At 35.1% G+C, this 257,971-nt stretch overlaps 8 protein-coding genes across 13 annotated transcripts; 3 read left to right on the top strand and 5 right to left on the bottom strand.

Annotated features, from left to right (window-relative positions):
- Positions 1-19,880: 19,880 nt before the first annotated feature.
- Positions 19,881-69,853, bottom strand: LOC102807112 (uncharacterized). Its single transcript, XM_085503274.1, has 18 exons — positions 69,726-69,853; positions 47,228-47,337; positions 46,045-46,305; positions 42,820-42,958; positions 41,189-41,397; positions 39,195-39,355; positions 38,415-38,568; positions 37,928-38,013; positions 37,242-37,362; positions 36,304-36,402; positions 35,757-35,895; positions 35,359-35,510; positions 34,834-34,989; positions 34,555-34,731; positions 34,079-34,348; positions 33,183-33,509; positions 26,678-26,820; positions 19,881-23,637 (listed from the first exon to the last, which is right to left on the bottom strand). Exons 2-18 carry the CDS (start codon positions 47,304-47,306, stop codon positions 22,339-22,341), a joined length of 3,972 nt encoding a protein of 1,323 aa, XP_085359400.1. The 5' UTR covers positions 47,307-47,337; positions 69,726-69,853; the 3' UTR covers positions 19,881-22,338.
- A 6,052-nt stretch (positions 69,854-75,905) lies between these two features.
- Positions 75,906-118,487, bottom strand: LOC100374388 (ubiquitin-protein ligase E3C-like). Its single transcript, XM_085503273.1, has 22 exons — positions 118,140-118,487; positions 113,829-113,882; positions 113,212-113,427; positions 112,131-112,243; positions 111,123-111,283; positions 110,598-110,754; positions 109,955-110,205; positions 105,397-105,554; positions 103,956-104,140; positions 103,648-103,734; positions 102,023-102,174; positions 101,617-101,843; positions 98,119-98,223; positions 97,070-97,282; positions 89,862-90,006; positions 89,138-89,382; positions 87,482-87,606; positions 80,996-81,086; positions 80,670-80,768; positions 80,270-80,426; positions 77,354-77,484; positions 75,906-77,088 (listed from the first exon to the last, which is right to left on the bottom strand). The coding sequence occupies exons 1-22, from the start codon at positions 118,203-118,205 to the stop codon at positions 76,918-76,920; spliced, it is 3,309 nt and encodes a 1,102-aa protein (XP_085359399.1). The 5' UTR covers positions 118,206-118,487; the 3' UTR covers positions 75,906-76,917.
- A 4,373-nt stretch (positions 118,488-122,860) lies between these two features.
- On the top strand, positions 122,861-147,837 carry LOC102806916 (protein SpAN-like). Of its 3 annotated transcripts, none has more exons than XM_085503270.1 (12): positions 122,861-122,975; positions 132,491-132,597; positions 132,712-132,910; positions 133,391-133,517; positions 135,264-135,333; positions 136,398-136,601; positions 137,206-137,335; positions 137,992-138,247; positions 138,677-138,744; positions 142,249-142,516; positions 142,749-142,825; positions 147,160-147,837. In XM_085503270.1, the coding sequence occupies exons 2-11, from the start codon at positions 132,529-132,531 to the stop codon at positions 142,819-142,821; spliced, it is 1,464 nt and encodes a 487-aa protein (XP_085359396.1). In that variant the 5' UTR covers positions 122,861-122,975; positions 132,491-132,528; the 3' UTR covers positions 142,822-142,825; positions 147,160-147,837. The 3 variants fall into 3 exon arrangements, with proteins under 3 accessions (XP_085359396.1, XP_085359395.1, XP_085359397.1); XM_085503269.1 differs by lacking the exon at positions 122,861-122,975 and adding an exon at positions 130,291-130,352; XM_085503271.1 differs by lacking the exons at positions 122,861-122,975; positions 142,749-142,825; positions 147,160-147,837 and adding exons at positions 130,291-130,352; positions 139,488-139,579 and having other exon boundaries at positions 142,249-142,375.
- A 1,110-nt stretch (positions 147,838-148,947) lies between these two features.
- On the bottom strand, positions 148,948-156,648 carry LOC146738937 (PAT complex subunit Asterix-like). The gene is made up of 4 exons (XM_085503272.1): positions 156,458-156,648; positions 155,547-155,643; positions 153,993-154,090; positions 148,948-150,473 (listed from the first exon to the last, which is right to left on the bottom strand). Exons 1-4 carry the CDS (start codon positions 156,502-156,504, stop codon positions 150,407-150,409), a joined length of 309 nt encoding a protein of 102 aa, XP_085359398.1. The 5' UTR covers positions 156,505-156,648; the 3' UTR covers positions 148,948-150,406.
- On the top strand, positions 156,642-195,213 carry LOC100374240 (tetratricopeptide repeat protein 39B-like). Of its 4 annotated transcripts, XM_085503267.1 has the most exons (16): positions 156,642-156,887; positions 157,211-157,254; positions 177,512-177,616; positions 179,268-179,461; positions 180,178-180,310; positions 181,976-182,075; positions 182,441-182,506; positions 182,757-182,868; positions 183,094-183,221; positions 184,166-184,327; positions 186,188-186,394; positions 187,337-187,448; positions 187,954-188,071; positions 190,859-190,975; positions 191,834-192,005; positions 194,355-195,213. In XM_085503267.1, the coding sequence occupies exons 1-16, from the start codon at positions 156,864-156,866 to the stop codon at positions 194,412-194,414; spliced, it is 1,854 nt and encodes a 617-aa protein (XP_085359393.1). In that variant the 5' UTR covers positions 156,642-156,863; the 3' UTR covers positions 194,415-195,213. The 4 variants fall into 4 exon arrangements, with proteins under 4 accessions (XP_085359393.1, XP_085359392.1, XP_002738146.3 ...); XM_085503266.1 differs by lacking the exons at positions 156,642-156,887; positions 157,211-157,254 and adding an exon at positions 162,204-162,498; XM_085503268.1 differs by lacking the exons at positions 156,642-156,887; positions 157,211-157,254 and adding an exon at positions 173,964-174,117.
- A 7,531-nt stretch (positions 195,214-202,744) lies between these two features.
- Positions 202,745-231,144, top strand: LOC102808189 (xanthine dehydrogenase/oxidase-like). Its single transcript, XM_085503969.1, has 32 exons — positions 202,745-203,357; positions 207,331-207,523; positions 208,070-208,127; positions 209,192-209,288; positions 209,519-209,624; positions 210,096-210,284; positions 211,635-211,694; positions 211,941-212,015; positions 212,228-212,369; positions 213,905-214,069; positions 214,177-214,253; positions 214,377-214,473; positions 214,567-214,676; positions 215,055-215,248; positions 215,710-215,863; positions 216,017-216,100; positions 216,826-216,943; positions 220,585-220,636; positions 220,962-221,098; positions 221,211-221,326; positions 222,410-222,628; positions 222,785-222,918; positions 224,130-224,304; positions 224,779-224,970; positions 225,887-226,032; positions 226,178-226,253; positions 227,165-227,389; positions 228,186-228,260; positions 228,342-228,394; positions 229,186-229,372; positions 230,441-230,629; positions 230,856-231,144. Exons 2-32 carry the CDS (start codon positions 207,458-207,460, stop codon positions 231,027-231,029), a joined length of 3,942 nt encoding a protein of 1,313 aa, XP_085360095.1. The 5' UTR covers positions 202,745-203,357; positions 207,331-207,457; the 3' UTR covers positions 231,030-231,144.
- A 6,814-nt stretch (positions 231,145-237,958) lies between these two features.
- On the bottom strand, positions 237,959-242,906 carry LOC100374087 (uncharacterized). Its single transcript, XM_085503265.1, has 4 exons — positions 242,711-242,906; positions 241,262-241,316; positions 238,896-239,044; positions 237,959-238,524 (listed from the first exon to the last, which is right to left on the bottom strand). Exons 1-4 carry the CDS (start codon positions 242,886-242,888, stop codon positions 238,481-238,483), a joined length of 426 nt encoding a protein of 141 aa, XP_085359391.1. The 5' UTR covers positions 242,889-242,906; the 3' UTR covers positions 237,959-238,480.
- A 10,957-nt stretch (positions 242,907-253,863) lies between these two features.
- LOC100313648 (LRRC4-like protein) lies at positions 253,864-257,059 on the bottom strand. The gene has a single exon (NM_001168108.1). The coding sequence runs from the start codon at positions 257,057-257,059 to the stop codon at positions 255,371-255,373; it is 1,689 nt and encodes a 562-aa protein (NP_001161580.1). The 3' UTR covers positions 253,864-255,370.
- Between the last annotated feature and the right edge of the window lie 912 nt (positions 257,060-257,971).

Here is a 257,971-nt window from a genome sequence, read left to right as displayed (position 1 = left end):
ATTTTAAATACATTTTTATTTACGCTTTAAAATGTGTTTCTTCTGATTCGGTAAGGGTAGCAAAAACAACCCAAGGCTTAACATTTCATTCACAGACTTGCTTATTTGCATATTTATTCTTTTTAGAAAAGTTTGTACATCTTGATGTTTTATCATTTTTGACTCCCGTGTGCGAAGCACAAAAAGGGAGTCTTTGCAGTTAGTTTGTCTGTAAGTGTGTATGTGTGTATGTGTGTGTGTATGTGTGTCCATCTGTTCCACTGATATCTCAAGAACCATACATCAGTTTTTGATGAAACTTGGTGCATAGATGCTCTGGACCAATGCTCAGATTTGATTAGGTTTTGGTAAAAATCCATGCATATTAATTACCTAATTTGCATGATAATTAGCTGATTTTTGGCTGTTTCATGACTGTTCCACTGATATCTAAAGAACCACTCATTGGATTTTGATGAAACTTGGCACACAGATGCTCCAAACTAATGCGCAGATTTGATTAGTTTTGGGTAAAAATCTGTGCAATATTAATTACCTAATTTGCATAATGATTAATCAATTTTTGGCTTTTCCACTGATATCTCAAGTACTAATCATCACATTTCAATAAAACTTGGTACATAGATGTCATAGGACACTGCACAAACCTGAAAGTTTTTAGGGTGATATCAGTAGATATTAATTACCTAATTAGCATAATTCATTAATTTTCAGCTTTTGATATTTCAAGTAGTAATTGTCACATTTCAATGAAACTTGATACATAGATGTCATAGGACACTGCACAGACCTGATAGTTTTTAGGGTAATATGAGTACATATTAATTACCTAATTTGCATAATTAATTAATTTTCAGCTTTTGATATTTCAAGTACTAATCATCACATTTCAATGACACTTGGTACATAGATGTCATAGGACACTGCACAGACCTGATAGTTTTTAGGGTACTAGTAATACGAGTACATATTAATTACCTAATTAGCATAATTAATTATATTTCAGCTTTTGATATTTCAAGTAGTAATCATCACATTTCAATGAAATTTGGTACATAGATGTCATAGGACACTGCACAGACCTGATAGTTTTTTGGGTAATATCAGTAGATATTAATTACCTAATTAGCATAATTAATTAATTTTCAGCTTTTGATATTTCAAGTAGTAATCATCACATTTCAATGAAACTTGGTACATAGATGTCATAGGACACTGCACAGACCTGATAGTTTTTAAGGTAATATGAGTACATATTAATTACCTAATTTGCATAATTAATTAATTTTCAGCTTTTGATATTTCAAGTAGTAATCATCACATTTCAATGACACTTGGTACATAGATGTCATAGGACACTGCACAGACCTGATAGTTTTTAAGGTAATACGAGTACATATTAATTACCTAATTTGCATAATTAATTAATTTTCAGCTTCTGATATTTCAAGTAGTAATCATCACATTTCAATGAAACTTGGTACATAGATGTCAGAGGACACTGCACAGACCTGATAGTTTTTAAGGTAATATGAGTACATATTTATAATTACCTAATTTGCATAATTAATTAATTTTCAGCTTTTGATATTTCAAGTACTGTAAAATCTGTATTTGAAGCCGCGGCTTCTATTAAAATGGTGCAATTCAACAGAGGGGATGCGGCTTCTATTAGAGCATAAACACATATGAGAAATAATGAATTTTTGGTTCCCAATTGTTAAAAAAAAATGGGTGCGACTTCTATTAGAGATGCGGCTTCTAATAGAGATTTTACGGTAGTAATCATCACATTTCAATGACACTTGGTACATAGATGTCATAGGACACTGCACAAACCTGATAGTTTTTAGGGTAATATGAGTACATATTAATTATCTAATTTGCATAATTAATTAATTTTCAGCTTTTGATATTGATATATCAAGTAGTAATCATCATATTTCAATGAGACTTGCTACATAGATCTTCTAGGATTATGCAGAGACCTAATTAGTTTTAATTGGATATTAATTACCTAATTTGCATAATGTTCCACTGATATATAAAGAACCACAAATTGGATTTTAATGAAACTTTTAAAGAGAACTATGCAGAAACCCAATTAGTTTTTGGTAAATATTTATGCTTATTAATCTCCTAATTAACATAATTAATTAACACTGATATCTCAATTACTGATCATCACATTTGAATAAAATTTGGTACATAAATGCTCTAGGACAATAGACAGGCCTGATTAATTTTGGGTTAAAATTTGTTCATATTAATTCTCTAATTAGCATAATAATTCATAATTTTTTTGTTCTGTTCTGTTCATATTAGTTACCTGATGTACATAATTAGTTTTCAGATTTTCTATCAATATCTCATGTACAAGTAATTTTGAATTAATTTTTAATGTGTCTTCAATACTCTCAGCACACGGGAGTTCTTTCTAAGCTTTCTTTGATATAATTTGTGTGACTTAAATTTGGTAACTATATCATCGTATATCACATTAGTTACTTACCCTTACTTATAAGCCCTTGTATCTACAGACTATAAAACAAACCTTCATTTAGAAACTATAATTACACATTAATGGAGTCAACAACAACAACACACGCACTGTCATTAGAAGGCCATGTACACATCTGAATCTGTTATATGATTGGGCAATTAATTTCTGATTATTTACAGTTCCTGGACAAATGAGTGCACCTGTTGCTAAGGTAACAGATGTCAATACAGTGAATATCACTTTTGCTCCGCCCTCTCAACCAAATGGTCCATTAGAATTGATGGTTTACCAAATATATAAGAAAGCGGATGCTGATAATAGTGAGTGGGGGAAAATCACGTCTCTTGATAATGAAGAGACACAACTAGTGGTTTCTGAGGACTGCCATGATGATGCCATCAATTATTTTTATGCTGTTGAGGCAGTCAGTAATAATGACGGTGTAGAATTGATTGGTAAAATAAGTGGGCCGTCTGCTGTATGTAACCTGTGTTATAGTGGACTGGGTAAGTTAAGAACTAGAAACAGAGATGGGCAGAAAAAAAAAAAAAAACAGGCAGACATGAAAAAAAACCTCAAAGAATCTTAGAAAGAAGTCCCATGTACTGAGAACATTGGAAGTGTATTTAAAATTAATAAAAAAACTAAGATAAACCTTTGAAACAAGAAGCTATTTGAGATGCACAATGTGAACAAAATGTGAAGAGCATATACCGGTATATATATTGAAGAGCATACATGTGCTCACAGTCCTTCTAGAGGATAGAGGGACTGTGTTTATATATACCGGCGTATGTATTATTTGTTATAGAAACTATTTGTACAGAGTAAAGTTAACATTGTTTATTTTCTAGTTTCATAACTTTTTAATCAAGACTGTTTTTCTACTGTGTTATTTTCCAGATGTTGGAGGAACAATAGGAGTGACATTGGGGGTAGCCGTCTCCATCATAATTATAATACTTCTCTGCTGGTGTGGTTGGAAAAAATACAGGGAATCTGAAATATCGAAACCGGTACCAAAAGTGGACCTAGGTGAAAACTGGGTAAGTTATGTTTAACATCCTTGTATCATAGATAGTGAGAAATGTTTCTGTCGTCATCATTGACATGAACTAAAATAACTTGCCTGGAAGTCGTTCCATTATTGTCTTTATACATAATGTCCGACTTTGTGTCCATGCTCGACTGAGCACCCATGTTTTGTTAGCACCCATCTCTTCCAAAATGTTCCAAAATGTCATAACTAATTTCACAATTTTATTTTCGCCAACAAGATATATGTTGCCTTCAATCTGTCAATCTGAACTAAAACTGTCACTTGCATAATTTTTTGACGTTTGAGAGGGATGTGCTCGCCTAAGCACTGCCCCCTCCCTAAACACAATTTATATAATATTTTTTTCAGCAGAATAACCTGGGTGCTAAGTATTGTTTATATTTTTAAAAACATCAGGAGGGTTATATTTAAAAAAAAAAAAAACCTTGTAAATTATCGGAATTAAAGCTAATTAAAATATATGCAAAATACCCCATTTCTATAGTTTCCGTGACTTCTCTCTTGGCCTTTCCACCAATATCTCAAGAACCAGCAGCCTCGTTATTAAAATAGCATGACTAGTATTTTTGGTACCAAAATTCCCTCAGGGGATATAGACGTTTACTAGTGCCCTCATGACTATGCAATATGTGCTTAATATGCATAACTGTATTATCTCAGGCATTGTCGCTGTCAGGGATGTGCATTTAGTGCATTATTTAAGGCATTAGACAAGTAATATAGCGGACAAGTCATATGACCATATATGGTCATATAACGTAATTAATATGCATAACTGTGTTATAATAATAATAATTTTATTACACTACTAAAAACCTTCAGAGGGTTTTTGTATGGTAAGGAACATAAATACAATGAAAATAAAAATAAAAACATACAATACATAAGAGATAAAAATAAAATGTTAGTAAAATAAAAGAAAAAAAAAAAATTAATTACTTTCTGTGGTTTTGAAAATTGTGCTCTTTAAGTATTTTGCTAAAGCTATATTATTCTCCATAATCTTTTTAAATATGGAATTCACATCCATTGTGTAAATATTTATTGCACACTCATCAGAGTTTTTTTCTTTGTTCTATATAGCCAGTACAAAATAGCAGGAAATGTTTTTCATCTCCTAATGCTTTAGTGTTACATTTATTACAGTGTCTATTTTCTAATTCTATTTTGGGCTTTGTTCTTCTACCTAATTCTATTTCTAAGTTGTGGTCACTCAGACGGAGTTTTGAAAGCATTTTCCTGAGGCTGAAATTTGAAATGTTTTGCAAATAATTTTCCATATTATAACTTACTTTGAATAGTTTGTATGTTCTCAGTTTTGTTCCCCTATTTTCGTTGGTTTCACTGGAATTTAGTTCTTCTCTCCATCTTTGAATATAAATATCAGATAGTCTGAGTTTTACTTTTTTTAGTATTTGATTCCAATTTTCCATATTGTGATCATTTTTATTTTAATTAGATCATGTCCCAGTGTAGCATTAATATTTCTTACCCAGTTTGAATTAATTTTTATCATTTCATCCAGGGCTAATTTTAAAATGTGATTATAATAAGTGCTGCAGCTGATATAGTGACATGCATCCAGTGCAATATTGTAGGCAGTGAACAAGAGATACAACTAATGTATCAAATGACTATATATGGTCATGAGACTATATGCATATAACCAGTTGTCCGACAAGATATATGACCAAAATGTTATCATATATGAGCATGATTCATTAAATATTTGTAATTGTTGAACCATAGCTACTTGGAACCACATTGATTACTGCATGCAATTATATTTTTAAATGCTGTATTTTCTCTATTAGTACATGTATATGTGCCCAAATGTAAATAACAAAGACAAGTCTATGGTCAAAATGAGGCATATTTTAATGATTTTGCATGCAATAAAGAAGTTTTTGCTTTATATTGGAGATGTTCTTCTAATATAGTAAATACAGTATTCCTTATTTGTACTTCATGCCTCCATACCCTCAGCATATGGGAGTTTTTTCTAAGCTTTCTTTGATTGCTTTTGCAAAGTCTTTGGTAACGATCACTGAGTGTCAATTAAGTAAATGTTCAGACCAAAAACACCAATAATAAGTAAAATGTAATATTAGACTTGACTGACTCATAATACACACTACTTGTTGGTAACCTTCATCCTGTCACTGTTGTATGTCGTTATGTGTCACAGTTATATTTGAATGTCATCCTATTTTTTCTTATAGATGCATGCTGTTCCAAATGGTCATATCAGTATGTATGAGGTCTACGAGGTGTATGACCTACCTAAGGGTGTGATGAAAAAACATCACACAGAAGATGGTAGTAGCATGGAGCATGTGAATGGAAGATCTCGATTTGCTCGACAGAGTAGTGAAGATGATAGTATTGAATCTCATAATTCTGCGAGCCGCTTGATAAATAGTTGTGATGACGAAGTGTTCATTGTTCAGACCGGAGATTACCATCCTTCAAAGAATCAAGGATTAAAACATCAACTAAAAGTAGATAATCCTAGCAAGGTGACTCATCAATATATTTCAATTACTAATGCACCAGGAATTGGAAAACTATCACCTTCCTATTCAAAATCACAAAAGAACTTCTTAGAATTTGACAAGACAGTACCACCAGTTTCACTGCATACATATGAGAATGACTCCGGTATGGGACGGAGTACACAAATGAACTACAGCCAGTTGAGTCCTGATGGTGTACTGGTGTCGGTTACTTTTTTCGGACAAACTCCACCACCAATTTCAGCAGATTCGGGAATCGATTACCAGTGGATGGGTCCTTCTGGACAACTATTATCCCCTACATCTGACTATAATAAACTTACTCAGCCTCAAGTTGTCTCTGAGGGTTACGTGGCACATAGCAACCTGGAAAATGCAAATACTGAAATTATAGGATATAGTAAGGAAGATTTCCCTGAATTATGCAGTTTGTATGATTCTATGAATGACGAAGACCAAGATGACAGATATATATCCCATGACAATATGAACTCACCACCCAGCTTTCATGCTTTGTCTAGCAAGAATGTGACTTCGCAAAAAAATCATCAATCTCAACCTGTTGTCTCAGCGAAGTATGTAGCTCATGACGACATGGCGAACCCCAAAGTACCAACTCAATCTGTTGTCTCAACAGATTATGTAGCTCACGATAACATTCCAGATACATGGCAAACCAAAAAGAGCCATAATAATGCAGGCACGAACACCAATACATTATGTAGGGAATAGGGAAGTCAAAAGTTGTTTACAGTTTTAACTCAGATGGGCTTAACTCAAGGCATCGCTTCAATAGGTGATTTTCCATTCAACTGCGAGATCTCGCGAGATGCATGAAAGACGCGCGTCGAACGTCTACCGAAAAAATCGAATGATTTGATTTTGAGCTCGAATTTCTTTATTTCGTAGCTCACATCGACCGGCCGATCTTCAACAGAGGAATATTGCTTTCGAATACCCTCACTTAATCGAAATTGTCTATCATCAAATGTGTACAACAAATTATTAAGCATGAAAATGCCCCCAAAATATTTTCGCGTTTGTCGAATCCCATGCGATGTTTGACGCGACTACTACGCTATGACCTTTGTTTGTCCTGTTTTTACGTTCGATTTTACGCATAACACGTGATTCTCGAAGTGAACGGAAAATGGTCTATTGCTACCACTACTTGCTTAAGTTAGACATATGGGTCTCATTACTGCCAGCTACTTGACCCCCCCTATATTGAAAATATAGGAAACCTCCAGGGACTATGTGTAATACCTTTAGTATAATTAGTTTTCTCACTTTCTCACGACTGGAAAAGTCAGTTGAGTTAACACTTTCATTAGTATGCCATTGATTTAGCCATTGGTTGACTGTGGAGATGTGCCTGTGTTCACCTTCATCAACCAAATGAGAAGTCATTACAAGTCGCTTCTAGCTATGACGTTTACTCCCGTGAATGTTAAGAAGCTTTATGTCAAAATGGTGAAAACTGCCTTGGATCAACACCTCCCTTCACTCCAGTGATGGAGGCTCTACTACTTGTGGATGTTCTATATTGAAGTTGATGATTCTATGCCTATTTCTTCGTTTTTTGTGAAATTGTTGATGAAACAGTGTAATCGTGAAAAATTTTTGTTGCAGGCGGCATATGGGCTGTCCAGTTCACCATAAGATGTCAGATCCCTTTTCTCATTGCAAAGACAGACTACTGACAAGAGGACCTTCTGGCTTGTTAGCACTTTACTGCAGCTTAAACACAGGGTGACACGTGGCTTCCTTGTGATATGTGTATGTAGAGTGCACTTAGACAATACAGAGAAGCCACGTTTATATCGCTACATCATCTGTCAGCCCCCTGACTGAAAGTCAGATCATGACTGCAATGCCTATACATCTGCCATGTTGTGAACCTGAAGTGTCATACTACATGTATATTGATCAATCTCTCTGTTTACTGTCAAAATCTGAGCTGTCAAACCACACTACTCATCGGCTGCACCACCATAATCCTCATTGATTATGAAACGTTCACGTATGAAGAAGGATCGAGTTGCCAGATGTCCCATCTCATATCTTCAGTATCTTGCTGGGTATAGTTACAATATAGAGTTGTAGTCAAATTCGGTGCACCTGTGAGCCAGTTGAGCAACTCTGCATGTTGCAAAACTTATTTGCTCATGGTGTTTTGTCAGCTGGTCTAGACCACCTGCTTTGCTCACCACACATCAGATGGAATCCTCAACATTATAGCCAACACACTATCTCAGAAATGTAACGCAGGTATTACCCATAACGCCCTAAAGGTACTGTACATCTGGTGGGGAAACCCTTATTTTTTTAATTCCGGGGCTGTCAGTAGTAAGACCCAATTTGTCTAACTAAGGGTTTCTAAGATTTGATGATGTTTCTAGCTTTTTTATGTTTCATAATTGTTTGGTTGATTGAACTTAATTCTGCTATAAATTCATGGTTGTAATTGACTTTACATGCAAACAACTGCCAAAGATTTGTTAGAGAAACACAAAACACAATCAATGTACCATTCTCTCTCATCATCACAAACACTGTTACCATGGTTACATGGGTCAGACATGATGAGAATGGAGCACTATCTAGAGGCAAAATTGAGTCTTGTGGTTCTTTCTCTCTCAACAATATCTCTCAACTATATTTCAGTCCAAAGAATATTGAATTAATTATATGTAATTTCAATGGGCCACAATACCTTTGAGATGATCAACATCCATGACCATAGGGCCAAAATACCTTTGAGATGGTCAACATCCATGACCATAGGGCCACAATACCTTTGAGATGGTCAACATCCATGACCATAGGGTCAAAATACTTTTGAGATGGTCAACATCCATGACCATAGGGCCACAATACCTTTGAGATGGTCAACATCCATGACCATAGGGTCAAAATACTTTTGAGATGGTCAACATCCATGACCATAGGGCCAAAATACCTTTGAGATGGTCAACATCCATGACCATAGGGCCAAAATACATTTGAGATGGTCAACATCCATGACCATAGGGCCAAAATACCTTTGAGATGGTCACCATCCATGACCATAGGGCCAAAATACCTTTGAGAAGGTCAACATCCATGACCATAGGGCCAAAATACCTTTGAGATGGTCAACATCCATGACCATAGGGCCAAAATACTTTTGAGATGGTCAACATCCATGACCATAGGGCCAAAATACTTTTGAGATGGTCAACATCCATGACCATAGGGCCAAAATACCTTTGAGATGGTCAACATCCATGACCATAGGGCCAAAATACTTTTGAGATGGTCAACATCCATGACCATAGGGCCAAAATACTTTTGAGATGGTCAACATCCATGACCATAGGGCCAAAATACCTTTGAGATGGTCAACATCCATGACCATAGGGCCAAAATACTTTTGAGATGGTCAACATCCATGACCATATAGGGCCAAAATACTTTTGAGATGGTCAACATCCATGACCATAGGGCCAAAATACCTTTGAGATGGTCAACATCCATGACCATAGGGCCAAAATACCTTTGAGATGGTCAACATCCATGACCATAGGGTCAAAATACCTTTGAGATGGTCAACATCCATGACCACATAGGGCCAAAATACCTTTGAGATGGTCAACATCCATGACCATAGGGCCAAAATACTTTTGAGATGGTCAACATCCATGACCATAGGGCCAAAATACCTTTGAGATGGTCAACATCCATGACCATAGGGCCAAAATACTTTTGAGATGGTCAACATCCATGACCATATAGGGCCACAATACCTTTGAGATGGTCAACATTAATGAACCAATGAGCCACAATACCTTTGAGATGGTCAACATTAATAAACCAATGGGCCACAATACCTTTGAGATGGTCAACATTAATAAACCAATGGGCCACAATACCTTTGAGATGGTCAACATTAATAAACCAATGGGCCACAATACCTTTGAGACGGTCAACATTAAAGAACCAATGAGCCACAATACCTTTGAGATGGTCAACATTAATAAACCAATGGGCCACAATACCTTTGAGATGGTCAACATTAATAAACCAATGGGCCACAATACCTTTGAGACGGTCAACATTAATGAACCAATGGGCCACAATACCTTTGAGACGGTCAACATTAATGAACTAATGGGCCACAATACCTTTGAGATGGTCAACATTAATGAACCAATGGGCCACAATACCTTTGAGATGTTCAACATTAATGAACCAATGGGCCACAATACCTTTGAGACGGTCAACATTAATGAACCAATGGGCCACAATACCTTTGAGACGGTCAACATTAATGAACTAATGGGCCACAATACCTTTGAGATGGTCAACATTAATGAACCAATGGGCCACAATACCTTTGAGATGGTCAACATTAATAAACCAATGGGCCACAATACCTTTGAGATGGTCAACATTAATAAACCAATGGGCCACAATACCTTTGAGATGGTCAACATTAATAAACCAATGGGCCACAATACCTTTGAGATGGTCAACATTAATGAACCAATGAGCCACAATACCTTTGAGATGGTCAACATTAATAAACCAATGGGCCACAATACCTTTGAGATGGTCAACATTAATAGACCAATGGGCCACAACACCTTTGAGATGGTCAACATTAATAAACCAATGGGCCACAATACCTTTGAGATGGTCAACATTAATAAACCAATGGGCCACACTACCTTTGAGATGGTCAACATTAATAAACCAATGGGCCACAATACCTTTGAGATGGTCAACATTAATAAACCAATGGGCCACAATACCTTTGAGATGGTCAACATTAATGAACTAATGGGCCACAATACCTTTGAGATGGTCAACATTAATGAACCAATGGCCACAATACCTTTGAGATGGTCAACATTAATGAACTAATGGGCCACAATACCTCTGAGATGATCAACATTAATGAACCAATGGGCCACAATACCTTTGAGATGGTCAACATTAATGAACTAATGGACCACAATACCTTTGAGATGGTCAACATTAATGAACCAATGGGCCACAATACCTTTGAGATGGTCAACATTAATGAACTAATGGACCACAATACCTTTGAGATGGTCAATATCAATGGTCTATATGGGTTGTGAGTCAGTTTTTCAAACAGTATTCTTCATAAACCCTTATTTGTAATATAAATATAATTTGTGCTGCTTGAATAAATTCATATGATAAATATATTTTTATTTTGAATATAATTAGTAGTGTCATATGTCATAAGAAAATGTCATATTCAAGAAAATGTACAAAATTGTGTCAAAATTTAAAGTAAAAGATACTATTTCACCAGGTTCATAAACTCGATCGTATTATATACCATATACGGTCATGTGTATCGTAATCCTATTTGGATTATTAGATTTCTGCTAACACTGTCACTTTCATGCTACTAATCCATATTGATGATAATTGTAAATAAAACAACTTACATCTCTCTAATCTTTTTGTTTAAATGATTATCTTTATTTGTCCCCGTTCGGACGCAGTCCGAAACGAGGACTTATGTTTTGACCTCCGTGTGTCCGTGCGTGCGTGCGTCCGGATCTGTATCTTAGAAATGCCTGAACCAATCACAATTTTATAGGATAAGTACTTGCATTTTCCCGAACATGGGAGTAGTAGGTTCGAAGTTGGGTTTTCACAGGACACCACATTTTATCACCCATGTATTGACATGTTTGTCTACCCTTTCACTTTTTTTCCCTTCAAAATGTACTTCCACAGACATTGTTTCATTATCTTGAGTGTACAAATATCGCAAAGACTTGTTTGTCAAGTTTATCTAAAAAATTCCACACATCTCCTTGACAAGTAATCGACACAGTCCCTCTATAGATGATAGAGGGACTGTGTAATCGACAAGTAATCTGTTCAATAATCAGTCAAGACTTTTGTGTAACTGTATTGGGCAGCCTTGACCAACCACGATCGTAATTGGTTACCATAACACGATCTGAACCGTGATTGGCGTGATTAAAGATTTATTTAAAAAAAAATATTTGATAATTCGTATTTACAGGAAAAATTGTAGTATTGTTGGTATTAATTGTGATTATATGTTAGACGACAAACAGGCAATAGACGGCCCTAAGGCAATGGACAGAGTGAACATATTCAAATGTCTTCAAACGTTTGCCAGTTTTAAATAGCGATATACAAATATATACTGAAAATAGTTTCAAGCATTTTTGTGTGATTTCTCAATCATGTTTTTTGTCATTTTATAAACTTGAATGACATTGTGTGGATAACAATCACGATTAAAGTGCGGTAGTCGTCGCGGGTCTCATATAAACAAAGATGGCGACTTTGACTGTTGCGCAGATCAACGAGTACGAACTGAGACGTTTCCAAGCTTTAATTAAGTAATTTTCATATTATTGGAAGGCATCGAAGGAGTCACCGGCGGTAATCAGTGCAAGTCGCGCCAAGGTCAAACCTCATACTTATGATTTCCATTTGAAGAGCGCATTATATTGTAGAAAAATCAATGTTTATCAACACAAATGTGGCACATGCGCAGCGCGACGACTACCGCGCTTTAAGATTATGTTATGTTCCGATTTCAGTAATGATGAACTTTGTGTCTATATTCTATTGTCTTGCTCCTTTTCTAAATACTTGTCTCCTATCGTTCTGTAAACACTGTATGCACCATGTATGTGTAACTTGAGAACACACTGATAATTACTAATGGGCCTCGTGATGTCGTATGATGATGACCAAATTAGATTATGATTTATCGTAAATTTACAAATTTAGCTTTTGAGGCACATTTTTTGTCTATATAGTATTCGTTGAATGGAAAATAAAAACACCTAATACGCATATGTGTTAATTGTTTTACATGTACCAACATTACTGCACACCTGCATTAAATATTTTCATTGTTTCGTCGAACAGATACTTGGGCGTGAGCTTCACGAATCACGTGTTTAATTCATTGTATTCATCTGATTCAGCAGTACAGTATCAAACAGCAATATTAGAAATTCAATGTTTTTACCCATATTGCATCTTTAAAGCGGGAGAGTCGCCAGCTGCGCATGTGTCAGATGGCCATAGCGTGTCACTGTCTACAAACAAGCGTCTACCCATGAGCCTTTGCGTTTTTAGCGTGTGTTGTTATCGTCGCTTGGGACTCAATTCCAGCGCGTGCGCAGGTGACGACCCTCCCGCTTTAAATACAACAGTACCCTGATACAAGATTACGTTATAAATGCTTTGCAATTAGTTAAATGCAGTTCAAAACAGTATGTTCCTGGTTTGCAGAGTGAATGCACTACAGTAATTATAAACTCTCTAGTACATAATGTATCACATAACCACAGTCCCTCCACAGTCCCTGTGAAAGAGGGACTGTGACATAACTTATAGTTCACGTGTCTTATGATCTGTCAATTTGATTTGATTTTCCAGATCACTGGGAACACATAATCTTTCATACTTATTTGAATCGCAATCGCAATTTCACATTTCTTGGGGCTCTGTGCGATGTGAGAATGATCTAATTGCTAGGATTTGCCATTCCGTTTTTAGCTAATTTGCTGATTACTACCCGAACATTTAATTATATTTTGTCATCATCTTTCATTGTCTATATGAGAGTCATTAAAACCGTCATTGGAAATTTTAATACATAAAATTTAGATAAATAATTGTAGCTAAATAACACCATTAATTTCATTAGGATGCTATTTAGCCTGACAATGTCGCGTTAATAGTTGTGCATTCCGCGGTGCTCAAAACACAACACACTTGGGGTCTGATGCCGCTCAGCCATGTCAGTCAGTCAGTCAGACTAGATGCTACTAAAACGTTTGGTTTTGCTCATTATTGTACATTTGCTGTCTTTGGAGAGGCCTAGATGAAGGTAATATGTAGCTCATTTATTCAAATTTATTTAGCAATGAAATCCTCGGGGGCGGAGCTACGTCACGGACGTTCTACGTTGCTAAGACGCGCACCACTGTACCACGTATTTCTATGGGCTTTGTGCGCGCTGCTGTGGAACGCCGGTGGAGCCGGTGAAAACTCGAGAAAATAACACAAACTCAACTTGGAGGTAATCCTGAACAACCAAATTCATATATGTTACACACGTAGGGCTAATCTTATTACACTGTTCAGGGGACTCTCAACTACCATCGCAAAGTACCGTTTTCTGCGAGTTTTTGGTCTTTGTTTTCACCGCGAGGGTTGCCAGGCGGTAGAAAATGCCCGGATGTCCGCCCCCGAGGATAGGAAATACACGAGTCTGTATTATTATTTACAAATAACAAGCTTACTTAAACACGATGCTATTTATTTATAAATATTATTCATTTTGGTGCATGTTATGTAAATAATATAACGCACATTTTTGATTATGTACGTCACACAATTGTGTGTAATATCCGTTAAATATAAATAAAAATTATAATACGTTGATCGTTGGTTTCTAAATAATTGCTGCAACATCAATTGTTTTCATAGAATTGAACTCATCTTTTATAATTTTTTTATATGTATAAAATATCTCGAATCATAAATAAATAACAAACGGCACCGTGTGAGGGCGTGGTCCGAAGCAGTTGAGCAGTTCTGTGTCGTTATGAAATCAGACGCTGTGTAAAACATCCAACCCAACCACAGTATACTTCTTGCTAGTGTGGCTGGGCCGACTGCAATAAGTGTCCTACATTTAGCATTTGGTCGCGCCTAAAAATCTCGCTGGAGCAAGTACATCTGCGTTCTCGAAGCCGTGACTGTATAACGAAAACAAACATCCGTACTTGAGACTATAAACACTTTATTTTTTCAAAATGGAATTATTTTGTCCATGTTTATTTCATTTATGCACGAAATGTGTGATAATGTAGTGTTGTTATGATAATACAGCAGGAAAACGTGTTATCGTGGGATAGGCCTTCTGAAGTCAAAAACAAGACGCCACCTACGGTGAAATTTGGAGAATGGCGTGAAAAGACAAGCGGTGGGCTTCACGAACAGTATTTTTTTACCGTTTTTTATCAAACAATATTCATGGGAATGACCACAGGCGTCTGTATGCTATATGTTATGGTATTGTATTTATTTCATCTTTTATTGTGTTTGTTTTATACACATGGCATTTTTGCGAGTGCCGTGATTGGGGAAACATGTAGGCGTCTCTGAAATTATTAAATAAATCAATTTCTTACACAGACAAAGTTTACCTAGTTTCTCTATGTTTCAGAAGATGGTACACAGTAAAAAAGTGTCAGAGTAGGTAGTGCCCGGAGAGTAGAGAGATGTTTGCTTTAAAATGCAGTGAAGTTGTTTAGTAATGCGATCAACGGATATAAAGGTGAAGCTACTGTAAAACATGTGGAAAAATCGGCATGCAATTTTTGCGAATTGTAGTAAAATGACGTAATAGCGAAATGTTGATTTAGCGAATCTCTCTTGTCATTGTTGATTTCTTTGTTTGGCGGCCATTTTGAATTGATAATAAAGTCATTAGCGACATCTTGAATTAGCGAATCAGTTCTCTCGCTAAATTCGCGAAAAAGACATGTTTTACAGTATATTCAAGAAAATAATAAATGGGACATTACACCAATCGAGAAAACCCATCTGAAATTTAGTAAAAGAATGCTTGGATTGAATAAATTTTCATCAAATCTAGCTTGTAGAGCAGAAATAGGTGAACTACCATTACTAGTAGACATCAAAATAAATCTTATAAAGTATTTGGCACGGATCAAAGAACTTCCAGAATGTAATTTAACAAAACAGGCATACCATGAACAGATAAACTGCAAACTCCCATGGATTATGTCAATTTACAAAGAGTTAAATAAGGAAGATAACACATTAGATATAAAGAATATCAATGACAAATTGAATGCAACAAAACAAAATATAAAGAGAATAGGAAACAATATTAAACAAAAATATATTGAATTCTGGAAGGAGACAATTATGGATAAACCTAAGTTGAGAACATATACTCAATTCAAAACAAACTACAACTTTGAAAGTTACTTAATTATACTGAATCTAAAACATAGAATTTCTGTCTCTAGATTCCGAACAAGTAATCACAGCCTAGCAATAGAAAAGGGTAGACATACCCAACCTAAAATTTCTTTGGAAAACAGGATTTGTAAACAATGTACTTTAGCAGACATAGAAGATGAAATGCATCTCCTTCTGCAAATGCCCAAAATATCACACACTGCGAATGGATATATTCTCAAATATACAGTTTCCTGATGATACAAAAACTGACCAACAGAAATTTACATACTTAATGAAAAATTCTAACACAAATGTAATCAAACTTGTTGGAGAATTTATACACAGCTCGTTCTTAATGAGAAACGAGAAAGATACTTAACAAAAACACTAAAATCTATCATTTATTATTTGCTATAGTTATTTTGTTATTTTGTTTTTTAATATCTTACTTTTGTTGCTATAAACTGATGGAAACACTGTATTTCTAAGGATGCAATAAATTATCTTTATTATTATGGGAAAGGCAGATAATGGAAATTGAAAATTTTAAGAACTTCGTTTGAGGAAGGCTTAACAATTGAGCGAAGGGGGTGAAATTCAGAAAAGTTGTATTGGAAGGCTGGACAGTTAAATCGGGGAAAATAAGGTTATTTTAAATTATTTTGAATATTTCTTATATTAAAAAAAATAATTGTCACAAGGGGCGCATTACATGGAAAGCACATTGCATAAAGATAGATAGTTAGCATACTGAATGTCTCCAGTGCCTTGTGTGTAACTTCCACGACATATTTATTCATCGCAGTCCGAAAACGTGGAATTATGAATTGGCCGCCGCGTTCACGTGCGTGCTTGCCCACTTCTATCTCGGACATGCCTGAGGTGATCACTTTCCCACGTACATCATCATAAATCATGGGATACATGAGCAAGTCATTTGTTTCACGGTCTGTTTCAAGATGACCGAATGGTGGCTATTATTATCCTTTAAATTGATCTAAATTAAAGCGGGAGGGTCGATCGTCACCTGCGCATACGCGGGAATTGAGTCTCAAGCGATGATAACAACACGAGTTAAAAACACAAAGGCTCATGGGTAGACGCTTGTTTGTAAACTGGGACACGCTATGGACATCTGACGCATGCGCAAGTGACGACTCCCCGGCTTTAAGCATTTCTGCCATTCTAAAAGTGGTTTTCGGTCGTGTATACATAGTATGCATTAAAACTTGGTACATATATTTGTCATAATAAGACCTAGAACAACTATATTTTGTTTTTTGGATCGGATTCTAAAAGGCCGACTGGTGGCCATTTTTGTTCAAATAAAGTAATATCTCTGACATGCGTTGACTGATATCACATTCCAACTTTATAGATGGAAAAAATCATGAGACATGTAACAAACCATGTGTCACATTATAATCCAGTATCCGTAATTAGTTACCTGCAGTGTATACCACTTCAGATGCTATTGTTTTAAACAAGGAGTTAGTTAGGGCTTAGGTTGAGAACAGGTCGCCCAGCTGTACTGTTATTATGCAAATTTCTTTGTTTCTGTTTCCTCGTGGTGAGCACTGAAAGCAAATTCAAGTTGGTCTCACCCAGAACACAGTCCTGGAAGGTTGTTCTCAGGCAACCACTTGCTGGGGTCTTGTGATGAGCCAAGTTCTGCTTTTTGTATGGGGCGCTAGGGAAGTGGCTATATCTCTAGTATAAGCCTGGGCCAGCTTTGGAGCCTATGTGTTCAGATTTTCTGGCAGGAACTGTACAAAAAGGACAGTAGCTTTAACCATAAACCTTAGAAAGAGAGGGACAGGCAACTGGATTATAAAACAAAGGATTTCACGACATTTCTTTCTAAGGTCTATGTTTAAGGCAACTATATTGTACATTCCAGTATTTGTCTATTCAAAGGCTAAGTAAAATCTGAAATCATTCTTCCTGTAATTTTCTCATACATTTTGCGCTAACAGTTTAATGTTTCATTAATGGGCAGAAAATCCTAGATTTGTAAACAGATTGTATTTAATCCCTTTTCCTTCTTGATCAATTAAAGTTATTCGTTCAATGTTATCTAACTCGTACGTGGTTTTGCGGTTTGATGGATGGATCGAATACTAGGCAATATAGTCAAAATTGTTGGCATCTCGTATGCATGACACCATGGTTTATTGAAACACTTAAATTTCCTCGGAAGGAATGGTTACACTAACTACTAGAACACTTGTTTAATTGAAACATTCAAATTCTAGAAAAATTACTAATGAAAAAATGTCAACACATATGCTCATTCAGCTCTTTTGTTGATTCAATTTAAGACCATCAAGCTCTGATAGCGGCCATTTTAATGTTAAAAATTCATCGAAATCAAGTATTTCTGCCCTCCTGGAACCAGATGTTGGTCATGTAGTGATGGATTTTGTACATGCATTGAAAATTATGGGACCTTGACGCACGTCATTGTTTTTTTTTGTTTTTTCAGATGAGGTTAAAAATAGCCAACTGGCGGCCATTTTGTTTGAATGAACAATGTTTCACGAAATGACTGACTTGACCAATCACGTTCAAACTTGATACATATACACAACATGAAACCTAGCAGACTTGGATATCTGTGTGGCAGACAATTACTTTTAACTTTACCAATTAATGGCAGTGGCTGTGTAGAATTATATCCATATACATGTACTTTCTAAACAGTGAGTGACAAACTTCAAATATGTTGTGGAGACTGTTAGTCTGACCTAATTAGACACCCATCTATTAATGCCACGCTTATATTTAAACTCTTCCTGTGAATTACCTGCTCGGTGTAATTGCTGACCACTAGTTTTTTTAGTATTTACTGCTTTGACCTTCGTCATTTCAAAGTCATGACTTTCTATGTCCTTGGCATGATGCTCTGACAGCTCAAATGCACAATGACAATCCAACAAACCTACTAGAGATAAGTCATCTACGCTTTGCTTTGTAGTCTTGACAACACAATTTGTGATTAATTTCCTCATCAACATCCTGAACACCATAATATTGGATTCATCATATTTCTTTACAGCACGTCAAAAGTCTAATTGTTATATTCCCCGATCTGACAAAGTTCAAGTTCTCCCTCCGCTACCAGTCAAAAACAAAAATCGATGATGTTGAGGGCATCTTTTGCCTAATAGCCGAAAATTGTAAAATTAGGGTTGAAATGATTGACCTGACTGTGAAAATAGGGATCTAAACAGTGGTGCATACCCTACAAGTCATCTAAGGGAGCACAGGGGCTTGTCAACTGATTGGTCCAGGTATAGAACTGCATTCATTCAAACAAGATGTCCACCAGTCAGTCATTTTGGATTTGATTATGACAAAAATGCATGTACATTTGTCAGATATGATGTCTGATGAAGTTTGAACTTGATCAGCCCAGGCATTTTAATATATGGGTCTGGAAGTGCATTCTTTGCAACAAAATGCATGGGCGGATTTAGAAGGGGGCAGAGGCCCCCCTATTTTAAACAACCAACAGGGCTTCGCGCCATTAGCACTCACAAATTTGGCCTTCGGCCAACTTATTGCCCTCCCTATTCCAAAATCCTAGATCCGCCCCTAAAATGTAGTAGTCGCCCAAGAAGGAAAACTTTAGACATATATGCATGGTGATACAGATGGAAGAAATCAATAGAGACCACACAAAACTACAAAAATTACTACAGCAAAAATTGTATTTATAATATGCTGGAACATTACCGGTAATATATGACATACTTACTTATTACTACCATGTATATTTATATATATTTATATATTTTTTATTAGACGCATAAAATCCTTAGGAAAGGATAAAAAGGGTCTTACAGAAAGAAATTAAAAAACTACAATCTAAAAAGGAAAACAAAAAATAAAATCTTTTCTAAAAATATAAAACAAATCAAAAACAATAAAGACAATTTGCAGCCAATGGTGAATACAGAATAAAGAATGAACACAAAATGTAGCCTAATACATGTACACTGATAGTTGTTGCTGTTTTGTTCCATAGCTGTTTTTTAAGAAGACAACTAAGGCTGGTGCTAGAGTATGGTTTGCCCTAATCAAAATGAATTTATTCTGACTATTTTCTTTATCAAAATTTGGAACTTTATTTTGTGCAGTCAGGAATAATTTGTCCCAATGGTGACTGTAAGCTGGACATTTCATTACAAAATGTTGCTCATCATCAATTATATCATGTGTTACTAATAGAGTAAATACAGCAAATTATAGTTATTGAGAGGTAGAATTAAGAACATGTTGGTTGAGGTTATACAAACAGTGGTTAGCATTGAAAAAAAAGAATAACACATTTAAAGCACGGCAGTCGTCGTGCCGCATCATGTTCGATGTGGGACTCATAGCGACGTATACAACGCGTGTAAAATGCATTGTTTATTTACATGAAATTCGAACACACGCTGCGCCACGACCACCGCGCTTTGAATTAACACAGCGCCTGCTTGCTCCGTTCATTTTGGTTACCTGTTGAGTCTTTCAGCAGGCAATGTATGAACATTAACATCAAGGTAGATTGAAAGTGACAATATCCTGTTCTAACAAAAACTTGAACATTTTTACACATTTCTGTAGATACATTTTTGTTGAATATATATATATATATATCTTATATCTAAAATCATATAGAAAAATATTACAGCACTAATTATATTACATATTTCTATATACCATATGAATTTATTTTTAATACATTTTAAAAGCTATCTTAAAAGCTACATGGAGTATATTAAATATTAATTACAAAAAAAGATTGATAAAGAACAGTATTTGAAATAATAAATTCTGGTTTTGTTACAGAAATTAATGTTAGTTTCGCATTATGTATGTTATATAAAAAAGATATATACAGACATCGATATAGTTAATATATCATTGTAAAAAGATCAATATTTTGTTTTGAAACACTATCCCAAATAAACATAGTTAAACTATGGTTACCTTGCACTTCACTGGGAAACTTTGTATAACGATTATTTTTGATTACTTAAAATGCCCATAAAAATAATTTTTCATTAAAAAAACAAACAATTTTTAAGTTCTGATAAAAAACAGAACAAATGACACATTTGGGCAATGAATATTTTTTTCTGGGTATTATATAATTGCTATTACTGTGGAATACTTTATTTTCGCTGGAATTAATTTTCGCTGAAAAAGCTTTTTTGGGCGGTGTGTATGGAATTTATTTTCACTGATTTTTGATGAGTTTAATGTGAAATATAGGAAAAAAAGTATATTCGCTGGATTTTATTTTCACGGAATCATCCTTTCAGCGAAAATAGCGAAAATAAATTCCAAGCGAAAATAAAGTATTCTATAGTATCTAAATACGATATTTTGATCTTGTTCCACGATACAATGCAATAACATCCATCATACAAGAATTCAGTACATAATACAGTGAGGATATTGTCCAAGACACAAAATCATAGCTATACAATATTTTAGCTGACCTTTTCTTTCCAGCTTTTAAAAAAATAAAAAATGTACGATAATAAGGTTACCGGGTATTAACAAAATACCAGAATTTAAGTTCTTGTACATCGTACACTTTGGCATTATTTGGTTTGTGTTTTCTTTGATCAGGTGGAAAAGTCAAGGGTCAAACAGAGTACAATAACTCAAGTACAATAACTCAAGTACAATAACTCAAGTACAATAACTCAAGTACAATAACTCAAGTACAATAACAAACATTATTGTAGTGCACAGCGCCATAGGTTACAGAGCATATAATACGTATATAAACATAATAATTTCAATACAGTGTTTCAATCAAAACTATGTGACCTTTGATTTTACGAGGTTATCACCTGATATTATTTGTTTTGTAGACAGTTAAAACTTGAAATTTATGGCTGAAGCAAACTCCAACCAAATATACAAACACAAAGTAGATACATCATCCTAAAATGAAGAAAATCTGGGAGACACTTAGTGTTGCTTCAACATTGCTTCATTAGTGAATTATAGTCACACACAGGAAATGTATGCAGTGTTCACATATCAGTTGATGACTCAAGTTGAGTCCATCCGGGTTAATACTGTAATTAACTATAAACTTTTTACAAGGTGGGAAGTGCCATGTTGCGTGTAACATAACCCACTATGTATAACATGAGTGAGTTCATCTGTCTATGTCCCACTATGTATAACATGAGTGAGCTCATCTGTCTATGTTGGTTCCTTCATTATTATGGGTCCTTTGGGTTTGCCATGTTATCATGAGTTACATAACCCATTAAGACAACAGGTTGAGTTGGTAATCCTGCATCTGGCATGTCATTGTGAGCTACATGACTCACTGACACAACAGATTGAGTTGGTAATCCTGCATCTGGCATGTCATTGTGAGCTACATGACTCGCTGACACAACAGATTGAGTTGGTAATCCTGCATCTGGCATGTCATTGTGAGCTACGTAACTCGCTGACACAACAGGTTGAGTTTGATGATTAGACACATTCAATGAATCATTTGGCACATATCCTTGGTCTTCTAGTTTTGGCAATCCTTCATGCATATCACCGACATCAATGCTGCTGAGTTTACAATAATCAGAATTAAAACAGTCAGTTGCCATGCAAGAATTACCCGGGCTATTATGAGTCACATACCCTGGTGATACGTTTACTGCAGCCTGCTGATTGAGTGCAGATACTTCACAATATGGTGTGATCTCAGACAGTTCTTGCTCTGTGCTTTCTTTCAGGCTGGTTTGACTGGCAGTTTCCATCTGCAGCGGAGTTTTGCCACTCTGTTTAAAGCCTACCAATGGGTTAAAAAGTGTCACACCATGGACGCTCATGACAGTCACATCTGGGACTTGTCCATTCATTATTTCACTGAAATTTTCGGGCCTACTGATCAGCTTTTTCTGTATGCTAGGCGACGTTGTTCTATCCGGGGCAAGTTTACTATAGTCACATGGAAGTGGTGAGAGTTGTCCAGAAGGACTCATCCATTGATAATCGATTCCTGAATCTGCTGAAAATGGCGGTGAAGTTTGTCCGAAGAAGGTAACTGGCACCAGTACACCATCAGGACTCATCTGGCTGTAGTTCAATTGTGTACTCTGACCCATACCAGAGTCATACATACCTTCTTCTGCAACTCTTGCATCAAATGCTGGAAATCTTGAGTGCGAAGGTGAGAGTTCCCAAGCTCCTGGTGAATTAATAATTGGAATATACTGATGAGTCACCTTATTAGGCATATCTACTTTTTGTTTTAAATCTTTATTTTTTGGAGGGTGGTAATCTTGGGTCTTGACAGTGAACACTTCATCATCACAGCTATTTATCAAGCGACTATCAGAGTTCTGGGATGCATCACTATAACCTCCACTACTCTGTCGAGCAAATCGAGATCTTCCATTCACATGATCCATGCTACTATCATCTTGTGTGAAATCTTTCATTCCACCTTTGGGTAAGTCATACACTTCATAGACTTCATTCTCATCGATATGACCGTTGGGACCAGCATGCATCTATAAGAAAAAAAAAATTATTTTGACACATATGATCACCAACAACTAGCATGTATTATGAGTTGATCAAATTAGATACATTACAAAATTAGGCAAATTTACATCAAGATATATCAGACATATGCCTCAGGAGCAGCATTCGTTAAAACAAAACGGACGCCAGTCAGCATTTTGAACTCTAAAACAAGCCATGCATGGCACAGTCCCTGTTAGTTTAAGGGAAAAATTTAAGATACCGTATTTGTCTTCAGTTAAGCGCCACCTTCAATTAGGCGCCTGTGCCACAAAAACTTTGTATTTTACACCTCAATTAAGCGCCAGACAAAGTTGAAATTTTGGCACGTAATGATCATGAATTGGGCGCCGACGGATCGACTACCGGTTACCGGTTAGTAGCGATAGACGCGATCGCGGAAGTCCCTCACTATTACTGTACAAATGGTTTTGTTTCTAACAAATTTTAAGAAATCGGTCTATAATCTCTTGAAACATGTCTCTTTAAGTCTACTGTAGAAAATATCCGCGTGGTTTTTAATTTCGCAGTAAGTCCATAAAAACAAAATTAAAACGCGAAAATGTTCTGTTTCAAATGCGCTGTTGTCACAGTAAACTGATTTTGCTACCGTGATCATTGACTACTAAGCGATGCATTTGTGTTTGTTTTATTTTTCTGTTGATCGTACGGCAAACTGAATGTTTTCTAAAGGATGATAATTTTTGTATAACTTTCTAGACTGTCTGAAAACGGGTCATTTACTCAGTATTTAAAATAAAGGCTACAGTGACTAAGTGTCAGACTGTAATGTAAAATATTGCCAATAATCTATCATCAGAATGGAGCAAAAACAATGGCTTTTAACACAGTTACCGGTACTAGAACTTGAAGTGCTTGAAATAAGCGCCATTTGAAACAAAGTTGCTCAAATTTAACCACAAATAAGCGCCACCATGAAATGAAAGTGTAACAAAGTGGCGCCTAATTAAAGACAAATACGGTATATAGTTTTGTTTATAGTATATAGCTGGAATATAAGCATGTCAGGTAATGATTATGATGATTGTTTAACATTAAAATGATTGACATTTGTATCTGATAATCAAATGAGCACTTGTCCATATTGAGAGATATTGCTCTGGAACAGCATTAATCAAAACAAAATCATCCATTTTGAATACATGTATACATCTATAACATGATGTATAATGAATATGTGAAATTTTAACATAATTAGTCAAAGCATGTCAGAGATACGGCACTAGAACCACATTCATTAAAACAAAATGGCCGCCAGTCAGCCATTTTAAATCCGATCTGAAAAATAAAATGACATGCATCAGGAACCCATAATGTCTAATGTATGTTATAAGTTTGCACGAAATCCATTCATAAATCCCAGAAATGCTTGATATTTGATGATTTTTTAGCACAAAAGTAGTCACAATTCGGCCATTTTGAATAGGATCGTCAAACCAATATATCTGTATATCTATGACATGATGTATAATGAATATTTATAATTTGAACGTAATCAGCCAAAGCAAGTCAGATACTATATGGCACGAGAACCACATTCATTAAAACAAAATGGCCGCCATTTGGCCATTTTGAATCTTATCTGAAAAACAAAATGATTTGCTAAGTTTGAACAAAATCCATCTGTAAACAGCCGAAAAATACTTGATTTTGATGATTTTTCAGTACAAAAATGGCCGCCATTCGGCCATCTTGAATCAGATCGTGCATATGTATAATATCATGTATGATGTATGTGTGAAGTTTGATTGTGATTGGTCCAGGCATTTCTAAGATACAGGTCCGGACGCACGCATGCACGGACACACGGAGGTCAAAACATAAGTCCTCGTTTCGGATTGCGTCCGAATGGGGACAAATAAAGATAATCATTTAAACAAAAAGATTAGAGAGATGTAAGTTGTTTTATTTATCACTTTTTACCAAAAATTCCAAAAATATTCACCAAAATTAGAAAATTAAATATATCATTACAAAATGAACAAATCTGAGAGAGGTCCACATGTAGTACCTATATATGTAATATCAAAGCAATTGGACTTGCGGTTTTTAACAAGAAGTTGAAAATATCACTTTTTACCAAAAATGACAAAAATATTCACCAAAATTAGAGAATTGAAGATATCATCATGAAATGAACAAATCTAAGAGAGGTCTACCCAAGGTACATATACACCAAGTATCAAAGCATTCAGGCTTGTAGTTTTCAAGGAGAAGTCGAAAAAGTAAAACATTGACACGGACGACGACGGACAAAGGACGCTGGACGACGACGGACAATCACTCATATGATAAGCTCCGCTCGACAAAGTCGACAGCGGAGCTAATTAAAAAGAGTTCCAATTTATGGTAAATGTTTGAAATTACTGGCCGCCTGTACACCCAGCCAGAGAAAATCACAAAATGTCTATATAGATGTATGATTGTTGTCAAAATCCGACCTTTCCAGAGCTGGAGTTGATATATTGTTCTGTTCAGTGTTTTTACACTGTATTTTGAAAATGTTGAGTCAGTTTTTCGGAATTGAGCCACCAGCCTCCAGCAATTGAGCTTATGATAAAACTAAAAGAATACGGAAAATTGTCCCATCGTGGAAAACTAAATCCAAGTGGATAGGCAGACATTGTATTGTAAAAGTATTTCTGACTTGAATGAAAGACTCTGCAGTGTCACTGATTGAATGAAATGTAGTGATTAAAATTAAATACAATATTGAAAAAATAAACAAGGCCGACTGGTAAATTTTTAGCAGGGCAAGAAAGCTTTTAAAGTTATCTGCCCTGTTGTCTGGTAAACCATTTTGACAAATTTCAAACACTGCAATGATCACTATGAACATTTACAAGTGTATGAAAGTAATTTTACAATATAGAATTTAATATACATTTAAGTATATACGCCTATACACAAAAGATTTTAAATGAACAATATTACGTTATGAATTCCTCTGTGACAATGACGACAGAAACCTTGCTCACTATCCATGATACAAGGATGTTAACTTACCCAGTTTTCATCTAGGTTCACTTTCGGTATCGGTTTCGATATTTCAGATTTCTTGTACTTATTCCTACTATACCAGCAGAGACATATTATAATTATGATGGAGACGGCTACCCCCAATGTAACTCCTATTGTTCCTCCAACATCTGGAAAATAACACAGTAGAAAAACAGTCTTGATTAAAAAGTTATGAAACCAGAAAATAAACAATGATAATATAAAGTAAGTTTTGACGTGACATTTTACTATAGTTTATATACAAGAAATTATCTAGGATTTGTTTTTTTGGTTTGTTAAAAACAATTAGAAAGTATCAAGTGTAGTCCTCAGGATTACAAATTTTTCTTAGATGTGGTTCTCCCGGGACAGGATTTTTTGACATCCCCAAGAAATAATTGGTTGGCTCAAAGTATTTAAAAATATTCCAAAAACGTTATTTCCTCACAACTCGTGTTCCAAACCACCAACATATTCTAGTATAGAATGCTTATGGTACTGTTGACACTAAGATTTGCTCAAGGGAAGTCCCCGCCGAGTGCTTTGTCTCAAATGATTGGTTAAAGTAATCGTGTGAAAGGTCAAATTTTGTGAATGTTCGTATTTCAGCATCATTCAGTTTTGTCGGTGGCTATACTTTATGACGAAGGATGGTCTTCACTTTGATCTCATGTGTATGAAAATTTAGTAGTCATTTGGAGCATTTTTGTGTTTCTCCATGTAGAATTATATTTATTGGATTAACTCATGGTGAAGGTGAAATATTTTAAAATCAGCCTATTTAACAAAAAAACAATTTTCGGGACAGGCTTCATCACATTTACAGCCCTGTTCAAAAAAAGTTATTTCTAAAACATTTTAAATTGCAAGCAGCAAAGAAAGATGAAGAACTTTTCTGATGTATGCCCTCATGACATTAAGACCGGCAAGGATACATTGAATTTGGATGATTCAGATTTCTAAGAATTCAATTTTAACTGTACCACCTGGAGAGAGCTAAATTAGCATTTATATTGGAAAGAAGCCAAAAAGTGTCTTTGATGGAATGAAAAGATGCATGTGGGCAATGGAAATAACACCACTCTCTCATAATTCATTGGTGACTTAATTTAAGGTTGGGGAAGTTTTTTTTTTTTGCTTTTGTGAAGTATTCAAGCATATTTTGTCCAGTACATAAAGGTCTACACAGATTACAGACTAAAATAACAAGAATTTAGATAATTGCGGTTGTTCCAAAATGTTGATGACAGACCAATTTTGTTTCTGAAAAAGTTTCGAAAAAACAGGTATAAAACTTGTAAAAAACAAAATGATCTCCATTCAGCCATTTTGAATCAAATCATATGACAACAGGCCATGAGTGAGGTCAATGCCAAGTTTAAAAGAAAACAGCCCAGCCATGCTTGTTTGGTGTTTTTGAACAAAAATGACTGTCAGTTTGGTCAAAGGTCATCAAAACGAAAAACAAATCAACGTGCATAGGTATATCATTATGACTTGTCATTGTACCTACCGGTACTTTGTATCAGAAATGACAGGGACTAAGCAAAACAAATGTAAATTCAAATTGAAAATTTATTAAAAAACTTAAATAAACTAAAAGTTACTTTTACTGTTTTTGTTTTTAGTTGTGGTTATAAAAAATACAATAGAACAAATTTCAGTAAGCAAAAAAAAAACTACATAAAATAGATATCTATGTATATATCAAATTACAGTAATAAAATTTTAATTAATTAGTGTAATGGAAAAGATCAATTAAATAAAAGGGTAACAAATAATGAAGTAATTGAATATTAATATAATGAAATGAGGGAAAGGGCAGCATTTCATCCATAATTGTTGTCATGTGATGTCACCTGATAGTCATGCAACGCTGCATACTTTGCAGCCTTATAGTCTCATATTAAACCTCTCAACAAATTACAGAATAAGCTATCTTCCATTCACTGCAAGGTGTGGCATTATTCATGAAATCAGACATAACAAATTACAGAATAAACTATCTTCCATTCACTGCAAGGTGTGGCATTATTCATGAAATCAGACACAACAAATTACAGAATAAACTATCTTCTATTCACTGCAAGGTGTGGCATTATTCATAAAATCAGACACAACAAATTACAGAATAAGCTATCTTCCATTCACTGCAAGGTGTCATAGCATCCTAGTGGCGTTAAAACAATGTCCAGTATTCGACAAATTTTTAACACACAACTATTTGCGAGGGTTCCATGTCTAATAATGTGCTATCACGGTTAGTAACCGTGGTGCTATACATATTGGATCATTAAATTTGATGAAATAAGTTTATCCCAATGTCATATCTTCCATTCTCAAAACTTGGCACTTCAACATTATAAAAAAAAGAAGAAAAAGTTAAAAATCAAATCATGCAAGATCACACAGTGAACAGAAAATGGAAAGAGTTCCTTTTGTACCCCCATCCCTAACCTGAACCCCAACTCTAACACTCACTCCCCGTTACCCAATTCATTTGTATATTCCCCCTCTAGATAACTATAGATGTCCTTAGGAGGGGCATGTACAATTAAATGGGGAGTGCTGGAGGGTAGGGTTAGGGATGGGGGTACAAAAGGAACTCTTTCCCAGAAAATCACCAATTTATTCAAATTATAGGGGCCTAAACAATGAATAATTAGTTTTACACATTTTAAATCAGCTCAACTGTTGAGCCAAGACCAAATTTCAAAACCTTCCTAGAGCTTCTCGACCAATCAGAATGCTACAATGCAAGACTTAATATACACTATATCACCAGCAAGTCTGACTCGCTTCCTTAAACCAAATCTATTCTCATAAAGTGTCCTTGGACTTTTATATGGATCACGTGAGATCAAAGAGAAAAACCCTTTCTTATACAAGAAACTACCAATGATGGGTTTGCATTCTGCCCACTGAGCTATCTGGAACACAATGTTCTCCACTCTTTAGAGTTGGGTTATGAATATTTATAAGTTGAGTCATGAAAATTCATAAGTTGGGTCATGAATATTCATAAGTTGGGTCATGAATATTCATAAGTTGGGTCATGAATATTCATATGTATGTAAATTTATGAGTCAAATGGCTACTAAATCTTCAAAACCTCATTATTGATCTCTTCTGCATATAAAGTTCTCCCTACAATAAAATATTATCTTGGGTCAGAACTAGTACTCAAGAGGCTTTATCCTATACTAGTAAATATATTGTAAAATGTTATTTTACAAAATGTTGTAACATTTCAATTAATTTTAATTCTAAATGTAACCAATTTTTTATCTTATATTTTTGTCTATATGGAAGCAATATAAAAATAACATAATGTTTAGTAATTCAAATTTGAACAACAAAGTTTAACTTCAACTAAAAAAATATAACAAATTATTACAGTGTAACATACAAAGATTGAGGGTCTTGTCCTGACCCTGAGGTATTGGTTTCTTCACGCCTGTAATTGAAGTTGTGTTCTTGCACTGGGTAAATGTAGTGCCCCATTTTTGGGGGGAATTATTTTATAGGGTAGCAATGAGTCATAGTTTTTTATTGTGGCCCCCAATACAATAGAGAAAGAACCAAAGTGAAAATTTTCAAAGCAACGCTATTTTGTTGGCTTGTTATCTTTGGTCAAGTGTTCTACCGGTAAATTTACTTGATTTGTGCGATATGCCAATGTAGTGCACCCTCATTTCAGATGTATTCATAACTGGTAATTTTAAAACATCTGGGCACTGTACCTGATCTAATGTGCATGAAATCAAAAAAAACCTGATTCTATTGAGTCAGTATGGTGCCAGGAATTCCCAGGCTCAACACTAAATTTTGTATGGTACTTTACAAGCAATGGAAACTTCAATTTAGGTGTGAGACTTATCACCAGAATGACTAAATTATGATTGCATATAAACAGTCAAATACATGGGTAGTGTATAACGTGAATTAAAACAAACTAATCTCTGCAACATCAAATGAAATGAAATCAAACCTTTTCACCACCAGTTCCCTCTTTTCATCGCAAATAGTCCTGTTTATAGTCTGCACTTTCCTTCAGAAGATTGGGACAAACTACCCAACTGTTTTGAGTGAAAATCGAAAATTAACTCAAATTTTGTCTGTTGGCTACAAAATTAGGGTTTATTTACAGAAGTATTGAAGAATACGAGAAAAAAGCGCAAAATGTTTTGGCGAAAAAAGTCTTGTAGTGAAGAGGTTACACCCAAAAAAAATTATTCTGCAGTAGTACCATGATGATTTTTCTCCAGCACTGTCACTCACAACAAAACAATAATGGACATTATTTCATTAGTGTATCTATTACTTCAACACTGATGAGATAATTAGTAAACTACTCTTAGGTTCCCCAGGGAAATTACATTACATGTATCCACATCAAAATAATTAATGACATTCAGCATATAGGTTGATCGATATTGGATGTGATGTGTGAAGTCTTGTACCACTACTTTCCACGAAACTAAATTATTATATAAATTATTCATGAAAAAGACACAAGTTTCACAATCAAACGTTTTTGGACAATGTGCGTTAGTACACACTGCACTTGGTTATAAGTAGTTTTTACGAAATTTGCACAAGATTTTTGATTTGTCAAACGATATACACGATAAAAAACGATTGGCTCTTTCTCTCAGTATATCTCACCTAAGATATTAAATTATTGAAAGCTCATTTTTTGTCTGAATATTTACTAGTAGCATGCAATAGCAAAATGCAGCTTGTAAGAGATTAAAGATGAACTGTAAATGCTACCATATCAATTTGAATATTATCGAGATAAGAAAGCCTTTCCTTCATTTTAATGAATATTTATAAATTTCACAACTGAAATAAGAGGTTTCTATTGGCTGATGAAATAACATCGTTGCAATTTCAAATAATGTCATTGTCCTCTGAGCTAGTTGACTGGTTGGTTGAATTCAACTGCTATTGCAATTTTTAAATATTTATAAAAATGAAAGGGAATGGGTTGGAGGTGGCGATAGTAAAATAAGATACAATGTTTTTGCTTTTGGACAATTGTTTTCTATGATCAGTAAACTCTAGATGTAACAAGTTCTCTGATTGGTTAAGTAATTTAATCTGAAGTGATCACACTGACAAGAAGTTGTTGAGAAGTATGTGAGTGCATGGGTAACTGAAAAATTACATGATACAACACTTGTACAATATATCTTGTTTTAATCACACTGCAACCATATATAATTCACACTGGTCGGGATGGCATTCAAATGACGAGCGAGTGTGAAGTTCTGTAGTTCTTCCAATGGGAGCATCCAAAGACGTCTTTTCTCAGCAGAGGTAATTCATACCACTGATGTAATTATAGTACCTTTTCTCTGGAGAGACCACAACCATATCAATAAGCTGGTCTTCTTGACTGTGCTACCCAATCAATAACAGACGTTTCCTGGAATGACTGCCACGTTGCCGCTTACTAAGAAGTACTAGCGTAGGCATCATGGTTTACATTGTAATTTATTCCATGTCACTGAGTTGACTGACCCCAAACTTCCGGACTAATTTTTATGGACAGGTTATGACATTTGCAGCCCAAGGTCAGGTCGTAAAGTGTTGTATACTGTAAATGCATTAATTATTCACTGGGTTTTAATTTCGCTATTTTCGCTGATAAGTAAAATCTGCTAAATTACCATAAATCTACATGAACATGTAAAATAACAATAAAACTCACTGTTTCCTTGAGAAATTAAAACACAGTCAATATGCTCAAAAAATTAAATGTTAGTGAAAATAAATGGTTTTACAGTAACACAAGACGACCAGGGCTAAATTTCTGATTCATAAACTTGAAATACTGAGAGTTTATAACCTTTCTGAATGCCATATTTGTTTGTATCCTAATTTTAGTGCCACATTTAGCACAATGTTATGCAGACATCACTACAATCATGAATCTGAAGAGCAATACTATATATTTGTACATTTTTGACAAAAAATAAGAAAAAGAAATAAATACAATTAAATGATGTCACCCCACGGTATCCATTTACCAACTATTAGGATAAAAGCAATCAACCCAAATAAAATTTTTGAAGATCTAAAAAAATATTCCTAGTATTAAATCTGAATATTCCAGGACACCCACAAACTAAATACCATAGTGTTATAGCAATATTTAAGAAGTGATATTTTATATCATATTTTAAACCGATACAAAAGCTGACAACAGAGTTCAACATACATTACAAGTACCGGGTAGTACACCACACATACAGCACAACACAACAGTCATGACCTTTGACCTCCAACCACAATTCATTTATCTTGATCTCTGATGAACAACATGTCAAAATATCTCAGTGGGTTTAGATAAATTGCATTTCATCATCAAAGCTGAAGATAATATTTTAATTCAATTTTTTTTTGAATTTTTTACATTTTTTTTTCTGTCTGCATTTTTTTTTACTTTTTCCCTGCCTCCGTTTTTTTTTTCGTCCATTTCTGTTTCTAGTTCTTAACTTACCCAGTCCACTATAACACAGGTTACATACAGCAGACGGTCCACTTATTTTACCAATCAATTCCACACCGTCATTATTACTGACTGCATCAACAGCATAAAAATAATTGATGGCATCATCATGGCAGTCCTCAGAAACCACTAGTTGTGTCTCTCCATTATCAAGAGACGTGATTTTCTCCCACTCACTATTATCAGCATCTGCTTTCTTATATATTTGGTAAACCATGAATTCTAATGGACCATTCGGTTGAGAAGGCGGAGCAAAAGTAATATTCACTGTATTGACATCTGTTACCTTAGCAACAGGTGCACTCATTTGTCCAGGAACTGTAATAATAATCAGAAAATAATTGCCCAATCACATAACAGATTCAGATGTGTACATGGCCTTCTAATGACAGTGAGTGTGTAGTTGTTGTTGTTGTTGTTGTTGACTCCATAAAGGTCTAATTAGTTTCAAAATGAGGGTTCAGTTTGTAGTCTGTGGATACAAGGGCTTATAAGTAAGGGTATATAACTAGTGTAATATATGATGATATTTCAAATTTAAGTCACACAAATTACAAGATTAAATTAATTTTGCAAATAAGTGAGCCTGTCCCATAATGAATTCATGAGACTAGCAAGATCATGAGTTTGGAGAGGAGACACTGGAACTTAATCAAAATATGCTAATGAAGATGAAATTCCATAATTCTGAATTGAGCATCAACTGTATATTCATAAATGGTTTTCAGAAGTTCATTATAAACTCAAACTGAGTTGAATATCCAAACTAATGAGTATGTTAATTAAAACTGAATTACGTTAAGCATAAAGTACAGTGTACGTGTGTTTAAAAATAAACTATCTGTACTCCCACAATGCACTGTGTTGACCTATTAAAGATGACCTACCTCCAATGTCGGTTCTTTTATTTAAACTAGCAAAGTCTCCACATGGATTAATAACAGCCTCAGAACATGCTTGGATTTGTATATCATACTCGGTATATCCAGACAGATCCTCCAATACAACACTAGTCGTATAAGTTGTCACTTTGTCTTCATTGTATTTTACTTCATACTTGATTATATTCCCATTAGGAATGATTGGCGGTTCCCAATGGACTGTCATGTTAACTGCAGTAATATCAGTAACCACAGGTCGTATAGGCTTACTCGGAGCTGTATTAACAAAAAAAAAGTCTCATATTTCAAAAAGTATGAAAGTTTTTATTAATCATATAATTCTACTAGGAGTCTGAATAGCAATACAAGACACAGCTATACACAAACTGAGATGTATCTATTAGGTTACCCTTGAAATTATATACAAAGTCTATAAAAATTCTACAGAATATTTTTCATAAGGGAATACAATTAACACTCACCTCCTTGACTTGTCCTATTGTAGACTTCAGTACTATTAGGTCCTATACCAATACTGTTATATGCAGCAATGATAACTTTGTAATACGTGTAAGGCTTCAAATTATCTAAATACCACTGTGTTAACACACGATTCTCTAGATCTGTGGCTGTCACGTTTATGACTTCTACACCATCACCTGCAATTCAGACAACAAAAATACACATTATTCACAAGATTTATTGTTGTCAGTTCACGAAACGTAGCGGATAATAAAATCGATATATTCAATATATCTTACATTGACTTGTATTCAGCAAAGGACAGTAGTATACCAAGTAACCAAGAATAATTCCATTCTGGTTGCTAAGGCAAGGAGATCTCCATCTTACTGAAAGACGAGTGGGATTCTCTTCTATTGTGTTCATTTCAACATCACGTGGAGAGCTGGTTGGCACTAGAGATTAAAACAAACATCATTTGAAAAAATGTACAATAGAAAGAGACAAATCCTGGGTGTGTTTATACGTCTAAGGACAGAATAGTGGCTGTTTTTTGTAAGTGCTAGCTACTGTAAGAATGTTGTGTGCCAAAGCTGCTATGTGACCATTTCTTGTACTGCTGAATGTGAGAACACATGTCAAGCATGTGTACTATTGGGTTAAATTTATTCTAATATTTAATACACAGTAAATTCTATGATATGAAATACGATAGTATTGTCACATGACACAATAACAGGATTGCTAACTTAATGTGTATTAAACCAAAAAAGCCTGCATACAATCACTCACTATTTTGTCCTCAGTTGTACATATATTCTCACCTGCTTCTAAAGTATATTCATATACAGGAAGTGATTGTCCACCTTCACCAACTACGTTAGATGCTGTGATGTAAAACTCGTATCGGGTATACGCCAGAAGATTGGTGACAGTGTACTCCAGATCACCATCAACATTAGTGAAATTGTAATGTCTTGAAAAAAAAAAAAGTTGACTGAGTTGCATGGGCTCTATATAGACGTAAATCGGCTGAATGATTGCTAGGAAAGACAAAAGGCGTCAAATATAATAAACACCACATCAAATCGATTCTCTGGCCAATAATTTTTTTTTGGATTTGATTGCAATTTTGGGTTTGTATACACTTCTATTGGAGATGTGCCTCTAATTTGTCTAGAGCAAATATGGTATTGACTTTTTGTTTTCCAGTCTGTTTTACCTTGTATGAGAATCACTGCTTGACCAGTAGATAGTATATGAGGTTATATCAGTATTCATACTTGGAGATGGATTCCATCTTATGTGAATATTAGATGCAGATAATGCCTTTGCAGTCACCAGGGTAGGTGGGGATGGAGCTACAACATGAATATATATAATTCTTCGTTAAATAGTTATCAATATTACTTAATATATAAAGACAATTCACCTTCTACTCAGGAGACATTTTAGATAGATATACTGGTTACAAAAAGTGAATCCATGTGGTGGCTTTGATGCAGACACCAGCAATATAATGGTTGTTGTACCAGCACTAGTTTAAGACTAAAACCATGGCTGGGGTTTAAGTCAAAAAACGAGTTTATCCATACTCATGTTAGTTTATGAAAACTTCTCACATAGCCCTCCACTATACCATTGGTATGTGCACTTGCAATTTGAACATCAAAACTCTCAGGTGAGATAACAGTGATGTTCAAAGAAATGTCTTACTAGAGTTACTTTTAAATCAGGGAATATTTAGACTAAGTATAAAATCTACTCACCTGAAGCTGGAAATGAAACGGTAACACTTGCATCAGGTGATGATCCTACACTGTTGTACGTGACAACATGTATTTCATAAGTGGAATAAATGTCTAAACCTGGTAAAAAAATGTATTTTATATATTATTTTATTTAAATTGTATTCAATTAATATTCACTGTGTACATCTAAAACCTCATATATGTAACAAGCAGTCTGTCAGCTGATATAGCTTTGCTATTAGCAATGCACATTTCACAAGCAATCTTTACCATAGTATTGAAAGATGTCCTGACGTGTGCTGTGTAAATTGAATGAATTTGATGTAGGAGATATTTATAATGACACGATTAAGAATAAAAAGATTCCAGAATAAAAAAAATTTCTGTAGACAATTCTTTCATTATACTTTGTCAGTATTGTCCATAATACATACAGCTGCTGCCGAAATTCTTCGAAAATGTTGCAGATGCACAGACATCTGGCCAGACAAATTAGTACTGTAAAATACTTTATTTTCACTGGCATTAATTTTCGCTGAAAAGACTTTTTGGCTGTTTTGTATGAAATATATTTTCACTGAATATCGACGAGTTGAATGTAAAGTATAGGAAAAAAGGTATAATCGCTGGATTTTATTTTCACTGAATCATTCCTTAAGCAAAAATAGTGAAAATTAATTCCAAGCAAAAATAAAGTATTCTACAGTATTCTCCTATTCACAATTAGATAGCAAAGTTAGAGCAAAAGGTTGGTCACCTGTACATACGAATTGAGTTCTGAGAAACAATAACAATGCACACTGAGACATACTATGGCATATCTGCACATTTGACGACTTCCTTGCTTTAACACTCAAAGCATGTTGAGGGCAGAAGAAAGGCAACATTATTATTTGATAATGTACAGCAGTGATGTCACATGATTACCAAATATGGATAAAATAGATTGTAATTACCGATTACTCTATAAGTGGTTGCATTAGTCAGAGCAGTGTTTTTCAGTAACTGTTGTGTTGCCTCGACAACAGTGACATTGTATCCTAATACCACACCTCTCATATCTCGCACAGAAAGAGGCTGTGTGTAAAACAAATGCTTTGATTAAAATTTAAAGATACTGTTGGAGTATCATAATCTTCACAATATTTGTTTATTTTGTTACTGACTGTGAATTACTGTATGTTAATTTAAATTAAAAATAAAACAAATAAATGTATTCATTTTCAATACAGTTTCAAAACAGAGTCGTATTATTTATTATGACAGAATTCCCTTCACCAATTTTTTATATCGTGTGAAAATACACAAACTACTTTCTCAGTTTCTTTCTCTGAGATTGGATTACCATGGAAACAGAACAAGGATAGAGAGCATACTCACATCTTAGAATAGGCCAAAATGGGATTACCATGGAAACAGAACAAGGAAAGCATTGCCAAGTATACTCACAAATCATAGAAAATGCCCGAGCTGGGATTACCATGGAAACAGAATTATAAATAAAAGCATATACTTATCCCAAGTAAGGTTGAGATGGAATTATTATGGAAACAAAACCAGGAAGGAGAACATCTGCTCATCACAGTTAAGGCCAAATGGAATTACCATTGAAACAGAACAAAGAAAGTAAGGATATACTCACATCCCAGGTGAGAATGACATCCATTTTATTTTCGAATTCCGGGTTACGTTTTATATCATGGTCTAAATGTAGCTGCGTCAGAGGGGCTACAACAAAGAATAAGTGTCACTTAGAATTTACCGACATGTCATTAAAAAAGTGTGCTCAACCTCATGAATATGCATGAGGTCATTTGATTAAACAAAGCAAAAAACAAAATTCTGAATAATGACGGGCATATTTATAACCATTGTTGCATTGAGAAATGATACTGTTTTGTAAAGGTGGTTAACAGTTGTGGTTGAACCTATCGTTATCATTCACTCAAACTTTCCACATTAGAAGTTTAGATATCATGAACTGAACGATTCAAATTTACGTCAGCTCTAGTTTACAAAAAAGATTTCATAATCGTGACCAACAGCTTTACAAATAACTGTGCATATAAACTTAGATTACTCCATGACATCAAGTGAAATTCTTTTTAACCAAAAACCCATAAGCATACCTCCTTCTGCAGTTATGGCTGTTGTACTTGAAGACCAATCGCTCCAATATTCACTGTCAAGATCAAGAAAAGTTTCGGAAGCTTTTACTTTAATGGTATATTCTGTGAAGCTTTCTAAGTTGCATAACAGATAGGATGTTGATCTTTGAATTATCTGAAAACAGAATAAGTACACATTTATTTGAATAAAATTGTACACACACATTAGCCCACATTACAGTATTTAGGTCATGATCATGTATGAAATATAGAACATTTTGGAGGACCTGACACATTCCTGATGGAAAAAAGCAAATGCCACTTGGGCTTGGGCTTTCCATTTGATTGTGTTTATTTGCAAACATTACTGAATAACATTTCAATGTAAGTGTATTCTATTTCACATGTCTGTTTATTTAAAAATTTAGAACAAGCTCGAAACCATGCAATTTGTTCATATCTTAACCGTAAAATAATTTATGGACTCATCCCAACATTCCAATAAAGCTATAGGTAATATCACAATCAACAACCACTTTAGAAATTGTCATCATGAGGTCATTAACCCCAACTACAAAATAATGTGGACATGATACAACTACAGAAAATGTTTATTTTCATCACAGATTTCTGTTAAACAACTATATAAATGCTAGTGATATACTACATACATTTTGAAGAAATTAAATGAATTCAAAAATTAAACCACTGCATAAAAATAAATAATTTGGGACACATTTGCATTAAATAAACCTTTTGATTTCCTCCATTTTTTTTGCCTGATCATATCGCCAAACTTACATGTGCTTGTGACCATTCCAAGTCCCACTGAGACTGATAGGTTATGGCGTATTGTAGATTGTAACCACTACCAATCCAGTCACACGGAAGATTCCAGGTAATTTTCAAACAACCAGGCTCTTCTGGAATTGCATTCAGATTTCTTGGTGGAAATGGTGTGACTGAACAAGAATAAATACATATATTGATCAGAATAAGTCAGTTCAGACATGCATGTAACTCTGAAGACGGAATCAAAAATATTGTGGCATCAAACCTCTGTTTGTGTGAGAAACCAATAAAATGATATTAATTCCAGAACTAGCTCATATCATAAAAGTGAAAAATATTCCTTTATTATTCAAATAAGCTACTTATTTAGCATATATTTGAATGGAAATGTAAACAGATATTGTGGACATACTTTTAGTGTGTTAATGATTCATGAAAGGTTGCCCTCTGTGGTCAAAGTGTGTTTTCAAAACCTTAGGAAATTACAAACTTGTCACTATCACAAACTGATGAAGACAATACTGGAGAATTTAAATGAGGTAGTTATTGGTGAAGATTTAGTGGTCATGTGACCAAACTATCCCATTTTTAAAAGGAAAAGACACTATTCAACTGAACTGTTACTTTTATATTAACTACTTTTGAATACCATACCGTACTCGACCGCGTTAGCGCCCAGGGGCCTCAACTCAGAAAATCACGATTTTGTAGGGGTGGGCGCTTACCCGATCACCCCCCTCGAAAAAAGAGTGCAAATGAAAATTTTGATTCATCAAGTGACAGATTACGTCTTTGAGGGAAAATCAAATTACTAAATTAATTTGCATTGTCATTGATTTTCACAATGAAGAAACAGAAATGATCACAAAAAATATGCACATTTTATTACAATAATAATTACGTTCCACCATAATTTACGAAATTAAAAACATTTGAGTCTGTTGGAACACAGTCGAAGTCAAAATTGTCATATTATTTCCACTGACGAAGTTGTTGGATTGTACGCAAACTCTCGATGAAAATCACTTTCCGCCATGATGCAATTGCAGATTTGACCTACAGCAGCATCGTTTGACCTAATGGGTCAAAGTTGGTTATTAACTAATCAGAATGCTGTGTTGTACTGACGCAATTCTTCGGAAATTCTCTAAGACTTTCCGGTAACGCAATGCGGAAGTGAATAATCGATGTCCAAGTACGATCTGTTGGAATTGATTTCAGCGAATAAACGACATGGTTTTTCCAAAAAACGAGTAACTAGCCATTTTTGAGAGGTAAACTAAATATGGCATGAAATATTTATCGCATTTTACTTGTATTAACAGGTCATTGTCGAAGCATACGGTTACCGTGTTCTACGCATTCACAACATGTTCACAGCGATCGATGTCCACGCTGTATCATATAAAAACGATTACCAAGATTCGTTACGCAAGACCAAGTTTTAAATTAGTTGCATTTTGAAGGGGTGGGCGCTTTGCCAAATGTGACCCCAAATACAAAAGTTGTGAAAAGTGGGGGGTGGGCGCTTGCCCGGGCATGGGCGCTAACGCGGTTGAGTACGGTAATATTCTTTTGAACAATCATGTATTAACAAATGTTTTATCCAAATTTCCAAGTTTTCGTTCATTTAAAGTTTTTTAAATCATGATATAGGTATAAAAAAAGCTAAAACTTATTAATTAAATTGATAAGCACTGATTTTCACACAAAATACATACCACATATCATAACATGAAAATAGCATATAAGTATCTCTCTGATTAAACTTTATTCTGCTTCTAACAATAACAAGAATAAAAGCTAAAACCTAATTATGTAAATGAGCAACATAATTAACTTTTAGATCATGCATTTATTTGTGTACCTAATTTGATTTTAATTGATCTAATCATCAATCAAGGTTTTGGTGGAATGAACTTCCATACGGGCATATGCATACATACATACTAGGACACCCAGGTATACACATACTGACATAATTACTACAATAATCCACAAACCTTCAAGGTCAGGGTTAAACTCCAATGCTGAGGTGACTGTACCCAAGTCATTACGTGCTACCACTGACACGTTGTGTCGAGATCCTAGGTGATCATATTCAAACAGCAGATAACAGGAGTAAGTGTAATCATGGATTTCATCTGGACAGTCAGGAAACTTTTCACTATCCGGACACTCTGTCCAATTATAACTCTTATGGTCTGGTACACTATAAATGGGTAAAAATCATTAGGTGAGACACAGTAGTAAATTGTAAAAGTGGGTCATTTGTGTGTCTATTATTTTCATATTCTATGATTTCTATTGTAACTGATGGCGAATTGGCCAAGACAATGATTTCCATGGTAACTGATAGTGAATTGGCCAAGACAATGATTTCCATTGTAACTGATGGTGAATTGGCCAAGACAATGATTTCCATGGTAACTGATGGTGAATTGGCCAAGACAATGATTTCCATTGTAACTGATGGTGAATTGGCCTAGACAATGATTTCCATGGTAACTGATGGTGAATTGGCCTAGACAATGATTTCCATGGTAACTGATGGTGAATTGGCCAAGACAATGATTTCCAAGGTAACTGACGGTGAATTGGCCTAGACAATGATTTTCATGGTAACTAGTGGTGAATTGGTCAAGACAATTATTTCCATGGTAACTGACGATGAATTGGCCTAGACAATGATTTCCATGGTAACTGATGGTGAATTGGTCAAGACAATGATTTCCATGGTAACTGATGGTGAATTGGCCAAGACAATGATTTCCATGGTAACTGATAGTGAATTGGCCAAGACAATGATTTCCATTGTAACTGATGGTGAATTGGCCAAGACAATGATTTCTATGGTAACTGATGGTGAATTGGCCAAGACAATGATCTCCATTGTAACTGATGGTGAATTGGCCTAGACAATGATTTCCATGGTAACTGATGGTGAATTGGCCTAGACAATGATTTCCATGGTAACTGATGGTGAATTGGCCAAGACAATGATTTCCAAGGTAACTGACGGTGAATTGGCCTAGACAATGATTTCCATGGTAACTGATGGTGAATTGGTCAAGACAATTATTTCCATGGTAACTGATAGTGAATTGGCCTAGACAATGATTTTCATGGTAACTGATGGTGAACTGGCCAAGACAATGATTTCCATAATAACTGATGGTGAATTGGCCAAGACAATGATTTCCATTGTAACTGATGGTGAATTGGCCTAGACAATGATTTCCATGGTAACTGATGGTGAATTGGCCAAGACAATGATTTCCATGGTAACTGACGGTGAATTGGCCAAGACAATGATTTCCATTGTAACTGATGGTGAATTGGCCGAGACAATGATTTCCATGGTAACTGATGGTGAATTGGCCAAGACAATGATTTCCATGGTAACTGATGGTGAATTGGCCTAGACAATGATTTCCATGGTAACTGATGGTGAATTGGCCTAGACAATGATTTCCATGGTAACTGATGGTGAATTGGTCAAGCCAATGATTTCCATGACAGATAACCAAAGAATCCCAAACTTGGCCATACAGGATTCGATGTCATAGAGCAACATACAAGATATGACATCATTCTGCATACATGATATGATGTCATAATGAAACATACTTACTAATCGTTTCTGTAATATGCTGTATAGTAGAAAGTGTAACTGGTTGGAATGTTTGTTTTACTTCCTTCATCCCAGGAACAAAATATATCATCTATGTTGAAGGTATAACAAGTGAAATTGGCAACATGTGTTGGCGCAACTACAAAGACGAAAAAATATTAATATTTATGATGATGATAGCACAAGTGATACAGTGAGTTTCATAAAGGCACGGATGTTTTTATTATAATTTACAAAATAATTAGGAACATAAATGAAAGACCCTCACGCTTCATTTAAATCTGAAAACAATTTTCATTGGCTATATAAGTCACTTTGTAACGACAATTATCATTGGCTGATTTACTGCCATATATTAGCCAATATGCGATATGTCGTGATTGGTCAGTTATCACTAATTATAAAACCTTTCATTGGTTGGCTTTTATCAGGCTAACCAATGGAAATGCAAGCATTGACATAACAACAAGTTTGACTTTTCTCTTCTTGACTACTGTGAAATCATTTAATTTCACTATTTTTAGCATATTCACTGTTTTAATTTTACAAATTTGTCAAAGAAACAATGAATTTTATTGTTACTTTACATGTTGACATAGATTTAATTGAGCGGGTTTTACTTATCAGCGAAAATAACGAAATTAAAGGCCAGTGAATAATTAATGCATTTACAATATACTGCACAACTTTGTGTATTTACAATTTGTTGACATTTAGTTGTATTTGACTATCATTTACTACATCCCTGTACTTGACATGTTATCATATGACAGGGGGCAGTGTGTAACTCATAGTGTAATCTTACAACCTTGCCCCTTGATAATATAGATATTACTAATTAACAAATAAAAATTCAAAAATGAACAAGCAGCCTGTCGGCTGAGATAGCTCCGCTGTTAGCAATGCACATGGCAATTAAAGAACAGAAGATATCATTAGAAAATGAACAAATCTGAGAGAGGTCCACATGTAGTACCTATATGTATAATATATCAAAGCAATTGGACTTGCGGTTTTCAACAAGAAGTCGAAAATATCACTTTTTACCAAAAATGACAAAAATATTCACCAAAATTAGAGAATTAAAGATATCATTACAAAATGAACAAATCTAAGAGAGGTCCACATGTAGTACCTATATATGTAATATCAAAGCAATTGGACTTGCGGTTTTCAACAAGAAGTCGAAAATATCACTTTTTACCAAAAATGACAAAAATATTCACCAAAATTAGAGAATTAAAGATATCATTACAAAATGAACAAATCTAAGAGAGGTCCACATGTAGTATCTATATATGTAATATCAAAGCAATTGGACTTGCGGTTTTCAACAAGAAGTCGAAAATATCACTTTTTACCAAAAATGACAAAAATATTCACCAAAATTAGAGAATTAAAGATATCATTACAAAATGAACAAATCTAAGAGAGGTCCACATGTAGTACCTATATATGTAATATCAAAGCAATTGGACTTGCGGTTTTCAACAAGAAGTCGAAATTATCACTTTTTACCAAAAATGACAAAAATATTCACCAAAATTAGAGAATTAAAGATATCATTACAAAATGAACAAATCTGAGAAAGGTCTACATGTAGTACCTATACATGTAATATCAAAGCAATTGGACTTGCGGTTTTTAACAAGAAGTTGAAAATATCACTTTTTATTATAAATGACAAAAATATTCACCAAAATTAGAGAATTGAAGATATCATCATGAAATGAACAAATCTGAGAGAGGTCTACCCAAGGTACATATACACCAAGTATCAAAGCATTCAGGCTTGTAGTTTTCAAGAAGAAGTCGAAAAAGTAAAACATTGACACGGACAACGACGGACAATCACTCATATGATAAGCTCCGCTCGACAAAGTCGACAGCGGAGCTAATAAAAACTAATGATGTAGTTGCTGACTGATACATTGATATAGTTATATATTTAAACAAAATTTTACACGGAAAATACTGGCAATAATTTTATCATGAGTAAATGCTCAAGAAAATGACAAGGAAAATACTGTAAAACATGTTTAAATAGCTACATGCCATTTTAGAGAATTTGACTCCATGCATGAATTAACTGAATCTTAATTTACCAAAAGTGCCAACAATCTCATTGTGAGAATATACTTTATTTTAAATTAGTGACATCTTGAAATAGCGAAATTACAGATTAGCTAAATTAGTTAAAATAATATGCTAGCTAAAAAGTCTTGTTTTACAGTAGTCCCTTTTACAATAATATAACATGAATTGTATAAAAGTTCCTAAATGGTAGGTCAATATATCTATAAGCAAGTCTTGGAAAAAGTTATTGGCCAGTGATTCTGCAGGTAAAATGTCAATTTATTTGCCAGGGAATGTTTATACATGTACCTAATGAAAATAATTTATCAGGTTACTGATCTACAATCAGATCGAAAAGGACATATGACTAACATCTGCATCTGACTCTCAAGATCAGTACAAGCGTCCTCATTACGTGCACACATTTCTATGTCTGACAAAAGTTTTATTTTAGCCATATTTCAATTCACTACTTGAAAATTATATATGCCAGTCACATCAAAATTGAGCTTGGTGCAAATTTTGAAAATGATCAAATAAATACTGTTTGAGTTATTATAACTACAAGAAAAATTGAAGTGAATTTTCACCAATATTTTGAAAAATATTGCATGCTCTCCATGTGAAATTGAAATTGAACTTGATCTTGATCAAGAGCAAATTTTGAAAAAAATAAATTCAAAATTTGCCACATACACTTCAATGAAGCAAATTATGAACGGTCACTTCATACTCGATCCCTGGATTCAGACCATTCACAAGGCCATAACTGCTGACGTATAATTTCATACAAGCTAGGAAGAATGTTAGGCAGATGAATTTATGCAGTCACGTTAACGATTAGCTTCAGAAAAGATTGTTGCACATATTAACAACCTGGAGAACCAATCAACTTTGTAGAACAGCACAGCAGTAGAGCCGCATTGACGGAAATCGTTGATAACCACTACCGACATTTCCTCGTTCATACAAGGTCACGTGTAAATTTGCATAATTATTGGATTCTGTGCCCTAATTTGTAAAGTTATTGGATGCTGAAAATGTTTGCTTTCTGAAGCTCCATAAGTAATAGTAGTAGATGTATAATATTATAACAGTACTATATTATGAGCCTGAATGGTTCCTACAATGCAGTCAGAATTAACTTACCTCCAACATGTAGTTCAATCGTCTGCCAATCAGATGGGACGTCTCCTAACAAACCACATGAGTAATTGCCAGCATCATCAAACGTAACATTTGTGATAGAAATCTGTGATATATCAGCTGTTATAGATATGACTTGGTTTGAGTCTAGATATTCTTGGTTAAAATACCATTGAACATTTAGAGCTGACGGTGTAGAGGTTGTACAATTTATAACTATGGTCTCACTCACACTGTAAATGGTCTTCTCAGAAGATATACTCACTTTGGCATGAACAAAACAAACAAAAAATTAAAAAAAAACAAAAACATTTTTTGAGTACTTTAATACTTGGGGCTAACATACTGTAAAATACTTTATTTTCAAACATATTCATGTTTGGGACTACATGACAGGGCTGTGTGACCATCTCTCTGTCAAATGGCAATTTGTAATGCGCTATCCTGGCGTCAACTAGGCTCGGTCGAACACAAGCACCTGCGGACCTTAACCAAGGTCGCATTCGTTAGTGAATGAATCTCGGCCAGTGGAATTAGCCTTCCCATTGAGTCTGTGGCACACTCGCCCAGGGTAGGGGTCGACCCTTTTTAATGTTCAACCTAAAGGTAGGATTTGAACTTGGGTCTACCGATCACGAGTCTGATGCGACAATCTGACAAAACTTAACCTTTTCACACCAGACTATCTCGTCCCAAATTTGTCTGCACTTTTTTTTTATATTATTCAAAATTGCTGGAAATGAACTATAATTTTGAACTCAACAGAAAAAATTTTACGAAAAAAATTATAAGTTATATTTCTGTTTTAGTATTTAACCCAAACTATATTTACAAATACAAAACCATATACAGTGAAATTCATGAAGACATGAATATTTTTTTTCATAAAATAATTAGAAATGTTTTATAAATTTCTAATGATGGTTGAAAAGCACTTGACCAATCACAACAATGGATACATGACAGTAAATCTGCCAATTACTGAAGGGAACTTACAAAGCCAATGAAAGCGTATTCTTTGGATTTCAATAAGCACAAAGGTCTTGCAGGGTATTAAATGCATTCTAAATATGTTATAAATTGCAATCCAAAGCATTCATGTCTTTATGAAAATCACTGTGTAAGAAATGTCAAATTGCATTGATAATAAAGTATTCTATTCTCTGTACTGAATATTTATACTCACCAACATTTCCCTGTGTGAACTGAAGCAATAGAATGAAACTAAACACAGATAAATACAGATACGAAATAAAAGCAGACATCTTGTTCCACTAAACGTTGGAATCACCTGATCTGTAAAAGTAAACAATGAGAACACATGGTGTAAATACAGTAATAACTACTACGTGTATACAAATACAAATATTATTAAAACATAGTTGAACTCTGGTGACCTTGCCCTTTGTTATATAATATAATTCCCTTTAACATAGTTTGTTTCAATATAAATATACATTGACATAATTAATTTTGAATACAAAAAAGTTTTGGGGTTGAACTAACAGTGGGGAATCAGTCTACCGAATGTCCTTTAAAGATGTAAATATCTTACAAAAACATTTGTGCCTTATTTGTTTAATTATTTTAAGGGACATAATTTCCAGCTTTATTCAAAGTAATTCAGATATTTTAGTATAAACACAAATGCCTCATTGCAAAAAAAAAGTGCTGCATTTAGACGTGAATAGATTCATAAAACATGCAAGATAACAGAAAATCTTAGCTCGCTTTTGTCCAAGTATTTTGTACAGGTGTCTGTCAAAAATTAATGATTCACCGAGACAAATATGAACTGCCTCATTGTGTGACTACTGTATTATATGAAAAGTAAAAAAAAAAAACACCCTTTATGAATAGCTATCATGTTGCAAGCTCTGCTTTGTATGCAAATCAATTTAAATCGTTAGTTGGTGTCCAGTGGAGGGAGAAGTCAACAGTACTGTTGCCTCCTGAGAACCTACATCTTCAAACACTGCAATCTTTATTTGAAGTGAGTTTTTAAACTAGTATTATAAAAACTCTATCATTCTGTTCTAATAGCTAAAATATATTCCTGTGAGTTTTCATTTGTCGAATGAACTGTTTGTCAAATACAGAATACATATATTTTAGAACAATTTTCTTTTTAAAATGTGGATGAAATGTTTTGCTTTTAATGTATTTTTTATGTATTGTTTTTGATTTGATAACTTTGAACTAAACAGATTTTCTATTAGCTTCAGATCTTGATCAAAGTTTGGCACCCAAGTTCATAGGAGTGCTTATATTGATTTTCTGACATCTTGTTTTCTGTAAAGATTTATTGGTAGGTTTGCAAATGTGTATCAGACTGTGCAATCTCTCCATGAGTTGGTTTTGAAACCCAGTAAGGGATTCTGAGATACATTACCAAGGATATTATTACAAGATAAATCATTTGCTTCATTGAACACATACAACAATGCATATTTCCACTGAGATCAGTGACCTTTGATGTGTATCACCAGTGATCAGTCAAGTAGAAACAGTCAAAATATTTTATCAGTTTTTCTCAATTTTTGCATGATATTTTCATACAGGACATCTGTTGTTCAAACTCAGGGAAGACTTTATACTGATGAACAAGGTGACCAAGTTTGATGAAGTTTGGAATAGAATTAGTAAAGTTATCATGCACACAATAACAATTATTAACGACGACGACAACGACGACGACGACGACGACGACGACAACGCCGGACAAAATTTTTCCCTTAATATACCTTTCCCTTCCATCTTTGATGGTACGGGCAAGGTAAAAAGGATAATTATATAATGTATAATACAAAGTATTACTGCACCAGTTGGAGTTGATAAAATAATGACACAGCAAAATGGTGATATGATTACTTTTATTTCACACAAGACCATGCGATGTGTGAGTTAGGTAGTTGGTAAGTTAGTGAGTCAATAAGTGCGTGAGTGAGTTATTTATTTAAAGATTAAATACACCTTTCAATGAACAAATTCATTCAAATTCAAAATCAAATTGTGATTTACCATGACCTAAAAATGGTAAAATTTGCCAGACACAATATCCGTAAAACGAAAAATCCAAAAAAATAATAAGTGCATGCAAGCATAGTTATTGTATGCACCAAAACAAATGTTTTACATGCATATTAGAGAATTTCATTATTTCATCAAGCAAAAACTCAAATGTGTGCAACCATTCAGTTCATGATAAATCATAGTCCAATTCTTTTATCAACATACAGTATCAATCAACAATAATAATAATTACATGTTCTAGACTATAGTTGCGTTCACGCACAGCTCCTTAGCACGGGCTAAGAGGTCAAATTCCTTAGCCCGTGCTAAGAAAACGTGCGTGAACGCTTAGCACGGGCTAAGGAATGCTAAGTACAGGTTAAATCTGATCCGAATTTAAGACGCGGTCTAGACCTTAGCATGGGCTAACGAAGTATGGCAAACGCTTAGCCCAGGGCTAAGCGCCCTCTGCGGCGACCTTTGGGTGTGAAAATTGTCCCATGTTCGTATAACGACACTATTCCACCAGTCATTACTCCGCGCTCGCTTCCACACTAATCGGGTCACTGTAGTAGTAGAGCGTACAGCAGCTCCAATCGTAGACAAAATAAATTTGGTTCGCTGTCTACGACATGCATTAATAAAACTCTGTATTCTGTTACAACCGTTGTATACTGTTTATGTGCATCCAAATAAGTTGGGTTCGTCTTCTCTCGCGTTTTTGTGCAAGTCGCTTCAAATTTAGAACGAAACATGCCAGCAGCAGAAATAGAACCTCGCGCGTGTCATCCATTTTTCGTTCGTAAATAGCGGCTTACCAAAGGTCACCGACTAATGGCCCCCCTTAGCCCGTGCTAACGACTGGCCCTCCCTGTGCGTGGACGCAATTGGGTCTAGCCAAAATGCAAATATGCTGGATAAGCCTAAATCAGCTTAAATCTTAGACCGTACTTCGTGTAACGTGAACACAACTTATAATGCATCTTTAAAACTTTTTTTTGAAGAGTGTATCTACATGTACACTTCAATGTTAGTATGCTGTGAAAAAAATTGTACTTTCTTTTCAATGGAACACACTCAAAGATGGATTAATTGTTAGGATTTTTTTTTACATAGCTACATAATTTAGAAACAAGTATCCATCTATATAAGCAATGTCTCCGAAGATAGTAAATATGCAAATTATTATTCGTCTATCTAGCTGTTTACCTCATTCCACAGCTAGAAGCAAGAACAATGGGAACAAGAGAACTGGTGATGGTTGTGAACCATAACTGCCTCAGCACAAAGGCTGTTGTGTAATTAATACCAGGGAATGTAAAGGGAAATGTATTGTAGTGTTACCTCTGTGTAATTTACAATATATCTGCATTAACCTCCACTATTGAGGAGTAGAAGCATAGCTACGCAAATATTGCGAAATAGTAGTTCAATAGTTAGAATTACCAGACATTATGGGATATAAAGAAGTGGCCTATTAACCCATGAAACATACTCGCACATATCCATACATGTCTTATTGTGTGGGGCAAAGCTGTCATGTACACAATCATAATAACTGGAAATGGTTTCATAACAGAAAAAAAGTGTTATTGCTGTAAATACCGTACTCGACCGTGTTAGCGCCCAGGGTCCTCAACTCATAAAATCAGGATTTTTTTAGGGGTGAGCGCTTACCCGAGCACCCCCTTAGAAAAGAGTGCAACTGACAATTTTAATTCACCATGTGACTGATTGAGGGGGATTTTAAAATCACAAAATTAGGTGCATCGTCATTGACTCTTACAATGAAGAAACAGAAAAGGTCAAATATGCACATTTTATTACAATATTAATTACGTACCACCAGAATTTACGAGATTAAAAATATTTGAGTCTGTTGGAACACAGTCAAAGTCAAAATCTTCATCATTATCGCCACTGACGTATGTGTCGGTTAATACGCAAACTCTCGATAAAAAGCACTTTCCGCCATGATTTATTCGCATTTGACCTGCATCAATGTCCTTTGACCTAATGGGTCAAGTCTGTTATTATCCAATCAAAATGCTGTGTGGTACCGACACAATTCTTTGAAAATTCCTGAAGACTCTCGGGTAACGCCATGCGGAAGTGAATTATCGATGTCGAAGTATGATTTGTTGGAATTGATTTTGGCGAATAAACGACATGTTTTTTTTTTAAATGGTAACTAGCAATTTTTATCGGTAAACTGAATATGACATGAAATATTTAGAGCATTTTACTTTTATTAGCAGGTCATTGTCGAAGCGTAGTTTACGCACAGTTATCGTAGCTAGTCTACGCATTCACAACATATTCACATCAGTCGATATCCACGCTGTATCATGATACAAAAACGATTACCAGTATTCGTTAAGCAATGATCAAAGGCCAAGTTTTATATTATTGGCATTTTGAAGGGGTGAGCGCTTTGCCGAATGTGACCCCGAATATAAAAATTGCGCAAAAGTGGGGGTAGGCGCTTGACCGGGCATGGGCGCTAACGCGGACGAGTACGGTAATTATGAACAATAAAAACTGAAATTTAGAAAAACTATGAACAAAAAATTACTGTACAGTTTCCAGGAAATTATTAACCGAACCATAACATTTATAAAAAGCACAGTGCTGAGATTCACTTTGAGTATATCAGAAATATAATCTTACAATTGCATACGAGTCGTCAAAACGTACAGTTTGGTGACATAATTCAAATTTTGTATAGTTCAATATGCATACAACCACCCATATACTAGTACATTTTGACAATAAAACCCTCTTTCACATTGTGCAAATACAAACAAGACATTAAACCTTCCTGACAGTAACATGTAAGCTTTGTATAAACCCTACCCCAGACCATTCGTCCCGGTGTTATCGCTATCGCCACACGAGACTCCAGCTTGTCTCCTATACAATTTTCCTTCCGCCCACTTAATTTTAATATTCATATGACCTTTGCACTGACATCGATAGCCAATCGCATTCGACCGCGGACGTCACTCTAAATAAACAACTGAATAAATTAATATACCATATTTGGAAGATAGCGGGTAAATTCAACGTTGTTGGTGTGTTCCTTCGGGTTCCGAAGTCGCACGAAACGAGTTCATGTTCCGTTATCTTTCGCAAGTAAAACAGGTCGATATGTATTAAACATGGCATTTGTTTTCTTGTTTTAACCCCCTTATTACGCAAGCTTCCGTCGAAGTGGTGTTTTTTTCGACGATTTGTGGCATGTTGCAAAACGAACGAAACATTGCGGCATTCTTAGCGGTGGATAAGGGATCGACTATGTCGTCACATTTATGTCTCGTTTGAAAGAGAATAAACAACCGCTCAGAAAAATATGTTGCTAATATTTAAGTGCAGATGATCAGCAAAGCGGTGCTTTTGTCGGCGATTTTGTCAAAGGGAATATTGATAAAATGTTGCAAAACAGAATCGTGAGTTGGGTGAAAAATTGCGCCGGCGGCATTCTCAGCGATGGCGACACCCAAGAAACACCGTGTCACGGTGCATTCGTGCATCAGTACACCGAAGAAATACATACATATTGTTGCGGACGACTATTGTAGACTGTGTTCGTGTAGTCTTCGAGTTTGTGGACAGTTAAAGTCGTGTGTGAATTTATTCAAGCCAGGAAAAGCAGGAGGGATAACTTATGGAAATCGTCTTTCCAATTTGATCCAGTGCGACGTTGTGAAATGAGCGACTCTGTCGTCTCATCTATGTCTAGTTTGTAAGAGAAAGATTGATAGCGCAGAAAAATCCGCCAATAATGTAAAACAGTGGCGTGAAATTGTCAGTCATTCTAATATCAACCTGTGAACGAAAGGGTTAAGCGTGCTGCCTTGAAATCGCCTGCCCGACCACTCCGATCCGATGAACTAATCAAAACTAAAATGGCGCGTGTCACGTGACTTTGTTTACTAAAGATAGCGTGGGCGTTTGATTGACACTCAACTCATTAGTATTCCACCAATCACAGCTACATCTACTTTCTGGATGTGCGCAGTCAAATTGTATAGGAGACAAGCTGGAGTCTCGTGTGGCGTTAGCGATAACACCGGGACGAATGGTCTGGGGTATATAAACCCAAATGAAAAGTCTTGAGTCACGGCGAATACTTCTATTGAGTCACCCCTCTTTAAAAAAATCTTCAACTAGCCAAGGCCAATCACTAATGTGCGGGGTCATTATTTAAATAATATTAATTTTATTAACACTTACACATTCCCCAGAGGGATTGGCAATGGCTATAAATGTTTAAGAAAGAATAAAAGGTTAAAAAAATCAAATAAATAAAATAAAATAAAAACATACAAAAAAATAAGCTAATACATTACTGTAACAGAGAAAGAAAATACAGTGGCCCCTCGCTAAGTCGCGGGTGTTGGGATCCAAGCAAAAACCGCGACTTATCAAGGGCCGCGACTTACCGAGGGAGGTCGTGAAAGAGGGAGGTCGTGCATTGAAAAACATATAAAAAGCACATATAAACCCTCGATTTAGTTAATTGATGTATCATCACATGTGTCAGGCAGTATTCGAATAAAATCATGATTATGTTTGCTGTAAACATTGCGTTGATTATTTTGTTTGTGTCTGATATTATGTGGGCCGCTTGCTGTTGCTTGCGACTTCGACGGTAACAGCTTCCAAAATAAACCAGTTTCATCGCAATTATAAACATGTTCGTCAAAATAACCACCTTCATAGATAATTTCTCTCAGTTTTTCGGGAAAAGTTCCGACAGCGTCAATGTTCCCAGATCGAGCTTCGCCTTGGATTGAGACTGTGTGTGTCGATAGCGTGTCTTCTTTGCCATCGCAAGAACCACCCTGAACTGGCCTTAAATTCAAAGTCGTCATATCTGAGTTGTATGCTTTGCATTGGATGATGGGACCAGATAGTGGAGTTCCGGCAGACCGTTCTTAAAGAAACGTAAACAGCTTTATCGGTGTCATCATTGTCGGACACTTTCGCTTGTTTTTCTGTTCAGACCCGCCTCTTGGTCAACTTTGAAAACAAATTTACTTTTCATTTTTTACCCACCCACGAATAGTGGGCTCAACCACGTGCAACCCTTAACTTGGTTTGACACGGTCGATCGCCGTGAGTTTATGGCGTACGAACAGGCTGTATAGCTTTCGCTTTGACATGCTGCTCAATTGAGAAATAGAGATCAGAATTCTATGAATTCAACTCATTGTAGCGAGTTTTTGTAGAGGTATACCAAAATGGGACCGGCCAAGAAGTACATACGGTCACTACTCGACACCCCTGTTGACACCTTGAGTAAGGCCACTGTTGCTCATTGCGTCTCAGCAATTGACGGACAGTAGGTGTTAAGTTGTCTCTTTAACGGTTAGTTAAAAACACTATGCCACGAAACATTAGTCTTTGTACTTCAAAATTGCTGTCAAAACACAATAGAAATTTTGGGAGCCATCCAAGTACCCGCGACTTAGCCGAATCGCGACTTACCGAGGCGCGACTTAGCGAGGGGCCACTGTATTAAGACTAAATTATTATACAATAAAAAGATAGAAAAAATGCAAAACTTAACTGGGAAAGAAAATTGTCACTGGGGTTGCTGTCTTATTTCAAAACACTTTTTTAGGTACCTTGCTTAGTACAGAAAGTGTTAGACCACTGTTGTTTACCAAGACTATGAATTGTGTCTTTGGTGACAAATTTTGGTTTTCTCCATTTCAAATAAGACATTTCTATCGGGGTATAACTTTTGCATGACATCATTAGGTGATACTTATCTTCCACTTGATTTTGATCACAAAGGTTACATAATCTATTAGCAAGGGGTATTCCGTTACGTTGTGTCTGTCAGTCTCAATTTTCAAGTTATGGTCACTGAGGCGGAATTATTTAAATTTTCGCGCATCTCAATATTTTGCAGGGTAACAAGGTAGGTTTCAAAAGCAAAATTGTTTTTTTTTTTTTAAATTCTCTGTATGTTCCTAATTTATTTATATTTCATTTTGTTTTGATTGATTGTCATTTTGTAATTCACTTTTCCAAGTTGATATGAATGATGTTTGTATATTTTTATTAATTTGTCCTAATTGCCTTGCTGTTAGAACTTCATTGTTGTCAACCAGGTTAGACTGATTTATGTTATTCAAAAGGGAGTCTACCATTTACTATTAATTTCTTAATATAAATAATTTACTTTCAAACTCGAAAACATCGTAATGTTATTACTTCTACACCAGGTAACACCAATTAAAATCAACATCGATTTAGAATTACTGTGGCCAATGACATTGAAATTTGCTCTTCCATAAAGCAGCAGTTTCCCTCTTCTAATAATCAAAACTACCCTTGATACTCTGGAGAAGTATGTCCATTGTTTCACAACAACGACTGTCCCAAGAGATTTTCGTCTTCTCAATTTCTCAAGATAAACATCCCAGGGTTGTTTTGTTTACTAGAAGGAAATGTTCTTTGACAGCATTTCTTGAATTAATTTTCATTGCACAAAAAAGCAGCAAATACTGTTACTGAAGCACAAAACTGGCATGATCCCCCCCCCCCCCCCCGGCCATTCATGCAAACTGCAAATCAAGACTTTTACTGCATCCATAGTTGTTGACAGCCGATGGATGGTGATGGATGTATTGTATTGTGACGTATTTTCATTATTTCATCCAGATTCCATGATATTTTATATTTAAAACCAACCTTTATTTCACAGTCACTCTAGTTTTCACTTTTCTAAAATTATCTTACTGATCAAAAGACTTTTCACTCCCATCATGCAATCTCCCATAGTACTTCTGCAGACACAGCAGTGATCGCCAACATATCTACAAATAACCTCGCTCTCAGAAGCTGAGGAATGAATCTAAAACTCCCTAATAACATAGTTTATGTAATCATCTGATTTTTAATTAGACGTTGTATCAAAACAATATAAATTATTCCAACCCTATTCTTATTTTAATAGTAAAAGTATGTTTTAAATGGCACCAATTCAGAGTAAGTCATTTTTCATGATTTTTGACAATATACATGTATATATATAAAAAGACAGTCTCATGACCTATCACTGGCTTGTTTAACAAACATGGTTAAGATTATTATCTCTATGGTAATTACTTCTACTTGGAAACTAAATAGAAGAAAGGCCTATTCACAGGCTTCTCTTAATAACCCATGGGAGTATATACATGCATCTTACTTAATACTCACACACATACATAGACACGATATATATTCACACCTTTTAAATGCAAAAGTTGACAAAAAGTCAAGTTCAATATCATTAAAGTTTAACCCTTCGAGCGCTAAAGGCTACTTTTTGTCATCATTCACAAATTTTAAACGCGCACAATTTAGTTCATATTTCCCAAAATTTTGATCAAAATTAGTAGAAAATTAAACCCACTTGGTCCAAGATTATCAAACAAATTATAGAAAAATAGAAACAAAATGTTGAACTGAAATTTTGCTAGGAAAAATGATGACATTCAATAAGTGTGCACACTGGATGCATTTCAAACAATTCTTGTTTTTTTATACACAAAGGACTTAATTACAGCGTTTTTACACTCTGATTTACGTGCACTGCATCATGGGAAACTGTTGACCCAGTAGACTTTGTATGAAAAAAGGACAAACAATCAACCCATTGGCAATACACAGAACAGTTGACATCATGATTATTATATTTTTGTATCTTAGCAACCATTTCCATCAAAACAAGGTGTATTTTTTATACTAATATTTTTACTACATGTATAACCATGTAATCCTGCAGTATCAGAGTAGATTTCCTTCATTGCAAGCGTTTGGAAATTACTACATGTTAAATCAATTAACCCACGCAGTCAGCAACTTAATATTCTGTTTATCATAGTATCCTGCCCTGCTATTGAAAACAGCTTCCTATTACTGTGGAATACTTTATTTTCGCTGGAATTAATTTTCGCTGAAAAGTCTTTTTGGGTGTTTTGTATGAAATTTATTTTCACTGATTTCTGACGAGTTGAATGTAAATTATAGGAAAATAAGTATATTCAGCTAAAATAGCAAAAATTACTTCCAAGCGAAAATAAAGTATTTCACAGTATATAGTCTCATTCTCGTTTTCATCTTGTTTGTACACATTATGTTCAACAAGCATAGTTTATTAGACCATTACTCATTTTCGGTTTTGGGGGATATCGGTAATTTTGAATATTGTAAAGCCACTTAGTTTTTGCTACTACAAGATTTCACGATTTTATGACATTCGTAAAGACACCATTTTGCGAAAGTCACTGACACTCTTGTTATTAGATGTACATTGGAGAAATTTTCACTTCTTTAAATTTCACAATTTTATCTTATTCCCAAAATTTGCCATGATGTTTTTTAACAAATATCCTTTCACCTTTTCCACAGGAAAATTAATACCGTAAATGCTCTATTAGAAGCGCATCTCGAATCAAAGCGCATATAAAACAAAAATCACATACTGAATCATTAACACATTACTTATATTGACCATGAAAACACCTCTGTAATTAACTTATTATACAACATGCACTACTAACAGAGCAAATACGGTTAAGCACAACTACCACAACCACCACTTTTGGCCACTTTTCAATAATGAGAGCAGCATGCTAGTATAACAGCTATTAAACACTCCCTTTTTTTCTCAAGGAACTTCCAAGGTTGGAGCACTATGAAGGTACGTCTCTACAGTCAAGGGTTGCTATAGCAACACATATACATAAAAACAAATATTTCTTAATAGATTGTAATTTAAAAAATTACAAGATAGAATAATTGTCTTTATTCACAATAATCCACAGCAATTAGCAAAAATTCTATTACAGTTACAGAAAAATAACAGAATGGGAATTCGTCATAAAACAATTTTATGGCAGATAGCAAACCAGTAAGACTTTGTATAGTGCTAAATTCTGATTAAATATAATAGTTGAATAAATTTGAATTCAGTAGGAGAGAGTCAAATACCCAATAAGAATGTACATGTATCCGATAACTTAAATCACTTTCAATTTTAAAAAATGAGCAAACAAATACAAAATGCAATCAAGTAAATCTTTATTTTGATGTTAGTCTCAGCGAATCAAAACCAATATGACAACCAAAAACATATAAGATGACTTTAAAAAGTGTATACAGCCTTGATTATTTAATCAAATCACATTCAAACATTAACTCACTTTAACCACGAAATTGTATGTGATATGATACACAGCTGACCTTATCATGCAGAGAATGATGTCACCATGGAAACGAAAAAATTGAAACATTTATCAATACAGAAGACAGAGTATGCTCTATACATTTATGCAGTTCACAATACCATAGACTATATACTGTGTATTCAAAGAAACAATAAAAAAAGATACCCTCCATACTATCCCCTGTGGCAATGGTTAGCGCACGTTTGGTTACACACACTACCCGCCTTTTCACAACTGTTATACTTGAAATAATGTGCCAAAGCACCTACCAGGCAGTCTTTAAAAATGCCGAAATTTGTCTGAATAGACTCGTATCCATGATAACTGTCATGTCTTCTGTGACTTTTTACTGTACTCAGTCAAAATCAATGTCAACATTAACATTGTTAATTTATATTGCAGTAAAAAAAAATGTCATTACCAATATCATTCCCAGAATGCCTGAAAAATTGCTTCAGCTGACATAGCTCTGTGATTGGTCAATAATATACATGAACTATCAGTTTATAAGATATTGTTATAAAACTTCAATAATGATAATATTATTTTTATATGCTTCCTATACATGTATGTCATCACAATTTGAAAAAGTGATTCGCTCAAGGAAGGCAGTTTTGATTTGACAAAGTCCATCAAGCACTGGTCTCAGTTCAGCTCAAAAACAGTGAATTCATGGAAAAGATTCGTAGAGGGGTTGATGTGCAATCCGACTGTCAGATGGTGGGTGGTGTACACAGTATATATAAAAGAGATCTGCCTGCTAAAAAAGTCAAGGACACTACACATTATTACCCTGATCATTGAACAGATGAGTTTTGAGTTTCTGAGCATGTCCCAAGGGAAAAAACAACCCTTATATGGTTGCACATGGGTTAATTGCAAATCATTTCATACCAGGCACAATATCATTATTTCTCGCTTTACAACTGGAGAATGTTTTCGAGTGAAAATGTATTTTAAATTAAATCTGAAAATGAAATACAAACTTGATACACATCTTGTATTGTGTTGATGTTGTGGCCATATGTCACACCGAAGTAAGGCCTCAGTCTTACGCAATTGATATGCTCTGTATGTATGTCCTCGGCAGTAAAGATTGTTTTTGTTTTTTTATATTTGCCAATCAGTAAAAAGTATTGCAATATAATTGGCAGTATCTGTATCTGAATTTCATAGTCGTCGTCGGGTATAAACAATGTTTATAAACTAAAGCCAGAAATCAATTTGTATGCAAATTATTGAAAATAGGTTAATAAATTCAAAAAAGAAATAACCTGATTAAGGTCCTAAGGTAAATGCACTCCATCGTCTCTGCATATATGCAGGTAGTCGACAAACACACTGAGTATAGACATGTTTACTTTGTGATGATTTGAAATTTATACCTGGTAGTTTAGAGTCTGCATTTAGTAGTCTGTATTCTGTTCCTGACATGTCGAGAAGTTACGTGCAGTTGAAATCGTTTGTTCGTACTTAATTGTGCCCTCAGAGTAACTGATGAGGAACCCAGCTGATTCTGATTTTAATACATAAATAATGAGAGGGTTGTTTTGACAGGTACATTATCTCATGCATGAATTATGGCCAGAATGCTGCAGGACAACAGTTTATCTCTGCTTTTACTGTCATCCTTTTCCAGGAAACAATGACAATTTGGATGTGGGCGATCTGACATTTCTCAATTTCTCATCGGAGTTATAAGATCGACTACTCGCTAATGGACTATTTGTTCCTGGTGGAAGGTTACATAACTTGATAATGACAGTAAAAGGGTTATTATGTGCAAAATCAATGACATTAACGTTTGGCTACAACACATCAGAGACAGTATAATTTGATTCTCAAAGTTGTTTTACAGATATGAGCATTTTTAACACTAGGTCTCATGTGACCAAACGACGACAGACATTCACTCGTATGAGAAGCTCCTCTTGCCTAAAAATGAAAATAATATGTGGCCATTTCGGAGAGTTTGACGGCATCCTGTTTTTGTCCTGCAGCAGATACTTTCCATCTGCTGAAATAGTGAAAACCCATAGCCCTGAATTTTAAAAATAAACAGGAAATTAGATTTTTCAGAGAAGGACTTAAGACATATAACATTACACATACTAATGGAAAAACTTTAACTTCCTGGTTCAGTAAATGACTAAAAGTAAAGCAATAAGGATCTATATCATTCAATTATATGCCATGTTCATTTTTTAAAACACTTATACTTGTTTTTGCTTTCAATCTATAATTAACAGCTATTTCTTATACTTTAAACATTTAATTTTTTTCCTGCCAACATTTTAAAACAACGTTTTGCACATTTTCATGTGTTCTTTTTTACAGTCTTTCAGTTAATCTAGGACTAAGTGGACATAATTTCTAATCTCCTACAGATTTTGATCAAAATTGTTGCAAAAATGAGAAAAATAATATGCAAGTGCATTATTGGGAAAGGCAACAAAGTCTGATATACGTCAAACAGTCATACTGTAAACCACTTCAAAATCACTAGAGATGATTTTCATAAGTCGGGTGAAATTTAAAAAAATTATTTAGTATTGGACATTTCACTGGGGTTCATTGGGGTTGAGGGGATAGTCGCAATCTATTTAGGGAATTTCACGGTCGAATAACGCAAATCACTCAGTCATGAGAATTAGTTAGTCATTTGATATATATTCTTTATTTCGAACACCATGAGGTAATAATAATGGTGGCACAACGAGAAATCGTCTGATTGTAACAACTACAAAATTAAAAGTGAAAACCGTGCGATTGAATGAATGCTATACATTGTGACAAAAGATAACCATGACATAATCTGACGTAAGTGTGGGTACCAACGATAAGGATAGACCATTAAAAACTGGGGGGGGGCGCAAATGTGTAATTTTTTTTTTTAGTTCACCTACAGTTAAAAGCTATGTTCAGGGATAACTTTCCCTGTAGAGTGTTTTAATTTCTTTGTGTGTGAAGCAAATTTATCACCACCACCCCCAGACATTACAATGGTCACCCCTACTCTATATAGCAACATAAAAATCAGTCAGAATCAATCAACTGAGGTTCAAAAACTACGGTAGTTCAGATATTCAAGTTTTTTTTGGGGGGGGGCATTCAAATAACCAGTAACCTAAAATAACTAGGCAAGCTTTTAAGAAATTCCTGTGTCTATCCGGCCATCAAAGCTATTTTTAACCTTTGAGAAACTTAGGTTTCCAAAAGCAATTAAACATGTTTTAAGACAGGACTGACCGGTACCATATTTAATAGATTGTTAAACAAAGCTATGGCATAAAATATGACCTATGACCTGTTGCCAATGACATATCAGAAATGTGTAAAATGATAAATGCAAGTAGCATTGACCTGTGAGAGAAAATAAATATGTTTTTCAAAAAAGTGTTGGCATTGTTTGTCTTATAATTGTGACGTATTGAAGGGTGTACTTGTTTACATGCATGCATACACGTACATAGTGACTCTCGCCAGAAACACATGAAGTGAAAATAACGGTCTCTAATGCTATTACATATGCATATATGTGTCCATGCTAATAACTGATAGACAATAGCCTTACATCAGATCGCATCCACACAAAACATTTGTTGAAAGATATTCGCAAGCTGGTTGGTTTATTACAAGTCTTAGAATGGGCAAAGACATCATAGGGCGCTCCGAAAGCAAACTTAAACACAATAATTTCTAAATGTGTATAAATTCTTTTTTAATACAGTTTAATACTTCTTCTTAAATAATGGATTTATTTAACTAGTACCTTTATTAAACGAAATAATCCCACAGTGGCGAAAAACTTAATATTTAATATTTTTCTTAAAATTCATTTTTGCAATGTGCAAAAATTAGAATAAAAACTGTTCAACAAGCAAAATGAGAAGCCATTAGCAACATATTAAATATATGACTGCTATAATTACTGTAAAACCATGTATTTTCACAGTTATTAAATTTCAATATATTGATATTTTAAGCATACTCACTGGGGTTTAAATTCACTAATTTGGCAGAGAAACAATTAATTCTATTGTTAATTTTATGTCCAAATGGATTTAATTAAGTGAATTTTACATATCAGCGAAAAGAATGAAATCAAAACTAAGTGAATAATTAATGCATTTACAGTACTTTAAGAGCTTGTTTTGACTTGTCGTCAAGCTAAATGGTTGCAGATTTAATTAAATTTGAAAGAATTTTATAACAAATGTAATGTGAGTTGAGTGTAAATGTAGTTTAGGTACACACAGGTGAACGACTAACCCAATATTTCAATGTATTCAATTCTGTGTTTTGTGTTGTTGTGTCGTCATAAAAAAATAAATGTGTGTGTGTGACCATGTGAAGCCAACATGAAAGGGTTTATAATGGCAAAGTTTAAATCCCTTTGGAAAGGCTTAACAATTACAGAACACTTATATGCGGGATCATCATAAAAACGATGTGAGCACAGACCCCCAACAGACCCCAAGTTTATAAACACCATAACTCAGTGATAATTTGTAAAATATTTGTTAGTGAGTATTAAAGTTAGGTCATTACATAGTCCCTGTGAGTTGCCAAGTTTAAGAAATATACATTATTATATATACATGTATACAATTAATTGTACGCATATTAAATTATACCTCCCCATGTTTCTTGACAATTACTGAATACATTATAACAACATAGTTGAACTCTGGTGACCTTGCCTTTTGTTATATAATATAATTCCCTTTATCATAGTTTGTTTCAATATAAATATGCATTGTCATAATTAATTTTGAATACAAACAAGTTTTGGGGTTGAACCAACAGTGGGGAATCAGTCTACCGAATGTCCTTAAAAGATGTAAATATCTTACAAAAACATTGGTGCCTTATTTGTTTAATTATTTTAAGGAACATAATTTCCAGCTTTATTGAAAGTAATTGAGATATTTTAGAATAAAAACAAATAACTCATTGCAAAAAAAAAGTGCTGCATTTAGATGTGAATAGATTCATAAAACATGCAAGATAACAGAAAAATTTAGCTGGCTTTAGTTCAAGTATTTTGTACAGGTGTCTGTCAAAAATGAATGATTCACTGAGACAAATATGAACTGCCTCATTGTGTGACTACTGTATTATATCAATCTGATTAAAATCTGATGTAGTGTACGGGCTTTAATTATTGTGGCTATAAACTTATTTTAATTTTATTTTTTATTACTTTTGTTATTAATGCCCTTTTATTTTATTATTTTACCTAGGTAGGGCGGAATTAAAAAAAAAATCACAAAATCAAAATCAAAGTAAAATAATAAAATAAAATAAAAAGACAACTATTGGACAAATATTCATGTATTTTTTTTTACCGGTACACTGTTTTGCTATTGTTTTGGTTCAGAACAGTAAACATTGAATGAAACGATGTCTTTCATGACTAGGCATACAAATTTCAGCATTTCGGAGGGAGTGAGCATTTCGGCAAATGTGACCTACGAATATAAAACCAATGCAAAAGTAGGGGGTACATGTTTAACTGAAGATAAAAATGGATATGCTCTAGTATCAACAACATGAAAGTAATATATACACACTTTAAGTGATAAACAAACAGTCACAGAATCAGACCTTTTACGATGCTTTCACTGTGGCTGTAAACAAATTGTTTTGCATTGGGATTTTTTACCATAATTTTTTTTTGTCACTTTCATGATATTTCAAAAAGTGTATTTATGTAAATTTAATCCCACCACAAATCAAACTTTTATCTCACAAATTGTATAAAAATTCAACAGATACTGTGAGCACCTAATGTTGACAAAACTTTGAAACTAAAGTATCAAATTAAAGTAATAACGTTTTTAACAGAGAAATGTAGATAAAAACAGCTGTATGTCAAACTAAACTACATGCATGAATGAAAAACAGATGCCTTTGGTGACACCATAAACTGAAACACGATCTGAAAAGTGATCACTTCATGTTTTATGTAAAATACAGTACAAGCTGTTTCTAAACTATATACCAAATTATTGCTATTAAAAATGATATATAAATAATCCCCATCCAGGTTGATGTATGAGCAATAATAAAATTAATATTTATGGTTATTAATTAGTTTTTTGTAATAGATATTATATTTCAGACACAGTCTGTCAACTACTCATGTGTTACTTCACATCAGATGGGCATGAGAAAATGACTGATATGAACACATTAAAACGAAAAACAAAGTACCCACCTCAAAATTGAAAGAAAAGTAAACCATAGTGATGTAACTAAAGACAAGATATATTGTAGACAGTCCACTTTGATAGACTAGAAAGTATGTTATAATTGCTGCTGAAAACACATGGCTGGACTCCAGAAAATTGCATTTATTCAAAACCCACAGGTTATTATAAACAACGAGGACCCACTAGTCAAGAACAAATAAAATTCATTTAATTCCGGTACTATAAAAGCCACTGGTCTCGACTCTTCTGATAAGCAGACCAGAATAACATTACTTCAATCCAGTATAGTTTTATTTTATTTGATACAGAATGGATTGGCTGCATTCCAGAAAACGTTATCAAGTTAACCCGCACCATGTTTTAAGCGTAGGAGCTGTAATTTATTGCATTCAGTCGTGAAAATTACTTTTTATGAATCTTAAGGGAGAACGGGCCGACTCACAAACAAAGTAATAACGTGACATAGAATGATGTTTACAGCATAGCTGATGCTGAGGAGAGAAATCTTTCCTCTCAAATTTGAGAGAAAAAACGATTCTACTATAAAATTGATTTCAGTAGCTGGGGCATTCCATATCTGGTTCTAATATGTTGAGAAACCATAGGCGGAAAAACTGCTGTATCTTCAAAACTTATGAAAACAAAGTAAATGACTGCAGTTAGTTCAACTGAACTGGATTTTATGGCAGGAAACGTGAAACATTGTGAAATATTGACAGTTTTCTCAATTTGGATATTTGGAATGAATAGAAATAAATTGGTAATACAATAACACATCTTGCCAAAGCTAAATTGTGAAAACATAGCTTTAAAAGAAATCAACATAAATTGATTAATGAAAACTGTCATACATTTTATACATGTAGTTAAAAATAACATCTCTAAGAATAAAAAATATAAAAACAGTATAGACAAGAGAACTGGTGATGGTTGTAGAACCATAACTGCTTCAGCTCAAAGATTGTTATGTAATATAGGGGAATGTGAAGGGAAATGTATTGTAATGTTACCTCTGTGTAATTTACAATATATCTGCATTAACATTCACTGTGAAGGACAATATGGGAGTTGACTTAAATGACTGGTAGAAGCAAGGCTGGTCAAATTCTGCGAAATAGTAGTTAGAATTTCCAGATACGCAATCGACACATTGTGAGATATCAAAATATGGATGATAAACAGCAAGTGATATTCCAGAGATGTAGATGGAATTGAAGCAAAGGAGTGACCTATTAATCCATGAAACATACTCACACATATCCGTACATATCATCCTGTCTTATTGTGTGTGGGCAAAGCTGTCATGCACACAATCGGAAAAATATGTTATTACTGTAAATAATTATGAACAATAAAACTGAAAATAAAAACTATGAACAATTAATAAGGAAAATATGTGATTTGCTATGCAGTTTCCAGAAAATTATTACAAGTCCCAGAAGTGCATACGAGTCGTCAAAACATACAGTTTGGTGACAGAACCCGGCGAATACTTCTAGCGAGTCACCCCTCTAAAAATGTCATTACTGTGCCAATGACATTGAACTTTGCTCTTCCATAAAGCAGCAGTTTCCATCTTCAAATAATCAAAATAAACTTGATACCCTGTCGAAGCATGTCTATTGTTTCACAGGGGATTTTCGTCTTCTCAATTTCTCAAGATAAACGGGTTGTTTTGTGTACTAGAAGGACATGTTTATTGGCAGCATTTCTTGTATTAATTTCCATTGCACAAAAAAAAGAAGAAGCAAATATTGTTACTGAAGCACAGAATTTGCATGAATTTTTCTCCCCAGCCATTCACGCAAACTGCAAACGAAGTCTTTTACCTCATCCATAGTTGTTGACACTTTGCAACCGCCTTGATGGATGTATTGTGACATAATTTGACCCCAGATTCTGACCTTGCGTTCTGGCTACATGTACTGCCCCCTTTCATACCAGTACAATTTTCCTTCATTATTACATCCAAATGTCATGATATTGAATATTTAAAACCAAGCTTTATTTCACAGTCACTTTAGTTTTCACTTTTCTAAAATTATTTTACTGATCAAAAGACTTTTCACTCCCATCATGCAATCTCCCATAGTACTTCTGCAGACACAGCGGCGAACGTCAACATATCCACAAATAACCTCACTCTCAGGAGCTGAGAAATGAACAATTTTCACAACAATGGCTTATTTGTTTTTGAGCGGAGTGGATCGCCAACCAGCCTTGTGGGGAGATTCATTTGAATTATTGATCTTTTATTCATAACCATGTTTTCTTTGTATTTCAGTTTTTGCATGTAATGCTATGAGAAACTAGCACACCCAGTTTTTAATTTGGCCAATATTGTTTCGAACGTCGCAGTAAACACCATATTCGTATACAGGCAATGAGAACGCCTCCCGCTCTACAAATTGTTACTTGACACGATCTATGGCAACAATGTATGTTTTTGCGCTCGTTTTTGAGCAGTTGCTTTCCAGTTGTTTATGAGTTAACATCTGTATTACGTTGTTGTTGAAGAATAAACGAGATTGAGTTCTAGTTTACATGACGTGTCCGTTTCAGTGTTCACTTTCGTGACTGAGAAGACCCAAACCTTCCCTTCCCCCACATTTGTTTCTGGGCAGCATTGATGTCTGTTTGAAAGGTAGCATCACACCTTTTTTCCATGGTTTTTGTCGAATAATTGGAAAAAGAAACAAAGGACACAAAATCCTACCATTTCTTCAACCATCTCAAAACAGGAAACAAATTATTTATTAGTGTTCTAAGGGTGTTAAGGAACCCTTCACATTTCATACCTTCATAATTGTGATTTCCCTGGAATTAAAATGAAGCAAAGTTTATTACGCGCCCTTTGGGATGAACCAATAAGAGCACATCTCAAATGAAAAATGAAATGACGATAAGACTACACGTAGATGACAGGCTTTGTAATATTTGGTGTTCATATTCTAATAATAATGATGATTTGGGGGTTTAAATTTAGCATAAATGTAAACATTATATAATTTGTCAACTTGAAGATGTAAATTAATTTTGATGACATAGAAGTTAAACAGCAACTGTGCATATTAACGTATGTGCTCTATTTTTTAAAGGGTATCTCTAATAGAGGCACATATTAACCCCAAATTATATTTTGTTTACTGAATCATTGAACTATCACTTATTTAGATATGCTTATAAAAATAAAATACAACCAATATCAGAAATAATGGTTATAAATTACTTTAAATTATGAATTTAAATGAAAAAGAAAGAAGTCATCAATATGTCCTAATTATCAGCTTCATTTCATTTATTACAAAAACATTTGTCAACAGCAGTTTTAAGCATGCCCAATATCACATTAAAATATGTTTGAACACCCCCTTGCCCTCCCCCAGCTCATCCCCCTTATAGCATGATAGATATACATTTAAAACAAACCAAAATCTAACTTGATCCAGATTTTATACAAACTGATATCATGCTTTTAAAGATCCATGCACCAGTGATAAAACTGTTTACACAGATAACAAACCTGACATTTGAATTCTTGTACATTGTTCATTTTCATTACGGGCAAGATAAAAAGAGGAAGTTTTTGAATCAAATATCCCTGGATCTGCAGCATACTAGTATAAGCTTTATACAACCATTTCTATAGTAACCAAATACACACATGGCTTATTATTTATTTCAGAATACTGCTGTTGATCTAGGGCTTAGAATGTTAATGCAATTTTGCCGAAATAAAAAAAATCCATTGAATTCGAAAGTAAACTACTATTATTCAATTTTCATGTAATGAAACCTAGTTCATTTTTTCAAATTTTATCTAATATTTTGGATCAACTCCTAAAATTTCATAAAAAAAAGGGCAACATTTTGGCAGGAAAGATTATGGTACCATAGCTTGGGGAAACCTCGTAAACTGGTACTACTTAACCGTGATTTAGAGACTTCCGTTAATAATAATGTAACTATACAGTTGCCATATTTGTGTAACTACCCCAATTGTTGTGTCAGAAAATTACAATGAATAAATGGAAAATTCAACAGAGAAAACAATTAGATAAAAATAAAAGTTAATTTGACTATTTTTTTCCCTTCCTTATCATTACAGGAAGGATAAATTAAAACACAGAATAATTTTAATGATCACAAATTACTATTTGATGTCACTGGTTTAATCCAGTCAACTGTCACAGGTAGTGTATGTAGTAATTGCAGTAGGATATAACATTGAATCATATGCTGCATCACAGACCCCCCCCCCTCCTCTCCCTGACAACTGAAGGACTGTGGCTGCATACACCAAATTTAAGAATACAGGAATCCATACAATATGTATTCTCTGTGTTTTATGCATCTCAGCTAAAAAAATATTAGTATTGCAAAGATATGTTCATTCTATTGCTATGTCGCCACGTTGTCTGTTGTTAGTATTCTTATTACCTCCAAGGCACGGGCGCTTGCAACAGGATTTATGGTTAAGGGAGATAGGCTTGGGTAGGGTTATATTTCTATACTAGTATAAATCCTGTTGCAAGCGCCCATGCTCCAAGGTATTACAAACGTTACGGTGGATGCGACACAAATACACCGACTGTGGTTCCAAATAAAATTGACTTATATCTTAGTGACAAATGACCCTTTATAGAACAATTTCCTTGTAAATATATTCAACGTAAACAACTTAGCCATTCTAGTACGTTTCACTAGTAATAACGTAAGAATATGTGTATTTTGGTATAATTTAACGTATGATGCTCGTCCCTGTTTTGTTGCGTAACGTAACGTAACTGACGTTACTCGCGGCTCAGGGCTTCGCCCCTCACGAAGACGCCCGTAGTCAAAGGAAAAGTTTACGAGCCCCTGAAACGGTGGGTGTCGATGATTATTAGTCACTGGTTCTGTTGAAAGACCTTGGTGATGTTTTCAACCCACGGAGGTGTCAACAGATTGGGATATTTAGTGAAATCATGTACTGTGATATTATAAAGTGACAAATTTAACTCATAATCACAAGTGATTGGGCATCTAATTCGTCACAGTGACCGTGACACATTTCTATATCTAGGTAATAGTACCAATGTATTCATGGAAGTAAATTAAACTTGGTATAAGTTCCATATTCTGTTACCGGACATGCTAACACAGTGCAGTGCAGTGAACTGGGATCTGTTGTGAATCACTGGACGCCCATGGTCGACTGTGTCCCAAGAAAATCGTTACTCACCTGAGCAGAACGTAGAATTATATCTTCGATGTCATATTCACAACTGTAAAAAATGAAGAATTCAAACTCTTCTTATATACATCGAGAAACAGCTCCTTGGTTCGTCTAAGCAACTCGACCAGTTAACCCATAATATGCAAATCACTTGCCTTATTTGGAACTGCGGTCGGTAAGTGACGTAGGCCATAACCCCGGGATGAAGACTGGGAGCCACTAACCTTGGAGCCACTGCTCTAAACTTGACACGGGAAAATATTTTGGAGAGAATACATTTTTTGTGATGCGGATATGTTCATACATACCTACAACTTAGTCTTATAACGCGATAATCATAAATTCAAAATATGTCGTTCAAAAGTTTATGATCACGTGACCAACTCTCTAACTTTGTCAAAGTTTTCCAGGAAATCGTGGGAGGGGTTCTTTCGAGAACTGCATACTAGTAATAGGACAACTTGTTTCTAACTAACCCAATAATAGGCCACGTGGAGCGTGTTTAATATTCATTTGATACTCGTGCGTTTTTCTAGACATGTGCGCATATTTTAGACTTTACACATGGTGTATACGTCGCTATGGCATCGAACGCGATGCCATTCAACAATTACCGACTTTTATTAGCCAACAGTATTTGCCCACTAACCTAACACCAATTATATGTTTGTTTGTTTTTTAAAATGCCATAGGCCACAATTAAAACATAATTCGACGAATATAACCCCGCTAAAATATCAAATTTTGTAATACCAATTTTACACTTAATTGTACTCTGACATATTAACTTTAAACACGTTTTGATTATCAATTTTTCGAATGAATACTAGTAAATAAACGTACTAGTTTTTCTTTTGGCGGTGTTACAGAGGGCGCTGTTGCAGTACGGCAGCGTGTATTCCAATTTACAGCCTGAGGTTGAGAAAGTTTGAAAAGAACATTGGACAAACTAGCATCTGCGACCAATCATAGCTGACGTTTTCTCACGTGTCATTATTCATCGTACAAAACTTCATTTGACAATTAAATAGTATTGGTTTCGACACGTAATAAACTAATTGATGTACCGTGACAGAAACAGGAATGGGAAAGCTAGAGATATTCATAGGAGATAAACATGGTTTTATAGGAATTGATATGACACCCACGGGAACCGATGTGAATCTAAACATGGAAAGTACTCCGTTAGTACCTTCCATGATCTAAATAAGCAGGCTCCATCATAGCTTAATTTCGTGCAAGTATATTACCACCTGCGATTGAAACGGATAGAGTCACGTGACAGAAAATTACCAAAATTGAGGTTGAGGATGAAATTATTTTTTTATATCACTGCAGTAAATATACCTGGTCGGGTATCGATTTTGTTTCAAGTATGTTTTCATATGTTTTAATTTTTTAGACCTCTTCACTAATGTCAGAACATTGTTTTGTTTTGTTTTGTTTTGTATAAAAATCAGTGTATTCACGTTAACAAAATTGTGTTGAAACACAGAGTTGGGCGCTCCTATATCAATTTCAGTTCTCTTTGTACTTTTGATAATGCATATATTATCAATCTTATTATGCTGGAATCCAAGAAACTAAAGGTCACTATTGTAAAGATAAAATATTATGTGTTTTATATTCAGAACATGACATTATTTTGGTACTACATCGGCCCTACGTCGTCCGTGGCCCACGTGAATACTGGTCTAAGTCGACATCGTAAGTCAAGACCGTGACGTAGTATTTTCTGCATTGTGAAGTCCATTGACACCTGAATGTTTATTGTACACTCATCGGATTTGACGGAACTTTCATCTCACCTCGGGGATTAATTTATCCCAGACTTGTAAACATTTCAATTATACGACAATGAAATCGGGGAATAGCTACAACTTGAAATCCGATTAAAATAAGACCCTAGATCGAGTTTATTTATTTTTTATTTTTAAAATAATTATATATTTAATTATTACTTATATATATATAAATATTCGTTTATTTAAATTCATTTGTTGGCATTCTAAAAAAAATGATAATCGCGAAAGCCCACACAAAAATATAATAAATGTATTTTAAAAACAATATAATACATGGCATTTTTATCAGATTATAGCAAACGCGGCGTTTTGTTGACTGCATTCAATCACGTCGGGAGTGATTACAATTGTTTTTTTTGTTCACCAGAAACGCATACAGTACTATGAATCATTATCTCGTCATATTATGTTTCAAAAACACCAGAAACTTTACAAGAAAATTGAAGTCTTTTACGAATTAGTCGCACACAGTAGAGAGACGAAGTGTTACTATGACGTCAACATGACGTAATAGATGGTGTAAGCACAGGAGACAATATATCATCAACACATAGCTAAAAGTCCACATATTCAGTGTCATGTACAGTAATAGAAACACCGCTATTTTGGTTTGATTTGAACACTAATAACATGTTGTGAGCTACATACTAGTAAATGTATTTCCGGTATTATTCAGTAATACATGTTTCACGTGAATGTACTGCTTGTACACAATAATGTTATTATTTGTGGGCTTGTGTGCAAGTAACAACTTCGTTCGGACCTCGGTTGAACACATCTTTTGTCGAAACCCCCTTTTCCTCCTCAAGACAATTCCTCTCTATACCCCTAAGTCTGTCTAATGGCACGTTAGCGAAAATTGTCTATGTCATCAATGTATTTTTGTATGTTCTAGCTCCCACTTTACTTGAAATGATTGGGGAAGCTTTCTGGGATATTACTTGATAAATGTTGGGGTATTCAATGTTATTTAGCAACAAATGTGGTCGAAATCAAAGCATACCGGTAATAAAACAAATTCCGATTCTAGGGTGATAATTTTTTTTTTCATCTCATGAGATATAAATAAACATTTGTTTCTCAATGTTTCAAGTGTACTACCCACAATTTAAACCAATTTAGAGTGATTCGTGTTTTGTTTTGGTAAAACCAATAGGCCATTTTCCGTACACTGTGAGAATCACGCGTTATGCGTGAAATCGAACGTAAAAACAGGACAAACAAAGGTCATAGCGTCGTAGTGGCGTCAAACATCGCGTGGGATTCGACAAACGCGAAGTATTTTGGGGGACATTTCCATGCTTAATAATGTGCTGTCCACATTTGATGATAGGCAATTTCGATTAAGTGAGGGTATTCGGAAGCAATATTCCTCTGTCGAAGATCGGCCGGTCGGTGTGAGCTACGAAATAAGGAAATTCGAGTTCAAAATCAAATCGTTCGATTTTTGCCTCAGACGTTCGATGCGCGTCTTTCATGCATCTCGCGAGATCTCGCAATTGTACGGAAAATCACCTATTCGTTGTATTCGAAACTATAAATCAAGATATAGTTTTATATATATATATATATATATATATATATATATATATATATATATATATATATATATATATATATATATATATATATATATATATATATATATATATATATATATATATATATATATATATATATATATATATATATATATATATATATATATATACGGTATCAGGGGGACTCCCACTACAGTGACTTGAGAAATATCTCACACATCCTCTGTTAATATTGGCAATCCAATCTCCATATATAAAATGCGGGATCCCACATGAATTTATTAATCATATTTTTAATCAATATTATAATGACATCGGTAATTCCAACACGGCTTCTGACATTGGGAATTTTGTTACGTTACCAATTTATTTAATTTCAGTAAAAATACTATTATTAAACTTTCAAATATTAATGTTGAATTTCAAAGAGTTTGTGGCGAAAAAACAAACATCCATAAATCAGTGAAAATATATAGGCAATTTGAACATAAGATTAAGGGGGCATTACACAATAGGTCATTCGCGCGTATCGAACTGGAGTTCGCGTACGGTTTGCGGTTAGACTTGCTTACTTTTTTGAAAATTAAAAAGAAATTCCATAATATAGCAAAAACGTAACATAATGGTCGTGAAAAAACAGTCCGATCACTCTCCGCTTTAGCAAACAATGATCTATTCACTATTTTAGTTATTTTCCTCCTGTTTTTTTGTTGTTGTTGGGGCATGTCCCCACGAGGTTTGTATGACCATGGTTGGAGTCAATATGGCAGCTACTCTCATGATGTTCGTGAATTACCTGAATTGCAGCTATCCCGCTTAAAACTCGTTTATTTGACATATATTGCACAACGCCTCAAAAAATTAATTGTGCAAGAAATGACTATTACATTTTGTGAAAAAAAAGAAAAATATGATGATATGCTCTTGTCGGATTTTACGAGAATGATTTTTTTTATTGAATATTTGATTCGTGGAAAATTCCTACTTGTTTACTGTATATAGTTCTCCGAGTATGTGCAAGAATATATATGTAAAGAAAGGTAATCAGTGTTGTTACAACACACAGTGATTCCTATGTCGGAGAGAAATACGGAAATACGAAAACACAAATTTACAAGCACCGTGATGCCAGACTGTGATGATGAGACTTTTAGTTCGTAACGGAAATAATCTCAAACTGACTTGACAGGTTACTATAATAAAAAAAAATTAGAAAATGAAAATGCAGTTTATTGTGAATTAACTCTCGACAAAGTCTGCCAAATGTTTGTTATTGACTGTTCAAAAATATGTTCCTATCTACTAGTATGTCTGTTAATTTCGATTCTCTATATCGCGTTCCATGCGCACCCGCACCACGTACGCCCGCTACGTTGGCATAAACTGACAAAGAACTTAGAATCGTTAATAGAGGGCGTGCATACAGCCAATGACCTCGGAGTGGCGATAGACAAACTGGGAATTCAAAATCGAAAAAAGAAAAATTAGGCATCACATACACTTTTTTCAATCGTTGAATAATTCTCATCTTTTCCTCGCATTACCTACTGTCTTAAAATTTAAGATAACACATGTACAACACGACAATACATCTACCCACACTTCTACTACAATAAAAATATGTTCACCTTATTATCATTTCATACTTTAACGCTCATACTGAACCTCATTTTCAATTTCAATATTGTATGATATTTTTTATTTTAACAGTAACCGCTTTATATTCACTGCAGTCTGCACCCTCACTTAACTACCCAAACCATAGTAACGGTAAACTGACACAGCCTGAAATATTATCATAAAAAATTGTCACAACTAGAAGATTGGTATCAGCTTCCTTAAAAAAAAAAACTATATTACCAGTATGTAAAATGAATTACACAATATGTTATCCCCACATAGCAAGCTGCTCAGAGTTAATTGCATATAATGGGGGTGAAAAATCAACTTCATTGTCAGATTTAGTGTTTTTTTCAACAGGTTTAGTGTTTTTCGCAGTTTACACTCAACCTTATGCCGAAGATGCTGTGAACGTTTTATGTGCATTGAGAACAGTAACAGCACACAAGACATACAACTTTACTTCCCTTCCAACTGGACACCATATTCCAAATGCACTCCTTTTTTTTTTAAGCTGCTGAAAGTCATGTAAAGTCTGAACTGGATAAGCGGGTCAGTTAGTTGAAAAAATCCTACCAGAAAGCACTTTTTTGTAATGTTTTTCTTAAAATTGTTGCATCAGTGCATTTCAAAATCACAATCTGCACAAGCTTCTTCTCCTCCACCAACATTTGCAGAAAATAATTCTGGCTCCTATTAGGGCATGCTTGTATTTGATAAATGAATTACAAACTCAAATCAAATCTGTGTAAAAATGTTGAATAAAGCCAGTTTAAAACTACCAGTAGCTGGGGTTAGTCACACTCTGTTCCAGCGTTCAAAATAAACTCTGATGCATTCGTCACGACACAAACACGCCCTCTTAAGTACACTGTATTACCATCAGATGATCATGAATGAATCAATTTATTTTTTATACAAGGCAAAACTCTTCTAAATCTATAAACAAAAGACCAATACTTTTGAGCAGTTAGCTTCCCATGCAACAGAATGCAAAGAATTATTCTTGGGCTAGCTACTTTTTAAAAGTTACCGATGACAGACCTGGAAAGGAAATAAGCTGGTCTCACAACTTAAGTAGTTTAATATAGTTGTTGCAATGACAATTGCAATTATTATCTTTCTGGTTTACAAATCTCAAAAGTATATAGGGACTTATAACCGTGGTAAGTGCAAACCAGCGAGAGTTACAGACAAGGCAAAAAAAACACACACACACATTTGAAATGATTGAAGATTTTAAAATGTATTAAGCACTTATATACATATCAAAAGCAATTAAAAGATACGATAAAGCTCCTGTTTAATAGTAAATGTGTTTAAATTGTCCACAATTGTTCACCACATGGCATGCATGTAGTATTATTTAACCAATCAAATGCATCGACATTCCCAACCAACCATTTCCAAAAACGTAAATCACAATAGCATGTACATACTGTAAAACGTGTCTTTTTAGCTACCATGTAATTTCAGCTAATTTAGCTACTGATAATCCACGATTTCGCTAATTCAAGATGTCAAGAGTATATCTTCATAATGAGATTATTGGCACTTAAGCTAAATTAAAATTCTGTTAATTGATGCATTAAGTCAAATTTTCTAAGTTGGTATGTATCAATGTCAAAGTGTTTTACAGTATACCAGTGTGTACCAGTCAAAATAAAATATAAACACAGGGTGGGCAACATAATGTAATGTTCAATGTCAAAGTGTTTTACAGTATACCAGTGTGTACCAGTCAAAATAAAATATAAACACAGGGTGGGCAACATAATGTAATGTTCAATAATATGTTGTATTTCCCATGTGATAGTTAAGATAGTATGAGCCCATAACATACCATTCTTACCATATTTACTCTATTAGAAATTCACTTCCAATACAAGAGCACATAAACCAAAAATTGCTTTTCATTGTATGCTTGAAATATACGACTCAGTTTGATCATAGACACATTTTCATTATTGACAGATTAGCACACGTGTTCCTCACAAAACACATACAAGTGCACTTCATTTTTTTCATTTTTTTTTTTCATTTGTTTAATTAAATTTTCGTCCATGGTGAATCTTTTCACAGAAAAACTTAACATCAGATGTTGACATTTCAAAAACCATGTGTGAATTGTAATCCAATGTTCAGCCATGTTTAAAAGTCAATGTCAATGTCACAGCAGATACACAGCTTCCAGAGCACCAATTGAATCAGGTGTAATATAACCCGGGTAGATTAACTAAGTTCAAATCCAGCACCGCTCTCAATAGCATACAATAATTTCTCACTTAGTGTCTGTTTATCGGTAAATGCTGGTAGTTTGAGTAAATTCATGCACGTACTGGCTGACGGTAATCGGTCTGCGTCTGAACCTCCGTAATGAATACAGAAAGCTGGATGCAGATCCTGTGAAGAAATTAAGGTCAAATAAATAATCAAATATTGAAGATGTATGTGATCATGTGGAGGATCATTTTCATAATCCAAGTATGCTTCTAAGCTTAATGGTTAAAACAATGCTACATTAGTCAAACTTGATGGAAAAAGAGTCAGACTAAAACAGCCAACCAATCAGCAGCCATCTTGTATGAGATTGGTGGCGTACATGTATTAGTTACCATGCCAACCATATTTAGCATCACATGACACTGAAAACCCAGGATGTAATTACCTTGAAGCCTAATAGTGGTGGTCTTGAACAACTTGTTACAAACTTGAGAAGCTGACGTTTTTGTCTATCGTTAAAGTTTTCTACAACACTCCAGAATGCCTGTATGACTTCATGTTCACTTGTATAACCACCTGCAGGTACAAATATTATAAACTAACTTAAGACTTAACTTGATTGGCTACTCAATCCAGGCAATTAACCAGCTAGCCAATCACAAAACATGTTACTTATTTCCTAGGTACAGTACAGTTCTCGCGGAAGCTTTGGCTTCACTTCAGCGTCAGCTTCGCTTCAGCATCGCATCATTATGGCATTGTTGTGGCTTCAGCGTCGCTTCAATGTCGCGACATAAAAAGTTGAGGCAGTCATCGCTTCGCTTCATTGTGGCCTCATTATGGCGACAATGTGGCATCAGCATCGCTTCATCAAACAAAGAAGTACAGAACTCATTTCGCCCAACCTCTCGCCCGCTTCGCTTTTCAATCGCTCGCTTTTGCGACCGCTTGTTGAATTTCCGCTTTATTTTCGACTGTGCAAAAATTCGGACTACGGTTACTAGTTTAGTAACCGTGCATAGATGTTGAACAACCGTCAAAAGTTCAAATACTTTTTGTTTTAACTATCTATAATTATATGCACGCAATCTGACCCTTTGACCGAGATTTGGCTGGGATTGACTATTTTATTTTAAACAACTTATTCTGACGTGACGCACTGCTACAAAATGTATTTCAACAGAAGTACGACATGGTTGTCTGGGTTTCTTTTCCTGACTGTGTCGATTTGTATAATTATTGTTATTTCCCCCAAGGAGAAGACAAGCCGAAGGACCATGAAGCTAAATAGAAGTCCCACGCATGGACTGAGTGAATGAAAATATTTCAAAGGCTAAAATAAAACCTAATATCTCTTTGTATTTGTCAATTTTGCATATATTTAGTATGACAGTATGTTCGTAAATATCTGGAAAAATCTCGTCTTTCGTTAATAATTTCATTTGTTTGAAATGTCTACCGACCGTGTCCCAATAATTTGTTTGGAATATCTCCGTTGGTTTCTCCAAACGGTCCCGACGTCCGTCATTCAACACAATCAGCATTTATTTATCGTAATTCATGGGGATCATGTCCCGTAATTTACGGGCTGTAAAACCAAATAATTAAACAAGTACTATTTATTATATTTTTGTTTTACCTCGCGAAACTACAACACGGCATAGAGTTGTCGCGGTGAAACAGTCGCCTTGAAATCGATAGAACTTCAAATTATCCATTTCTCACCTTGAAATAAAATTTAAAAAAATCGAAGAGCATCGGGGGATATATTATTAACCAGTCTTACCAATCGCTAGCTTTATTTTATTCAAATCCATAAAATTCACGAGTTTTTCGACATTTGTTGGCAACTTCCACGCTAAAAATGGTTGAAAGGGTGGATGTGGTTCTCTCGCAAAGTCCCGTTAATAATACGGACAAATATGGTTCTGTGACCCAGGTTGTGTGCTCCGATCAGGTGACTCTCAGCCAATCAATAATGTTGTCAAAGCAAATTTGACGCTACTTTAAGGGTTGACGTACCATCCAATCTCCTGCGCCTATTCACAGTTTGTTTGTGCTGCGACAGGCTTCACAATTATTCACTAAAAAACATCGGTATATTTTGACAAACGGCCGGGATTTGACCTCAGCTCAAAAAAAAGAGAAAAAAAAATGGGCCGAGATACAAATCAGTTTTGCAAGTTGGGAAATAAGGTAAACCAGATTGGGGTCGATGATACATGTACATGTATTCAGTATCAAATGACTTCCGTGTGTATCATGAGTTTCAAATTGTTCATCGACTGGTCACCACTGGACACGTTTTTTTCTGAAGCCCAATAAAATATTTCTGCATGTCAAGTGCTATTCAATTTTTTACAGGGCATGTGGCTCGTTTTTATTCGAAAATATTTTTTGTGAGAATACTTTTAAAGTACGTATAGGTCGAGATTAGGTCACTGATCGTGACTTAATTTTGAAAATTGGATGAAAAATTTTACCAGACCGACTCCACCACCCGACAACGCCGCCGCACCAGGCGTCGTACATGTGTTTTGCATGTATTAGTAGTCCGGGCATGGGGTCGGACTCGGCTAAAACTAAACGAAACACAGAAAAATACCACCGAAATGAGGAATCTGAATCTGTTCTTTTACCAGCAAATAAAATGAATGAAAATAAGGTAATTTTATAACAAGAACAGTTTCATTTCGTATAGCAAATTGCGTTGTATCCGAACGACGATTGCATCGTGTGATTTAAATTTATCACGATTTTCCTTGCAGTCAATATGACACTTGTCACCTTGCAGATTGCAATGTACTTCACAAAGATTTTGGTACCCAATACTCGCAACATTAAATAATTAAACAAGATATCTTTTTACAATGTCATTTTACTCTTGGTCATATTATTTTATTCCCCTTACCGCCTTGAATTTCAAATCGATTACATATCGAACTTCTGTACATGTGTTTGTCTCTACTGCCTCACTTTCCGTGTGAAAATAATGAGGTCATACTCATGTCGCAATACTTTGAAGCTGATGCCATGTTGATGCCATGAGACTGCGAAGCTGAGGCCATGATGATGCCACAGAATAAGCGAGGCGAACACAGCTTGATGCCACAAAAGCCAAAGCTTTCGCGAGAACTGTACTGTAAGGTGCTCCCATGCCATTACACTGCTAGAGTGATCAAATCAGTGACCAGATTTTGTACTGCATTACTAAGTTATATTTCTCAGTGAATGTATATGAAAATTAGCTGTTTAATATTCCTTTCATTATTTTTTTTTATAGTTTTTCATTATTTCTTGCCCCGCAAAAAATATCGACAGCAGTTTACTGGGAAAAAAAAAAAAAGACAGGAAATATTACCTGAATAATTGGTATGTTGTCTTAAATCATCTAAATCAACAGGAATAGCAGCACCAGATATCAACGTCTGAATTTCATGATAGTCGAACATTCTTAACCAATCAAGATTTATAACGTTAGACAGACCTTCTCTGAAGGCAATACAGTGAGGACGGATCTGAAAAACACAATAAATTTACCACCACTGAAAGAAATACAGTGAGGACGGATCTGACAAAAAACACACCACTGAACAGCGATATATACAGAGATGTGCAACTGTATTTCTGTCATATAAATTTCCAATGGCTTGCCAATAATCTCAATTTATGGTACTACTTTCGTATTAAAATTAGCCTACAGATCTATATCTGCAAATCTGAGTACTACATGTGTCACGTTACACTGTATTATCACATACCTGTTTATTAAGCCTGTAATCAGCAATCAGGTGGATGTATTCTATTCTATTGTTGATAGTAACTGGAATTTCTCTGCCACCAAGCTTTAACTCATGCACCTACGAAAAAGAAATGTTACTAGATTGAACTCAAATCACTTAACCAATCAAAGGCACATTTAATAAATATCGTACATAAGTACATTTTCATAAAACTGTGAACACCATACTCTCACTGTGATCACCATACCCTCACTGTTAACACTATGCTCAATTTAGCACACTGAGAAAGCTGTGAATACTGCATTGCATTAATATCCCTGGTAAGGTTTGTGTTTTCAACATACCTTAGTCTCCCCTAAATCATTGTCCATTACGGTAAAATCTAGATCAAGGTCACTCACATCACCGTCATAATTCTTCAAAAATAGTAAATTCCTGTGAGATAACAAATGCATACAGTATTGAGAAATCAGGCATGTAATGCATTCACAGAATATAGTTGAAATGTACAGATATTCAAAGTTGTATTATTGAACATATTTTGTTGATCCATTATTATTTCATTATTATCTGAAACCGTAAACAGCAGAAATTATCCATCCCTAAAACGTCAAATAGACGTGTTCGAGTGTTATGAATGCAATTGAATGTCTTCCTTATTTGGTAATGTTGTGCGTCACATTAATACACTGTCTTTTGATTACACAGATGCAAAGTGCTATCAGCAAGTATGGAAGCTGAATCCTGTAACTATCCCGGTAAACATAATTCTATTTATCCTGTCCTGTCACAGTGCGAAACGTTTTTCATTGCCACTTCATCGCTGTTATCTCATTAAATTATTACAAGCAGAGGAAGGATGTGGAATAATAAGGTTATCATGAGGATACCGCAAAGTAAGCACTCAGCCAGTGTGGTAAAGAAACATTCACCTCATGGTTTAATTTATTGTCCCTGGTTTTTACTCTGAGACAAATTGTCTCACAAAAATGAAAGAACATATGTGATTAGTGTTGAATAAAATTCAAACATAATAAACATTTAAGTACACTGGCCCCACTATATGAGGAATAAAATATTTCATTTCTGTCTCTAGTTTCACATGGATGGGTAATTGTCTCGTTCTTTCTAAATTGATGGAACATTTGTACCCCACTTAGCCTGATGAGAAAACTATAAATGGATGAATTTTTACATACATCAGTTCAATCTATTGTTACACACGCACATTATACATGGAGACACTGAGATTTGAGGTGAAATATTATCTCACAACAGGGTCACCTAACATAGAGCATTAATAATATAGGTATTTTAATACAGTGGACGCAAACACTAACTAATCAAAAAATATTCCTAGAAACATTGCCAGCAGCGTTTGTTTTGACTTTAGCACTTTTAATCCTAATAAGCTGATACTTTTGAATACGACTATTTTCAAATGGGATGTATGGATTTAGATTTGTAATAATAAAGTCTGTTTTCAGCAAAAGAATTGCGTGAAATGTGGAAACTCAATACTGTAAAATACTTTATTTTAGCTGAAAAGCCTTTTTGTGTGTTTTGTATGGATTTTATTTTCACCTATTTTTGACAAGTTGAATGTAAAATATAGGGAAAAAGGTATATTCACTGTATTTCAGGGAAAATAGCGAAAATTATTTCCAAGCGAAAATAAAGTATTTTACAGTATATAAATCCAGCATGTATGAGCTTTCTAAATTTGAAAACATTGGTCAAAAGTAGAAAATTTCATTTCAAATTTGAGCACCGCCACCCCCAGTAAGACTTTCAATATGCAAGTGTTGTTACTTTATTTTGACACCAAACGCAATACGAACAGTTGAATTGTACTTCCCAATCACACAGTAATTTAGACGGTGGATTTAAATATGCAAATAGTCCATGATGAAAATGTTGAGGACATTAACACCACCTGTTATTAATGAGATCGTGTTTATTGGATAGAACACTGTAATTACAAAATAATGAGCAATTTACATGTAATTACAGGGAAGACCTTTCAGACAAAATATTTGCTATAGAATTATTTTTCTGCGCTTAAATACTTGATTGAATTGTCACAGCAAACTATTGCGAGTTCAAGTATCACGATGATACAAGACCACACAGTAAGATCAATTTTTTTTATTATTAATATTGAACGCTATACAACCACTTTTTACACCTGTTTTATATCTGCTTATCAACCATCAGTCCAAAAAAACTGTCTACGTCGCTTCTCATTAGATTTGTCATAAAACCAAAGACAGAACTAGAAGAGGAGACTAAACTCACATTTTCAGGGGTGAAAATCAGTGGCTTTATTTTTTGGAGAGGTTGTTCAAAAGACATAACATGATTTTGACTGGAATTTATCAGTTTTTTCAAGAGCAAAAACAGTCACAATACACAGTTTTCTTTATATATATAATACTGAACAGACCAGTAATTTGTTACATTGTGAAGGTTAATATGAGAAACACCGCAAAGTATGCACAAAGCAGTATAGTGATCATATCTACAACATGTAAAACTTTCATACATTTATTTTTGTACAGACAAGCAGGTATTTTTTTTTTTAATTTTGATCTCAGTTTTCTTTGGTTTTATTATTTAAATTCAACTTAGTATTATATGATTAAAAAATCCCAAAACATGACAAAATAAGCAGTTGATGACCCTTTAATATCATTTGCATATTCCGACTTGCAGGTGAAACATCCCGAGCACAAGCTAGAGAATTTTAAATGGAAGAGTATAATGCTATTGGTCGTTTTGTTACTAACTATGTCAGTCACTTACGGTATCATCAACATAACGACATGGTGGATAGCCAAGGCAAACATTGATGCTGAGGATGTTGATGTTGACATGACAACAGAAAAAGTAAAAGGCAATGAGCAACAGGTGCAGTTTGCTGAGGTTGTCATAGAAGCAGGTAATGTAGCGATAACAGACAATACGATTGTTGAAAGTGAGCAGAGTGAGGAAAATGACGAGGAGAGTCAGACGTTGGATATGAATGCAGAGAAAGATGAAAATACAGATGAACTGCAAGCCGTATTAGAAAGCATCAAAGAGAGAATTGACAACGAGGATTTGCACGTTAACAGACTGTATCAAGAGCTTCGTATTGACGATGACATGGTTGAACAAGCGTTACAGGAATACACAAACCCGGTGAGATTACAAATGGCGCTGAGAGATGTGATAGAAACGAGAAGAGCGTTTAAAATTGGTATAATCGGAGGGTCAGTGTCCAGTGGAGTTGGGCTACACTGTGCTGAGTGTATCTATTACAACATGCTGGCGAGATCACTTCAGAGAATGTTAGCTTTACCAATAGAGATCCACAATGTAGCATTACCAGGAGTAGACAGTCAGTATCTTTCACACTGCCTACACACACACCTTGATATCAACCAGCTCGATTTGGTGTTGTGGGAAAGCGTGGTTGGCGACTACGTCAAGAAGATCAATGCTATGCACCAAGAACAGCTGACCGAAACCATTCTTGGTTCAAAAAACTTAACTCTATTGATGTATCTGAACTTCATACTGCCCACAGAAGTACACCGGCAAAGCTGTTACAATCCTGGCGACACAGAAAGGAGCCAGCATCTGGCGCAGTACTATCATGTTAATACGGTAAGTCTGAACGACGCAGTGTGTCCTTGGTTAGAAACTGGTGTTGCAAATCATCTGGTGACGGTAACAGATGATGGAAAGAAGATACCAAGCCCCGCTGCACATGCAATCATGGCCACAATCTTAACGCAATTTTTCAGAAATCATTTGGCGAATCTGACACAGTCTATGTTAGATTTCATTCAGCAAAAGTCAGGACTACTTGGAAGAGTCCCACTGACAAATGAACCGAAACCTCCTCCACTGTACTTAGATGCAGTGTTAAAGGATCAACACTGTTGGACCACGCTTAAACCGAGACAAAGCGAACACTGGAATTTACGCCCAAAGTACCAGAATGGCTGGCACTTAACAGACTACTCATTACCCGACACCCACAAGAACCAACAATATTGGACCGCTATTGACGCTAAGAGCGACTTTCATTTCTCCCTTTCACTTACACACTCCCCAACGCTTGCTGTGCGAATATCCGTGTCTGTGGTTGGATGTCCTGAATGCGGTAAAGCTAAGGTAATAATAGACGACAAACTACGAACCAGTACAATACACAGCCACTATGCTTATCATACCATCCTGACATTTGATATGTCTTGGTTGCTATCACCAAAAGACTATACTCTGACAGTTAAAACTTTAGAAGATAAACCATTTCACCTGGTGGCAATTATGACAGCATATGAGAACATCTTCTAAGTGTGACTTTACATATCAATATTACATTACATGATGTAAGTAAATTTCAAAGAGAGGTCATTGCCACATAGTATTCAATATGGATCCCATAGCAACGTATACAATGCATGTAAAATACCTTATTTGTATATGCACAATTCAAACACGTGCTCATCACTGCTACCTTTTCACCACCAGTTCCCTCTTTTTTACCACAAATGAGTCCCACTTATAGTCTGCACTTTTTTTCAGAAGACTAGGACAAAATAGCCAATTTTGTCTGTTAGCTCCAAAATTAGGGTTCATTTCTAGAAATATTGAAGAATATAAGAAAAAAGTACAGAAAAACTTGGGCGAGAAAGTCTGGTGGTGAAAAGTTTAAAAAGGAAAGTTTTTAACAATTTTTGAAGTGTATGTTTTCCTTGACAAATTTAACATTTAATTTTATATTAACCTTTTGACTGCAAAAGTCAATTTTGGTCACTATTCACGCATTTTATTATATTTTTTCGTACTTTTTCCATATTTTTGATCAAGATTTGTTAGCCAATAGGAAATTATGTTAAATTCTCAGAAATTTTAGAAAAATTTATAAAATCAGAGAAAGTGTTGCACCAAAATTTTGTCCGGAAAAGTTACAACACTCAAAGGACTAACCAATAGTAAGCTTAAGTTTAAATTGAATTCCTGTGAAAGTTTCATGTTTATGGATAGCACCAATGACATACAGTGTACTAAAATAATTATGAGGATACTACAAGGTTATTACGAGAATATTGCCCAGATGTATGAAGGCAGTACAGTGATCATACTGACATATGTGTAGGAGAGGTCAATGCAATTCTGTACTGCCTGAGTGCATACTTTGCGGTATTCTCATGATCATATAATTATTACACTTCTTTTCCTATATGTGTAGTGAAATGCCAGTAAAATTTAGTTGTTCCTGGCACCATCGTCAGTTATACGATTCCACTTCAATCATGCGCTACTTGTCGGTGTGTCTGATGTAAATAAAGGAAAGCATTTGAATGTCACAAAAATGACACGCATGCTTTCAAACACGTATGGACGGACATATTTTATTGTTTTTGGCAATAGACATAAACTAACATAACAGGATATGTATTTAAGTATCACTTTTATATCTTAACATAATTTATGTACATTAGTGTTCTCAATTTCTTAAAAGTTCATCAAAAAACGAAAGGTGTTCAATTGGGAGATAGGGGTCAAAAGGTTGTTCTATGCAGGTACTACATACACAGCTTGTTTTTTTGTAGTCACATTTTCAACGCTATTTCAATGTTTTTTTAGTTATACCCAAGTCTGGTTAATTAAACATTTTGGTCAAACAAAGAAACGTTATATTTGTGTTCTTGTCCACTTTAGTTAATATAATACATGTACATGCACTCTGAATTATTAATGAGAAAAATGCCACCCATAATGTATAGGGTAGAATTGAGTGGCAATCGCTGTGTTATAAAGGATTTGAAGTGGACACACATGACATCACTTCAAAACATATGTTATCACCTGTGTATTACCATACGACAGCAAAGTATTGTTTCTGGCATATATTTACGAATATGTCAATAATCCTCACATTTAATTTTAACATTACTTTATTATTTTAAGTTTTTAAAAAATTATCGTACATGATAGTGTTTCAATTCTCCTCCACAAGTTCTATGTATTACCTTTAAAATCATACATTTATAAGTTGCTTACAGAGACATCATTTGTTTATATAGTATGCAAATGTTTTATAAGGCTGAGAAAAAAAATAACTCTGTTTCTCATTTCCGCGCGCATCATTTTTAACTATGTGCCTCAAACCATTTTTCCTTCTAAAGCATTCCAAAATGCGCTTATACTCGCACTTGTCTCAAATTTCCCTCATTTTAGCTCATTATTCAAAAACAAAAACAAAAAAAACCGACCCGCTGCCTCATTTTAAAATTTCCATGAAACGAGAAACAGAATTTTTTTCCCTGGCCTAACTAATGTTGTTCACTGATCGACAACAGCTTATGATCTGTTGTAACAGCATTGCCCATAACAGGGACACATTGATGTATATTTAAAAACAGAAGTAAACAACGTTATTATTTCATCTTTGTGTACAAATGGCTGTTTTTTTACCAACCAGTCACTGAGTACGTGTATGCACAAAGAACATAAACGAGTGCGATGACATAACGCAATAAGTAATTTATTCACAAAATATCAGTAATTTCCAAGACTCTTCATGAAACCATAATTACGCACAACATCGCTTACAAATTCAAAGTTAACCTTACTTTCATAGAAGACTGTCTAGACTGTCTAGACACTTCTCATTATTTTGTCAGACAGTGACCATTTTAGAACACCCCCATAGCATTTAGCGACATTGTCAAATCACATATGATGTCTCAGTACTACTAATTAGTGTTTCACTAATTATTCATAAAACAATTTGGAGGTTTTCACATTTACTGTGTAGTCACATGACTTACTTGTATAATTCTGGATCCAAAGACTGTAAATGATGAATATCCACGTCCGCTGAATGTCTCCCAAGTATCTTGGACAGAAAGAAGCTGGCAAATGGCAGCTCTATTAACATATTCTCATAAATTACCTGTCAGAAAAAAAACAAAGACATGACAGCAAGACAGAGATCATCTCCAAATCAGGCGACTTTCAACAAATCTTCCAATAAATTTTCTAGTTAACAAATTAGGTTAAAATATCGGGAAAATATCTTCCAATATGGAGAATTTCAAGGCCCTAGTTTCAAAATGGAACTGTCTAGGTCGCTCAAGTGATAAGGCGATTCAAAGCCAAAATAAAAGTGCAAAATTGTTGGCACATTTTGTTGTCAATTTTTATTTGGACCCATATGAAATATGTTCATTTGGTTCATAATTAAAGAAGAAATTATGGAATAATACATAAAATGTTTAAAAATGTTGCATCAAAACTTGGTAAGAATATTTAATTATGTTCAAAAGTTTGTGACTGTTTTGTAACAGTTAAATTGTACTACCTATACCTATTATGACACTGAGTCAGTGATTACATGTACTGTATCACAAATCACGTCTCCTACAACCACCCCTGAATCATTATATTGTAAACATTTCTAAAAATGTCATGGTTAATGATGATCAGACTAAAATATTAGCAGTACATGTGAACATTTTTTTATATACTGTACTTCCCCGATCATAAGCTCCTATAGTATAAGCCCACCCCTCTATTTTTAGACGTTTAACAAGTTACAAGTTAGGCCCAGGGCGTTTTTACTGGGCATCGACGACATTTATTAAAATACAAATGTAAAAAGTGTGTTGCATAAAAATAGTAGTTTGGTAGCTTTCGAAAAATGTGACCGCCAAGTTGTGAAAACTGGTCATAGGACATTGTTTTTTTCCCCATTGAGACTATTGTGAATGGGGTGTGAACAAGTAAACTATTATTTGACATGACCTGTTAGCGACCATGAAAAGTTTAAATACTTCCTCCACAGTTTACTTTTTGAAAATTGCGAATAACCATAATAGGAAAAAAAAAATGTTTTTATTTGTTGAAATCAATTCTAACTGATCACATTTTAACATCGCAGTAATTTACTTCAACATTGCATTAAAAAAATAAATTGTTGATAATCAGAAAATTTTGTCAGTACATGTACAAACAGCATTTTGAATGATTAACGAAAGACTTGACCAGATTAAAGGACACTGTTTCAGGTCAAATTGTGCTGAAAAACATCATGATGTTAATTGCTTTTACACCGAGAGTTTGCTCATGTTCAAAAACATTCAACAACAAAGATAATGAAGATCTTGCCTTTGACTGTTTTCCCACAGACCCTACCCATTTTTACACCGTCAATTCAGACAGTATGTAAATCGTATTGTAATAAAATGTGTGTATTTCAATGAACATGGAAATCAATGAAGACTCGTTTCATAATTTTTCTTCTTCAAAAAGACGTATTAACACCTCCGATTCCAGCATAGTAAACAAAAGATAATTTTTGTGGATGGTAAGATGGTTACAATGTTAAACTGATTTTTCTGAGGTGGTCCTTGGATATAAGCCAATAAGAATTACCGGTAGTGAAATTATAATACTTCAGATTTAATAATGCAGTGGACACCCACCTTGCCTAACATTCTACCCATAAAATAATAATGCTTGGTGTAATCTTCCTCTAACAGAGATGCCTGAGGGTTTGGATATAATAGCCTATCATAGGTGGTTTTGAAAAAACCACGATTTGGATCAAATCCAGCCTTGAGTAACTCTGATAGGAACTCCCGGAATAAACCACCGCCATCGATTCCGGCTTCATTTAAACCAGCAGCGTTTATAAGCTGTACTCGCATCTTCTTTTTCAAATCGGGTTCTGAAATTAACGGATAAATCAGTTGTATATAACACCATGATATAATATTAATGCAACTGTACTGTTCAGAGCTTCTGCGTATACACCATTATACCATGGTCATAATTGTTAGCTGGCTGTGTAGATTCCTTTTCAATTTCTGATGCAATTGTATTTTTTTAAATGACAATTGTATAATTCTGTTATTGTTTATGGCTTCAAAGAATAGCAAGGAGGATTCTCATGGCAACACCGCTATGCAATTTGTATCCCCGGGAGAACATTGCAGGCCAGCTCAAAAAACGGACAATCGTACTATTTTTGAGTGAAATCAAAAATGGCCACCACAAAATTACACCCATGTCACATGACAAAAACCATTGATTACCATTTGCCATTTTCACTGGCCGGAACACATCTCAAATAAGCAGACATGGATTGCACTCATCCAAAAAATAAATAAACAATGAAAAATGAAAACAGAGTAGATACCATCTTACCATTGTCAGGTCGTAGTTTATCAAAGGCATCTTCATAAATGTAATTTCTTCTGATTGTGATATCGATAACAGGACCAGTGAGAAAGTTTTGCATTTCACCACCCTGACTTTCTTCTTTGTCTTTGATTAACAACCCTTGGAATATCTGAAAAATAAACAACAGTAGGTGGTTCTGGGGAAGTTGATTTTCAGCAAAATAGGCAGTTATAAGTAAAAACTTAAATAATGGTTAAAGTCAAATGCACACAAAGCTTTGGTGTGGATTTCACAACCCATATAAAAATGATGCTACAAAAATGCCACATCACTCACACTCATGTATTAGTTTTTTCAGATGAGCTGCCGAAAGTGTAGGTGCATCAATTGTGGGAAAATATGCAAATAATTCTCAGCGTTACTCTTGTAACCAATAATAAATAAATAGTTCTCCCCAACATAATGTTTCGGCTTCACTGCTAATAGGAGATTTTCCGTACAATTGCGAGATCTCGCGAGATGTATGAAACACGCGCGTCGAACGTCTGCCGCAAAAATCGAACGATTTGATTTTGAACTACAATTTCTTTATTTCGTAACTCACATCGACCGGCCGATCTTCGACAGAGGAATATTGCTTCCGAATACCCTTACTTAATCAAAATTGCCTATCATCAAATGTGGACAGCACATTATTAAGCATGGAAATGTCCCCCAAAATACTTCGCGTTTGTCGAATCCCACGCGATGTTGACGCCACTACGACGCTATGACCTTTGTTTGTCCTGTTTTTACGTTCGATTTCACGCATAACGCGTGATTCTCGCAGTGAACAGAAAATGGTCTATTCACATATGAGACTATAATTAATTCATTTGTTTTTTCCCAAATATCAAGCAAAATATTTATGATGCTGGAAAATATGTCTGGGAGAACACTAGAACATGAAATAAAGAATTTCTTTCATTCATAATGTAATGAGATGGAGTTTGGGTTTGGTGGTTGCTTAGATACCATGTGAATGGTGGTTTGATCAATGTAGATTCACTTCCAGCAAAAATATGTTTTCATGTAGATATTTTACTATATAATAATAATAATAACTTTATTGCATCCTTAGAAATACAATGTTTCTATCAGTTAATAGCAATAAAGATTAGTTGTGATAACTACTACTACAAAAAGAAAGTTAGTTGTTAAAAAAAAAAAAAAGATAAAGCAAGTGTTACATATCAAATGGCATTTTTATTTCTTGATTGAAATGCATTATGAATATAGTTGCCAATCTTTTTTATTATTACATCATCTTTTGAAGTCATCAAGAAATTAAATTTCTGGAGATCATCCTGGGTTTCTTGTGGAAATATAATGTCTTGTATGATTTGTTGGTGTATTACTTTATATTGTGGACATTTCATAACAAAGTGCAGTTCGTCTTCTATTTCATTCTGTGAACATTGTTTGCAAATTTTATTTTCAGTAGGTATTTTTGGTTGCATATGTCTCCCTTTTTCTATTGCTAAAATGTGATTACTAGTTCGAAATTTTGTCATTGAAATTCTTTGTTTCAAATTTAGCACATCTAAGTATTTTTCAAAATTATAAGAGTCTTTGAATTTTTCATAAGTTCTCAGCTTTGTTTTTTCAGTTATGTTTTTTTTTCTCCAGAAATTTATGTATTTTTGTTTGACAACTTTGCCAATTTGCTGTATATGTTTTGTTAACCAATCATTCTGTTGTTCTTGTGAAAAGTTCATGTTGTTCATCATTTTTTGTATTGAAGAGTACCATTGTAAATTGGATTTCTTTTGTTCAAGGTATGCTTGTTTTGTGATATTATTGTCTGGTAATTTACTGATACGAGTCCAGTATTTTATTAAATTGATCTGAATATCTACTAAGAGTGGGAATTCTCCTACTTCGGCTCTGCATGCAATGTTTGCCACAAATTTGTTCAGTCCTAGTAGTTGTTTGTAAAAATTCAATTGTGTTTTTTTCTGTTATTGTTTTGTCCCATTTGTTGTAATCTTGAATTTCATGGCCCCAGATTTCAGACCCGTACAATAATATTGGTTGAATACACCTTTTAAAAAGATGGATGAAAGTTCTACAATTTGTTTCTGGTGGTAGGAACTGTTTCAATGCATACATTGCTCTGGCTGCTTTATCTGCTAAATTTTGTTTTGCTTCAGTGTAGCAGCCATTTGACTTTAAATTTATACCCAGGTAGTTGTACATATCTATACAGGTAATATTTTGTTCATTATAATAGAATTTTTCTGTCTTTTTCAGTGTTCCTCATATTTTTAATGATGTTATAGAGATTACCATTTATACCATTATTAAGTAATTTTTAGAAAAGCCCTTGTCTCCAGATTTTATCGAATGCTTTTCGAAAGTCTATGAAACACGAGTACAATTTTCCCTTTGATTTCAAGTATTTGTTGACAATAGTTTTCAATACAAATATCTGATCTGTAGTACGATATCCCTTACGGAATCCTGCCTGGTTATTGTTTATAATGTTATTATCTTCGGTATATTGACTAATTCTAGTGTTAATTATACTACAAAAGGTTTTACCTACACAACTAGAAACAGCTATTCCTCTATAATTTTCTGGGTCAGTTTTGTCTCCTTTTTTGAAGATATGAGAGATAATACTAATGTTCCAAAGATCTGGATAAATACCTGAGTCCAGGATTATATTAAATAATTTACGTAGTGGCTGAATTAGGAAGTCTGAACTGTATTTAAGTAATTCTGGGCAATAACCATCATATCCTGATGATTTTTTACTCTTTAGTTTTTTAATGGCTAGCCTAATTTCTTTTTCAGATATAACATTATTTAAATTATAATTGTAAAAATGTTCTTTTACTTCCATAGCTGAGATGTTAGAGATGATCTGTTTTTGAAAAAGAGTATTATTATTATCAGTAGCATTATTATTTAATTGTTCATAGAATTCTTGCCATTTTCCTGGTGAAATTGGATTAGATTGATCATTTCTTGAGCCTTTTAGTTCATTGATTATTTTCCAATATTGTTGGGGATTATTTTCTTTTATGTCAGTTAATTTATTAACAATTTTATTTTGTTCTTCTTTTTGTTTTGATCTAATTAACTTTTTGTATTTCTTTTTCTTGGCAAAGAACACATTTCGTAAGTTAGCATTAAAAGGATATTTGCTGATTATACGTGCAGTATTACGCAGATCTGTTTTAAGAATATTACATTCTTTGTCAAACCATTTTTTCTTTGATTTACGTTTAACATTTCCACCATTACTCTTTCGTTTATGTTTAAAAATCTGACTGGCTGCATTATTAATAATTAAATTAAAATCTTCTACAGCAGTATTAATTCCTTTCTTATCTATGCTATAAATTTTATCAATAAATGACTTTACAATAGCTTGAACCTTCTCAGATGCTAGATTATCCTGGTAATCGAAGACTGACAATCTATCCCAAACCCAACTCTTTGGTAAATTATTTAAAGTACCTGTGTTATTTATCGGTATATCAAGTGCATTCTGATCTAATCGTAGTAAGCACGATATCTGGCAGTGGTCTGATGTACATGTAAAATCATGAACTTTAAAATATTCAATGCTGTCAAATATGTTTAGTGAGGTTATGGCATAATCAACAGTGCTTATTCCATTGTAATGGTAGCATGTAAAATTGCCACTGGAATCTCCGGGCATTCTTCCATTTAGAATTCTGATGTTACAATTTTTACATAATTCTAATAATGCTTTGCCATGTGCATTAATGGATGTGTCCCTGTTATTACGAACTGTTGGTTCTGATATGTCATCATCTAAGTAAGAATTAGGTAATGGTGTAAATCTATTATTATCATTATCAACATAATCAGGTAGTGTGCCTGTTCTACTGTTAAGATCTCCGAGTAGAATAATGTTGCCTTTTTTTGAAAATTTGGATATTTCATTCTGTAAAATGTCAAAAAAGTCTGATTTGCAGTGTCTTGAGTTTGAAGGTGGATGATAAGTGAAGCACAAGTAAATGTCTCTTGTAAGGTTAAAAAAGTTCTTCTTCATTCTACACCATAGCATATCCTCAAAAGGTGTATCTTCAATTGTGATGCCCTTTTTAAGATGTTGTTTTATGGCAATTGATATTCCTCCTCCTCGTTGCTTGTTCCTTGTTATAGAGTAACAATAGTATCCAGGTATGTCTATAGTGTTAGATTTTGAACTCAACCATGTTTCTCCTAGACCAACGATATCATGGCAATTTATATTTGCTATAAAGTCATCATCTTCTAATTTCCTTCCTAAACATTGAATGTTCCAATAGGAAATTGATAATGCTCTTTTTGAAGTATTAACTGTCTTTTTTTGGTAATACATTATTTCTTGAGTTGTGGTCTCTGACCATACATTTGTGACCAATTTGGCTGAAAGTGTTGTCCATGAAATGACATAAGATTAAATGGAAATAGGTTTCCATATGGTGGATACATATATCCATTATTGGTTTGTTGCTTTGATTGATAATTGTTACTTCTATATTTGTTGTTTTTTCTTTCTATTCTTTTCACTCCGATGAGTGGTCCAATAACATCTTTCATGTTCTTCACTATTGCTGCAGTACCTTGATCATTCAGGTGAACTGAATCCATTAAGTGAATATCAGGTTTGATGTTACTATTATCAATGTATGATATATTATCTCTGCTGATATTCTTCAACTTATTGTTGAGAATATCTATGGTCTTGTTGGTGGTAGTATCACTTCTCTGTGTGATTGACGAAATGCAGATTTTTGTTGATGGATATTTCTGTTTGATGTTGTCAACCATAGTAGTGTAATCTTTTATACATGATTCAATGGTACAGCCATCAGAGATATTGTTAGTGCCTGCATGGATAACAATATTCTGGATGTCTTCTACTGCATAATTCTGTATGTAAGCATCAATATCTGCTATCTTACGACCACGAAGAGTTTTAATGAAAGTTTGTTTGTACATACGTCTGGGATCTATGTTCTTCAACATGGAATCGCCGACTATTAATGTTTGGATGGTTCTTGTTCCATAATTCTTTCTATATTTCACTGACTGAAAGCTTTTACTTTTATTATCTTCTGAAGCTACCTGGTTTGTACTGGTGTTTTCCATTGATAGGACATGGAAAGGATTAGGAGACTGGAAGTCTTGCAAATTAGGTTGTAAATCTGTAATTTTCTGTTTAAGTTTCCCATTTTCCAGTCTTAATATCTCTATTTCCTCTTCTTTCTTTTCTAATTGTTGTTGGATAAACTTACTATCTAGCAGAAGTTTGGAGAAAGCATCCTTTTGTTTCTGTATGCTTGATTTTGTTAATTCTTGTGAGGTAGATATGGAGGTTAGAGCTTTGTTGTTGATGTATATTGTTTTTTCTATTGCTGCAACACAACTCTCAATTTTCTCTATTTTACTCATTAGTTTCACCATATCTTCTTTGTTGCCTGTTTTGTCACCAGTTTTTCCAGTTGATATATAGTGTTCTGTTGCCTTGTTTGATCCATCTGTTCTGATCTTGTTTTCAAGTAGTTTGTTGATTTTCTGTATTTCTTTTGATTGGCGGGTGATGCAGTCTTCTACATTTTTCAGTTTATCTGAGATTTCCTGAGTGGTGTGGTCAGCTCGTATAATACTGCAATAGTTTTTGTCTATCTGCTGGATTGACTTGAACATTTGAGCTAAGGTGGCTGCTAGTTCGGTATTGTCTAGTGACCCTCTGTTATTCAATGTTGGTGTTCCTGATATTCGACATGGAATTCTTGATGGACTATCACATGTTATTTTAGTGAGATTACGTTTTGTAGATTTTGGTGTTCTTACATCATTAGTTTCTTTTGACGTCTTTGATTTTGAAGGCGATTTACTTTTGCAAGTCTTTTGGATATTACTTCTTATGTCATCAGTTTGATCTGTTGTTAGTGTACTTGTAACAATATTTTCTTGATCTAATGTATCTGTATTGGAGTTTTCATTTTCGTCTCTGTATTTCAATGGTTTCTGCGTAGACCGTTGGGGATATCTTCTCTGACTTTCTCTTTCTAATTGTTTGCTGGTTGTGATGTTCAGTTGTAGTTTATCTTGTATGTGCATCAGGAATAGGGAACCTTCATTCAGTATCCATGAGTGGTAGGAGTTACCTTGAATTAACAGTGTACCGTTATTATATACTTTGATTGTAACCGTGTTACCATGTTTACTGTATAGCCGGAGTTGAGTAGATTTTTCTTGTTTTTTGTATTCATACATGTGCTTGTCTTCTGGATAAGCAATCCGTAAACATTGTATCCATACATCTTTGAGTAAGCTATTAGATTCAAGTGTAACAGAGCACTTATTAAACTTGATCTTTATATTTATATTGTTGTCTTCAGTAATGTTGAACTGACTCAGGAACGATTGTAATTTTTCCTGATCTTGTGCTGCCTCATTGTTATGTTCACCATTGTCATAATATGCTTTGTCTGATGTTAATGCTGATGCCATGATTGTACTTGATAAGTGACTCTTTTGTTTCTTGTTGTGACTTCTTTGTTTTACTGACCTTTGTTTGTAATGGCTATTCTTTGTTCAATGGCTACTGATGCACTATATCTCCTGTATATGACCATACACCCATTCAAATTAGCTACTCTATAAAGTTATCATAGTGTAGGAGGTGATGGTTAGGAATTGTTCATTTGTTGGATGTTATAAGACTTGTCAGACCTGGAAGTTCTGTATATGGGATTGTTGTTTCCACAACCTTGAACTTTTTACACTGTCCTACACAAAGGAAGGTAACTCACTTGATTAAATACAGCATAACTTGTCAGTATCGATGATTTTCACTAACAGCAGTTCCTCAAAAGTAGCTACAAACATTCATGTAGTTTGTCAGTCCATTAAACAGCAAAACAAGATGTTTCTTAATTTGATTCCATGGGTTGTTTTACAGAGCAACATGTGTATGCCTATTCACATGTGTATGCCTATTCACAATGACGGCCAAGTTTATTTACCGGTAGTATTATAGGCATCCAGTTATCTTAAGAAATGTTTGTAAAATATGGAAATATGTACTTTCAACTAGTGAAAACCTGAGGCAAACAAATTCATTAATGACAAGTTATACCAGCCCTTCCCGAGCAATTTTTTTTTTGCGCTTTGCAAAGTAATACCAGGCAACTCGCCGTGAAAGCCAAAACTTCTATTACCTTGACTCTTTCTTCAAATGGTACTACAAATGGTAGTTCTGTGAGTATAGTAAGTTGTCTGGCTTCAGTTGTAGTCATTGGTGGTTCATCATCTGCAGTCATCCTGCTGCTTACAGGTGCCATTGCATGGCGTAACGACCACAGTCTATTAGACAGTCTCAAACTACTCATTCTAGCAAAACCAGCATGGTGTCCCCGATGTACTTTACTGGACTACAGAGTTAAAACAAAGTTATAATGTATTTTTGTTATACAGTGTAATAGCCATGATTACCAAATCTTACTAAGAATAGAACTGACATAATTTGAGAAAATTATTCAGTGCATGCAGCAGATGAAAAACGCGTACAGATGATAACGTTAATTTCAACCTGACTGCACTGTTGTGAATGCCAAAGAAGATTATTTCCAGAACAAAGTCCTTGATAAATTATTTCAACACCACAGTAGTTATACACATGTCTGTCACTATTGTTTGTTCTAATCAAACGTATTCATGGCGTAATGTTTAGTACTCATTTGACCATGGAAACACCACTGACATTTACGTAATAAAGCAAACACAGTAACATTAAAACTCATGTACATCTATGACAGAAATGTCATCAGCCTCATTAGCCTCATCACACATTCACAAAATAGTTCTGTTTATAGTATGCACTTTGCTTATGAAGATTGGGACAAAAATTATCAAATTTTTTGAGTAAAAACTGAAAATTTACTCAAATTTTGTCTTCAAAATTAGGGTTTATTTCCAGAAATATTGAAGGATACAAAAAAAGTGCCAACAAATTTGGACAAGAAAGTCTTGTGGTGAAAAGGTTAAACCATTAATTGTTCACTGCTATGCATGATGGGATTTATTGTAATGAAGAAAGTAATAAACAGTGAAATATAACATGTTACAATCAGAGTAGCTTAAGAACGTTGTAACTTTCAGATTTGCCTTTTTGTTACTCAAAACAATATGTAGCTGACTATATGAACTTTAAGAAATGGTGAATGAAAATCAGTTTGTTAGTCATAGTGACCAAGAATTCCAAACTTACCTTGTCAGCACTTATGCTGATATACTTAGACAACCAGTGGTCATTAGGACAGAACTGTCGTCTAATATCTCGTTCATGTAACTGCTTCACTAAATGTGTGGTCACCTGAATACAAATTAAAAAGTTGTTTATTTCACATCAACAAGCACATGGTAATCTACTTTCTATGGTAAGATGCCGGGTTCCTTGAAATGCACCTTAGACAGGAACAGCACAAAGGTTGGAAAGTTTTTATCGCTCCTACTCAATAGAACACCTTTTTCCCCAAGTATGTACATGCAATATCAACCATCAGACACAAGTACACAGACTATCAGACACGTGTACACAGACTATCAGACACGTGTACACAGACTATCAGACACGTGTACGCAGACTATAAGACATCAGTACGCAGACTATCAGACATATGTACACAGACTATCAGACATATGTACACAGACTATCAGACATATGTACACCGACTATCAGACACGTGTACACAGACTATAAGACATCAGTACGCAGACTATCAGACATTTGTACACAGACTATCAGACATATGTACACAGACTATCAGACATATGTACACAGACTATCAGACACGTGTACACAGACTATCAGACACGTGTACACAGACTATCAGACATGTGTACACAGACTATCAGACATATGTACACAGACTATCAGACATATGTACACAGACTATCAGACATATGTACACAGACTATCAGACATATGTACACAGACTATCAGACATGTGTACACAGACTATCAGACATGTGTACACAGACTATAAGACATCAGTACGCAGACTATCAGACATTTGTACACAGACTATCAGACATATGTACACAGACTATCAGACATATGTACACAGACTATCAGACATATGTACCCAGACTATCAGCCATGTACACAGACTATCAGACACGTGTACACAGACTATCAGACATATGTACACAGACTATCAGACATATGTACCCAGACTATCAGCCATGTACACAGACTATTAGACACAAGTACGCAGACTATCAGACATATGTACACAGACTATCAGACATATGTACCCGGACTATCAGCCATGTACACAGACTATCAGACATATGTACACAGACTATCACACATGTACACAGACTATCAGACATTTGTAAACAGACTATCAGACATATGTAAACAGATTATTGGACATATGTAAACAGATTATTGGACATATGTACACAGATTATCGGACATATGTACACAGACTATCAGACATATGTACACAGACTATCAGACATATGTACACCGACTATCAGACATGTGTACACCGACTATCAGACATTTGTACACAGACTATCAGACATATGTACACAGACTATCAGACATATGTACACAGACTATCAGACATATGTACACAGACTATCAGACATTTGTACACAGACTATCAGACATTTGTAAACAGACTATCAGACATATGTAAACAGATTATTGGACATATGTACACAGACTATTGGACATATGTACACAGACTATCAGACATATGTACACAGACTATCAGACATATGTACACAGACTATCAGACATGTGTACACCGACTATCAGACATGTGTACACCGACTATCAGACATGTGTACACCGACTATCAGACATGTGTACACAGACTATCAGACATGTGTACACAGACTATCAGACATATGTACACAGACTATCAGACATATGTACACAGACTATCAGACATATGTACACAGACTATCAGACATATGTACACAGACTATCAGACATTTGTACACAGACTATCAGACATTTGTACACAGACTATCAGACATTTGTACACAGACTATCAGACATTTGTACACAGACTATCAGACATTTGTACACAGACTATCAGACATGTGTACACAGACTATCAGACATGTGTACACAGACTATCAGACATGTGTACACAGACTATCAGACATTTGTAAACAGACTATCAGACATATGTAAACAGACTATCAGACATATGTAAACAGACTATCAGACATGTGTACAGACTATCAGACATGTGTACACAGACTATCAGACATGTGTACACAGACTATCAGACATGTGTACACAGACTATCAGACATATGTACACAGACTATCAGACATATGCACACAGACTATCAGACACGTGTACACCTACTATCAGACACGTGTACATCTACTATCAGACATATGTACACAGACTATCATACATATGTACTCAGACTATCATACATATGTACACAGACTATCAGACATATGTACACAGACTATCAGACATGTGTACACAGACTATCAGACATGTGTACACAGACTATCAGACATGTGTACACAGACTATCAGACATGTGTACACAGACTATCAGACATGTGTACACAGACTATCAGACATGTGTACACAGACTATCAGACATGTGTACACAGACTATCAGACATGTGTACACAGACTATCAGACATGTGTACACAGACTATCAGACATGTGTACACAGACTATCAGACATGTGTACACAGACTATCAGACATGTGTACACAGACTATCAGACATATGTACACAGACTATCAGACATATGTACACAGACTATCAGACATATGTACACAGACTATCAGACATATGTACACAGACTATCAGACATTTGTACACCGACTATCAGACATTTGTACACAGACTATCAGACATGTGTACACAGACTATCAGACATTTGTAAACAGACTATCAGACATATGTAAACAGACTATCAGACATATGTACACAGACTATCAGACATTTGTACACAGACTATCAGACATATGTGCACAGACTATCAGACATGTGTACACAGACTATCAGACATGTGTACACAGACTATCAGACATGTGTACACCGACTATCAGACATGTGTACACCGACTATCAGACATTTGTAAACAGACTATCAGACATATGTAAACAGACTATCAGACATGTGTACACAGACTATCAGACATGTGTACACAGACTATCAGACATGTGTACACAGACTATCAGACATGTGTACACAGACTATCAGACATGTGTACACCGACTATCAGACATGTGTACACCGACTATCAGACATTTGTAAACAGACTATCAGACATATGTAAACAGACTATCAGACATGTGTACACAGACTATCAGACATGTGTACACAGACTATCAGACATGTGTACACAGACTATCAGACATGTGTACACCGACTATCGGACATGTGTACACAGACTATCGGACATGTGTACACAGACTATCGGACATATGTACACAGACTATCGGACATATGTACACAGACTATCGGACATATGTACACAGACTATCGGACATGTGTACACAGACTATCGGACATGTGTACACAGATTATCGGACATATGTACACAGACTATCAGACATATGTACACAGACTATCAGACATGTGTACACAGACTATCAGACATATGTACACAGACTATCAGACATATGTACACAGACTATCAGATATATGTACACAGACTATCAGACATATGTACACAGACTATCAGACATTTACTATCAGAACACTTACCCTAAAAACATGCGCCCAATTTTGCGTTTGTTTTTGTAGCTCCTGAGCAGACGTAGCATTATGACGGGCACCAACACTTGACATAGCATGCCTATAATCCTCTGTAATGCTCGGCTTTGTCTCAGGATGTGCTAGTTCTATCATTCCAATACACGCATCTCTTAATGTTAAACTCATTGGTATTAGTTCAGAAATCTCAAATGGCATTAGACTTTCACTGTCGCTACCTAGTGGAGACATTTAATATTGTACATTTAGTTCAAGAAGGTCAGCGTTTTCATATTTTATAAAAAAAACAGGTTCTATCTTTATGAATTTCAGTGTTTGCATACAAAGTTTGTTGTCAGTGACATTCATGGGCTGCTGTGATTGTGAACCAAATTGTGAACAATAACTGTAAACTCACCCGAACCTCCATAGAACTCTGCGTCATGTAATGTAATAAGTGCTTGTTGAAATAAGGAACAAAATAATGATAACAACGGTAAAATCCTGTTTGTATCTTCTTTACATAATTGTGATCCTCTTGATAACATTTTAATTAATGGAATCTGTACTCTAGAAAAACAAATAAATAAATTATATTTCCTGAGTAAACACAGACAATTAGTCCTTCTGGAAGTTAGACAACACAATTTCTGTTAAAACATAGACCCTCTATGGTTAAAGCAATAATTTATTTTCATTAGCAGTGTAGGAAATTCCTGCCCGTCCGCACGCCCGAGACGGGTAACTTTCGTATCGGACTGGTTGAATTTCAAACTTCCCTGTCCGGTGGTCAGGTAACATGTTACCACATTCTTCCGCCGAAATTAAAATAAAAACAAGCTACCATTCTTTATATGTGCTCTAAACATTTTAAACAGAAACGTGATCAGCCAAAACTATGAAAATATTGCATTGCCGTCTCACATCGCGACTTGCCGACACGCATTCTCAAACCACAACACGGAATCCATTGACTTATTAACATAATAATAGGTACGTGACCTCGGGTCAGGTCCTATCTCCCATGGTGCAGTGAGACTTCCGGTGACCCCTGACCAGTTCTATCGTTGCGTAGTTTGTTTACAAAGTTTTCATTTCGCGTACAACATGTATCGTTTTTTGGGGATAGACCCTCCAACAAAGAAACAGAAGTCGAGCATCGATAGAATTGCGGCAAATAAGGAGTATGACCAGTCAAAACGTACTCGCAAAATAGTTCCAAGCTGGAAGACGGTGTTCAAAGAATGGCTGGTCACCGATGACACCGGTAATCATACGGTGTATTGCCGTATCTGCCGGGCTATTTACGGGCCGTTATCAAACCGCAAAATACCAGACAAACTCCGTAAGTACAGAAAGGGATGTACCAACTTAAATCATGATGCCCTTACATGCCATGAAATGTCAATCGGTCATAAACGAGCCAAATCGATATTTGAAGCAAAGAATGCTCCACCACCAAAGCAACTTCCTGCTGATAGAATCATCGAAATGTTGAATGGTAAAAGTGTTGACAGGTTAGACAAGCTATTCCGAGGCTGTAACAGATGGTAATGCTCATTTGGTAGCTGGATTAAATTCTGACTATGGTTCAGATTTTTCTGATCTAGCCGAGAGCAACAGTGACACAAACATCTGATATATCATGTTCTGAATATGCATGTTCTCTACAGCTACTTTGTTGTTAAAATAAACCGTGCATAGTATATTGCATACAACTTGTGTTTATTTGTGTGTGTGTGTGTGTGTGCGAAAATAATTGAAAAAAAATGTGCGGGACTGGTAACATTTTAGCAGGGCTTGTAACTTTTGAAAGTTACCAGCCCTGATGTCTGGTATGTAATCTGGACAAATTTCCTACACTGTCATTAGTGATTCAACTACTTGAAAGGAAAAAAATGCATTGATACCAGTCTACCTTGATTTTTCTCTTCATCAATGAGAAATAAAATTATTCCTGTTGGAGATTATGGAATACAATTCAGTTTAGCAAATATCATTGCTCCAGGACCAATAAAACAATTGTTGTAAATGTATACTTACCCTGTAACTGCCCTGGTAGACACAGATATTGCACAGTACCAAAGATGACGCAAAAAAGCCTTATTGAATGCCAACGTGGAGAGTAATCTGCAAGTACACAAAACAAAGTTAGACTACTACAAAAGCATCCCAGTGAAAGCCGCTGTGACTCCCTAAGACCATAGTTAAATTCACTATGACCCACTAGAACAGCAATAAAAATCAGTGACTTTTTTTTCCCTGAAATTCATGAACGTCTTCAGTGAAATTAAAGCAGCTAGTAACAATGTTTGATATCAAGTGCAAAATAAAAATTTGTTTTTGTTTACCTTGATTTATGTACAAATAATCTCTGTTGTGTCATCAATACATGACATATTGTACATAGTGCAGTGAGAGTAGACGGCTGTACATTGTGTGTCAACAATGACAACAAACACTTCACATGTTTTACCGAACTCATTAATTGCAGACACTGGTCTCGTACATTACTCAGACTGGTGATAGAACTTATCTACAAAATACAGAAGACAGAAATCTGTCACATAAGTTAAACTAAGGATGTATAAAATAAGGGCATACAATTCAGATACCTATGTATGGTGATATGAACATGTGAGTTCAATGTGATGAACAAGCAAACTTATTTCAATCCAATGGCATTATAGAATGGAATGAAGGGATTTGTTTAAACATGAAACAGGGACGCAGCGCCCTCATGCTTTGGCCATGCGCCCCTTACCCTGGGGAGCAGATCCTCTGGCAACCATAAAATTGACCAGGGATCACATGTGGCCACAGTCTTCATCTGTGACCTGTGTGATAGTAATTTTGGCCCCAAGGAAGCCATAGAATGCTCCATTTTAACTTAGAATTATCAAAAACTCCACACCCTGGTAGAGAGAACCATATCTCTCCCACTTGGTGATGCCACTGAATTACAGTGCTCCCTCTTGCATTTTTTTTCTAGAAAAACCCCTGGACTGGACGTTTGGAAAAGCTTGATTGTTGTAATGAAATGAGCGACTTTGTCACGCTATTTCATGTATGTATGTATATGTGTTAAAATAAGTTTGTGCTAGCGGTTAGTGTGAGCAGCACTAATCCAAAAAAGTACTTGATCTAGTGGTAAAATGTACACAGTGCAAGTGAGATTGTTACGAGTATGCATTGTCAACGACGTCGAGACATCCCGTAACTATTGTCTGAAAATAAATTAATATTTATTCATTGGAAATGTGCTTCAGTGGGAAAATTGAGTGTGTACATAACTTTGTTTGTTGTAAGGGACTTTGGAAACACTAGGAAATCGCCATGTTTTCAAAAACACAATCGAGCAGGAAATCATATTCACCGGGAACTTTATTGACAGTGAAACTGTAGATTGAACTTCGTAATTTTTACAGATTGTGAACAGAGACAAGTTGTATGATACGGTGTTGGTTTCAATTGTGGTGTACATGTACGTAAACTTATATGTAAGCTGTGTTGATTTTAAAAAAATCACATACACAAAATAAATATGGTATAAAACCAACCAGACATTTCATTCACTGACTTATTAACATATTTTTATACATATTTTGTGATCACCTGGATATTCATATGATCTTATCTTTTCATCTACCGGGTAATTGTAAAGTTCATAACTCTTTGTTAAACCTATATCACTATACATGTAACATGTACAGGACTACATGTATATTTATATATCTCTGTAATAAAGACAAACTCATGATAACCTTACAAAAAACTATACTCTAGACTTACTCGACAATCGTCCACTCTCATTGGGATTTCATCTTCTGAATCAGAATCATCAACGCTAGATTTTTGTTTTCCGTGTAGTAACTGCGCACTCGGCAAAGAAGGCAGCAACACTTTTAAAACTTGTAAATAGAGTAACTTGTCTTCATGTTGTAATTTTTCTATTAATTAAACAAATAACTCAGACAGTTATAACAAGGTTTATAATTATACACTTAACTTTTAAGGTAGCGAGAAGGGTTTTGTGACATTTTCGAATAAAACATTCTCTGTCTGTTGTGTTGTTCAGAAGAGTAATTTAGCTTATATATTTCAAAAGACTAAGTATAGAGGCACAATTTCGCACAAACTGGACAGTCGTTGTTTACATAATTATCACGTGACATCAAAAATGGCGAACCTTGTAAAAATGACTAAGTACGCGATTGCGAGAGCACACTGCGGAATTTCCTGGTGAAATTTACGTCATGCATTGTCCGTAATCAAGTCCATTGAAATGCGTCTCAGATAATCAAAAGACCTATTATTCCGATTTCTATGCAGGTTTGTTTTTTTGTCCTCAACTTATTTCATACTTGACACCTTTAACAGACTATTATTCTGTGACAAAGCATTTTCTTTAAAAACCCAGACATATTTTGCACCATCATTATCTATTGAACGATAACTGCGAGTTTGAATGTCCTAGTCCGAACGCACTTGATTTGGCGGCGGTCCCAATGAGTCGTACTCAATCGAAACTTCAATTCGAGAAAAACGCGAAAAACAGTTTTGGTTAATAAAACACTGTAGATTTGCAGCATTATTATAAATATTCACTAAAAATGGCCAAACATATTAACCACTGATATCATAGAGCTCATAAAGAGTGTCTGATAATGAATAATTTCATGCTCGAGCGTGAAAAATGAAGAAAACTGCTGGCATTTGAGTCCCCACTCCAGGAACGTTCGGGTTTCCATTGTTATGCAAACGAATAACGAGGGATAATCCTCTGACAAACATTACTGTCCCACTGTACACGCTGACAGTTTACAAACAAGCTAATCCTTCAAGTGTCTCTGATAAGTGATCTAATAAAACGGTTTTCATGGTGAAACAAAATGGCCGATGTTTGAAAACAAAATTGCTGTGTCAGAGTGTGACACTGAGTGGCAGATTTTTCTTTGCCTCATCTGTCAACGCTTTTTTTCGCCACTGCGTTAGAAAACATGGTATTAGTAAAATAGAATATTGACTTGGAAAATAAAACGATTTAAAGGAAAGTTGCGCAAATTTACAGTACTCATTTTGCACTACCTCCCGCCCGCTCCCGCGTTCCAAACACCTTTTTTCTCGCTTTTTTGACCGCTTGTTGAATTGGACAATTATTTAGTTTTATTTTCGACCGCGCAAACCCCGAAATATCACCGCTCGCTCGCACGCATTTAAAATTCGGACTAACAGAAAAATTTCCGAGGTTCACATTGTCTTATAATTGTCTTTATGGTTTTTATAGATGTTGAACAGCTGACAAAAGTTATAAGCACGCAACCTGATCCTTTGGCCTCGATTTGGCTTGGACTGAATATTTTATTTTAAACAATATTCTGACGTGAAATACAAAATGTATTTCAACACAAGTACGACATGGTTGTCTGGGTTTTCTTTCCTGATTATTGAGTCTTCGCAATGTGTTTTGTATAATTATTGTTGTTTTCCTCCGAGGCGAAGACAAGCTGAAGGACTATGAAGCTAAATGGCAGTTCCATGCATGGGCTGACTGAAAGAATATATTTCTAAGCCTAAAATAAACCTAGTCTTTCGTTGATAATTTTGATTGTTTGGAATGTCTGTCGACCGTGTAATAAAGACATTATTCTCTATCAATAATCCGCCCAAAATAGGAACATTTCTACTAATTTTTGTGTTTTTTCGACGTTTTTCGAAAAATCTGCGATTAGGCTGCGAAAGTAGAACATTCCGGGGGGTGAAGAGCATCGCCAGGCGATGGACGCGGAGTTCTTTGGCAACGACCGCAAACGTAATTGTGATCAGCCATTGGTTGGCCACAGAGGTCAAAATACGCGTTCTATTTTTATGCGTTAAGTTTGGCTCTTCCGTTTCACCGCCTCCGGAATGTTCTACTTTCGCAGCCGTGTGAATCTTGAGTTTCGAAATTGTTCATCGACTGGCCACCAAATATCTATGGCTATAACTAAATTTTTAAGCCCAATAAATTATTCATACATGTCAAGCTCTGTTCGATTTTTTCAGGGCCTGTGGCCGTTTTTAGTCGAAAATATTTTTTGTGGGAACAATTTTACGTATACGTATACGGTTTAGGCCGAAGTCATTCAATGATCGTGACCTAATTTTAAAAATTGAATGTCAAATTTTACCAGACATGGACCGACATGGATTCGGTATCGTTATTTTTGGAATTAATCATTAACATTTCCTCGTTTCTCTGCTCTGTCAAAATGAGTTACCTATGTTTTTTTTCACGTGATTGTCTCATTAAAATAAAATAACATATTACATTTAGAACAAGCACCCAAAACACGTAACAAGAGGTCCCAGTTCAGTTGCTTTCACGATACAAGTGTCATACAACTATTAGATTTGAAGTGCCGATCAGAATTTAATAATAGTTAATACTAGTTAGTTGTACGTTCACACTTTACTATCAAAACCACCATTTCGACCACCCCTGCTGCGCCAGTGATCAGTGTTTGGACGAGCGGTCGGTGTTTTCAATGAGCGAGCGAGCCAAAAAAAAAAAAAAAAAAAAAAACGCGATTAAAATGCGGTCGGTTTCCGGTCGGACAAGACCGCATGGTCGGAAATTAAGCGTTAAGCGGTCGATGTAAAAGCGGAAGGTTGGGCGAAATGAGTACTGTATGGCCATGTTTCTCCGACGAAGTCTTGACTAACAATAATGCTGACAATGGACGTTAGATTGTTTGCACTCATTGTTTGCAACTGGAAGCTTATCACCCGTTATATCAGAATCGTCAACAACGGAGTATACAGATAAGATGTTATCATTTAAACCCTTTCAAAGATAAACAATATGCAAACGGCAGTTGTAGTCTTTTCTGCTAGCGTTTTAAAACACTGATTTGAGCGACGTTATTTCGCAATTTCGATCTTTTGTAAACCTGGGATGATGTATCAAGGTCTAAAGTGAACGTTTTATCAATTTTTGAAAAATCAAGAAAAAAGTGAAAATTTCCCTTCTCGCTACCTTAATGCTGAATTTCAATCGCTTGCAAATGCACCAATGCCTGCTGACGATTGGACAAGTACTGTAGAATACTTTATTTTCGCTTGGAATTTATTTTCGCTGAAGGGATGATTCCGTGAAAATAAAATCCAGCGAAAATACTTTTTTCCCCCATATTTCACATTAAACTCATCAAAAATCAGTGAAAATAAATTCCATACAAAACTCCCAAAAAGCCTTTTCAGCGAAAATTAATTCCAGCGAAAATAAAGTATTCCACAGTACTTTAATATTAGAATTGACCCAACAAGATGTAGGATGAAACAGAACTTCTACGCAAACTTGAATGATGTGTTTCACAAACATTTACATTCATTTTAAATTCAAAGATGCATTGTTATTGACAAGTAGATATTCAAATCGTAGCCTCCCAGTAAGCTTAAAGTGCCTGTGAAATGCCCACCAACACATTCCCCCCTTTTGGATTTGTGTTCCACTGAAAAGGACAGTATATATAGACTCATATTCCAGTAAATTTGAGATCTTTCTCATGTTGTAGCCACATCCACATATCCTAAAACAGTCAACAGTTTTGGCTTTCCGACCCGACGCATTCACCTATTTCAGGATGTCAGGATGTCAATTCACTCGCATGTGGCTATGAATTAGTTACTGTGATTTACAAATCGACTCATTATATCATTTGTTTTTACTATTTCTCTATTTCATTGATATGATTCAATGTTCAGAATGTTAAAACATTTTCTCTTTTTATTTTAATTTTGAATCTTTTTTTTTTACATTTTACTTTCAGACGATGGAATACATCAGTCTATGAGCAATTGGCATACCAGGGTAGATTGAGTTTGAAACCAATTTTTTCACTTTAAATATTTTGTACTTAATAACATAAAAAATAATAATATTGATGTAACAATAAATGATCTTGGGCGAGAAAGTAGCTTGCATTTCACAGGTACTTTAGGACAGTTGGGAAGGTGTAACACTAATACCAAGTAACACAACTGTGAAGCTTATACATAATTTGTATGCAAGGATGTTGGATAAAGTAACAAGCAAAAAGTTACCATTTTTGAAAATGACGCATAAATTTATTCATAACATATGGTAACCATGGTTTTAGTGCCATTCCAGCAATATTGAAAAGCAGCAGACTTTTCCATCCACTTCATTGATTTCAAAGTACAAGTCTCATCAGCACGTCCTCTCACAGGACTTAATTTGTAGCGACATTGAGTTCAAATTTAATCATACTTATTGAGCCTTCTGAGTAAAATCTTAGGTGAAAATCCTCAATTACAGTTGGTGTAAATTTAAATTTTAGTGACTCACCTGCTACTGGCTCAACTAATAACAAAACTGAATAGAGCAACCATGGCGATGCCCACACTGTAAGGTGTTCCAGACCCGTATCTGTGGACTGGTTTGTTTCCATGGTATCCTGTGGGATCAGACAATGCAAGAAATCCACAAACGGGAAAGGATATTTTCCATAAGCTAATGCCGGCAGTAAATATAATCCAATCTGATCAGTAAGACTTGGACAGAATATATCCTGACATAGACCTTCAAATACAACATTTCTATAAATAAAAAGATATGTCAGAGTAAGCATGATATCATGTGATATATCGGTATACAACACAGGATGGGACATCCATTCACCATATATTTGCTTTATTAGAAGTACATCTCCAATAGAGCGCATGTGAATTACAATCATTAAAATATGACTTATTTTGATCATAAACACACCTGATTGAGCAGTATTCAATCTATAACACGGAATCGCAGCAACTAATAATGAAATAATGAATTGCATGTAGATAGAAACAGACACCGGGACTCATAGCAAGGAATCTTAGCAGAAATTGCTACAAGGATTCACAACAAGGAATTGTGGTGAAGAATCGCAGATGATACAGTAAGTTGTCTCATTATAATAATAACGAAAAATTAATGTACATATACTCACCTAAATTGTTTATTTTCTTTACAAGATTGTGAAAGTTTGATTGGTCTGAGAACAAGTTCCAGTACAGTAGTGGCAATAGGAGTTGGAGGGTTGGGAGATTGTTCAATATCACTGGGTACCCTCTCATTTAATAATGTCATTACTGATTGATAATAACCTGCACGAATATTGATAACAAAAAATGAAATCAACAATATGATCAAATGTATTTTCAGACACAGAATATATGCTAATTAACACATTAGAATTTACTGTAGAATACTTTATTTTCGCTTGAAATTTGTTTTCGATGAAGTGATGCTTCAGTGAAAATAAAATTCAGCAAATATACTTTTTTTCCTATATTTCACATTCATGAAAAATCAGTGAAAATAAATTCCTTACAAAACACCCAAAAAAACTTTTCAGCGAAAATTAATTCCAGCTAAAATAAAGTAGTTTACAGTACACAACTTGCTTGTACATGTAAGCCATACAAGGTATTTCAGACAGCAAACATCTAGACATGAAATGAATATTTCTTACCTTTATGAATGAGTGATGACATCAGTTTAATCACTATCTGTGTAGTCTGTATTTGAGTTAATCTCTTGTCCTTTCTATAAGTATCTATACTCGTGTAGATTTCTATGACTCGTAGTGGTGAGGATATCGCAGTGGAGCTCTGTGCTGCTGTTTCTAGTAGCCTGGTTAAAACAGACACATTGATATAGTAATCGAACATTAAAGGCTACTCAAGCCACGTAACTAAAATTGATTTTCAGGTTCTCTAGTTACCAGGTACTCCACAATGTCAAGAACAAGGGAGCATTGGGATAATTCTGGTCATCACAAATATGCTTTAGTTTTGCACTAAACATGTTTACTTGTTATAGTAATCATTTATTTGTTTGGATCTCACTCTGCAACTAAACTTCCTATAAATGACAATGAAAAGCAGAGCTCGTTTCCACATACAGCCAACGAAACAAGTACTCAAGAGTAAAAAAAGTGATATGTTTAGTTTTTAAAGTGCGGTGGTTGTCGCGCCCATAATTCAATGTGCTCTTCAAATGGAAAGTCGCCATCTTTGTTTATATGAGACCCATATATCTCACGCATGTGTGGCATGACGACCACTGCCCTTTAAAATCAACTGATATTGCAATTCAAGAATATTCATAAAAGTTAGGGGAGTGGGTATGTTGTGTTGGTAGTATACCAGTATTATTTATAAAATGTGCTTTATTGGCGACTCCTACAATATGTGAAAATATTTCTTGTTATCCACTGGTGCCAATATTAGACGATTCACCCAGATTAAAACTTATGGTAGGCTATATTAAATTATATTAGAGGCGATTGCGGGCGAACACATGTCGGGACACTATTTAACTGTGTGAGCACAAATTCAAATACATACTCCAATGGGAAGCTGAATCATTCGCCCATACTGAAACATATTTCTTGCATTTAGCATGCAAATTGCAACCATCAAATATTTCACATCCGAGTCACACTGATTAATTTAATGTACAAAAATAAAATACTTACTGGCAACAATGAAGTAAAATTTGTCCAGTTTGGTAAACCCATAACTTTGGCTGATCCAGGAGGAATTCCAGCGAGACATTAGGATGCTTAATGAGTAACTGACACAGTGAAACCTACAAGGGATGATGACAACACAAAATATAATCAATTTAGACTAATTAGCTTTGACATCAAGATGCAAAACACAATTGGGCAATACCGTCAGCGAAAATTATGTTTCATAATTACAATATGGCATTTAAGGTAGCGAGACTATTATTTGTGTTGAAAATTAAGATTTTCACATTTATTTATTAATTGATGAAATGCACTATAAACTTTCATGTGATAAAGTCAACATAATATAGAATGTCATGTAAGTTGGTTAAAATGTAGATTTTCTGAAGGGAAACAAGGCAGCCTCAGTAGTGTTTTACAAAATCAGCAACACAGGTTTAATCTGTGTGCCTATAAGTTTCAAAGATAAACTCAAGACAAAGCAATGTTAGGATGTGTTATCAGTAGCTATCTGACACACAATGAGTGTTTCCAAACATTTGAGTGGTTTATCTCCGCCCCTGTTTGTTTCACGGGTTAGTCATTTGCATATGAATGTGTCAGACACAAGGTCACACAGCCACTGAAAAAAATCATTGATTTTGGTGTTTTCATGTGCCGAATTTATCCAATTATAGCTATCCCATTCCTTTATTTTTTTGGTTTCCAATAGCCTTACACATTTGGATGTCCCTACACATGTTAAAACAGACCTTGATGGGAAAACAAATTGATTGTGCCGATAAACAAGCTTGAAAATCTCACAACTGGAAGATGAAAACAAGTATGCAAATAATAGTCTTGCTACCTTAACTGAGAACTTCAGTATGACTAGAAAATTACTGACCACACGATTCCTGACCAAGAAAATGACTGACCATAAGATATCACAGCTATTAAATGATACAATTTGGCCTCATTGTCAACATTGCAAAACTAGAAATTCTGCTATGACGTAAAGTATGCCTTGAATTAGTGAAATCTGGTACAGCTGATATCAAATAATATGCTACCGATAGTTATCATTTTAACATAGGATATTTACCAATCTATCAGAGTCTTTTCTTTCTTTGTAAAAATATAAAATCTGACGATAGAGAGTTGACAATGTATTTTTTGTTATGTATCCTTTGGATTTATGGTAATGTTGTAACTCCACATCAAAGTCTTCTCTTTCTTTATGTCTTCTGTTTTGTCTCACTCTCGATCCCCTCCACCAAGACTGTAACTGTGTTGCACTCACAATTCTCCGTCTATGGTTCTACATGTATAGATGAAATAAATTAATTATACAATGTAGCAATAAACCACCATCAAAAACCATGTGTAAATGTGATACAACATCTAAGACGTACTACTTGCAACTGTGGTGAAACAAAATTGGGCCCTGTAACTAGCATATAGCGATTCTAAATACAATCAATCCAATCATATCTTGGCATTGTGATGTTTATTCGAGTAGTTACATATACATGTACTTGTTAGCCACAATGTCGATGTATGTAAAATTGACAGAATTTTGAAGAAATATGAACGCTGATTAGCTATCATACACCCATCGATGTTGACCTATAATTAATAACTGATCACAACCTTTCCTTATTTCTGATATGATAATGTGAGCAAATCAATTCAAATAAAAGAAAGATTGGTGCTTCTTACCTCTCTTTTCTGTCGTTCTAACTTATTTTGTAACAACAATGACTCAGTTTTCTCCTGAAAAACATTCATAATAATGAGAAAAAAAAATTATTACAGTAAGTCCAGAAGTACTGGTCAGCAAGTAGTTAATTAGTGAGCAAATTTGCTATTCGGCTGACCTAATAATTACTGTAAATAATCTGTTATTGGGACATAGATGCTGTACAATGAATGTGTTATACTCTAGTATAAGTCAATATGGGGGAAGGAGGGTACATTTTTAACAGATACATTAATTTATCAAAGCTACATAAAAACACACTGTACCGTATATGTAGACTACTTAGATACGCCTTTACATACATAAAGGGACTGTGCCAGGATATTTCACTGTTATTGTTAAGAGATCGTTAACCCATCCATCTTCCCCCAAGTTACAACTATGAATATCATAGCACTGATTGTATGACAAATTTATGTAGATTACTTGAACACTGGTCAAGATTTTCTTGAAAACCTAGTTAGTTTTTGAGGGAAGAAAAAAAAAGTAGAATAAAGTCAATCACTGTTATGCAACAGTAATAGTAAATAAAGTACCCCTTGGTTATCTGGTTATAAACAGGCTTTCTGTATTTATACTTGTACCAAATCATTTATTATCCAAAAAAAGAAATGTGCTTTAGCAGATAGTCAGATGATTTGAATTTGAACCACAATTCTATAGTTCTGCCCATGGTGCTTCACAAATATCTACAAGGGCATATAATAATTATTGCATCTTTAGAAATACACATTTATTTCAGTATATAGCAATAGAAACATGAATCAATACACACAAAAAATATTACAAGTTTAAGTAAGATAAGTTTTAAAAAGTAAATAAAATATAATAAGTTTAAATCACATGTTTTTGTGTGTGTTGTTGGAATGCCATGAAGGTCAATTGTGCAACATGCTTAATTGAGGTTTTGTCTGTTATTTTCATTAAAAATTTCGGCAGGACTCCAGAAGACGTACCTACACTTTATGCAATTTTTTTTAATTATGCTAATTTATTCATGACGTAGCAGTTTCGGTGCTCATGAATATTCATTAATTTGTGGGTCAATACATTTTAAAAGGGGCGATTGAAGAGAATTAAACCCGGGTCCTCCTGATCACTATGTAGAGAACTGACCCACAAGACCACAATGGATTGACTGGTTGTGTTTGCATTTGATAAGAGTATATAGTGTGTATATATAGAACTACAACATATTTCTATTATTGAGTTACAATTGTCCAAAAAATTGGCAATTTTGTGTTTTTACTTGTGTAAACTATATACATGGCATAACCCGTTAGTGTACATTTTGCCAATTGGGTGTTTGCCATTTGCGTTGCCCATACCTGACCCGACCCTAACCCTAATGCCAAGACACGTTCCTGTTAATAATTCCGTTGCCCATACCTGACCCGACCCTAAACCTAATGCCAAGACACGTTCCTGTTTATATTTGCTCAATAATGATACTCTGTTGTGCACTGTCTGCAGGTAAGTTGCATTGATGTCAACTGATTAAACAAGTCGGGTTTAAGTAATTTCCACTATTAACAAGTGGTTAAATTGTGACAATAAATGTGTGGACAAATATTTGAGATTAATTTTGGTGTAGACAACTCGTTTAATTATTTTACACCATTACAAGTTGTTAAATTGAGAGAATAAATTTCTCAACAAATATTTAATACTTTAATAGTTTGGTGTAAACAACTCACGTTTGATTAATTCCCACAATTACAGGCTGTTAAATTGAGAGAATAAGTGTGCGGACAAATATTTTAGACTTATTTTGGTGTAGACAGCTCTCGTTTAATTATTTTACACTATTACAAGTTGTTAAATTGAGAGAATAAATGTGCGGACAAATATTTTAGACTTATTTTGGTGTAGACAGCTCTCGTTTAATTATTTTACACCATTACAAGTTGTTAAATTGAGAGAATAAATGTGCGGACAAATATTTTAGACTTATTTTGGTGTAGACAGCTCTCGTTTAATTATTTTACACCATTACAAGTTGTTAAATTGAGAGAATAAATGTGCGGACAAATATTTTAGACTTATTTTGGTGTAGACAGCTCTCGTTTAATTATTTTACACCATTACAAGTTGTTAAATTGAGAGAATAAATGTGCGGACAAATATTTTAGACTTATTTTGGTGTAGACAGCTCTCGTTTAATTATTTTACACCATTACAAGTTGTTAAATTGAGAGAATAAATGTGCGGACAAATATTTTAGACTTATTTTGGTGTAGACAGCTCTCGTTTAATTATTTTACACCATTACAAGTTGTTAAATTGAGAGAATAAATGTATGGATAAATATTTGATACTTATTTAGGTGTAAGAACCAACCAACCAACTTCCACTATCGCAAGTTGTTAAAATAATGAAATAAATATACTGGTATCATTGGATATTTGATTTAATTGTGAAACTTTCTAACAAAATGTTAACTGCTGGTTTCGAACCCTCAATCAACAATTCCGCAGACACAGTATAAATTCCACAACACCACAGAAGATATTCGTCTGTTGCCTGAATTGTTTTCGTAATATAGGGAACGCCATGGACGCTTTAACAAAACTTACCTTGACTTGGGTCTTGTTTATCTCTTGTGATTGGAAACTGTTGAACAAATTGCTGGTCGTCCAGTTTAAGACGTAAGTTATTTTATTATTTATTCATTCAGTTTTGTACGGTGGAGTTTTGTGAGGTTTATTATTTTTTCGCGACGTTCTTTGCTTACTTGTTTACGGTTTGAGAGATTTCAGTTTATTTGATTTACGTTTTTACGGTAGCTCTGAGCGGGACTCGAACCCACTGTCTTTTCAAGCTAATTTTGTTTTATTTTGATGGCACGCTTGTGTACCACGCCACGACGTTGGTCGTTAAGTGGTGTTCATTTTTCTAACTACTCCAGTGTTCCGATGAGTTGAACGGAAAAGCCAAAACGATTGCTCATTTCTGATTGCTTCGGTTCTGGTGAGTGTGTATCTAGTGTGATTCGAACCCATGTCGTTTGTATTGAGCGTTTTTTTATTTCCCATGTTGGCTAGGCCGTAATATGCAACCACTTCCCCGTTTTATTGTGATTTTGAAATTGAGAGTGTTTAATGATGTCTTCCTTGCCCATCACGCCATGACCCAGTTTCAACCACACGGCCATTTTGCAACAAGTGCGTGACCCTCGGCGTCACCCGACTGACTGTATGATCGTTCTGTTCAACTGATAAGCTAGGATTTATTATCGTTATTATCATTATATTGTCACATGATTTGTTTTACTTTATATGCAATGTCTTAAGTATCGAGGAAACAACCCCGATTGAAGGTCATGTATTTTGTGACGTCACCAATTCGTGTGTAGGTACGGCTTCTAGATCCGTGCCAAAATTTCATTATTAATTTTAATTTCTTTTGGGAATATTATATGCGAGAACAAATCTTGTCATAACGACATGTTTTTTGGACAAACTATGAGTAAATCTTCTTCATCTTCTACTTTATGCGTATCACAATGCAGGAAAATTCTATCTTGTAATGTTGTTTTGGGGCGTGTGTATCTATCTGCCTGTTTCTATACCAAGGTCATGATTATGGTACTTATCCTGAATTTGGTTAAACTGATTTTTTGTTTAATATTTATAACATTTGATAAATACTGTTCATAACAAAAATCTTTCTTAAATTTTGGGTATGTACATAATTTTCTATCATCTTTCATGTTTGATCGCCAATGATCAGTGTATTTCTGTGACCCAAATCATGTAATTTGCTTATTAATATTAGATTAATACCAGTACTGGGAAAACAAAGGATTGTGAGGGGTAAACCACATGCCACCGACATGCCTTACATTGTAATAGGCGGTCGGGAATTGATACCAAGTATAGCAAAGGGTAGTTTGTCTTTAAAAGGAACCACACGTTTTTTGTAGTCTGCAGATCCATAAATGTACCAAGATACATCATAGGTGTGAGTAAGCCCATGTGTGGTAAATATCCCTTGAAACAAAACTGAGTGAACTGCATAAAATTGAATCACGGTGTACCTTCTACCTATGGTTCATAGTCCAATGTCCGGTCATATTTTACTGACTTGCCACTGTCAAGATATCAACCAACAACAGTATCAAGATATCAAAACGCAAAAATGGCAAAAATTATCGTCAACAAAGACAAAATAAAGTTAGGATAACGTTGATCTGGAACTACTGTACCTCCATGATTCGACTTCGTGAAATTGAAATAAACAATACACGGCTGAACAGATTATTAACTAACCTGTTTACTTGCTCCACCAAGGGATACTTTCGGCCTCGATCGATAATCACCATTAAATCCAAACATTGTAAATCTTTTTTACAATCTCGGCGACGAACTATTGGAGATTCACTGTGCTGTTGATCACCGGAGCAGTCGGCGTCTCCGAACGTTGGGTTCTAACGTTACAGTCGATAATGTTCTCCAAAAACTTCAAAAACAAATAATGTTCTGCGCATATATACATCAAGAGCTCCGATTACTTCAATGAATTTTCCACAAAATTATTCGAATAAAAAACGATATATACAGGAAATAACTTCGAGAACATTCGCAACAACACAAGGGGTAAATCCAACATGGCGCTAAACAATGTAAAACTGATGCTATGATTGGTGCAATCTCCACTTATCAATTTTCAACAACCAATCAACAACGCTGTAACTAAACATTTTTATCTGATTACGTCACGGGAAATGCCTTGTAATGCTGACACCAAACAAAACCTTCAATTTTAGCGAGTCATTCTCAGCATAGGTCAATGACGATTAAACACATACTAACTGGCGGTGTTTTTTTCATATATTGATTATGGCTAAATTTTGGAAGACGTACTTACACACGAATTGGCGACGTCACAAAATACATAACCTGAAAATATTCGTTTTCCCATTTAGGGTTTCTCGATTCTTTATATATATGTATATATCTTTGAAAATGTGTTTATAGGGTATCTTTCATGGATGTGTATATTTTCTTTTTCTTTGGGGAGGGGTTAAAAAGTTATTAAATCATAGCAATTACAATTATGGTGTTGCCATCTAATGATACAAATTCATAATGCAAACATTTAGCGGCCACTAGTCGAAGTCAATATATTAACACGACCATGAAGGAATATGTTTCAATAATAAATAAAGTAAATAAATAAGTGACTTGACAATTATAACTTTCAATGTTCTTGAAATAGAATGGAAATAGACAATTATTATGGAATTTGTAACAATTTGTTATGGCTTCGTATTAGTCAGCTTGACGGGGTCGCGTGAGTTGTGCCCTCCGCTCCGGGGGGGGGGGGGGCTACTTCCACATTAAGTGGGTAAGGGTGTGTAGCTCACCTCTCGTAAACCATACTCACTTCTAAACCATTTTATTCTATTTATATGCCCACTTCTAAACACAAATGTTTCCACCGTTAAAACAAAATACCCAGCGACGCATTTTCTTCAACCTTTCCCGGTAACTGGGTTTGAATATAAGGACCTGTGAAAAAGTAAATACATTCTACACACTTCTAAACCAAACCATTGATAAATGACTATCCACTTCTAAACAAAATAACGTGAAATAACACCCCAGTCGGGCGGCACATACCCGTATTGCACTTCGAATAAACTTTGTCACCACTTTCATTTTCATAATTTTGAAAGTATTGTTTTTCAAACAAATTATGCTACAGTCTTACATTTAATTAATCCAGATTTACCAAGTTGGCCTAGTTAGTCAAAACAAATATTTTCCCCAAATGACATAGAAAAGTAAAACGCAGACTCCCAAGTACCCAAGTTAATCGACCCAGCCTTGTTTATTTTGTGGTGCACATGTATTTCCGGTTTTTCTATTCGATTTCATGCGAGTAAAATCTTCACACTTATCCAATTTATATTCGTAATTGAGGCGTACAATCAGTGCTGTAATATTGATTGTTATATTGTGCAGCGGTAATAACAAATGGAAGCCAATTAGCGTGTAATGGTGATAGGAGTTAGATTAAAGGGGAGCAGAAGTCTTGTATTTTTCACTCTGTACATAAAATTTGACAACTATGAATGAATTCTGTTGATAAAATCAACTTGTATGTGCTGCGAAATGGCCTATATATCGGGTATAAAACGGGCTATGAAGTAGACGACAAACGTCCACTTTGCCTGGCGTCATTTCGCCTCTAGGGGGACAGTCAATGATGTCACCAGTGAACACTGATAATTGAACCCATTTTTGTTGAAAGGTTTTTCGACGTATACAATTCTAAAGGGCGCCATTACGCTGTTGTTGACAATGATAATGTATTTAATATTGTATTTCTCGTCTGTTTTTCTGAGTGGGACGAGATTTATGCCAGTCTGTGCCTGATGGCTACCCAACACTAACACATTAACAGCTGTAACAATCAAACCAATCAGAGCAGCTTGTTTGTTGACAGGTTTTTCGATGTATGAAATTCTGCCTTGTATATATGCTTCGACTCAAGTGAACCTATCATGATCCATGATCCATTTTTTGAAACGTTTCCACGTTTTAATGAATGAATCGACCCCAGGGGGCACTCTCTATATGCCGATACTACCCCATGTGCGTTCCAAATTTAGCGGGAAAGGGCGGTGTTTTTCACCTTGTAATACATGCCCACGCGGGAGGTAAATCGGCCCCCTTGAAATGCTAATGTTTGAAATAGGCCCCCAGGAATAAACTCACAGGGTTGCTGAGCCCACTGTAGCCCCACTCTTGCAACAACCACTCCCATACACCGCCCTAGGCCTCGAATTGGCGGACCCATGAAACAACGAATGACACGTCCAACAGGAGTTGCATACATAGCTACCATAAGTAGTTTGTTTGAGTCCATCACACTCCACTTAAGTGCAAAAAATGGCAGAGAATGCTCGCAATAGGAGTAGGATATTCTAAATATATGTCTGTAATAGGGGGTGTTTTTTCTTCAATGTGTCTGCTCTGGGGGTGTTAAATTAACATTGCATCCGCAATAGGGGGTATGGTTTGCCAAGGTGCTGCCAGCATATACGTATGTCAGCCTGCCAGCCCTAAACCCTTAGCCGTCATTGGTAGTTCTATGAGTATGCTAGCTTTGACACATTTGTCAAGTTTAGCGTATATATCTTCCAACAAATTGTGTGCTTTTGCTGCCTGATTATTTGATTATCACCATAACTTGTCAACGTGTTTCTTGCAAGAATTATGGAAGATAGCTAGATGGATATTGTGGAGGTGCTATATGTGGTGAACTAACCTCCTTTTCGTTGATGATACATACCTCATTACAGAAACAGTGGAAGACCTAGATCTAACAAGAAGGCTGGAAATTACAAGTAGAAGTTATGGTATTGAAATCAGTTCAAAAAAGATGGTAAGTGGAGTGTGTAGATTGATAGAGACATCCTTGAGAATTAGGATAACGTCTTCAATACATACCAGACCTGAAAAGATCTGAATAGCGAAGGTCATCCTATCTAAATTGTTCATATTAAGTAATGTTCTGGTTGACTCTATCTCGCTCAGTGGCTGAGAATGTTTGGCAGTTTGTAAGAAAATGGAAATGAATCTTGCAGCTTTTGAGACCTAATCATTGAAAAGGTTGCCTTACATCACCTGGAGGGAGAAGAAGAATATAATACAGACCAACACAAGAAAGAACCATAGCAGGTCGAACAGAATAACCAAGACCTAATCCTAGTTAAAACTGGAGGTGCTGGAGGATATACATTAGTTGGAGTAGTTTCGATTTGAAAACATCCTCGGAAAAAGCTGTTTCTCGTATGGAGTGGAAAAAAAGTGTCAAGGTATTGATGCAACAAAGGTCAAATGACTATGGTTGATGATGATGTCACCAGAACACAGTATTGTGTTCCCCCTGAAAACTGCTGAAAATTAATCCAGCTCCTGCTGATTATGATTATGTCCAACTCTATAGTAAAAAATATTGACAATTAAAAATATATGCATATTTTTGCTCATATGATACAATTTGCATATTAAACAAAATGAAATATGTATGCCAGGTGTACAGTAGTTGGGTGATACAACTGTAAAATTTTACTGTCCGAGTCATGAGAGCCCATACTAAATATCAGCAATACATACAATACTGCTGAGTACTTGCTATCTATTCTCGCCTACTTCACTGAAAGGCAAAATCTGCAAAAATGTTGTGCTTCACTTTACAGCCAACTAAAAAATATTCAGTGGAGAATTTTTAGTTATTATTTATAACACAAATGAAGAATCCTACCAGTATAAACATTAGGGACCCTGGACACTGGGAGTGATATTCTAAATGTGACTATTCCCACTAAATTTATACCAACAATCAATATGCCAACTGTCGAACTGGCTGAAAAAATTTAGTTTTTTTTTATAATTCATTGTTTGTTTCTCTTGGAAATTGCTAGGTGATCACTCTTAAAATGACGACTTAACCCTTGTTATCCCTTGTGTATGCATATAATATTGGGATGGAAATAAACATTCCTCCTATTTTTGTCACGCCAGTAACACCGGCACAGTAGTTAGACTCCTCCCATAGATGAACAATCAAATCATGTTGTGGTAGTTATAATGGCTGACCTACAAGACAAGATATTTCCGAAATTCGTAAACAAAATAATATTCAAAAACTCGCACCTAGTGTGAGATTTGCACCATGGTTTGCAGTATTTATTAGAACTTGATCTGTGTACGTGATCTAACTCTCGTTCTCGCAAAGCATTCACTGAGCGATTATCCAAGTGCTGGGCATCACCTAGTTATGTCCCGCCCGCCATCTAGATACAAACTCAAGTTCAACACTTGTGTAATTCAGTATCTGAACGATTGCACTTCACTCGTGCATTATCCTATACCTATAGCCCTTCGGGGGAATATGCAAGACACGCATATGAACACACAAGTCCAAAAGCTGATGTATTGTGAGTGAGCCCCCACACATCACGTTTCAGAGAAAAACGAAGAGAAAAAAAAATTGGTTTATTTGCTGATTTGTGGTATTAGACCTTCTGATTGTTTTTATCATCGGGAAGTTGTGACGTCATCTGCCAACGTTGCAGTGCTAAAACCGTTACGGTAAGTTGTATTTTTCGAACATTCTGTCTGGAAATAATTTATTTAGTTTTAGGATAGCGTTCATTCACATATTATTGTATCGTGCATTGAGTTTACAACAAACCATAATACCATGCATACTTGTCTCAAACAAATATCATGACGTACATATATTAAAATCAGCTCTGTTTACCCTCAGCACAGCATTAATATCTATAAATTCCACGATTCAAAGTGAATCGAAAGGTCTATATTGACATTGAAACGTTTCCGCTGGAAATTGATATTTTAGTTTTTTCAACTCAATTACTACGTATATTTATGTAAATTGCGTACTCTTATAGCTGGACTGTTCCATTTTTAATGCACGATTTAAAAACAGTTGTAATATTGCTATTCCAATGGAAAAATATCTCTCTGAGTTTCACTGATTTTCGAAAATCTCAATATTCAAACTAAAATTAAACATGATATTAAACATATCAAAAATGACCATCAGGGATTTATTTACAGCAGGAACTCTTCAAACCTTGGTTCAAATAGAGTAGAGCTAATTAAAAAAGTCAACAATTGGATAATTTGGATTTACAAAAAAATAGTAATATCAGGGGTAAATTCTCTTCTCTCTGGGTTCTCCACACTTGTCAGGGGGGAATCTCGTCTCGTCTTTCTATCTCGTCCCCTTGAGGTACGGGATCGGGAAAGTCACTTTAACTTTACAGTCAAATAAGACACACACAACGAAATATGTTTCAGCTCTCGTCTTAGTCGATCTTTCGAGCACTCTATAAGACACAGCGCCCTGGGGAAAAGTGTCCCCAAGACTCTCACAAGGCTGAACCAAGACTGGACTCTCGACTCTCAGACTGCCTCTCTCTACTCTACTGCCCAGGACTGGACTGCCTCAAGGCTCGCCCCTGGACTCTCTCGGACTGCGTCTGTCGTGGAGTATTCGCCAAGACCAACTCAAACTCTCTTTATTCATTTTCAAAACTCTAACCAATTACAAAACAGTAAAAGACTCTAGGGCGTAACCTTCAATCATAAAGCCAATCACACTAAGTACTGAATACGTCATATCTTTGATTAATCGTTCACTACATTAATAACTACGGATGTCAGAATAGCGACGGTATCTTGTAATTAGTTCCAAATCACTGAGCCAAGTTCCGTCCAAAACTTCAAATAGGCCTGAACAATGACAGACATAACACAGCAATTCAGCTAATAATCAACTAATTAAGTCGGTTAACAGATACGCGAAAACAAATTCATGACACATCCCTTCACCCAAACTGAGATATGCCTCTCGGCATTGCACGTTCACAAATCAAAGATACCGTCAGCCACTCATCGTCATAGGGTTAAATACAATACTAATAAAAGGAATAAATCAAAAAGAGTAAAACACACTAATTAAGTACAATGATTATAAAGTCTAAATACAATGGTTATAAAGTCTCAAATATCAAGGGAAAGGCTACCAATCGACTCGCTTTTCTCAAACGGTCCGCCGAGGGTAACCCTTCGCTGCACTGTCTCCATTACTAAGGTTACAAACTCTACATCAAAAGGTCAAAAAAACTAAGGCGTGGCGGTGTAACCAAGCGATCAGCCAATCGCTGCAGTCGACAGCATGATCACGTGATTACCAGGGATGCGTCTCTCGGTTAAAGCATTGCAAAGCGGTAACTAATAAACAATGAATAAAAAGCTATTAATCAAACTCCTGTCATATACGCTTATAAACTTCAACTGAACTCACAAGTCGTTAATCTAAACACAAGTCATACGGCGTGGAAACAGAATGCAAAGACAATGTCACTTTCATAACACATTACTCCTCTGGCAAAAAGACGGGGAATAGCTAAACGATAGAAACTACTGAGTCACATATAAACCTGTCAATCGTGAACAAAAGCTTGCGATATCAAACAATACGTATATAGGCGCACCAAAATCTTATCTCAAAAAGACAGTAAAAAACGTTACAAAGTGCTCTCAACTCAAAAAGCGTCAGAAGTATTCCGGAAAACAACACATAAACAAAAACAACTCTTAAAACGTCGATATCACTGTACTCGACAAATCTCAAAACTCTGAAAAACTCATTGGGGCATTACTTTCCCCATCATAATACGTACTCATAAACTCATTAAAACTCCATAAAACTTCACGAAACTCAAAACACTGTGTTGCAAATACTTGTCCACTGAGGCGCGCTTAAATCGTTATAAAGGACCTCGAACGTCACCAAATATCAGTTCAAAACAAAGATCTGGGCGCTTACATACATACAATTCAACATCACAAAAAGAAACGGTAAAAACGATAGGAAAAGCAAGCAATACATTACATTACTGAACAATAGGGTTAGGGTTGTGGAAAAGAGTTCAACGTCCTTGAGTTACACAGTGTCAGTTACAGTGTCCAACGAGCGGTTCTCTAAGCAAATAGCTAAAGTTCTAATCAAAGTCTATAAGCGTCTCTTCTTGTCGTCGCGTTAGTCCGGGGTCGTTCTTTCATCTTCTTCTTGTCTTTAATGTCGCTCAATTCTTAATTATATAGTCCTATACGATACTGGTCCTTCCGAAGGGGTTCTGAAATCTTCATCTCTTCAGCGTTGTACATCGGTGTCGTTCGGGTAAAGTCATTAGTCGTCAAACGCAGTTTCCGAGTCGTCTCTGCCATCACTGCTAGTTCGGTTCACAAGAAAGACACACCTTCGCCATTTCACTTCTCTTCACAAGATGTCAATGTGTGTTAAACACCTGCCCGGGATCTCCACTCACGTATCAGGGGTAAATTCTCTTCTCTCTGGGTTCTCCACACTTGTCAGGGGGGAATCTCGTCTCGTCTTTCTATCTTGTCCCCTTGAGGTACGGGATCGGGAAAGTCGCTTTAACTTTACAGTCAAATAAGACACACACACCGAAATACGTTTCAGCTCTCGTCTTAGTCGATCTTTCGAGCACTCTATAAGACACAGCGCCCTGGGGAAAAGTGTCCCCAAGACTCTCACAAGGCTGAACCAAGACTCGCCCAAGACTGGACTCTCGACTCTCAGACTGCCTCTCTCTAGTCTACTGCCCAGGACTGGACTGCCTCAAGGCTCGCCCCTGGACTCTCTCGGACTGCGTCTGTCGTGGAGTATTCGCCAAGACCAACTCAAACTCTCTTTATTCATTTTCAAAACTCTAACCAATTACAAAACAGTAAAAGACTCTAGGGCGTAACCTTCAATCATAAAGCCAATCACACTAAGTACTGAATACGTCATATCTTTTGATTAATCGTTCACTACATTAATAACTACGGATGTCAGAATAGCGACAGTATCTTGTAATTAGTTCCAAATCACTGAGCCAAGTTCCGTCCAAAACTTCAAATAGGCCTGAACGATGACAGACATAACACAGCAATTCAGCTAATAATCAACTAATTAAGTCGGTTAACAGATACGCGAAAACAAATTCATGACAGTAAATCAAGTTTGTTTTATTTATAAATATATATATTTGCTGTAGGGATATAAATCACGATTAACTGCACACAACTGTTTTCACATAGTTATCAAACTCATGCACACATCTTTATTGTACGCATGCGCAACATAAAATATGATGAATCACTAGGGTCGAGCTTTCACCTTCAGAAAGATAGTAACTTCAACAGTAGAACTTGGAAATACGAGTGGTAATGGGTAATATTCCGACGAATCTTACAAATGTGTAAAGTTGTATAACTTTACCGTTTTCATAATTTCTACAATAAACCGAATTCCATTTTCAATCTACACCATGCAATGTGACATCACAAGTCTGTGAAAGGGGGTGGGTGTATTTTCAATATAATACAACTTTTATATGAAAGTGGTTTTTTTTCTGTTGCCACAATAGCTGATACGTTTGACTTTGAGCAGTGACAATGTGTATGGAATAAATCACCATATCGTGCACGTGCATGTTATTTGCCCACACGAGTTTGCTGAACACTCAAGTTTATCATTGCACATGTACAACTTATCTTCCACCTGCTAAACCTCTACTTGACAGTTTAGTTGTATATTTAGCCAATTATGCAAATATCTGCCTAGTATGTATAATTCCACTAGATTTGTTTTATTTTTTTTCTTGCGTATGAATTTTATTTTATGAAATAATTTCCGTAACATCTACAGTATATTATATATTTATAAATCGAACTACATTTTATAGGAATTACATACATGTTGTCTTTATTTTCTGATTTCATGGGATAACGAGGAGAGCTGAATGTAATATTATTTGTAACATATGATATAGGCTACAAGTCTAGAGAACACAAAAGGGCTAATACCTCATATGTTAAAATTGTGTGCAAATGTACGGAAACTTATGTAGTAAACAAAGATACAAAACAAGACATGTAAAACAAAAATAGAGTTGAGAACAGCAAAGTAAGTTACAACAAAATAAAACATTCACAAACACCCAAACAAAACATCAAGTTAGAGAGTCTCAATAAATCAAATCATTCTGGACCTTAGTAATCCAGATCAGCGGGACCAATTTAAAACAATTATTTTCACTTTCTTTTTTAACATTCATTTTCATCTTGACATTTCTGATAAAACTTGTTAGAGAGGGAGTTAAATTTGTATGGCGACTCGCATATAACATGTATTTTCCTATTAAAATGAGGTGATTCAGCAGAGAACCTTCCTGTGGGATTCCAAGGAATATATTCTCCGATATTAGTGTACGACCTTTTTCTGTAGTTTTAAAATTCTACTAATTTTGAAATAATTTTCCCCCAAAAATGTTTGCAATTTTGCATTCCCAGAATAGATGTTTTATTGTTTCCTCTTGTTTACAATATTTACATGCATTATCAGTTCTAAGTTTGTTCTGGAAAAGGTAATAATTTGTGGTAAGAATGCGATGTAAAATTTTAACTGGAAATTTAGATATTATTCCATTTTGGGATTGATACTAGACTCTGAGATCGTATTTTGACCGATCAATTACTAGTATAAATAAATCATGTGTTTTCCCTGTAAAATTAAATTAAGGCAAGGGGCTAGTTCTTCTTATTTTTTCACATGCATTATCTGCCAGGATAACTTTACCGTCCAGGATCTTACAATTGCATGCCATATGCTCACATATGTTTGAACGTATGTTTTGATTTTATAGTTATTTGTAAACTGTTCGTATGACATTTTGTGACCCTGTTGGTACACAGACGATCTAATGCATTCTACTCCATGTACATAATGCTATTGTTTACAATTTGTCAGTCATTTGGATTATGTAAATAGATAACTGGTTGTTTGCATTTTAAATGGAAAATAAATGGAAGTCAGCTTGCTGTGCTCAGTTTTCTTTCCAATTTACGTCTAAAATAACATTAGCAATATTTTTTTGTTAGTTGCACTGAAAGAATACACTAAAAGGAAGTGATATGCGGTATACTAAAAATCCATTAAAACCACTATCTATAAAATAATTAATTTCTACCAACTAGTATTATTATATTATATTTTCATTATTTCCTAATAAGCTATTAAGGCATTTTTTGAATATGGTGTCTTACAAACAAAACCAGATAACCAATTAGGGTCAGGTCACGTAACCTCCATATACTTTTCAGTTAACATACAATGAATTATTCGATTTTATTTCCATTTTCATATATTTTAGTTTTACTGTACAGTATGTACTTGGTAATCTTCTGTGACGCTCTGTAGCACATGTCCATTTTAATCTGTATTGAATCTAAAATAACTGGAACAAGAAGATAAACCAAATGAATACTGTATAGTAAACCTGCACAAATATATAGAATTAAAAATAATATCAAACGTTTCTATCTATTTTAATGGAAATATGCTGATAGCCAAGCATGATGTTTTCTGTAATTTATTTGAAAACCACGATCTATAAAATAGTTAATTTCCACCAACTTATATTATCCATTTTTCCCACACAATTTCCGAACTTACATCAACATTGTGATAGTTCAATTCAATGTACAATATCAGAGTAAAACACTGGTAAACAAGTTTAGATGGGTCGTTACATTTTAGTGAAAAGCCCCTATATTTTCTGAAAAAAAAACTCTTTGGGATTATTCCCCAAGAAGCGTGTGTTTCCATAATTCTGACTACATATGAAATCATTGTCAAGCTACCATTTTCTTTATCTCCTATTAAGGCATTTTTTTTAATATGGTGTCTTACAAACAAAACCAGATAACCACTTAGGGTCAGGTCACGTGAACTCCGTTTACTTTTCATATATTTTAGTTTAACTGTACAGTATGTGCTTGGTAATCTTCTGTGACACTCTATAGCACATTTCTATTTTAATCTGTATTGAATCTAAAATAACCGGAACAAGAAGATAAACAAAATGAATACTGTACAGTAAAACCTGCACAAATATATAGAATTAAAAATAATATCAAACGTTTCTATCTATTTTAATGGAAATATATTGATAGCCAAGCATGATGTTTTCTGTAATTTAGACGCGACGTCATCGTATACTATAACTAAACAACATTTCATACTGTGATACGTTGCAATAAATCCCAGTTATCAAGATAATTTGCCATAAACAAAAATTCTAAATTTTACTGAAAAATGGATGAGAATATTGCTCTGCTTTGTTTAAAATCTCCTTGTTAACAATATATTAAAGTGCAAGGCAATGCTTTGAAGATTCGTACTGTCAATTGTATTTAAATTCATCTCTTCCACTTGCTTGTAGTCTGTTGCGATGAAAAATTCCTGAAAAATAAATATAAATTGATAAACGAGGGGTGAACTCGAAATTTCGCGGTCACATGACTTTCGCAGTTATGAAAATAATACTAGAAAAACGGTAAAGTTATACAACTTTACATATTTGAAAGTTATGTCGCAATTATACTCATTTTCACTTTTATTTTCATAGATTTTTTTTATTTTTCTGATAGTGAAATTTCGATCATGGTGAATCATCATAATTCAGATTTCGCACGACATGAATGCGCATGTGTACGGCAAGAATGTATAGTTGATATAGATGGAAAAAGTTATATGTGCTGGTAATCGGATACGAGTTCCCTTTGTGTAGCATATTTATTCATTTATAAATGTTCGAATATTATATAATTATATGTTTTTATCATTCATATAGCAATGAAATACATGGGCCAATTCATTATAAATATTTATTTCGTTTTATTTATTATTTTAAGGCATAATTGTGTGTATTTTCGTTTTTGCTGATCGCGTAATTTGGCTCGGCCAATTACAGAACATGTTACATGAGAAATATGTAAATGTTTTCTGACAATTTCATCCGCCTCCATAGCGTGTTTCAAGTTTCAATTCATTTGTCTGGCGTTTACAATTCACGAGTGAAGCATGTGAGTATGGTACATTTTAGCCTATGTTTTTATTTTATTATCTGTTTTCAGTCATGCACTAATATTTAGTAGACATAATGCCTAGACACAATTTGATGCTTTGCCTTTTTAGATCCACTGCCACAAAATCGACCAAAAACAACTGGTCTTCTGTAGTTACTCGTTGTCGTTTTCTGAAATTCTCCACAGGCAAGTTTGGTTTGGTTTTATATTTTTGGGAAATTGTCGTATCTTTTCAGTTTTTAGAGAAAAGATTCGTTATTTTTTTTTACCAAAAACAGCCATCTCAAAATAAAAATCTGTTTAATTGTTGTTGTTCTATTGTGGTGTGGTTTAGTTAGATGTGTTCATTTTGGGATTCACTAATAACGAATGTATCTGTAATCTTTCGTTAAAACTTCGTTTCAATATATTGATACTGCTTCTCAGTTTGCGTTAATGTGTAGAGTGTACGTCCAGTTTAGCATATTTCGCAGTACTTGATTTCCTATGTTTGATAACGTTTTTGTCAGAAACACAATTGAGAACTGTTATATGTGGATAATATACAGATTTCTGAGTAATTGAATTTTCAAATGTGACAATTTTTATGATGTATTTTAATGTATATTCTACTTGTGTTCGGTATTTGTTGAATCATGTTAACAGTTTATCTGGTATGTGTTTTGCTAAAAGCACCTAACGATCAAGAGCCTCTCATCCGCTGTACGCCCTGGCAATTGATTCATTGAAAAATTATGCTGTACATGTGCGAGTGTACAAAGTGATATACTTTTGTAAGGAATTTCGCTGACCCATCTTGTTACGTACGTTCATTGTTTTGTTTACATTAGCTATATCTGAGCTTCTGTTTTACGCGTTAAATAGTCCTCCCTTAAGAGTAAAACATCCACTACAAGCAGAAATATGGACAAAAGCTTATTTATGTCATGGCACAATTTATGTTTTTTATTTGTGTGGTGTTCTACAATGACATCTACCAGAACTACTTTGTTTAGCTGCCCCCAATTTTCCGACTGTTTTCTCAAACTGTATTATCTTGAACGTATTTTTTTACATCCGTAGAGTATATGTGGTACAGAAATAGTATTGCCCGAGTCTATGCCAATATCGCCGAATGGTTTTTTTACCGAAAGTCAAAATTATCGTTATTTAAGTGCCCAACTATCGCCCAATGCGGTACAAATTAATAATGATATCCATCCGTGATCAAAATCACACAAATCTCTTAGCAGACAAACTTTATTAAGTGGTAATAAACTGTTATCTCGAGCTGCTAAAAACCGTTTTTCTCTTAGCCACCGGGCATCTCACAAACAGGAAGCTTAGCAATCGAGTTTATTACGTACGGAGAGCGTGAAACACGTCCAGGCCACATAGCGTAACCACGGCAACTACAAAATGCAGTCTACAGGTTCAGGTTACTCCCAGTACTAGTACATTTGAATTCTGTCATTATCAAACATTTCAATGTTGCAATATACATATGTACCGCGCTCCCTTAGTGGTCAGTTGATACGCTGATGGATTTCCCAATCCATGGTCATTGGCATTGCGGAAATCACTGCAAAATTATTATATTTTGATGCCACACAATGCCATTGAGTTGGCCATGATTTCATGCCGTGGTAATTCATGCCAACAACAGCGACAACAACCCTATAATTTCTGTCGATGCATATTCGTAGCAAAATATATGCCAGTTACAGCTCTTCGAGTTAGACTGGAAATACTATGTATTCAATTTCGGAAAGAAATATAATAACAAACATTTTTCATTTGTGTTTCTAAATATGTTATTATACAAGGAACAGGGAAATTAACACACACATCTGCACAATAATTCAGTTTATACATTTTCAAAAGTAATCACCGGGGGTTAACTCTTGCAAAGACCTCTACAAAATTAGCCGTTGCTTAAAGCGGGAAGGTCGTCACCTGCGCAGTTGACGACTCCCCTGCTTTAACGCGCACGTGGGCTTATAGTTATGTCTTTCTTAATCAAGGAAAACAAGGTACGTAGAACAGTTCTGCAGTCCATTCTATCTGCCCGTATCTCACGCGTGCGCGGCGAAAGGAAGTCCTCCTGATGAGTTTCAACTGAATTACTGTTAAATGAGAAATACTATTGATGTTAGTCTACAGATACAGTTACTGGTAAAACGAACTGGTCACGATGACAAGAATTCAAGCAATATGTGCAGTATTTATAATGCTGGCGACTGTTGTGTTTGTTACACATGTGGTAAGTAGCCATCACATAGCCATCTGGGTCTACAACCCAAATGGAACATCTTAAAATCGAACGGTCGGCAGCGTTTCAAAATCAAATTTAAAACTAAAACTTGAATTATTTCAGGAGACACGCCCCGAACCTCCCGAGGAGCAACCCAGTCCCGGTACTTTGGAGTCTGATATAAAGTTAACAGAGTATCAACGACAAGCTATTGCAGAAATGGTGCTGGAGGTGGAAAGCGGAGCGAGTGTTAGAAAAGCTCTTGCTAATCTTACATATCTTTGGCCAAATGCTACGTTGCCTTACGTCATATCCGCTTCAAGTAAGGACGATATAGGGGGCAAGGGGGTAGCTGGTACAGTTTTACGGGAAATAAAAAGGGCTTTCTACAATTTACAAGGAAAAAAAGACATTTTTACAGTTTACAGTGAAAATTGAATTTTGCAGTGAATTGTGTCATCTAGTCGTTTTAGAGTTTCGAAAATGTAATTTCCCTGGTATTCTTTACGACTTTTCTTTATTTGCATGTAAATTCTTATACGTAGCGAGAAAAATGGCACATTATTACAGCGTACGAAACAAATATTTGATTTATTACGTTGTACGTCTAGCCTGTGATTACAGAACCTACGGAATTTATTGTTTTTAATTTACGTTGTACGAACAAAACAATATTGCAATTACGTTGAACGAAAATAACCCTTGCCCTCTTCGATATACACTTGTACTATGCGGCTATTGTTTGTTTATGTTTGTATTCAATCTCTACCGCTGCTTGCAACAGTTATTTATATCATTACAGGTGCAAATAACGCTACCTTAATAAAACAAGCACTTGCATATTGGGAGAGCAACACTTGTATTAGATTCCCGCTACTAGATTCGCCAGACGAAAACGCTCCCAGAATAGAATTCATAAAGGGTTTCGGGTAAGGTGACTAACATGTAGATTATACCTTCACAATTTGGTGACATAGATCATTGCTTTACTATCCTTTCACCGATAACTGACGATTATTGAAATATTGTTTGAACATTTATCAATACATTTCAAGCGGGTGAGTCGTCACCTGCGCATGTGTCAGATGACCATAGCGTGTCATTGTTTACAAACAAGCGTCTACTTATGAGCCTTTACGCTTGTAGCGTGTGTTATCGTCGCTTGGGACTCAATTCCCGCGCGTGCGCAGGTGACGACCCTCCCGCTTTAACAATACCACTAATCAACTTTAATGTTTTGTTTTTTTGTGGGGGTGGGTGAAGTGCGGGTCCGATTTCATTATTTTTTTAGGATAATCAAATCAATAAAATGTCAAACTATTTCTAAGGTAAATCGATTCAGTACTAAATCGATTTAGTGTCGGCCATCTCTGATTCCGTCGAAATTAGTTCTGTGGCGAATTACTGTAAAATACATTATTTTCGCTTGGAATCATTTTTTGCTATTTTCGCTGAAGGAATGATTCAGAGATAATAAAATCAAGCAAATATTCTTTTTTTCCCTATATTTTACATTTAACTCGTCCAAAATCATTGAAAATAAAATCCATACAAAACACCCAAAAAGTCTTTTCAGCGAAAATTAATTCCAGCTAAAATAAAGTATTTCACAGTATTTGAGCTGATGTTCAGCATTTAAAAAAAATTGTTGTGCCAGAACACTCGGTGCCATTGTTTTCTTCCAATTGCGATGGACGAATGGTTCTCAACACAACTTTATTATTGTCGTCTATGATCACTGCGAGCTATGTTAATGTTTATTTCGCTTGAATGTTTTGATGAGTTAAACCAGTTTGTAAGAATGTTGTTAAATTGAATAGATCCAATATGAAGGGTAAAAAGCACAGTTCTTTATGCTGTTTGTTTTTTGTTTCTACGAGTTATTTAGACTGGTAGTGTTATGTAGCGCAGTATGAATATTCGAGTTGTAGCGACATAAACTCTATGTTAAGCTCTCGATTTTGAATCATCCCAGAATAAAGAAAACAATGTTATGTAACTAATTATATCATGATTGAAATATCATTTGTGATTAGCTCTTGACAACCAGTTTTATAAACGTTACACAATTATTGAGTGTGTATCTAATACTAATAACCAAATTCAATACGCAAGGCAAATGATATGTATTAATTTGCTAAAATAACATCAAAATGACAGAAATGACTATAATATGTTACGATATGATATTGGTACGACATTCGCATATATCTGGGGGTATTTAAAACTAAAAATCGGCATTCCAGCTTAGCAGCCAATCAGCGACGGCCTAACGCTTAGATGACAATTTCGGTTTCAAATACCCCGGTTTAGTGTTCTATGTTCTTCGCGTAATTAGGTGTTCGTATGCAAGGGATATTTCCACACAAAAACGACGAATTAGGCCGAATTTTGTCATCGGTTGGCTTAATATAACCCCAACGGACCGTATTTTTATGAAAGATTGGTATTTTTGTCCTGATTTGTAGGAATCGGAAAAACGCGTTTCACAACTTGTCTCTTATTTAGTTTTATGCGTCATTCAAGATGGCGGCCCCCATGTAGTAAATATCGTATTTATTTTATTATCACGTTTGCGCCAGCTGACTGTGATCTCGCCCAGTGCGTGGCATGACGACTACCATCCTTTAAGTGATATGGTTATTGACGAATTCGTTCATATATTACCTTTGTAGGTGTTATTCTTCTGTTGGTTACACTGGCGGATTCCCGCAAGAAATTTCAATAGGAGATTTCTGTGTTACAGTAAGTTATATTTATGCTGTATGTTGTACTTTTGATTTGCAGTATTTGCCAGTAGTATAATGTACAAATACAAATACAGTACAAATTCAACTCATAATGGCCGCCTGGTTTCGATATTGTCCACCGTGCACATGAACTATGGAAAAGCTTCATTTGGAAGAAGTCATTTAAAAAAATATATATATGCGTTAGTTACCAACTTAGCAGAATAGTTAATTATTAGTAGTGGTATCATTACTTGATTAAAAATATTACTACCAAAATACATATCTTATTTGCCGTGGACTGATTGACGCAATTCTTCCATATCGCGTAAAATGGAAAGTTTTACCATGACACATATTTAATATTGCCCTTGACAAGTTGCATTGTTAGAACAGTCTGGATGTCACATACTTGCGTAATTAACATAATTACGTAATTATGTGTGGATAATTGGTTGACTGATTAATTAGTTAGTTGGTTGGTTGATTGGTTAGTTAGTTGGTTGGTTTATTGGTTGATTGGGTGGTTAATTGATTGATTGGTTAATTGATTAGTTATTTACTCTGTATTTCTATGTTTAGTTCTATGTATTATTTATTTACTGTTGTAACTAGTCTTTGTAGCATTTTTTTTTGTAATTATCAATTGTGTTAGGTGAATACTACGCCCTTGTATTTTTCTCCATTGAAATAATTGTATACAGCATTACGATTGCTATCTTCTGTTACCCCAGCCATGGATCAGTTGCTCATTTTATTTTATTTTATTTTTTAATATTTATTATTTCACAATGTACTTCTTTCTTGTCGTATGTTTTTAGTTCTTTGTACTACCTGTAATCTATAACAAATAAATAAATACTAAAATACTCACTTTATACTTTTAATACAAAAGTCAAGTTTTGATACCTTTCACAAATTAAATCGGTATAATGCCTATTAATTGCTCCAAAATTAGGAAAGAAATACTTTCAAGAGCAGGAAATTATTCATCCACATCTTAGTGGAAAATATATGGCGCAAAAAGAAGTGTTCATCTTTTTCTCAGATGGTATCTTTTTTCGCTATTTCATCCAATAGAGAGGAACTGTAGTTCATGAAATTGGTCATGCGTTTGGATTCTGGCATGAACAAAGTCGTACGGACAGAGATCATTACGTTACAGTTCACTTGGAAAATATTGAACCAGGTCGAGAGGATAACTTCAACAAGTATGGTCCTGATCAGGTTAATTCACACCGTGTGCCATACGACCTTGGATCGGTGATGCATTACGGCCCCAAAGTAAGAATATGTTTGACAATTCTCGTTTTAACTGGAACTTTGACTTTAACCATACACGGTTTAAAGCGCGACGTCCTGTTCGATATGGGACTCATAGCGACGTATACAACGTGTGTAAAATACATTGTTTATTTACATGAAATTCAAACACGCGCTGCGCGACGGCCACCGCGCTTTAAACATTTCTCTAATGACAGTCATGCGTTTACCACAATGATAAATTTAACAATACTCTTGATATCACAGAGAGAATATACTTAACTATCAAATCAAATGTGCATTTGTTTTTACCTGTAATGATATTGTTATTTCCTCCATGTATTATCTAATACACTAACTATAGTTAAAGCAGGAGTGTCGTCACATACGCATGCGTCAGGTGGCCATAGCGTGTCATTGTTTACAAACAAGCGTCAACCCATGAGCCTTTGCGTTCTTAGCGCGTGTTGATATCGTCGCTTGGGACTCAATTCCCGTTCCTGCGCAGGTGACGACTCTCTCGTTTTAACTCAGCTATCATGACACTATAGTTGAAGAAACATGGACCCAATTACGGCAGCGTATGTGTGTTTTACAATGTTTACTAACCAACGAATGAATTCAGTATTTCAGCATCGCCTACGATAAGGAAACAATTACAGCAAATGACCCAGATGAACAATACAAAATGGGCCAGCGTGACAAACTGAGTGCCGCTGATGTTCTGTTGGCTAATTTGATTTATAATTGCTCAGGTAGGTATATTTCTGGTTATTCGTATGTCAATAGTTATTCAATAATATATATAACATTCATAATCACCAACTATTTATTTATTTCGTGGGTAACAAAAAGTCACTGGGCCGTGTTGCCCCCCCCCCCCATGAGCGGGGGGGGGGGGGGGTATCGGCTGGTATCTAATGTAAGAAATAGACAACCGTTAATTGCTCATAAATGGAGTCAATTTGTTTAGTTTTCTAAATATAGGCAAGGCTTTGGCGATATTTAAAAGAGCAACTAATATTCTTCAACCTGGTATTTTTTATAGATTTTATTTTTCATTCTGTTCGTCTGTTTTTCCAGTTTAAAAAATATGAGCTGGCTGGAGCCTTCATCCCTTGTCCATTTCTTAGCCGATCACCCACCCCCCCTGCTCATAGGAACTGCGTACAGTTGATCACAGTTCCTGGGCTCCCAGTGGTCAGAGCGACTGTCGTACGCAATTCATGGAATTCAAAATTTGAGGTAGTGTCAGATGTAGGTTCTGGTGTGTTTGATAACTTACCATTCATTATTAAAACCCTATTTCAAACAACAGAAACACAACTACAACTCTCAAGTTTTATTTGACAGAAAATATTTAAAATTATCATTTTATTTACTCTTTGCTTATGGATTACGTATTTTACAGCTGGGCCCAAAGTCAGCACAGAATCAACGTTTCAGGCAGATACCCAATGTGTTTCTCCATACAAAGTTAATAGCCAGGCTAGTTTGATGTGGGCGTCATCTGTGCTACCCGACGTAGGCGATACTGAAGAGTACTGGGTCGATGGTAACATTACAAACAATTACATTTGGTTCAGTGATGGGTCAGAAATGGTAGTTGAATCAACTTTATTTCATTTGAATGAACCAAGCGGGCGTGGTCATTGTATCCAATTGCGGTATGTTTAAAATATGTCATTGTATTATGTTAATATATAAAGTATGTTGTTTATGGTGCGTGTTGATAACATGATACACAGTAGTCAGCTTATTCTAAGTGCCCTGTCTGTGCAAATACAGGCATAATGTACCATATGCTGAAAACGAAAGTACTGTAGAATACTTTATTTTCACTTGGAATTTATTTTCACTATTTTCACTGAAGGGATGATTCCGTGAAAATAAAATCCAGCTAATATACTTTTTTTCCTATATTTTACATTCAACTTGTCAAAAATCAGTGAAAATAAATTCCATGCAAAATGCACAAAAAGCCTTTTCAGCGAAAATAAAGTATTTCACAGTAATTGTTAAAAAATAGATCACTGAGTTGTAACTAATTTTTCATTAGATGTTTTTACATATAGTGTGTGTGCTCATATTGACAGCTTCAAGAATGGTTACTGGGCATTGGAGGATAATTCATGTAACCACAAGCAGAAGTATATATGTTCGGGTAAGGTGTTTTATTGCAGTATATTGCAAGTACATCTTAATGATTTTATTTTCTCACAAGATCACCGAAATTATGGCTTTGGAACATCAAAAACATACGCAGAAACATTTTTGTGAGAGATATTTCAAAGGAGTTACCGACAGTAATTAATGCAAGTCGCACCCAGGTCAAACCTCTAACTTGTGATTTCCATTAGAAGAGCACAATTGGATTGTGGGAAAATCAATGTTTATCAACACAAATGTCGCACATGGGTTGCGCGACGACCACTGTGCTTATATCATTTTAATTCACCAGACAAGGTGGCCAACCTGGATCTGGAGTCTATAACAAGCAATGCACATTTCAATCAAAGAAGATATCATCACGAAATTTACAAATCTAAGAGATATCCACCTGTGGTACCCATATGTATAATATCAAAGCAATCGGAGTTGTGGTTTTAACAAGAAGTTGAAAATATCACTTTTACCAAAAATGACACACATTTTCGGTAAAAAGATTAAAGATATCACACGAAATGAACAAATCTAAGAGGGGTCTACCCAAGGTACATATACACCAACTATCACAATACACGTTTTTCTACACGAACTATCAAATGTGGGCAATCTTAACAAATGCATTGGTGTGAATTGGCAATATTGTATCTCTTGACTACATACTGTGGCTACACCCATGGAATTAGTAAATGCAATAATAAATGGTGGAACCAGTTACAGAACACCATTATTTCTTTCTAGAGCATGCTTTTCCGAAACGTTCATTGATTTACTCAATGACTAGATGTTCAGATCCAACACACTGGAATTGGTATCTTTGTTTTCAGATACCGGTAGGTATATATTTGACGGATGACATGCATGAAGTGAACTTAACTGAGTTGCATAATGGTGTTGTATCTCTTATTCTAGATTTCATTTCTGATGTCATCCAGTCCATCAAGGTTTCAGTTTTGACTTCTTGCTTCTCTTTCTCAGGCATTCAAAGCCATTTGTCTGCACTCATTTCTTCTCTATCATGTCCATACTTCTTTTAGTATTTTGTAACTGCATTGGACAAGTTCACATAAGCTACCATCTTCATCATGTTTGAGCAGCTCGAATCAGGTCGAGTGGTTTATCTTGAAGACAGGTTTGTAAGAGTGTTATTCACCATATTTACTGCATATTTCGTCCACCATATGCGCAAATCAGCTCTGAATACAAAGCACTTTTTGCCATCACCTGAAACCTTGATAGCTTTGGTTTTTCCATCTTGAAACTGTGTAATTGATTGAAATCACTAGGCTGTTGCTCAGTATCAGTATGTTGTTTTTCTTTATTTTCCTTATTCTTGTGCTGCTCTGTTGTTTGCAGTAACTGGTGGATTATTAGCAATTCCTTCAGTCTCTTCATTAGTTGACTTCATTATTATCGTCAACTGTTGCTATATACTGTGTGTATTCATCGTGTTTGTTATGCCTAGTGAATGCAGTAATCTAGTAAAGACGACTAGACAACAATAGCACTGTGTACTTAGATGGACGCCATATGTATTCAACCACATTGCATGATGGGTGATCTCTAATACATGAACTTTGACTTAGTATGTAATAACACTAACGTGTGTATATACCAACATCTCTTTCTTTAAAAGTTAGCAGTTCAAATGTACAATATGATTACCGGTATATCCATTTCTCCACAGTACAATACTCTATTTCTGTCCACCAGCAACAGACACTCAATAAAGTAAAATTGTTCCACGAAATACATGCCTAACAGTCCATAACAAAATCTTTGAGTTTGACAGGAGGGAACACTGATCCTTCCATGTCTCATAAAAACATGTTGTTTTACAGGTATGCAATATGGAGTAGTAATATCAGTGTTAGACAAAGTGGGTGTGTGTATGTCTGGTGTAACTGCTGTACTTGGTTACAATGGAGTAGGCTCAGTTACTGGTCTAGAATCTAGATAATTAAATTATCTGTGATGACATCATTTATGATTGTTTTGATACTATTTGGTATGGATCTGAGTGAATGAATTTGTGGTGATGTCAGATGAGCATCATCCGTTTGAATTAGATATCACCATTTGAGGTCTTGATAGTGCCTCAGCTGTAGGGATTACAGTTCTTGTTCTTCTTGACATGAGTCGCAGTACAGGACTTGGCCCGGTTTTATCCACGAGTTTCTCCATTCAAGTAAAGCTATCTGAATGTTTTTTTTTGTTACATTTGGCCTTCTTGACTAATTTATTGTGAATGTTTCAAATTTTTCACTAATATATTGAGGAACATTGTCACTCACTATATCAGCAATGCCAAAGTGAGCTTTAGTAGCATTAATGACAGTCTTTGTAGATCCAACTCATAGTAATTACTGTAGTAATCAACTGTTACAAAATAATTCTCAGAATAAAAAGTAAAACAAATGTGTCATTAATGGTTGTCTTTGCTTTTTTGCGGAGGGAAGTCATTGCAATTTCTCGTCCCATTCCTGGTCAATAGAGAACACCACAAACTCGACGTACATAATCAATCAATTGTGGTCTCATTGAAGTAGGTATTATTACTTTCATTCCTTTATAGATAACACCATCTCGTGTATACTGATAGGGACTTGTCATGGTTCAAGTCATCTGACATTATCATAATCATGAACATCTGCAAAGCAATATCTGTTCTGATGCATGCCTTCTGATGCATGTCTCATATAGTCAAGCTGGTTTCTCGCTTTAATTGAAATATCTGGTATTCAGGAATGTTCTTTTCATTGACTATTTCAATTTCATATGCTCGGCTAAACATATCAACTATATACATCTAAGTGCCTGGTATATATGTTACTCTCAAGTTATACTTCTATAAGTGGAAAAGTATTCTTTGTAAGTGTCTTAAAGCATACTGTATTGCTTTCGAGAATATTGAGACTAGTGGTTTGTGATTAGTCTCAACATGTGAAAATCATGTAAATATTGATCAAATCTACAACAAGCAAATACTATGGAAAGGCTTTTTCTATCTCTACATATCAACATTCTGTTACTGACAATGATGTGGATGCGAATGCAACTGGCTGACCATTTTGAAGTAGTGTAGCTCCCAAACTAGACTCAGATGCATCACACTGTACAGTGACTTCAGTATCAATATCATAGTATTTCAATAACGGTGTTGATGTAATCCATTTCTGTAATGTGGCGAAGACTTCAACTTTCTCACATAAATTATAGGATTTTCTCAGTAATCTGATGAAGCAGCTCACATGAATCTTGACAAGTAATTCATGCAACTCAACAAACATTGTGCTGCTTTCTTATCAGTCGGACATGGCATGATAGCATTAACAGTGTACCTGCCTTCGACAGTAATTTATTGCTTAAGTATACAATACTAGTGAATTGGTGTTATATTATTATGAGCTGTATATAACATCAGTGATTTACTGTTTTAATGGCTGCTGTGTAGATGACGTGTCAATAATGGTATTATTTGTGTTTGTGTTACACCCTATAGCCATGCCTGTGATTAGTATTGACATGGAGGTACCTGAATTTGCTCACGTAATGTGTTCTTCTGGATCTCTATACCAAATTACTGATCTGGCTACTTTGGAGCGTGCACAGGTTGCTATTGCAACAAATGGAATAGATGGGAAAGTCTGGGTAGATGGACATAAGGATAACAATACAATTACCTTCACCGGTGGTTCAACAATCGCAGCTAATCCAGCACTGTTCCACCAAAATGGAAACAATGGTAGTGGTTCCTGCCTCATTTTAGAGTGAGTGAAACATTCATTCATTCGTTTATTTATTTATTTATTTATTTATTTATTTATTTAATTTATCATTTTTGTTGCTGTTGAGAAATATCAGAAATGCTAGTTTCACTCAGATTTGTTGGAGATTGGCAATAACAATGTATTTGTGAACATGACTGTAACAATAAATCCTTCAGAGTCAAGTTTACATTATTGAATTGCAAAAATATAGTTTTTTTGTTCATGTTTACAGGTTTTCCATTGATGGATGGAAATTGAATGCTGTTAAATGCGACTCTTTTGAACATTATTTATGTGTTGGTTAAAACGGTAGGTCATTATTATATGCATACTAGTACAATAATAACAATAATACAGTTTTATTACACCGTAATGAAATTACAAATTCATTTTTGGCTGAAAGTAATAAAAGGTAAGTAAAAAGGTAAGTAAAAAACAAAATGTTAATATAACATAAGATTAGGTAGTAAAAAATTAATGTAGTTTGTGTTTTTCAAAACACACTTTCAGATACTGTGTCACATGTCTAATTAGTTTAGGATGGTTAGTATTAATAAGGATAATGAACTTGTTGATATTTTTTTCAGACTGGAAAGTGGGGATTTCCTTGGTAAATTCAGTGTACATGATATCCCTTTCATCAGTGTAATAGCTACAGTCTGTAATAAAATGAACTTTGCTGTTACACTTGTCACTATGTTAAACATAATTCTTAATGCACATGTTATTCTCAATAATGTACATTATTCTTAAACTACGCATTATTCTCACATTGTACATTCATTTATCAAATTATTTTGTACATTATTTCACTTTGCGCATTTTTGTTCCAATTTCACATTATTGATGGTTAACATTATTCTCTACGTGTACATCAATTTCATCAGCATTTTACACCTTCTGCATCTGTTCACCAATTCCACATTATTCCTATTGTTTACATTATTTCCATTGTTCACATTATTCTCATTCACATTATTCTCACTGCTCACATTATTCTCACTGTTCACTTTATTCTTATTCTTCTCATTAGTCTCACTGTTCACATTATTCTCATTCACATTATTCTCACTGTTCACATTATTCTCACTGTTCACATTATTCTCATTCTTCTCATTATTCTTACTGTTCACATTATTCTCACTGTTCACATTATTCTCACTGTTCACATTGTTCTCACTGTTCACTTTATTCTTATTCTTCTCATTATTCTCACTGATCACATTGTTCACATTATTCTCATTTTTCACAAATTGTGCATTATATTCATTGTTTACATTATACATTAGTTGCACATTGTGTATCTGTTCTCATTGTTCACACAATTCTCAATGGTTACATTATTCTCACTGTTCACTTTATTCTCACTGTTCACATTGTTCTCATTCACATTATTCTCACTGTTCACATTATCCTCATTCACATTATTCTCACTGTTCACATTATTCTCACTGTTCACATTATTCTCACTGTTCACTTTATTCTCACTGTTCACATTGTTCTCATTCACATTATTCTCACTGTTCACATTATCCTCATTCACATTATTCTCACTGTTCACATTATTCTCATTCACATTATTCTCACTGTTCACATTATTCTCATTCACATTATTCTCACTGTTCACATTATTCTCACTGTTCACTTTATTCTTATTCTTCTCATTAGTCTCACTGTTCACATTATTCTCATTGTTCACATTATTCTCACTGTTCACTTTATTCTCACTGTTCACATTGTTCTCATTCACATTATTCTCACTGTTCACATTATCCTCATTCACATTATTCTCACTGTTCACATTATTCTCACTGTTCACATTATTCTCACTGTTCACATAATTCTCATTCACATTATTCTCACTGTTCACATTAGTCTCATTCACATTATTCTCACTGTTCACATAATTCTCATTCACATTATTCTCACTGTTCACATTGTTCTCATTCACATTATTCTCACTGTTCACATAATTCTCATTCACATTATTCTCACTGTTCACATTATTCTCATTCACATTATTCTCACTGTTCACATTATTCTCACTGTTCACATAATTCTCATTCACATTATTCTCACTGTTCACATTAGTCTCATTCACATTATTCTCACTGTTCACATAATTCTCATTCACATTATTCTCACTGTTCACATTAGTCTCACTGTTCACATTATTCTCACTGTTCACATTATTCTCATTCACATTATTCTCACTGTTCACATTATTCTCATTCACATTATTCTCACTGTTCACATTATTCTCACTGTTCACTTTATTCTCATTCACATTATTCTCACTGTTCACTTTATTCTTATTCTTCTCATTAGTCTCACTGTTCACATTATTCTCACTGTTCACATTATCCTCATTCACATTATTCTTATTCTTCTCATTAGTCTCACTGTTCACATTATTCTCATTCACATTATTCTCACTGTTCACATTATTCTCACTGTTCACTTTATTCTCACTGTTCACATTATTCTCATTCACATTATTCTCACTGTTCACATTATTCTCATTCACATTATTCTCACTGTTCACATTATTCTCATTCACATTATTCTCACTGTTCATATTATTCTCACTGTTCACATTATTCTCACTGTTCACATTATTCTCACTGTTCACTTTATTCTTATTCTTCTCATTAGTCTCACTGTTCACTTTATTCTCACTGTTCACATTATTCTCATTCACATTATTCTCACTGTTCACATTATTCTCATTTACATTATTCTCACTGTTCACATTATTCTCACTGTTCACATTATTCTCACTGTTCACTTTATTCTTATTCTTCTCATTAGTCTCACTGTTCACATTATTCTCATTCACATTATTCTCACTGTTCACATTATTCTCACTGTTCACGTTATTCTCACTGTTCACATTATTCTCATTCACATTATTCTCACTGTTCACATTATTCTCATTCACATTATTCTCACTGTTCACATTATTCTCACTGTTTACATTATTCTCATTGTTCACATTATTCTCACTGTTCACATTATTCTCACTGTTCACTTTAATATTCTCACTGTTCACATTAGTCTCATTCACATTATTCTCACTGTTCACATTATTTTCACTGTTCACTTTAATATTCTCACTATTCACATTAGTCTCATTCACATTATTCTCACTGTTCACATTATTCTTATTCACATTATTCTCACTGTTCACTTTATTCTCATTCACATTATTCTCATTGTTCACATTATTCTCACTGTTCACATTATTCTCACTGTTCACTTTAATATTCTCACTGTTCACATTATTCTCATTCACATTATTCTCACTGTTCACTTTATTCTTATTCTTCTCATTAGTCTCACTGTTCACTTTATTCTCACTGTTCACATTATTCTCACTGTTCACTTTATTCTTATTCTTCTCATTAGTCTCACTGTTCACATTATTCTCACTGTTCACTTTATTCTCACTGTTCACTTTATTCTTATTCTTCTCATTGTCACTGTTCACATTATTCTCATTTTTCACAAATTGTGCATTATATTCATTGTTTACATTATACATTAGTTGCACTTTGTGTATCTGTTCTCATTGTTCACACAATTCTCATTGTTTACATTATACATTAGTTGCACATTGTGTATCTGTTCTCATTGTTCACACAATTCTCATTGTTTACATTATACATTAGTTGCACATTGTGTATCTGTTCTCATTGTTCACACAATTCTCATTGTTTACATTATACATTAGTTGCACATTGGGTATCTGTTCTCATTGTTTACACAATTGTCATTGTTTACATTATACATTAGTTGCACATTGTGTATCTGTTCTCATTCACACAATTCTCATTGTTTACATTATACATTAGTTGCACATTGGGTATCTGTTCTCATTGTTTACACAATTGTCATTGTTTACATTATACATTAGTTGCACATTGTGTATCTGTTCTCATTATTCACACAATTCTCATTGTTTACATTATACATTAGTTGCACATTGGGTATCTGTTTTCATTGTTTACACAATTGTCATTGTTTACATTATACATTAGTTGCACATTGTGTATCTGTTCTCATTGTTCACACAATTGTCATTGTTTACATTACACATTAGTTGCACATTGTGTATCTGTTCTCATTATTCACACAATTGTCATTGTTTACATTATACATTAGTTGCACATTGTGTATCTGTTCTCATTATTCACACAATTGTCATTGTTTACATTACACATTAGTTGCACATTGTGTATCTGTTCTCATTGTTCACACAATTCTCAATGGTTACATTATATTCCTTGTTCACATTATTCTCAGTGTACATTTAGTTAATTATTTGTTGAAAACACTTGATATGTAGTATGTCTAAATTTGTGTAAAATGACAATGCTAGATGTTTAGCTAAGTTTGCATCAGTTTGATTTAATATCATTGTATACATGGCATAGATAGTTAAATATTAGTGAGATTTAATCTCATTGTGTATTTTTTTTACACAGTTAATACATTATCGATACTCTGTTTCCACCTGCAAAGTAGTACAGTACTTGGACTTAATGACAATATACAAATTAAAATGCAAACGTTTGTAATACAATATTGATTGGTTAATTTGAATTATTAGTGTGTGTTAATTGTTTTATTTCTTTTTTTAGGAAGTGGTTGAATAACAAACAGATTTTGCAAATAGTGTCCGATTTACCTATAGTATATTGCATGTATTAGCATGATTGCATGCTGTAAATTATACATATTATTGTGAGTGTATGCTTTAGTAAAACAATAGTAAATTATACATATTGTGATTGCATACCAGATGTAAAAATAATATTAAATTATACACATCATTGTGATTGCATACCTGATGTAAAAATATTATTAAATTATACATATTATTGTGATTGCATACCTGGTGTAAAAATAATATTAAATTATACATATTATTGTGATTGCATACCTAATGTAAAAATATTATTAAATTATACATATTATTGTGATTGCATACCTGGTGTAAAAATAATATTAAATTATACATATTATTGTGATTGCATACCTGGTGTAAAAATAATATTAAATTATACATATCATTGTGATTGCATACTTGATGTAAAAATATTATTAAATTATACATATTATTGTGATTGCATACCTGGTGTAAAAATAATATTAAATTATACATATTATTGTGATTGCATACCTAATGTAAAAATATTATTAAATTATACATATTATTGTGATTGCATACCTAATGTAAAAATAATATTAAATTATACATATTATTGTGATTGCATACCTGATGTAAAAATAATATTAAATTATACATATTATTGTGATTGCATACCTGGTGTAAAAATAGTATTAAATTATACATATTATTGTGATTGCATACCTGATGTAAAAATAATATTAAATTATACATATTATTGTGATTGCATACCTAATGTAAAAATATTATTAAATTATACATATCATTGTGATTGCATACCTGGTGTAAAAATATTATTAAATTATACATATTATTGTGATTGCATACCTGGTGTAAAAATATTACTAAATTATACATATTATTGTGATTGCATACCTGATGTAAAAATAATATGATAAACAAGCAGCCTGTTGGCTGAGATAGCTCCGATGTTAGCAATGCACATTTCAATTAAGAACTGAAGATATCATTAGAAAATGAACAAGTCAAAAATATCACTTTTTACCAAAAATATTCATCAAAATTAGAGAATTAAAGATATCATCACGAAATGAACAAATCTGAGAGAGGTCCACATATAGTACCTATATATGTAATATCAAAGTAATCGAAAATATCACACATACAGAAGCACTAAATGCAAAGACTTCCATTGTGTGCTTCGCACATGGCAGTCAAAAATAATATATGCACCCGTAACACAATATGCATGCTCATGATACTAATTGAAATTGACCTGTTCATGTATAAGAAATTACTTCAAACTCATTTAATTATCAGAATTTAGCAAATTCATTGAAATAGCATGTAGCTATTACAGTAAGAACACGGTCTTCGCGTTAAGTTAGAATGCAATCAGTTAAAGCATGTCTGAAAAATGGATTCCGATGCACAAAGGGAATGCAAATTTATAGTCACTGACTTCGAATTTCATCCAAAACAGAGACTAAAGCTGTGCTTCACCCTCATTTAGTATGATAATTAAATTATGTAAACTATGCATGTGTCAATAGAGCAGCGCCATCAAGTCTATATTGTACAAAAACCGAATTGTTTTGCAAAGTTGCAAGCCATCTTGCTAACTCTCTGTGTGAATAATTATCAGAATCACTGTACCGGTAGTTTAGTGTAGAACTGGAACACTTGTTCAAAAAAGAGCAAGCTGACCCTATCATATAATTGACCTTCAGCTGTTGTAATGTAATAAACATGTTGTAATAAACATGAATCAGATAAACTTGGTGAAAACATTTTTTATTAACTTGCATCTTGACATTGGAAATAATTTTGTTTTTACAGTGTTATTAAAATTCTACCGTAATATACCTAATCTTCTTTTTTCTCAATAGACAGTGTGGAATCTATTTCCCTCTCCATCGTGTATGATTTTGAACTTGACAATACAATTTCATATTACTGTACCATATAAGCTCTTACAGAAATATATTAGTTTAAGTAAAAGTTCTTCAAAATAGATTGCAGGGTGGAGGTCTAGCCATGGTTTTCTGGCTTTCTTGTCATAAATAATTGTTACATTGACAAGTTATGGAACAGTATTTTTTTCACCCTGTGATGATACTTTGTATGTATACATGCTGTGAGGGATTATTAGTACTATGTAACATTAAAGGAAACATCAAGCCAAACAACATAATGACCCCCTTAAGAAAAAGCTCCACAGATGTAGGAGAATGCAATTTACAGTTTTATATCACTTTTCATTTTCTATATATTTTGCATCAGTATCAAGTAGTCAGCCATCTTGATTCTCAAGCAAAGGATTATGGGTAAAGTATGACATTATAGAATTTGTTGTCAGAAATTGATTTCATGATGTCGGACTACATAAATTGATAAAAAGTTGAATATCTAGAGAATGAAAAGTGATATAAAAAAAACTGTAAATTGCATGCTCTTACATTTGTCGAGCTCTTTTATCTGAGAGTACTATGTTGTTAGCCTTGATTTTCCCTTTAATATTACTGCTGTTGTGTAAAATACATTTGTTTACACGCAATTTTAACTCTAGCTGCTGCATAAAGACCACAGCTATTTAACATGGTCATTATACATCTAAAGACATAGCAAATAGCAGTTAGGCAAACATATGCTCTACTATTAAATCAGTTACTTAGTCTCAGCTTCAATCCCCTTCAAAAACAGTAATTAATTATACTAAATCTGTTTGCATGACCCAATACCTGAAGTAAATTATTTAAATCTATTTAAAACAAGCAGCCTCTCGGCTGAGATAGCTTCGCTGTTAGCAATGCACATTTCAATTAAAGAACTGAAGATATCATTGGAAAATGAACAAATCTGAGAGAGGGGTACCTGAGGTACCTATATGTATAGTATCAAAGCAATCAGACTTGTGGTTTTTAACAAGTAGTCGAAAATATCACTTTTTACCAAAAATGACAAAAAATATTCATCAAAATTAGACAATTGAAGATATCATCACGAAATGAAGAAATTGAAGAGGTCTTCCCAAGGTACATATACAGTAAGTATCAAAGCAATAAGAATTGTAGTTTGTAGTCGAAAAAGTAAAAAGTTGACACGAACGATGACGGACAATCACACATATGATAAGCTCCACTCAACAAAGTTGACAGCAAAAAACAAAGTAACTGTGGGAATGGACAATAGATGGCACACTTCAAATGAGCTAGTAAATGTGCTCTGAATTACTGCTACCATGGTGGAGTCATAGGCTGTGGATTTTGTAGGTATGACATCACAACTGCTGATATTGATAACCTGTCAAAGGAAACAGAAAGATTAAAAGTATTGCAACAAAAAGGAATCTACAAAATTATAAATGATACTACCATATTTGTCTGATGCACTACCAGATTCTGCCGTAAATTCGCCCATCCGAAAAATCGCCCTGGGCGGTTTCACGGCTGGTGGGCCCTTACGGTATTTGGGGTTCAAATTTTCAAACAATGATCAAATATTTTTAGGGGGCTTATATCTTCATTGAAAAATCCGTGTATGCCGATTTTCAACGCCGGCAGTTGGACCACCCATACCGAAAGAAACTATTGCAAAAGCTAATCTAAAAATTTATACATTTTTTTCTCGCGGGATTGAAAAGTAGTCCGCGCATCTTTATCCAAAAAAATCACATTGACGAACCTTGTGCGTCAAATACAATTATTTTGTTTTTGCATTCTATTAGTAATGAAAGTATATCCTAAAAGAAGTTTCAAATAAAAATGATCATGGTAGCGCAATCCTGTCATGCTGCGTTTCGCAATTGTTGATTATTACCTACTAATGATTATAATAACGTGCAAAAAATAAATTCGTTGAATTGTTATGAAATGCAAATAAATTTCAACTTCAATTTCAAGCGAATGATTCCGTTCGCATATTGAATGCTAGATGCTGGTGAATATCCGCCATGTTTTGACCTGGGACAGAGTTCTTTGATAGTTCAAATTGCTAATTAACCAATCAAAATGGTAGATGATACCATCGCGCCAAATTACCGTAGCTCATTTAAATATGTTAATGTTATTGAATGCAACACGGAAGAGATTTGCCAATATCGTAGTACGATCAAAAAATGATCATCAAATATTTTAGGGGGCTTATATCTTCATTGAAAAATCCATGTATGCCGATTTTCAACGCCGGCAGTTGGACCACCCAAAAGGAAAGAAACTATTGCAAAAGCTAATCTAAAAATATATACATTTTTTTCTTGCTGGATTGAAAAGTAGGCCGCCCATCTTTCTCTAAAATGGTCTGAACCAATAATTAACCAATCAAAATGGTGGATGATGCCATCGAGCCAAATTACCATAGCTCATTTAGATATGTTAATGTTATTGAACGCAACACGGAAACAGCTCATTGTCGTAACGAACCTTACTCATTCACGCTAGTCGCAATAAACACAAATACCCTTGAAAAGGTGTCAATGACTACAGCGAAATTTTTAGGCATCTAAAAAGATAAAAATAACAGCTTAAAAAAACTGCTGAAAAACCGCCTTTTATTGGGCGATTTATTGGTCCAATTTTAGTTTTTTTAAAACACAAAGTGCCGTTTAACGGTCCTGGGCGAATTTACGGCAGAATTCAGTACTAGCCAGGCTTTTAGCAAGACACCTGTCTACCTGTAATTTTAGACAGGCACTCCACATTTTAGACAGATTCAAATTTTGATTTGACCGGCTACATTTTTACAAATCTGTTATCTTTTGATTGAAAATTTATAAATGATACTACAATTGGGCACTACCAGACTATAATCTTGCATTTCAATATAGATATTAGACAGGCACTTTTCATTTTCTGGCTATGACCCTGCTGTCCACATATCTAATGCAAATAAAATTTTCAGAAATGTGTCATAGGTATTCTATTTTAGCAGTCATTTTTAGAATATTTTAATCTATTCTGACACATAAATTAGAGTTCAATTTATATACTTCATAGGGCCAAAAAAATAACTTATGTTGCCCTCAAGTGGAAAAATTGAAAAATCAGGTCGGTCAGATTTTTTTTAGGTATATGGACTTCATAGTATTCAAAACATGTCAGAGAAATACAGATCAACTCGAGGTTCAAAGTCGCCACTTACGGGGACTCTGGGGATCAAACAATGGTCCAGGATTCTTATTTTTTAGAGGAAACACTTTTTTACTGCTTAAAATGGTGAGTTTTTAATATTTGGGCCTATTAAAAAAAAAAAAAAAAAAAAAGCGACCCGATATTTCATATTTTTCGGTCGGTCGCTAATTCTAATTTAAAACTTGGTAATCATTTTTATATGATACAGCGTGGATATTGACCGCTGTGAACATGTTGTGTTGCGTAGAACACGGTAACTGTGCGTAAACTACGCTTCGACAATGACCTGTTAATACAAGTAAAATGCGGTAAATATTTCATGCCATATTCAGTTTACCGATGAAAATTGCTAGTTATTAGGTTTTTTGAAAAACCATGTCGTTTATTCGCTGAAATCAATTCCAACAGATCGTACTTTGACATCGACAATTCACTTCCGCATTGCGTTACCGGAAAGTCTTTGGGAATTTCCGAAGAATTGCGTCAGTACAACGCAGCATTCTGATTGGTTAATAACCAACTTGACCCATTAGGTCAAAGGACGCTACTGCAGGTCAAATCTGCAAATGCATCATGGCGGAAAGTGATTTTCATCGAGAGTTTGCGTACGATCCAACACCTCGTCAGTGGAGATAGTATGACAATTTTGACACGTGTCAAATGTTTTTAATCTCGTATATTCTGGTGGTGCGTAATTAGTATTGTAATAAAATGTGCATATTTTTTGTGATAATTTCTGTTTCTTCATTGTGAAAATCAATGACGATTCAACTAATTTCATAATTTGATTTTCCCTCAAAAACGTAATCTGTCACTTGATGAATCAAATTTTTCATTTGCACTCTTTTTCGAGGGGGTGCTCGGGTGAGCGCCCACCCCTAAAAAATCTTGATTTTCTGAGTTGAGGCGGGGGCCCTGGGCACTAACGCTGTCGAGTACGGTACATTGGTTTAACAATCTGATTCAAAATGGCCGAATGGTGACCATTTTTGTGCTAAGAAATCATCAAAAATCAGGCATTTCTGGAACTGTATCTTGGTCGACAGAGATTCGGTTCTGAAATGGCAAAATTTTCTAGCACTAAAATGGCCTCCATTCTGTCATTTTGAATCTGATCATGAAACAAATGGACATGCTTATTTTGCCTAAAATACGTGAATGAAGTTGTAAAGCTTGAATATGTGATCAGATGAGGCATGTTCAAAATGCAAAGACAAAGGTTAAAACATAAGTTCTTGTTTTTAAGACTATGCCTGAACAAGGATTGAAAATGTGTCAAAAGATCACCCTGGGCAGGTATCAAACAAATACAGTTGTACAGTATATCTATACAAAGACTATCATAACATTTCCCCGATCTCTACATTGCTATTGGTTTCAGAGAAAACTATATAAAAAGAACATACAATCACATGAGCGATCGATCTAAAATCGAGTCACTTTTAACTCAATTTGTTGGTGGATGTCACCCTATGTCTTACATATCACCTTTAACAAAGCTGCACTCTAGCTAACAAACCGTTAGAGGAAAGCGGCTAAAAAGTAAATACAGTTAGAGGAAGCATATACTGCACACAACTCTGTCTTGTACCATCATAGCTAGCTAAATGTTAAGTTACGCATGGATTATAATGTAGGCTCAAACATAGAACATGATTTTTTTATGACAAAATGCTCTATAAAAAAAACTTACATGAAACTACTGAGCATTTGTTTGGTATCTTCAGAAGATCTTGAATTTGCATAACTAATAAAAGAACAATAGACAGCTATCCATGCACACCATTTCATCTGAAACAAGAACAATTGCATATTGTTATGCAAACAACACATGATAAGCGGGTGGCATGGGTTGTCACTCCTTTTGATTTCCATGAAAACACTATGAATTAGCTACATGCCATTTTTGCAAATTTGACTTGGGAAACAAATTAACAAAATCTTAATTATCATTGTGAGAAAATACTTTCTTTTAAATTCGCGAAATTATAGATTAAGCCCCTTTCACAATTGGCGCCTCACTCGTGCGTTAATTTTTTTTTTTGAAAATATTTTTTCCGTCCTGTTGTAGAAGTGTTGTCTTTGAGTCGCAAGCAATATATAAAATCGTACGTGAGGTGAACGACCACTGCACCAGGATACTACAACAGTCGTGAGACGTAATCGTGCGATTATTTTCATGTTTCCGGGTGCAACAGTCGTACAACAGCTGCAACGATTGAACAATGATGCGACCAAGTCACACGACATACATGTATGCGTTTTGTAGCGCCATATGTCGCGCGACCTAGCGACCCGTTGTACGACTACTACAACCGATCGTACAAGGCTACGACCCATTGTGCGACACACCGCACCACCTGTCGCGCGAGGTGTTGGCCTATAAATACGACACGCGATGCGACTTTCTTCATTACAGGGTTTGACCCACCACCTTCTTCTTTGCTTTGCATGTCTTTGACGTCTACGGATGAGTAAGGCCATCAATATGACATGTCTGTCTTGAACGTTTTGGATTTGCCTTCTCAGACTTAGCAAATGCAAGAGCCTCCCAGGAGCTATTGGTCGAGCAGCAGCCATGTTTACAGTATGGATGGTCCAGACATTTGGGATGAAAGCTCAGGAGTTCTCGAGCTTATATTGGGGGTGAAAAAAAATCGTACAACGTTGCAAAGGGGGCAAGACAGGTCTTCCAATAGTCTTAGGGTGGTACAACGGACTCGTACGACAGGACGCATCATCGTACGACATGAAAATACTCGTGCAACACTCGTTCGGGGTCTTACAAGTGCGTGCAAAGTCGCACAACACTCGTACTGCCTGTCGTGCAATTATTTTCATCGCGTCAGTCGCTCAAAATATTGGAGCAGCACGTTTTTTTTTCCTGACCGAGATGCAACCATTTTGTCGCATCTGGATCGTACAATAAGTGGTACAACGGCTACAACGAGTCGTACAACGGGAAAAATTTCGAGTCGCAAGCCGTTGTAGTCTGTTTGGCACCAATTGTGAAAGGGGCTTTACCCAGTAGCTAAAATAACATGCTGGCTGAAAAGCATTTTCAAAGAAAGAAGTACAGTGTATAATTAAATATATTCATTCTAAAATTTTGTTGAATAAACTATGAAAAAATGGAATCATTTTTGAATCCACGTCTGCACTAGAGCAGTTTGTGATTATTTTCAGAATGCACAGACTTTCCACTCTCAATTGATACAGTGAGCATTCAAACGCAGAGGCTACTTACCTTTAGCATAAGACCACACATGCTGAATATCATTCCTAATAGATTCATGTATTCTGAAGTAGGATCCTCCAATCCACCAGCTTCAGGTGGTTTGTATCTGTACAAGAACAAATGAATCAATATCTTAGAACATACACTATTTCAGTTGCATCGAAATGTTTTAGAATATAAAATAACTGTGTTTACCGTGAATTTCATGAAAGCATGAACAGCTTTTATGGAAATTTATAAAATATTCATCAAACATTCACCCAGGTAGATTCTCACGCTTACGTTCAATAAAACAAAGACGACGTTTAACATTGGATATAGTGACCATTTGATAATGCCCATTCCCTATGGTTCTTTGTGGGTTTTCTCAAGTTATTCACAGATTCCAAATTGTGATAGGTTTACTTGTTTTCAACTGTTATTTGAAATTTATAAAACATTAGGGGAATATTTTATATAAAACAAATTCATGCCGTGAAATTTACAGTAATTATGAAATATTTTTTAAATACATACATGTAATAACTAATTTTTTTTTTGACTATGCCCATACAAAAGTCCAGTATATGGGTTCATTCGAATCGTCCATTGTACAGTGGTCACTGTTCTACGCAAACATGTAAAACAAAGGTTTTCGTATAACCATTGACAGTATATCCTACTAGTAGTACACAGTGAGTCTATGGACGCTATGGTATAACCTAATTCTGAAAATCAGGTTTGTGGAGAAAAATATAAACATACAAGTAATTGAGCTGCACATGTGTTTTATATGTACCATTACCCCGGGGTGATTACTGAACAGTAAATCTGTAACTGTTAAAACAGTACAATTATCTTATTTTCAACTCCGAAGATCCGCTAGTTGCACTCAAGCTGTGAGAATCACTCGGTGTGAAACTACATGTAGATGTACTTACCTGTTTATTTTATTCGGTCTTTTGACATCAGTTGCTCCGGACGACATACTGCTACACTCAAGACTATAACTGACCACTACACTACGATTCAAGAAAAGAATATTCCCAAAAATATAAATGCCCTGGGACCGATGAAAATACGCTCAGCTGTGGTTCGCCCTCAGTGGTGGCTCTTGCTGACGTGTGATTGTTCGGTGACTCTCTTCACAAATAAGTCCACATTGACTGTTCTGTTTACATTCCGATAATGGCAACCGCTGACCGGGACCTTTTAAAAGCTTCTCGTTTAGTGTCGATTCCAAGATAATCTAATTCGGGCAAAGGTTCACTTGATCAATGTTCAAAACAAAAAAGTTTAAAGCCCAGTGAATCGTCACAAAGCAGCCATATTTATTTACTTTTAAAAATGGCGGAGGATGAAGATGTCAAGGTATTTTCTCTTCTCTTGTAAATTCGTAATTTGTAGTAAAATAGTGATACCGAGTTTATGTATGTATGTATGAAACATAGATTGTCATATGTATAACGAGATATTGTAGTCGAAATACGATGTTTATTGAGAGCTACGTTAGCATCGAATGATCAAATACCGTGACTGTTAATTATTTGTCATTTTATAATAAGTCATCATCATTACAAAATTAATATGTTTTGAATGACGAAATAATCGTAATTGACATGTTTTATATTATTTTAATAAGTAAATTATTTGTCTCATAAAAAATATCTAATGTTATATATTTTATTCTGCAGTTTGAGGATGCCCTGGATGATGTGCTAGCAGCTGTGCCCACAGTGTGAGTAAAACAGCCATGATACTGTTTAAGAGGATTATGTATAGAAATAGAAACATTCTAAAATTCTAGTGTTAGTGTTTATCTAAGTATAAATATAACAAATATACACACAATATGCACTGAAAACAATTTGTGGTCTATAATATTTAATGCGAACACCAGAACAATAAAATACACATGTTGAATTCTAATTATCGTAAATATGGGACATTAAAGTACCATGAAGGTGATTAAATTATGTTTTATAAAAAAAACATGTAATCAACATAAAATGTATACATAACATCATTCCTTTTTGCTTTGGTAACAAATATTGCATGTAAACTAAACTAGCCTGATAACACAGTGGCCTGATGAAAAAAGTGTGGCTGGTAGGGCCTAGCAGAAAAAATAAAATACTGCAAAGGGGTTAATTATTCACTGGGTTTTAATTTTGCTTATTTCGCTGACTGGAAAATGTGCTAAATTAAAACCCAGTGAATATGTAAAATTTAGCATAGAACACATTATCTAAATGATAAAACCGTGATTATAAAACCCACTAAATATGCCTTAAATGATAAATCAGCGAAATTTAAACCCAGGGAAAATTAGTCATTTTAAAGTAATTGCTTACCACTTAATCATTCATTTTGGGTCAAAATATTGCTTAGAAATAACTGTAATAAATGTCTTAAATGCTGCTTCTAGGATTTTTGTCTGGTTGGTGTATAGTAGAAATATCACAAGGGAAGTAACAAAACTAACACCAGCATTTTCTAACTGATAATTATGAATGCATTTAATTCTTTTTTCACAGTTTACTCATGTGGACATTAGCTATAAATCCTGTAGTTTTAAAAAATTAAAAAAAGTTGAGATGAATGTCATTAGCAGTTTTCAACAACAACGTTTCAGGTCATTCTGCCGACCCTGGCTTTTTATTCATGTGTGCATATGTGTCAACCTGTTAACTTGTGAAAGTATGGCTGGTTGCACTGACCACACTGCCTCTAACTTTCTTTGAGTCTGTGTCTGTTATTGTGGAATACTTTATTTTTCGCTGAAAAGGCTTTATGGGTGTTTTGTATGGAATTTATTTTCACTGATTTTTGATGAGTTTAATGTGAAATAAAGTATGTCTATTTCTATATTGTCTACTGTATTTTGGCTCAGTTGATTAAAAATACAAATACTGCCACTTAAAATCCAATTATTGAACTGCACTGATTTTTGTTGTAGGACTGAAAATGTGATACCAAAATTAGAATAATTTGAATTTTACCTAAAAATTTGAGAGTAAAAAGCTCAGGGTTCAATTTCGTCAGGTGTAACTTGAAATGTTACTGATGACAATAATAGCCCCCTCGTATGTTCACAGTTGGAAAACTGTTTTGAAATGTCACCTGTGAGGGCATGTAACTGTAAAATACTTTATTTTCACTTGGAATTAATTTTCGAGGAAGGAATGATTCAGTGAAAATAAAATCTAGCCAATATACCTTTTTTTCTATATTTTACATTCAACTCGTCAAAAGTCAGTGAAAATAAATTCCGTACAAAACACCCAAAAAGTCTTTTCAGTGAAAATGAATTCCAAAAAAACAAAAACACACCAAACTCTTAGTAAATTTAAAAATAACGGAATGCCAAAAAGTGACATTGTAATAAAAACTAATATTTTTATTCAATACTAGTATCAGTTTATTCAATAATAGTGAAATTACAGTTTTATCATTTATACAATAGCAATTGTTACAATTCTCTTACTGGTATTTGTTTCCTTACATATTTTGGTTAGGTTTCCAAATTATTATTATTTAATTTTTTTATTACAAAATATTATCTTCAACAAAAAATTAATTTGTATGTGCTTTTACAGTTATATTTGCTGTACATGTAGCCTTTGCCCTCACACTAATTAAAATCTGAGTATATGGCATTATCTTATTTTTGCTATATATTTTTATTATTTTGTAATTGTTTTTATTATCATTACTATCTAATTAACTATCGCCACATTGTGGACTTTCATGATTACCAAAACTTTTGAAAATCTGCCAGCAAATAAAAAATAAATTAAAATAAAATGAAGTAAAAGCTAAATATACATAATCCCTACCCCAAAAAAACATATCATATATGAGAGGAAAAAAATAAAAAAGAAAGCCCAGACTAATCTTATTTTAATCATATTGTCTTTGCCCAGTTCATCCCGACCTATTCCTTTTTTCTATTTATGAAAAGTGTAGTTGTGGACACCCTGTTTCATTAGTGTAATTTCAACAACAAAAAATTTATTATTTTTTTAAGTTGAAAAGGCAGTGTTTTTCTTTTTCCTCAGAGTTCTGTTTATCAATTTCTGTAACCAGGATAAACTAAAACACATTTTTCTCAAAAATTAAATTTGGTAGTCTCATAACATTATCAATATTTCTGATTTCTGAAGGTTTTTTATTAGAATTAAAAAAAAAAAAATTAAAGAAGCACTATTTTGGTGGTAATTTTAAAATAAAACAACCCATGTGCACATTGAATTGATCAGACACTTATTTTTTTTTTTCGGGGTCTTACCCCAACTTAAATCCTGCATTCAACAATGCCGGTTATTTCACAAAGTATCAGCAAACTTCTAATTGCTAAAACTATATGGGTGACCTTTAGTCGGGTGGAGTGAATCAAAATTCCAAGATGTAATTTGTGTATCAGTGGAAACTGTGTTGCCAAGGTGATGAGGTGTGCCATTTGTGATAAATGTAGATATTTAAATAACAACTACTCTTACAATATTTTGGCACATCTGCTTCATGAACTGATCACCATAGTGATGGTTGCCATGGTGCTTTGATAAGTAACATATTTTTGTTAATGGATGTATTTATTTCTAAAATATCATAGTTCACTTTAAATATCATTATTACCAGTATGCATTTAATGGAGTGGGGAGGCCACACAAATTTTACTCAATGTGGTATAAGCAACATATGGTTTTATTCTATTCTATTCTATTCTATTCTATTCTATTCTATTCTATTCTATTCTATTCTATTCTATTCTATTCTATTCTATTCTATTCTATTCTATTCTATTCTATTCTATTCTATTCTATTCTATTCTATTCTATTCTATTCTATTCTCACACAGTACTGTATAGAGTTTAGTTATGAGTGTGGTTATCTTTTCCCTTAATTCGCTAATAGCTAAATACGGTAAATTAAAACTTAGTAAATACACTTTTAAGTTAACAATGGAATGTATTGTTTCTTTCAAAAACCACTGATTTTAAAAACTAATGAATATTCCTGCAAATTAAAATTAACCCCAGTGAATATTTCAAAACCTCAGTGCTCATCGCTTTCATCAGCTATGCATATTCCATTGTGATTGACATTCAAACACTGATTTGAATTAAACAAACACATAATTTATTAATAATTGATCTAAACATTATGAAAACTGGTTTAGATGGGCATTGTCAGTTACAGTGAACACACATGTGAGTAATATTCCCTTTCATTCATTTTATTATTTTAATTTATTTCATTTCATCTAGATATGAAATGCTGTTTTCAGTCGTGACTACCGTATTCTCAGCTTTATAACCAATTGCTAATACTGTAAAATGACTAATTTTCACTGGGTTTAAATTTCACTGATTTACCATTTCAGGCATATTCAGTAAGTTTTAAATTCACGGTTTTATCATTTAGATAATGTGTTCTATGCTAAATTTTACATATTCACTGGGTTTTAATTTAGCGCATTTTTCAGTCAGCGAAATAAGCGAAATTAAAACCCAGTGAATAATTAACCCTTTCACAGTATTGAATAGAAATATGATATATTGGCTAAAATATGATAATATTTGCTAAAATATCTCCTATTGGCTGAAATAAGATAAGATTAAAAGTATGCAAATGGATAAAATAAAGTTAGTCTAAGAATGAAATGTATGACTTTCTACAATGTGACAAGATTGGTTAAATGTGATAAGATAAAAAAAATGCTAAATATGATTTGCTAAAATAAAAAAATCTTGTGTCACTTAACTTATTTGTTGTTGGAAATGAAACAAGATTATCCTGGCTATTAAATTGCTATTAACATGAGTGGCAGTGACACAGTGGGCAATATACATTATGTATATGTTAATCATACTGGGCTTGAACTCATTTGAGAGAGCAGCCACTTTCATTGCCAAAATTTAAAAAAAAAAATTGTCATATAGGAAAAAGATGAGGAATATCAAAGAGCGTGAAGCAAAACTCATTGGGCATCAAGACAATGACCTTTGATGTCACTGTGAAGTTCAAGTATTATTAATGATTTCTGGTTAAAAATGTAGATTTTTACATAATTTTTAAAGTCAACTTCTGTCGCCTACCTTTCACAAAATAAGTCTGCATAATTTTTTCCACATTTTTTCGACAATTATGATCAAGATCTATAGGCAAGTAGTAATTACATTCATTTAGTCCAAAACTACCGAATAAATTATGACAAAAAAAAACATTAAAATGTTCAAATGTTTTATCAAAATTTTGGCGGGAAAAAAACCAAGCATTCAAAAGGTTAAAGAAGTCTTCAATTGACATGTAAATCAGTCATAACGGCTTTAAAATAAAAAGATTTAAAATATTGAACACATACCAATAGATTAGTAGTCTATTGTTTAATTAATTATGATATGTATATAATTTAATGACTCAGTTCAATATATGTATCATGTATATAAAATACAACATTCACACATTATGTATATTCTCTTAAATTCTTATAATAATCTATATTAGCTATAGAGCGGGTTGTCTCGTAATCATATTCATAAGTGAGTAAGTAATATCCATCAATATGATCAATATGAAATGCGCCCTGTTATATTAATAGTGTATTCTTATCAGGCGAACACCCCTATATCTTAGTGGTACAGTCCATCCACATCAATGTATGGTAAGTACATGATCTCATCTGCATATTTGAAATTATGTGGGTAGGGTTGTTAGCCGCTCTCGTCTTTGTAGTGTGTCAGGAATAGAGTATAGATGATAGAATTGCTGGTGGTAATGTGCGTCACTATATCCAAAGCCTGCTAGCTTAACCAATACATGGCTGTATGAACTGAACAAGCAGCAGCTGATAGTTAATACCGTCCTTAATACCGTTGCCATAGAAATCGAATATTCTGAAAATGAGTGCGACTGACAATAGTGTCGATTATCAAAGTGTTAATACACGCTCTATGAGCAGTAACGGTGAAACTGACGGGTGAGTATGATATCTATGCAAACTATTCAGTTTTTCACTTTGTCCATTCTTTTGTTATTTCCACGGATTAACTTGGAAATTTTGTATTAATTATTCCTAGGGATATGGTAAAAACGCTATGCAAATTAGTTGTTTTCCTCTAAACTCTGTAAAACACTTTGAAAAAGGTACATACCATATTTGGCAATGTGTCAAAATTAACTGATTCTCAATTTAGAGGGGTCAATAACAATATGGAAATTAGAGCTATATCGTGGATTCAACGACAGCATTATAGGGTACCTATGATAACATGCTAGATAAAAAGACACGTTTTACAGTAATCAACAAGTGTAATTTCAATGAACATGCGAGTACATAGTACAGCTGACAACACATACAAGTATATATGATAATTATTATAACAGCTGAGAATTATAGTTTAAAGGATATTTACATATGTAAATATGTATGTAAACACTCAGAAATATAAGTTTGGTCAATATACTACACAGGTGTGTTTGAAATTAAATAGGTTTTTGTTAAACTATGAGGTGTAGACATGAATTGTTGGCAATATGTGATGCCAACTGACATTGTTATGATGAGAACATACTGCAGCCTTATTTCAAATAATTTAAAAAAACATCAACACTCACAACCTATTTATAATATTTTCTCAATATAACACAGTGGAAATGTTCTTTATTAAGGTAGCGAGAAGGGTTTTGTGACGTTTTTAAATAAAACATTCTCTGTCTGTTGTCTCGTTCAGAACAGTTATTTAGGTTATATATATCAAAAGACTAAGTATAGAGGTACAAGTTCGCACAAACTGGACAGTCATTTGGGGAATGTAAGAATTGTAATTTATGCAAGCCATATCAGGAAACTTCTCTTTTCTCTTCTCTTCTCTTCTCTTCTCTTCTCTTCTCTTCTCTTCTCTTCTCTTCTCTTCTCTTCTCTTCTCTTCTCTTCTCTTCTCTTCTCTTCTCTTCTCTTCTCTTCTCTTCTCTTCTCTTCTCTTCTCTTCTCTCCTCTCCTCTCCTCTCCTCTCCTCTCCTCTCCTCTCCTCTCCTCTCCTCTCCTCTCCTCTCCCCTCCCCTCCCCTCCCCTCCCCTCCCCTCCCCTCTCCTCTCCTCTCCCCTCCCCTCCCCTCCCCTCCCCTCTCCCCTCCCCTCCCCTCCCCTCCCCTCCCCTCCCCTCCCCTCCCCTCCCCTCCAAAATGCCTTTTCATTGAAAATTAATTAAAAGTAAAATAAAGTGTTTACAGTATTCAGTCTGATCATATGTTCTCTTTGAAACATATTGTCATCAATGAAATTCAGGAATTGAAATTAAAACCTGACTGATATAAGGTAGTTGTGACAATAAATCAGAAATTGTTTGTCCATCTGGACTATCAATTAAAATCACAAGTTGGGCCGAGAATGTCTTTAAAAAAATTGTTTAAACCTATTTATGCAATTTCAACATGATGAATTTTCTTGTGAGATATATCTTGCTGGGACAGGTACTTTAGACACTTTCATTGCATTACTTTACCCCTTCAAGTGTTAGTTAATATATTTATACACGAGGCTATATGTGATACATAGAATAAAAAGAACACTCATATTTGATGTTGTATTTACCTTGAATAAATAATACTTCGCAACCACTGTATCGGATAAACCAGTTAGCAAGATGAATTGTAACTTTGTTAAACACTTTGGTTTTTGTCTAATCTAGACTTTATGCGAAGGCGTTTGGTTCAGTCAGCGCATGCATAGTTTAGATAATTGCGTTATCATGATATTATTGAAAATGATACGAGTTCGTTAGAATACAGGAACAGGTTATTTTGATTTGTTTTAACATTCTTTAGTCACATACAATGTAGATACTCAAAAAATGAAGGATAGTTATTGAATACGTACTTTAGATTAGCAAATCACCATTTTGACGATCCCCATACAATAGTGAATCCCGCACACCACGCTATCAACCCCCAAAGTCTAGAACAAAGCAAAACCATAACAGTGATGTGGTATGTACTAGTAATTTAAGATTAAGATAGGATAAGATAAGATAGGATTAAATTTAATATACCAGTAGTGTTGTTTTTCCTGTGTACACGGTATTAGTATTTTAATGTGTTTGTGACATTTTAGTATTTCACAATGCCCCCAGGGGCTATTACCTTCTAAAAGTTGGAAAGAATACATTACAGAAACCATCACAGGGTTTCTAAGACACATGTGCAGTGAATACACACAGACACATTGGACATACCAGACTTTGTTTAGAAAATACATCAAAATATAAAAATAGTTAAATTAGTTTACAATGTGTGGGGAATATACGTTATTATCTACATTGATGGAGGTAGCTGGGAGACGATGGGTCAGTGGTCCAACATTTAAATAATGATAATGACTTTATAATTTATAATCTATTTGGAAATGCTTACTGGGAACTAAAAGCGGATTCATGAAACAAGAAAACTATTCTAATTATACAACAAGTAGGATTTATATTCTCACTTTGTGAGATATCTTGTTGAAGATTTACAAAATCTGATTGGTAACTCGTATGTTCGATACCAGTATTATCATTTTGTGCTAGTACCCGGTAATGACCAAATTAATTTCATCTTAGTGTGACTGTGACACATTGTCCAAAACATTGTAGTTGTTGACGATTTCTAAAATATGTATTATTATACATCTGTCACTGTAACGCCATGAGTTACAACATGCTGTAATTTTGCGGTATTTTACAGGGTATTTTCATCCTACCATATACGGAAATGCAAATTCCAAATATGGAATGATTACGCGTGTAAGCATCCTGTAATAGTAAAAACAAACATGGCCGCCACCAGGGTTTTACCGTACTCAACACAAAGAAGTTCGCTGATCCTGTTCTAAACTTTTTGGATTTCGGCATTCCCATGATGTATCCTTGGAAGGAAAAGATGTATAATAATAAGATTATTGCGAGAATACCTCAAAGTATGCACTCAGACAGTACGCCGTGCATCGACCTCCGCTGTGCATCGGTTAATACTCCAGCTGTACTGTCTTTGTGCATACTTTGAGGTATTCTCGTAATAACCTCATAATATTTTAACTCTCTATAGGTCACATTGCAACCAATAGCGTCTGTTTTAAACGACAACACTGAGCATGACACCATGTGATCAATTATTCATAACTACGGTACTTTTGATTGGGACAAACAAATAAATGAACATAAACTAAAAATACTTTGCTGTAATAATTATTTGAGGGCTTAATTGTTCAGGTAATAAAGTGTGTTGGGGTTCAAAACAATTATATCACTGACAAGTCACGGCAAAGTAGTACAGTTGGTGTTAAAAATGTCTATCTTCAGTGCATGTTGTTCTTATTTAATCTATTTTAAAACATGTACCATATGTTAACAATATTTTTAGCCAAATTTCATTATCATGACAAATACTTTTCCAAATGACAGGATGTTAAATCATTTATATATTCATAGTCTACACTGGTCATAGTTTTTATTCTGATAATATAATCAGAATTGAAATATCGGTTGTAATTAAGTATCAAGCTAACTCTTTATGTGCATGGTAGTATACTGTAAAATACTTTAGTTTAGCTGGAATTGATAAATTTGTATGGAACTTATTTTCACTGATTTTTGACAGTTGAATGTAAAATCTAGGACAAAAATTTTATTCGCTGGATTTTATTTTCACTGAATCATTCCTTCAGCAAAAATTAATTCCAAGCGAAAACAAAGTATTTTACAGTAACTCAATGTTTTTGAGCATCAATGTCAACTTACATCACCATTCATAAAATAGAATGTGTCACATTTTTCACAAATTTTTTTTTCCAAAACTCAGGCAACTTTTTTTCACCTTTCGAAAAATAAAGCAACATATTTTTTTCAATATTTGTTGAAAGAAAATAATCAATAGGAAATCGTGTTGATTTGGTTCGAAATTAATGAAGGATTATGAAAAGAAAAAGAATTAAAATGTGCAAAATATTTAGAAAAATAATATCATTCACAAAATAGAATGTGTCACATTTTTCACAATTTTTGTTTTCAAAACTTGATCAAGAATGTAGCCAATAAAAAATCATGTCTGTTTGGTTCAAAATGATCAAACAAATTATAGAAAAAATACTTGAAAGTAAGCAAAATTTTGGCTGGAAAAAATTATGTCGTTCAAAAGTTGAATTTTTTTGAACACCTCAAGCAACTTTTTTCACTTTTCACAAAATATTTGTTTTCAATATTTTTTGAAAGAAAATGATCAATAGGAAATCATGTTCATTTGGTTCAAAATTAATGAAAAAATTATAGAAAAAATTAAAAATGTGCAAATTGTTGGGGAAAATAATTACATTGAAAGATATTAAAGCTGCTGATGGACTGCTGACTACTATTTGCTATATAGTATACTTTTGATGTTCACTGACTGTTACAAACCAAAAATACTTTATTCATTATAATACTTTCCACAAAAAAAAAAAATGTATAAACAATTCATTGCCAATAATAATTATTTTATTCAAATAATCATTCAATCATATCAAATATGATTTCTAATCTATATGAAAATGTTCATTAGTCGTGTTTATCAAGGTGCTGATTATAAATATGTTGTCAGTTTCACTTTTCACAGAAAACACAATGTTAACTTTTCTGTTTTCACTACCATTTTTGGATTTTGTCCTGACTTCACATTTAGCTAAAATATTTCAAATTTCAAACCATTATTATTAAACCGGTCACTGGTAGCATAGTGGTTGTTGCACCAGACTCATGATCGGTAGTAATCCTACCTTAGGCTGAACATCAAAGGGTCGACCCCTACCCTGGGTGAGTGTGCCACAGACTCAATGGGCAGGCCAATTCCACTGGCCGAGATTCATTCACTAACAAATGCGACTTTGGGGGAACCTTGGTTAAGGTCCGCAGGTGCTTGTGTTCGACCGAATCTGATTGACACTAGGATAGCGCATTACAAATTGCCATTTGACAGAAAGATGGCCACACAGCCCTGTCATGTAGTCCCAAACATGAATATAACTTCTGTGGCAAAATGCACTATGTGTTGTCACTAGCACTTGCAATTTGCACATACAGAAAAAAAAAGTCAGGAGAGACAACAGTGACACTCAATGTCCGGAACTGTCGCCTGGCACAAAACAATATTTAAAAAAAAAAAAAAAAAAAACATTATTAGAAAAGAAACTATTTTAGTAAGATATAATGTATATAGTATTTTTAATACTTTGACTAATAATAAATTTGTATTTACCGAGGATAAAAAAATGTAAGCAATGTAATTGTAACAAATCTAATTATTTTATCTTTTGAACTTTACAATGTATGATGTTTTGAAAAAACAAACTAAGTGATTGGTGAACCATTTTAATTTAAAAAAAAAAACTAAAATTTAAATGAACATATTTTTTTAAAAGTGTGAATATACCAGTAATCCCATCAGTGTATGTATGTTTGTATAGAGAGATTTGCAGCAAGTTGTTTTACACACCCCAAATGTTTCACACACAATCTATCAAATACAGGCTATAATTTATAATATACAGTAGAAGCCACCAAATTTTACTTCAATATGAATTTCATCAAGGTTAATTAATTTGAATTGTATATATAGCAATCTAAATTGATTTTTATGAAATTACAATTTTTTAATTCAATTTAATACATCTCAGTCGTGTAGTGCACATTTGATTTCTGTATACATTGTATTTTACATGTGTTGTGTATGTAGTGACAGTTTATTGAATCTTTAGATAAAAAAACAAACATTTCTATTATCTGTTAGCAAATAAATATATAGATAACAAAAAGTAATACATGTACATAAAAAAAAAAAAATTAATATGCAATTTAATTTTGTGTTGTGAAGCACCTGTTTACAAAACTTCCAACACCATTGATCATGTCCTCATTTCTATTTTAAAGTAGATATACAAGTTTTTGGAATGAATTATTGATTTTAGTATAGGGAATGCAATATCTGTCACGGTTTTTTGTTGGTCTAAATGATATTTAGGGCAAAGAGATGAAATGTGTAATTCATGTTCAATTTCATTTAGCACACATACTATTGGCTGGGTATGCTCTCCTTTTTCAATAGTGGTTACTTGTTCTAAATTTAGAGCATAATAATTTTTTGTATGGTATGGTTCAAAACTTTTTTTTTTTTACTCTGCATTGTTCTCAACTTTGAATTTTCTTTATATATATTGTAGTATGTGTGTCTTATAATTGGCAGTATTGGCACATATAAACCCAAACAAATTTCTATGATCTTATCAGGTATCTCATTTTATATTTTATTATTTACTTCTATTTTATTAATTTCATTAAGCTTATTTCGAATGAAACCATATTAGAAATGTCAATTTTCTGAATGGTTGGAATAAAACGTTTTTTTATCTTTATGTCATCTTTTTATTTGTACGGCAATGTAAAGTATATATTCACATTGCCCCAAAATCAAACGCAATGCATATATTCATAAAATATTCAGTTGAGGTAATAACGAAGCCATTAATAACAGAATTCATTTGAGTTATTTCCTGACATGTGCTACGTTAATCCTAATTTGCTCAATGTTAGAATAAACATCCATCAAATCACTGAGATGTGAAGAAGCATTAATGAGATACATAATGAGACAGTGATTGTACGTCAACATGTTCTATATAGCTATTCACAGGGGTTAACATCAGGTCATTTTCACTGCCTGGCAACCATCATGGTGAAAACACTCAGAAAACTTTACTTTGGGATAGTTGTTCAGACTCCCCTGAACAGTGTAACAAGACTACCTTTACATGTGCAACATATATAAATTTGGTTGCTTAGGATTAGTTCAAATTATAATTCACGCTATTTCTTTGACTCCCTCGCTGTTTTCACCAGCTCTTCGACCGGGGTTCCACAGCCGCTCACACAAACCCCCTAAAAATCCATGGTGCAGATGTGTGCGTCTTAGTTACGTAGAACGTTCTCTGGTGTAGCTCCACCCCGAGAATTGCCTATATGCTAGGAGCTGTGATTTCAAGCTGTTTATCTTCACACGGATAGAGGACACTGATCATCTAGTACGTGTGATTATTTCGATAGCTAAAGGTTGTTCTGGGCAACAAGAGTGTTTCATTGTGCACACACGCCTTAGGTTAATAATATAGCACATTGTATGTCTGGTGACGCTTAATTACATGTATATGTGTGTTTATCTTATAAAGTACATGTAGTATGTTGGGACATGTATCTAAATTATAAAATATTTCTATTCATTGAAAATCTAAATATTTCAACAAGTACTGAAAATAAAATAAACAAGGCTTGTTTGCAAAACAAATACCCTAGGTATAGGCAAGAAAACAATGTATGCATGCATGCATGGGTAAAATTGGTTTATTTTTGTAATATTTAATAATATTTATGTGTGTATGTCATTTAATAATAACAAATCTTTTTACTGAACTTTCTTTTCAAAATGTATTCAAAACAGTTTCACAACATTTTTTTAATGCACCGCAGGATTGCTCCACTCCCCTGTCACCAAATAGAACCCTTTGGTTGAAAAACTTTTCAGTAATTTGATGTACATGTCAAAAATTAATTTTCTAATATTAGAGCTAAAAAAAAAAAGATATTTCTTATCAGTGTCCAGGTAAGACCACGATTTTGCCACTGCACAGCGCCCTCTGTTGATGAGGTGATGAAACCTGTAAAATTTATGCGCGATGAAATAGTTAAGACAAAAAAAATACAGAAATAACATAATATTTTTTTAGTTATGATACTAACATTCTATGTGTAATCGATTCTTTATTTCAAAATTTGTTGTTAATATGCTATTTATGCATAAACTACACACCATATGATGGGGGTAGGGGTTGTTTGTTCAAACTTGCTGGTTAGTGATATTATGTTTTTTTAAAGACCACCATCGTATGGTAACTGAGGGTTTCATAAACTTTTAGATACCTATCAATCTGATTGAAATAAGATCCAAATTTGGACTTTTCTTTCTTTTTTTTTATTATTCATATATTTTATAATATTTTCTTTGAATTTATCATTGGCAGTTTTCAAAAGGTTTTTGTAATCATCCACAAACATAGCAATAGTTAAAATAATACCAATACATAATAAGTCAGACATAATAATAATTAATAAAAAAAATACAGAATGCGCATATACACTCTGACTGTATATAAATTTGGTTGCTCAGGTTTACTTGAAAATTGAGTTTAATCTGTTTCCTCAAAATACAAATTAATAAAGAACATATAGAATTAATACAATATATGAAAAATTACATCAGATTTTAATCAGATTCAAAAGGTGTTTATTAGATTGATTGACTAGTAATATTGCATCATTAGAGACACTAATCCACAGATGCCATCTACTTTAGGGTATTCACTTTTCTTGCGAGACTTACGATATTTATCGCAATTTATTTTGATTTTTGTCCCAGAATTTGCTCTGATGAGACAAACAAACAAACATTTATAAATATTGAATGAAAAATTCAAAACGTAACAATCCTGTTTTCATTAATAAACATGTGTTACCAAGTCAATCTGCAGTCTTGATTTAATTTTTCCTATTTCTGAGATGCTGATTTTGTTGAAGAATTGGTCCCTATGAGATTCTACATTAGAGGACTGAAATATGTACTAGCTTGAAATTCATTATAGTTATGTAAATTTGATAATGAGTTATGAATTATATAAATATATGATGTGATGGTTAAATTAACTTACAGGAAAAGATTTGATTGCACTAAAAAGAAAATTACCCATACTGTAGACTATTCATAGTGCATGCACTTACGTAAATGACAGAGATGAATCTATGTTCAAAATAAGTTATATTTTAATGATCCAGTATACAATACTGTATTTGCTTTATTATTAAAAAAAGTCATATTTTAATTTTTTAGTCTTTTTTATAAACCTGACTGCCTTTGTCCGTGAAAGCTTTCTTCATTGACTGTTTTAAAAGTTTTACATTTTTACAAGTACCCATTAACAATTCTCACAGATTTAAGATAAAATAACCTTTAAATTTGAATTCTGATTTTCCATTAAATTTGAGATTCCATTTTCCACAGCACACCCAGCTTTTCATGCATTGTCTAAGAGAGAATGTCACATGAATGAAATCTCTACTGCCAGTATACAATACTATATTTTCTGTATTAGTAATGCATGTACTTACATAATAAATAACACGGATGTTGAAAGAGCATTCAATAGAATGATATCCAGAGAATGAAAAGTGATATAAAAACTGTAAACTGCATCATATAAATTTGTGGAGCTCTTTACCTGGCAGCATTACCGGTATGTTGTTTGCCCAGCAAAACACTTAAAATAAGTCGTATTTTAATGATCCAGTACACATTATACATGTATGTAATTTTGGGTTCATATGCATTTTCTATTAGGGATGCGATTCTAATAGATCAAATGTGGTACCTTCACTCCCGATGTAGTTATACTTGAATAATTATACAAGCCACTTAGTGTGTCATAAATACTATATATGGGTGGTCACAACTTGGGCTATTCAACAACAAACTGCCTGCACTCTGCTCTCTAATTATCTTCTAAACAATTATAATTTGCATAACAATAGCAATACCTCTATAATGTTGGATAAAACAGGGTCATCATTAGCAATAGTAAGAATTGCACAGATTTAACACAGTACACTGGAAGCTAAGCAGTACACACAGTACACTGGAAGCTAAGCTGCTCAGAATCACATCGTAAGTCAGCAGTGGGACTACACAGATTTAATATACTTAGGTGAGCAACTTGTAATCATATTCTCTCATTTTATCTGTATACCAAAAAAACATCTTCAACTTGCATTAAGTTATGAAAGGTGCCTCGTTTATGGGATATATTTTATTATTTTTTATTTATTTATTTATTGACTCTCACACAATCCCGGGGGGGGGGGGGTCACAAGATACAAACAAAAAAATAGAAAACAATATGCTAAATAACAAAATAAAATCACTAAAAGCTAGCACAGATAGCTAGACACTATAGATTTAATGGTTTCTCAGTAATAGGACACTGTTAATTTTGAATATTACTGGGAGCAATTGAGATGCTCAATATATTTTAGAATTTCAAGTGACGTATTTATTTCAGACAAGTGTTCCCTCAATACCCAGGCAGATAATTTACAAAGATTTTATTTTTGATGTCAAAATTTCAAGAGTGAACCCAAATAGACGCATGAGTTGATAATCACTATTTTGCTTCATGCCAGGGGTATACTAACTAACCTGTCTTTTGACCAATTAAGACATAGCTGGCTCTCATCAGAAAATCAGCTTAATACTGGTCATTTCATTTTATTTTATCAAAACTTAACATACAACTGTATGTATAGAATAAACTATTATTGCCACACACTGTCTAGTCAAAACCAGGGCTGAATGATTGCATCAAAGGCAATAGCGATGTTCAAAGAGCTTGTTTTGGGATCAATCAATGAAAAACACAAATTTTCTCCATATATTTCTCTTTAAAACTGGGGAGTCGTCACCTGCGCATGCGTCAGATGGCCATAGCATGTCATTGTTTACAAACAAGCGTCTACCCATGAGCCTTCATTTTTAGCGTGTGTTGTTATTGTCGCTTGGGACTCAATTCCCGCACACACGCAGGTGACAACTCTCTTGATTTGAGGCAATTTGATCAAATTTAATTTTTCTTAAAAATGAATGCCTCTTAACCCCGAAGTGTAAACCCTATTAGACTTGAATATAAATACCACTAGATAACTGAAAAATTCATTGTAGACATCAACAACTGTGAATGCTGCATAGGGGCATAGTCTTCTATAGGACTATGATAGAATTGAATTTTAAATAACATCAAGTCTCATAGAGTTTAATTCAATAAATATTCAATATTTTTTCGATTCACTATTGATTAGTTTTACTGTCTCTGTACTGATTAATAATAGTTTTACTATTTTGAATACTGTAAAATACTTTATTTTCACTTAGAATTAATTTTTGCTATTTAGCGAAAATAAAATACAGCAAATATACCTCGTTTCCTATATTTTACATTCAACTCATCAAAAATCAATGAAAATAAATTCTATACAATTCACCCAAATAGTCCTTTCAGCGAAAATTAATTCCAGCTAAAATAAAGTATTTTACATTACACTGGTTGTGATATGAAAAGTACCAGGATGAGTGACCGTTAGGGTCATACATAGGGTTTACTGGCGGGTGATTGGTTAAAACATCATGCTCAGTAAATTATTCAAAAGGTCATGACCCAATGTTTAGGTCTTATTCAGCCAGGCTGTTCACACTGGGTGCAGGAGAGTACTAGTATGTAATGTTGTCAACAACATGTAGAAAACATGTATTGTTCTTTACAATAAAACAGAAAAGTCACATGTGGTGGACACATAATGGTCGTGTCACATGTGTTGTCTGTTATTAATGGACACTAGCAACTCATTTGATGATGAGTTAATTATATACTGTTAGCTGTTGCCTTTATGCGATCAGGATATTACGAGTACTTGCTTTCGGTATAATTCTGTGCTGCGCTGTATGTAAGTTATGTGTTCTTGTAATGTCTCATAGCTGCTTATATAATATATAGTATGATTATGAATATAATTTATAATCTGTGTTAATGCTCAATTTTGACATCCATTGACCAAGCTGGCATCTCCCTTGTTCGTTACGACGCCAGTGTCCGCAACTCACTCCCCCTTCCACTTTTGTCAAAACCTTGTGTCTTGTGTCATTTATTGAAGCATTAATCTGTGTTAACTGAGAATAAACATGATCTATCAATGAATCTGTCAGTAGACAAATGCTTATAATGGTGATTTATGTTTATTTTATTTCTTCACTGTATATCTATTCCTTGTAGTATAAATATGTTCTAATCTAAGTATCCGAAGGGAATGCGTTTTTATTAATCCAGTATTGGTTAGCATTTAGGAAAACTCAGAATTTAAAATAAATTTAATTGTGAACAAATATTACTGGTTTAGCTAGCCCTTGACCCACAGTGTTGTCATTTGTTCATGGGATGCCCACTTAAACACCGCCATGAATCGTGATGTAGCAAAGTGGGGTGGATGCATAATAGAATACACACCTGCCATAATCCAGGGAGGTAAAATATTTTTATCTCTACTTATGTGTAATCTAATTTTGATTTCCTGCTAAAATTAACCAACTTTTGGTATGCCAAATTAATGAATATTTTTCATAAATAAGTCAAGTTTCTGATCATCGATAGTTTGATTCATCTGTTGTCAAAAAAAGTGTACACCAATTTGCTGTATATCCACCATATTTTCCTATAGAAGCGAGGATGACCTAGCAATTTTTTTTGATGTTATTTATGCAAAAAGTATTTCAGTTGCCATATATTTTTATCATGTTTTGTACACAGCAGCATGAAATAAAGCCATTTTGTGAAAGTCATTGTTTTAATGAGTCAACTATTTTATTTATAACTGTTGTGAGATACATGTATATGTACTAACAATAGTTACAACTAATCTGCATAACAATAGTAAGTGTTTAGAAGTACTCATTAGTATTCCAGACTTGCGTCTCATCAAGTTTACATTGATATAATCAATCTACTGTAGAATACTTTATTTTAGCTTGAATTATTTTCGCTGGAAAGACATTTTTGGATGTTTTGTATGGAATTTATTTTCACTGATTTTTGATGAGTTTGTAATGTAATGTAAAATATAGGAAAAAAGGTATATTCGCTGGATTTTATTTACAATGAAACATTCCTTTAGTGAAAATAGCGAGTATTCTACAGTATTGTATTTGTTGTTGTATTTGGAGATTACATTCTAATGTGAATTGTTATGTTTTATAACCATGTGCAAACTCATACCCAAACTTTTTTTTAAATGTTTTGAACTGGGGACCTCCCTCATTTTTTATGACCTGTGTCCACTAGAAAATTGTCTCAAAACTTCTTATTAGGGGTGGGGTGTTAGAAGCAATATTATTGATATAATGACAAATACCATCAATAGGATATGTTTGTGTATTAACAAATCTTTAGGAATTTTCGTTTGATTCATAAATGGCAAGCAAACCATGTGATGTTGTGACAACATTTTGAGGTTGTCAAACACGCAATAAATTAAAATATAAAAATGCTACAAATTCTATATTTAATAATGAAGAGAAAGTTACCTTTGATCTTACATTCGTATTCTGATCTATAATGCTGTTCTATAAAATTTGAGTTTCCAAAGTAATGGGAAGTAGGAGTAATTAAACATTTTATTCAATCCACGATGGTTGGCAAACCACTTAATCAATTAATTGTTAAGTGATACTGAAGCTTAAATGTAATAGGCATATAAATACTACAAACAAAATTTTCAGATTAAAGAATACAGTGGTACTGATTTTTTTATCATATTTTTTGCTGTTTTCCATTAAACCAAGTATGGCAACAACAACAATATTAACATCACTGCTGTAGTTTTTATTTGTGATTAGGTAGCCCATATATTCCACAGATGCTACAACAACAAATTCACGCCTAACAAATCGTTCAAAGTTACCGCTTTCAGTTTTCCATAAAACTAGCTATTATGCCCCCCCCCTCCCCAAACCATGACAAATTGTGAAAAGCCTTTCAATGTACTATATAGATGTTTGTTTGGGTTCTGTTAGTTAAATGATTTACTGCTGGTGCTGCTGCATTTATTTTTTATTTATTTTTTGCTGTGTATGTACATGTCCATGCTAATACAGAAATATGAATAATAATGCTGTACATTGCAATCTAGTGATAACCTGTTTTTGTTTCATCTATATTTTTACATGCTGGTACAAATTTAAACAAATGACGTCACAGCATGACTGCCTAAAAAAATACACCATGTACATATTAAGAATTATTCTCTTTTGGAATTTAGTTTCGCTATATTTGCTGAAGGAATGATTCAGTGAAAATAAAATCCTGCAAATACACTTCTTTTCCTATATTTTACATTCCACTCATCAAAAATCAGTGAAAATAAATTCTATACAAAACACTCAAAATGTCTTTTCAGCAAAAATTACTTCCAGCTAAAATAAAGTATTTTGCAGTACTAGGTAAATGTGCTGATAATTACTCTGCTGTATTTTCATCAAAAAGTACAAGTAAAATTTACTATTTACAAATTTACTATAAATAAAATTTATAAATTTAAGTCTTATAATTTCTACTGCTAAAAAGACAAAATTTCACTAAAGTCACTATGGCTCCCTAGAGCCCCATTGAAAGTTAATGTGACTCCCTAGGACATAAGTGAAAATCACTGTGGCTCCCTATTTTGAATCCCAACAATATTACATTTATTTTTCATTAATGTCTCGTGAAAATGTATCTTTCAAAATTAAGATGTTCTTAGTATGTTTATTCTCAGGGATACCGTGCCCTCTATCAACAAGTACACAATTGACAAGGCCTGTGAATGAATTACCCACAATTCTGTATTATATAATTATGTGTCAATGTCAGACTGTGAATAGATTTGTCACCTGACAGATGATGATATATGCTGCGTTGGTAATTTACATTTCCATGGAAACACACAAATGAGAGCTGAGATATTAACTGTATGATTGAATATTACTATTGAAAAACTAATGTGACAGACTAGGCATGCAAAGAAAATGGTTTAATGCCTTTATTTTTCTTTTGTATAATATTTTAGCAGAAGCGATACGAAATGAGTTTGTTTGCTTTCAAAACCAATGTACGCACTGAAAAGGAACGGGTCTTTTTTTGTTTTTTTCTTACTTGGGAATTAAAATATGGTCAATTAATAATGATTTTGTCATGATGATTTATTATTAATTTAATTTAATTTAATTTAATTTAATTTAATTTAATTTAATTTAATTTAATTTAATTTAATTTAATTTAATTTAATTTAATTTAATTATGTTTGATTGCAGGGCCAAGACCATGGACTTATCAACTGCAATAGAGGAAACACAGATTGCTGTTAATTTATTTCTGAATAATCATTTTGGTGATGCCAGGAATAGGTTTGAACCATGGTAAGTACGAATCTTACATGTGTGTACAGTTACTACACTATGGGTATCAATGCAAGTTTCACAAAGCTACCATATTTATTTGAAACATAATCCAAATGTAGATCAAACTACAGTATGAGAAAGTCGGTCTGTGTTGACACCAGTCATGGACGTACAAACAATATAGGGAAACACCTCAGTGAATATTTCTCACACCAGGGAGACTAATTGTCATATACGCACCCCTCAATTAGTTGCAGTTAAAAGTGGTTTTCTATAGCTGAATGCACTTACCTACACAGGTTTTTCTAGAAAAAAACTGAAAGAGGGAACACCAGGGTGTGAAGTTTTTGATAATTTTAATTTAAAATGGAGCATTCTATGGCTTTCTTGAGGCCAAAATTACTATCAGACATGTCATAGTTGAAGACTGTGGCCACATGTGATCTCTGATCCATCTGAATTTTATGGTTGAAGATCTTCTGCCCGGGGTAAGGGGGCGCATTGCCATGGCATGAGGAAGCTGCACCCCTGTTCCCTTGTTTAAAAAAATACCTGCTACATATTTTAACTACATGTAGCTGTTACATTCAATTTGTAATAAATTGATATACCTATAAATCAACAGTATGCAGGTACATTGACCTTGCTGTGTTAACACCATACCCACATGTATATGGTGTTATTTAAAGATTCCAAGCTGTTTACACAATACTGTGAAATACTTTATTTTCGCTTGGGATTAATTTTCGCTGAAGGGGTGATTCAGTGAAAATAAAATCTAGCGAATATACCTTTTCCCCCATATTTTACATTCAACTCGCCAAAAATCAGTGAAAATAAATTCCATACAAAACACTCAAAAAGTCTTTTCAGCGAATTAATTCCAGCTAAAATAAAGTAGTTTACAGTACCATACAAACTACAGAGGATGACTGTTACAGTAGTGTTTTCTTTCAACATTTCTGTTATGCATTTGAACTGTCATTGTTCAATATTTACTAATTAATATAAATAATCAGTACCGGTAAGTCTAATGAAGGAAAACCACCACAGTGATTATTGATTTACTGGGATATACCTTTTCTCCACCAGACTTTCTTGCCCAAATTTTTCTGCACTTTTTTCTCATATTCTTCAATATTTCTGAAAATGTGCCCAAATTTTGAAGCCAACAGACTTTTGAGTCAAATTTGAGTTAAATTTTCAGTTTTTACTCAAAAAATTTCGCCATTTTTGTCCCAATCTTCTGAAGGAGAGTGCAGACTATAAACAGGACTATTTTGTGAATTTGTGATGAAAAGAAGGAACTGGTAGTGAAATGATTAAAGGCCCACATTATTTACGATCCTGAAAATAGCTGAACCAGCTGGTAATAGCGAAAATTGTTTCACTGTCTACTGCGCACTTGTTTGCAGAAACGAGAAAATCGCAAGTCATAACAATTTTATAATAGGGAATGTGCACAGCATGGTGACACTCACTACGCTCACAGACAAACCATGCAGCTAGCTAATATTAATACAGTTGTATGTAATACAGTTGTAGTTGTATGTTCAATTATTAATAGAAAACCTAGTAATAAATTTTTATTGAAATTTACATCATGTGATATATTCATTTATAAAGCTGATAGATTTACATAGTAATTATGACATTTTGTTTTTGATAGGGCTGATTCCAGTTGTTACCATGCACTCGGATATTGTACGATGATGTATATACAAGCTGCAATGACCTTTGAACCAAGACACATAGACGCAGCAGTAGATGCATTGAAACGATCAGTTGAAGTTTGTAATAAACAGAGAAAGAAACAAGCGAGATTGAAATGGAATAAAGTTGATTACAATACATACACTGATGGTGAGTCTCTTTATGCATGCTTTATTCTGATTGGTCAGTGTAACCATTTACATACGCTGGTGGTGAGTCACTTTATGCATGCTTTATTCTGATTGGTCAATGTAATTATTTACATACAATGATGGTGAGTCACTTTATGCATGCTGTATTCTGATTGGTCAGTGTAATAATTTACATACACTGATTGTGAGTCACTTTATGCATGCTTTATTTTGATTGGTTAATTAATTCATTTCCTTCTCAGTGGTAAAATATACTTTTATTGCGGTTCCTTCCTAGTTTGGAAATGTGCCAATCAGCGTCTATTCCCAACTATTCAGATTTATATGTAAATTACTAATTTTAGTATTTCAACTAAATTTTAAATTTTATCCATGAATCTATATTGCTCAATTATCGTTGTTTTATTTTTTACTATTTTTAGTTCTTGTTTACTGATTTCAGTTTGTTTGCTAATTTTCCTATTTCCCATCTTGTTTACTAATTTCTCATTATGTTTACTAATTTCCCATCTTTTTTAACCAATTTCTCTTTTTGTTCACTTATTTTCCGTCTTGCTTACTAATTTCCCATCTTGTTTACTAATTTCCCATCTTCTTTACTAATTTTCCATTTTGTTTACTGATTTCCCATCTTTTTTTACAAATTTCTCTTTTTGTTTACTGATTTCCCATCTTTTTTTTTACAAATCTCACTTTTTGTTTACTAATTTTCAGAGGAAGTACATGCTGAGTTGTGTTACGCAGAATGCTTGCTACAGAGAGCTTTAGTAACATTTATTCAAGACGAAAACCTGGTTAACTTTGTCAAAGGCGGCCTTAAAATTAGAGCATGCTACAACTCATATAAGTAAGTTTCCTTTAATATACCACATTACTTGCAAGATCCTGCGTTATGCGTGAAATCGAACATAAAAACCTGACAAAGGTCATAGTGGCATCAAGACATTGTGAGAAATTCAACAAACGCGAAAGTATTTGGGAATATTTTCAAGCTTAATAAATGTGGTATACTTTTGATAATTGTCAATTTTGATAATTGTCAATTTTGATGAAGTAAAGATATCTCCATGTTCCTCTTCAAAAGATAAGAATTTAAGATTTAAAAATCAAATGATTTTCGGCCAGCATTCCAACCATGTTTTTCACGTATTATTCAAGGTTTCACAATGAACAGAAATTCACCTACTGTAAAATACTTTATTGTAGCTGTTTTATATAGAATTTAGTTTCACTGTTTTTTTTTACAGTATTTGTACTTTTATCTCAAGTATTCTAATTCTAATTTTAATTCTAATTCATGTACATATACTAAGGTGCATGGAAGGAATTTATAAAATAAGATAATAGATATCCATTTATTGTGATAAAGTTCTATTCTGTGTGAATGTCATTCAACACCACAAAATACAGCGGTCTAGTGAGTAAACAAAATGAGCAAAGTTATCTCTCGCTTTCAAAAGATGAAAACATGTTCCTATGTGAATTAGAGCGGCAATACCAGTAGCTGTGATTCTGAACATTTGTTTAAACATAATAATATTATTCAACACTAAAACAAACTACAGTGAGTTGTTCTATGGTCATATAAAATGGTCATATTAAATTAAATTAAATTAAATTAAATTAAATTAAATTAAATTAAATTGAATTGAATAGTAATAAGGCTATTATCACATATTATCACATAAAATGCAATGTGAAAAAAGTGTAAAATCTGTATTAAAAACCGCGGCTTCTAATAAAATGATACAATGCAACAGAGGGGATGTGGCTTCTATTAGAGCATCTACACATATGAAAATTGTTCAATTCAATTGTTCAAAAAAAATGGGTGCGGCTTCTATTAGGGATGCTGCTTCTAATACAGATTTTACGGTAGTAGTAGTTTGGCCATGTGATGTAGAAAAACATTACCCACAATGCACATTTTTGTGGGAAATGATATGTTAGAAGAGAGGCTTAGCCCTTCAAGATGGCAACGTTTTCAACATTTCACCAAAGACCCTTGGTAAAGTGGCATCTTGGCCCAGGGATTGCACCAAAGAATCATGGGACACTATTGTTTATGTTGTTTACAATGTTAATCTATCTTTTGTTATCTATTGTAATTTTAATCCAGGAAGTAAATTTGTTGTGAGATTAGGCTTAACTGGAAGTGCCCCTTTAACAAAAGTAGATTTCAATAGATGGTGCCCTCTTGAGACCTGGATGTAATCTTGCAGCTATCTTTTTCCACTTGCAAGTGATACAACAATTTGAAAATGACATTTACCCCTTTCTACTGATGACGAACATAACATAATATTGTACTCATATAGATAATAGTTGGTAATCGTAGTCCTAAGTATCTATTCAAAACAACTAGACATTTTGGTTTTTAAATATCTTATTTATCGTTCTGAGCAGCATTTATTTGTTCATTACTAATATTTTACTGCATTTTCGCTAAAAACTTTGTACAAGATCCTGACTCAGCTAAGCAGGTATTGATATGTATACATATCTTTTACAGAGAGTGCAGATTAATGTTAGAAAAACGTACATGGTCAGATGAAACATCCAGAGTACAGTTTGAAAGCGGTGTTAGGTTTGGAATCGGTACTTTCAATTTAGTAAGTAGAAGGAATAATCTTGGTGTATTTTTTCTGTATTTTGAAACAGTGGGCTTTGATGGTGATAGTGAATGGAACACTGTAATGAGACGTCAGTGCAAAGCTACTTGTGCCTTATTGGCTACCCAATTCTAACATCTAATAATCTGACCAATCAGAGAGCAGCTGTTATGTTTCAAAAGTTTTCAAAAGTTTTGGTATTAATTTTAGACAAAATGGACATAATTTGCCATGGCAACAGCTCTCAATCAATTTTTTTGAAGAAAAAAAAAGGAAAAGTGAACATTCGTATTTTGTGAAAGCAGACAAATGTTGATTTTGGCGTTCGAAGAATTAATGAATGTTTCTGTCTTCTCTTTTGTTAGATGATTTCACTGTTGCCAACAAGAATTCTTAAATTATTAGAGTTTGTAGGTTTCTCGGGGAATAGGGTAAGTTCAAATCATGGCTTTAATTAATAATATCTACCGGTAGTTAAGATTATATCTTTAATATATTCTTTTTCTTATTTTGTCTCCATTTGCCGCAAAAACAACTTTCTAACGATGATGGCGATTACAATGCATATTTAAAACAAACAATACTCTACTGTAATAATAAAACACAATAAAAAGTTTAAAATCATTATAATTCTTGGAATGCACATTTATAATTTTTGTTTAAATGTTGTTTTTATTAAAGGAATTAGGTTTATCTGAATTAGAAAAAGGTCGTGCATTAGAAGAGACTTTACGGAGTCCACTGTGTGCTACAGTACTTGTAGGCTACCATTCAGTCATCTCATTTGCAATAGGTGAGTTCCTACACACTGTCATCAAATGAAATACCTCAGTATGTCATAATTCATTTTGTTTATTTTGGCATACATTTGAAATTAAGACTCCTGAATTCTGAGCAAACCATGATTCAAACATTCAAACGAAGATTTAGTACAATTTTGCTGGCCATATGCTTCAAACATTCCATCAGGAATGTTGACAATACACCACCATATAACCTGTATATTGTTTGTTTTCAGGGATGGGTGACGGTGATATACCATATTCTAACAAAGCATTAAAACCATGTCTGGATAAGTATCCAGGTGGTGCCATATTTCTCTTCTTTGCTGGAAGACTAAAAGAAATAGAAGGTGAAACAATAGATGTAAGTTTATAAGAACATTAATTATTTTTTTTATTTTTAAGTATTTTTTTGCCAGGTGATCAAATGTTACTGTTGTCTTTCCTTAATTATTTTATGTGCAAATTGCTAGTACTGATGTATAATGTATCCTGATACCATGGTTACAATGCACTATAGGTCTCTAGCACTATGTGCATCAGAAAATACAAATACAACTGGTCAATATAATAAAAATAGTGAATACAATAATTGTAGTAATAATATTGACACTAAATATTGATAATAATATATACAATGATGAACTATGTGATAATTTAGTTGCATCTGTCAAAGGAGAAATATAACAATTTCATCAAGTTTTAAATTTTGTTTTTGTGTGGATTGAATGAAAGTGTTAAAATATGGTTGAAGTAATAACAGGGCATGTACTGATTCTACAGATTGTTGACAGTTGGCATCCAAGGAGTAAATAACTTTGCCATAAAACATACATCTGCACTTGTTTCAGTGATACAATTTTCCCTAATATGGGGCATCTTATTAAAATCTAACCACAAACATAGAAAAGATATATAAAACCATGTGTTGTCGATACAGACCCTGTACTGTCTTTGTGCATACTTTGCTGTATTCTCGTAATATCAGTCTATGTTTATAGATCATTTTCCTGCATCATGCATAAAATTGAATGTGAAAACAGGACAAACAAAGGTCATATCATTGTAGTGACGTCAACACATTGTACGGAAGTATTTTTTGGTATTTCCATGGTTAATAATGTGCTATACACACTCTATGATGGTCAGTTATGACAAAGTAACTTATTGAACCTGACATGGAAAAGAACAGAATTACTTGCATATTTGTTGTTTGAACAACCGTTTTGTAATTAACAAATCATTGGGTAGGGTGCTATTTAATGTGTTCAAGTTTAAAAATCATTTTAATTTTTTGATTACTTGCAGGCAATTTATAAATTTGAAGAATCTATTAACAGCCAGTCAGAATGGAAACAGTTTCATCACATATGTCACTGGGAGTTAATGTGGTGCTATGCATTCCGGTTAGATTGGTTAATGGCTTGTAGGTATGCTGAGATACTTTACAAAGAAAGTAGATGGTCACGGGTAAGATGCACAATATGAATACACAATGAGTTAGGGCGCCTATTATACAATGGGTGATGAGTTAAGGGCCACAGTATACATTGGGCAATGAGTAAGGAATTATGGCTTTTATTAGGTCTGTTATACAATAGCTAATGAGTTAGGGGGGCTGTGGTACATAATAGCTAACGAGTTAGGGGCCATGGTACATAATGGCTAATGAGTTAGGGGCCGTGGTACATAATAGCTAATGAGTTAGGGGCCATGGTACATAAAAGCTAATGAGTTAGGGGCCATGGTACATAAAAGCTAATGAGTTAGGGGCCACAGTACATAATGGCTAATGAGTTAGGGGCCATGGTACATAATGGCTAATGAGTTAGGGGCCGTGGTACATAATAGCTAATGAGTTAGGGGGGCTGTGGTACATAATAGCTAACGAGTTAGGGGCCATTGTACATAATGGCTAATGAGTTAGGGGCCGTGGTACATAATAGCTAATGAGTTAGGGGCCATGGTACATAAAAGCTAATGAGTTAGGGGCCACGGTACATAATGGCTAATGAGTTAGGGGCCATGGTACATAATGGCTAATGAGTTAGGGGCCGTGGTACATAATGGCTAATGAGTTAGGGACCATGGTACATAAAAGCTAATGAGTTAGGGGCCATGGTACATAAAAGCTAATGAGTTAGGGGCCAAGGTACATAATGGCTAATGAGTTAGGGGCCGTGGTACATAATAGCTAATGAGTTAGGGGCCATGGTACATAAAAGCTAATGAGTTAGGGGCCACAGTACATAATGGCTAATGAGTTAGGGGCCAAGGTACATAATGGCTAATGAGTTAGAGGGCCATGGTACATAATGGATAATGAGTTAGGGGCCACGGTACATAATGGCTAATGAGTTAGGGGCCACAGTACATAATGGCTAATGAGTTTGGGGCCATGGTACATAATGGCTAATGAGTTGGAGGCCATGGTACATAATGGCTATTGAGTTAGGGGCCATGGTACATAATAGCTAATGAGTTAGGGGCCATGGTACATAAAAGCTAATGAGTTAGGGGCCACGGTACATAATGGCTAATGAGTTAGAGGGCCATGGTACATAATAGCTAATGAGTTAGGGGCCATGGTACATAAAAGCTAATGAGTTAGGGGCCACGGTACATAATGGCTACTGAGTTAGGGGCCACGGTACATAATGGCTAATAAGTTAGGGGCCATGGTACATAATGGCTAATGAGTTGGAGGCCATGGTACATAATGGCTAATGAGTTAGGGGCCATGGTACGCAATGGCTAATGAGTTAGGGGCCGTGGTACATAATGGCTAATGAGTTAGGGGCCATGGTACACAATGGCTAATGAGTTAGGGGCCATGGTACACAATGGCTAATGAGTTAGGGGTCATGTTACACAATGGCTACTAAGTATAAGTTAGGGGCCATGGTACAAAATGGCTAATGAGTTGGAGGCCATGGTACATAATGGCTAATAAGTTAGGGGCCATGGTACATAATGGCTAATGAGTTGGAGGCCATGGTACATAATAGCTAATGAGTTAGGGGCCATGGTACACGATGGCTAATGAGTTAGGGGCCATGGTACACAATGGCTAATGAGTTAGGGGTCATGTTACACAATGGCTCCTAAGATAGGGGCCATCGTACATAATGGCTAATATTCATCTTTTTTATGTACATTTATCTACCAAGTTATAGATTGTCTCTCATTCTGCAAATTACTATACTTGCAACATTTGTGATATTATTTGTTTCTCTGTAGACAACCTATGCCTACCTGAAAGCCACATTTTAATATATGTATGATTTCAGCCAGATCCAATCACTGACACCATTGTTTCCTTCGCTGCAGGCCACCTATGCCTACCTGAAAGCCTCATTTCTATGCATGATGCCAGATCCAACAGCTGACACCATACTACAGTTACAACAGATGTTTACAGAAATACCAGATCTCAAACAGAAGATTGCTGGCAAATCTATTCCATTTGAGAAATGGGCTGTACATAAATCCAAGTTCTTCCTTGATAAAGGCAATAGACTGACAGTGCCAGGTTTGGTAAGTCATTGTACATAAATCCAAGTTATTCCTTGATAAGGGCAATAGAATGACAGTGCCAGGTTTGGTAAGTCATTGTACATAAATCCAAGTTCTTCCTTGATAAGGGCAATAGACTGACAGTGCCAGGTTTGGTAAGTCATTAAAAAATACATAAATCCAAGTTCTTCCTTGATAAGAGCAATAGACTGACAGTGCCAGGTTTGGTAAGTCATTGTACATAAATCCAAGTTATTCCTTGATAAGGGCAATAGACTGACAGTGCCAGGTTTGGTAAGTCATTGTACATAAATCCAAGTTCTTCCTTGATAAGGGCAATAGACTGACAGTGCCAGGTTTGGTAAGTCATTGTACATAAATCCAAGTTATTCCTTGATAAGGGCAATAGAATGACAGTGCCAGGTTTGGTAAGTCATTGTACATAAATCCAAGTTCTTCCTTGATAAGGGCAATAGACTGACAGTGCCAGGTTTGGTAAGTCATTAAAAAATACATAAATCCAAGTTCTTCCTTGATAAGGGCAATAGACTGACAGTGCCAGGTTTGGTAAGTCATTGTACATAAATCCAAGTTATTCCTTGATAAGGGCAATAGACTGACAGTGCCAGGTTTGGTAAGTCATTGTACATAAATCCAAGTTCTTCCTTGATAAGGGCAATAGACTGACAGTTCCAGGTTTGGTAAGTCATTGTACATAAATCCAAGTTCTTCCTTGATAAGGGCAATAGACTGACAGTGCCAGGTTTGGTAAGTCATTAAAAAATACATAAATCCAAGTTCTTCCTTGATAAGGGCAATAGACTGACAGTTCCAGGTTTGGTAAGTCATTGTACATAAATCCAAGTTCTTCCTTGATAAGGGCAATAGACTGACAGTGCCAGGTTTGGTAAGTCATTGTACATATAGTTCTTTTTTTAAATATATTGTGTGTCTTCACCATAGGAGTTGATATATGTATGGAATGGATTCAATATTGTGGGTAAAGACAAAGAATTAATTGGACCAATGCTGGAACTAATTGAAAAGACATTGAATACAGTAGAAAAAACTAAAGGTATTATTGTTTCTGTAGTCTCTGTTTGTGATTTGTGACGACATTATAAAAACACGATTTGATTTTGATTACCAGATATACATTAACTGATTGATACATTAACAATATTTGATGATTTACTGGTGTTTGTCCGTTTGTTTCGTGATTTAAATCATTCTGGTTTGATATTGGCTATATTTAGTATGAAAATGAAGACATATTAATTAAAAAAAAAAATAGTCTTTTATCAATCAGAATCAATTTGCTCTGAAATAAAAAAAAAATTATTGAGATGTTTTTTTGTGTGTAAATTATACCTTACATAATTTTTTATTTATTAATTTTTTATTTATTAATTTATTTATTTATTTATTTATTTATTTATTTATTTATTTATTTATTTATTTATTTATTTATTTATTTATTTATTTATTTATTTATTTATTTATTTATTTATTTATTTATTTATTTATTTATTTATTTATTTATTTATTCATACTAACCCATTGTTAATGCTCATTTACAGCAATGAACTCTCACTATGGTGATGACTTTGCTTTAAATATGTTATTGAAAGGTATGTGTTTGAAATTCCTGGATAGACCTTTACAGGCTGAAGTTTCATTTCGTGAAGTTATAGAATGGTGAGTGTTAATTTGCATACTTCTTATAAGACCACAAGTTACACTCATTTGTAGGGGCGTATTATCGGTCTTGGGATAATTATATAAAATAAAAGATCTTTGAAAATACGTACATCCAATTAATTCTCAATGGTTTTCTGTGCATCCAAATACGATTCATTGTTTTGGCTTGCCATTTTATTGTTTAAAATGTATATATATCAAATTACTTATTGTGTAATGGAGGCTTTCTTTACTGGAACTACTGTAAATTTTACACATGAGTTACTTAATATGTTATCACTCCAAATACAAATTATATTTTCTGTGAATGTACATTGGTTTTAAATATTGTGTTTTGATTCCTATGAGTGAAGTGAGTACAATAAGCTCAGTTTGTGCACATATACACACATGGTCTTAGCATGACATGTGACTTTTATATTGTGTTTTGATTGCCATGAGTGAAGTGAGTACAATAAGCTCAGTTTGTGCACATATACACACATGGTCTTAGCATGACATGTGACTTTTATATTGTGTTTTGATTCCTATGAGTGAAGTGAGTACAATAAGCTCAGTTTGTGCACATATACACACATGGTCTTAGCATGACATGTGACTTTTATATTGTGTTTTGATTCCTATGAGTGAAGTGAGTACAATAAGCTCAGTTTGTGCACATATACACACATGCTCTTAGCATGACATGTGACTTTTATATTGTGTTTTGATTCCTATGAGTGAAGTGAGTACAATAAGCTCAGTTTGTGCACATATACACACATGGTCTTAGCATGACATGTGACTTTTATATTGTGTTTTGATTCCTATGAGTGAAGTGAGTACAATAAGCTCAGTTTGTACACATATACACACATGGTCTTAGCATGACATGTGACTTTTATATTGTGTTTTGATTCCTATGAGTGAAGTGAGTACAATAAGCTCAGTTTGTGCACATATACACACATGGTCTTAGCATGACATGTGACTTTTATATTGTGTTTTGATTCCTATGAGTGAAGTGAGTACAATAAGCTCAGTTTGTACACATATACACACATGGTCTTAGCATGACATGTGACTTTTATATTGTGTTTTGATTCCTATGAGTGAAGTGAGTACAATAAGCTCAGTTTGTGCACATATACACACATGATCTTAGCATGACATGTGACTTTTATATTGTGTTTTGATTCCTATGAGTGAAGTGAGTACAATAAGCTCAGTTTGTACACATATACACACATGGTCTTAGCATGACATGTGACTTTTATATTGTGTTTTGATTCCCATGTGTGAAGTGAGTACAATAAGTTCAGTTTGTGCACATATACACACATGGTCTTAGCATGACATGTGACTTTTATATTGTGTTTTGATTCCTATGAGTGAAGTGAGTACAATAAGCTCAGTTTGTGCACATATACACACATGGTCTTAGCATGACATGTGACTTTTATATTGTGTTTTGATTCCTATGAGTGAAGTGAGTACAATAAGTTCAGTTTGTGCACATATACACACATGGTCTTAGCATGACATGTGACTTTTATATTGTGTTTTGATTCCCATGTGTGAAGTGAGTACAATAAGTTCAGTTTGTGCACATATACACACATGGTCTTAGCATGACATGTGACTTTTATATTGTGTTTTGATTCCTATGAGTGAAGTGAGTACAATAAGCTCAGTTTGTACACATATACACACATGGTCTTAGCATGACATGTGACTTTTATATTGTGTTTTGATTCCTATGAGTGAAGTGAGTACAATAAGTTCAGTTTGTGCACATATACACACATGGTCTTAGCATGACATGTGACTTTTATATTGTGTTTTGATTCCTATGAGTGAAGTGAGTACAATAAGTTCAGTTTGTGCACATATACACACATGGTCTTAGCATGACATGTGACTTTTATATTGTGTTTTGATTCCCATGTGTGAAGTGAGTACAATAAGCTCAGTTTGTGCACATATACACACATGGTCTTAGCATGACATGTGACTTTTATATTGTGTTTTGATTCCTATGAGTGAAGTGAGTACAATAAGTTCAGTTTGTGCACATATACACACATGGTCTTAGCATGACATGTGACTTTTATATTGTGTTTTGATTCCCATGTGTGAAGTGAGTACAATAAGTTCAGTTTGTGCACATATACACACATGGTCTTAGCATGACATGTGACTTTTATATTGTGTTTTGATTCCCATGTGTGAAGTGAGTACAATAAGCTCAGTTTGTGCACATATACACACATGGTCTTAGCATGACATGTGACTTTTATATTGTGTTTTGATTCCTATGAGTGAAGTGAGTACAATAAGTTCAGTTTGTGCACATATACACACATGGTCTTAGCATGACATGTGACTTTTATATTGTGTTTTGATTCCCATGTGTGAAGTGAGTACAATAAGTTCAGTTTGTGCACATATACACACATGGTCTTAGCATGACATGTGACTTTTATATTGTGTTTTGATTCCCATGTGTGAAGTGAGTACAATAAGCTCAGTTTGTGCACATATACACACATGGTCTTAGCATGACATGTGACTTTTATATTGTGTTTTGATTCCTATGAGTGAAGTGAGTACAATAAGTTCAGTTTGTGCACATATACACACATGGTCTTAGCATGACATGTGACTTTTATATTGTGTTTCAAAGCGCAACCCTTACTGGAATGTTCCATGCATGTTGATTTACATGCTACAAGTTTCATGGAATAACTATTTATTGATAAATATATACACAAATAATACACTATACGTATATTGTTTTTACAGTGAGAAACAGATCCAGAGTGAGTTATATTTAGTACCCTTTGCTATGACTGAGTTGGGAGTTATGTTAATGGACCATGACAAATTAGATGAAGCTAAGGAGCTCTTGTTACAAGCAAAGTATGTATTCTGATTATTAAACATTTTTTAACTTACATTAGTAACTTAATAAAATAAGTTATTTCAAAATGTTATGTTACAGTTATTCTTAAAATTAAACTGTTTTTCCGAGTTGACTTTTATCCTTCAAAATGTCCTTTGTTTCATTTCAAGTATCCATTTAATGGGAGCTGTATATTCTGCGTAATAGATTGTGTCTCATTTCAGTTTTTAATGGGATCAAATGTTGACTAGTGTTTGCTGGATCCAATGTTTATTAAAGTTAGCTGGATTTAATGTTCATCAGTGTTAGCTTGATCTAATGTTTATCAGTTTCACCTGGATCCAATGTTGATCAGTGTTAACTCTATCCACTATTGGCTGGATTCAATGTTGATCAAAGTTAGCTGAATATGATATAATGTTGATCAGTTTTAACTGGATCTAATGTTGATCAATGTTAACTGATTTCAGTACTAATCAGTGTTAGCTCTATCCATGCGCTATTGACTGGATCTAATGTTGATTAATGTTAGCTCAATTCACTATTGACTGGATTCAATGTTGATCAAAAAAAATGTAAATGTAAAATATAGAGAAAATAGTATATTCGATGGATTTTATTTTCACTGATTTTTACGCACTGTTAACTAGACCATTGCACATGGGTTCAATGTTGACCAGTGTTAGCTGAAACCAGTGAAGGCCAGTTTTGAATGGACTTAATTTTAATCAGTGGTAACTGGATCCAATGCTACTCAGTGTTAATAAAATCCAATGTTATTTAGCACACATTAACTGGCACCTATATTTATCAGTGTTACCTGGAATCTAGTGTTGAAAGTGTTGATTAATAGTAACTCATGAAATTGCTTACAGGAATTACAAGAAGACTCGTCAGCTGCAAGCTCGTCTACATTTCCGTATCCATGCTGCTATGAACACAATTCGATATAAACTGAAAAACAAAGGAGACAAGCAGGGTGCTGCTGAGCTTGAAATATCACTTGGTAGCGAGGACTTGTCAGATCAAGGATTTGCTATTTCCGAGGAAAGTATTCCCTCTGATTAAACCTGTTTTACCTTACACAAATGGAACATTCCATTTTTATATTTATTTATTTATTTACACAATTGTGATAGTCCTTTTTGTTAATTTGGATTTTTTTTAATTTTGCTCAAAGTGTGTCAATATTGTCATTATTTATTCTTATTTCCAATTTTATGAAAATATTATTTTTAATATTTAATCACTGATTTTAAAAAAACTTCTGTCCAACTTTTTTATTTTAAATATATATAAAACTAAGTTCCACCTTCATTTTTCTGTTCATATCAGTGTATATGTCATATTGTGCTGCTTATGTTGGAAATAATTTTATTATTGCAAGACTGCTTGTCATTGTTGTCATTTCTGTACACCATATCATACAGCACAACATGACAAAGCCACGGCATACCCTTTGTAGTAAAAAAAAAAAAAAAGCTGTGTGTTTAGAGAGGAACCATTTTATCTGCAGGGGTTGGAAGGGTAGTTTTTTTAGAAATACAACAATAGTGAACTCCACAAACCTATTGTACTATCAGATGTAAAGCATACCTGCACCAAACCTCCCTTCCCCTCCAGCACGTATTTTGGTCTACCTACCTGTAGTGTGTTTACTGTGTGCATACCGCTTGTAACGCTTGTAGATAGAATAGATAGTGCGTGGATATTTAAACTTAGTGTGTACAGAATGTGATGACTGCAATAGATGATCAAACTACTGTAAGATACTTTATTTTAGATGGAATTAATTTTCGCTGAAAAGACTTTGAATGTTTTGTACGGAATATATTTTCACTGATTTCTGACAAGTTGAAGGTAAAATATAGGAAAAAAGGTATAACAATTGAATTTTATTTTTACTGAATGACTCTTTCAGAGAAAATAGCGAAAATTAATTCCAAACAAAAATAAAGTATTGTACAGTATATGACTCAATGATATTATACAGCCAATGGATAAAATAACATGACCGTTTCTTGTATGTGCTGTCTTTGAGAATGACATACACGACAACAGTTGCCACATTGTTTTTTCAGTCTGGAATAACTATTGTTGACACCTGGCACTTTAATTCATACAAAGTGTATCTAATTAGACTACACTGTCACTGACTCCAGAAGCAACAAACCATTTTGTTCTGTCTTTGGTTATATTTGTCCATGTCATCCAGCGTAACCTTCATACTTAGTTCAACATTACGCGTAGTGTGGAGATTCCTAATCTGTATATAATCAATGCCTGTATTGCTGTCATCTGTACATAGTTCTTAGACTAGTGATTGTCACATGCTTTTTATCACAGCCTGCAATCTGTTCTTTTCTGCCCATTGCATGACACACAGTCAGCTGGCGCACACGTGATAATAAAATAAATACGATATTTACTATATGGGGTGCCGCCATCTTGAATTACGCATAAAACTAAATAAGAGACAATTTGTGAAACGCGTTTTTCAGATTCCTAGAAATCAGGACAAAATTCGGTCTAATTCGTTGTTTTTGTGTGGAAAAATTCCTTGCATACGAACACCTAATTACGCGAAGAACCTAGAACACTTAGCCGGTGTACTTGAAACCGAAATTGTCATCTAAGCGTTAGGCCGTCGCTGATTGGCTGCTGAGCTGGAATGTCAATTTTTAGTTTTAAATACCCCAGGAAAGTGTTCTAGGGTCTTCGTGTAATTAAGTGTTCGTATGCAAGGGATTTTTCCTCACAAAAACGACGAATTAGGCCGAATTTTGTTATCGGTTGGCTTAATATAACCCCAACGGACCGTATTTTTGTGAAAGATTGGTATTTTTGTCCTGATTTGTAGGAATCTGAAAAACGTGTTTCACAACTTGTCTCTTATTTAGTTTTATGCGTAATTCAAGATGGCGGCCCCCATATAGTAAATATCGTATTTATTTTATTATCACGTGTGCGCCAGCTGACTGTGGCATGACACTACCGGGAGAGAAAGGCAGATTTATAGATCAGCTTTCAGTGTGGACTGGCTATAGCTATGCATTGTTTACTCTAATTGTTTTAGTTTCATATTAATAACTACACTTTATTAATTAAAAAAAAAATGGGTTGCATTATTAAATGAGTTGTTGCTTGTAATTAAAGAAGTGCCTTGATCGTGTAACATGCTGCCAGACCCTGACCTGTTTTTATTATTTTTTAATGGTTATATGTTATATTGAAAAATATAATTTCAATTGTGAAATAAAAAAAGTTTTCCAGTGCTTTATTATGAAAATAAATCTCCAACTTTATTAACTTGTCAGGGTCTGTTTACAAGTTACATGTAGTGTGTAGATGTGTTGTATATTTATATCAAATAGTGTTATTTCTATTGACTTGCAGTCAAAACAAGGATGCAGCCAAGTATCTACCAATGATGTTGAATACTCAACTAGTTTATAAACTACAATATGTACTCGACCAATCAAACAGACTCTTATATAATATACTGTATAAACTACAATTTTTTCTTGACCAATCAAACAGACTGTTATATAATATACTGTATATTCTACAATTTGTTCTTGACCAATCAAACAGATTGTTATATAATAGACTGTATAAACTACAATTTGCTCTTGACCAATCAAACAGACTCTTATATAATATAGTGTTAAACTACAATTTGTTCTTGACCAATCAAACAGACGCTTATATACCTGTGATATACAACTGTATAAGCTTTGTTGTTATTGGGAGAGATGTTATCATTTGAAACTATCTCTCCATCAGTTTGCAAGGATAGTAAAAAGTCATCTCAGCATGTTCAGTGTTACACCTCGTGACGTCAACATCTGTAGCAGTAGATAAGACTTTGTTCAGTTCGTAAATCTGTAACAGGCTTCTTCTGTTCAGTCAGCGGTAATTTAAGAATCATGCGACTATCTGTTCACGCGAGAAATCATGGGATCTGTGTCACAAATACTGTGTAACACTACGTATTAAACATATGAACCCAACCAATCATACTGTTACATAATATACCGTATACACTACAATATGTAGTTGACCAATCATACTAACTCTTACATATTATACTGTATCAAGACTAGAGAAAAACTATTGTTTGGTACAATGATTTTAATTTGTACAATACCATATGAAATAATCGATGTAACTTGTGGAGTTTTTGAGAAACATTCTCTTCTCATTATCAGCAACCCTGGGTTTACAAATAAATGATGATTTTAAAAATATTAAATGTTTTTTTTCTGGGAATGAGTGTGAATGTTGAGATACTATATAACAGTAGAACAGTTGTGTGCATGTCACTGACCAATCTGATTAAAATCCGATGTAGGTATGAGGCTCCAGATTTTTTTTTCTTTTATTATTCTTTTTTTCATGACCACCTCTTTATATAATATTTACCCATTTGTATTTTAGTTTGAATATGTTGAATAATAAACAAAATATTGTAGTCTTGTACCTACATCGGATTTTAATCAGATTGGTCAGTGACCTGCAGAAGCTTTAAATGTCTAATATGCATAGAGCCACCAATGCATCCAGCAATACATGGGACGTTCATCTTCTTTCTTCAGTCTTCACCTTGACTTGGTTTTTGGGATTCAACCACAAATTGCAGTTTTCAATAAAAATTGACAATGGACAATACAAACTCTGACCAATAGATCATTTTCCGTTTACTGCATAACGCGTGAAATCGAACGTAAAAACAGGACAAACAAAGGTCATAGCGTCGTAGTGGCGTCAAATATTGCATGGGATTCGACAAACGCGAAGTATTTTGGAGGACATTTCCATGCTTAATAATGTGCTGTCCACATTTGATGATAGGCAATTTCGATTAAGTAAGGGTATTCGAAAGCAATATTCCTCTGTCGAAGATCGGCCGGTCGATGTGAATTACGAAATAAAGAAATTCTAGTTCAAAATCAAATCGTTCGACTTTTGTGGCAGACGTTCGATGCGCGTCTTTCATACATCTCGCAAGATCTCGCAATTGTACGAAAAATCACCTATTACATGCATATTTATACAAAATATTGTAAATGTATTAATTATTCACTGGGTTTAATTTAGCTATCTTCGCTGATGAGTAAAATCCACTAAAATTAAATCTATGTGAACATGTAAAATAACAATAGAATTTTATATTGTTTTCTGGCCAAATTTTGTGAACTTAAAACCCAGTGAAATTGCTTAAAGCGTCACAATACTGAAATGTAATGCCAGTGAAACTAAATTTGTTTTACAGTACAACTTACTTTATTTAAAACAAAAATTATATGCAAGTCCAATATTCTGTGTTTTACAGAGATTCAAAAAGTTAAATATTTATAAATAGAGTTGATTTGGTATTGTCATCTCAAAACACAAGATTGTTTTTATTTTCTGCATGGCCTAACAATGTTTCTCACTTTCAGTCTACAAAGGCTGCCAAATGCTAACCCATCTCCAATTTCCAACCAATCACCAGTCTGCATATGATACCATTCCATCACAGCATTCTCCAGAAGAATCCAGCTTGTCACCAGTCTCCAGAAACCAGAAACCCCTAATAAGTCCTCTGTTTGAAACACTCTGGTTGTAGGTGATTCAAGAAACTTTTTGATTAAAATATGTGAATGTTGTTTAATTAATTTGCATATTAGTTAGAAAATTAGCTTTTCTACTGATATCTCAAAACTAATCATCGCATGATTAAGAAGGTTCTGGTCAAATTAAAGATTATATTTCTTCTTAATATAAATTCTTATACTGTTAAAACATTAAACAAATTATATGTAATTTGTTGGGTTTCCATAGTGATAGTAGTTTTTCATTATTTCTAATTTGAAGTTATCTGTCATACTACAATGCACATATACTGGGCATTTAAATTGGGCTCGAACTTGATTAAAATAAGGTCAACTAATCGGCTGGAACTAAAAGTACTGTATTCTATCATGGCGCCCTATTATCTATTACTAATCAATATCAAAGCGCCCTCAAGAGTTTTAAGATGTTTATGTAGGGTCGGATGTGTAACTAGTGTGTCCCCCCCCCCACTTGTTCCATGGTGATATATAAAATGTACAGGTTTGTTCTATTGTTGTCCAAAAAAGACTGGTAAACCAATCGTGTGAGTCATGGTGAAATTGAGGATCTTACATGTGCGTTGGAGAAAACACGTGAAAAGAATGTTTATTTTCGGGTAAGTCTTTGAGCGTTTAGGGTTAGTAAAACAACCATTGTAAAAAAGGGTTATATAATGACTCAGAAGTGAGATTCGTGTAACTGGAAATGCTTTAAAGGTTTCGTCGTCTCAACTGTCCTGTTCTTCGTACATTCAAATGTGTACTGTAGATTTCAAAAATAAGTATAAAACATGCCGACACCTTTGGCTTATTATAACGCATAACTGTCGAGCCAATCTGAAAACTGATTGTTTATCAACATGTTTGTTTCGACACCATAGCAACAAAGTAATACGAAAATGACACAAGCATAATATTATATTATATTTGGTATTAATAATCAAAACTTGAAAATTATAGGACTTGAAACTGGTCAAATGATCACGTGTACAGACGAAAAAACATTTCCATCCCAAACTGCGTTACTTTGTTGTGATTCCCAGGGAAGTTTATTGCTATTTTATTTTTTGTTTACTCATCCGAGTTGAACGTTTTCGTGAATGATTTATCGCACGGCGTAATGCTTAGTGACGTAATTTTAAAGGATCGCTGTATTACCGAGTCTCGCTCAGGACTGGTCTATTCTGTCGCGCCCTCTATATTTTTCACCACGTTTTTGTGGTAATAAATATGCTAATGTAGCATGACGTGTAAGATGCCAACCAATGAGAAAAGCAAAGGTTCTTGTGCGTGTTCTTGCGTTCCTGTGTTCTGCCTATATACGTTTAAACATTTACTTCCATGCTATCGATAAAGAGCTATTGCTCGAAACGTCTAGCTATTTTTAATAGTTACTTAGGAATACGATTACCAAATATTATCTCCTATATATCATAATAAGAACGGCAGCTTTTTGTCCGATCTGTTCCACGCAACTCGGAACGCACGCGTGGCCTGACGCGTAGAATCTTTTGCGCATGTCCACGCGTACTTTCCTCTTTCGGAAGTATTCCATTCCCGGGTTCCATAACGTCACTGCATATCATGATTAAGTAATAACAATGGGTATGCCGCAGAATCGACCAGTCGTGGTAATTTCGCGTCGAACCACGATTTAAAAAAGAAAATCATAAAATTGTCACGCCTGGGCCAGTCTGCGTCTTACCATACGAGAACGTTTAGTGACGTAAGAGAACGCAGAATTTCAGAATATATACGGGCGTTCCAACGTTCTACAATGCGAACAGGGCTACCTGACCGTGCAAGCTGACAGGAATATATTCGTTTCATTAATAATACAACATGGCTACAATGACCAGTAAGCCACTTGACATAAACCATTCCGAAATTTGGCAGAAATTGTCTAAAAGTATCGTCATCAACATTTGCTCTAACTGTACCCACTATACAGCCGTGCCTGCGCTCAATCGCGATGGGGAGACGTTCCTTCCGCTACAAGTATTTACGGATGGAACCACCCTGACCAACGATGCCTTGGTGAGATTACAAAGAAAACAAAAAAAACTTCGAGCTGATTATATTCCCAGTAAAAAACACTGGTTCAAGAAGTGGTAGGTATAGATTCTGAGCTATTGACTCGATTATTCAATGCACCCTGTGACATTCTGATACACGTATAGGTGTTGAGTTCCACTCCAATCTACCCCTATATCTATAAGTCCGCTATCATGTACACCCTCACAAATGTCAATCCTGTTTTTTATGATAAATCCCAACAAGATGTTATCCAGTTTTTCTCCGTCCATGGCCATAATCGCGCTTTTTTGTTGTTGTCCGAATGTACCTGGCCAGATGCATGCACCCACATACTAAAAAGCAAACAATTGTCATCATACACATTGATTTAAATTAGTTGTAGCTTACCATTAGTTCTAGTCACCATCTTGTTACCATTGTGGGGTTAGATATATGCTCGGGGTCACTGGATTTCCAGTTCAGTAGGCGTATGTGGCGTCCAGTTGGAGGGCCGATCACGTGACTGTCCCTGTTTTCAGTGCACGTAGCAAATCCACGGGATGACTGAAACTTTGCCTCATCAGCAGGAAAGCCCTCTAGCAGTTGTGCTGTTGTGCTGTTGCTTCTATGCTATCGATAAAGAGTCATTGCTCGAAACGTCTAGCTATTTTTAATAGTTATTTAGGACTACGATTACCAAATATTATCTTCAATATATCGTGCTGTTGTATGGTTCACCATTGTGTTGGAGTAAGCTATTTGGCTTTACAGGTTGCCGGCATTGCTATTATGGATCATGATTGTATCCTTAATTTAAGATAAAACTGCGCATTTATACAACTGGTATAATAATTTATTTCACAAAAAATGAAATTGTTTTTACAGCCATGTAAAAAGAGATAGGTAGAACTAATCCGCATTCTACTCTCTATAAATATAAAAGAAATGCTTGTCATTTTTCCCTGCTTTTTTCATTTTTACCATCATAACATTTATGATTACGTCATATGTTTTATCCCTCACATAGGCAGTCTGAAGACCTGTTAAGTTCGTGTAAAGATGTCGTATTCGAGGAGTCCACTGATTGGATAGATTCGCCAGTATCGTGTACCTTGCAGCAGAAGAAAACGCACACCAAGTATTTCCCGGAAACCGACGAAAATAAAACATACATAACCGACTTCCTTTTTCAAGTCAAAGATGTATATGTTAGAAAAGTGAACCCACAAGAACTTGAGGACGTTGTATTGTCGTGTAGTTCTCCGGTAGTTCAAATGAGAGCAAGAAAGTTCAATTTCATTTATGAAACGTACATCGCTAAAGAAATTCTTTGCTCAGCTAAGGTGATAGAAAGCGGGAACGAAACGAACAGATCTGACACCATTACAAATTCTCCGATTGCTTTTCGGTATGCTGAAGTTCAATTAGATAATATGAATCGGGTGAAATCAGTTAACATGGGCACTAAAAATGCAAATAGTGAGTGTGAACAACAATACATAGTCATTCCAACCCAATATTTGTTACAAAACACGTGACGTAATAAAATATGAAAGAAAAATACCACATGTTCACTTATCAAATCGCTACCACAGTGATCTACTATGATATCCGCTATCATGGCGCACACATACGAATATATATATATTTGAGTATTATTTTATTATTTGGTAGATATGCCGTTGACCAAATTCTAATTTGCTTATTTTTTGTGTGAACTAAACTTTGTTGTTTGGAACGTTGGAGGGCTTAAATCAAAATGGGGAGATAAAAACTTTACTTCTTATATCAAGGCGTATGATATAATCGGGCTGGCATCATCTTCGCAAGCCAAGGACCATTTATTCGGCCGAAGGCTGGTTATGAATGGCCGGCTTTAGCGAAACTGTGCGATTCGGACGATGCCGTGACATGGGAACTACATGACCGTACGTCAGTTAGAGCGTATGTAAGTTAATGCGGATGCTTGCGGTTAGGTTGTTGTTGTCGTTGGTAGTGGTGGGATGGTGGTGGTAGGGGCATTGTCTAAATCGCAATATTTCTCTTGAATTCTTGACTGATTGCGCGTATCTCTGATTTGCTGAATTGTTAGTAAAAATCCTCTGTTTATATACAATATATATAAAAAAAAAAATAACTATGAATAATAAAGCGTGCTTGTAAAAAAAAAATTACGACAAATTAATCGTGAAATCATTGGAAGGAAGTCAGTGTACTGCTATGATGATGTGTCTGAACAGGTGAAATGCTTGTCAGTTACGAATCCAAACTCCAGTCGACGTACCGGTGTTCTTCCTGACTAGGGATCCGGCCAAGGCTCCGAATATCAAGTTTGTGAGCAAAATTCTAATTTGCTTAACTTTTTGTGTAGACTAAACTTTGTTGTTTGGAACGTTAGAGGGCTTAAATCAAAATGGGGAGATAAGAACTTTACTTCTTATATCAAGGCGTATGATATAGTCGGGCTGGTAGAAACGTGGGCTACAAAAAGGCAAACGTTTTCCCTTGAGGGGTACCAAAGTTATTCGAAAATTCGTGCGCCTAGTAATACTCGGGGCAGACCGTCAGGGGGTTTACTTATTTTAATTAAACATATCCTTTGCAAGTATATCACATATTTGGAATCTGATAATGACAATATATAGCTAAAGTTATTCTTTCCAGTTACCACCCCATTAATACTTGCTTTACTTTATATTACACCAAAAGGATCCTCTAGATATTCTGCCGATGATATCTTTGATACTATTGAGGGCAACATTTCTGCATTCCATAGTAAATATGACCAATGCAAAATTGTATTATATGAGGATTGTAACGCCCGAACAGGTTTACTCGAAGACAACATTGTTTGTGACAGTGTTGATTACTCACCAATAGATGACAACATTTATGGCACAGTTCAAAGATTACGTAATAATTGTGACACAGAAGTCAATGAATATGGTGAAAAACTGGTAGATTTGTGCAAGACTGTATCACTGAACATTGTAAATGGTAGGACACCGGGTGACTGTGACTGTCTGTGGCGAATTTACTTTTATGTCCGCAATAGGGAAAAGTGTGTCGAAAGACATTTTTGATAGTATTTTAAATTTTAAAATCGGTAACAGACTAGAATCTGACCACTTCCCTTTACAATTTACGCTAGAAACGAATTTTATGATTGGTAGTGATTCAGAAAATAGTACACATCAGTCCCAGTCGTCTCAACCGTTTACAAAGTTCTTCTTTGATCACAGTGTGTTTACTAGTTTATTTAATGAAAATATGCTGTAAGATGCAGTTTACGATTTTTTGGATAGTTTATTGAAAGGTGTTGATAGTGATATTTTGGTACAAAAAACTAATGAACTGTTTTATGAAGTTGCGAAGCCTAAATTTCCATTTCATGATAATGCATTTAAGGAAAATGACTGGTTTGATAAAGAGTGCCTTTTATTAAGAAAAAATGTAAATTGTCTTTTGAACACGTATAGAAAATTTAAGATTTTAAGAAATTTGGAAAATTATAAAAAAAGAAAAACTCGATATCGCAATCTTTTACGTGACAAGAAAGCTAATTTTAAAGCTAAACTTCTACAAGAAATTGGACAAGCTTTAAAGGAAAACGACTCCAGAAAGTTTTGGTCCTTTTTTAAAAATAAGAGAGACCCTCAATTTAAAGGAATCAAAAACCAAGATTGGTTTGATTATTTTAAAACATTGTTTAACCCTGGTGAATTATTAGAACGTGGCCAATTTGAGGATTTCTGGAATGAAATTCATGATTATGTAGGCAATCTATTACAAGACAGGGGCACTTGGGTATTCATAATGAGGATATTATTATAGAGGTATTGGACCAGCCAATCACAGAAGATGAAGTTATTGCTAGTATTAATTGCCTGAAAAACAAAAAAATCCCCTGGTATTGATGGAATACCGCCAGAATTTTATAAGTTATGTGGCCATTTATTTATTTCCTTGCTATGTCGACTTTTCAATGTAATTTTTAGCACAAGTATATTTCCTGTGTTCTGGTCTGATGGGATTATTTTCCCTATTTTCAAAAAGGGTAAAACAGATTACAGGGGCACACACCAGCTAAACTCTTCCGATTGGCTAAAGCTCTACTCGTCATTGCCCTCCTACTATGACCAGTGCGCAAACTCATCATCTGACCAATCATGCATCTCGTAGCGGAAGATTTTGAGTACAGAGGTAGGAAGAAAGTTGAACAATCGCGGATATTGCACCTGTTCGCTCGGATTTGAGCGAGATTTTCACACTTTTGAATGAATTCATCGAAATTCAGTAGGTATTTTCGAATTTCAAGAATATCACCGTTGCATCTGTGGGTTGAGATCGCATTTTCGCTTATTTTTGGAGTCAAAAACGCCAGGTTAAAAAAGTGACCCGCTGGAAAATATGGAGTTCTGTTTTCTAACTTGTCTATTTTTATGTGGAGTGACTTGTTATGGGTGACTGTGCCCGGACGATTATTGACATGCGATTACAAGATTGTAATTCTCCCAGGAAATGTCACGTGGTATCACTCTTGATATTATGCAAGCGCCATAGACACCCTTCGCTATAGCTCGTATTTCGCCACGATTGACTATTTTACACAGATATCTTGAAGTCGCGCACATGCCGGAAACAACAGGCATACCGGTGGGGCATATTGGACGCCATACTAAGACCACGTGTTTGCTGCACCTGGGTAATCTCTCTCTTCTGGGGGACAGTGACATAAAAGTGAAACTCGTAATGATTGAAGTTCGATTCATACAGGTTTAATCAGGTAACTTAATATTACTGAACTTTGATGTGATTACAAATTACTATTCAATTGAGACCAACACTGCATGCTCTCTTTAAATTGCAGTGAACGGGTTGTCAGCCTCGACCATGCGAGATGACTTATTTTTTGGCTTTCCAGCTTTATGGGACGAAACCCTTACGTTATTGCTCTGTTTATTATGTTTCCACCCGCCGTTTTCGTAAACCGTTACTCAGATTGCCTTAAACTTTAGCGTGGTGGTACATGAGTTATAGTGCATATCCAAAATCAGTCATATAGGTCACATGATCTGGCAGCCATCTTTAAATGAAATTCTTTTGCATCTCATTTGCATAATTTTCTGTACATTTACAATTAAACCAAGCCGTCTAGACTTTAAATCAAGATGACAGGTCAGTGACAGGCATTTTGTTATTACTTTTACTAGTTTTTTTCACTAGCATGATGATTTGGTGGATTTTAATAAATAATGAATACCACTGCCATCAATGGGATCTGAAATTACCAGACATTTTTAATGAAACGTTTTTTATTCTTCCAGTTATATTTTTTGTTTGACCTGTTACCTATTCCTAACACTTGTTGTTGTTTTTGGAGGGGGTAATGTTTGAAGCTGTTGCAACTGTACTTGGAGTGGGCGGTCACCCTATATTAAAACCTTGCACCATGTGCAATCTTGCTAAAAAAATAATAGGCGAACCATACCCTCTGCGGACGCAATGTAAATTTAGTACCCCCTAGAGCAGACATATTAAAGAAAAACACCCCCTATTGCAGACATATATTGAGAACATCCTACCTCCTATTGCGAGCATTCTCTGAGGAGTGTGATCAACTCAAACAAGCTACTTATGGTTGCTGTGTATGCAACTCCTGTTGGTGTCATTCATTGTTTTATGGGTCCGCCAATTCGGGGCCTAAGGCGGTGTATGGGAGTGGTTGTTGCAAGAGGGAGACTATAGCGGGTGCAGCAAACCTTTCAGTTTATTCCTGGGGGGCTATTGCAGACATTAGCATTTTAAAGGGGGCATATTTACCTCCCGCACGGGCCCGCTTTAGAAGGTGAAAACGCCGCCCCTTCCTGCTAAATATGAAAGCACATGGGGTAGTAACTGCATATAGGATGACCCCGCCTCTGGGGAGAGGATCTGGCTATGATCTGCATGGATTTGGATGTTGACAGAAGCCTTTTCTATGGAATTCAGAAGAGTAACCTTGTTGTATTTTATGTACCTGGGGTATCTGGTTAAGCGTTGAAACCACAAACAAGTTCATACCTCTTTTTGATCAGCTGGTCTCTGGCATCACCCATCAATTCTTGTGGGCAATCGTTCCAACTAAATTCAAACCTAAATGATGTCTTAATTTGATATCAAAATTCTTCCAAACACTAGACTCAAAATATTTCATATATTTCTTTTCCAATACTTGCCTATACAAGCCCTGGCCTCCATCTGTGGGAAACCTTCAGCTTCGAAAAAATATCTTGAAAATCCTACAACCCACATTTCAAATAAAGAAGTAGGGACACCTTTGATCGCATGGTTAGCGTGACTGTTTGACTGCTGTATACTCTTCATACTGGATTGCCTACTCAAGATAGGAAATTGTGTATATAAAAAACAATCCCACAAAAAGGCGGTAATGTTTAACTCAGTTTAATAAAACTCAGGTAAAATATTAGAGTTGATGCCAACAATTATTACAACAAAAACATTTCTGTCCACAATTTCATATGAACATTGTTATCAATAACAGTTAGTCAAAATAAATTTAGATAGTAGTATGTTCTATTGTTGGAAATCATGTTAATACATGTTTCAATCTCATTAATTTCCGTTATAAAAATGAATTGTGAATCTTGGATTTAAATAGAAAGTGAAATTTATGCATGATTAACATCAGTAAAATGTAAATGAGCTTCGGAAATTAAAATCAGGACCACCCGTTATTAATAACATCGCTATTCCCTGCTCTTTATTATTGTATAAGATTCATAGACCTCAGCCTTGTGTGTGTACTTACTATCCGAGAAAAAATCTTATTAAGATATAAAATATTTATATTGCTGAGGGCATAATTCCTACATTTTATGCATTTTTTAAAAATTATGCTAATTTATTCATGACGTGACAGTTTCTGTGCTCATGAATATTCATTGATTTGTGGGTAAATACATTCTAAAAGGGGCGATATATTATTTAGGGGGCAAGAGTTAGAAAAAGGAAATTAGCAATCTTTAGGGGTCAATACAAAAGAAGGGACCCATTTGGAGAACAGCAATGATCCTCGTGTCTGTTGGTGTAACAAATAATAATAACTACAAAAATAGTAAATATTATGTTTTCTCGACGTTCTTTGTTTACTTGTTATGATTTACGTTTTTTACGGTATCTAGTAGGATCATCGAACCCTTGGAGTTTGTATTAGGCGGTTTTTCATTTCCCATGTTTGCTACGCCGTAATATGCGATCACTTCCCCGTTTTATTTTGATTTTGTAAGTGTTCAATGATGTCTTTCTCGCCCGTCACGCCATGACCTAGTTTCAACCATACGGCGTGACCCCACTGACGCTGCGATCGTTAAGTTAGGCTATGAACTGTTAACTTAGGATTTATTACTGTCAATATCATTATATTGTCACGTGATTTGTTGCACCTTATTTGTAATGTCTTAAGTATCTTTATTGTAATTTGTATATACCAATTCGTATATACCGAGCACATAACCCCGATTGAAGGTCATGTATTTTGTGACGTCACCAATTCGTGTGTAGGTACGGCCGCTGGAATTTGGACTCCTTCGGATTAAGCTACTTGACATTTTGTTACTGGTAAGTTACGTACTTTCAAACTGTAGTATGCCACAAACAGCCTGCAACGTTGGCATAAACGATTGTGGAAAACTGGGTCAATAAAATGCAGTGCCGTTTTTTGGGGGTTCGGCTAACAACCTAAACACACTCTAAACGTAGCGGCGGCACAGGGTGGTGATGTTGACAGAGGGGCGGTCGCCCTCCAGCAAAAATGTTGGGGGGGTCGTCCCTCCAACAAAAATGTTGGGGGGTCGTCGCCCCTCCAAAATCAAGCTGAAACCCGTTGTGCCAGCAATATTTTCCTCTCAAAATGCAGGAAATAGCGTTTCATGGGGGAGAAGGCCATGACCCCCCCCTAGTAGGGTCCCGCCTTCGTTTGGTGAGCAGATCACGCTCCTCCTTGTAAAAGTTCGTGCCGCCGCCTCTGTTTTTAACATAAAATACGCGTTTACCCGGGTTGATCCCCACATCTATATTCCTCCAATATTTATGACGAAACAAATCACATATACAGCTTTAGCAAAGGCATGATTTGCTGAACGCAATCCAAAATCTACCCAATGCTGTTAACCATCCACAATGGTATTTCAATGACACAAAAACAAAGCATACATAATAGCATACATCACTTGGTGTTCAGTGTACACATTCACTATGTGTTAAAGTGTGACAAAATTCCCATTGTTCCATAATGAAATCATGGATGTTATTGTTATTATTATTATTATCATTATTGTATAATAATATGTACAATGAATAAATTAGAAACTTACAGAGAATTCAAAACTACAATTACACCCGAGAATTATATATTTCCAGTTAATATATTTAAACATAGAAGCTATTTATCAAGATTCCGTTGCTCACCGAGGAAAAACGGAATGGGATCAACCGGTTTGTACTCTCTGTGACTTGAACCAAATTGAAAATGAATATTGAACATTTTCTTTTAGTCTGTAAATTTTTTACAAATCTCAGAGACAAGTACTTACCGTATTTCTTTTATAACCCACCTACATTTAAATCAGAAGATAAAAATATTTTGATGCGGCTTGCAGCTTTTGTATTTCAAGCCCTAAAGTTAAGGAGCGAAATTACAGAATTGTTGAATTGATGATTGTAAATGTATATGTCTATTTATTTTGTTTTCAAATCAGCAACCTGTACAACTTTTTTGGAGCTATGGCCTTGAATAAGTGAATAAAGACTCACTAATAATTATTATTATTAGCAGCCAACTGTTGCTGTGGTCGGCCATAATCATAAACCAATTTTGTTGTTAACATGGAGTCAAGGCAAGTGGTTGAGCTGCAGTCTGATGAGTTGGTGTTTTTTGTTAATGGGAAAAAGGTAAATATTACATACCGTAGGAACATCAACTAATATATGATGACAACAAGACATCATGGTCTCTGCTTATTTCAGACACTTATTTGTAATGCGAAATGTTTTGCTGCCCAGTAACGATAACATTAGTTAGTTAAGAACCGTATAAGGAAGCACAACATGTAATTTCCAATACGTGCTTCATAGAAAAGTATGTCTAAGCACTTTTCCATATCTCGGCTAGCACATGCCAGACGTTTTAAACTGAAGTATTCTCTAAGGAACGATTTGGCATAGCCTTTAAAAAATTGCTGATATCATAGGCATCTATGAAAATATAGTAACTAATCATTATACAATTAATTACAGAAGTTGACAATGTAAACATTAACTATTTGCCTGTGACTTTTATATACGGCGGATACCACCATATGTTTGTCGGTTTATTATGTTGACTGAGTTCATTCATGTTTTAATAGTCGAGTTCCAAACTACCACTTCGATTTACAGTTTTGTAGTACCTTTATATCAATAATTATGTCGAAAGGTAATAATTATTTTCTCTGACAGGTTGTCGATAAATATGTGGACCCAGGAATGAATTTGTTGATTTATATTCGAAAAACACGTATCCTATTAATAAATACAAAACATACAACATGGTGCAGTGCACCGAAACACAACACGTCAGAACACAACAACGAGCGACATCAGAGCACAACACAAAACAAACACAAACGGGTGATTCTAGATTAATTTTGATTAATGTAACAACACTGTTACTGCTTGAATATCTGTCCAGGCATGGAATATTTATTAGTCCCCGTTCGGGCGCAGTCCGAAAAAGGGGACTTATGCTTATACCACTATGCGTCTGTGCGTTCTTGTGTCCGTCCGTCCGTACGTACGTCCGAACCTATATCTTAGACATGCCTGGACTGATTACATTCAAACCTCGTACATATACATCATTCAAGATGGCTGAATGGCGGGCATTTTTGTGCTGAAAAATCATCTACTGTAAATCAAGCATTTATGGATGGATTTTGAATGCAGTTGTAGTGCCATACAACTGACATGCTTTGACTGATTATGTTCAAATTTTATATATTCATTATAGATGTGCAGATATATTTTTTTGACTATCTGTTTCAAAATGACTAGTATAAAAAATAAAGCATTTCTGCATTGTCGAACCGGATCTTGGTCGTTTATGGATGGATTTTGTTCAAACTTAGTACATACATAGGACAATATGAGTCCCTGATGCACTTATTTTATTTTTCAAATCTGATTAAAAATGGCGGACTGGTGGCCATTTTGTTTTAATGAATGTGGTTCTATAGCCCAATCTCTGACATGATTTGACTTAAAATTATATATATTCATTCTATATCATGTTATAGATATACAGATGTATTCAAAATGAAGACTAGTGGCTATTTTGTTTTAATTAATGCTGTTCCACAGCAATATCTCTCAATATGGACAAGTACTCCTTTGACGATGAGATAAAAAAATCACCATAATCAAGCATCAGCTTCTGGATCCACATCTCTGAAATGTTTATGTTTGAACTAAATTACTATAAACAACATTATGTATCTTAAGTTAACTAACGGCGACTGTACCATGCATGCATGGCTTGTTATTTAAATTACAAACCACATTTTCCTTGACTATATATCGTAGTTGGACTGAGAGGCAGTAAATTAAGCTGTGGTGAAGGCGGATGTGGTGCATGCACCGTGATGTTATCCAAATACGACCACCAACAGAAGAAGATACTGTATCCTTAACAACAATTCGTCAGTCGAGTGTCCGTGGTCATTGTATTTTGCATGTTTCGCAGGCCAATCCTTATTAATTATAGACTAATTATTAAACAAATATTAAACAGTTCGTGTAAGCAGGAACATGTGTATTAGAACTAAATAAAACATACCATGTGCAGTTTCGTATATATACATTAACCTTTCAAATATTTGTTAATTATTTTTTCTCATATGTTCATTAAAGTCATTATGCCATTAATGCGTGTTATACCCCTGTCTGCTCTGTACATGGAATGGCTATCACTACTGTGGAAGGTGTTGGGTCAAGGACAAAGTTACACCCAGTGCAGGTAATGGCAGTTAATATTGATTACTAAAAACTGTGTTTATAAATACGTGTTTTGCATTTGTGCTTCTCTTTCACATATGTTAAAGCGGGTGAGTCTTCATCTACGCATGCGTCAGGTGGCGTGTCGATGTTTACCAACAAGCGTCTACCCATGAGCCTTCGCGTTCTTAGCGTGTATTGTTATCATCGCTTGAGACTAAATTCCCGCGCCGTGTGCGCAGGTGACGACCCTCCCGCTTTAACTATGACATAACTTTTATGTTGACGTAATCAATGCAAATATTCACAGGGAAACATTATTCGTATCAATTTAAACCGAAACATTTTCAGAATACTTAGAATTTTAGTTTTTAATTTAAAAAACATTACTTATTTGTTTCCTTCTGAGAATAAAATAAGATTACCACTAATATACAGTTTTCTAATGACAAGTTAATTGCATCACGGTTTCTAACTAAACACTCATTCACAGGAGCGCCTTGCAAAGTATCATGGATTGCAGTGTGGATTTTGTACACCAGGTATGGTGATGTCAATGTACTCCTTGTTACGTAACAATCAATTGCCAGCAGTGGCAGACATTGAAGACGCCTTGACTGGTAATTTATGCCGCTGCACTGGATACAGACCAATATTGCAAGCATTCGGCACATTTGCACAGGTATGCAATTGTTATTACATTTGCTGCCTGTCGTTTGCACGTTAAGTACTGTAATTGTTTATCACTCTGTACAACTGAGGGATGTGGTACTTTCGTCAGGGAATTAAGCCAAGATCTTGTCAAACACCTAACGCGGCGATATTTGAACGAAGGAAGCTCGCTTATTAAACATAAGTGTGTGGTGTGGCCGGTGGCTGAGTGGAAGCTACGCTGGTGCGTGCATCTTTTCGTTATGATGCCGTGGTCACTAGTTGGTACACATGTGGTACTTTATCACATTATTTACTTCATACTTTCAAGGTGTAAATACATACAAACTGTAGATTTAAGGAGATAATTTCTACTATTTTTATAATTTGCAGGACAACATATAAGCCACACTTTTTTGTTCTATTGACATGATATAAGGCTTCATTATTTACCTAAATTACCTAAAAGTGTTTCTGTTTTCTAATATTAAACAATCCCTTTCGAAACTTTTGATACTTTGGAAGGATGTCATTCACGTCATTTTTGAATTTTATTCCATTCCCAATAAAATTAGCTTAAATTGGAAAATAGAATGTAACGGTATTTCCCCGGGCCCACTAATTACATAAATTAGAACTGTATTTAAAAATATCATCATGCGCCTTGGTAAATAATAAATATTATATTATTATACATCTGTCACTGTAACGCCATAAGTTACAGCGTGCCGTAATTTTGCTGTATTATACGGGGTATTTTCATCCAACCATATTAGGAAATGTGAATTCCAAATATGGAATGATTACGTGCGTAAGCGTCCTCTAATAATAAAAACAGACATGGCTGCCACCAGAGTTTGACCGGACTCCACACAAAGAAGTTCGCTGATTCTGTTCTAAACATTTTGAATTTCCGCACTCCCATCATGGTGTATCGTTGAAAGAAAAAGATGTATAATAATAAGGTTATTACGAGAATACCTCAAAGTATGCACTCAGACAGTACGCCGCGCGTCGACCTCCGCTGCGCGTCGGTCGATACTCAAGCTGTACTGTGCATACTTTGAGGTATTCTCGTAATAACCTTATATTATATCAGGGACACAAATCTTTATAGACCGCTCAGTTGCAGTTAATAGCTGGATGGGACAATTTTCGAAAACCTCAATAATGAGTTGATGTCTCCCGCAAGTGTGCCGCCTGCAAGTGGACGCAACCAGATTTGAATATGTAAACAAATATGTCAGTCTCAGTCATTTCCGAGTTTTCCCATACGATACAAGACATTGTAGACATGCATAATTGTCCAACCGGGCAAACAAATAATGACATTCCCCTCAATTGTGGCTAATAATGTTCATTTGTATGTGTTTTGTTCCAGAAGGGCTGCTGTGGAAGCCAATCTGAGTGTAGATGTGATGCGAAGTGCAGTGAGAGTTATGTAAGGCAAAAATATCTTATTACTGATTAATGACGTAACATGTAAACATTTAACATCTTAACCACATGTCTGTGTAACTAAATTATGTACAATATTCATGTAATTATAAAATGTTCGCTGCTAAATAACAGAAACATGAAATACAATATTCCAAAAATGTCCACACGATTTTAAAACGAGAATTTATTTGATGTTTGAGAGGAATATCTCTTTGAAACGTAATTTCTATGTTTTGTTTTTGTCTAGATTTCAAGTTTAGTAACTGGCGAATTTGCACCCTATAACGGAACACAGGAGCCTATATTCCCTTCAGAACTTCAGGTAAAATTTAGACCATATGTGCCTTACATTTTAATTGTTCTTATTCAACTTTTAAACACTGAGTCGAAACTTGTGTGTATATCATTCCTATCAAATTGCTCAATATTTGTACATGTATCATTTAAGAATACACATTATTGATACAACTTATATAATTGAAGTAGTAATTGAAACACGGTAATATTATCATACTTTTATTTGTTAATGGGTAGTTAAATGATCACTACCATAGCAAAACCGTGTCCTTTGCTGGTAAATCCGTCGTTTGGATCCGACCTACAACGCTTTCGGAATTATTGAAGTACAAATCGGACATTCCAGATGCTATACTGGTTCTTGGAAATGCTGAAGTCGGTAAGAATGTATATATTTAATCATTAATATTTGGTGTTTAATTATAAATATTATCACTTAGGCTGTTGCGCAAGCCACCAATACGATCGATCTGTTTTGCTAGTGTTAATCAAACGCGATCGATTGCTTATTTTATTGATAGCAAGCCACCAATACGGTCAATTGGTTTTACTGTTAAGCAAGGCACAAATGTGATCGTTATGTTTTGCTATGGTTAAGCAAGCCACCAATACTATCGATTGGCTTTGCTATTGTTAAATAAGCTCAAATGCGATCGATTGGTTTTGCTATTGTTGAGCAAGCCATAAAGACGTTTGATTGTTTTTTTTCTTTTGTTAAGCAAGCCACAAATGCAATCGATTGTCTTTTCTATTGTTGAGCAAGCAACACATGCGATCGATTGTGTTTTCTGTTGTTGAGCAAGCCACAAATGCGATCGATTGTGTTTTCTATTGTTGAGCAAGCAACAGATACGATCGATTGTGTTTTCTATTGTTGAGCAAGCAACCGATACGATCGATTGTGTTTTCTATTGTTGAGCAAGCAACAAATACGATCGATTGTGTTTTCTATTGTTGAGCAAGCAACAAATACGATCGTTTCCATTAAGAAATCCACCAATATGATCGATTGGTTTTGCTATTTTTGTGTAAACAAACAATGCGATCGATTTGTTGTTGCTGAGCTAGCCACCAACACGATCGATTTCTTTTGTTAATGTTAAGCAAGGCACCAACGTGATTTGGTTTATTTGGTTATCAAGTCACCAATACGATCGATTCGTTCCACCAACGCAATTAGTTTGTTTTGCTATTGTTAAATAGCGTCAAATGCAATCAATTGGTTTTGCTATTGTTAAGCAAGCCACAATAGCAATCGATTTAATGTTGAGAAAGTTCGATCGACTTGTTTTACTATTATTGGGCAACCCACCAATCCGATCAATTTGTTTTGCCCCTGTGCAAATCAGTAGCGTTTGTCCTGTATTCAATATGGCAGTGTGCTCACAGGAGTGTGACTTTGTTATAATAAAGTAAAAGTGTAATCTTATGATTAAAACAGTTTAGTCAACCAGCCTTTTGCTGACACCTATTATGCCTGTAAACACCTGTAAATGTCATTAGTTTGCAAATAACAACGTATACAATGCTTTAAAATTTGATATTAACATCGTTTACTGTGCCTAAATATTTACATGTAAATTAACACTGTGCACATGCTAAGTACACACGTTATTTTATATACACGTCATTATATTACGACATACACGTGCCTTATGTTATCTACGCGCGTTCCAAAGTGTCAGGATTGGATTGTGATCCAGACATGAGAAAATTATTTGTTTATAGATTTATCACTTTCATTAAAAAAAATTCGATCTCTGCTTGAATGTGATTTATCATTGTATATGTTCGTCATATCTCACGTCTTGATTATCTATAACTATTAAGTCAATACCAATCTGTCGGTTAGGGTCGGTTAACACTAAGACCAGTTCTATATTGAGTAAATATACATATACAATTATTCCACAGGTTTTATGCCAAAACCAATCGGTGTCAAATGTACGCTGCTCTCAGTCTCGCATGTACAAGAGCTAAAACAAGTTGACTTGTCTGAATCTTCCATCACATTTGGTGCCTCAGTAACTATGTCGAGAATGATTGAGGTTCTGAGAGAACGAATAGCTAAATCGCCCGGTAAGTATTGAATGATATGATGTGCAGAGGCAACTACTGTAATCGCCAGTTCGTGATATGTAAATCAAGCTTGGATTTCATACACATAAATTGTCGCTGTTTATTAGGTTCCACAACTGTTGTGTACAAAGCATTACTGGATATGCTGTATATGGTTGGGGATCATCAACTAAGAAACGTTGCAGTGAGTAATGCTATTTATTGATGCTTTATGTGAAAAATTTTCACAAATCTTGTCTTGCATTCAATTAATTCAGACGTTTCAGCTTGACTACTCCTTTGGTGATCTTTACAATGTTTTTCATAGGGAATTGGTAGCCACATTATGACTGCGAGTCGATTATCTGACTTAAACCCATTGTTAATGGTGGCTGGAGTCACACTGAACATTGCCTCTCATAAAGGTAGGATTTTATCCAATAGCAAATTTGTGAGTTATATGTCATATACCTTCGATTTATTCGTCATACCGCGTTCTTACTATATATATTCCCCAGACGGACTGAATACATTGCCACTGAATAGTGATTTCTATACTGGATACAGAAGCACTGTTCTATCCTCTGATCAGGTACTAGTGAGTCTAAGCATTCCTTGCTCCAAAGAGGTAAGTCGTGATCAGTATTCCAATTTACCAAGACAATTCTATATGCCATTACTGGACGTTGTGATTCAGGGGTATTTATTATTCTATGTACTGCAAATCCTTGAATAGTGGTTTAAAAACTTGTTAAAAATGATAAACATCACGCTAAATATTTGCTGCAAACTTTTGTAAAAGGGTACCCAATTTAACATTTTGGTTGCTGTTAAAAGATTTCTTTTCAAATGTCGTTCCTTTATGTAGTACCTTGTTGTATCAAGTAAATAATTACAAGCAAACGAACATTCACATAACAACACATGTTTCGAATTACGTCATAGTGCTGCCACATTATTAACCAATAAGAAGACGTATTGTGTTCATTGTTCTTCATATTTGTAGAATGAGTATTGTGCTGGGTATAAAGTTAAGAAGTATGTCCATCGACGTGATAAAAACACTGATATAATCAGCAGTGGAATGAGGGTGCTTTTTGAAAGAAATACCGATAAAGTCAAGGAAATAAGTATATGCTTTAGTGGCATGGGACCCACCATTGTCATGGCAACTAGTGTATCCAAACATATTGTAGGAAGGCGAGTATTTCGGCAACATAATGTGTTGTGTTATAGCCAAGGTTTATATGACGCTTAATTCTCACACTTTATATAACTCTTTTTCATACCAGATTTGGGAGTATGACATTTACAGGGTTCTAAGGCACTAAATGTGGCGATTACATGGTAATAAATGTGGTGTTTGCAGGATTCCAGGATACTAATTGTGGTGTTTACTGGGTGAAATTTACAGGATTTTAGGGTAATAAGTATGTTACAGGATTCCTGGGCAATAAGTGTAGTATGTACATGATTCCTAGGTAATAAGTGTGGCATTTACAGGAATTTAGGGTAATCAGTATGTTACTGGATTCCTAGGTAATAAGTGTGGCATTTACAGGAATTTAGGGTAATCAGTATATTACAGGATTCCTGGGCAATAAGTGTGGACAGAATTCCAAAGAATTGTATTGTATATCGAAATCTGTTTTGCTCATCAGGAAATGGAATGAAAGTCTGTTGACAGAAGTGATGCACTTATTAAGTGAACAATTTCCATTAGCATCACAACGTATGGCAGATTATAGGAAAGCTCTTTTGCAGAGCTTTTTCTTAAAGTTTTACATTAAAGTTAATGAACATTGTGGAGTAATGGTTAGTCCAATAGTTTGTTTTCTAAGATGTATATACAATGATTTTTGTTAATAGTTCATGGACATTGAACATCACTAAATAGTTTGCATTATTCATTTTTTTTCATGTGTCACTTTGATATTTGTTATTTATTTATTTATAAATTATTCTTAGAATATCGTCCAATTACCCGATTCACACCGTTCTGCAGTTACCACAACAGATAAAATTGCACTAAGAAGCACTCAGACATATCAGGTAAGAAACACTAGAAATAACGATCCAAACCATTGAACCTACGTACAGATGTTCCATGTTATATGTCGACGCCATATTTAAAAAAAACAAATGATTATAACGATGTTATAACACCACGATACAGATTTTCCGTTTTCGACATTGTGAAATTCTTTTGTTATTTGGGAGAAAAAAACCTGAAAAAAATGATTTTGACAAGATAATTCAGGAATATATTAAGAACGATTCATAATTTTTTTTTATCTTTTATGCACCCATGAATAATTTTCATAATTACCGATTACAAAATAAAATTACAGGGATAATTTGCTATATTCTCTATATTTTTGTCTTTTATTTGTCTTGAATTATAACTGAAAGTTGAATGAAACAACTCATGTATGAACTAAAACTTTAATAAATATGATTTTACTTGGTAAAAATACTTTTTCTGTATAAAAACGAAAGAAATCGGAAAGTCTTTAACACAGTGTTTCATAAATGTTATGCTTTGTCTTAATTAATTTGCATACCACCATAAGTACAGTATAATATGATATCCAAACAGATAAGTTTACTCAGAATAATTATGTATAATTATGTCATTGATTGAGAGAAATATACCTTAATCGCAATGATGCAGAACATATGAGATCACGTGGCGCAAACTTTGATGGTTATTTTTTCTTAGAAGTGGCTTAAATTACGAGTGTTTGCTCTTATTGTGTTTTAACTGTTATTTACAGCCTGTTCCCGATCATCAACGAAATTCAGATCTTGTTGGACGACCTACTATGAATGAATCAAGTTCTGCGCTAGTTACCGGGGAAGCAGTGTTTCTGGACGACATGCCTTGTCAGGAAGGTAATGGCAACTTGATGGGAATGAAACACGTGGCCTTAAATATTGCCCCATTTAACCCTTTCAACGTCACAATATGGCAATGACATAAGTACTTGCCATACATCTTTGAGGCAACATCTGTTGTAACTCGGTCAATATCACTAATGATAAAATAACGAAGAAGTGAAGTGTTAACTACTTACCAATATTTTATTAAAGAAATATTATATTAGAGCCACTTATCTAAACCCAGTGGATACAGCTATATTGGTCAAGTAGATACCAGAACATAAATCATGAAATCGAGATTTCGGTGCAACATTAAACATTTGAATGGATATATCACATCAAGATGCAATGTTGCGTCGAGTGACCAGAACATATTTTATGCACTCAATGATATTATATGTAATACTGGAATTCCCAGAATCTAGAAAATCTTGTATATCAATGGATATGTAATATATGGCGGATGCCACATGTGGAGCAAAATGTCCTAATTTTTTGTCGAAACACCTGACATCATGAAGTCATTGGCTGTATGGTGTAGTGTACTTGTGGATTGTTTTGTCAATTGTTAGACTTGTAAATTCCCTTATTAACGGCTTTTGTTTGAGGATCTAAGATTATGTATGTTATTTTGACTTTGATATCACACAACAATCAGTACAATGCTAACACAGTCTAAATTGCCATTGATAATACATTTTTGCTCAATTTGGCTGTCAAATGTATATGCTACGAAGTCATTGTTGCAATGAAAGGTCATTCTGTAAGCATCAATTTCCTTTGCTAGAGGAAGCACTTTCAATGAACATGTATTTGTATTGTTCTCTTGCACTGTTACAGTAGCAGAAAACGTTAAAAGTGTAAAAAAAAAGATCACATTTAAATATTACAGAAATTATCACTCTAATAATCTAACTCAATAAAACAAGTTAAAACATTTACATCGGCGACATGTCAAACACATATTACAATCATTAATTCAAATTACACTGTGAGCCATTGCGAGACCATGAGAGCTCAATATTTGTTTTCTTTTTGGTCTATGAGTAAAGACTTTGAAGGCCCTATTTTAAAAATACGAGAATATATGCATAATCTGCCAGGACCGAAACAAAATGTATGTATACATGAAATTCAGTCGTCTATGGCATTCGACCAAATATTCCTACCAAGGCTAATTAACGCTGTTATTGAATATTTCATAAAGCAGTGTATATTGACTATATGATTATTATTTCATAATTGAATATATATTAAGACAGGAATGTACAAGATGCCATCAAAGACTAAACAATAATCAGTCTAGTATATTTTGCATTGCAGCCGGTACTTATGGTTTCGTTGAATTGGTGGTTGTCACAGGCAAAGTGATTTGAGAATTTTTGTTCAGCAGACATAAGTTCTCTTTCTTTTTTCTTTGATAGTCTCTCCACCATGTTCCCGCAGCGCATACAAATGATCCCAGAAATACTAGACACGCACCTGAGATTGAGAACCCATTCGGAATTTCTGACAAAATACAAACTTGTAACACAAATCCAACGAATAGTTGTATGTTCGTCAGTAATGTAACTGTAGTAGCTTCTTCAAATTTCAATGCTTTTATACGACTGGCTACACCCAATGCACAGAAGATGACGTACCCTACAGTTTCTGAGGCCATGAGTATATTCATCGACCATACTGCTTTATCAACAACTGACGTCAGTATTAACGAAACGGTTCCCGCTACAGCACTATTATAGAAAAACACGGTTGTAAAATTCACATGTTTTAAATATCGCACCAAGACAGTGAGTAATGATAATTGAACTGACGCAAAACCAGCTAGTGCATATCCTAATGTTGCCTGTGTAGTAGTATTCTCCAAGGAATTGCCAGTGGTCTGTTGTGCCAACAGCGCAATAGCAGCTACATTGATAACAATGACTACCCCATCTGTAGCATATATGGCCTCCCGGATGATAATATATGCTAGTATCGGTGTTGCAATAGGTAGCCCGCCATGAAGGATTCCTAAGATGGTTGCAAATTGTCCCATCTTTAAGGAATAAAACATTGATGCAAGCCCTCCAAACCACAATAGTCCAATGAGGATTAAAACAGCTCGGTCTTTGTGATTGTCACCAAAAATGTTTAGCTTTGCATAAATTATAAAAGGGATAGCAGCTATAAATGCTCCAACATTTGTTAAAAACACCACCTGGAACACTGGCATTCCCTCTCTCTCTACCAATATGATAAGAAATGCCCCAACACCCATGAAAATACCGCTCAGTAATCCCAAAACAGCTCCAACAGCAGTACCTAAACATCTTCTCCACCATAGTAGAGGCGAATCCTCACTGGTACGGGGCTCATCAACACTCTGACGCATATCACCTCTTTTTAACTGACTCTCCATAGTTCATTCCACAGCTTCAGTCCCCTCTTTCACTGATCATTGTGTAAATTGAAAGTAGAAATACGGTTGAATCCAGTTGAACAATACATATAGCAATGCTGGCCCATCCGTATGCTGCCCAATAGTATGTATTAACTGATCCTTACGGACGCGCAACCTACCAGTAAATCAATCACTATATTCCAATATTTTCCCGGCTATTTTTAAATCTTCTCTATTTTAATACTAAAGGACACTCTGGTAGTATAAAAATGTATATTACAGTCTAGACTGCAACTCAATCAAATAACCATTAACAAATATATTTGAAATTCGAAAGTTTAAAACGTTGACGCTCTCCGATAATTGTATGTATTGAATTGTGTTTTATCAGATTTATCAAATTAATTTTCTACTCTGCGTGCAAATGACTGCAGAATCAACTGTTCCATTCAGTGATAAATTTCATTGCCATATGCATCCAATTTTCGTTTTTGTGGTGACCTAATAACGATTTGAACAGAACTTTATGGGCGTTGTTTAAGATATATACACTGGAAAAAAACTTCATTCTTCATTGTTCAGGTGCATTATAAACCCTTACATGGGCCTATAAGCAGAAACCATACACCTATGCACAATTCATTGCCACCCTGATTATGAGAAAGGGTAATGCAGTTACCGTAAATTTATGTGTGTAACAACAATTTATTATCTATCATTTTGTATATATTATAATAGGTCTTACCTATCAGTCGTGCCCTCTAGCGACGAAGACATGTCATACACATGGCTACAAGGGAAGCTATTCGAAGCGTGGATATCATTTTGAGCTATAGTTGTCTGCCAATGTAAAATAGTTTTGTTTAGACATGTACTGTACTTTGAAAACACAGTTGTCGCCTTGAACCGAGGGGGGGGGGGGTTACATGTGTGCCAAGTTTGAAGGCCATGTAGCAATTTCTTCCCGTAGTTCAATATCGAACAAACATACACTGAAAATATCGTCCAAGTCGCAAGGGGAATATGTGTGCCAATGCTGGCTATTTTCCTCTTGTAGTTATATTGCGGAAAAGGTATGCTGTGGCATTCTCACAATCAGTGAATGATGTATAACGAGATTGTGTTTGGGCTCACCTGTATTTATAGTGTTTATGTCGACTGAATATTTAAATCACCCTCCTTTTTTATAAAGTTATACTACCATTGTACGTTATTTATATATCTGTTATATAAAACGCATGTTTCTATTTGTTTTGCATCATTGCAGGTGAACTGTTTTTTTCTATGGTTACCAGTACACGTGCCCATGCTCGTATAATGTAAGTATAATTCATGTTTTATTATTCAAATATTGTATTATGTTTTATTGTCGGCATGGTTTAATTTGAAGCGTTTGTCAAGTAATATATGTACTGTATAAATACAACAGCTACGTAATCGCTCGATATCCAGCTTGCCAGTAACCGAATATCACCGAGTAAACCCATGAAGCATGTTGTGATCCTGTTTTCAGCATCTAAGATTATTGTTCGGCCGAAGATAGCTAAGACTATATTACAATGTGGAACATGTTGCATTAAGACAAATGATGATAATCGATAAACAGCGCAATACATCAGATATAAATTTTCTTTTTTTCTCTAGCTCTGTTGACACGCATGGTGCAACGTCTCTAGATGGGGTAAGATGTTACGTGGGTGCAGCAGATGTTCCCGGAAACAATGATTGGGGCCTTTCCGGTGAAAGACTAGACGAACAAGTGTTTGCGTCCGAGCAAGTAGGTGCATTGTATTTCAATTGTAATTGTAAGATAAAAACACAATATATTATATAAAATGAGAAACTGCTTTATGAATTGTATACTACATTGCCGATTGACATTTTTTTAGGTAGTATGCTACGGTCAATGTATTGGTGGAATTGTGGCTGATAATCCAAAATTGTCCAGCCAGGCAGCCAAACTGGTTAAAGTTCAATATGAAGATCTTCCACATATACTAACAATACAGGTATGTTTTGTAATTTGTGTTTACTTTAGTACCATTAACTGCCCTAACAGGTTTTACTATGTAACACGATTGATTTGAACAATAATATCAATATTCTTCTGAAAGAAAAACTCTTCACGATGAATTTAACAAAATATTTACTAATTTACACGCGATCGACAAACAAAAAAATCAAGACAATCATCAATATATCAGACTTTACTGAAAGCACTAATCCAATACATTGATAATGCAAACTTGGAAAGAAGCATTTAGTAACTTTCTTTGGTCGATACGTTTATTATAAATAATGTGTGTTCATGTTTATTATTTTATCTTTATTATTCTGAGCCTAAAAAGATTGTAATTCCCTTATGGTGATAATACTTTATTATTATTATTATTATTATTATTATTATTATTATTATTATTATTATTATATACATATGTGTAACAACATTATAAACTCAGTTGTTGTTGGTTTACCGATATATAATATTATAATTCACACCAGAACGATATTTAAATAAAACGCTATGCGTCTACTATATAAGACATCACACTGGTTTTATTCATGAACATGTTTATTACCAGGCCAAACAAACTGTGGCAAATTGAAATAAATAATTAGCGATCCGCTCCGCTAGGATTGCCCTTAAATCGACCTTATATAGAACCGCGTTTTAATCCAAACATATCGCAACTATATTAAAAGTTAATCCAATGATATCGTCACAAGAATGGCAAGACATGAATGTGTGTGTTTGTGTGTGTGTGTGATTACGTATTAACTTTTCTGTGATTTCTTTTGGCTTGGCCGATTTTGTTCAAACTTGGCAGGCATGTCAAACCTTCACTCTTAGATTAGTGAGTTGGTAAAACCTGAAAAAGGCAAATGTTTTTTAATTAATGATCATTCTTTTTATTTTGGCTAAGTTGCATACCGACGAGAGATTACCAGGCAACTTTGAATGGACTATAAATGCTGCAGTACTAGCCTGTGTTAATCAGCGATCGACATTTGTTGTTACACATTTTCATGCTTGTTGGCAATAAAGTAAACAAATGACGTCACAATGCGACGGTTATGTTTTAATATTTCAGGACGCTATAAATGCAGACTCGTATCAGCCACATAATACACACCTTACAGTAGGCGATGTGACGTCAGCGTTTGATCAATCGGACTACGTCATTGAAGGAGAGATATTTCTTGGTGGACAGAATCACTATTATATGGAACCACAGTGTTGTATCGTTCGACCTGGGGAAAATGGTGAAATAACTGTATTTACTTCCTGTCAGAATTTATTAGTAGTTCAGGTACAGTTTATTTACCACTATGTACATTTTATGCAAAAATGTTGCTAGCAACGATTAGCCCGATACAAGTTGCGTATGTCTTGTTCAACACTGTGGTATGCACTTGTATCAACCTCACAGTGACGCCATATTGGCGGAAAAAAAATCATTTTTCAGACAAGAATAGCTGACACTCTGGGTATACCAATAAGCAAAGTGACCTGCAGGACTCGGCGTTTAGGTGGGGCCTTTGGCGGTAAACAGACATTTGCTGCATCACTAGCTATGAAATGTGCAGTGGCAGCCCAAAAGTAAGTTGTATTATTTTGTATTATTATACATTTTTCACCGTAAAGTTACAGCGTGTCGTAATTTTACGGGGTATTTCCATACTACCATATTAGGAAATTCGAATTCCAAATATGGAATGATTACGCGCGTAAGCGTCCTCTGACAATAAAAATAAACATGGCTGCCACTAGGGTTTGGCTAGACTGGCGCAGTCGGGGCGTTTAATTTGTTTTTGTAGTTTAAATAAAATAAAAAAAAAATCGCGAAATGGAGGTGTTAGCGCGAAATCACCCCGACTGGTTTATTCTGCAGGAAATTCAGTGCTATTAAATATTCATGATGCACATATTATAATGAGGTGGGCGCGGAAATACGTGCATAATGAGGTCAACATGGTAAAGGTCACACTGCAGACCCAACATGGCGGCACGTTGAAATTCGAGTTTGTCGTAGTTGTCGTTTCTAATTCATCACAATGTGTAAAAAAGTAACTCGTACTAGTCGTAGAATCAAAAAATATCGACTGCTACAATCAGCCGACGTCTTCTCGGTCAGAGGTCAGTTGAAGAGACGCTGTGATTGGCTCAGATGATTGTCAATTAGAACACTCATTAACATAATTACCCGTTGAAAAATCTACGGGTTACTGCAGTGTCGATAGAGGGCCATGCAGAGTAAACCAGTCGGGGTGATTTCGCAGTTACAAGGGATTTTGCGCTAACACCTCCATTTCGCAATTTATTTAATTTTATTTAAACTACAAAAACAAATTAATCGCCCCGACTGCGCCAGTCTAGGGTTTGGCCGGACTCCACACAAAGAAGTTCGTTGATTCTGTTCTAAACTTTTTGGATTTCGGAATTCCCATGATGTATCCTTGGAAGGAAATGATGTATAATAAAGTTAAGGTTAGAATACCTCAAAGTCTGCACTCAGACAGTACACCGCTGCTCGTCGGTCGATACTCCAGCTGTACTGTCTTCGTGCATACTTTGAGGTATTCTCGTAATAACCTCATATTATCAATATCTCAATAGTTTGTATTTGGCAATGAAAGTTTTAAAGTTAATAGTACATGTTATACAAATAATATTATCATATAGTTGAAACCTTTTGCTAATATATGATATATTAATTTCATTGTGATTAACTTGTGTTAATACGACGTGGCAGACATTTTCACACAGTATTGAAGTAATTATTGGTTACTGCTGTGTTTGTTTGTTTTTAGAATTGCAAAACCAGTCCGGAGTACACTTACACGGGACGCCGACATGCAGTTTGTTGGCGCAAGACACCCAGTGCTAGCAAAATACAAAGTGGGATGTTCTAAGCACGGAATTTTGAACGTTGTACAGATCAAGATATTTCTGAACGGTGGATGTTCTCTTGATTTATCGGTTTGGGTGAGTTTCAATAATAATGATATTATTTCATAATATTATTTATTTTTTAACACTTTGAACTCTTGTGTACTGGCATAATGCCGGTATTGGACAACATTTGCGGATATATTTTAGGAAAGGTAACAAGAGTTGAGCAGGTTATTAAACCGTAACAATGCGTGCACCATGTTTAACCTTTTCACCACCAGACTTTTAGCCCAAATTTTTCTGCACTTTTTTTAAATCCTTGAATATTTCTGGAAATGAACCCCAGTTTTCACTCAAACATTTTCATGAGGAAAGTGCAGACTATAAACGGGACTATTTTGTGAATTTGTAATGAAAAGAGGGAACTGGTGGTTAACATAGCAAATATTATTATACGTAGTTTGTCGCCTTTCCTCACACGTTTGTATGTAAATTCCATTTTTCCTGGCAGGTTATTCACCTCTTGAATAATACATGTATTATTTGTGTACGCCTTACTTTTATCAGGTAATGCATGAATTAATTTCAAACTTGCACAATGCTTACAAGATACCGGTTTATGATATCGAAGGCAGAATATGCAAGACAAATTTGCCCAGTCATACTGCTATACGGGGTTTTGGTTCGCCGCAATCAATTGGAATTATGGAAGCAATCGTAGACCACGTGGCAAATAAGTGTGGGCTGCCACCAGAAAAGGTTATGTAACTATATTCTATATTATAACACATTATTGCTCATATTTAGATAATGTTACGTCATTACTATAAATTATCATCACATAGTGTAAGTCGATTGTGTTCTTTCTCTATCTGCATATCGATGTTCAATACGACGACAAAAAATCCCGCAACTGTTCCCGTGTTACGGGTTTATGGCGAACAAATACAAGCATATTAATACATACGAACTCAAAAAACAAAGCATTTCACATGGAGAGTGTATCAACTTTGAAGATTCGTTACGATACGGTGTCGTCTATGTATGTCAGTCGAGGATGATTCACGCATCCATGTTCTCGGGCCACGATCGTTCCTGGCCACAAAATGCTACACTACATATCAGCCGGGTACTAGTAGGGTTAGGGCGTGCACAAAATAGACCATTACAGACTAATTACCTCATTACTATAATGTCAAATATTGTGCTCGTCTGTGGCTTGCATATTATCTCGCATTGAATGGATCATTAACTATTATGTGTTGTTCATAATTATTATATGAATAAATCGACCTACTGTAACGGTTTTATTACCATATTCAAGTATTGCATTGTTACTGCAAAAAAATAATGACTGTGAATGCGTGACATAGTGAATATTAATATGAGCAAAAATAACAAACAAATATAAATATAATCCTAAGAGTGGTGTTTAAAGTCATTATTGATTAACAAATTGGCAATGTATTGTATGAGTGAATCATCAGAAAGAAGTGACCGACAAGATGAAATTTAATGAGTTACTTTCGGATATTTATTCCATATTTATTATGGAGCAAGTGATATTGACAATGAAAAAAGAACTAATGGACATGTGGTATGGTCATTAGATATTGACATGCAGATGTAATAATCATACATTTTTTCCCCTTTCACTGGATACTTAATCTATTAGGTAAGAGAAAGTAATATGTATGATGGATTCAGCGACAGTTTATTTCAAGACATGCCAGATGCCAGAAACATGAGAAGATGCTGGGCTGACTGTCTCAAGAAAAGTGATTACTACAATCGACAAAAAGACGTGGATAACTTCAACAGGTATAGTGATGTTCTCTCTCGGGGTTGTTTACATGTCTAAGTTAGTTAATTTTACAGCACGCTTCGTTTACTTTCATCATATCAAGGTTTTTTTTCAATTATCTTGGCTCCATTATTTTTTTTACGAAGCCTATTTTACTTTTAGTTTAAATCGATGGAAGAAACGTGGAATTGCAATGATACCTGTCAAAAGAGTTATGGGGTGTTTTCCACCACATGTAGTAAGTATCATTGAAGTAGATATTGAACTTATGACGTAATCTTCAATCTGACGTTATTTCAATAAACAGTGAATGATCTACTGGTAATTTGACACATCTGTATCTTATAAACATTTTGTGAACTATCAAATGTGAGTGTGCATTCTAACACGCTTTTTCCCAACTGCAATTTGCAATATGTGTAATCTTGTACATTGTACGAACGAAAAGTAAAAACAATTGAGAACGTCCAGTGTACATCCACATAAATAATAAAGCCATACTCAGACCCAGATGATAGGATGATATCGATTGAAGCTAGATTACTGGATCTCTGCCCCAATTCAGAAATATACTACCTTCTTAATTATGGGAACTTGATATGTAGTAGTGATTGAAAGGGCCTTCAACGACAGCTCAAAACCGGCAAACTGTTCTTCTTTGAAATCCGCTTGCAACGGTCACGACTAAACCGCGGTTTGCGATTTGCGATCTATGATTCACAATTTGAGGTTTACGATTTGCGATATTATATGAAATAATATATGGAAATGCAATTTACTTAAACTAAATTGATTTGCAGTAGAAATGTAGTACAAATTATAGTTTCATTTATAATGGCCTGCGTAGTTTGGGGTTAAGTAAAGGGTGCAAGTTATGGTACAGGTCACGATACCTTACCCATTTCTATAACTAAGCTTCTTCGGTATCAATCGTTGCCATGATAATCGCAGTGTAAATCCAATCACTACATTCAACCGTGCCGTAAATGCAGTAATTATATACATGTACGATTCTTGATACTAAAGTTACAAAATTTAGTATACATATGTTGTATGCTTTAAGATTCTGGTATACTCTGATATACAAATATAACGACGTCTATGATATTGTTTAGAATGTGTCAATATTCAAATTTCTCTTTATATTAGGGTGGAGCACTGGTTCATATCTATCTAGATGGTTCAGTTTTACTCAGCCATGGAGGTATAGAGATGGGTCAAGGGCTGTATACCAAGACTAAACAGATTGCTAGTCGTGTTCTTGGCATTTCTAGCGAGTATATTCATATCGTTGAGACAAGTACGGATAAAGTGCCTAATGCAGTACCGACTGCTGCATCCAGTGGAACAGATTTCTTCGGCAATGCTGTCAAGGTAATGTTCATATGTTATTGACATTTATCAGAGCTTTCTATATTGTTACGAACCCTCATTAGAGCATGCCACAAGATGTGGAGCAGCTTAACAACATAATACTGGTTACTGCGTCGACCAATAATAACTTACTTCTTTAATAACTTACTTTCACATTGAGAAATACCACTGGTTGGGCACATTAGTCATAGGTGGGATGGAGATATCTTTTACAGTGGAAACACTCAATGAAAACAAAAAATCTCTTTTCAAATGCTATTGAATATATGAATATCAATAATACGTTACGAGTATGCATGTGCGTGATGTGGGAGAAACTGTAGAGGAACGAAGAAATGTGTGGGTTATTTTATTAGCGCGCCGCATTGTTGTTCTCACAAACAATATTGTAACTGATTGTTTGTCGACTGGCTGGTGGTGGTGAAACTACAATTTAATGTGCGAACAAAATCACGCAAAACCATTTGTATTTGTTTTTTCAACTTAGCTTGCATTCATAATTCAAATTGAAATCAATCATTGTTTTACGTAACACATCTTTATCGGGGATGTTACCTTGAAACGAACACTTGAACAATCTTAATGTTTTATAGTTCGGCGCGTTCTATTTCGTTGGTTGACGCTGCAAGGAAAAGTCAACGGCTGACTTCCGTCTGTCGTATATAAACAAAAGTGATAGCTGGTCAAAAATCGAGTCTTTTAGTCGCGTCTCAGAGGAATATTGTTTCCCCAGCAGTGATAGTATTTCAGACATATCACATGGGTGTGTGATTGTCTGCTCTATCTTTTTTCACAGAATGCTTGTGAAATATTGATGGGAAGACTGAATCCATTCATTAAAGATAATCCCAGTGGCACATGGAAAGAATGGGTACGTATATCTAGTTATTCTGACATTAAAAACTGACTGATGGTAGTCACTGTAATAAAATTAATGGTTTCTATTTTGCAGGTCAATATCGCCTACCAGAACAGAGTCAGTCTATCAGCAACAGGGCATTTCAAGTGAGTATATACATGATTTTGGCCTCAGAAATGTCCAATGATATTATATGATTTATGGCTGTCAGGAATTTATTTATTTAAGTTGAATTATTGTCATGAATTAGTTTTCGCGTATCTGTTGACCGACTTGGTTAGCTGGTTGCTAGTGAATGGCTGTGTTATATCTGTCATCATTTAGGCTCATGCGAGGTCCTGGACGGAACTTGACTCAGTGATTTGGAACTAATTACGATATAACCGTCGCTATCCAAACTACTATTTCTGACTTTGGTATTTGTAGTTTATTAATATAGCGGACGATTAATCAGTAGTTATGACGTGTCCAGTACTTAGTGTGATTGGCTGTATGATTGAAGACCACGCCTTATAGACTTCTTTGTAATTGGTTAAGTTTTGATACGTAATAAACGGTCTAAGTCCTTGGTCACAGAGCGGGAGAGAACTCCACGAGGCGAGAGCCCTGGGCAGAGTTTCAGACGGACGAGTCAGGCCTGAGCAGGCTCTGTATCACAATTAACAGAGCAATTTGAAGAAACTTGTGTCACTAAAGTTTTGACACCTTTGTTTTCACAGAGACGCGTTCTTCGAAAATGTGCAAGTCCCAGCCCAACTTTTTCAACTAATTGTTCCATAATAGCAGTAGTAGCACCTTATTCAAGTGCCATATATCTTGCTTTCGGAGTTGTAATTACCCCCCAGAGATTCAAATATTTATTATATTTCTCTCAATATTATTTTGAATAATATAATTTATACCTACTCACTGGCCTATTTTTGTTTTGTTACATTAGCTTTGAAGGCAATTTTGGTCTTGACTGTGATGATCCAAGCAGTAGCAAGACTGCATACTATTTTTCATATAGCGCGGGGTGCTGTGAAGTGGAGATTGATTGCTTGACTGGTGATCATTATATAAGACAGATGGATATTGTATTGGACAGTGGCAACAGTTTAAACCCAGCCCTGGATATTGGACAGGTAAGTTCAACGTCCCTTTCCATCAATACATTGTCTATCAGTATAAAGTAACTGAACCAATGCTTTCATCACTTGTGGGCTATAAACGACTATAAACTAGTTCTCTGCACAGAGATCTTATTTCTTAAACTTGAGTTCAACACTTCAGCTGTTTTCACTTCATTGTCAGTTGCTTTGATATCAAATTATATAACCGCACATGTTCCGAGTTGAATGAACTGCTAGACTACTGACTGAATGCTAAGGCAAAGGTGCTTGTTTGTCATTTTTGTGGTCAAATACAGAAATATTAATCCGCACTATAAATGTTTGAATACATTGCAGGAATAATATTAATAACTGTAATAAATAAATAACACACCAGTAGCTTGAAACAATTGCATGCATTTGTAATTGAATCTTTAAGGTGTATATTACTACTACTGAACTGGATAGGGGTTTTGCAGCCCTCGGATGTATGGCTAATGCACCCTTGCAAGCTCGGGCACTCCCGCCTTTAAATTCGGGAAGCGAAAACGGTATCTGTCCTGTTAACTATTTCCCTTATGTTCTTTCCGAAGACAAAACTTTACTATAACTGCCTTCCTCGAACCCATGTGTCATGTGATAAGATATCATTCAATGGTAATTTGTGTAATTCGGTCCAAAGCAGTTGATTCCGCTATCCAAACATTCTGATCCTAGCCATTCCAGGTCCTTTTCTCAGTCTGGTTAACACTCACTTCTAATGCTATTGTCTTCCTGGCCTCCAGGCAGTACTGCAAACTCGAATCGCCACTGTTGATTTACTCTGCCTGGCAGGACTTGGGTCTTGAATTTCATTGAGAATGAAATTGTTAAGACAATGAATACTTGTCTTGCTGTACATGGACTCGACATTACAGTATGCATCCATGCTGCAATCGAATTGGTACATTTGTACTAACAAATCCAACAACTCTAGTTGTTGTTTGTTGAAACTGTACATGATCATGCACTAGTTGAGGAGTAATATACGTCACAAAAACATTTAAGGTGTATATATTATGTCGTTGCCATTAACATTAAATGGTGCGAATTGTATTACAGATCGAAGGTGGTTTCACTATGGGATATGGCTACTATTGCATAGAAGAACTCAGATATTCAGCAGAAGGAGAATTGTTAACAAGAGGTCCCGGAATGTACAAGATACCATGGATCAGTGATACGCCCAGACGATTCAATGTATCACTGTTGCCTGACGCCCCAAACAAAGTTGGGATATTCTCAGCTAAGGTGAGTACAACTAAATTGTCTTAAAATTTTAATTCCATTTCATTGATGTAACATTAGTAAGTAATCGCTTATATATGTATACATCTTGTTTATTACATGAATTTAAAGCATACACAATCATTAATTGTCATCACCGTCACTCCAGGTTTATGTCATTTCAGGACATTTTAGAATTATTGTAATAAATGATTCCCATTCCAAATAATATTTATTTTTTATTTTTCAGGGTGTGGGAGAACCACCTGTATTGCTCGGTGTGTCAGTATTGATGGCTATTAAATATGCTGTAGGGGCTGCTAGATTGGATGAAGGAATTCTGGGATACTTCCGACTGGATACTCCTTCCACGCCTGAGAAAATTAGGCTTGCCTGTATCGACAAGATATGCAACACAATTTAAGCTTTTCTGTAGCTGTGTCACTTAAACATTGGTGGTGGTTATTTTATCATAAACTATTATTGTTGAGGTTCAGGCCATTTGAATAACAACTTTAACTGTATGTATATTCCCACAATTCAATTGCACTCATCATGTTATGTTGCGGGATAGTCTAGAATGTCACACAAGTTGAGTTTTCTGGAGAAGAGTACACAAGGAACGCCTGTGAAATATTAAGAGTAATCAAAGAGATATTATTGGGGGGGGGGTTTCTTGGCCCAAATACGTAAAGCCCAATCCAGTGATGATAATCACCTGCTTGACTGTAATCGATAAAGAGTTATGAGCCCCTTTCATAATGACTATCGTAATACACTCAACAGTGCAAGATTGCTACCCAATAAAATTATTATAAAATCTTCCCCAAAACAATACTATGGGGACATCTAGCGATAGTTGGAAAACACACTGGATGCATACTGATTGGGGTCTATGATAATTGAAGATAATGAACATGAAATTATCTCCAGACTAAGCCCACAGAAATGGCTAAAAGTCACAAAGGACAGTACAACGTATTCCATGGCTTAAAAAGCTTGTCATTGGGGTACCCCCCTGAAGAGTGGCACGAGAACCTCGACTGGTAGAATCGAACAATATACCAGTATATAAAACAAGCCATGCATGGCGCAGCCTCTTTACTAATCGAATTTAAGATATATTGTTTTGTTTATTGTAATATAGTTGGAAGCCCCATGACCTCATAGATTTTCTTCCACGTAACACGTGACCAAGGTCAAGCGGTTAGTGCCATCTGCCTTATGTTGACTCCCCTGTTTTCTTTGTACACGAGGACTTGAAGCCAATCGCTACGGAAAGTGGGGTGATTGGGAGGGACCTGGAGTCTATGCCTAAATTCACTACGTTCAATTACCCACCATAGACTCCGGCCAGTCAAAAGGTGGCGGGTTTCAGAGTAAAATAGAAAATAAAGCAGTACTCGAAAGTGTCCAACCCAGAACAAATTTTACTTATGACTACCACCTAGCAAAGACCAGTGAAAAACGGTGTCTTACCTTGCCAGTGACTGGGTCTGAATTGCCCAATGATGCTAGACCAAAATCCAATTTTGGCAGTAACGACCATTCCAAAAAAAGGAGCTAAAACAATTCTGAAGAATTCACAAATGTGTAGTTGCCTATGCGCAGAAGTGCCTGTGGTCATCTGGGCTGGATCAACAATCAAAGTTTGACCCACGACGACAGGACCCACTCTAGAAAAACTTTTCTCAATGGATTCCTAAGGACGTTTTGCTTTCTCCAGAAGCCTGTCCTAAATACGTGTTTGAGAGGAGGCACCTGATGCAAGAGCTAGCAATTGCACAAACCTCATTCGCTCGTCCTTGGTGTCTCTGTAGACCCTGTGCCGTGGATGACAATTGGTCATAAACCTTAAACACTGTTGAAGTGTTGAAGGCTGGTCTGTCCTGCTTACCCTGGCCATAATACATAAACATGTGCTTGCTGCCCTGCCTCCCTAGTACGTCTCTCATAGCAACTCAAAGCTCGAACTTGCAATTGGCATAGAAGCAACTCAATATTGGCCAAACAGGGGGTGACAATCAAATGTGGATCGTGCTCTGGGATTTGGTTCTTGGTGAGAAACCCGATTTGTCTTTTTGGCACAGCTTAATTATCTATACAGGCAGCACAACAGACTGAGAAGGGCAGGGCCCCTAACTCAGAACGATGTCTACCAGAAGTGAGAGCTAGTAGGAAGACTGTTTTCCGCATCAAATATTTAAGTGGTGCTGACTCCAGCGGTTCAAAAGGTGGTCTGCTTAGAGCTGACAACACAACAGATTGGGAGGTTCCCTAGATTGAGGTCTAGGCCTTTGATCATGAAAAGCAGTAAACAGTCTCCTAATAATATGACAATCGGCTAGTCTTGTCCCCAAAGAGTTTTCAATGGCTGGTGACAAGGCTGACCTATAGCCAACGATTGCTGCATAGGGTAAACGGACAATGGACGAAAAACTCAGCTACCTGGCCAACAGTGGGTGGCATGGATCAACCTTCCTTTCACTACACCAATCAACGTATGCCTGCCACTTGGAGTCATAGGCTGCGTTGGTGGAACCCCTATTTCCCCTGGCCAGAACTTTGGCAGCCCGATCAGATAAACCTTTGGAATCAGAGTCGCCGCGAAAGTGTATCCGCTCGACTGTTCCGCACCCCTGGAAGGTTGTGTGCAGTTAGCTCCATATTGCATTCCAGGCACCAATGGAGAATTTTCTTCACCAGAGCTGACAGCGATGGGGATTTGATGTAGGAGACCACTGCTGTGTTAATATGACAGTCCTGAATCCAATGCAGGGGCCATATTCCTTGGGCTTGTTCGTCCATTAGGTGCACACCAACCACGACACCAACTGATGTGTCGGGTGTGGATGGGACTTTTGCCGATTTACCAGAAGGCCTAATTTGTGTAGTATATCCTGTGTTAGCCTTGCCTGCTCGGCCAACAACCCCTTGTTTTGGTTGTGTAGCAACCAGTCATCTAGGTATGGGTTGATGCGTACCGACGACTGATGCAGCAGCTGCACCACCTGTTTCATGGTGAACATGTACAGAGCCATGCATAACTCGAAGGGGAGTACCCTGAATTCAAACACTTGGCCCAAATGGGTGAATTGAAGGACTTGATGACTCGCTGAGTGCATTGGTATGTGCCGGTAAGCATCGTTTCAGTCTAGCGAGGCTAACCAATCAAAACTGTGCACGGAGAGTAAAACCATGCAGGACCAATTGAGGAGAACATACTAATTTAGCTTGCTTAGATCTAGAACTGGACGCCAGCCACCTGTAGCTTTTGGAACTACAAAGATGTGTGAGTAAAAGACATGTTGCTGGGTCTTCTACCCTGTGTATGGCGCCCTTTGTAAGCAAACTGTCTACCTCCTGTCGGATTGCTTCCGCTTTGAGGGGATCCCTTGGCATCACCCAACTTGGGGGGACATCGACAGCAGAGGTGGAGATAGCAGTGGAATTGTGTAACCATGTGTCGCCATCTGGAGCGTCCAGGGGTCACTTACCAGCTGCTTCCAAGTCGGAATACAAAGTTGCTTCACCCACGACTTCGGGGTGACCACCTGAACAAAAATTCATGGTACCCACATCGGGGGAAGGAACCAAGGGATCCGGTCAGGGGCGTGAGGTTCAGTTCAGATAATGCTTGGTTCAATGGAAAGCGTTAGTCATAAGGTTACCCCACCATTGAGACTATATTCTTCCACAGGGGACCAATGCCCGCCCATCAACACCATCTGTGCACCCTCCGCCACATTCATTAATCTACCGGACCAAGGGTGCCGTGCCGTCTGGGATCCCGGAAGCCACAACGCTACAGAGAGTGACTGCTTCAGGGTCGAGGGTGAGAGTAAGAACATCAGTCACTTAGACCAATAACTTCCTGCATCACCCCCACGGCGTGGTTCATGGAATCATTTCGGAGAACGAACTCCGAAGAGCCGCCTGAGGTTGTACACACAGAATCAGACACCGTCGAACCCCCCTTCACTTTCGAGTCTGATCAAACATCTGATAGTCAGGTTGGTCCCCTCTGGGAATGCCTGCGGGTCTTCAAAGGGGGAGTGACCTACAGAGGAGGCAGTGCTAATGGAAAGATCCCTGGATCTGACAGATGATCCCTAGCTGGCAGGAAGTAGAGAAGAGGCGAAACCAACGTCCTGCCCTGCTCGCCCCCTCCATATCATAGGCCTGGACAACCCCCACCACCACCACCACCGTCTGTGGGGTAGGCCATGCAGGAGACCAAATACCACCTGCCTGCGACCCACCTACTTCCCAATCAATGGGGAGGACGGGATCAAGGGAATTCTGTGAGGGAGTACACTTTGAATGCAAACGTCAAGATGTGCTTTTTTTCCATTCGCCAACCGAGAGGCATCTGCAGTGGAGGCAACCCGCTCAGCCTGCAGCTTGTCTACCCAACCTGAAAGGAAATGAAATTTGTCCTGACAGGCCCTTGAACATCGCCCGAATCTCTGAGGCAAACCCGGTACTCGGCGAGAAAGGATCCACAGAGGGACCTGCAACAGGCCCCATAGGAGCAATAGGCTCGAGGGCACAGCCTTGCTATTGCCGGCATGATCGAGCAGACCTTCACTTGCAATAGCGGGCTGCAAGGATGTCCTCCAGTTTTTTTGAGTGCAGTACAAAAAAGGACACTGGGCCCCTAATAAGAAATATTTTATCCTACCAGACACCACGTCTTACTGTTCGGTCACAGAAGGAGTACCTCAGAAAACCCGGTCTAAAAACTGCTGACTGAACCACACTGTTTTGCTATGATGCTGCACACTCAATGCAGAGAAAACAGAAAGTGAACATAAGGCAAGATGGTGCTGACCTCTTGACCTTGGTCCCGTGTTGGAAGAACATCTATGACCGGAGTCTATGGTGGGTAATTAAACGAGGTCGGCCATTTGATAGTCAAACCAATACATCTGTATATCTATGACATTATGTATAATTAATATACAAAATTTGAACATAATATCAGAGATATGGTACTAGAGCCGCAGTTCAAAAAACAAAATGGTCACCAGTCAGCCATTTTGAATCCGATCTGAAAAACAATATAACGTTCATCGAGGTCATATGTCCAATATATATACCAAGTTTCAACAAAATCCATCTGTAAACAGCCATGATCTAACACACACACATGCACGAATGCACGCACAGAGGTCAATCTATAAGTCATTGTTTTCAGACTGTGTCCGAACAGGGACTAATAAAGGATGTCATTGGCTTAGCAAGTCATATACGACAAAACTGCTTGACAAACAATATTATATATCCTGCAAAACTACATTTCAAGACTGTAGTGGGATACCTATTATGTAGATAAAAAATACCAAACTTTTTTCATGAAGAATCAGGGTAGTTTTTCGCTACGCGTCCAAAACTGGTGGTGGTGGTGGTAGATCCATAGGCTAGAGTCTCCCCCCAAAGGCGGCCACGCAGAGGTTATGGAGAACGCATTCAGCTGCACAGAGACACCACAGTAAAAACAGTACTTGTACATCAAAGGCAGCCCAGGCTTGGTGACAAATGGCCTGGCAAGGTTGACAAAACTGTTTTATAATGGTCATACATCTTGTAAATCTAACGAGCCTCTGCATGATCAGATGAATGAATAACGATAACATTTTAGAAACTGAGTGGATACCGAATGCCCTCAAGTTGTCTGCTCTGAAGAGGGGGTCAGGGTACCTTCACCCCCTAGTACCTTCTAAATTATATTTTATGGGGTTAAATAGAGAAATCAAATTAAATATCTAATAGTATATATTATTCATAAATAATATTCAGTAGGTAGTATTTTAGGTTATAGTTAACAAAATACTGGTACAGGTAAGTGGTAACAGAGTGGTTGGTCATTTTTCATTGGAAGAGAAATGTTATTTTAAATATGCTCAATGAAAGTTGAAACGTCACTGAGATTCCACGTTATGGTCAAAGTATGCAAAGTTTCACAGTGAAAAGATAACATCTATTGTGTGGGCAGAAACATTTTTACATTCGCAGAAAACCCTCTATAAAATTACATATTGGGAAATAATAAAACTCCAATTTTAAAGCAATTATGGATATCATCTCATGATCATCTCATGGACTATATATGAAATTCACACCATTTTAGCGACAAGAGGATTTCAAAAAGAAATCAAAAACTGTATTTTAATCCAAAACTATAACACTTAGTAGTACATCAAATTACTGTAAAACATATCTTTTTCGCGAGCATGTCTTTTTGCGAATTTAGTGAGAAAACTAAATCGCTAATTTAAGATGTCGCTAATGACATGGCGGCCAAACAATGTCTTTTTCTCCACACACACACTTTGTAAACACAGAAAACGTAATAATCTGGAACGTATTTGTTTTGGCAGGCTACAGACAAGTATTGTAAAAACAGGAAATCAACAAAGACAAGAAAGATTCGCCAAATCAACACTTCTCACAATTCTCTAAAATAGTATGTCGCTTTTTCAACATGTTTTACAGTACTTCTTTTCACATAAAACTGTTTTGATCACATGTATTATGCAAATCTTACTGCGCCTTGCATGTAAGTTAAAATTGAGTTATCAACTGGTCACCTTCCAAAATGCTGGTTGGTCACTAGACAATTCATTTTTGTGATAATTATTTGAATGTTTTTGTTTTATACAGATAGTTTCAGTCACATATGCACAGTTTTTCATTATTTATTCTCCCAATTTTGAAAAATCTAAAAACCTGTCAAAAGAAATACTAAATAATGAAATTAAATTAACCAGTGAAAATTAAGGTTTTCACAGTACCAGTACACAACACATAATGATGAAACCTAAATTTATTTTTTTTTAAAAAGGAAAATACAGACTAGGTGTTACATGTGCAAATATATTTGCATTCACTCCTTCAGGCAGAAGGTTTTGCCATCACCCTCTGGCAGTCCTGGATTAGTGGATTGGCAAAATACTGTATAAGATAGTCTTTGCAAAAAGCTAGTTTCTCACTACATTAACACATTTCCCCTATTCACTTTGGCAATCCCTGGAGGCTTTCAGCCGGCAATGTATTGATACCATTATTAATTGGAAGACGTATAACTTCGCTGGCCAAGGTCAATTTAATCCCCTCACCACTATAACCTTGGCAGATCCAGCGAAAAGGTGTATTTTAATACATTCTTTATCATCCTGCTATTATTCATATATGATTCAATGATGCAACTCCTTGGCTGAATCACACACAGGTTTCTTGGAGGGGGGCTTGACATCGAGCATGCATAACCGTGCAATTTAGATGTCATCAAATAATCTAATTATAAGGAAAATATACGGTAACTGTTTTAATTTTCCAAGAGACAGTGAATATGATGTCAAAAGTGTAATTGACTTTCATGAAATTTTGTTTTCACAAATGCATCAAAATCATCATATTGGGAAAATTAAGCAGTTTACAATACTAATACACCTCAGCCCTTTGTGACCATGTAAAATTCCTACTCCCAATTGAAATATTTATATATTTGTGCCGCCATAAAAAGGTTCCTTTTTGTTGAGCAAAAGGAGGAAAGAAGACAAAAATTGAAGCATTACCGGTAATTAAAAAGTGACTCTTGATGAAAATAACAACTGCTAAAAAGCTTAGTTCAAGTTTAAAATATGCTAAGTATGGTGGGAAAAATGGTTTATCGTATATTCATACATAACCAATGACAAAAATAGTCATAGTATGTGAAAGGGAAACGTTATTGGCAAAATTTTGTGACAAATATCCATTTTTGCCTTTTGAATCTCTGGAAAGGGGTTGGGCGTTGGTGGTACTGGCGTCACACATCTATCATTTTTCTAGGGGTTGAATCTTCATCTATATACTGTAAGCTGGTGCTGTCTAGTCTATATCTAGAAGTTCTGTTTCAAATATCAGTGTTGCACCTGGAAAGAAAGAATTAATTTATTAGTATTAGATGAGCATCTGCATAGGCCATCACATTGCAATGTTACATGTATTTTTGGACCCCACTATAGCATCACATTGCTAAATATCTGGGATGCATTCCCTAAAGAAAATATTTGTGAAAATTAGTTTTTAGGTGTGTCTTTCACTATAAATGTTTTCTTCTGTTTGCTCAATACTCAACATGTATAGAATAAATCAGCCAATATGAAAGCCCATTACAAGTAGAATACCAAAAACTCTGCCAATAAGAAAGTCAGTGACAAAAAAAAAAAAAGAAAAAGTGTATTACATTACATGATCAAATAACAATAACTCGACCAATAGGAAAATACATTACTTGACTCACCTCCAGGTATCTTGGGTGGAGATCCTCTGTCACCATAACCTTTATCTGACGGGATAGTTAGTGTTCTCTTTTCTCCAATGCACATGTCTTTGATTCCTATGTCCCATCCTTTTATAACCTGTCCCTCCCCAAGTGTAAATGAGAACGGCCTGAAAGAGTCAACCAATAAATAAATCAGACAGTGCTCATGTACATTTTGTATGTACCACGCAAGATAGTTATCAACTTACCCATAGTTTGCATTATTTGAAAGGTGGCAAAAAGTTTTGTCCCAAAATGAACTGGAAAACTTTAAATGTAATCACTGTGTTGATATGATGTTGAATTATAGGGGCAGATATCACTCTCTGCACCAGGGAATCAGTATATGTTATGTTAAGTTAATAAAAAAAATGACATTCAGAGCTATGAACCAGCCCCATTTAGCATAGCTGTTACATCAGACTCATGATTGGTAGACCAGAGTTAAAATCCAACCCTAGGCTGAACACCAAAAATGGTTGACCTCCACCCTGGGCGAGTGTGCCACAGATTTAATGGAAAGGCCAATTTCACTGGCTGAGATTCATTCACTAACAAATGCAACTTTGGGGGAACCTTGGTTAAGGCGCAGGTGCTTGTATTTGACTGACCTGGTTACTATTTGATAGAGAGATGGCCACATGGCCCTGTCATGAATACGGTTTTTGTGGCAAAAAGCACTATGTGTCAACACTTACACTTACAATTTGCTAAAAAAAATTAGGGAGAGACAACAGTGACATTCAATGTCACTATTCAACAATTGTCCGACACAAAAATATTACAAAATCAAAAAAAAAAGTTTGCAAATTGCTGCTGCAGCATTCATTTTAAATAAACATGAGTGGCAAAACAAGGTGGTAGAAAGAATGACTACCGGGGTATTTAAAATGAGCGTCAAAATAATTCTGTATTTTTTATGCTTTTCTAAATGCAATAATTTAGCACTAATTTTTACTGGTATACACTTCACAATTTTAATATCTTACGAAATATATATTCACCAGGTTAAAATTACTGAATTTTACAGTGAAATAATTTTATTGTAATTGTATACAATTACATGAATTCAGTGAATCTCACTAAATGCGGAAATAGCCAAATGAAACCCACTGAATAACAAATGCCAAAAGTTAAATGTCACACACGGGGGTTAGATGAATCTATTGTACATGTAACATATGGTAACGACATAAATCCTTTTTTCCAAACTATAATAATAATATTTATTAGACGCATAAAATCCTTAGGAAAAGATAAAAAGGGTCTTTGTGTACTGGTCTTTAAATTTAAGAAATTTAAAAACTATAATCTAAAAAAAAAACTATTCTAAAAAAATAAAACAAATCAAAAACAAATATGAATAAACAATAAAGACAATTTGCAACCAATGGTGAATACAGAATATAGAATGAACACAAAATGTAACCTAATAAACTGATAGTTGTTGCTGTTATGTTCCATAGCTGTTTTTAAGAAGACAGCTAAGACTGGTGCTAGAGTATGGTTTCCCATAATCAATATGAATTTATTCTGACTATTTTCTTTATCAAAATTTGGAACTTTTTTTTGTGCAGTCAGGAATAATTTGTCCCTATGGTGACTGTACAAAATGTTGCTCATCCTCAACTATATTTTGGCTGCACATATCACATGTTCTTTTATCCAGCGGCACATTATTATGTCTGCCTTTCTCATTTTTAAGGTCATGGTTGGTTGTCCTGAATTTTGCAATTAACCTTCTAAGACCATAGTTTTGCATATTGATTAAGTAATTTTCAATTTTTAAATCTTGTTTAAAAAGTCTGTTTGTTCTTAGTTTGTTTTTAGCCAATGGTATGGTATCATATTTATGGTGCATGCACACAATTAAAGTCATTTGCGTTTTACTTTGTTCACTCTCAGTAAGACTTTTGTATGTAATAGGATTATTGCCTTATGGTTTATATCAAAGACGCGAGTATGGTAAAAGTCAACCTTCATTCAAGCTATGCTTACTTCATAAAATGTTCAATAACTTCAGATATTCACTTGAGAAGCATTTTACTTTATTCTATTTTCATTTAATATTTTTATGTGACCTGGTATTCAAAATAAAGTAATAATATTATAAATACTGTGAAATACATTATTTTAGCTGGAATTAATTTTTGCTGAATAGACTTTTTGAGTGTTTTGTATGGAATTTATTTTCACTGATTTTTGATAAGTTGAATGTAAAATATAGGAAAAAAGGTATATTCGCTGGATTTTATTTTCACTGATTCATTCCTTCAGCGAAAAAAGCAAAAATTAATTCCAAGCGAAAATAAAGTATTCCACAGTAGATGATCTTGCATACATACCTATTTCTATTATAACTTGAATCAAATTCAGTTTTGTCTTCCAGTGTTCCTCTGTCTGTGAAAGGAAAAAGTGAGAATTAATTACACTACATCTTGAAATATGAAAAGTTTGACTTCACAGTTGACTGATTGACGTATTACAAAGTGTGATACAATATAAACGACTAGGCTTCAGTCTTCGTGGTTCTGTCGTATGCACGATGAGTGCATGACCATGACTAGATACAGTTTGTTGTTCGGATCACAATCGCAATCCCTCTATAGTCTATAAAGAGACTGTGTTCGGCGGATCTTGTTTTCCGTATTGGACGAGTTAGTATCGAGCTAACCTAATAAATCGGACGAAACGAATTTTGGACAAATAAACTTGTGGGACGAATAGACTTTGGGACGAATACACTTCTGGTACGAATCGGCTTGGGACGAATCGACCGTTCATCATGCAGAGTAACGTGAACGGGGGACGGTCGATTCGTCCCAAATCACATTCGTCCCAAGTCGATTCGTCCCACAAGTTGATTCGTCCCAAGTCGATTCGTCCCACAAGTTAATTCGTCCCAAAGTCGATTCGTCCCACAAGTTGATTCGTCCCAAAGTCGATTCGTCCCACAAGTTGATTCGTCCCAAAGTCGATTCGTCCCACAAGTCGATTCGTCAGATTTAAGGTTAGCCCACTACTAACTCGCCAAATAAGCACAAACACATCCAAACAACGAACTGTTCACGTACACGTCATGCACTGGCATGCGTAATTGTTCGTTGCGCCATTTTGTTTTTGCCAACGTTATATACAAATACACCTTACATACAACGCTGAGTTATTAGTTAATAAATACAAATACACCGTACAAGTTATTAGTCAATAAATACAAATACACCTTACGTGCAACGTAGAGATATTAGTTAATAAATACAAATACACCGGACATTCAACGTACAAGTTATTAGTTAATAAATACAAATACACCGTTCACGCAACGTAGAGTTATTAGTTAATAAATACAAATACACCGGACATTCAACGTACAAGTTATTAGTTAATAAATACAAATACACCGTTCACGCAACGTAGAGTTATTAGTTAATAAATACAAATACACCGGACATTCAACGTACAAGTTATTAGTTAATAAATACAAATACACCGTTCACGCAACGTGGAGTTATTAGTTAGCGTGTCAGTAGCAGTTGGCATAGAAATTGACCCTGTTCAAGATCGTAATGCTGACTAAAAATGTAAAAAATGGACGAATGTGAATTGGGACGAATGTGAAATGGGGCGAATGTGAATTGGGACGAATCGACTCGTGGGACGAATGTGAATTGTGACGAATCGACTTGTGGGACGAATGTGTTGGGACAAAAGTGAATTGGGACGAATTGACTATGAATCAACGTGAACATCTCTCCCCAGTCTGAGTCCCACGGGCAGTGCACAAAAGAACTCACAGTGTATGGACAATGTGTCGCCGTCTTCAGCAGCAAAATCGCACGTCTTTGGGATGTGCGTTCTTTCTATTGTTACGCCGTCCAATTCGAAAACGTTGCTAGCGCCATTCACAGTACTACAGGCAAAAATAGTGGACACGAACAGGATCACGGCGACAACAACCATGGAGGCAGCCATCTTGAATGCACAATTACCCGTCATACAATGCGGAATGGAAAACTAATTCCAGCCTATGATTGGATGATTGTTTGCAACGTGGATGTCGTTGTTACGATTTTTATGCGCGACATACGCGATTGTTATTATGATACGTGGCATGGTCACAACACGTCGGATAACTTTATAATGTGAAAGCCAATTAATAATAAATGTCATTAGGATAGGATATTTTAATTTGGCACGTACGCAATCATATCATACCATGCGTTATACCATACGATAACAGTGAAAAATAATATTGCTTCAAGTTACCAAAGAACAGTACATGCATTATTCTCATCACGGTAAAACATATTTAGACCATCGTACACTTGCGCGGCGTCGTATACGTTCAGAAATATAACTCTCCTCGAATGTAGAAGCATTATGGCTAGAACATTGTGCCACTAAAATTTTCTTTCAATCGCGCCCTCTATTACTCTATGCGACAAACTGGTGACACGAATTTGAAGGCCGTGATAACAACATCCAACGATGCTCCCTGCATAAGGTAAGGTTCATGCCAGGTGAGACCACGTATATGTATGCAGTCAGTCCGGCGAGACTTTACCAAGTCACACACACACAAACAGACTAAAATGGCTGCCATAACATTGCATCAAGTTTCTTACTGCTAAAAAGTAAAACTTAATGTAAACAACAACCTGAATTAGGATTCTACATCCTCAAAAATCAGACAAAGGACTGTGAAACTCGAATAGTGGCGTTCGGTCTAGGTAACGATCATTACTACGTCAAGAAAACTGAAAAACGCAATCATTAACAAAAATAAAATTCCCTGTTACTAGCACAGTTGCCGACCGCACATACCCCATCTCCGTCTTTTTTGCTATCACGATGTTTTTGTTATCACCAATATATTGTAAATGCAAGAATTAATCGATGGTTTTTAATTTCTCTATTTTCGCCGAAATACGATATAGAAATAAACGGAAATATGTAAAATAACAATATAAGTCATTGTTTCTCAGCCAAATTTGTGAGCTTAAAACCCAGTGAAAATGCTCAAATCATCAAAATAGTGAAATTAAAAGCCAGTGAAAATTAATAGTTTTAAATTACTGCGAAACACGGTAAACAATAGTTCTATGACTAAGTACATAGGTGATCTGAAGGCCGTTCAAAGCATCGATATCATTTTGATATGCAGTCACCCAAAATGGAAAATACAGTAAGTTTCTTAGAGATTTTACTAATATAATCTAAATAGCGAACCACTGCCTTCACTCACACGCGTTATTGTGACGTCAAAGAAGCGTTCCGGGAAACAAATTCCATGCAGTCATGGCGAAATCTCGCTTTCATGCCGAACTACATTTATGTTTTTAATGTTTACAGAGTATGGAACACAACGACAAAAACAACAACAACAACAACAACAGTCGTCATTACTGGGCTGGACTGTACCAGTATATACTAGTACTTGTCAAGAGATGTAAAAGCAGCAAACGGATATAACAGTGCTCTCACTGTACTGGGTAAATGCTCGGCGTTTGATTTATGGAAATAAAATCGCCATAAAACAATGTTCTTGAGAACTGTAAGACCGTCTGCGTATACGAGAAGTTGGGTCCTTGTGTCTGTGATTGGAGAATATATAATCAAAATGTATGTCAACAGTTCACAGTGATATGTACGCTTCAGACAAAATGGATTGTTATTATTTCAGCGGAATGCCATCTTCTTCGTTACAGCATACCTCAGCCAAGCAATCTAATTTGGTTGGTTGTCTGAGAGCACATGTACACTCTTAAAAGTGCCGATAAAATGCCCACAAACACGTTTCTCATTCTCGATTTGTGTCCCTTTAAAATGTACATTTATTAATTTTGTTTGTAAAAATAATAAATCATATTCGAGTATAAATTTTAGATATTTCTTGTGTTGTAGCCACGCTCCCTTCCTTTTCCCGACTCCCCCGAAGAAGTGCGCCACCAAACGCCAAAATATGAATGGAAGCCATACTCTACGCCATAGGGCCAAAATAAAAACTTATGTTGCCCTCAAGTCCAAAAATTCAAAATTTAGGTAGGTCGGTCGGATTTTTTTTTTTTTTTTTAAATTCGTGAAATCTAAGAGTGTCGGAAATAGGCAAGGTATATGAACTTCATAGTATTTGGAACATGTCAGAGAAATACAGATCAACCCGAGGTTCAAAGTCTGGGGATCAAACAACGGTCCGGGATCCTTAATTTTTAGAGGAAACACTTTTTTACTGCTTAAAATGGTGAGTTTTTAATATTTGGGCCTATTAAAAAAAAAAAACGCGACCCGATATTTCATATTTTTCGGTCGGTCGCTGAGGGCAGCAAAACAATTTGTTTGGGCCTAGTTTAACGATACTGCGTCATTTAATAATATAGATATTTCGGCAAACAGTTTTTTTCGCAGGGTTTTAGTAAAAGTTGTCTTCACAAGGAATACATTTACAATGGTTAAATGGGATGGGCCCATCCTTACACCGACATATACAGTGTCAATTATAATGCAAATTCTTTCGCCGTACGACTGTCCTCAGGCTCATTTGCGAAAGATCTTAGAATTATTTGAGTTTCAAGATACGTTCTGTAAGCTTAGCACCTACACATTTTGAAGATACGGCATCAAAATACAAATATTTCTCTAGAGACCTGATCACCCGAGCGTTGGTCAAACCATGGAGGAAATGATCATGGGTTTCAAGGGACGTTTAAACAGACAAGATAGGAGGATCATGGACTAGAAGGTACTAACTTCCATGGGAGGATTAACTTGACTAGAAACAATACAGATTTAATAGTTGTAACTCCTTCTGTTTTTACCTCCATGGTCAAACATAAAATCACGCAGCACTTTTATGCCACCAACTGTCTACAAATTAAATTTCTGAATTGTTTGATAATAGGTGTTGAATGATGACTTTACACCTCTGCGGTCATATATGACCTTCATTTTGTCGTCTGTGTGCGTAATAATTCGTAGACTAAGAATCCGTACTGTTTTTCGTCCAAGTAATTGTAATGCAATGTCGTAGCTACGACACTCATGTTAACTGAATCATACAGGTGTTTCAGAAAATTGGTAATATAGAAATGTGAAGTATGGCCATACGTCATTTTAATTTTTTATTAAATCAAACACCGTCATCCGCACAATTTTCTTCGCCGTGACATTTACCGGGGACATTTACTGACTTCACCAATTTCAACTCGACGTTAGTTCATTAAAAGACATCTAATGTCTTTGATTCATTCGCGTGTACTTATTCTTTTGTAGCTGTAAATCATGAAACACTGGTGCAGTGTATTAGGTCATTTATTATTTCTCCATGTTACAGATCATTATAATTCAATGCTTTTAATATTAAACATTTTATTTTGAATCATTTTAGAAAGTAGACGGGACCCAGCGTAATTTTCCCGTATTGCCGTTGATCTTAATGACTAGCTACGCTTGAATTTACAGATGTCGCATCTGACTCAACCATATACCGACGATCTTGATAATCTGTGTTCATTACGGTCCAATCTTCCTCGACGTGGGCCAATTTAGTTAAACGACGAGAAAACTGAATAAGGATCCAACCTTTTTTGCACTACTGGCTGACGGAACTGATCGGCGACTTCCCCTATGACGTCACAAAGAGTATTTATGTTTGTCTTGAAACACATAAACCATAATAATAATCAATCGCCGATAATTGATTTTGGACAAGAAATTGCAAATATTTCATCCCTACATTATACCCATTCCCATTACAGTGTGGGGACATCTCTACATTACACCCATTCCCATTACAGTGTGGGGACATCTTTACATTACACCCATTCCCATTACAGTGTGGGGACATCGTACACCTATTCCTATTACAGTGCGGGGATATCTCTACATTACACCCATTCCTATTACAGTGTGGGAACATCTCTACATTACACCCATTCCTATTACAGTGTGGGGACATCTCTACATTACACCCATTCCTATTACAGTGTGGGAACATCTCTACATTACACCCATTCCCATTACAGTGTGGGGACATCGTACACCTATTCCCATTACAGTGTGGAAACATCTCTACATTACACCCATTCCCATTACAGTGTGGGGACATCGTACACATATTCCTATTACAGTGTGGGGATATCTCTACATTACACCCATTCCTATTACAGTGTGGGAACATCTCTACATTACACCCATTCCTATTACAGTGTGGGGACATCTCTACATTACACCCATTCCTATTACAGTGTGGGAACATCTCTACATTACACCCATTCCCATTACAGTGTGGGGACATCGTACACCTATTCCCATTACAGTGTGGAAACATCTCTACATTACACCCATTCCCATTACAGTGTGGGGACATCTCTACATTACACCCATTCCTATTACAGTGTGGGAACATCTCTACATTACACCCATTCCTATTACAGTGTGGGGACATCGTACACCTATTCCCATTACAGTGTGGGAACATCTCTACATTACACCCCTTCCCATTACAGTGTGGGGACATCTCTACATTACACCCATTCCTATTACAGTGTGGGAACACCGTACATCTATTCCTATTACAGTGTGGGGACACCTCTACATTACACCCATTCCTATTACAGTGTAGGGACATCGTACACCTATTCCTATTACAGTGTGGGGATATCTCTACATTACACCCATTCCTATTACAGTGTGGGAACATCTCTACATTACACCCATTCCCATTACAGTGTGGGGACATCTCTACATTACACCCATTCCTATTACAGTGGGGACATCGTACACCTATTCCTATTACAGTGTGGGGACATCGTACACCTATTCCTATTACAGTGTGGGGATATCTCTACATTACACCCATTCCTATTACAGCGTGGGTACATCTCTACATTACACCCATTCCCATTACAGTGTGGGGACATCTCTACATTACACCCATTCCTATTACAGTGTGGGAACATCGTACACCTATTCCTATTACAGTGTGGGGACACCTCTACATTACACCCATTCCTATTACAGTGTGGGGACATCGTACACCTATTCCTATTACAGTGTGGGGATATCTCTACATTACACCCATTCCTATTACAGTGTGGGAACATCTCTACATTACACCCATTCCCATTACAGTGTGGGGACATCTCTACATTACACCCATTCCTATTACAGTGTGGGGACATCGTACACCTATTCCTATTACAGTGTGGGGACACCTCTACATTACACCCATTCCTATTACAGTGTGGGGACATCGTACACCTATTCCTATTACAGTGTGGGGATATCTCTACATTACACCCATTCCTATTACAGTGTGGGTACATCTCATTATTACACCCATTCCCATTACAGTGTGGGGACATCTCTACATTACACCCATTCCTATTACAGTGTGGGGACATCGTACACCTATTCCTATTACAGTGAGGGGACATCTCTACATTGCAACCATTCCTATTACAGTGTGGGGACATCGTAAACTCAATTCCTATTACAGTATTGGGACATCCCTACATTACACCCATTATCATTACAGTGTGAAGACATCCCTACATTACACCCATTCCTATTACAGTGTGGGGACGTCGTAAACTCAATTCCTATTACAGTATTGGGACATCCCTACATTACACCCATTCCTATTACAGTGTGGGGATATCGTAAACTCAATTCCTATTACAGTATTGGGACATCTCTACATTACACCCATTATCATTACAGTGTGGAGACATCCCTACATTACACCCATTCCTATTACAGTGTGGGGACGTCGTAAACTCAATTCCTATTACAGTATTGGGACACCCCTACATTACACCATTCCTATTACAGTGTGGGGATATCGTAAACTCAATTCCTATTACAGTATTGGGACATCCCTACATTACACCCATTCCTATTACAGTGTGGGGACATCGTAAACTCAATTCCTATTACAGTATTGGGTATCCCTACATTACACCCATTCCTATTACAGTATTGGGACATCCCTACAATACACCCATTCCTATTACAGTGTGGTGACATCGTAAACTCAATTCCTATTACAGTATTGGGACATCCCTACATTACACCCATTCCTATTACAGCGTGGAGACATCGTAAACTCAATTCCTATTACAGTATTGGGTATCCCTACATTACACCCATTCCTATTACAGTGTGGGGACATCGTACACCTATTCCTATTACAGTATTGGGACATCCCTACATTACACCCATTCCTATTACAGTGTGGGGACATCGTAAACTCAATTCCTATTACAGTATTGGGACATCCCTACATTACACCCATTCCTATTACAGTGTGGGAACATCGTAAACTCAATTCCTATTACAGTATTGGGACATCCCTACATTACACCCATTATCATTACAGTGTGGAGACATCCCTACATTACATCCATTCCTATTACAGTGTGGGGACATTGTAAACTCAATTCCTATTACAGTATTGGGACATCCCTACATTACACCCATTCCTATTACAGTGTGGGGACATCGTAAACTCAATTCCTATTACAGTATTGGGACATCCCTACATTACACCCATTATCATTACAGTGTGGAGACATCCCTACATTACACCCATTCCTATTACAGTGTGGGGACATCGTAAACTCAATTCCTATTACAGTATTGGGACATCCCTACATTACACCCATTATCATTACAGTATTGGGACATTCCTACATTACACCCATTCCTATTACAGTGTGGGGACATCGTAAACTCAATTCCTATTACAGTATTGGGACATCCCTACATTACACCCATTATCATTACAGTGTGGAGACATTCCTACATTACACCCATTCCTATTACAGTGTGGGAACATCGTAAACTCAATTCCTATTACAGAATTGGGACATTCCTACATTACACCCATTCCTATTACAGTGTGGGGACGTCGTAAACTCAATTCCTATTACAGTATTGGGTATCCCTACATTACACCCATTCCTATTACAGTGTGGGGACATCGTAAACTCAATTCCTATTACAGTATTGGGACATCCCTACATTACACCCATTATCATTACTGTATTGGGACATTCCTACATTACACCCATTCCTATTACAGTGTGGGGACATCGTAAACTCAATTCCTATTACAGTATTGGGACATCCCTACATTACACCCATTATCATTACAGTGTGGAGACATTCCTACATTACACCCATTCCTATTACAGTGTGGGAACATCGTAAACTCAATTCCTATTACAGAATTGGGACATTCCTACATTACACCCATTCCTATTACAGTGTGGGGACGTCGTAAACTCAATTCCTATTACAGTATTGGGTATCCCTACATTACACCCATTCCTATTACAGTGTGGGGACATCGTAAACTCAATTCCTATTACAGTATTGGGTATCCCTACATTACTCCATTCCTATTACAGTGTGGGACATCCCTACATTACACCCATTATCATTACACTGTGGAGACATCCCTACATTACACCCATTCCTATTACAGTGTGGGGACATCGTAAACTCAATTCCTATTACAGTATGGAGACATCCCTACATTACACCCATTATCAATACAGTGTGGAGACATCCCTACATTACACCCATTCCTATTACAGTGTGGGGACATCGTAAACTCAATTCCTATTACAGTATTGGGTATCCCTACATTACACCCATTCCTATTACAGTGTGGGGACATTGTACACCTATTCCTAGTACAGTATTGGATATCCCTACATTACACCCATTCCTATTACAGTGTGGGGACATCGTACACCTATTCCTATTACAGTATTGGGTATCTCTACATTACACCCATTCCTATTACAGTATTGGAACATCGTAAACTCAATTCCTATTACAGTATTGGGTATCCCAACGTTACACCCATTATCATTACAGTGTGGAGACATCCCTACATTACACCCATTCCTATTACAGTGTGGGGACATCGTAAACTCAATCCCTATTACAGTATTGGGACATCCCTACATTACACCCATTCCTATTACAGTGTGGGGATATCGTAAACTCAATTCCTATTACAGTATTGGGACATCCCTACATTACACCCATTCCTATTACAGTGTGGGGATATCGTAAACTCAATTCCTATTACAGTATTGGGACATCTCTACATTACACCCATTATTATTACAGTGTGGAGACATCCCTACATTACACCCATTCCTATTACAGTGTGGGGACGTCGTAAACTCAATTCCTATTACAGTATTGGGACATCCCTACATTACACCATTCCTATTACAGTGTGGGGATATCGTAAACTCAATTCCTATTACAGTATTGGGACATCCCTACATTACACCCATTCCTATTACAGTGTGGAGACATCGTAAACTCAATTCCTATTACAGTATTGGGTATCCCTACATTACACCCATTCCTATTACAGTGTGGGGACATCGTACACATATTCCTATTACAGTATTGGGACATCCCTACATTACACCCATTCCTATTACAGTGTGGGGACATCGTAAACTCAATTCCTATTACAGTATTGGGACATCCCTACATTACACCCATTATCATTACAGTGTGGGAACATCGTAAACTCAATTCCTATTACAGTATTGGAACATCCCTACATTACACCCATTATCATTACAGTGTGGAGACATCCCTACATTACATCCATTCCTATTACAGTGTGGGGATATCGTAAACTCAATTCCTATTACAGTATTGGGACATCCCTACATTACACCCATTCCTATTACAGTGTGGGGATATCGTAAACTCAATTCCTATTACAGTATTGGGACATCTCTACATTACACCCATTATTATTACAGTATTGGGACATCCCTACATTACACCATTCCTATTACAGTGTGGGGATATCGTAAACTCAATTCCTATTACAGTATTGGGACATCCCTACATTACACCCATTCCTATTACAGTGTGGAGACATCGTAAACTCAATTCCTATTACAGTATTGGGTATCCCTACATTACACCCATTCCTATTACAGTGTGGGGACATCGTAAACTCAATTCCTATTACAGTATTGGGACATCCCTACATTACACCCATTCCTATTACAGTGTGGGGACATCGTAAACTCAATTCCTATTACAGTATTGGGACATCCCTACATTACACCCATTATCATTACAGTGTGGAGACATCCCTACATTACACCCATTCCTATTACAGTGTGGGGACATCGTAAACTCAATTCCTATTACAGTATTGGGACATCCCTACATTACACCCATTATCATTACAGTATTGGGACATTCCTACATTACACCCATCCCTATTACAGTGTGGGGACATCGTAAACTCAATTCCTATTACAGTATTGGGACATCCCTACATTACACCCATTATCATTACAGTGTGGAGACATTCCTACATTACACCCATTCCTATTACAGTGTGGGAACATCGTAAACTCAATTCCTATTACAGAATTGGGACATCCCTACATTACACCCATTCCTATTACAGTGTGGGGACGTCGTAAACTCAATTCCTATTACAGTATTGGGTATCCCTACATTACACCCATTCCTATTACAGTGTGAGGACATCGTAAACTCAATTCCTATTACAGTATTGGGTATCCCTACATTACACCCATTCCTATTACAGTGTGGGGACATCGTAAACTCAATTCCTATTACAGTATTGGGTATCCCTACATTACTCCATTCCTATTACAGTGTGGGACATCCCTACATTACACCCATTATCATTACAGTGTGGAGACATCCCTACATTATACCCATTCCTATTACAGTGTGGGGACATCGTAAACTCAATTCCTATTACAGTATTGGGACATCCCTACATTACACCCATTCCTATTACAGTGTGGGGATATCGTAAACTCAATTCCTATTACAGTATTGGGTATCCCTACATTACACCCATTCCTATTACAGTGTGGGGACATTGTACACCTATTCCTAGTACAGTATTGGATATCCCTACATTACACCCATTCCTATTACAGTGTGGGGATATCGTAAACTCAATTCCTATTACAGTATTGGGTATCCCTACATTACACCCATTCCTATTACAGTGTGGGGACATTGTACACCTATTCCTATTACAGTATTGGGTATCTCTACATTACACCCATTCCTATTACAGTATTGGGACATCGTAAACTCAATTCCTATTACAGTATTGGGTATCCCAACATTACACCCATTATCATTACAGTGTGGAGACATCCCTACATTACACCCATTCCTATTACAGTGTGGGGACATCGTAAACTCAATTCATATTACAGTATTGGGACATTCCTACATTTCACCTATTCCTATTACAGTGTGGGGACATCGTAAACTCAATTCCTATTACAGTATTGGGACATCCCTACATTACACCCATTCCTATTACAGTGTGGGGACATCGTAAACTCAATTCCTATTACAGTATTGGGTATCCCTACATTACACCCATTCCTATTACAGTATTGGGTATCCCTACATTACACCCATTCCTATTACAGTATTGGGTATCCCTACATTACACCCATTCCTATTACAGTATTGGGTATCCCTACATTACACCCATTCCTATTACAGTATTGGGTATCCCTACATTACACCCATTCCTATTACAGTATTGGGTATCCCTACATTACACCCATTTCTATTACAGTATTTGGGTATCCCTACATTACACCCATTTCTATTACAGTATTGGGTATCCCTACATTACACCCATTCTCATTACAGTATTGGGTATCCCTACATTACACCCATTTCTATTACAGTATTGGGTATCCCTACATTACACCCATTTCTATTACAGTATTGGGTATCCCTACATTACACCCATTTCTATTACAGTATTGGGTATCCCTACATTACACCCATTTCTATTACAGTATTGGGTATCCCTACATTACACCCATTCTCACTAAAATACAGGGACAACCGATTGATTCATTCATAGTACTAATACCGATTATTATAATTTCCATATTTACTGGTTTCTGCGGCTTATTGTTTCAATACATACGTAATAATAACAAAATGGTAGCAAGAAGTGATTGAAATCTAAAATTGTTAAATTTACTCAAATATTTGTATAATTTTAACAAATTTCTGTTTCAAATAAAAGTAAAGCTGAAAGTGTAAATACAAATGACAATGAATTCAAAATGTGTTGGATATCAAATTCAATTCATTATGATCAATCGCTGGTGCCAGTGTCGCAGCCATCCCTCAATTCAGGATGATTAGAATAAGTCTGATCTGATAAGAAATCGATATAGATATAAAGGATATGTTTTAGCTGTCATATTTTATTTGCTTTTCATTTTCGTTCATCTACATCAATTCATTTGGATTGATAATTTTCCATTTTTTTTTTTTTGTATATAATATCTCGGTTAACGAAAAAAAAGAAGTGGACGAACAAAAGTAATACGGCAATTAAACACTTTAAAAATAGAGCCTATACATATATGGGATTTTAATCAGATTGGTGAATGACGTAATAGTCGCCGGACTAGTTTTATACGTATGCAAGTATTATTTATACAGTGTCTAGTATTCGGCGTGTATACAAATTAATAATTAAACTTGATACATCATGCGAGATCATCGGTGATAATTTCGACTTTTTGGTTCTTCTCTAATGCTTCAAATAAAACATCAATTTTAATTCTAGTCTCTGGCGACGGTGGCACTGTTTCTAATCTCTAAGCGGTTGTTGCATATTTAGTTACTAGTATATACAGGTCTGTTTCTTTTCAAGCCAAGACGATATTTCGATGATATATCTACTACCTAATATGGCGATACTACGGTTTCTTACATCGGCTTGTGTGTTCCCTAAGACGTTACATTTATCGACTCGCGTCGTGTTCGATATTACCAAATGCACAGAAAGTTGCGTATCCTCTTCTCTCTCTCTCTTACAGCAATAATAATAATAACAGTCAGTATTACATGGAAACTATCAAAAAATTGGTACGTGTTTCTTAGAAGTAAATGTAGATATAAACTTTAAATAGCACCGAAGCAACCAGGATTTGAAAATAACAATTTCACTACATTTATAATTATAGTGGTTGCTACGACAAACTGGCTCTTGGTCATAGCTCTGATTAAACCAAACACCATCTCCCACTGACAATACTAGTTGCATCGTAGGTTGGTGGTCGCTACAGTTACAGTTGGTGTCAATTCCCCGGATGTCACGCGACACGTGAAATGTACAATTTACTTTCTAACATGGTCGATACGATTGGTACATGAACTTTGAATACAATAGTCTTGAGTGCCCTGCTACCGGCACAGAAAAACGATGGAGTATTTTGATAATTGTATATTTAAATAAAAAAGTGAATTAAACATCAGTAGCACGATGCTGATGTTGTCACAAATAATTCAATGACTCAGTATACATGTAGTCTAACACTGAGCAGTTGTTTTCCGGACATTATGTCACATCTCAGACGATTACTTCACAATTCTGCTGGTATTTTTGTGTATTTTTGCTTCGAGTTGAATACTGTATTCATATGCACCGTGTCACCGTCCATCGGCGAATACATGACAGACGTCGACCGCATCACGGTATCACGTGGTTTTTGCTTCTTCCGCCGTCTGTACCGGATGCAATACGTTATACTCGCTAGTGTAATAATTAATAAGAGCACGCTTACACAAATGAACATGATAAATAGCACATTATATCCTTTAGAAGACCGTGGAGCTGAGGACGATGGCGCTGTTGAGGTTCCTGTCACATTCCCCATACGTTGATCCGTCATAACTGATGAACCAGTTATCGTCGTTTTAGTGCGATGTTGATTCATCGCTGGTGGCGTGGTTGATGTATCTTTCGGAGGAGCTGGGGTGGGGACGGAGATGGCGATAGTAGTTTCACCGTAAATTCCATCACCCAGGGCAACGCACGTGTAAAACCCGGATTCTTTCTCTGACGTCATGTTTACCAAGAGACAGGGGTCTTCCACAAGATAAGAACCGTCGGGTCCAAACCAGCGTATCTTGGGGTTATCCTGCGGGGACTTTATTTCACAGCAAACTAGATCGCTAAATCCAATATTGATTGTTCTATTTCTCGGCGGACGTATCAGATCAACCCGGCACCTCAAATCGGATGACGTCACTTCCGTTAGATTTGTACCTCTCATATGAATAGGGTTGAAACACTTGCCATTAATAACAACGTTCGTACTGTTTACCCAGTTGAGAAATGGCGCCATTTGGCAATCACACAATAGCGGGTTCGAATTTAGAGTCAGGGTTGGTAAATGATCGCCGAACGGTTCGCGGAAAAGGTCTTTGAACACATCTTTGCCTAAATATTGTATCTGATTGCCCGTCAAGTCCATAGTGAAGAGCGAGAGACCCATAAATGCGGCCTTGTCTAATGATGCAATGGCGTTGTTATTTAAACTGAGCATCTCCAAGTTTTTGAGACTATCTGTATTAAATGCGAGCTTCTTCACGTTTGCGATGCGATTATCGTGAAGAAATAAAGTAAGCAATGTGTCGCCAGGTATTGTACTCAACGCGGAGGTCGGGACGTCTGATAAAGAGTTCCGGTTAATCATTATCGATTCAATGTTTATCAATCCATCGAACGCTCCTCGCTCGAAATTCGATATCAGGTTTCCTTCTAGATGTAGGTGTGTTAGTTCCTTCAAATCTAAGAATAATCCGACGGGAATATGCCGTATTCTGTTCTTCGACAGTTCAAGCGAACGTAAACTAGGTAGTCCTTGAAAGGTACCTACTTCAAGGTCGGCTATGTTATTCTCCACCAGATTTAATTGAGTTAACGACACTAGACCGTTGAAAGCACCCACATCAATCCGTCCAACTCGGTTCTTAGGCATGTCCAAAATACGTAGTTCCCGAAGATCCGAAAAAGAACTTTGTCCCAAAACAGGAATGTCATCGTGTTCGATGTACATTGTCTTCGTGTTGTTGGGAACGTCCGACGGGATAGCTCGTAGAGACGCATTATGGCACTCGATGTGAAGACTGGCTTCATGTAACTGGCATAAACACGAACGTAGAGACTCGACGTGACAATACGTGCTGTCGTTCACATAGCTTACTGCCCCGGTTTGGTACAAATACAGCACAAACAACGCAAGTACAGTTCCCATCGTCACCGCCATCTTGTCCTCGATTGACCCAAACTCTCGTGACACGCACTCGTAGTGAAACAGGAAAGTACTCAAGCAGTCACCTGTCGACTATTTATGTACGGCAACACAGTACAGCTACAGGGGGTCACTAGTAAATCATTCACTCGTTAGTCTTTGTCGTAGTTCCGTGTTACAAACAAGCATGGCCGTCAACGCAAAAAATGAACAAACACAAGAAATGGCAATAGAATTAACATTGACAAATTCCAATTATTGCTATACGTTACTATGTCCGCTTCACAAATTAAATATGCAAGCTAAACACTAAATTCGATCAAAAAATGTCACACTCATTAAACAAACACAACACGTACGTTGAACCGTAGATGGAATACCCTAATACCGTCTATGGCAACACATACTAATACCTGTATATACGGTATTCTTCTAAACTGTCACAAAACTAAATCTGGGGTCAATGTCACTGTTGTAATGAAATTCAGATTTTGCCAAGAACTTTATGTTATCAACATATTTGGCATGACCTGCATACGTATTTGTAGTTCTATTTTTCCTACATTAAAATAAACTTATTAGTCCCCGTTCGGACGAGGTCCGAAAACGGGGACTTATAATTCGGTCTCCGTCCGTGCGTCCGTGCGTCTGTGCGTCCGTGCGTCCGTCCAAAGTCATATCTCAGAATTCCTTGGACCGATTCCTTTCATTCTTTGCATGTGCCTAGTACTTTATGTGGGACATATGCACATACAGTGGTTTAGCGATTCGATTCAAAATGGCCGACTGGCAGCCATCTTGTTTTTTGAAAATGTTGTATTTTGGACATGCTTTGTCAGTTTTTATTCAAACTAGGTACATAGATTAGACATGTTAGGATACATGTCCATGACGATTTATTTCACAATTGGATCAAAGATGGCCGAC

The sequence above is a fragment of the Saccoglossus kowalevskii genome, chromosome 9 (genome assembly GCF_978046115.1).
Source record: "Saccoglossus kowalevskii chromosome 9, keSacKowa6.1, whole genome shotgun sequence".
In the NCBI taxonomy this organism is placed as follows: domain Eukaryota; kingdom Metazoa; phylum Hemichordata; class Enteropneusta; family Harrimaniidae; genus Saccoglossus; species Saccoglossus kowalevskii.
The sequence above is the reverse complement of the archived record's forward strand: the minus strand, read 5'-3'. Positions and strand labels throughout refer to the sequence as shown.

What these genes read in the sequence shown, in the direction of transcription:
- LOC102807112 (XM_085503274.1), bottom strand. Translation starts at nt 47,306, where the DNA reads ATGTCTGCTTTTATTTCGTATCTGTATTTATCTGTGTTTAGTTTCATT. An exon ending in AGCCATAACTGCAGAAGGAG is followed by an intron (nt 38,014 to 38,414) that starts GTATGCTTATGG and finishes TCTTTGTTGTAG; the next exon opens with CCCCTCTGACGCAGCTACAT. An exon ending in TGAACCTAGATGAAAACTGG is followed by an intron (nt 23,638 to 26,677) that starts GTAAGTTAACAT and finishes TTTTTCTTATAG; the next exon opens with ATGCATGCTGGTCCCAACGG.
- LOC100374388 (XM_085503273.1), bottom strand. Translation starts at nt 118,205, where the DNA reads ATGTTTGGATTTAATGGTGATTATCGATCGAGGCCGAAAGTATCCCTT. An exon ending in TTGGTGGAGCAAGTAAACAG is followed by an intron (nt 113,883 to 118,139) that starts GTTAGTTAATAA and finishes AATGTTTTTCAG; the next exon opens with GAGAAAACTGAGTCATTGTT. An exon ending in CATTTGAAGAAAGAGTCAAG is followed by an intron (nt 90,007 to 97,069) that starts GTAATAGAAGTT and finishes TTTATTTTTCAG; the next exon opens with ATATTCCAAGGGTTGTTAAT.
- LOC102806916 (XM_085503270.1), top strand. Translation starts at nt 132,529, where the DNA reads ATGACAAGAATTCAAGCAATATGTGCAGTATTTATAATGCTGGCGACT. An exon ending in TTGTGTTTGTTACACATGTG is followed by an intron (nt 132,598 to 132,711) that starts GTAAGTAGCCAT and finishes GAATTATTTCAG; the next exon opens with GAGACACGCCCCGAACCTCC. An exon ending in GAATTCATAAAGGGTTTCGG is followed by an intron (nt 133,518 to 135,263) that starts GTAAGGTGACTA and finishes TTACCTTTGTAG; the next exon opens with GTGTTATTCTTCTGTTGGTT.
- LOC146738937 (XM_085503272.1), bottom strand. Translation starts at nt 156,504, where the DNA reads ATGTCGTCCGGAGCAACTGATGTCAAAAGACCGAATAAAATAAACAG. An exon ending in AGACCGAATAAAATAAACAG is followed by an intron (nt 155,644 to 156,457) that starts GTAAGTACATCT and finishes GTTCTTGTACAG; the next exon opens with ATACAAACCACCTGAAGCTG. An exon ending in TGTGTGGTCTTATGCTAAAG is followed by an intron (nt 154,091 to 155,546) that starts GTAAGTAGCCTC and finishes TTCTTGTTTCAG; the next exon opens with ATGAAATGGTGTGCATGGAT.
- LOC100374240 (XM_085503266.1), top strand. Translation starts at nt 162,422, where the DNA reads ATGAGTGCGACTGACAATAGTGTCGATTATCAAAGTGTTAATACACGC. An exon ending in TAGGTTTCTCGGGGAATAGG is followed by an intron (nt 182,507 to 182,756) that starts GTAAGTTCAAAT and finishes TTTTTATTAAAG; the next exon opens with GAATTAGGTTTATCTGAATT. An exon ending in GACTGACAGTGCCAGGTTTG is followed by an intron (nt 186,395 to 187,336) that starts GTAAGTCATTGT and finishes TCTTCACCATAG; the next exon opens with GAGTTGATATATGTATGGAA.
- LOC102808189 (XM_085503969.1), top strand. Translation starts at nt 207,458, where the DNA reads ATGGAGTCAAGGCAAGTGGTTGAGCTGCAGTCTGATGAGTTGGTGTTT. An exon ending in GTTTGCGTCCGAGCAAGTAG is followed by an intron (nt 221,099 to 221,210) that starts GTGCATTGTATT and finishes TTTTTTAGGTAG; the next exon opens with TATGCTACGGTCAATGTATT. An exon ending in TCTTCGGCAATGCTGTCAAG is followed by an intron (nt 227,390 to 228,185) that starts GTAATGTTCATA and finishes CTTTTTTCACAG; the next exon opens with AATGCTTGTGAAATATTGAT.
- LOC100374087 (XM_085503265.1), bottom strand. Translation starts at nt 242,888, where the DNA reads ATGGCTGCCTCCATGGTTGTTGTCGCCGTGATCCTGTTCGTGTCCACT. An exon ending in CGACACATTGTCCATACACT is followed by an intron (nt 241,317 to 242,710) that starts GTGAGTTCTTTT and finishes TTCCTTTCACAG; the next exon opens with ACAGAGGAACACTGGAAGAC. An exon ending in TCAAGTTATAATAGAAATAG is followed by an intron (nt 239,045 to 241,261) that starts GTATGTATGCAA and finishes TGACTCTTTCAG; the next exon opens with GCCGTTCTCATTTACACTTG.
- LOC100313648 (NM_001168108.1), bottom strand. Translation starts at nt 257,059, where the DNA reads ATGGCGGTGACGATGGGAACTGTACTTGCGTTGTTTGTGCTGTATTTG.